This window comes from Primulina tabacum, chromosome 12 (genome assembly GCF_025594145.1).
Source record: "Primulina tabacum isolate GXHZ01 chromosome 12, ASM2559414v2, whole genome shotgun sequence".
NCBI lineage: Eukaryota > Viridiplantae > Streptophyta > Magnoliopsida > Lamiales > Gesneriaceae > Primulina > Primulina tabacum.
In genome coordinates this window covers 38,043,313-38,254,835 of record NC_134561.1, presented here as the reverse complement: position 1 = coordinate 38,254,835, position 211,523 = coordinate 38,043,313, and the positions used below count along the sequence as shown (strand labels likewise).

The 211,523-nt window shown below is 33.9% G+C and overlaps 21 protein-coding genes, 3 long non-coding RNA genes and 3 pseudogenes across 37 annotated transcripts; 15 read left to right on the top strand and 12 right to left on the bottom strand.

Annotated features, from left to right (window-relative positions):
- Nucleotides 1–8,778: 8,778 nt before the first annotated feature.
- On the bottom strand, nt 8,779–9,672 carry LOC142521071 (EPIDERMAL PATTERNING FACTOR-like protein 8). Its single transcript, XM_075624259.1, has 3 exons — nt 9,605–9,672; nt 9,339–9,493; nt 8,779–9,139 (listed from the first exon to the last, which is right to left on the bottom strand). The coding sequence occupies exons 2-3, from the start codon at nt 9,427–9,429 to the stop codon at nt 8,871–8,873; spliced, it is 360 nt and encodes a 119-aa protein (XP_075480374.1). The 5' UTR covers nt 9,430–9,493; nt 9,605–9,672; the 3' UTR covers nt 8,779–8,870.
- Nucleotides 9,673–14,048: 4,376 nt separating this feature from the next.
- On the bottom strand, nt 14,049–14,923 carry LOC142520842 (uncharacterized). Its single transcript, XR_012814007.1, has 2 exons — nt 14,576–14,923; nt 14,049–14,418 (listed from the first exon to the last, which is right to left on the bottom strand). It is a non-coding gene; the product is annotated as an uncharacterized LOC142520842 (long non-coding RNA).
- Nucleotides 14,924–16,324: 1,401 nt separating this feature from the next.
- Nucleotides 16,325–20,430, bottom strand: LOC142520664 (phospholipase D alpha 1). 2 transcript variants are annotated; one of them, XM_075623748.1, is made up of 4 exons: nt 20,296–20,430; nt 19,961–20,063; nt 17,098–18,997; nt 16,325–17,013 (listed from the first exon to the last, which is right to left on the bottom strand). In XM_075623748.1, the coding sequence occupies exons 2-4, from the start codon at nt 20,051–20,053 to the stop codon at nt 16,580–16,582; spliced, it is 2,427 nt and encodes an 808-aa protein (XP_075479863.1). In that variant the 5' UTR covers nt 20,054–20,063; nt 20,296–20,430; the 3' UTR covers nt 16,325–16,579. The 2 variants fall into 2 exon arrangements, with proteins under 2 accessions (XP_075479863.1, XP_075479864.1); XM_075623749.1 differs by having other exon boundaries at nt 20,228–20,363.
- A 2,494-nt stretch (nt 20,431–22,924) lies between these two features.
- Nucleotides 22,925–24,444, top strand: LOC142521397 (uncharacterized). Its single transcript, XM_075624601.1, has one exon. It carries the CDS (start codon nt 22,957–22,959, stop codon nt 24,403–24,405), a length of 1,449 nt encoding a protein of 482 aa, XP_075480716.1. The 5' UTR covers nt 22,925–22,956; the 3' UTR covers nt 24,406–24,444.
- A 568-nt stretch (nt 24,445–25,012) lies between these two features.
- On the bottom strand, nt 25,013–36,493 carry LOC142520491 (pre-mRNA-processing-splicing factor 8A-like). The gene is made up of 26 exons (XM_075623472.1): nt 36,023–36,493; nt 34,841–34,964; nt 34,634–34,726; nt 34,103–34,493; nt 33,360–33,846; nt 32,462–33,252; nt 32,287–32,372; nt 31,990–32,172; nt 31,535–31,849; nt 31,052–31,356; nt 30,512–30,966; nt 30,264–30,390; nt 29,893–30,134; nt 29,651–29,774; nt 29,376–29,565; nt 29,177–29,284; nt 28,579–28,832; nt 27,820–28,436; nt 27,634–27,740; nt 27,296–27,550; nt 26,740–27,213; nt 26,414–26,575; nt 26,119–26,316; nt 25,762–26,040; nt 25,435–25,677; nt 25,013–25,352 (listed from the first exon to the last, which is right to left on the bottom strand). The coding sequence occupies exons 1-26, from the start codon at nt 36,340–36,342 to the stop codon at nt 25,161–25,163; spliced, it is 7,122 nt and encodes a 2,373-aa protein (XP_075479587.1). The 5' UTR covers nt 36,343–36,493; the 3' UTR covers nt 25,013–25,160.
- An 11,752-nt stretch (nt 36,494–48,245) lies between these two features.
- Nucleotides 48,246–51,017, top strand: LOC142520801 (adenine phosphoribosyltransferase 5-like). Of its 5 annotated transcripts, XR_012813992.1 has the most exons (8): nt 48,246–48,545; nt 48,731–48,841; nt 48,941–49,033; nt 49,468–49,617; nt 49,709–49,767; nt 49,850–49,949; nt 50,250–50,320; nt 50,734–51,017. XR_012813992.1 is itself a non-coding variant. In XM_075623935.1 (7 exons), exons 1-6 carry the CDS (start codon nt 48,455–48,457, stop codon nt 50,304–50,306), a joined length of 576 nt encoding a protein of 191 aa, XP_075480050.1. In that variant the 5' UTR covers nt 48,247–48,454; the 3' UTR covers nt 50,307–50,320; nt 50,734–51,017. The 5 variants fall into 5 exon arrangements, 4 of the variants coding, with proteins under 4 accessions (XP_075480052.1, XP_075480050.1, XP_075480051.1 ...); XM_075623935.1 differs by lacking the exon at nt 49,850–49,949 and having other exon boundaries at nt 48,247–48,545; nt 49,709–49,782; XM_075623938.1 differs by lacking the exon at nt 49,850–49,949 and having other exon boundaries at nt 48,249–48,545.
- Nucleotides 51,018–54,230: 3,213 nt separating this feature from the next.
- Nucleotides 54,231–61,776, top strand: LOC142520601 (uncharacterized). Its single transcript, XM_075623650.1, has 11 exons — nt 54,231–54,758; nt 55,400–55,468; nt 55,961–56,050; nt 56,352–56,476; nt 57,210–57,405; nt 58,072–58,247; nt 59,188–59,317; nt 59,929–60,089; nt 60,675–60,766; nt 60,907–61,003; nt 61,387–61,776. Exons 1-11 carry the CDS (start codon nt 54,450–54,452, stop codon nt 61,430–61,432), a joined length of 1,491 nt encoding a protein of 496 aa, XP_075479765.1. The 5' UTR covers nt 54,231–54,449; the 3' UTR covers nt 61,433–61,776.
- Nucleotides 61,777–62,617: 841 nt separating this feature from the next.
- On the top strand, nt 62,618–67,256 carry LOC142520866 (signal recognition particle subunit SRP54 2). The gene is made up of 9 exons (XM_075624016.1): nt 62,618–63,003; nt 63,381–63,480; nt 63,695–63,848; nt 64,722–64,872; nt 64,954–65,102; nt 65,590–65,690; nt 65,799–65,956; nt 66,519–66,633; nt 66,810–67,256. Exons 1-9 carry the CDS (start codon nt 62,773–62,775, stop codon nt 67,136–67,138), a joined length of 1,488 nt encoding a protein of 495 aa, XP_075480131.1. The 5' UTR covers nt 62,618–62,772; the 3' UTR covers nt 67,139–67,256.
- A 503-nt stretch (nt 67,257–67,759) lies between these two features.
- On the top strand, nt 67,760–69,953 carry LOC142520682 (checkpoint protein hus1). 2 transcript variants are annotated; one of them, XM_075623773.1, is made up of 2 exons: nt 67,760–68,827; nt 69,582–69,786. In XM_075623773.1, the coding sequence occupies exon 1, from the start codon at nt 67,861–67,863 to the stop codon at nt 68,815–68,817; it is 957 nt and encodes a 318-aa protein (XP_075479888.1). In that variant the 5' UTR covers nt 67,760–67,860; the 3' UTR covers nt 68,818–68,827; nt 69,582–69,786. The 2 variants fall into 2 exon arrangements, with proteins under 2 accessions (XP_075479888.1, XP_075479887.1); XM_075623772.1 differs by lacking the exon at nt 69,582–69,786 and adding an exon at nt 69,794–69,953 and having other exon boundaries at nt 67,761–68,827.
- Nucleotides 69,954–70,601: 648 nt separating this feature from the next.
- On the bottom strand, nt 70,602–71,389 carry LOC142520881 (VQ motif-containing protein 11-like). The gene has a single exon (XM_075624037.1). It carries the CDS (start codon nt 71,288–71,290, stop codon nt 70,718–70,720), a length of 573 nt encoding a protein of 190 aa, XP_075480152.1. The 5' UTR covers nt 71,291–71,389; the 3' UTR covers nt 70,602–70,717.
- A 4,113-nt stretch (nt 71,390–75,502) lies between these two features.
- LOC142520611 (glycerol kinase-like) lies at nt 75,503–78,237 on the bottom strand. The gene is made up of 4 exons (XM_075623663.1): nt 77,920–78,237; nt 77,351–77,572; nt 75,979–76,945; nt 75,503–75,885 (listed from the first exon to the last, which is right to left on the bottom strand). The coding sequence occupies exons 1-4, from the start codon at nt 78,051–78,053 to the stop codon at nt 75,640–75,642; spliced, it is 1,569 nt and encodes a 522-aa protein (XP_075479778.1). The 5' UTR covers nt 78,054–78,237; the 3' UTR covers nt 75,503–75,639.
- A 4,672-nt stretch (nt 78,238–82,909) lies between these two features.
- On the top strand, nt 82,910–89,883 carry LOC142520038 (pyrophosphate-energized vacuolar membrane proton pump-like). The gene is made up of 8 exons (XM_075622986.1): nt 82,910–83,265; nt 86,028–86,602; nt 86,678–87,057; nt 87,377–87,463; nt 87,584–87,914; nt 88,393–88,803; nt 89,180–89,239; nt 89,317–89,883. Exons 1-8 carry the CDS (start codon nt 83,010–83,012, stop codon nt 89,518–89,520), a joined length of 2,304 nt encoding a protein of 767 aa, XP_075479101.1. The 5' UTR covers nt 82,910–83,009; the 3' UTR covers nt 89,521–89,883.
- A 1,487-nt stretch (nt 89,884–91,370) lies between these two features.
- Nucleotides 91,371–95,268, bottom strand: LOC142520614 (DEAD-box ATP-dependent RNA helicase 35). Its single transcript, XM_075623666.1, has 3 exons — nt 95,130–95,268; nt 93,752–94,656; nt 91,371–92,390 (listed from the first exon to the last, which is right to left on the bottom strand). Exons 1-3 carry the CDS (start codon nt 95,130–95,132, stop codon nt 91,526–91,528), a joined length of 1,773 nt encoding a protein of 590 aa, XP_075479781.1. The 5' UTR covers nt 95,133–95,268; the 3' UTR covers nt 91,371–91,525.
- A 6,736-nt stretch (nt 95,269–102,004) lies between these two features.
- On the top strand, nt 102,005–102,909 carry LOC142521499 (ethylene-responsive transcription factor ERF084-like). The gene has a single exon (XM_075624704.1). It carries the CDS (start codon nt 102,023–102,025, stop codon nt 102,875–102,877), a length of 855 nt encoding a protein of 284 aa, XP_075480819.1. The 5' UTR covers nt 102,005–102,022; the 3' UTR covers nt 102,878–102,909.
- Nucleotides 102,910–105,635: 2,726 nt separating this feature from the next.
- On the bottom strand, nt 105,636–110,928 carry LOC142520822 (uncharacterized). Of its 2 annotated transcripts, none has more exons than XM_075623974.1 (5): nt 110,579–110,928; nt 106,968–107,018; nt 106,021–106,083; nt 105,869–105,937; nt 105,636–105,750 (listed from the first exon to the last, which is right to left on the bottom strand). In XM_075623974.1, exons 1-5 carry the CDS (start codon nt 110,897–110,899, stop codon nt 105,637–105,639), a joined length of 618 nt encoding a protein of 205 aa, XP_075480089.1. In that variant the 5' UTR covers nt 110,900–110,928; the 3' UTR covers nt 105,636. The 2 variants fall into 2 exon arrangements, with proteins under 2 accessions (XP_075480089.1, XP_075480090.1); XM_075623975.1 differs by lacking the exon at nt 110,579–110,928 and adding an exon at nt 107,236–107,760.
- Nucleotides 110,929–112,041: 1,113 nt separating this feature from the next.
- Nucleotides 112,042–113,491, top strand: LOC142521448 (uncharacterized; annotated as a pseudogene).
- Nucleotides 113,492–113,646: 155 nt separating this feature from the next.
- Nucleotides 113,647–116,266, top strand: LOC142521449 (uncharacterized). Its single transcript, XR_012814193.1, has 3 exons — nt 113,647–114,160; nt 114,402–114,610; nt 114,707–116,266. It is a non-coding gene; the product is annotated as an uncharacterized LOC142521449 (long non-coding RNA).
- Nucleotides 116,267–120,444: 4,178 nt separating this feature from the next.
- Nucleotides 120,445–121,431, bottom strand: LOC142520910 (ethylene-responsive transcription factor ERF003-like). Its single transcript, XM_075624066.1, has 2 exons — nt 121,228–121,431; nt 120,445–120,897 (listed from the first exon to the last, which is right to left on the bottom strand). Exons 1-2 carry the CDS (start codon nt 121,308–121,310, stop codon nt 120,453–120,455), a joined length of 528 nt encoding a protein of 175 aa, XP_075480181.1. The 5' UTR covers nt 121,311–121,431; the 3' UTR covers nt 120,445–120,452.
- A 10,159-nt stretch (nt 121,432–131,590) lies between these two features.
- Nucleotides 131,591–134,963, top strand: LOC142521346 (uncharacterized; annotated as a pseudogene).
- A 1,964-nt stretch (nt 134,964–136,927) lies between these two features.
- Nucleotides 136,928–138,635, bottom strand: LOC142520878 (deSI-like protein At4g17486; annotated as a pseudogene).
- A 1,494-nt stretch (nt 138,636–140,129) lies between these two features.
- LOC142520766 (uncharacterized) lies at nt 140,130–141,938 on the top strand. Its single transcript, XM_075623886.1, has 4 exons — nt 140,130–140,410; nt 140,587–140,636; nt 140,739–140,791; nt 141,535–141,938. Exons 1-4 carry the CDS (start codon nt 140,169–140,171, stop codon nt 141,721–141,723), a joined length of 534 nt encoding a protein of 177 aa, XP_075480001.1. The 5' UTR covers nt 140,130–140,168; the 3' UTR covers nt 141,724–141,938.
- A 13,881-nt stretch (nt 141,939–155,819) lies between these two features.
- On the top strand, nt 155,820–164,623 carry LOC142520079 (E3 ubiquitin-protein ligase RKP-like). Its single transcript, XM_075623045.1, has 11 exons — nt 155,820–156,104; nt 156,604–158,259; nt 158,498–159,328; nt 160,391–160,551; nt 161,069–161,207; nt 161,592–161,675; nt 161,990–162,271; nt 162,382–162,513; nt 162,639–162,838; nt 163,065–163,269; nt 163,998–164,623. The coding sequence occupies exons 2-11, from the start codon at nt 156,757–156,759 to the stop codon at nt 164,298–164,300; spliced, it is 3,840 nt and encodes a 1,279-aa protein (XP_075479160.1). The 5' UTR covers nt 155,820–156,104; nt 156,604–156,756; the 3' UTR covers nt 164,301–164,623.
- Nucleotides 164,624–165,987: 1,364 nt separating this feature from the next.
- Nucleotides 165,988–168,602, bottom strand: LOC142521392 (uncharacterized). Of its 2 annotated transcripts, none has more exons than XM_075624597.1 (3): nt 168,229–168,602; nt 166,434–166,665; nt 165,988–166,233 (listed from the first exon to the last, which is right to left on the bottom strand). In XM_075624597.1, exons 1-2 carry the CDS (start codon nt 168,463–168,465, stop codon nt 166,435–166,437), a joined length of 468 nt encoding a protein of 155 aa, XP_075480712.1. In that variant the 5' UTR covers nt 168,466–168,602; the 3' UTR covers nt 165,988–166,233; nt 166,434. The 2 variants fall into 2 exon arrangements, with proteins under 2 accessions (XP_075480712.1, XP_075480711.1); XM_075624596.1 differs by having other exon boundaries at nt 165,988–166,205; nt 168,229–168,601.
- A 5,364-nt stretch (nt 168,603–173,966) lies between these two features.
- On the top strand, nt 173,967–180,180 carry LOC142520133 (uncharacterized). 6 transcript variants are annotated; one of them, XR_012813908.1, is made up of 8 exons: nt 173,967–174,118; nt 174,496–175,985; nt 176,693–176,877; nt 176,981–177,151; nt 177,923–178,375; nt 178,483–178,958; nt 179,432–179,483; nt 179,590–180,180. XR_012813908.1 is itself a non-coding variant. In XM_075623132.1 (7 exons), the coding sequence occupies exons 2-6, from the start codon at nt 174,500–174,502 to the stop codon at nt 178,927–178,929; spliced, it is 2,742 nt and encodes a 913-aa protein (XP_075479247.1). In that variant the 5' UTR covers nt 173,967–174,118; nt 174,496–174,499; the 3' UTR covers nt 178,930–178,958; nt 179,590–180,179. The 6 variants fall into 6 exon arrangements, 5 of the variants coding, with proteins under 5 accessions (XP_075479247.1, XP_075479248.1, XP_075479244.1 ...); XM_075623132.1 differs by lacking the exon at nt 179,432–179,483 and having other exon boundaries at nt 179,590–180,179; XM_075623133.1 differs by lacking the exon at nt 179,590–180,180 and having other exon boundaries at nt 179,432–179,560.
- On the bottom strand, nt 178,825–179,456 carry LOC142520135 (uncharacterized). The gene is made up of 2 exons (XR_012813909.1): nt 179,404–179,456; nt 178,825–179,186 (listed from the first exon to the last, which is right to left on the bottom strand). It is a non-coding gene; the product is annotated as an uncharacterized LOC142520135 (long non-coding RNA).
- Nucleotides 180,181–198,367: 18,187 nt separating the features above from the next.
- LOC142520633 (stress enhanced protein 2, chloroplastic-like) lies at nt 198,368–199,614 on the top strand. The gene is made up of 2 exons (XM_075623694.1): nt 198,368–198,777; nt 199,101–199,614. Exons 1-2 carry the CDS (start codon nt 198,478–198,480, stop codon nt 199,359–199,361), a joined length of 561 nt encoding a protein of 186 aa, XP_075479809.1. The 5' UTR covers nt 198,368–198,477; the 3' UTR covers nt 199,362–199,614.
- Nucleotides 199,615–200,701: 1,087 nt separating this feature from the next.
- Nucleotides 200,702–207,977, top strand: LOC142521000 (4-alpha-glucanotransferase, chloroplastic/amyloplastic-like). The gene is made up of 16 exons (XM_075624181.1): nt 200,702–201,069; nt 202,064–202,114; nt 202,348–202,436; nt 202,526–202,586; nt 203,501–203,579; nt 204,359–204,495; nt 204,587–204,745; nt 204,832–204,908; nt 205,790–205,929; nt 206,006–206,037; nt 206,118–206,192; nt 206,631–206,703; nt 206,804–206,892; nt 207,149–207,193; nt 207,306–207,458; nt 207,856–207,977. Exons 1-16 carry the CDS (start codon nt 200,752–200,754, stop codon nt 207,958–207,960), a joined length of 1,683 nt encoding a protein of 560 aa, XP_075480296.1. The 5' UTR covers nt 200,702–200,751; the 3' UTR covers nt 207,961–207,977.
- Nucleotides 207,978–211,523: the final 3,546 nt, after the last annotated feature.

The following is a 211,523-nucleotide window of genomic DNA, read 5'->3' as shown; positions in this document are numbered from 1 at the left end:
AAGATAATTACTATCCATTAACTTAATTTTTAATAAAAATATATTAAAATACGGACGTAAAAAAATTTCAAAAATACCTTTTGACCATACAATTATTTTATGATCGATATGAAACATCATCAAATCGAAAGTTAAAATAAGGAACCAAACAAAATACAGAGATGACTACGAAGTGAGTGTATGTATCCTGTCTCATGCCTCACTTTTAGACTATTTGAGTTGGACCCATAAAAAATTATATAGCTTCTAAATTTTAGTTACTGTAAAAAAAACATTTAATTCCTTGAATTTGGTACAAGATATTGTTATACATATCGAGACTATTTTTAAAAGCATATATTCTAAAGACATACAAAATCCAAGCTTTCAGCATATGTACCATAATTTAGATGATTTTTTTATATAGCTCATTATGCTTCTATATAATAAATTAAATATTTTACTTCTTTGACCGGAGTATCGTCGGGTTATATCTACCTGCTTTTATAGATGGCTCCTCGTATTCTAACCACATAGCCGTGACAGATGGTTCACAACATAGATTCATTCAACAAAACTTAACACAATCATGTTTCGTTTCTTACATCATGATGCATAGTAAAAGTTTAATTTGTGAAAATAATACATGAGAGGAACAGTAAGCCTTGGTTCTTTTATTCAAATATGCAATATATTATTACATAGTAATCTTTTGTAGAGGAGAAGAAAGTTGTTTAGCTATTTATCGTAACTGGAATTACAACATAACTAAATTGAAACTATTACAAATTTTATTTTGAAAGAAAAATGAAGAGGTTGAATGATGTCTTCATCTTCTTTCTATCTTGTTATATATAGAAGTCGCAATGAATTTGAAATCTGGACTTCAAATTTGTAAATTGCATTGAAAGTTGTGCCCGACATGAGCTTTTTAGTTGGTGTACCACTAGTTTGTGGTTTATCATGTTGTGATGGTTGAGTGGTTCATCCTCCACTAATTGAATGGTTGGATCGCATGTTTTTTTTACCTTTTTCGAGAAATCTTTTGCTTTTGTAAGGTCCTAGAGGAAAACGTGAATTGTGAGGACCTTCACCACTGCGATTCGTCTTCGTATTATATTTTCGGTCATATCTGGGCCAAAAACCTTTCTCGAATTCTAGCGCTTTTCGTTTTGGGCATTTTGAGCAGATTCATTCTAACCATCTTCCTACATGAGTTATATTGCAGAATTTACGACGAGTTTCTTCAATCATCGCCAGCTTGCTGTTTTACAGAAGATTTCTTTCTTTTCAAATATTTCTTCTGCAAAACTTGTAGTTTTTCATGTCATGGTATTTAGCGTAAAATATTCATTTACAGAATGTTGATAAAACTTAAATCAAAACTTGATTCTGTATATCTCTGTGAGAAAGACCCATAATTACTATACTCTTCTAATGGAGATGTCGTCTTAAGTGAGTGATGAAACAAGAAGTGTGTCATTCTTCAGAGGATCCTTGATGAAATTTGAATGTGCATGTCTGGTATTCTCAACTTGATGAAGTGAAAGGCTTCATCATTCATGTGAGCCTTTCCAGTTTGTTCTATTGTTGTACTAAAAAAGTAAAGCTCCGGAATATCTCTTCTTGACAAATAATCATTATTTGACAATGTTTCATGAACATTTTCTTAGATCCATTTTGGTAGTCTCGAGATTTTTGGGAAGCTGGGTGATAGTATAAACTGGCAAGAGCTCCAAATTCATAACATGATTTTACCTCTTTGGGAATAGAAATTTGCTTTCATCTATATCATAGGATTCTTTCTTGCTATATGAACTCGGATTGTGGCTAGGTTGATATTTATTCTTGTTTTTAATTTCTCTTAGTTCTGTTGATATACCTGAAATAGAGAAACTATAAGCTCATCCATACTAACCTTAGATTTTTCATTGTCAGTTTAAGGTCTAAGATCGATCTCTTCATCTTTAATCCTCAAGGTGAATGATTGACTTGAACGCTCGAGATAAGGATCCAGAGCTTCAAATTTTTCTTTGGTCAACTCATTTAAAGATTATCCCAACTTAATATTTTTGTTGGGGATACTTGAATTCTCAGCTCCAGATATAGTCATGTACACAAAAACCCTCAATTTGGGAAATCAATGGCTTCTCAATAACTTCGAGGATCGGATTTTACAATACAGACTATAGTTGATTATAAGCATGTAAACAACATGTTATTCGATCAGAGACAATGCTCTTATCAACTTGTTGTTTTCTACATGCATTTCGGGCAAGTTTATTGAACTCAGTTTAAAGCATTTCAAGGTATTCCCTCGAATGCCTCTGTATTTTCATGATAATATCAACAATAGCGTTGTTCATCTCTTGTTAAGAAATTTGCAAGAATATTTTCATGAGATTTCATAATAACAATATCAAAAATATAATTTTGATACAAAGTTTGTCATTTCAATAATATAGTATTCTCGAGTTTAGATTAAATTCTATTTCTCAAGAGAGCTTTTACATGTATATTATCGATTTTTAAGATAAATTTCTTTGCAAGTAAAAATAATGATCATTTTTTAAAAGTTTTTTTTTACTGCATAAAATTCATTTTTGTTGATATGTCATATTACGTCTTCTTCATCTGTTAATAGCCCACTAAAATACATGCATGGTTGTTCTCCATCTGATGTGACATTTGTAAGAACGCTGTCCACCAATGATCACTGAAATCTATATATAGTACCACATTATCTTCATCTTGAGGAATAACTATTTTGGGAAGATATTTGCAAATTTTTTAGTTGGCTAAGTCGTTTGTGTGTTCTTCTGTCCAGATAAACCATGCATCTTTTTTAGTAATGAACTAAACACTTTTCTATGTTTTGCTAAATTTTTAATGAACATTCCAGCAAAGTTAAAAACTCCTAAGAATCTTTGAAGCTGTTTTTTTTCTTTTAGTTCATCTGGAAAATTCTTCACTTTTTTCACTATATGTCCTTGCATAATTATTCTGAACTAGTCTATTTCTATTCAAAGGATTTCAAGATTATATTGTTCTTAATTTCCAAGAACTACTTCTACTTCTTACCCTCCCGACATAGGCCTGATATCTAAATCCTTTCATTTTCTATCTTTGTGGCTTACTTCCAACTATTGTTGGAAGATCATTTTCCTTGTAATATAAAATTTCTCAATGTAATACAGGTGAAATATATATAAATTTTTTTTACACGAAAAGACTAGTGAAATATATATATATTTTGGAATATAATATATATTTTTACTGAAAAATTAATCGAACGTGATGTTTTAATCATCGTATATTTAAATATTATAATCTATTATAATTTTCATTCATTTACCGTGACAGGGGAGGCTAGAAGTTGAGAGGGATTGTGAAACGATAAGATTGATACGGGTCATTTTAAAAGTAAGTCTACCTTCACACACTCGAGCGTTGCAGACACCGACGGTGGGCAATTAGTGAAAGGTTCAAGTCAACCTAATTTCACCAATCTTTTTCTGGTAAGCCAACAAATTTAATATATTAAACAATATTGAATTTTTTTTTAAAAAAAAATTCAAAGATATTATAATATAATAAGATGATAGACTTTACATTTTGGTGTCCCGATGTATTTTTTTTTATGTTGTTCGATTTTTTTTTTTAAAAAAAAATTCTTTACAAAGAAGCACTGCGTCCACATGTAATTGAAAAAAATTTTATATGAGACAGTCTCACGAGAGTCCTATTTCACATGTAATTGTCTCCAAATTTACAACATTTTTTTAGAATATTGTAACTGAATCTATAAAGTCTAAATCCACTTTACTATGCAAAGCTAATTTTCAAGTTTATGAAAACATCCATTTCAAAACGCCTCATATTCTTGTATCATTTCCAATTCTTCTAAATTTTGCGAAGCTTCGGGTTGTTAATTTGTTTTATTATATTTTACGCATACATACATTGAGTGTGTCTCGATTATTGTTTATATGTACATTAAGACATAGTTTGGTACATGGGATAAGGGAGAGATTGATAAATAATTCTCCTTATCCCATGTTTGGTACCTTTTTAAAAAGCCCATGATCTCTTGATAAATAATTTTTTAGAAGGATAAAATGTCCCTTCTATTAGGGGTCATAATTTTAATTTAATGATAAAATACACTACAAATGACTTAATTGCCCTCAATTTATAAATTATTTTTATAAATCTATGCTAGTAGGTAGAAATTAAAATCAAATAAATATTTTTATTTATTTTGTATATTATATAATATGATAATTATATAAATGAATTCGAGATAATTATATAAATAATTTTTATAAATATCAATAAAATTATTAGTATCACTCGATTAACCTTAAAAATTGATATTTGACTTGACTCACAAAATCAAGGGCTCAATTATCGTATTATATAATATATAAAATTAGGTAAAAATAAATAAATCATGCAAGCACTATCGACGCATGAACATATAAAAAATATAAATTCAAGCAACAACTTTGATATTATAAAATTTATTATGATAAAGTTAATTTTGTCATTACAATCTAATATATAAATTTAATCACTCTTATTAAAATCATATCAAACATTAAATATAATATCATACATCTTATTTATCCTTAACTTATCCTTATATTATATAGCACATGTTTATCCTATCATATGTACCAAACTATGCCTAAAAGATGTTCATAATTCGTTAATATTTTTTAAAATAAATGGAATATATTTGGGTGAAATTATGAGAGCAGGATTTCAAAGATTCACGAAATTAAATTATTAAAATTTATCTATCAAATTATTATTATTTTTTTAAAAAAAAATCCGAATCAGTTTATCGAAATTACTATGCATTTGGTTGGGCTCAGCTCATTGAAATGTGGGTTAAATTTTTAATCCAATTGGCTTGTTCAGCCGAGCGTAGAAACCCAGCCCTAAAAAATAAATTTAATTTGAAGTAAGCAATATTTCTTTCCAAAAATTTAGGGAAAAAAAAAAGGAAAGAAGTAATAATAAGATGAACTTATCTTTTGTTTCCTCGAAAAAAAATGACGATCAAAATTATTGATCAATTAGAATGGAAATTATAGATTGGGTGCAATAAAGCAACGGCAAAAACTGGTCTCACGGGCCGTATTTTGTGAGACGGATCTCTTATTTGTGTCATCCATGAAAAAATATTACTTTTTATGCTAAGATTATTGCTTTTTATTGTGAATATCGGTAGATTGACCCGTCTTAGAGATAAAAATTATCGTGAGACCGTCTTACAAGAGACCTACTCATTAATCCAATAACAATTTTTTGTTCATCTATACTAACTAAATAAAGCATAAAAATCATGATGACCAAATATCAATTTCAATCAATTTATTCTTGAAAAATAATCATGATTTTATTATTGGTCAATAGGATTTCAAGGATTTGAGCTTCTTCAATCCCTCGTGGCTTTGAAATCTACGAATATTCGGTTTTCCAAAAAGATTGAAATTCTGGCCTTAACCGAGGAAAGATGACCAGAGCCTGATTATTGGGCTTTGAAATTTGGAGAGTTGTTCAATCTTGTGCGTGAGAGGGGTGTGTTAATTGTCCCACGTCGATTGGATAAATAACCCGGGAATTGTATATATGGGGTTGGACAATCCTCCCCCTTGAGCTAGTTTTTGGGGTTGAGTTAGGCCCAAGTTCCAATCTTAACATTACTCAAGAAATATGCCGTAGAGACAGGTGAAATAAGGATTTCTGATCAAGTTGTGATGCATGTGAATCACAAAATATGGAAGCAAAGCAAAATGAAGCATGTTTAGAGATGATCTAATGGTTAAAATATTTTACAGTTATAGCCACAAATTTGCACTAAGTTAGTCAAAAGCGGCCACCGATGTTTTTTTTATCTGAAAGGTCCCAATAGCCAAATAATGATTTTACATTTCATCCTTTAGTATTTCTATGTGGCGAAGGTAAAGAAAAACTAATATCCAAGAGCAATTGAGCACAAGTCTAATGGTCCAACATGGAGACTGAGGAAGTTGACTCATGATCTATGATGAACGATCGTGGAAGATGACCAAAACCACTTGGAAGAGTGGAACAAAAGTGAAAAAAAGACATCAGAAAAAGCTATCGCAAAAATTCAATCAACAACTCGAGCAGATATTCTCTGTAAATTTGATCAAATTCAGTTCATGTCATATTGCTTCTTTTCCAGTAGATTTTCTTCAAGTTTTAGCATATTACTCCAGTTTTTCCAATTATATTTGTAAATTTTTTTTATTCTGAATCATAATAGCATAATTAAATTTGATATTGTTTATAGATTTCTTTTACAATTTTCATTGTATTTATCGGTTAAATTATTAGGTTTGTGACTATATCCAGGGAGTTAGAACCAACCAAATAGAGATTCACAATGTTTCGATAAAATAGGTCGGATAAATCGTAAATTTAATTGGCACGATCACGTGTATCATACGTCCCACAATTTTCTGTGCAAACACATATTTTTAATATTTTGTATTGATTTTCATTTAGAAAAAAACTTATCATCAATTCCAATAGTTGTTATACATGTTTGCATACTCAAAAATCATATATTAGTGTGCTAGATCTGAAATATTTTGTACTCAAATATCGTATATTAGTTACGTATTTTCAATTTTTATATCGATTTTCATACGAGAAAAGACGTGTAATTAATACAGTACTTGTTATACAAATTCGAATACTCAAAAATCATATATTAGTTTTAGACGTAGAACATTTTGTATTTAAATATCATATATCGATATCAGATTTTTCAATTTTTTTGTACTGAATTTCATCAACAATTGGGGGCAAGGAGTGAAAAACATTTTTTTGTGAATCAGATTCTGCAGAAATTATTTTGGTCTTACATAGACTAAGCACAAATACAACTATGTTATTAAGGATGTATTGACCATTTACTTATATTATGCTATATATCAATTTTGAACATAATAGAGAAAAAATAATGTCATGCTATTTTTATTTAAAAAATATCCTTTTTTTTTTCTTTATCATGAACAATCAAATTAAGTTTATGTAAGGAAATTTTTTAGAATAAAAAACTTTTAAAAAATCAGGAAAAAAATTAATTTTTTTTTTAAAAAATATTCATATAAAATAATCCGATATACAAGCATGCAAGACGCAAAACTTAAAATTGCATGGATTATGTGGAGGAATTACTTAATGCCCCATATTCGATAACTGTACTTACTGTATCAATACGGGTCTTTCCAGCGTACTTATGTCCTCACTCACATGCATCCTGGGAAGTTTCTCAGAGGAGTCACCCATCCCAAAATTGACTCAAGTCAAGCACGCTTAATTTTGGAGTTCTTAGGTGATGAGCTACCGCAAAGAAGATACATCTTTTTTATATGAGTAGTATATATCAAATCTTTTAAACCATCTTCAACTGCACAATCCTACACTTGAACAGTTTCGGAATCTCTATCCTTTCGGTTTAAGATCGGTTCATCTATGTTTCCTCCGTCTATAAATCTATCAAAAACCGCTCATTTTCCGTGTAATTTCATGACACCGATGATCACCCTCCACCCTCTTCAATCACGAACCTCACAAATTATCACCGGGCTAACGCATGCGATTGAAATAGTGATTGATTTTGAAAGAGAAAAAAAAAATACAGATTAATATTCGATGGAAATACCGACAAATTAAATATGGTGGTGTCATGTCATTTGAATGCTTTCAAAACAAAAATAGTACACCAACCTATAAAAAAAGAGAGTGGGGAAATGTCCAATCAATTTTGAAATCAAAGGACGATTTTTCTGTCCTTGGCCCCATTTATTTAAGAAAAATAATAACATCATTAAAATATAAACTGAATTATTGAAAGTAAATCAATACACAAGATATTATTTATTGAAATATCTGATAAGTCCATGGCAAGAATTAGAAATCGAAACAAAAATAAATAAAAATACAGCCAACAACATAATAATTGGGAAAAATAGCTTAAATTTAGTAAATTTTAAAATTAATTTCATGTTGTTCCAAGATTCTGCTACATTAATAAAACAACATGCAGTACATTTTAAACAGGTCTCATGAAAAAATGTCACTACAATCATATTTTTAATGTTTTATATCAAATTTTATCAAATATTTATGGCGTGAACAAAATAGTATCAAATATTTTTTGATCCGACAAAAATTGAACACAAATAAAAATATGTTATTGGGATTCAAATAATTGGTTTCGTTTAAATAAATATTCATATATACACCCGATTTAGTTACGATTTTCTTAAAAAGTAATTTAATTTATCGAAATTACTGATAGTCCATGGTAAGAAATCGAAACAAAATGAAAAATACAGCCAACATCATAATAAAGGGGAAACATATCTTAAGTTAAATATATTTTTAAAATTAATTGCATGTTTTTCCAAGATTTTGCTACATTAATCTCCAAAAGGTTGACCGATGGTAGTAAACCCCTTTAAATGAGTTAGAAGCCTCTTAATCTTAGACCGAAAAATAAATCGAGAGATGTGCACGAATATGCAAAGATCTGAGGGAGAATACAACAAACACCGACCTACAGATCATATCCATAATCCTATAATATTTCAGTGAAAAATATGTTTCATATGATAATCGATTCACATGACGATGGGATAATGTGACTGTCATCAACCTACATTTCCCCGAACTTTACCAACTTGTTCATCTCTTTTGGCAGATTTATCTACGTTAACAAACAACATGCGGTACATTTTAAAGACATCAAAATTCACATCTCGAGAAAATGCCAAAACAAAAACATAACATAAATAAATATAATTACAGAGCCATTAATGGATTTTCCTAATATTTTATGAATTTCAAGGTTGATAGAACTTATCTCCACACCTACATTTCCAAGAAAGAAGATAGTAGCTGTCATCTTCTCTGCGGGATGATTTTTCGTAAGCCCTTTCGATTTTTTTATTGTTATTATTATCCTTGTTCCGGTGAGGTGGGATGACTAGGGTGGCTTCACATGGCCTGCAGTTCATGCATTTGTCCACACTACAGGCTGGTGGCCTCGATCCAAGAATCATCTTCTTCAGCTGCTCGTCGATATTGATGCTCGATGTATGGTCCATCCCACCTGCAGATTTATCATCCAATAATCAGTCAGATCAAGAAATTAAGTGCCAAATGATGGATGAACTTGAATTAAACCTCAAGCTGAATGTGCAACAGAAGATGACGAAGCAAACTGTTTTAAAATTACATGCATAATCAAGAAGCTTCAAGTGTAAAATTCAGCATACCAGAATACAGATGGAGTAGGGTTGTTTTTTTACCTGATTTAGAAGGGAGCAAAGTGAGAGAAAAGAAGAAGATGGCCAAGGCTGCGAAACTGAGAGATAGATGATAGTTTGTTGACAGAGCCATCACGCCCACAGAGGCAGCAAATGAAGCTACCTAGCCACTCAGTTGCGTCTAACATATCTGCATGCTAACATACAACCAAGTGTGAGCGTGTAAGGATTATTGAATTGCTATCTTTGTAACATTATTATTAATATTAACGAAAATATAGATGAAAAGTGAAATTCTTTATACAGACAAGGTGAAGCACTGTATCCAGAGGAAGGGACATGAGTGGTACAGTGTTTTGATATCATTGGGTTTAGATGACATCTCACACAGAAAATAATGTTTTGGTTTCTCCTTTCGTGAAAATGTTGCGTTTCATCACTGTGGTATGGGGGGGAAGTATGAAATGACCTTTTCAGAATCTTGCGCCACTACGAATTTTACTACGGGAAAGAAAATTATAATTTATGTGTATCAATATTGTTAGAACAAAACAAAAGTCTGTAAAAAGTTTATGATTTTTGAAAAGAAAAGAGAAAAATTGAGTGCACACTAAATTAAACTATTTCTTCTGCATGATATCAAGTAACAACTTTCTTGGGAAAATTGCCTTCCTTTCTGACGGACAAAAAACCCTGAAGTCAATGACATGCGTTAGTTTAAGCTGACTGTGAACATTCGTTTGTGAATATTGTTGATTAAGTTGGAAATTATGTAAAGATTGAAAATAGAAAAAATGTATGTTGTCGGGAATAGTTTTCATGTTAGATTTTCTCAAAAACATGTTTCTAAACTTGAAAGAACAAATATACTGAGGAAGATCGAGTATCGTGTTTATTTCTTGGTTTGAATCCTTGTGTATTTTTGTCTTTATATGACGTATGTTTAGAAACCTCAGATTCTCGCATCTACAAAAGTCTCAAGTTGAGGATACTCATGCGTTTTCCACCCAAAAATGATACTACGGTTGCGCCGACTCGATCAGGTATGTTTCCCCTAATGATCTTTGATATGGGCTACAATTCGATTTGACGTCAAATTCAAATCTTTCTAACAATTGATCCATGCATTTTATTTGGAGATGACTGAATATGAACTTTGGAAAATGTTAAGACATAAAATGCATATTTTTGGAATGAAAGTCATCGGGTAGGACTTGGGAGCAGAAACAGTCCAAACCATTCCGACCTTTGTGTTGATGATGTTTGTCCAAAAACCATCCTATATTAAGAAAATATTTCGACAATTAGTCAAGTTTTATGATTTGTTGTCTGCTCTCATTACAAGAAACCAAAAAGTGGGAGCAATTCCTTTCTCGAAAAATGTATGTGTACGGATCTTAGTTAGATTTCACAGTGGCAGTCCAAACACATGAGAGCACCTCTGCAAAGAAATTAAAGTATTTTTACCCACTTTTGCCACAGTAACATGGAGATTTGGAGAATCCAAATGGTAAATTTGCGCCTATGACTGTAGAAACACGCTTACAACGTCATTTGTCAGTAATCTTTCCTCCTCCGCGTGCAGTTTCCATTTCAGAGAATACCAAGCCTCCTATGTGAAAAAAAGGTTTCGTTACTATGTTCTTCATTAGGACAAAAAACTTGTGCATTTTCCCATTAAATATGAGAGAAACAATTCACCTTATAGTCTCTAAAGATTTTAAATTCTTCAAGTGTTTTTTTCCCCTTAATATTTCTCAGCTTCACAATTCAAATGCATGCCAGAAAATGTCAATGCCTTAGATTACTTACACTGCCATCGATTATTGCCGATCTGACCATGATACTCCCGGTGGAACAAAGACTATATATGTTAGTTAATTCATGGTGGCTGACAGGAACAAATATTCGTCATTACACCTGGTGTAGCATAGAAACTGCTCTCCCGAATATATGAACCGCAATATCCAACATTTCGTGCTACTTTACAGTTAAAACAGTTGGATAACAGCATCAAGAAACCTATATTTGAACATATAAAAACAACAATGATTTTGATCCAAAAAGAAAAAGAAGAAAAGAACTCCAATGTAGGCTTATGCAAAGCAGGATAAGAGTGCAAAATGGCTTTTTGCTGCTACATAAGCTACCAAAATTAGCATTCCAGAGTTCTGAAAACTCAATCAACTTTTGATTTCAGCTTAATGTATTTCTGTTCTCCAGATATTTCTCCAAGTTTCAATTTCTTAATGTTGGAGAAAGGATTATTTATGGACTCATCCAAAGTACATATATACGTACACAGGTTCTGTATCACAAACTTCGGCTACCAATTTTCCTTCCTAGCTATATTTTGTATATAAAACCAATTATTTGTTTGACAAAGAAGATAAAGATCTCGTATACAGTAAAGATCCTATGATCGTGCTCGTGGCGGACGAAGACGTACAGTTTACATGCAGTTTCTGTAGTTTATCTTGGTCTATTAAGCTGATATTACATGCATGCATGGAATTAAATCACCTGGAGCGATCCTTCATTTTTGTTAATAAAAGCAGAAGAAAATGGAATACAAGAGAGCAATCTCTTTGTTTTCAAAGAATTTTTTTAATTACATTTCATGATGTGATGTTCGGAATACAAATTCCGGTATAGACGATATTCCTGCCATTTGGTTCCAAATTATCTTTGGAAAGCTTTTACTCTAATGCTTCGTTCGGTTGGAGTGATTAAATGGGTTTATGGTTTTTTAAGTCACCTAATTCCATGTTTGGTAGGTTTTTTATTTAATCAAGTCAATCCCTACTATGAATGATTAGGTTATATACTAGGTGGAGATTATTTATCACTCTTAATCCATCTATTTTTCCAATTTTACCCTTCTCCTAAATCCAAACTCACCACAACTCCCCTCCACCGACAGCCGACCACCGCCAAGCCCGCCGACCCCGCCGCTCTCTGCCAACCGCCGACCGCCCCCTCCTCCTGTCGGCCGACCGCCGCTGCCGCCGACAATCACACCGTCGGCCGACTGCCGCCGCAAAAGTGGAAGAACAATTTTGTCAATTCATCAAAATATTATTAATTATCTCATTCTTAATCATCATACCAAACGTAATATTATTTTATTATTATATATTATATTTCTACTTCACATTCTTTTTATCATTTCTCTTAATCATTTATTATTTTATCCTTCAATCAAACGTAGGATAGGAGTTTCATAAAATGCGAGGGGGATTTTTCATGTTTTTAGAATTATAAAATTATTCTTCCCAAGTACGAATTCGTAAATTTCAAGATTTGCCTAATATTTGAATCAAAATTCAGTGAGGTTTATAGGGTTTCGTATTTTTTTAAAAAAAATCCCCCTCGCATTTTTTATTCTAAATAGAGCATTCAAATCATCAAGAATAGAAGAGCAATATAAGATTAATGTTGTAGAAATAGAAATGAAGGGCTAAAGTTACCATAGTAGGTGATAAACAGAAGACATAAAAGGAAAATTAAATTTTTTTGTCCAACAATTTGTACTTTTTTTTTGTCATATTATTGGGAAATTAGCTGTTTTAGTTCATCTGTATTTCTTATTCAATTTTTGTCTATTTTCATCGGAGTGATTAGTGACACCGAAAAATGATCATGTGGCTAACATGTCTGATATCACATCGACACTCCGATGAAAAAATACTGATAAAGAATTTAAAAAGTGCAAATTAGTGGAACAATAACCGTATATAATTTTCTCAATAAAAACATAGTAAGTTACTAAGTTTAAATCTAGGGAAAATAAATTTAAATTCAGTAATTGTAAAAATAGGGGGGAAATACCATGGTCGTAGTTTTTTGGTATCAACCAAGAGTCAAAATATTAGGAAGAATTTTATTTTTTAAGAATAAATATTAGGAATAATAAATGCAAAGACAAGTATAAGATAGTGTGTTGGGGATAGGAGGAACAAATCATATGACCAAGAACTATTTAAAATCATTATTACCAGAAAATCAAACAGTCCAATCTTGTATCAAGCAATTAACATGATTGAATTATTATAGTAATTAAAAGGTAAACCTACAATAAAGTTAAATTCTAGATCTTTTACACCCTTCCATAAATTTTTATATGAGATTAACCATTGGAATTCACAAAAACTATGTTTCATGAGTCGATTGTGTGAGACGAATCTTCTGCGTACTTGACTCGACAATGAAATCAAGTATTTTTTTAGTCCATTTTCATCGGATTGACATGTATTACGAATATAGATCCGTGAAACTGTTTCACAAGAAACCTATTGACGGCGTACGATTAATGTACGCCGTTAATGTCTAAACATGATTTTTTTAAAAATGATTTACTTTTAACAATGCGCATAAACATTCACGCTGTTAATAATATTATTAACGGCGTACCTTTATTGTGCGCTGCGAAAAATTGCATAGGTTATTAACAACTCACATATAACTGCACGCTGTCGTTTATATAATTTATTAACAGCACACATAAATGCATGCTGCAGATATTACTATCTGCAGCGTGCATATGGGTGCGCGCCGTTAAAAATACTATTCGCAGTCGTACTTTTAATGCACTGCTGTTGATGATGTGATGCAGAAAATCATTTTTCTTGTAGTGTTTATGAAAATTTAGATCGGATTGATTTCACCATGAATCGAAAATTCTTGAAGATTCAAGAAAAACAATAAAAGCATAAAAACTGGAGATTTTTAGAGCTAATTAATCTTTTCCTGTATTTACAAATGGTGGAGAAAATCCACGAACCATTTTCTTCTTTTTTTTCCAAACATTTTTCTGTACAAGAATTCTTCCCAAGAAAAAAAAAGACAAAATATACATTACAACCAATCAAAACGAGTCAATACGAATATTCCATCGTCTGGAAACGATTCTTCAGAATCCCACTGTACAAAGCCACCCGATTCGCAGGCATATTTCTCCGTAATCCAAGCATCTCTTTCCCGCAACGATTGCTCTCAACTTCAGCTACTTTCTTGTTTCTCTTTTTGTCGAATTTCTCATTCGAGTCCCTTCTTGAATCCAGCTTCACATCATCTGCGAATCGAACCCTTTTCCTCCTTTTTCCATCTCTTCTCTTCCCACCTAGACATGCAAAAATGTTGAATAAAAACCGTATAACATGCAAACCAGGGATTGATCCACGAATATGATCCATTAACATTGCAAAACTTGAATAAATACCAGGATTGAATCTAGAACATTGATACAAAAAAATTTTGACTTGTGTCTGGTTTACTACCTGATGATAAACAAGATTTCAGTTCTTGTTTTTCATGGAGATCAGGGGAATCTTGATTTTTGGGAGTTGGGGAATATCTTTCGTGGAAAAGATTGAAGATGATTATGGTGCCAGCAGAGGCAGCCATGGCTGTGGCCAGGACCAGAGCTTGAGAAGTCAACATTTTAGTCCAGAAGAAAACAGGTCCACAGAACCAAACAAATTGCTCCTAAACAAGCTTTTATTTTTGAATATGAAAATCTGGTGGGGTTGGTTGTTTGCGAGTTGGTATATTTATTTATTTATTTATTATTATTGTTTATATATTTATTATTTGTAGATATTGTTGCCTATGGTTTAGAGTGTTTGGTGGGGTAGTATATCATTTTCTTTCCTATTTTTAGTACTGTTTTTTTATTAATTGATTATATATTTACAAGAATTTGATCATGATCTCTTTGAAATCTTAGTTTCTTGTCTTCTCTACGAGTTTCGATCGATCAAAAGTGGATGACACCATTTTTGTCTAAAACAACATTCTTATATCATACATTTTTATCATACCATCTCACGAGTCAAACATACATGATGACCCGATCAAATTATCCTACTGTTTTTTATGTAAAAAAATTGGTGAATTAATGAGAAGAACCAGTCTGGAAAGAGACAATGCATTCATGGTTTTCATGTGTGATACCGAAGGTTCTTTCCAAAGTTGTGTGTGATATTATTACATGTGGAGCATGTTGTGGAACATATTTCTTTGGTTCTTTCCAGTTCCCTCTGGTTTTATGCGTAGTCTTTTTTTCTGATCCTCATTTTAGATGTCTGTGTTATTGTTATTTCCATTTTGTTTATGCGAATCCAAAAAAATTCTTGACTTACATAAAATATTATAAATGTTTGTAGTTTCAAGTGATAAGCGTAAATGTTTGTAGTTTCAAGTGATAAGAGTTCGTTCAGGCAAGATCTCGAATTTGAGTGTGTGTAGAAAGAACTTCTGATGAACCTGATCGGATTCCACTTGCGATTTGTCCAAGAATGACAGCTGGTCCAAGAATGATATATACGAGGTTGATTGATCCAGAAATTAAAGTTGAGTTGGACTTGAACTTAATATAATAATTTAATTTATATATATATATATATATGATATAATAATATGAAAATAGTTAACAAAATTATCTTGGTATTTTTTTTAAAAAAAATATTATTCCTAACATATTCAAAATATGAGTTAATTTTCAAAAAAGATGAGTAATTAATATCATTTTTCAAAATTTATATATTATTTAAATTAATATGTAACTCGTGTAATACAAGACAAGTTTCACTTAGATTCAATTCAAAATTTATATTTTAAAACTATTTTTAATATATTTTAAATGTACTTTCAAAGCTAAATTCTATTAAATAAAAGAACTGATAAAATAAATTTATCACTTTTATGATTTATTTGCACCAAACCTCCCTTTGAAATATCAAGAATCTACATTTATTTACTGTGAAAGTTAAATAGGTATTCTAAATATTACTTTTTTTGAGTTATTTGTACCGTGATATCTTTTTAAAAAATTAGACTGTGTTTAAATGTCTATATATAGTTACCAAAAAAAAATTAGAATTGACTAAAATCTCTACAACTCATTGTAAAAAAATTGTGTTGGGCTACAGCTTAGGACGGGGCAAGCATAGACCTGTCCCTGAGTCTGGTTATCATTCAAATGACACACGATGTAAATTTAATCCATATTTCAGCAAAACAAACGCTAAAGAAAAATGCAAATGTAAGATAAAAACTCGAGGTGCAAATGCTGAAAACTGCCTATTCAACACACATCGGTTCAGTCACAAAGCCGACAAAGATCAGAAACAACTCGAACTCTTAAAGCAACACAACATCTCTGCGGAATTAAAGCACGATATCCGCAGATCAGCACACAAAAACAACGCTTTTATTCGCAGGAAATAAAAGTTCATCGCTGGTTAAGATGACAAAATATATGCATGGCATTGTTGCACGTCTTAGGTGGTAAGGATAGGTGGGAGGTAGTCAGACTTTGTACCAAGGACACGTGCTTTAGTGTCAGGGAAGAATTCAGTTCCAGGAAGTTCTGTAATATCGCCTTCACTAGCGATCCCGATGGGGTAGCGGAGCAAGTGACCGGGAAGATCCTTTTCAAGCTCTTCACACGAGTAGAGATCCCAATACTTGTCAGCTATCTCATTCATTTTCATAGCACATTCCTCGCTTCCCGGATGAAGAAACGTCTCGTCCAGCATGCCCAAATGCTCGTACCATAATGACATTCGGAAACCATGGATTTGGCCTCTTGCTGGCTGCCTGTTGGCTAAATGATAGGGTTGGTAGGCTCCCATGGCTATCTCCGAATCCCTAGCACCATCCATTGATCTTTGGTTGATGTTGGCTGATCCAATTATTATGTACTCGTCATCAACTGCAAGACAAAAAAGATTATCAGAAACCTGTAAGAATCAGTTCATGGAGAGATTCAAACATCAAGCCAGAATTTATTACAAACCTATCATCATCTTGGCATGTACGTATATCATAAAACGGCGAGCCTCCTGCGCTTTCAGATAATCTGTATCAGGTTCTGGTTGTTCAGAAGGCTCGTATTCGCCACTTCTCTTGACCTCTCTATTCCCAAGGCAGAAGAACGTCAAGTAATTTCGAGGGTCCTCCACAATGCCTTTAGCTTGAAGAGCTTGAATGATGTCTTTATACATCATCTCCATTGTTCTCCTCTGCCAATCTAAGATAGCCTGAACAGATGCACTCTCTGGAATCCCTTCAGGCCACATAGGAACGACTATGTATACGGTGAACCTTTCTCCAGCCTCGATCTTACTAACAATCTTCAAAGAAAGTTCCTTAGGAATGAGATGCATAGCTCCAATATCTTCGACCTTAATATCATGGCCATCCCAACCGAAACAGCTTCCAAGAAAATACTGATTTTCGATGTAAATAAAATCTTTGGCCCGACGTATGGCATGAATATATGCATCTTGAATGCTCCTGTCAATTATATTATCTTTTCCACTAACGAGACCCGCTTTGGCCGCATCTTCTGGCGTTTCAGGGAATCCAAAGGCCGCCCCACCATCAATAGATCTGAACAATTGGACATTCCATGTCTCTTGATCATCGGGGTATGTAGCTGGCGATGGAGGAATAATAACATCCTCCAGATCCCTAAAGTTGAGTAATATATCCTTCCCACCTTGCTTCTTCCATCTCTGTTCAAAATTAAAGAGCACATCCCACGCAATTGGCCCTTCCAACCGAGAATGAATATCATGCCAAGGCTCCCTTGGCCCACCTTTCGTGATTACAGCTCCAGTGAAATTAGGCTGATGAAAATCATCGTGATGGGCGGTGTCTAGTGTCCTGAAAAGCGAATGGAAGGGAGTGTCGTATCTCCCATCACAAAGATCAATACCCCCAACAAAACTCACGATTCTCCTCCTCTCGTCCTCTCCATTAGGCAAACTACTATCCACCACAACAATCTTCTGATGATGAGTGAACATGGTAGAAATTTGTAAATCTTGAACAAAGCTTCCACCATCATCTGGATTACGAGGGCACAACACACAATGCACTTCCGTCCCTTGGAAGTAATGTTCGGTTTCTTCATCATGGGTAGCCATCAACCCATCTTTTTTCAGCAGACCAACAGAAGTTCTATCATCCCAAACAAGCATAATAACCTTCACGCCTTCACTGGCTTTCTTCTTAAGCAGCTCACCCAGAGTCGTATCACCTCCTTCCTTTTGCCTCCTAGAGTCTCGTATCAATGATATTTCTGTGTAGACTGACCATCCAGTGATGTAAATCAAATGTTTTGCATTGGTAATCGCATCAAAAACATCTTCCCAGCATCTGTGGGGCTCGTAATACTTTCCCCCAGATAGAGGGATCTTTGGAATAAATCGGTCCGGCACATGAGCATCCTGGTATAAAGAAACCCGACAACATTTTCTCTGAGCGAAGAAAGTATATGGAACCCCAGGATACTTGGAACTTTTAATTCCACGAGCCCAGTTACGATCTCGAGTCAAATCAAAAAACTGCAACTTTACATGGATCTTAGAACCTTCACTTATAGGATTCTTGTCATTGTCCAATATCTCAACCCACCTATCCACTTCTTCCCCTTCCATAAGCTCGGGAACAGGTACATAAGCTCTTCCAATTAAAGTGGCACCGATGGGATTGTCGTCTTTGACAGTGAATATCACATTTGATGCCATATGTGCACAGTAAATATGAAAAGACTCGCACCACCTAGGATTACTAGGTTCGTTTTCAATAATTTTCGTTCTCCCAACTCTAGCCTTTTCTAAATCAACAGTTGCATAAATTTTTTGAGTTCCTTTGCCAATACCAATCGTTTCCTCAAAGTTCTCCTTAAGCTGATATAACATTAACCAATGATAATTATCAATATCGATCAAGAATCAACACGACAGTCGATATAATAAACAGCAACTAGGGAAAAATTAATGAAAATATTAATATTTTCTTCATTAAATTAGCAGTATAACTATTGCAACAACGGTCAGACCTACAGAGCTGATATTATTCCATATACATAGAGACATTAAGAAGGGGTGCACACTCCTGCTAAATCTAATAAAGTGATGAATTTATAATCTGCAAGCTCTATGAATTCCTTGCAGTGAGAATGATGATTGCTACAGAAAGACTCGAAAAAAACGGACAAAAGCACTTTCAATAATACAGTTCAAGAAATATTCTGCACGAATCTGATCAACGAAGTATATGATAAGATCAAGCACAAATTGCATCGAGCAAGTTGAATATCATCATCACCTAGGATTTTCTAAAAAAGTATAAAGATGTAGAATTTCCATGCATATTCCGTTTAGCTAATTGCATAATGAATAATTGTTTCAGCTGATGAAAAACAATTAACCACTGAAGAGTTGGAACTTCATCTCTAACACCAGCACCAGGCTATAGATTATACGAAAAATTCAATTTTGCATCAACCATACAACTATAGAGATCGATTGGAGACCATAGCAAACTTTGGAGACATGAAAACTGCGTAGTATGACCAATCATGAATATATCATATATTCCGTCCAAGCAAGGTCAATAAAATTCAAACAGCGACCATACCCAAGATGATTAAAACTCTATAGATCCTGAGGGAGTCAAATCAAACTACTTCCCAAGATCCCATCTCCATCTCCGGAATTCCACAAGAAAATGGCATATAACTAAACTTACACGAATCAAAGTCAGATCTTTACAAGAACAGATCCAACCCACATGAAAAAAATTGTAAAAACAGCGAAATCCAACCAAAAAGATAAAAGATTTAAACCAAATGAACGATGATTTTATACCTTGCTGAAAAAATTACCACCCCCTCCACTTCCCAACCTATCCACTTCATAGATCGTGACATGGAGAGTCCCATGAAGTAATATCTGAGCCATTTTCTTTCACCTGAAACACAAAAAAAAAAGCAAGAAGTTCCACATCATTTTCCAAACTCCAGAGGCAAACCAGAACATAGAAAACCCGCAGACCGTTTCCTAGTCAAAATCAAGAAAAATAAGAACCTTCAAACATGAGCATTTTTTTTAACAAAAAAAAAAAGATTATAAAACCTTGCAAAGTGGGAAATCAGTAGAAGGGTTTTGTCATGCCAAAAAACGGAATGCTGTCCGATTATTACCGTGTGCAGAAGTCGGGCAGAACTCCGAGAGAATGGATTGTTTTTGCAGAGCAGCACCAGGCCTATCCACAAAGAGAGGATATTATTATTTTTCGTTTATTAATAATTAATAATAATACTAATATATTAAGGCCCGGATCTCTATGATATATATTCAAATTTTGTATGGTTTTGCGTTAAATATCCATTTTTAAATTATATAATTAACTATATTTATTGATTAGTTAAAAAAATAAATATTTTATAAACTTGACATTCTAAATCTTACAATTAAATATGTTTAAACCCAATCGATAAGTAAAATCATATATGGTTTATAGATTTTAATTTTCCTTATTATATGTTTAGAATTTGAAATTTAATCCGTTATATAATTTTAGTAGACAATCATAATTGATTATGAAGATAATAATAATAATAATAATTCTCTTGTGAGACGATATCACATATGTAGATATCCGTGAGACGTGTTGACCTGATTAATATTTAGAGTGATAAGTAATAATTTTGTAATAAAAAATAATATTTTTCAAAAATAAGATCGGATAAAAAAATCTATTTAACAAAATTGATATGTATCGTTTTCTCATTTATGGGTTTGAAATCCCATATCTAGACTATATATATATGTATATATGTATTTATATTCTATATTATATATTGAGACAAAACTCATTATTAGTAATGGTCAAATTACACCAAAGTAATTATTATTACCATATTCATCAATTATATGAAATATATTTATATATTCCTAGAATAAATTTTTTCAAATCTTTCAATATTATAAATATATATATCTATATTTTCAAATTCAGTTATATCTTTATCTATATTTTTAAGAAACCTGGTAGGTGGAGGAATGTGAATTTGCCGACGACTTGAAAGAAAGAGACGTTTGTACAGTATGGAACATTGCTGATACCGGACACCTCTGATCGCATCATCGTGATATGCTCCTCCCACATGTATTTCTTCTGCAGTTACATGAATTCATAGGGGGTGTCCAATCGGGTGGGTTGGGTAGGGTTTTGGATCAACCCAGCGAAATTTTTTTTATTTTTTTTTCAACCCGAACCCGAAGCAACCCGAAAACCCCCAACCCGAACACGAACCCGTATAACCCGACTCAATCCGTCTAACTCGCCTAACCCGAATTTTATTTATTTTTTAAAATTTTTTAAAAAATTAATGAAAAAAATTCAAAAAAATAAAAAATAATAATAATATTTTAATTTAAACACATAATAACAAAATTTTCGATTTAAATTAGAATGTTTAATCGTAAAAAATTAAAAGTATATTTACTAAATCAAATAAAAAATTGTTAAAAAATAAAAATATGCAAAATAAATATTAAATGATGAAAATTTATCATATAAATATACAATAAATTTTGTTCAAACATACAATATATAAAAATATAGGTAATATTTTCAAAAAAAAAGTTTGTGGGTCAACCCGCGACCCAACCCGACCCAACCCGAAACCCGCCTAACATGGCACTAACCCGAATCCACCCAACCCGAACCCGAAAAACCCGAACCTGATTTTTTTCGTGTTGGGTCGTGTCGAGTTGACGGATCGTGTCGCATTTTGACACCCCTATGAATTCATACAAAGACTTACACGAATCATAAATTATATAAACATAACACTGGAAATAGAATTTATATGAAAATTGGTTCAATTAGGTATAGCAGTTTGTCGATCTGGTGCAGCATCAAGCATAAATGATGATGAGCAATCCACATTAACTAGAAAATGTGCAATAAGGTGGTGTCTTATTAATCTCCCACTAATCACTTCCACTTTCATTCTCTGTTGCATCGTCGCACATCGTCCGTGTTACTTTCAGTATGTACTTGCTACATCAAGTTCATTATCATGCATAATCTACCAAGTTTTTTGCGATGTCAATAGAAATTGTGTTTCAATGGAATGATTTGGGTTTTTATTGTTTTGAAAAGCATTATTGTTCTCAATAGCATATATGCACTTACTCTCAGGTGTGAAACATAATCTCTTTGCTGCAAACCACTTATGTACATCCACTACTTGTGAAGCTCGAGTAGAAAAAATGAATGGTTCGTAATATCTTAGAATACGCTTTCGATTGACATCGACGATGTTGCATTTGTTGTGAACCGGCTGACCTAATCTCGGATGGGGATCAAACACTTACATTTAAAAGGTATCATCTGCTTCAGTGGGAGAGCAGAGTATTGTGCCTTAATAAAATACAAGGTTGAGGCTCTTAGTTCCAAATGTTCATTATAAGATAAATGGTAAATAAATTAAATATGTCACGATAATTATTAAAAGAGTAGGTCTCTTGTGAGACAGTTTCACGAATTTTTATTTGTGAGACGGGTCAACCCCACCGATATTCAATAAAAAAAATACACGAGTTGCTTTGGATTTGATACGTGGACCATATATAATAATATACAGCAATAGAAAATAACCCTCCCTAAGGTATGAACTCCGTGATAGACATTAATACTCCAAGGACCTACTTCTCTCAATACCCGTGACCTCATTATTACACATTACTTCAATTTATGTAACCAACAATTCACCAGCCCATAATTATATCATCAAATTCCTTACTTATATATTTGTTTTCAAACTTCATTTCTCCAACTTGCCCACCAAAAAATGGATTCCACTTTCTCTACAATATTGATCATATCATTACTCCTTTTGGTTAGATTCAGCATGTCGTTCACCGTGATCATGTCCGATTCGGGTGCGCCATCTGCTCTAGTCGATGGGCCGCAATCCGGTCTGACAAGCTCCAGAAGTGGAGCTAAAACTGACCCTATAGAGCAAGAAGCCGTGTATGATGTGATGAGAGCTACCGGAAACGAATGGGCTACCGAGATTCCGGATGTGTGCCGTGGTCGTTGGCATGGGATCGAGTGCATGCCCGATAAAGACAATGTCTTCCATGTCGTATCACTGTCATTCGGTGCATTGTCCGACGACACAGCGTTCCCGACTTGCGACCCGACCCGTTCTTTCATCTCCCATTCCATTACTAGGCTCCCACATCTTCGGACCCTATTCTTTTACCGTTGCTTTACTGATAACCCACAGCCAATCCCATCTTTTTTGGGCTTGTTGGGCTCCAATTTGCAAACTCTGGTTCTTAGGGAAAATGGGCACATTGGGCCTATCCCATATGAAATAGGCAATTTGACCCGTTTAACAACCCTGGATCTCCACAGAAACAATCTAAACGGGTCGATTCCGATTTCACTCGGCCGGATTTCCGGTCTAAGTTCGTTAGATTTGAGTGGCAACAGACTCTCCGGTTCAATTCCTGATATTTCTTTCCAAAGACTAAGCATACTAGACCTTAACCAAAATCATCTCACAGGTTCCATCCCTACACAACTTTTAAGATGCGATTCTCTCCTAAAGGTAGATTTAAGTCGTAACCGCATTTCGGATCCGACACCGAATCTAAATGGTTTGAAAGACCTTATCCTTCTGGATTTAAGTTACAACATTATATCAAATCCATTCACATATCCTTTCAAGAATCTCAACTCCCTCCAAGCTCTAATCCTCAGTGGCAACCCCTCAACGGCTACGATAATCCCGGAAAACGCTTTTGAGGGATTGAATAGTTTGATGATCTTAGGTTTATCCAACATGAATTTAGAAGGGCTGATACCGGAGTCAATAGATAAGCTGACAGAACTGCGTGTGTTGCATCTTAATGGCAACCAACTTAACGGAACCATACCACCAAATCTTGTGAATTTGAATGGTTTAAGTGAGCTTAGGCTAGATAACAACAGATTGGAAGGGCCTATTCCTTTCACAAGAGAAATGGTTTGGAGAATGAGAAGGAAATTAAAGCTTAATAATAATTTGGGACTATGTTTTGATGCAAAAAGTGGGCTAGGAATTGATTTGGACACCTTGTCTGATGCAGGCATTGGCCATTGTGAGACACCGGAAGTCGGGCCAACAGTTACTCTGCAACATATGTTGAAATCAAACTCCAAATCAAGCGCTACGATGCACAAAATAACACTTTTGAGGAATTTTCTTGGGCTGAATGCTATTTTCTGGTTTGTTTTATGGATAGTGTGATCGAATATTTTCTTGAAATTTCAGTGTAAGGTTGTAAGATATAGAGTATTTGTGAGTAGATGGTAAATTTCATTTTCTTGGTGACATTTTTGTGTTAGGTTGTGCTTCTTGTATGTACGAGTACGCAACTAATTAAAAGAATTGTTTGAATGTCAAATTTTATGATCATTTATACCTTCTTTGACACTCGAATAATTTGCTCGATTAGGCCAGCCGTCTCTTATAAAATATATATATTATATACAAATGGAGGAAGAAATATTGTGGCGCACACAAATAAAAAATTGTTTAAGATGTGACGAAGGTGAATATTCGCTCGAGATTGATTTAGCCCAATGTTTATTGTAGTGTACAAGCATTTTATATTTTTTAATTTAATTAAAAAAATTGGTAAAATGTTAAATTTAATATAAACAATCACAAAGAAAATTTAACTTGCAACAATCTTTTGGTGCTATTGAATTACATTTTTATATTTTTTTAAAAAAATATTATGTAAAGTGGATAACTTGAGTAAGATACATTTTAAAACATTTTTTTTGTTGTGAACCAAAAATAAAAATTAATAAATAGATTCTGAAGAGCGTCGAAATAATTTTTGCCGAGGGAAATAAACCTGCAACTACTTTACTGAACAACATAGAAAGAGAGACATTTGTTGGATTTCTTCAAAGTGAGTTGCTCAACAGAAGGTAAATAATAAAATACCTACCAACTTTAAATTACAAGAAACTCTGGAGGTAGGGAATACTACATTAAGCAAAGGTATCTTCCCTATCACCTTCTGCAGTTTCGCCTTCCTCCAAGTTGCTGAATTCCAGGAAATGAGTAGGCCGATGATCCTCGTGATAGTATTCTCGAGGCGTCCCGAGTTTCATCCCATATTTCATGCTCACAGTATGTTTCACGCCCATAAAATTGTAATTCCATGGACCGTTGTCCGGTACCTGCACAACCAAAATTGATCACAAATGAGACTGGCAAGAGCAAGCAGATTACTTAAAAGAGCTGGAGGAGGGTATGATGTACCATGTAGAAACCGAGGAATCTATCACTCAAGAGCATTTGAACTTTCTCGTAGAAAGTCGGAAGGTAGCCATAGGGGTTACTCGCAGCATCTGTGTTGCTTTTTCCCCATTCATAACCAGAAGGGGTCAACTTGTACGCGGTTAAAGAGCAAGAACCAGGAGTAAAACTGCATGTCAGAATTATGCACTTCTCTCCGTCCCATTGTTTGTTGTTTGACAAGATCCGTGCATGAGCAGCAAGGTCCTACATTCAGCATTAGATGATGATATGAGAGTATCCATGCAAAATGAGAGTAAACGAAGTATATAGATCGGGTCAAGTAGAAACCTGGGGTGACAGCTGAGGCAGTTCGTTTGGTTGTGTATGCATCCATCCTAGAGGCTCCAAATCGTTCAGGAAATCATGCTCAGGAAGAGCTGATGGAAGATGAACCTGCTGGTGAGTCCCCCACTGAGGGGGCATTGCAATACAACGAATCTCTTTGACTTGAGGGTTGTCTGGAGGACTTATGCCATAAAGGTAACCAGAAATTTGGGTGCGGAGGTCAGCAATACATATAAAGTTCTTCAGAATATTTTTAGGCATGATGTACGTGAATCCAGTTTCCTGCTCAAGAAAGGCAATCTTAGCGAGTGTTTTCCATGAGAAGTACTTGATTCTAATGCGACTTCAGGATGAAATTACCTTGATGTCTTCAGAGTTCACATATATGTGATTCACCCGGAGATGAAGATTTGTGGCGGATATTGCTCTGACTCGCCAGTCGGTTTTCGAACCAAATGCTGCTTGCTCATAGGGACTTGTAGTGGTGACTATTAATTCGTCTCCATGCACATTTGTGGTCCTCGTAGTGACTGCAGTGAGCTGACTAGCCTCCTTTGCCTAAACGGACATAAAAGTCAATTTATGATTTAAAAAAAAACACTACTAAGCAGCAAAACAATAAACATACTGCAATTTATGCATGAGATGGGATCACCTGTTTCTCAATCTCAGCAATTTGTTGTCGCTGTTGTGAAGGTGGAGTAATCTCAGCTCCAAGAATTATATCACGGATCTCGGACTGGGTTAATGCCGACGTGTTCACGTTGTTCTTCTTCGCATAGTCAGAAAGTATAAGATCTCTTAGAGCAACTTCAACCTATGTTACAGTTCACAAGAGAACAAAAGCATTAGACAGAATTGTTATATTTAGAAGCCATCAGTGATGTGAAATACAGAAATTTTCCCTCAGAACAGAAAACTATTACGACAGCCACTGTCATACACATGGGCAATACAAGGGCATCGACCGAAAAATCTCACCTTCATCCACTGTTCATCTGACAATGAAGGCCAGATGTGGTGAGCCTCGGTGACTATTGTCTTATCAGGCTTCAGCAACATCTTAGCTTTCTCATTGTTGACATGGAGGGCACGTAAAATCAATATCAGCCTAGAGAATGCCGTGTAAGATGAGATGCTTTTCAGCCAATCATCATAAATGTTAAACAACACCATTTGTGGCTCTGTGGCCTTCAATATTAGATCACCAAATTTTTCAATCTTCAAGCAAGCCTGGAATGGTAATTGTAGCTCACTTCCTTTGATCACAATATTTGGGAAATCAAGCAAGTGGACCTCTAATGGATCCAACATGCCCTTGCGAGTCACAATAATCTGTTTTGGCTGTTCTTCGACCGGCAATGACCGTACCAGAGCAGCCACTTCTTCAGCAGTTTTCCACTTGGCCAGCTGACCAAGACGCTTTTGCCCAGCCCAGACACTTGTGTGGATAACCTGTAAGAGATTTACACAAACACGGTAAATTTATGCATAAATATCAAGATATTCGGGAAATATAGCAGGTTGTACAACCAACCTTCAGAAAAAGTTGACCAGTTCTGGGGTTGAAAATGAAAATGGCACCATTAATAGGTTTTGTCGTAAGATTTCCCTCAAAAGTTTTGTGAATGGTGACTCGATAGACATTTGTGTCATCAACAAACCAGATAATCTGATTGCTAAATATCTCCCCATAGTTCTGAGATGATAGATAAGGCTCTGTAGGTTCTGAGGAATACAACTGCAGCCCTTTTCTTATACGTTCTCTTAACACGTACAATGCTGGATTTGACTGCATGCAAAAGATTCTAATATTAGCATGCCTAGCTAACTATTCGGCAACAATAAATGTTAAAACAAAAAATTAAATGGCACCTTCATAATCTTGTTCATGGCCTGGGCAAGTAATGGTTTTGACCCAGGGAACCAATTTCCAAAAGCAGAATGCAAGTTGTAGGCAAGATCAAGTCCTATCATTACCCCTGCACATGGAATCAACTAAGTTACTCGATCTGAGGTATCAGCACTTGTAATAAATCATCTATTATATAAACAGCATACCAGTTGGTGCTGGATAGATAGACATATTATCTGTTGTGTAATCCATAAATTTTGCCCTGTTATATCGCTCAATATCATGGGAATCATAGTCACCCCAGCGAAGTTGAACATCAATCCAGTATTTATTGCTGGCTTTTTGGTCAAACACATCCTTCGATTCAGCCACAAGACTGGGCTTTGACATATGCCATCTTTGAGCAGCAAAAAGGAGAATGTCAGCACATGAGCTGTTCATTTTGTAGCTCTTTCTCGGATGAATTGTCTCTTTCTGAACAGTTTCTATCTCCAGCGCGTCCAACTCTTGATCCAAAACCTGGCAAAGGTCCATCACCACACTCTCGTGTATCTTCTGCCACAAATGCGCACGGAATATCTGAATCAGAGATATCTTAAGCGTTGGTATCTTTCCATGCATAAAAATCCCCGTAAGATCCAGCTGCACTTGGAAGCCAACATATACATTTGCTCGGTTTATAGTTGGTGACCACCATAGTGTAAACCTTCTGTTAGGAATTTGATTGAGCCCAGATCTTTGTGCATTGGTTAATTTCTTATACTTCATGGACTCCTCAAAACCTGATGCTTTCTCCCAGAAAAGACCCTCCCATGTAGGGAAGCTGAAAAAGAAAGGAAGAAATATGGTGTCATCAAGTGGACAAAGGCAAAGATCAAGCAATAAAATGTTCAGCCCAACGTTTCACAAAAAGGCATTTCCACATATAAGTGTAATAAGGGTACAATAAACATACAGTTACTTACTATGTTCCCTTAAACAATGTATGCTCAAGAATTCCTTCAACTCCTCCCAGAGCTTGAATGACATCAGTACGATAGTTGTTTAAGTTCCACAACTTCCCATCATGCCTTTGGTGTGTCCACCAAAATGGATTTTGTTTCAGGACCTGATACTGTTTAAAATCTGTTCTCACCCTCCACCCTTTGTCATAAGCAAGGGTGTGTCGATCCTTTTGAAATAGAGTATTAATTCGAGGTATTCCGCGATCCCAAGAATCCTACAAATCAAATAGAAAGAAATGTGTCAACATGCTTTTATTAAAACAAAATACAAGAAATATGCCCTATCAATGAGAACACCTAGATAAACCTAGATTATTACAAGAAAAGGCCCAAACATGCTAAACCTTGCGCACAATGTCCATCAAAACTCTACTTTTTCTTTCCTTCAATGATCATGTTTTACATTTTCGAGGGTGTGAAGGGAAAACACACTAGAGAGATACCTTGAAAATCGCAGCTACTAACATTGTTAAGTGTGTAACTAATATTATACCCCCGGGAAGGCAAAATTAACAAAAAAACCTACAGATTGGAAAAGTAAAATAGTTTTTAGGCTTACTTCCAAATCTTCCAGTGTTAAACGTCTGTTCTGTGCCTGGGCTTCCTGCCTCTTCAATGCATATTCAGCCCACACACGCTGTGAATCAATGAACTCACTCTCCCATGGCTGTCACAAAATCGAAGTCCAGATAGAGGTAAACAAGAAGTTGAATTTAGAGCAAAAGACATGATAAAAGCACGATTTCAATTCATCATACCTGTATGTAGCGATACAAATTGGGAATTAGTTGGTCCTCTTCATGACTCATTCCACTTCTAAAATGAGTCACACCAACATCTGTTTGTTTACTATGTCGAAGGTCACTCTGAGGAATCAATATGTGCCCCATTGAAAGCATTCCAAGACCTCCAATTTCCTTTGGGGTGTAAAAGATGACAGGTGGGAACCTAAAAAGAAGAGAAATTTCAAAAAGATCTCAGAAATCAGGAAACAGAGAATAACAAAAACCACAAGAATAATTCATATCTTTACCTGCTAGGCATCTTCGAATTCAGCCCGATCTTAATACGAGTCTGTATTTTATTTTCACATTTTACTAGCAAATCTAACAGCTCCTGTGTGTGCACAGTTGCTTCACGGAAATAAGTCATAAGACCTGCCGAAACAAAAACTATTCAGCGTAAAAATAAAAGCACCAGCAGCACTGCAACAATATACAGTTCATGCATTTTGGAAGAAGCTCCGAGCTCTAGAAGGAGATACTGAATCATTACCTATAAGAGCTGTATTCCATTTATTGACAATCTTTGTAAATGTTGTCGAACCAGAGGACATGAGAATCTGTCTTACTCGATTCTCAAACACTTTCATGTGTTCATCATCTACCCGTAGGAAAGCAACAGCAGTGCGTTCTTTTGTCTGTTCATTTTGGAGGTTCCAAACCCCATCTCTTGTATTGCTAAAAGCCTCTTGTGTCATTCTTATCTTCGGTAAAATACGAATTTCAAATCCAGACCTGCACACATCATTAATTTATTATGTTTCAAGTTATATGCATATGTGTGCGTGTGTATATCAAATATATAGCAGATATACAGCTATATAGTTGAAAAGGTAGAGTAACAAAAGAAATAGTCTAAAGTACATGCAAAAGAGCAAGTTCGGATTGTCTTTGCTATAGACAGACACAAAGCTGTTCTCCCATTCAAGTGTGGTGATGCTTCTAGGTAGGCGGTTCTTCATATCCCAAAAGACACTTCTCCCTAAATTGACTGCAAGATACAAAATGCCATGACCAAAAAGTTTGCATCAAATTTAATTGGCTTTGATATTACAATAAAAATATAAAATAATACTAAATAATTGAAGGTGGTTGGCAAAGAAGAGCATTACCATCATGCTTCATGAGTCGCATTCTGGCATCTCTTGGCCAGCACTTTTTGTTATTATAGCCAACCATATTTTCATTGTTGGGATCAGGATGCTCTGTGAGGTATCGCTGGATAAGGTCCCGAGCCTCTTCATGGGTAAAACGAAATAGTATGTGAACCTTATCAATGTATCTGGAATACAACCGAATTGGATGCCGTGTTTCAATTCTAGTGTCATGGTACGTAATAAACTCATTAGGCATCTGTGGTGGACCAGCAATTTCACTGGCTCGAGTTAGACCAAGAAGTAGAAGATCCAAGACAAGTCCAAAGTACTGCACCACAAAAGAAGCAAACTGCAGACCACGTATAAGCCCATATGAGTTTGTATGACTCATATCTTTGTACGAAAGGACAACGTTATTCTTCGCAGTAACATAATCAGCTATGTTATGGTCAAGAACCAGCCGAAGAAGCCTACAACAATATTAAAATATAATATAAGCGTGTGATTTTAAACCCCCCACCCACCCCAAAAAAAAGAGAAAATCATGTTGCTTACCTGTTAAGCATGGTTAGATCAATTTTTTCGAAAAATTTCTCAAATTTAGTCTGAAGCATCACCACACACTGCCCTTCACTGGTGTCCCAAATGCTTTGTAAGTTATTTATACCCTGACACCATTTGTAAACCAGCAATGGTGGTGGTTCTGAATCTGCAGGCTTAATCCAGTTAGGAAAAAGGTGGCGCTTATCACCTTCATACCACAGGTACTGATCGAGATATGCATCAGTAATCTTTTCAAGTGGTTCAATCTCGTAAACTGGAATTAGATAGCTATACAGATCCATGAACTCAATGCCAACCTGCAGACCACTCAAGTATTAGCTTAACATGTTTATTTCCGAAAAATTGCATGCAATGGTAAACTGCGAGTCTCTCTCATCATTAAACCACAAAATATCTTGCACCTTATGAGAATATTTACGCTTCCCAAAAGCTGTGAATTTACATAAAGGAATTTGGATTTCTTTGGCAACTTACTTCCTTGAAGGCACGCTGTGTAAGCAAATGACGCTTAATACGAGACAACGCCTCATGAGGATTGTCATAGGCTTGTTCAATCAGACCCAGCTCTTCTCTTTGTAGCTGGTTTAGCCTGACAGCAACACTATAAGATTCCTTCAGTCTCTCCAAAGCAAGAATCAGAAGCTTTGTGTCATGCTTGTAAGATAACGGAGGGAATGGTATAGGAGAGAATTTTCTTGACTCCAACCAATGCACAGTAGTTGTGTATATTGCCACCGCTTCCTCAGGTGTGACATATGGGCCATCTTTCAGATAGTTGTGCTGGCGTTCCTGAAAAGAGTGCAAAAAATAAGTTTCAGAAAGTGGCATTACAGAGAATATTAATAAAAACCACAGGAGGAAGAAAGACTGGAGCAAGCATCCAGATTACAACACAAATTCTAAGTGAGAACATGATAAAAAGATCGTACCTGTTCTGCCTTTAGCCAAAGGCGAGTCAACCTTCCAAGATTCTTTCGACAAACAGTTTTATCAACGGTTGCTCCTCTCCTGATACGTTCACGATTATAATGAGCAACATTCGTCCACCAATCAGCTTTTGACTTGACATAACGTAGTATCATGTTCTCAATGGGAACAGGTAAACCAGGTACCTAATACGAGGAAAGATAATTGACAACAAACTTCAGCCCAAGTCCAATCAAATAAAATAATGATATTACCATCAAGATCATACCAAGGAATAGTCAAAAAGCAAGGATACATACCTTCCAGGGAATATTTGCTTTCCAGCAACGCCATGCTTCACTCAAATGCTGCAAAATAGTTCTTGCTTTATTCTGTTTGATACCCTCTGCGGCGTCAAATGGACATGGCAAAAGGACATTTAAGTCACACGGTAGGGGGGGAAAGATAAAAAACGGAAAATGTTTATATACTAACCTGGCATAGCATCAAGAACATCGTGCATGACAGCAGCACGAAGCTCCAAATCAAAGTGGCTTTCAACACGCTGCTTTGTCACTGTTTTAGCCACTCCTTTGGAATGTCGTCCCTCAAACTGTCTAGCAAGTAAATTCCCTAACCACCTTTCCAAGAGAGGCACTATTCCACGAAGAAAAAACAACCATACCCTCCACATAGGTGCCCAAAAACCACATCCAGGACCTTTTCCAACAGGCCCAGTATTAAATCGGTAATAAATCAAATGCTTCAAATCTTTGCACATTCGGATCTGCCGCATGAGCCTGTATTTATACCGGTACATACCGGTTAACTGGCCAACGTGTGAAAAAATGTATTGCAGCCCATCTGCCAACTGAAATGCATCGACGTTTCCCAACCGAAACTGAATATTCGCATCAACAACAAGCTTTGTCAAACGCAGAATTTCACGACAAAGATGAAAAGCATTACCAAACCGTGACTTTTTGCGTTCCTTGGTGGTAAGGGTCTTCACAGGCTTCAAGTTAAAATTATAGTCAAGGTGGAGATAGTTCAAATTCTTCCTGTGGATCAGTAAATTCAGCATATTGTACCCTTGCTTACAAACTTGTAGGCCAGCTTCAGCCCAATCAAGTTCAGTAGTCTGGAAAAATTTTGTGGATTGCAGAGACCTGAATAAGTGCTTCTTCTTCTGAGCCTTTGGAGGTCGGTGATGCAGTTCATTCAACACAAAACATTTCAACAGCTTCTGGTAACTGACTCGAACTTTAACAGGGTATGATGGAGGACTGAAGAAATGCAATCAGGAGAATATTAGGAGAACAAGGCATTAACGGATTTGATAAGGCAGTCGTTCAACATGCATAACCCTAAAAATTGAAATTTTGATGCTTACCAGTGTTCCTTAAACCATTCAGACACAAGAGGTATGTCTTCAGCCCGCCGCATCCGGCCAGATCGCATGCTAAAGGGGCGTGGGGCAAACAAAAGCGAAATTCCAGCAGCTGTAGTGTCAGTGTAGATTGGCGTACCAAAAAGTAATGGTTCAACCTCCTCCGGCAAGACAAAATCATCATCTTCATCATTTTCATAATTCTTCTTATCTCTCCTATCTTTGTTCGTGCTTGTTATTGGGTGAATAAGAGGATCGTAATAAAATGCAGGTAAATCGGGATCCTCAGTTTTTATGTACATCACCATTGGAGTGTGATAGATGCAAAGCTTAACTTTCCTGGGTCTATTATTATACAGGTGAGGGAATGCAATCCTGTACTCTGTCCTGAGAGGAGACCGGATGATAAGTTTATTGATGTCATTAAATTCATTCCAATCTTCATCGCCTTTCTCCATGTCGCGATACAAAGGTTCAAACTTAGGTCCACCTGCCAAAGGACATCATCAGAGCATATTCAAGGAAAGTGACAAACATGGACCAATCTTCACTTATCAATCTAAAAACCACCGAAGCACCAAACCAAAAATTAGGAGAGGATGATTTGTAGAAGGCATGCAATGGAGCTCTCCACAGTAATTGTGTGGCATTAAATAAATCCAAATGCAGAAAAATTCACAAACACGTCTAAAATTTTAAAACTAATGTTTCTGCAGTAAATTATGAATCCAGTTTATCGATCATACCAGGTATGCACATGTTCAGTGCTTTTGCAGTGAAAAATGACTCCATGTCAAAAAGGTAAAAATAATTGCCATCGGTCAAATCAGAAAGCAATTGTCCAGAAAGCCGGTGTAGTGTGGCCATAATTGGAAGTGAGAGATGCCACTTCCGGTAGCTGGGCCCATTTATAAGCTTTGTTTTCACGAGAGGCTTATGATCATAGAACCAAGTATGAACCGCTGAATCTTCTTCCTCGTCCATCTCTAACTGGATTGGCTCCAAAGGATCCACATCCAGGATATTATCAGCATAGTCCAGCGGGGGTTCTTCATCATCAAATGGAGGAAAGCGCATTCTCTTGAAGTGCCGTCTATCTCTTTTCTCTCTTCGCATCATGATCCACATAGTTCCCCACTGAAAAATTATCATACGCAATGTGAACATAAATTCAGAACCATGCTGTTAAGATTAAATAAAGACTCCCAGAAAAGGTCACTCGACAAAAAACAAAAAGCCGAGGACATAGGTGTAGCTTTGCATGCATAAAGTCATACCTGTGCTAAATAGATTGGTTCAACAACCCATGGTATTTCATTTACAAAGGTAATAGCACCAGTAATATGGTAAAGAACCTTCACTTCACGAACCTATGGACACAAACCAAAAGCAAATTAATATGAACGCCTCCTTGACCCTTGTACCACATCACAAATCATTCAAGAGGAAAACCAACCATCACACCATTTATCAAACATGAATACCTGTTCCCACGGCATGGGCATATTTTCAAGAAGTTTATATACAGCATGTGGGACAAACTTGAGAGCTCCTAAATAGACCCGTTTGTCGTGACGAAATTTCTTTGATGACATGTCACCATGATCCCTGCAAAATAAGAAAACGAGGAAATCCCGATAGTTAAATTATTGGAGGAAACATGTATAAAGTGGGGGTAAGAGAGCCACATCAAGCTGTTAAACAGCTAAATAACATAAAACTGCGTATGGAAGTTGTAAACAAAACTCTCACCACTTAAACAGCGAGTAGTTCATAATTGGATGCTAACGTAATTATAGTTTTAAAAAGATGAGAGAGTGGTCAAACAAATAGATATGAATGGTAAATGAGATGTTAATCTTAGATAAGCAAGAGGCCAAAACTTGAAATTAAAACTGTGATCGAAGGACACTTATAAAGAGAGTGACATAAATTTTTTAGCAAATGACTATCTAGTAGTTAATAAGAACTTACATAATCGGACAGTGTGAGTTAGCTGTTAGCAAATAAAAACCTAGATATATATCATGGTGGACAGAATAACCAAAACTAATTCAAGTATCATCCCCCAAAAAAAATGATTTCCCTTCATTATATTCAGTTCTTTCCCTTCCACCATAAGGCAAGACCAGACTTTTACAGTCCTAGGTCCAATAATGTAAGTTAACATCATAAATCAAAATCCACCAAACTTGCAAACTTTCCAGGATTCTGAACGATTGGCATAGAATTTTATTTGAAGGAAGAGTATGAAATAAATACTGACAATATACAAACATTAAAGGTGACATACAATCACCAGTAGACAGTAAGATTAAGAGCGATCACTAACTACTAACTGACTTAGTTTTCGCAGGTTGCGTCTAATAAATCAAGGAGACCAAACTCTCATAAAAGAAACAGAGATTCGTGTAACTTCAAAAAGATTAAAGCTTTGAATAGAAAATACTCTGAATTTGCCAGCGGTGGAAGGAAAGGACGCACTATCAAAGTGCAGTTGAATGAAATAGGCAAAAAAAATCACCAATCAATAGCAACGTTTAAACATAAACAATTAAAAATCTTCCAAAATTAAACTTCAAAGCTCCAGGTAACACATCTTAAGACTAAAGCAAGCAAGAGTTTAAACAGTAAGTAAGCAAGAATAGAGATGCAAGTAAACATACCGAATGATTTTCCTCACGTGTTCGGGTGGCATGTCCTCCTTCTGCGTCTCAACGAAACCGAACTTCCTCTTATCGCTGTACCGTTTCGAGTTGAGCTGCATCCACTTCCTCGCTCTCTCGTCGAGCTGCACCTCGCTCGGAACCACTGTGTACGATGGCGGCAAAGACATGGGTGGAGGAGGAGCAACCGGTGGCGCTCCGCTTGTTCCCGGAGGCGGAGGAGGAGGAGGCATCCCCGCAGCTCCGCCGCTTCCACTCGTCCCCGGCGGCGCCAGATTGTTGATATTAGTATTCCACATTTCCTGCCCGTTGTTGTACATGATTTACAGGAAACAAAACATGAATCCGAAGTTCAGAGATTTTGGGGAGTTCTGGTAGGGTATAGGAGGTTTCCGAAGCTAAACGAGTGATTCAAGCGTCTCTTCTCAGTGGATTCGGAGACAGACAGAGAAATGAGACGAAGCTCTGAATGGGCCGGACTTTGTTTATACCGTTGCCAAATGGGTGATAAAACGGTCGATTTCACCGACCTTATGATGTGGGCTGATTCCATTATGGGCTTTTTTGTATTATGGGTACTAATTTGTATTTGGGCTCTCATATGATGTACAAATAGGCCCAGTTGCGGTGGCCAAGGAAATTATTTTAAATAATTGAAAAGTAGTTTTGTATCATCTGCTCAATTAATTTAATAAGAAATGGGAGTTAGCACTTGATTAAATGAATATTAATTGTAGTAGATTGTATATATACTCGAAATATGAATCGTTACTCGAATCCTTCCCAAATCAAATATCTTCTTCTAAATTAAATCAGTCATTATCAATCAATAATTGATTGGATTGATGAAATTAATGGAATTTATTTTAAAATTATTTCATTACATTTTCATGGTGTAAAAAAATTACAAATATTGATTGATTGACTTTAGATTTTTAATTTATAAAAAATATCAAATAACTTATTAGTAGCTTCCAAAACTCAGATGATGAGATGCAAGCAATGAGGTTAGCATGAACTCAACTCCCGTGCTTTTAAAAAAAAAATGCATTTGTAATTCTATTTATTTATTTTATGTTTACTTTTATTGATCCCTCGAGTTTAAATATTCAGGGTATTATTTAGAAGCGTCTCTCGATAATATTCGACATCATGCAAATAATCGTGTCGCATAATTTTTCAAAAAATAAGTGAAGTAGATTGTTGAGATAAATTTTAAATCAAAGTTTTGGTTAATAAAAACTAAATTGATCTGACTTGGCCAAAACTAATGAATACAGATCATCTAAACTGAATTGACTCGTTGAAATAATTAATAAGCTGATACAAGATGAAACGGACAAAACAAGTTATGTTGTCCAAACTAAAATGATCTGAACAACATCTGCAATAGCTTAAATAGAATAATGTTGTTCACGTATATTATGTAGTAGAACAGATCAGCTCGCATATTAATCTGGTAATATTCTCTTAGAACAATATATAGTTATCTCCAAATATATTTCAAAGATATAATAAAATATATGTTAATTACTCCTTCTAGCTAGTATCCAATAAAAGTGAATTGGTCATTTCTATTTTCGGAAACACGACAAAGGTACGTGACATCTTCTGCACAATTTTTGTTATTCAATATATTTGTGAGTATCGTCTCTATTTATTGATGTTGGTTTTAAAAGATAATACTTCTAAATTGAAGATGACTATCGTTACATTGAACATAATCAGCATTATCAAAATACTCAGCACATCTCAAGCAGATTTATCATTATCTGATTTGTACACACATTAAGTTCTATCAGATCAGTTAAGGATCATCTTGCCCACACTTTGTTCTCACTTATCATTTGTATGCACGAGCTTTATTGTATTGTGAAAATTTATATAAGTGTCAGAAATCCGTTTCTGAACATATTAAGTTAAGAAATAGTTACTAGAAATTTCAGCGCAATAGGGTTGGTGAACTAAATTGTAGTAGATTTGTACAAATGGAGGTACCGATCAAATATTATAGTGGAATCTTTCTGGAAATATAAAATTAGTGTATGTAGAAACTTAGTCTTCAAACTTCAATAAATAAATTCTTGTATTTTTTATTTTCAATCATCTTACGTGTCATGTCTGATATTACTTGTGATGTTGTTTCATTCACTCGAACCGATATGTTAAACTCACTTAGAAACTTAGCATTATAGTAACTCATTTTGCTCTGTTTGATTGGAATAATATTTTAAATTCTTAACGTAGTTTAAATTTTGCATTATTTGTCACATTTACCTAACAATTCATTTATCTCTCTAAATTATTATTTTTAATTAGATGAATGATGATATACTTATCACATATAGTGATTTTCTATAGTGATCATATAGTGATTTTCTATGATTGGTTAAAAAAATCAAAATTAGATAATGATTGATCGAATCTTTGGTATAAATGATTGAATGTGATATTATGATATTTTATAAAATAAAGTGACAATTATGATCTTTTGAGTATAAAATAACATTTTATATCGAGTTAATTACACATATCTTTTGATATTTATAATAAATATATATAAAAAATTCAATTAACTTCGAAGACTACACATATTTTTCATGAGATTTGTAGCGATCTTAAATACATCTCTCAGCTTTAAAATCTACATATACTCGATTGAATTATATGTTCATTTTACTATTATCTTTTTGTAAATAGAAAAAAATTTGTATAAGACGGTCTCACGGATCGTATTTTATGAGACATATCTCTTATTTGGGTCATCCATGAAAAATATTACTTTTTATGCTAAGAGTATTATTTTTTATTGTGAATATCGGTATGGTTGACCCGTCTTATAGATAAACATTCATGATACCGTCTCATAAGAGACCTACTCTTGTAAATAATGGTTAAGTTGTAAGGTTAATAACAACCTTAGAGAATACACATATTTAGACGAGATTAATATAAAATTTATGACATCGTTTAGTTTCTGAGATGGATGATGAAATAAATATTATATATGAATAAGATGATGATTTATAAACTCTAACATTTAGTAAAACTCGATTCACACGTTCGATGAAACAGTTCGTGTAATCAACTAATTTTTCATCTTTTATGTCAAGTGATTAACGTACTCGGAATTCACGGGTTTCACGGGTCAAATGAAATATATTTTTGACCAACCCAAATGTAAATCAGGGGGTGATTGTTAGTATTATGGTACCTTTGTCCATCATATCAAACACAATTTTCACGAATTCGTTTGGTATGTAATAAAACAATTTAAGAGAGATTCCAAAATCAAGTACTAAATTGACCTCTTGGATTTAGACAAGAAATTATGAAAATCCTAATTATCCTTTTCCCATTTGTCTTGTTATCATGAATTTATCATGACAACTGTATCTACCAAAATTAAAGCAATCAAACAGCCTGGACCATATTTCCATGTCCTTTTTACGACAAATATCAATTAGCAACATAAGAATTTGTAAAAATAACAGCTTAAATTATTATACATGTCATTTCGCAACATATTGGATCAAATAAAATAATTTTTGAAAGAAAAAAATCAAACGTCTCACGAATTAGTTAGAAAAAAAACCAGTATATTCTTACTTTAACATGATATCTGATACAAAAAAGATAGACATGTAGAATGTTATGATGTTAAAAAGACACCCAAGGAAAAAACAGTCTGAAAGTGTCACGCCCCGGGACGGAGGTTGGTTGACACCGGCGTTGCTCTCAAATTTACATTCGAAAACAACAAGCCCCAGAAATACAAAATTCAGAAACCCGTCTTTTATTCATAATATTCATTGTCTGATACAACTCGAAGAACAAATGTTTTACAGCGGAAATGTAAAACCAAACATAACATCATTTTAAGCGGAAACATAATTTAGAACAGTCTTCTTCACCAACCCCAGAATTGAGTTTGCTCTTCCTCTTCTAACAATTCTTCCTCGTTCTTATCTGAGATGGGTTTGGTAGGTGAGTGATATGGTTGTCACTCAATAAGCGGGAGAGGGAATAACTCCCAGTTTTCAAAACCATTTTTAAACAGAAACAGTAATACGAATGATATACAAAAATTCTTATTTTCAGAACAGAAATCAGTATTCAGAAATCAGTATTCAGTAATCAGTAATCAGAAATTTATCAAGTAAGCACTGAGCACGTTCGTGAATTTCATGGCTAAACTGATATCATTCCCCTATATGTTCTCTTCTCTAAGGAGTTAGGTTAGTAATCAGTAATGTTCAGAATATATATTCCTACCATTAGTTCACTAAGTTTCAGTGCTTCAAAAATCGGATATCATAAATCGAACATACAGAAACTTTGCTTTAAAACATAAACATTCAAACTGGATTCAAGATATTTATACATAAGCCCACTTACCGTAATTTTGCTAGGAGTTTCGGTTGAAGTCTGAAATCTGTTGTTCTCGCTACTGTATTTTTCTGCTTGAACAAATGTGCTCTCTTAACTCGAATTTTTTAAGTGATTCTCAATATTTGTGTAACACCAATTCAGATATTTGAGGGTGTTATTTATAGGCAAATTTCTGACTGTTAGCCTCCCAAATAAATGGCCATAATATGTCATTATGTGTCATTACAGCCTTTAATCCATGATAAATGCTTCAGTTACAAGTCATAAGCAAAATCAGTAGTTATCTGCTGGAATCTCGCTACTGAACTCTTCTGCTGCTGGATTCTGTCTGTTGAAAAATGCATGTCTGCTGGAAAAATACCAGCTTCTGAAGTATTAATAGCTGCTGAAATTTTGTTAGCTTCTGCTGAAATTCTTGCATTGCTGCTGATATTGCTAGCTGCTGCAAAATGCTAACTGCAGGAATTTCGGGTTCTCGCAGAAAGTACCATAGATAAACTTGAACACTACAAGAAATTTTCAGGTCTCGTAGATTTCCAATTTCATATCTAGAAACTCGAAATGTCTGACTTTTCAAACTTGGTTGATCAATGATCAGGAGTTTGGTTCATTCTATCAACATTTTCTCGGACGAATCTATCACATAATCGAATGATCTAAAACTCGAGTCTTGGAACTTATGCAGAGCTACTAGTCACTTGCAATGTTGTAGAAGATGTGTACACTTGCAAACAAAACTCTGTTTACATTGATAAATAGAATATGCATATTAATTAATTTATACGAAAAAATCAAATCCAATCACATCAAATCATCACATGCAACCATATCATTAGTTTCACCTCTTTGGAATCGCTAGTCCAACTTGTAATCCAAGGTTGTGTATCCATCCATGCCGAAAACTCAATCGACCACTCGATCCAATGGAAATGGGGTTTTTGAATTGTGATATTGAACAATTTTCAAAATAAATTTACCAGAATTTATTAATCGATTCCAAATAACATAAGAAACGGTGATACGACCGGGTAAAAATGGATGCGAGATGCGTGAACAATTTCACCAGATCGGGTTGTGAAAATGATGAGGAATAAGAGCCTAGTGAGATGTATCCAAACCAGAGGCTTTTTCTTCCAAGAAAGACGAATAGTGACATGTCAACACGAAGATAACCACGTGAAACACAGACGTAAGAAACAGCAATAATTCAAATATGTAGTGACATTTTCGCTGAAAATTTGACTGTTTTTGTAATTATTATATCGTATATGCATATAACAAAAATGTAATCCTTTCCCTAGATACCAAAACTTTTTATAACAATTATATGTGATATTACCGAATCTTTGGCTCATCATTTGCACTAAGACAAAACAAATGAGAAATCCAAAAAAATATGATGTCGTGCTTATTTGTTTTCCTTTTTAACTCATGAAACCTTATGGATCTTAGTCATTCTTTGTTTGACTTTAATATGTGAACATAATCATAATACTTATATATATATACCTATATATATATATATATATATATGATGGACAATGTGATGTGAAGAAATCTTGGAAATTTAGGATAAGTAGGAAAATAGGGCCCCCTCCTGATTTAATAATAATTAGGGTATCATCATGCTTGACAGTACACCACGCGTGCGCTTAAACAGTGTTGTGCCATATTATAATATATATATATATATATATATATATGTGTGTGTGTGTGTGTGTGTTTTGATACAAGTTCTTGAAAAAAGCTACTATAATAGGATACTAAAAGCTAAAATATGGTAGCGGGAGTATTTTAAAAATGGTTGATTTTGGTAAGTACATCATCATATCGTATAGACATTAATTATTATTAAAATTGACAAAAATTTGTGTGAGACGATCTCAGGAGTTGTATTTTGTGAGACGAATCTCTTATTTGGGTCATTCATGAAAAAAATAATAATTTTTATGCTTAAATATTATTTTTTATTGTGAATATCAGTAGGGTTGACTCGTCTCACAGATAAAGATTCACGAAACCGTCTCACAAGAGACCTACTCTTTAAAATTTTGTTCACACCTTCATAACAAGTACTCAATCTAGGGTGGGATATTCATGTCTATTCGAGTCGAGCTCTAGTAATTCAACAAGACATTTCGATTCACGAGCTCGATCGGGGAATCGAAAGCCTATGCTTATAACAAGTATAAATCAATGATTAAAAAGTTTATAACTCAGAACACAACACAAAAAAAACTCTAACTGAAATGATGCTTGAAGTAATAGGGCTCGAGTTAAGTTTAGATCAGACCGCGCGATTTGACTCGTTCGCATTATTTGCCAAACCTTAAGGATATTGTAAAATATTATTCTTTTGAAAAATGGATTGAAATTGTTCTCCTGACCACGGGTACATAAACATAGTAAAGTGTCGAAACAATTGTAGAATTTGTGTACTCTTAATTTATTATCCAAGTGGATAATAATATTTAAGGGTATGCTAATCCCAAGCAAACAAGTGGAGATAATTTATTTAATATTCACTCGCAAGATTCCAATTATCTACGAATTTGATATTTATATCTTCGAAATCGCAGCTTCTCTATGCGCCAATTTTTCCTTTTAAACAAAAGGAAAACAATCGAGTAATGCGATAAGGCACGTAAGTGAGATTAAATATTTTTATCATGTTATTCTATCGGTAAAAGTTGTCTCCAAGACCTATGAGCTCTTCGGATTCAAATTTTAATCGTTTGGGTGAGATATTTAGTTAATTATGTTAGATTTAGATAAATCTCCAACCTCTATTGTTTAAAAATAAAAAAGGTTTTTCGTGAGATCGATCGACGCGGTCCATATATGCAGTAAAAATTAATATTTTTCGATATAAAAATAATATTTTTTCATGAGTCGGTTGGTGATCCGTTTCAAAAAATTAATCTTGAGACGATCTAATAAGAGTTTTTTTGTTATATATTTGTGTGTGTGCGTGTGATATGATCGATTGGAGGATAATAGTTGAGCTACAATAATTCGGATATTGAAATATTAAACACCGGTAAATTAAATCGAGTTTGTTTTTCAAACCAAACGGAAGATACTCAAAATAATCTTTCATAAAAAATGATTAAAGATTTTGAAAAGTATTTAAAAGATATGCAAGTTGAATGTGCAAAAATGTTTTGTTGACATTTTTTTATCAAACACTTGATATGCAATATTTTAAGTATTTGAAAAGCACATAAAATATTTCGACAGTGCATATTAAAAACAGTGACAATAATTAAATGTGATAATAGATAGACACGAATTTGTTTATGGATGTTCAGATATTAACAACTCATATGTAACTCCTTATTTCACCTAGAAATGATCGACCAGAATACTTTGAGTTATACAAACTCATTTCAAGTTATGCTTATCTATTGCCTAATTGAAACTCCTAGCACACTTGATCATCGACTGCAACCTCACAGTCTTGAGTCTACACAATATTTAATGTCTCTCATGCAATGACACAGTCTTCAAGGCCTTTGTGTGAAGACTCATTCAACTAAATTTTGAAGCTCAACTATCATATATACGTGTGAGTGAAGAATTTTACAGTGTGTGTGTGTATCAAATGTATCATAACACTTGAGATTGCTCTCATTCTAGCTGATTCTTCTTGTAGGTATATGTTTTGAATCCCATTTCAAAACTTGTATTTGATATTTGATATGTTATATCTATGGCCTTCAATAATGATACATGAGTTATGATATTCACGAGAAATTTAGGATCCGATTCCAGTAAGTGTCACTAGTCCAGACGCAGGTTTTGTAATTGTCATGAGCCTGAAATCACGAATAAGATCGTTAGAAAGGGGCCAGGAGGGTATCCTGACGTAGCCCCTCCGATGCTCAAGTCAGAGACTGAGGATATGAATGAAGAGCAGCTAGGGATGCTGCTGAAAAATAATATAGTGAATATTTCAATTGAACACTCAAACCTGATATTTATAGGAAAGTACATGCGCCCACGTCTGGTTTGGGCCTAACCCTAATGGGCCCATTTATAGGGTATCAAGTTAGATACAATATATGACCTTTTGGAAAATGTTGTGTACGGATTCTGACATTGAAAATGTCAAATTCTTATTTTTGGCTATTTTGTGAAACTAGGCAGTTGATGGTCTAAAATGATATTCCATCAGATCAGCTTGGGTCTGATATGTTCTGCCATCAGACCATGTTGGTCCGACCTGGCCGATCTATTTGGCCTGGCTTGAGCTAAACCAAGTCAAGCCGATCAAATCTAGTGGTTTTGGACTTTTGATTATAACTTTTAATTCATTGATTTGCGAGCAATGTTATAAACATGAAACTTGTACATTTTTTCTTAGTTTTCCATATAATCAAGAATCATTCGATTCCAAGTTCTTATGAGATAGATATGTTTGACAGATCATACAATTAACAATCTGAAACATGTTATTGATTCAGTGCAGAACCAACAATTTCATCATGTTTTATCAGCTTCTTCTTTTATGATTTAGAATTTGAGTTGTGAAGATTATTTGTAGATCTTTATCTTATATTTGTAACGTATACTGAATCGTTCAATTTGAATAATCGAGTTAAGAAATATGACCAAAATACAAGAACTGGTCATAATGCGTTGATTGATGTTTCCGTTTCCGTTAGCTCGATCTTACGACTAATATTTTGCCTATATAAGTTTCGAACTAAGCTGTTATGAAATATGACATGTGTATAATCGAGTTTTCTATTAATTCATTTTGGCTGCTTGTCATTTCATCATCGAGCTGTGAGGTATCATCAAAACACTGTAGCTCGCCAGATTTTCAGTTTGGTTGATTTCGAGTTTTAGCCTCCAACTTAAGATAGCAACTTAGCACTTGAATAAATATATTAGAAACACAATAAAAATATTCATTATCATCAAAATCAAGATTGCTTATATTTTTCAACGCAACAATATATAAATATTTATATATATATATATATATATGTATATATGTGTATATATATGAATATATGTGTATTAAAAATAAAATAATGTGAACCAATAAATGAAGCAATATAATATAATGGATGGTGCAAGCAAAGCAAGTGGATAAGATGATCTTAAATAAAAAGAGTCGTGATGATAATATATGGTATTGGAAAAGGCATGCATTTCATATTTATTGTACCTTGTGTTTTGTTCAATCAAGTGTCACGTTCTTTGACACCACACATTAAATTTTTAGGTCATAAATGTATAAATTGATATGCTTCTTTTTCTTTTCTTTTCTTTTTTTATAAATTACATTCAAGACGATGTTTTTTCGATATCATTTGAATCGAACCTAAATATCTTCTCTATTAAGAGAGGTTTATACTTATGCACTACGATATAAATTTTTTTTATTTTTCAGATGTATCGAGCTTGTTTTTTGAAAAAAAAAAATTAGGTAACAACATATAAACTGATATGTTTTTTCTTTTTTTTATCACATTCGAGACGAGATTTTTATCACTTAGATCGAATATAAGTCTTTTCTCTAATAAATAATAAGAAAGATTTATGCTAATGCATCACAAGTTTGGAAGATTTTAATTTTTTATATGTTGTTGATATACATTTTCATCTTACTTATTTTTTAAAATCGAATTAATAAAACGAAATTTTTTTATTATCTAAAAAGATAAAGTCTAGATGCTCATTTACACATTTTTTGCATCTTTATTTTTTTTATTTATTTTTTTACTTTTTCACCTATATATACGTGGTGATCACTCAAAATACCTCCCAATTACATGAAGATTGAATTTTAGTTTACCATTTTTATCATTGGCAAAAACTTATGTGAGATGGTGTCACATATCGTATTTTTTGAGATAGATATTTTATTTGGATTTTCCATGAAAAAATATTACTTTTTATGCTAAGAGTATTACTTTTTATTGTAAATATCGATAGGGTTGACCCGTCTCACAGATAAAAATTCGTGAGATGTGATAAGTAAATGACTAATAATTAGCATGATTAAAAAATGAGAGATATTGATTGATAGTATGGTGTGATAAATAACATGGTATTTTGTATGATTTTAAAATGATGGATTAATTTTGTAAATTTTATTGTAATGACCAAAATGCCCTAAGTGCTAATTAAATATATATTCTTAAAATAATTGGATATATCATTAAATATTTATAATTATAATTTAAATTTATTAAAATTAATTTAAATATATTTATTAGAAATAAATTTGTAAATATGCATTTACTTTAATATTTAAAATAACAATAATATTTTGAATGTTAATGTTAAATAAAGTTTAATAATAATTACAATATTATTGTTTTTTTAAATAATTATAAATATTCTTAAAATAATTTGATAGATATTTATAATTATAATTTAAATTTATTAAAATTAATTTAAATCAATAAACAAAATAAATTAGAATTTAATAAATATATTTTCGTAAAAGAATTAATTAACAAGATTAAAAATTTATAAAAAATTAATTTAAGATAGATTTGCATTACAATTTATTTTCCTTAAAATAATTTAAAATAATAAAAATATATGAAATTAATTTATAAAAAATTTAATAAAAATTTAAATATTATATTAATTATTAAATTTTCACTAATTTTAATTTTCTTATTATATTGAACAAGACAATTCAAGGATATTATGGTCAATATACAATCTTATCATGATCAATATTCAAAAATTATACATTATCGCACATTTGATGAGAGATTTTTAATCACACAAATAACATGAATAGTGCGGGCTTTCAATCATAATCAAGGGTCTGCTTGCTAAATAAAAAATGAACCAAACGCGAGATAAGAGATGATTATTTAATAATCATTTCCTTATCGTGACTACCAAACATAGTCTTTAAGTAATGTGTAGATCTTTATATATATATATATATATTAGTTTTTTCTTAAAAAAGTAGATTTTTTTTTTAAATTTTCGATACTATGAAGGCATTGTTAATTTTTTTTTAAAAAAATAAACAATGCATAAAATGATAATTTTTACTAAAATATTGAATAATTTTTTAAAAATGGTATAATAAATGGGCGTTAGCGGCCGGAATTTTCAATTTTATTTGAGGGTATAAAAATCACTTTGTTTATTTTGATAAATATTATTATTTAAATAAAAATTTATTATATTGATAATAATAATAATAATAATAATAATAATAATAATAAATCATATGATATAAACTAATAATAATGATATTATCAAAATTAGCTAGGGATGAATAACTATGTTATAAACATATGGTATAACTATGTTTTTTTTTCAATTTTAGCCATTTTCGTCAAAATTATGTAACTAAATTACTAATATAATTGTTAAAATTTATAATTATATTTTTAAAGACACGTGCATATCTCGAGAAATTTTTTTAACCACACTTACAAAAATTTAACAATAATATTAGTAATATAAATACATGATTTTGAAAGAAATACTAAAATTGATATAAAAAATATATATATAGTTACATGACTATAATTTATTTAACAAAACATACAAGACTAAAAATATCACACACCAATAAATAAAGACTAAAATTAACATTTTGTCTTTTTTAAATAATATGAATCAAATCAATATAGTTACTAAATTGTGAATTGATATCAAATTTAAGATTTTGTAAGTCTATTTTATATTTATTATCTAATTAGATTTCATAGTAAATTTTTAATAAACAAGTAAATTTAAAATATAAATTATTTTAATGTATAAAAACTATTTTAGATTGTACTATTCAATTTTATTACGTTTAAAATCATAATTTATTTTCCAGCTTGGCTTCTATTATTATAAAATAAAGCCACCATGCAAATGGATCTTTCTCAGTTTAGCTTCTCTCTACCTCAGAGATCGTTTGCATCTGTTATTCACTTTCCCACTCTCCCCACTTTGAAAGGGAACTGAAACGTGATTTTAGGAGAGAAAAGGCTCTCGAATAAAGGCAAGAAGAGAACAGAAAATAAAGAGAAAAAGGAAAAAGGGTCTCTGGAAAGAAGGATGTTCGCCGCAGAGAATGGTTTAAGGGGTGACCCAAGATTGAAGGCCATTTCTGATGCCATTAGAGTCGTACCCAACTTCCCAAAACCAGGTCTTTTCTCCTGCTCAAATGAGAAAAATCTTTCTTATTTACTTGTGATTTTTGGCCCTCTGTGTTGATTATTGGCTGTATATTGTTCTTGTGAGGGAATTGTTTCTGGAGAAATTCACATTCTTGTGATTCTGATACGTGTTTTTGTCCTGTTTTGGTCTTAAATTTTGTATGGGTTTTTGCAGGGATTATGTTTCAAGACATCACGACGCTTGTGTCTAACCACAAGGCCTTCAAGGATGTTGTTGACATATTTGTTGACAGATACAGAGACATGGGAATCTCCGTTGTTGCTGGTAAAATTTCAGCCTTGCTGAAATTTCATCTGCTCCAAAACTTTTGGAATTCCCAGATAATCAAAGAAGTCAAATTTGTGTTGTTGAATTATGTTGTAGGAGTCGAAGCCAGAGGATTCATTTTTGCTCCTGCAATTGCGTTGGCAATCGGCGCCAAGTTCATTCCCCTGCGTAAACCAGGGAAGCTACCAGGTAAACTAGAATGATTGGATTCATGAGGGTAATCATTCTCGTAAAGGAGCACAGATACGAAGCATTTGCCAGCACAATTTCGCTTGCACGAACCCCAAATAGTGGGCATGGGGTGTTACATAAACTTCCACCACCAGCTTAAAAATCTTGTCACATTACACACTTACGCTTATGCCGCAGTATTTTTGTCTGTGCTTGGATTTGAGAATTTCAAATTACTTGTCTTGCTTAGATGAACAAAATTTAAATCCACTCCATGTCAAGTTCCTTCCCCGAAATCAAATCAAATCAAATCCATCTATTCAAGCTCAACCTTGGTGAATTTCGCAATTTACACTGCCACACCATACCCAAATATGTTTCTTCACAGAAATCTTGCAATGCCTCAGATATTACCGAGTCTACTTGAGAAATTAACGTTCAGTATTATCCAGGTGAAGTCATTACGGAAGCGTACGAGCTCGAGTATGGCAATGATTGTTTGGAAATGCATTTGGGTGCTGTTCAACGAGGCGACCGTGTGTTGGTAATCGACGATTTGGTGGCCACAGGCGGGACTCTATCGGCGGCCATAAGGCTATTAGGTGTGGCCCTGAAGTGGTATTTCAATATAAATTGTTGTGGCTTCGATTTATGTTTTATATTGATCCACATTCATGCTCTTTGGTTGCCCAGAACGTGTTGGGGCCGAGGTAGTCGAGTGTGCATGTGTTATCGGACTACCCGAGGCCAAGGTGATTAAAAAAAATGTATTGCCTGTGAATTCTTCTCATTGTGCAGTTGATTATCTGTAATATTTATCCTGTTTTCTGTCAGATTGTTATATATGTGAAACAAGCCAACATTTTTTGCCCATGTTTTATTGGTTTAGTTTGATAGCATGGTGGGTACTTCTTGCATTACCAAGAAGATGCAGGTATTAATGATCTTGTGGACGATCCTTTTAAAGCTACGTTTGGATGGATATTTCATCTCAGCAAGAAATTTGGATTAACATATTTGAAATGAACAATCATTCAGGATTTGAAATGCCTTGATTTAGTTGATGTGCATGGTTCAAAAAATAACTTAATATTGAATTCGAATGGATTAGTCTGAAATGTTTGAAATCCAAATCTGCCAAATCGTTCCATCTCAATTTCTAATCAGTCTCATTATTATGGTGTCACGAGCGCTTTGATTCATGGCAGAAATTCATTGTTTCATCGCTGTACAGGGGCGGCGCAGATTGGATGGAAAACCACTCTACATCTTGGTAGAGCCTCGTCAATAGAAATTTATCATCTGGTACTTTGGATACCCACGCCCTTTATTCCTAGTCATTGCACATGTTTCAGTTCAAATAGTTGTGGTCACATAATGGATAAATTCCCCTCTATATCCTGGTAATTGCACCTGCAGCCTGCATTGGTGGTCACCGGATAGACTATCGATTTCGATAATATTTTTTCTTTGCAAGATTTATCTCCACATGATCGAATATAATCTGCACACCTTTAAGAATTATGCTTAAGTATCACTTGGAACAAGGCCAACGATTTTAATGCGATTTTAAATGCATGTATATATAACGAAGAACAATGCAATCATGGTTCCTACCTGTGGTCCTCAAGAGTAAACACTGCATAAGTGCTAATTGCACCCTCTAACAAATTGTGCTGACGTTATTCACTTTGTTTCTTGTCTGCCCATTTGGTCAGATCCGGGGATCGAGTTCTTCCGAGAAAACATCATTTCATTAGACGTCTCCCCGAGCTATGCAGGAATGGTGTAAACTTCTGAGATTGCACATGAAGTGTGATTCTTCTGCAACCGGACTCCGCATGTATATGCTTAGTATCAGCTGTGGAATAAGTTCTTGCATCTTTATCTTCCCTTTTTTCCTTCTATGTACTGCTCTATGCCTCTATCTATGTATTCACCTTGTGTCTTTTCTCTCATTACATTGTATTGGTTTGGTTATGTCAGGTTTTTTGAGTCACCATTTTTTCCTTATTTTAATGATGTTCTGTAATATCTAACATAGGTTCAAATTTCAATGTCGCTTAGTACTTATTTTTGTTTTTTTCATGCTCATTTAATTAGTTTAAATTTTAACGATGCATTCATGAAATGCTCACGAAAACATAATCCTTCTTATGTAAGATTTTTTTTTTTTTTAAAAGAAAATGTGTGAGACCTAAATTTTTGGGATTTTTTTTTAAAATAAAAACATTTATATGTTGTCTAAGTTTGATTGTAAGTCCGAATTTCATCAAATCCAAATGATAGAATAAAATAAGAAATTTATAGTTTTTCTATTTCACAAGGTCATTATATTTGAACAGTATTACAAATAAGATTTGCCGATGCACTTTAAATATTTCAAATAAAATGGATAATTTATTCAAAAATTATATTGATTTTATGTTTGTCTATTTTTATTATATCTTAATTGCATTTAAAAATACAGACGAACATGTTAAATATTTAGATATTTTTTCTAAAGTTTGTACATATTAAAGACTAATCTTATCTGAAAAGTATGCAACCGTCGTTAAAAGGAAAATTTAATTTCCTTGAGTAAAAATCGAAAAGTTATGAATAATTATGTAAGAACATGTGGAAAAAATGCGGAGGTTTTCAGAAAGATTCGAAGACAAAATCCAACTTCAAAGTTTATAATGATTTGTTAATTTGTTGAAATGTTTATTAAGAATCAAAAACCAAGGAAAGTTTTCAATCAATTACTAAATAAAGAATAACACATTATATGTCTTAATCCATGGAAAGAGATTTCTAAAATACTTCCAAAAATGATTATACCACAAGATGAAGATAGCTTGATATTATATACAGATGACATTGACCATTGGTGAGTAGTAGTTCTTACAAAGCTCACACGGGAAGGAGAAGAGCCATGCAGATACTGTAACTGACGATTCTCCGAGTCAGAGGCCATACGATGCACGTCAACGAAAAAAAATTCTATGCAGTAAAAAATATTTTTGAAAAATGAACATTGTTTTTACTTGTTAAGAAATTTACGTTGAAAATTGATAATTGATAATACACATGTTAAAACTTTCTTAAAAAATAAAATCGAATCTAAACGAGAGAAGATTAGATTGTTAAGATAGCAAACTTTAAATCAAAATTTATTTTTTATATTGCTATTATTAAATCTTATGAAAACATTTTTTTTTCCAGATTTTCTAATAAAAGATTAATGACATTGATATCAATGTTAACATGAAAATGTACATGCATTTAAGGGCACAACTTGAAATATTTTAAAAAGAGTTCGGTAAGCTTGTCCTAAATACATAAGTTGCTGATAGACTACAACAAGTTGATAAAAACATAATATCTAATCAAATCACATGATGTTAATAGACTTATATTCAACTGTTATATGTAATACAAAAGTTTATCATCCAGACTCTTGAGAAACCATTGCCTTATCAAAATAAGAGTTTTTCGAGTACATGACTCTATACCTGGAACACGAGATTCAAGTACCTTTAAAACAAATGCTAAGTGGGAATAATCTTTAAATAAGTTAACCCAAACAAAACTTGAGGCTCCAGAGTCTTATCCCAAGTCATCAATTCAACCATTTGATAATATTGATCTCTAAAGGAAATGAGACATCACCAGCAGATAGATACAAACTTCTTCGGACTCATGGACTTAATAATTAGAACAATTAACACCCAAATAGGTGCACATCGCGCTGCCACAAATGTAAAAAAATAAAGTTGCACATTGACTAACAATTATAAATTTTGGTATAATGGTAAGCGCTTCGTGCTATTATTCCTAATCCATTTTGGTGTCAAATGGTAATCTAATTTAAAATTTATTCTAAACATTTTTATGCAAAAATTTATAACCACCAAGTAGAGATGATAATTTTCCTAGCGGATAAGCCCGAAACGAGAGATGTTTGAATCTATTTTTTGGGTTCGATGAATTTTTTTAATTATCAAAATAGTTCGAGGAAGTACGTAGATACTAACTTCATCTCTTAACCCATCTTATTGATAATATCAATAATAATAGTAGTAATAATAAGTTAGAGTTCCAAGATTCTCCAAACCCGTCTTTCCATCCCTCCCACTATTACTTTTGAAACAATGATAGAAATTTGATCATCGTGAGTTTGGGTTCGGAGATGAGGAATACAATGAGAGACGAAGATAAGGACGGTAAACCCGCCCCAACCCCATCCCGTTGCCATCCCGTACCACCAAACATAAGTGAGCTAAATTGACTTACAATAGTACTCTGATCGAGTTTGAATGTAAAACAACTTGATTCCAAGTTTGAGTTTAAACTCGAGAGCAACTCAAATGGTTTCAATTTTGGTGCATCAAGATTGACTTCATAGCTTGAAAGTTGAACTCGAGTTTTGGTCTTGTGTGAAAAACAAAGTGGACAAGTTAGTTAGTGGGTTCATGGCATCGATAAGAGCAAGTTCTGAAAAACGTGTGATTAGTATAAGCATTAGAGCAAAGTTTAAAGCTTTTTCAGTTTAAATTAACTTAAAGGTAAAAGTTTTAAATTTAAAATATAGCTTTAGTTGTTTCAAACAAATAAATAGAGTAAATAATACATAACTATTCTAAATTTAAGAGTAAAACTTTAATTTTTTTTTTAAAAAAATCGAATTTAGAATTCAATATATTATGTAGTTTATTTCATCTCTCATGTCTTATTAAAAGTATTAACATTGATATATGGTAAAAACTTTTACGAGACGCTCTTATATGTCCTATTTAGTGAGACAGATCTTTTATTTGAGTCATCTATGAAAAAATATTAATTTTTATGCTAAGAATATCATTTTTTATTGTGAATATCGGTAGGGTTGACTCGTCTAACAGATAAACGTCTCACAAGAGACCTACTCATGTAATAAGTGGTAAAATGTCAAATATCTAACACATATTATATCGCTACCATTAACTATCTAAGATTGTATATAGCTACTTAATTTTTTAATTTATGTTTGTCGTGCATCAGTCTTAGTTTAAAAAAACATCCGCATCGATAATATTACTTGTTAATAAAATCATTAATTTATGTTCCATATTTTTATTCATCGAATTATTTTTGTTTTAAAAAGTCGAACTTTAGTGTATTTAATGTCGTAGACAAGCTTAAACCTAAATTAAGCTTTTGGAACACCTGTATGAAACCAAAAACGTGCTTTAATGGTTGCTAAAGCGCACCAGCCCCACAAGCTTTCTCACCCACACAAAAAGAAAACCGAAAGAATACCAAACTCGAGCTGCTCGCGGCAATCACCAAAGTTCAAGTCTTGATTCTCCACATTTTCCCAGAGCTTAAATCGAACACGTACAGATAATTTCGAAGTTTCAACTTATTGGGTTGCTTAAAATTTGCAGAATTGCCTTACTTTGTCTCAACAATGGCCGCCGCCGCGTCCACTACCGCTACATTAATACCCTTTTCTTCTTCAATCTTAATGCCTCGTGAACGGAGCAATTCGCCGTCTTCCTTGTCCTTTTCCGTGCCCGGTGGGGCAATCATGTCGGGACACAAGAATTTTCTGCTAGTTTCTGTGTTCTCTGGCACTCGATTGGATAAAAAAATGTCTTCTAGGAGGTACAGAAGAGCGGTGATTGTAGCGGCAGCTGATTATTACTCTACTCTCGGGGTCCCGAAATCTGCTAGTAGCAAGGACATTAAGGCTGCTTACAGAAAGTTGGCCAGGCAGGTATTATTCCTTGGAGTTGAAGCAAATTTACTTGTCGTTTTTAATAATGATTGGCATTATATTGTTGTTTTGGTGTCATTTACCAAGTTTGATTCTTTATTTATCAATGTAGATGTTTACATATTGGGCTTTATATTTCACAACGGTTGAGCAGAGTACTTTATCTAAATTCTTTCTGTTCTTGATATCGATAATTCATCTTGAATTGTTATTTCAAGATATTGCGGCTTGGTATTTTGCATTGCTATAGTGTTTCACATAATGTCGCTTATCCAAAAATCTTGGGGCATTCAAATTGCTTTAGATGATTAATCATTTTGGAATGCTCACTCTAGGTGAAGATATTCCTTCCACATTTATTCAAAAAGACGTCTCTATTTGCTGGAACTGGATCCTTTTTATTGGCAGAGATTGATCCTCTTATCTGATAATTGGTTGCCTGCATCCTAAATTATTTGCTTCGAGTTTAAACTAGGTCAATTTATTGGTCTCGCTCTTATATTTAAGTGTGTGCCAGTGTTAATAAAATGCTACTATGGTCAGTTGAAACGTACTTACCATCTCAATTTCTATGTGATAAAGCACCATGGATATGTTGATTTCTTACTCTGACTGACATTGGTACTTTTTCCTTGCATCAGTACCATCCTGATGTCAACAAAGAACCTGGGGCGACTGAAAAATTCAAAGAAATCAGTTCTGCATATGAGGTAAGGACAGGACGTGACAGTTTAAGTGTTGTTTGACCTCTGTCATTATCATCTGATCGTATGTTTCTTTATACTTATAGTGTTCATCTTACAGGACTGTTATTGAGATATTACTCAAATTTGTACTTTAATTGTTCACATTTCTTTTCATTTTGAAATATATAAGCCCTTAGAGGCATTTGAGTTGAAGATTAATTCATTGTAACCTGCGGGTCCGCACAGACTTTGTTCTTTTCGTTGGCCAACCAAACTTTCTAGTCCCTTTCCTCTTTGTTTATGTTTACATCTCTCTCTCTCTGTGTTTTTAAAGTGTATACAATGATCGTTATGGTCGAACTCTGCTTGAGGCATCTGTGCAGTTGTTTACTTTTCACTCTTTTATTAACTGGAAAACTCATTTTCGGTTCATCACGGTTGAGGTGAGTTAGACTCGTCTCTTGCAAGTTGCACATAGGAACTACGCTTGAGTAATCTGAAGTGTGATATTGTCAGGTACTATCAGATGACAAAAAGCGAGCTATGTATGATCAGTATGGTGAAGCTGGAATGAAAGGTGCCATGGGTGGAGCTGGTGGTTACACGGTATTCCCTATATATTTTTTAACTTTTCAAAATTTATCAATTTTTTTTTCTGTTTTTGTAGGAGAAAATTATGTTCCACTTGTTAAAACACTCTGCGGCATGGTGATTTGCCATTCGTGTGTATGCTGAACATACCTCTATCATGGCTCAACCAAATAATGACGGATAACTTATCCGTGCAACTGATGTAACATCAAATTAATATAATATATCTAGTTTTCCATCAAAAAAAAATAAAAAATCAACAAGAAAACAAGATTAACAATTTGTTATACTAATGATACATTTGTTCCTTATGTAGGCAACAAATCCTTTTGACCTATTTGAGGCATTTTTTGGGTCCAGTATGGGTGGGTTCCCTGGCATGGATGGAACTGGATTTGGAGCAACACGTCGTAGTACTGTTTCCAAAGGTGAAGATCTACGGTGAGTCAAGTTTGAGTGATTATGCTTGTGACGTGTCATTTCATGTTCTATCACATTCATTATTTAGAATATATACTTGCTAGTGATTCTCTCTAATTCGAGAGTTCTAAGCAGGAATCAGGAGTTGGGATAACTTGCATGATTATCTCACGAGAATGGCTTTTAAGACCTTATTAAGTTATATTTAATTATTTTTTATCCATCGAGATCTTTAAACTCCTTTATTTAGACTTCATACTTTATGTGGGTTGCTGGTGTATGTTACAATTGTCTCACATTGATATATTAAACTAATAAAAAATGACTTATAAACTCGTGAGGGGTGCCATCCTAAAAAGTTGTCAACTCTTTATAAGACAATTGTAAAATTGCTGACTCTTTGAGAAGTCGGCGTTCACGGTTTTCACTCACCTTTACCGATGGTAGCCCTTTTCTAGGGCGTCCCTTTCGTCTTTACTGATGGTAGCCCTTTTCTATGGCGTCTTTTTTGCTAAAGACGACTCTCAACGAGAGCACCAATGCTAGCTTATAAACGCAATAGGGGTACCATCCCAAAAGGCTTGCTTATTGGGTGGTGTAATCTATTGAGTTTATAAGCCACTATTTATTTGTTTAATATATCAATGCGAGACAATTGTAACAATGTGTTTAGTAGTGTGAGTGCTGCAACAAAATGAACTTTGACAATTAGTATCTTCATCAGATTTGACTCCTTATTCAAAATGCATTTCAGTTATGATATTACTTTGGAATTTTCTGCGGCTATATTTGGGGCAGAAAAGGAATTTGAGTTATCCCATCTTGAAACATGTGAAATTTGTGCTGGTACTGGAGCAAAAGTAGGCTCCAAAATGAGGATATGTTCTACATGTGGAGGCAGAGGTCAAGTTATGAGAACAGAGCAAACACCTTTTGGCATGTTTTCGCAGGTACTCATCTAGGTATTTAATTAGTCTCTTGTTTCAAGGGTTCCTTTATGTCACGAGCTTTATCGTAAACATGTTGTGTCTTTGTGGTACCGAGATTAAATCAATCTTATTGGGAACAAAGAAGCCATCATTTTAAATGCTGTTAGTGAATATTAGAAAAAAACAGTTATACTACTCAACATATTTAATTCATGATCATTTTCAGTTTGTGCAATATATTATTTCTATGAATTGAAGCAACAAAGTTCAATGAACTTGGCATATATGGATTATTAAAGAGGTTAAATTAAATAAATCAATATTCTTGAGTGACACTTATAAAATACTCGAAGTAACATTTTGTATACAAAATCGCCGGGGAGTTGCCAACATGCAATGGTAGATTTTTTATGTGGAAACATTTGGCGTTCCATATTACATCTAGTTATATGTGTAAGTGTGGAATCGGTATTGTTATTGTACGCTTTTGGTGAATAAGTTGGCCTCATATATATTTTAAGTTTCTTAAATGAAAAATAGGACAAAGATGATATTAGGAACGACAAATATGGAGAGACCTTCATTTTGATGTTTAGTACAACTGTACTAAATTGATTTCGGAATTATGTAATTGGTCGTTACTCATGCTTCTGTTTGATATGTCATTAAGTTTGTGGAATGTGTCAGGTTTCTGTATGCCCAAATTGTGGTGGGAATGGTGAAATGATATCTGAATCATGTCGTAAATGCTCTGGTGCTGGTAGGATACGCGTTAAAAAAGATATCAAAGTCAAAATTCCTCCTGGAGTGAGCAAAGGTAGTATACTTCGAGTTGCCGGAGAGGGTGATGCAGGACCAAAGGGGTATGTGTGGATTTTACTTCTAAAAGATACAGAGTTTGTGATCTAGTATCTTATCCACCCACACCTATAAGTTGCATGATTGTGAAGTAATTGTTATGCTATTTAAGCGATGTAGTTGAATTAAGATTGTTTCATAAGTTTTGACAATATCCTTTCCATACTCATGAAGAAGGGAAAATCAAAAGTCATTTTTGGAATTTTTATGTGCTCGTGTTGTCTTCTTAAGGGGAGCCTCTCCATCTCAAAGGAATAGATTTCCCTTTTTCTTCACATATCTTTTATGCATTATAATTTATGGCTATCTTCTTTTAGAATGCACTATGTAAAACTCGTAACTTATGTGGGAATATCTTAGTCTTTGACCTTATGCTAGTAAAATCATTACAAGGAAATTGCTGCTTTTACTGGTGCTGACTGCCTTTGAAATTTTAAGTATGTTACTTCTTGGATGGTATTTAGATTTGGATCCGAGACAGTTAGTAATGATCACTGGCAGATTTCATTTGCTCTTGCTGTTTCTTCACATTTCTCTTTTCCTTCCCATCATCCCATGTTCCTTTCAATTGGTCTGCTCAGTTGCCCTCCCAAAGCAATTAAATGTAAGGTTGGCTGAAGATATTCAAATCCTATTTTCATATGATCTGCAGCCTAGGTCATTTTTTAGCCCTCAAGAAGCGTGTTATATAACAGCGATTGGGCAGATGTTTAGAAAGCGATAAAAGCTTGTGAGGATAAAAATAAGCATATTGTTTGAGTGCTTTTCTAGCATATTGTTTGAGTGCTTTTCTTGTGCATTGTATGCTGAGTTTCTCTTACATGCCATTGGTTACCCTGAACGGTCTACGTTATTTTAGGTAAAATTTAATATATCGGAAATGTGAATGATACCTAGTGAAATTCATAGGTTTCACTCTTCCTTGTGCTTTTCATCTTTGTGCAGGGGTCCACCTGGAGATCTTTTTGTCTATCTTGACATTGAAGAAATACCTGAGATTCAAAGAGATGGCATAAATCTTTATTCATCAGTTTCAATTAACTATCTGGATGCCATTTTGGGAACTGTTATTAAGGTACATCTGATTTTGTACAGTTATGATTTAATATTTAGGGCTTTTGCCCTTAGTTTCGATCTTTGATTTTTTCCTTTAAAATGAATATCTTTGGAGTAGGTCTAACAGTGAGCTTCTTATTTGACTTTGTTTCAGTACGTGGTGCAGAAATGTAGATTGCATGCGCACATGTTTTTACTTAGTATGGGACTAATCATCCATGTTTTATCTGTATTAGTTAACATTTTCCAGCAAGTGGTTAAGTGCTATGTTTTGAATTCCTCTCAGTTGATTTTGAGACACTTGTAGCAGCCAACAAAAGCTTGTGGGCTTCACATTTACTGCTTCATCGAATGGGTTCTAGTATGGGACTTGTGCATGTAGCATCCTGTCCCACATAGCATTTATACTGACCACCTTCTTGAACACCATGTTTTAGACTCAACTTTTTTCTGTTGTAAATTATTTAAAATATTTGCATACTTCAAGCGATTCCTTAAATCACCTCTTTGTTGGAAATAAAACTCTGTCGTGAAAAATTAAGTTAAAAAATAAGGCACATAAAGTTTTCATACTATGTTAACTGGTATTTTCTAAATGAAGACATTCTGATTCGGTGGTGTATGAAATAGGTTAAAACTGTTGAAGGAATGACCGAACTGCAGATTCCTCAAGGTAGTCAACCTGGAGATGTTCTTGTCCTGGCAAGGAAAGGTGCACCTAAATTAAATAGACCATCTATACGTGGTGACCATTTTTTCACTGTCAAAGTTAGCATACCAAAGCGTATAAGGTATGTAGAATTCTCTCTGCTTTGCTACTAACTATTATATTGCATATTATGCAAGCTTTACTGAATTCTGGCGGGAATTAGGAAACTTTTTGGTTATCCCTCTAAGAACAAGACACGAACTCTTTTACACTGGTTATCCCTCTAAGGGTCCCACCATCCCAGGCCTGACCTTGCTAAGCTCTTTCAGACTTTTGACACACTGTTATTAATGTACTTGAATAGCTGTGAGTACTAGTCCTGTCTTCCCAAATCCCAGTGTCAGCTACTATATTAAAAGCTATGCCTTGTTATTCAAGTTGTTAGTGTGTAGTCTGTCTTATATGCCTACAAGGGCAGTTTTGCCGCCATCTCTGCATCATATTCCATACACATGGTTGTCTTTTTATTTGTGGTTTTTCGTTTTCTTTTTTGAACTAGTTTTTGGGACTCTCAGACATTTATGTTAGAGCTTCTTTATGCGTCCGTTGTCGTGCATGCATGCCTGCGTGTTAGGTTGTTGCGTCTAGTTATGTCACGGATAGATAAAGCCATAAAGGTACCATAAAATTTAACTAGAGTGGACATTCATTTCTCATTTTGAATCAGTGCAAAGGAACGTGAACTACTTGAGGAGCTTTCTTCTCTTGCCAATCCCTCAACCGTTCGATCAAAGACACCCACGAAGGTTCAACAACCTGGTAAAAAATTCTTTGTAATTTTGAACAAAAATGTAACTTCACTCTTATTTGCTGTTCTGTTCAAGTAAAACTTCGTGTGTTTATTTGAAATATCCAATTGCTATCAGCCATTAAAGCCTGGATTGATCTTTATATTACAGTTGAAAGCACGACAAGTGAAACAATTCCAGTTGAGGAAAAAACGGATGAATCAGTGGATCAAAAGGATTTGTGGAAGAAGCTGACAGATCTAGCTGGGTAAATATTTCCTCTTCATTTTCCGCTGGAAATGCATTGAATTTTTATGACACAGATATATATGTCGCTACTTATTCCGAATAGACAAATAAGGTACATGACATTTGAGTTTTCACTATGAAAAGACAATCTTTAGAAAATGACGAAAATATGTGAATGTTATGGTGGAAAGATGATTACACAAGAATGAATCGAATTTCAACGTGTAAGCATACAAGATAAATGTTAAGATTTCAATTACTGCAACTATTTGTTGGAGATTTAAGATGGTATATGAATAGTGTTGTAGACACCATTATGTAAACATTTATGTTGTATTTTAAGTCATATATTACTGCCCAACACGGTGATGATGCGTGTAAACATGAATATGGTGCTTGCAGATCGGTTATAGATGGAGCTTTCAAATGGTTCAAAGATAACATCTGATTCTTCACACCCTCGTCGCACACCTACATGTAAATGCAGTCTCTTGGTTCCGAGAAAACGACCAAAAATGGTTGGTGAAAGGATTTTGTACGCCATTTACTCTTCTATCCAATGCCATTATCAGAATTTTTGCCTGAGAAAATGAACAAGAATCTGTTGAGAATTCTTCGATTTTTCCCCACACGCCAATTGGTGTTGTAGTGTAGCATGGCTTACTATAGAGCGGGACCTCTCCTGAATTGTATTCTTTCGTGTGCTACGCCACAATTTACTTTTGTTTATGTTTTGTCAAATAGAGTAAAACAAAATGAAGGGGGATTGTTAATATTTTTTTAGACTGTAAACATTTCCCTTACATTTAATCCATGTTACAAATTATTTGTGGCTAAAGTACCTAGGAGTTCACTTACGTTGGACAACCTACCGTAGACATATGTGTGAACATCGTTGATGTGACATGTAATATATATGGATGTACATCAGCGATATTCATATAGACGGCCAAAATAAGTGTTCAGGAGATCAAAACTCATAATATATATAAATGTTACGATCTTCTCTTTTTTATCTATATTTTAAAATTTTTAGATAAAGAAAAATCATTAATTTGAAAATAGAAAATTATCGTGAAACAAAGAAACATGTAAATTGAACGTAGTATATATTATGTTGGCATTTGAGGAAATTGATTTGAAAACTATTTATTTCGATTATAATTTTTTTGTTAACGATATATTAAATCCTAAATGTATATCATACTTATTTATATATTATTTACACAAATGGATTTCAAATGATATTATCGTTATATAAAAACTAAAGAAACACTACTATGATTTCGTTTCTTTAAATAACAAAAATAAATTTAAAATCCATAAATTTGAAATATATTTAGATGTTAAATTCGATGGAGATAGCTTTCCCTAATCTCATTATTTATTTAAGAGTAGGTCTCTCGTGAGACGGTCTCACGAATATTTATCTGTGAGACGGGTCAACTCTACCGATATTCAGAATAAAAAGTAATACTTTTAACATAAAAAATAACATTTTTTTATTAATGATCCAAATAAAATATATGTCTCACAAAATATGACTCATGAGATTGTCTCAATCAAGATTTTGCAACGTCTAAACAAATGGTTTTAGTATTGGAATCTTAAATACTACCGGGCCTTGTTAATTCGACGTCGTTTGTAAACCCGGCAGATAGATTTGGGATCTCCCACCTCTCATTCCCATCGGCGAAGTCTTGATACCTGAAGCCCTAATTTTACCTTTCTGTTGATTTCCTATACGTTAATCACCACAGTAAACGGAGGAACCAACAAGCCGTGAAGATGGTGCTCGCGCAGTTAGGTGGAAGTATTTCCCGCGCTCTTCAGCAGATGAGCAATGCGACCATCATCGACGAGAAGGTGCTGAACGATTGCCTTAACGAGATCACGCGCGCTCTCCTTCAATCCGATGTGCAGTTCAAGCTCGTTCGTGATATGCAGACCAATATTAAGAAGATTGTCAACCTCGATGATCTCGCTGCGGGCCATAACAAGCGTAAAATCATCCAACAGGTGAAGTGAAAGGAAGGATTTTGCTTTCCCTTATTGTTGATTTTAGCATTTCGATGGGAAATTTACTAGCAAGAAGTTTAGGTTGTGTCTCTTTGAAATATGTTATCTATGTTCTGGGGTTGAGTCGAGGTAAGCTTTTATGAGATGTTAAACGCGTGGTGTGTGTATGAGTGGTTGAATCTCGGCAATGAAAATTTTGATTAGAACTGTTTAACCTCATGAACAAATAATTTAAAGGTAGCTGTTCTCTTTAGTTATAGGGTTGTTTCCTGAATTTGCTTCGACTTTTTCCATTGATGTTCTATGATATATTAAGCTCAAGCATTTCTTTTTCTCTCTCTTATTTGCTGTTTTTAAAATTTTGGGCTTTGGTGCAGGCTATTTTTAATGAGCTGTGCAAGATTTTGGATCCTGGGAAGCCCTCATTCACTCCAAAAAAAGGAAAAACAAGCGTGATTATGTTTGTTGGTTTGCAAGGTATATTCTTGTACTTGAGTAACTGTAAGTTAGTTGTGGGCGATTATACACCAGTGTCTATGCACCCATTATGTGCCCCTACACTCGAGCCTTTAGTCTTATGCTGTTACGGACCTGCACCACCACTTAGCCTAGTTGGTTGACCACACACTACCTCTTTCCTTCCATTCTTTTTGAGAAACAAGATCTACTTATTCATGTGTACTTTTCACAGGATCGGGGAAAACAACCACATGTACAAAATATGCTTACTACCACCAGAAGAAAGGATGGAAACCTGCACTAGTCTGTGCTGATACTTTCAGGGCTGGTGCTTTTGACCAGTTGAAGCAGAATGCCACCAAAGCTAAAATTCCTTTTTACGGAAGGTGCCTTTTTTCCTCAATATTTAATGGATTTGTTTTCTTCCTAATTTTTCAAAATGACATGGATTTCTGAAATTGTTTCGTTGACCTTAGAGAGAAGAAAGTCCCGTATTAATCCTTCCAGAAAAGATTGTGACACATACCTTTGTTTTGTGAAGTTTCCTAGAAAGAAAATTTGTCCATCTGTTTCCACTGATAGAACTGAACAAAGAAAAATGGTACGACAGTTTCAAGTTTCAACTTTCTAATGCAAGTATCACAGAAATGAGGAAAATCTGGGGCTCATTTCTTCTAGGTTTGGGTTAACAAAGCTCATGACACATTTGCTTATATGATGCAAAAAATCTATAGTGATATGCTTGCTTAAATTCTGTATTATTCGACATAAAATTTGGCTGTTGATGTTGTAAGTTGCTTGTAAGATTGGAGTAATGCTTTATTTGCGAATTGCTTGATAACACTCCTCGTATTCTAGTTATGCTTCTTTAAAGAGAGAATATTTTGGCACCTATTCTTTTCCACCTTTAGACTCTTTAACTCTCTGTTATTCTCCTTTTGTTCTGAGGTAGAATAAAAACAAAATCTTGATCAATGTACTAGGTTTGGAACTTGGATACCATATTGGATTGTGTATAAAAATTTCATGGTGAATGTGCTTTGTCTAGTTCTGTTTGTGTTGATGACCATGATTGTTTCAAAAGAAATCTTCCAATCAAATGTGGAGAATCAATGCCTTTTTTCTACTTTTACAGATTAAAATTTGTGGATTTGGAACCTTGATGTTTCTTTATTTTTATGTATGGACTAAATTTATGCATGAATTATGAGTTATTACTTAATTCATACAGTGCTTTGGCTTAATTTTTTCTATAACAGCTATACAGAGTCTGATCCCGTGAGTATTGCTGTAGAAGGTGTTGAAAGATTTAAGAAAGAAAATTGTGATCTTATAATTGTTGATACAAGCGGACGCCACAAACAGGAGGCAGCTCTTTTTGAAGAGATGCGTCAAGTTTCCGAAGCAACAGTTAGTGTTTCTGTTCTAATCCTGGTTTGTTAGTTATGAGTCTCTATTTACTCTGCTTACATTTCCATTGGAACATTCCAGAAACCAGATCTTGTTATATTTGTCATGGATAGCAGCATTGGTCAAGCCGCCTTTGATCAAGCTCAGGCATTCAAACAAAGTGTTGCAGTTGGGGCTGTGATTGTCACTAAGATGGATGGTCATGCGAAGGGAGGTGGTGCGCTTAGTGCGTAAGTTTAAACACAATTCTTTTAAATTTTCTAGTTCTAGCAATATGTTTAAACCTGGAATTGATGTGTGCCAGTGTGCCACATCTATTGTCATGCTTCTGGAATGCTAGCATCTTCTGACTGAATTGTTGGACCCGTTTTTCTGTACTTTCAGAGTATATAAGTAATAAGCTCGTGGACAGATCGATTATGGTACCATGATCACAACTTTTTCAAGATTCAAAATTTGGGAAATTATAGATGTGTATTATTAAATCTATAATGTATAGGTTGCTAGAATCGTAGTAAGAAGTATAGCAAGACGCAGCTGTAATTGATTTTAGATGGACAACATCATAATTTTGAAGTATTGTTCTCATGGTGACTTTGACTTTGTCGATACATTTAAGTTATGCCTCATAGGTGAATAAAATACCCATCTTGCACAGACATCGATAGCGATAACACCATATAATGTGGACAATTGATATCTCCTCTCAATTTGCAGAGTTGCAGCAACAAAAAGTCCTGTTATATTCATTGGGACGGGTGAACATATGGATGAATTTGAAGTATTTGATGTCAAACCATTTGTTAGCCGTCTATTAGGTTGGCTTCCCTCATTTATAGTTCCTGTTATTACTTTTAATTGGGTTTGTGCTAATAATATTTGCACAAGTTTTTTTTCAGTTAGTAATCTATTATCTATTTTATCAGGCATGGGTGACTGGTCTGGATTCATGGACAAAATTCATGAAGTTGTACCCATGGATCAACAGCCTGAACTCCTTCAGAAGCTTTCAGAAGGAAACTTTACTTTGAGGATAATGTACGAGCAATTTCAGAATATATTGAAAATGGGTCCAATTGGCCAGGTTTGTCATTTTACTTCATTTGTGACTTTTAAATGCTCGCTCTACTGTTCTAATTAATCCATCATGTTTGATTGGTGTTAGTTAATCTATATCACTCGTTCCTTTAGCTTAGCTTCTTTCCGACATTCAATTCATGTCAATAGATGTTAGATTATACACCATTAATTATAAAATTCTTCTTATTTTTTGGTTCGTACAAAAGTTTTTGTGGTGTACTTGATACTGCTGTCAAGGGACATTTTCAAGGGTAAGTATTTTTTAAAATATGCTTGTTTACATGGACTATGCCATTAAATGGGGGATGTAATTAAGTTTATTCCTAACAAGATAGTCTTCATATTTTTAAATTAAAAGTTGGAATTGCTTTCGTTTGAATGGATGTGTCCTCCTTTATGACAGCTGCTCTAATGAATTCTTTTACTGCTGTATTTTTACTTATCCTTCTCTTTAACTGAATGACGATGTGGGCACGCAAAGCTAAAATATTTGTGTGTCTGGGTATGTAAAGTTAAAAAATATTTTTACGAATTCCATAAATACTAAGAAACTTGTTTATTTGTAGGTCTTCTCTATGCTTCCAGGATTTAGTCAGGAGTTGATGCCCAAAGGACAGGAGAAGGAAAGCCAGGCAAAGATTAAAAGATACATGACCATGATGGATTCAATGACCAATGAAGGTAAAACTGATTTCTTGAATATTATATATAAATAATATTATGGGTGTCGATCAAGTCTAAAAGTTATAAAGATTATAATGGGCCCACCTATTATCTGACTCACGTTTAAATAATTTGAATCAACTTAATCGTTGCAAGTCTATTTTTTTCTAATGTCGCGATGGCGAATATTCCAGAGTTGGACAGTTCTAACCCAAAGCTAATGAATGAATCAAGAATCATGCGGATAGCTAGAGGATGTGGTCGTTCTGTGAGGGATGTAATGGAAATGCTGGAAGAGTACAAGCGGCTGGCCAAGATTTGGAGCAAGATGAAGGGACTCAAGATTCCAAAGAAAGGAGAAATGAGCGCCTTATCGAGAAACATGAACGCGCAACACATGAGCAAAGTGCTTCCCCCTCAGATGTTGAAGCAAATTGGTGGAATGGGTGGATTGCAGAACTTGATGAAGCAAATGGGTTCTGCCAAGGATATGATGGGCATGTTTGGTGGTGGGGATAAATAGAACTTTCACCAGTGTCGGGAAAAAAAGGTTGAATTTTCATTTTGTAATTACTATGTCCTGTTAACTGGGGAGATAAATTTTGGCAGCATTGCTCTAGCAAGTCTCTTCTATTCTTCTCCCCCCAAAGCAAATATTATATTTATTAACTAAAAAAAACATAAAAAATGGCCAAACTATTTCTACATTTTTTAATAAAATATTTTGAAAAACTTGACTTATTTAAATATTTTTTTAAAAATGCAATTTCTGAATCCAAACTCACTTGTTATTAGAAATGCATATATCTTAGGCAAAAACTTGTTTGAGATGGTCTCATGGGTTATTTTTTGTGATATATATTTCTTATTTAGGTCATACATGAAAAAGTATTATTTTTTATGATAAGAATATTATTTTTTATTGTGAATATCAGTAGGGTTGATCCGTCTCACAGATAAAGATTCGTGAGATTGTCTCACAAAAGACCTACTATATATCTTATACGTATATTTTTTCGAATTAATTATATTCCTATCATTATTTTACCACGATCCATTTTACTTTGTAGTGTGGTATGCTGAAGTAAAACAATTTAAAATTTAAAGGGGTGGAAACGCCATTATTTAAAACTCTTGTCCTTCTCAGAAAACCGCCAAGCATAAACCAAATTCTTCCCTCCCATTTTCTCCCCCAACTCTCCAAAACCCTAAATCCCCAAACCCTCCATTGCATCTCCAATCAGAATGAAGTTCAAAGCTCTCCTCACCGACAATGGCATCAACCTGCTGGAGAAAAGAATCCTCCCAGCTCTAGACAAAATGGGCAAAGTTTGCCACCTCTTCTTGACCCGCGATCACGCCTTCTTCCTCCACAACCTCCTCAACTCCGATGGCGTTCAATCCATTGCTCAGTTCAAGAAGGAATCTCTCTTCCAAGACTACCGGATTTCCAGCCAAAACGACGATAAAATCGCTTTCTCCGTCGACCTTGCCCTTCTTCACCGCGCCCTCCGCTCCATCCTCGCCATCTACGTGGAGTCCAGGGACTCCGATTTCAACTGCCTCCAGATCAAATTGGTGAAGAAATCGCCACCACACTCGAACCAAGCGGTGCCATTTCTTACGCTCGAAGCAAAAGGGTATAAGTCAGCTGTTGTCCAAGACGTGCCCATTTCGAAACCCTTATCACGTGCCGATGTCGATGAGCTACAACTCGCCCTCGAAAATGCCCAAGAAGTGCCCCCGACTTTGGTGAAAGCCCCCGAATTGAATTTGTTGCAAAGCTTTGTTGATAGGATGAAACATGTTGGGGAAGTTTTGGGTGTTTCCGTCAGTAAATGTGGGGACTTGCATTTGCAGATTTCGACTTCTTCGATCACATTAGGTGCCGAGTTTAGGAATCTGACAGTTTTAGGAGAGCAAGTCGATGGGGCGGCGGTTGACATAGGCTCCAGTGCTCAGACCAGGATTGAGAGGGCTGTGCAGAGAGGAGATGCTATGAGTGTCCAAGTGAGCGTGAAGCATTTCTCTAAGAGCCTGCAGGGTAGCTTGGCAAAGCCCGATTGTGCGTTTTATGGGATTGTGCCGCAGGGCGCTTGCTTGATCATGATATTTCAGTTCCTTATCCCGGGGACGAGGCAGATGGATAAATCTATCAGCTTGCATTGTAGGCTTCCTGTGCTTGATCCTGGTTCCAATTGAGGGCCTTGAGGTGATTCTTTCCATCCAGCTTTATTGTTTGTTGATTATGTATTCTGTTGATGCATTTGTGTGATTTTCTTGAGCTACTGTTGGCAAATGTATAGTTGGGTGTATAAATACGTTATATCTAATTAAAACAAAGAGTTAATTCTGTTCAGTTCAGGAATTTGGTTGTTTTAGTTTGTGGAGCAAATTGTAGGATGATTTACAAGAATAAACCTTGAAAAAACTTCTAAACTTTTAAGATGCAAATTAATTATTTTGGCATAATTTTTTTAGAGTTCGTGGCGCTTTGGTTCAATGTCGACAAATTGATTGTCACTTCTTATTAAATTGCAACTATTTTTCTAACTGTATCACATTTATAAATTTGTCACACCCAAGAAATCCCTGAAATGTTGCTGCTGGCCATTTTTTCCCATGTCTACATGGGCTGCACCTGCTTGTAGAGCTTGTATGCATATGTGTGTGAATTTGAGATGTACAAAAATGGCAAGATATCGAATGACTCGAAAGCACATACATAGCTGGACCTTGTATGCTACGTACAAAGAGATAATTGTCCGAAGCTCATGTCTTTTAACCTATGACTCGTGTCTGCTATTTACAGAAAATAACATCTAGCATTAACAGAAACCTTTAGGAAGACGACGTTGGAAGATCCGAAGCGAAATTATTTATATTTCTTTACGAAGTCTTGATGTTTTTTCCCTGTTTTTGATCTACTTTAATGAATTTGAAATTGAAAAACAAACCCAATTCAGCGAGAAAAAGTTTGAAAATTGGTCTCAAAATCACCACACAAGAATCAAAGATGCCAACGCTTGATAAAACAAGTAACCCGGGTGGAAGAAGAGTGGCATGGGATGCCTATGGGTTTGGATAGAAATTCAATTATTTCACAACTTTGGTATTACTTATTATTCTTTTTGAATATCTCTCGTGTTTAAATTTTTACTGTGTTCACTATTTGCAGGAATATGGAAGCTAGTACTTGGAAGGACATGAGAGAAAAAGTGACCGGACAATTAACGTAAATATATGTCAACTTTTATACTCTTTTTGCCAAAAGTGAAAAATAAATTTGATAAAGAGTTGTGTAGTTTGGAAAAATTTAATTTTCATTTTTTTCTAATATTGATTATGGGTGTCAATTCGGGTGGGTCGGGTGAATTGAATCGGATTGAGCAATAATACTATTCAAAATTGATCACCCGAACCCGAGCCAACCCAAAAACCATCAACTCGAACCCGAACCCGAATGAACCCGATGAACCCGATTTTGAATTTTTTTAAAAAAATTAAATAAAATTCAAAAAAAAATAATAATACTATTTTAATTTAAACAGATAATAACAAAATCTCTAACATATATATATATATATGATTTAAATTTGAAAGTCTAATCGTAAAAAATTAAATTATATTTACTAAATTAAATAAACAATTATTTAAAAATATAAAATGTTCAAAATAAATATTAAATTATGAAAATTTATGATATAAATATACAATAAATATTTTTTCAGACATAAAATATATTAAAAATATAGATAATATTTAGTAATTATATTTTTTTATTAAAAAATTAAATCTTCGGGTCAACTCAAGTTGCCTGAACCCAATCCACTCCACTCGATCACTTTTTTCGGGTTAACTATCGGATCTAATCCGATCTGACCCGAATCCGAAAACCCTAAACGTAAAAATTATTTTTTTCGGATTGAACCGTATCGAGTTGATAGGTCATGTCTGATTTTAACATCCCTACTATTGATATCATGCAAATTTTAGCAATAATTATTATTTAATAATTGATTTATAATAAAATGAAATATTTAGCATGTTAGTTTAACAAATATGACTTTTAACCTGGCTTTTATTTCTCGCGCATAGATCACTAGTTATGCTTATCTCTTGGTGAAAGAAGCGGAAACAAAGGCAGAAGCTCCGGCGGGTCGGATCCTCTCGGAGTGCTTAACGGACTCGGGTGCAAGTAGTAACCCTTTTCAGCGATCAATCTTTCTTCATCTTCCACACTCGGCCTCGGAGTATTCGTACCCCCACGTGCCGCCAAGTACTCCAACGGCGAGACTGGGGAGACCATGACCTTATGCTCCATGAGAAAATTCCGGTGAAGGCTTCTCGGAGAAGAGAAGGGAGAATGTAACAGAGTGGCGGCGCTCACATTGGAGCCACCATTGATGTTTTTGTTGAGCTTGATCTCCAGCTTTCTCGCGGCGGTTGGCCTCCTTTCGTGGAGCTTGAATTGGGGCCTCCGGGGACCCATTTCGGCTGAGGCTTCTTTCCCGGTGAGTCTTTGGACGACGGCTCGGAAAGTAGAGGGGTCGGCTTGGACGAAGGTGGTGTTGAGAATGGAGGTCGGGTCGGATACGCTTGGGAATGTGGGTGGAAACGAAGGGGTGGAATTAGAATTGTTGTTGGAGGAGGAGGAAGTAGAAGAAGCCGCCATTGAAGAAGCCCAAAATGAAAGCGGGAAGAAGAAGAAGAAAGGTAGATTCAATAGAGAGAGTGTAACACGTCAGTTTTATTAATAGAATACAACTAAATTCATGATGTGTAGGGTATCGTCTGTGAGCTATTCGAAGCTCGATTCGATAAAAACTCGTTTGAGCTCGTTTAATGAGGCTCGTTAAGATAAACAAACCAAACTCAAGCTTTATAGTATTCGGCTTGTTAACTCGTGAACATGTTCGTTGATAAGTTCATGAGTAATCTTTTAGACGAAAAAATAATAGTTTTGATATTTGATTTATTGATTTTGCATATTAATTTATGAAATATATAGAAAAATCTATTAAATTTATTTATTATAATAAATTTACAAATTTTATTAAGAATAATATATTTTTCTTTAAATATATAATTTAATTTTTAATTAATTTAATAAAAATTTAAATGAATAATCCATATTTATTAAACTTGTTTAGGCTCGATAAAGGCTTGAACAAGCTAGTGAGTCATGCATATATTCGTTAAATAAAGCTCGAGCTCGGCTCGATTATAAACGAACCAAACTCAAACATTCAAGAGTTCGGCTCGGCTCGATTCGATTACATCCCCAATGATGTGTGATTTATTTAATTGATTTTTTAATATTTTTTATTTAAAATTACAAACATATATATATACACACACATTTTGAGGTCATGCAATACCAATTAATTTTTTAAAAAATATTATCTTTATTTAGATAATTAAAGTTTTTCATATAATTCACACATAAATACAAGAGTAGGTCTTTTGTGAGATGGTCTCACGAATTTTTATCTGTGAGACCGGTCAACTCTACTGATATTCACAATAAAAAGTAATAATCTTAACATAAAAGTAATATTTTTTCATAGATGACCCAAATAAGAGATATATCTCACAAAATAAGACTCGAGAGATCGTCTTACACAAATTTTTGCTTAAATACAATATCTAATCCACTTTAAAAATTCAAAAATTTACACATTATGTCTATATGTTACATATTTAATATAATTTCATTATCGTTATCCAAATAATTATTAAAAACTATAACAAAATCTTATGAATTAATTCAAACTATTAATGATCATGATCGTGATTCATATATATTAGCATATATCGTGTGCATCATTTGCTAGTACTGTATAATAAACCTGAACATCTTACAGAACTGAATTTGTTCTTATATATATATATATCATGTCTTAGTGTGTCGCACATAGTTTCTCTTGGTAATATTTAACAAAATGATTTTTTATATTTCTCAATGGATAACTTTATTTGGTCTTTGTTTTTCCATGTTTTGATGGTATTGTTGCAAAATATTTCTAAGATAATTTCTTGATTCGAAAGGAATGTTGGTCAATATTATTTTTCAAACTATCTCGAAATCTCTAATCTCACTAAATTACTAATTACAAGGAATAAATTCCGAATTTGGAACCTTAAAATTTAGTAACAATAATTATAAAAGTGAATTAGAGAGCTTCAAAATTCTATAATTTGAAATGTTTTTTTCTTTTAAAATAGTCAAATATATAATTTTTTTACGTCAATTGGGAGATATTGCTGAATTTTATATATATATATATATATATATATATATATATATATATAGGTGGAAGCCACACAAAAAATAATTGAAACGGGAAACGAGGAGTGGACTTAGGACAGATGAAATAATTGATGGATTGGGTCAGAAATTGTACCATCCTAATGCATACATGTACTTTGTTTTCTTTCCCTCCGATTATTGCAGCTCATACAAACCTGACTTTTGGAACAAAAGGTTTTTTTTTTCACATGAATTGATTTGGTTCAAATATTATTTGTTATATAAGAATTTGAGTTCTATAAACTCAATTATACACAAGTTTTTCACACCAATAATGGGAGTGTGAAGTGAATAAATTTATAGTAGGTCTCTTTTGAGACGATCTAACGAATTTGAGTAGGTCGTTTGTGAGACTGTCTCACGAATCTTTATCTGTGAAACGGGTCAACTCAACTGATATTCACAATAAAAAGTAATACTCTTAGCATAAAAAGTAATATTTTTTCGTGGATGACATAAATAAGATATATGTCTCACAAAATACGACCATTGAGACAATCAAACACAAGTTTTTGTCAATGGATTTTTATAAGTGTGATGGGTCAACCCGATCCATACGTCGAGCAAAAACAATACTTTTGACATAAAAGATAATACTTATTCGTTGATAGAGTCGGATAAGATATATGCTTCACAAAATTGACATATGAGATGATCTCATAATAATTTTCGTGATAAATTTATTTACTTTGTTTTTCACCCTTTTCCTCCATTTCTAAATTTATAAAAACAGCTTTCTTTTAGGTTTTGTTTGCTAGCGAGATATGAACAATGTTCATGTATTTAGTTTTCTTTTCTTTTTCAGTCTTCACGGGATGTGTTTCCTTCCTGCATTTTTCTGCTGCAATAGTATTAATATATAGTGATAAATACCATCAAAAATATATATATATAGTGATAAATAATATTTCATACCTTCCAACTAATTAATAATGTTCCGATCCCATTTTTTATCCAACGAAAATTATATTACAAAGTAGAAATAAATGTCATTATTTGGCTTATTTAACTAACATACAATATAGTAAATATTTGATGACCTGCTTTCGAGTCCCCATTTTAAAAATTAAATGTATCGATTTCTGTTTGTTTTTATTTATATTTTTGGAGTTTCAGAAGACGATTGTTATAATTGAATCTTAGACTTCGTCTTGAGCTTAATACTTTAGTGTCAAGTGAACTATAAATCGTTGGAGTATTGCTTTAGTTATTTTCATTTATCAAAGAGTATGTCTCTTGTGATACGGTCTCACGAATCTTTATCTGTGAGACGGGTCAATCCTACCGTTATTCACAATAAAAAGTAATATTCTTAGCATAAAAAGTAATATTTTTTCATGGATGGTCCAAATAAGATATTCATTTCACAAAATACGACCCTGAGAGCGTCTCACACAAATTTTTATCTTTATCAAATATTAGAAGAAAATCGAAGATATCCCCATCACACCTTCCATTTCACGATTTTGAACCCACAATATTGTTTTAGTTAGCTTCATTTAATAGAACAGTTTACGATTTAAGGGACAAAGCAATGCATGAGTCAGTGATTCAGATTGCAGAAATTAATGCTTGGAGACAGCAAAAATGAAATAATTTTATTAAAAAAAATTAACCCCTCAATTTGAACAATTATTTATTAAATTTATTATTTGGCGTTTTATATAATTTAATTGCGATCCATTTAATTATAAAATCTCAAGTGAATTGTAGTTTGTTGTATATATGATTAAGAAAATAAATATTAAAAGTTCTTTTATCATATGACATTTCTAGTCGTATAAACAAACTCAACAAATTTCATTTTTGTCATCTTCAATTGATTTCTTATTACAGTACGTTTCATATTAAACAGTCTCATGAATGAAAATGATGAAATAAGAGATATGTCTCACAGAATTGATTCATAGACAGTCTCATATGAGCTTTTGTGTTTCTATTATTACATTCGTTTTGAAATTATTTCAAGAAATTGCAATTGCACCAAGGATCCATTATTGCACTCGTTTTTGAAATTATTTCAAGAACTTTTTATGTCCTATCATAAGTCAATAATACAGTTCCATGTCTATTCATTATATCCATCTATTCTATTTCCATTTTATTATCAAATAAACATTCAAACTTAATCAATTAAATTCATTCTTATTATAATGTTCCTCGTAGCATGATCATGCAAGATCCTTTGCCCCCATATAGACTTTGAGACGTTCCTCCTCGTCGATCAATGATGTATGAGCATTGATCCCTTTATTGTAAAGATAGAGGCACGACGTTGCTCCACTTACCAACACCGGGGTGGTCCCTCGATCGAACAAGAGGCTCAAACTTCGGATAGAAAAGCGTAGCGCTGCTGGTCTTAGGTATATCTCAGTATCGATGATGATACCATATATACATATTTGCTTGTGGAGCACATTGGTATTTTCAAAAACATTGTTAGGATATCATATATCTCTTAAAAAAATGTTGGAACTGAAGATAGACAGGGGTAAAATGAAAAGCATGTAACACAAAAGATGCAAGCCAGGTCTTGAAGTAAGAAAAGGCTTTATATCCAAAAGGGACAAGAAGTTTCAAGAAATGCATCAGCAGAAGTACTGTCATATCCTTTATTTCTCCACTTCTCTTGAAATATTACTATCTTTTGGGATGTGAATAAACAAGAAAATAGATAAATCAAACGAGATTGCGGGATTGAAAGGATCCAATTACAGAGAGAGATCAGCCAAGTCAAAAGTTCTTGAAATTGCCTTGCACCAGGAATCCGCCTTCTTCTTCCTCAATTCTTCATCCATGATGGGGGAAAACTTGGTGTCTTTTTTTGTCTTCTCGCTAGAAGAAAATATTTCGTTTTCGGTCCAAACACCAACAGCTAATCCAGCAGCATAAGCCGCCCCAAGAGCAGTCGTCTCTATATCAGCTGGTCTCACAACTGGGTTTCCTAGCAAGTCCGCCTGTACATTTTCAAAAACACAAGTTTTAGGAATCGATTTCGTAACCGTGCTCTAAAGAAAATGTTAGGAACCAGAGTAGCAAGAAAATAATGCCTGAATTTGCATCAGTAAATTGTTGACAGTGGCACCGCCATCCACTCTAAGTAAAAACTCCCCTTTCTCGTTCTTAGCCTCACCCTTCTCTCCAGCATCCTTGTTCATCGAATCCAACACATCTTTCACTTGAAAACACATGCTCTCCAGCACAGCTCGAGCAATATGGGATTTGTTTGTAAACCTGGTGATTCCTATACACACGCCACGAGCATCATCACGCCACCATGGCGCAAACAGACCATTAAATGCCGGTACAAAATATACCCCCCCAGATGAGTCGACCTGCAAAGCCAACTCCTCAATCTCACTTGCACTCTTGATTATACCTAGACTGTCCCTAAGCCATTGAACTGCTGCACCAGCTATGGCAATCGAGCCCTCTAGTGCATAGTTAACGGGGGCTTCTGGCCCGAGTTTATAAGCCAAGGTGGTCAGAAGCCCATGTTTTGACTGTACTCTCTCTTCCCCGGTATTAAGAAGTATAAAAGCCCCGGTCCCATACGTGCTTTTAGCTTCGCCTTTCCGGCAAGCTTGCCCCACCATTGCTGCATGCTGATCACCGAGACATCCAGAAATCGGTATGCCAGCTATCGGCCATCCTTTGCTTATATCCCCGATTATCTCAGCATTACTAATAATTTTAGGCAAGATCTCAGATGGGATCCCCAGAGTATTCAAAGTTTGTTTATCCCAATCTAGTGTTTTGAGGTTCATCAACATGGTTCTTGAAGCATTCGACACATCAGTGACATGTAAACCATTTTCTTTTCCTCCTGTCAAATTCCAAATCAACCAGGTATCTATGGTGCCAAACAATGCATCTCCTCGCTTCACCGCCTCCTTTATGGCATCCACATTTTCCAACAACCACAACAGCTTCAAAGCACTGAAATAAGTGCTTATCGGCAAACCACATGTCTCTACGAAATGACTTCTTCCACCTGGTAACTCTTTCTCCAATTTTCTAGAAGAAAAAAACGAAAAAACAAACCCCACAGTTGTCATCTAACAATAAAGAATCTGAATTAAGCAAACCAGAATTGGCTATTTACCGTATCTCGACACAAAAATAAAAAACGTTTGACAAATCACTCATTCATTTTTTTCTTCAGGGTCGCTTCACGACCAACCTCTTCGCAAGTAGTGGCACGCCACGATTCAAAGTTCTCTTTTGGTAGTTAATCAAAGAAATACCAGTGAATGGAAATTTATGCTTTTCGCAATAAAAGCCCATTTAAGAACAAAACTTCTCAACACCAAGATGACAAAAGTAAGCTTAACCCAATTCAGATACTGTCGCTAAACAACAAAAAAACACCAAGTTGGCTAAAAAAATATTTATATCTTTAATCCAAAATTGAAAAATTACCTGCATATTGAACTGGTACGTGCATCCATCCAAACAATAGCATTGTAGAGAGGGGAGCCGGTGGATTTGCTCCAAACAACAGTTGTTTCTCTCTGATTCGTAAGACCAATGGCTTTCAATCCACTGTCGACATTATAGCCTGCAGCTGTGGTTTTATCAACAGCCTTTGCAATACAGAGTCTCACGCTTTCAAGAATCTCCATTGGATCATGCTCAACCCATCTACAAAACACTCAAAATCAACCATTTTAGGTATCTTCTCCATCTGTTCCAAAATTGTACTTCCTACTCGATCAACGCAGATGAATTAATTTTATTCTAAATTTATATCAAACATATGCTTTTGTCAACAGACAGGCCTCTGAAACTGGATTTATGAGCTGAAAATACATCAGTTATCAAACATATACGCCCCCGAAATATAATCCAAAGAAGATTCAATCTTTTGATTATTTACAGAAAAACACATACGCCCCCGGAGAATAAAAAAGCGATAAACCACGAGAACATTGAAGAAAAGATTCACTCTTTAAACAGTTTAAAGTTAAAAAAAAAAAAAAAACATGTACCCAGATTGAGGATAGAACTGGGTGAACTCGACCTGGTGAGATCCAATGGGCTGCGCGGCGCGATCATAGATGATGAATCTTGTGCTGGTGGTGCCTTGATCGATCGAACCCACGAATACATCTTCCCCGGACATCTTGGTAGCAGGTTGAGTTTCTTGGAAATGGTGATGGAGTTGATCCAAAAGGATTTATTTCATCCAATAAATTTGCGATGATTGGATATCAATCAATGATTATTTAAAGATTGGAAATCTTACCATTTGGAACTTCGTTGATTCCAATTTCCCCTTTTATGGATTATATACATATCAATTTTTTTGTTTGGACTTTGGAGACCTTGATTCGTCTTTCATTCATGAAATTTTCACTCACTTCATATGATTAAATTAAATGTATCTCAAGGAGTCAATTCATAGTGGAAAATGAGTCACATCTCATTTGTAAAGTTCATTTATTGACAAATACCTAAATCATTAATCTTGACACATGTTAAGTTATTATTATTATTATTTTTACAAATATCTAATCTTGATTTTTTTAAAAAAAATCTTTATTCAATATTTTATTTTACCATCTTTTATTTATTATTTTTATTATTCAAATTAAACTAAATATGTATTTTGTTTGTATTTGTATACACACAAAAACTTGTGTGAGACGGTTTCACAGGTCGTATTTTGTGAGACGAATCTCTTATTTGGGTCATCCATGAAAAAATATTATTTTTATGCTAAAAGTATTAATTTTTATTGTGAATATCAGTAGGGTTGACTCGTCTCACAGATAAAGATTCGTGAGATCGTCTCACAAAAGACTTACTCTTGTATACATTTTTATTAAAATGTTTTCATCTCATATAAAGTTTCTTAAATTTCTTTACTGTATTTCCTAGTAAATTTTTATTATGTTATGTTATTTTAGAAACATATTTTATATGTGTGTGGTATTCAATTAAACATCTCAATTTTTTTTGGGTGTTACACATTCCTAGTTAAATTGCATTTTCCCTTTGAGATATTTTCTCTCACTCCAATAGTTAATAACAAAGAGATAATTTATATTAGTCACTATGCCCACACTTTGCATATGTTACATATTCATATGAATATTATCTATTGTATATATTTAATCCATAAAACTCTAGTTGATTATTTTCCTTCTTTAAAAAAGTCAATTTTAATAACAAATTGTATGTATTTAAGCCAAAATGTTGGGAAGGACGATTTTGAGATTATAAAAAAATGTTCGCTAAAATATAATCACTTTCAGGAACTCATGTTTTATTAATAGTACCAGCGAACGATGCATACAAGATGCATGTGTAAAATAATAACTACTATGTATATGAATCGTGATCATTAATAAATTGAGTCGATTCACAAAAATTTGTTGTAGTTTTTAGTTATTATTTGGATAACGACACTGAAATTATTACATATGTAATTTGTAGATATAATTTGTGAATTTTTGAATTTTTAAAGTGAATTAAATACTATAGTTATTCATATGAAATAAATTATTTAGATATTTATCTAAATGGATAGAATATTTTTATAAAAACGTGAAAGATCTCGACTTTTTTATATATAGTAAGTATAGATATAGATTTATTTATTTTTATACTACATCATGTATAAATTTCTTGGTATGCTTGGAAAGCTGGAGATTCTGATCTGGGCTGGCAATCAACCACAGGCTATAGCCCATATATCCTAAGAAATTGGGCCCTCACTTCCGGCCCTAATTAATCGAAATGGCTTACAAACTGTGAACAAGTTTGCCAATTAAATTGAACTCCATAAAATGACCTCTTCCTTTTTCTCTTTGTTTATTTCTTTTTAGCAATAAAATTTATTTGAAGGGCAAGCATTGCTATTTTAAATCTAATTTATATATTTCAAAAAAAAAAATCTAATTTATATAATAATAATAATTATTATTACAATAATGATAACTAAAATAATAGAAAATTGGATCTCGAACCAAAAATCGCAGCCCAAATTAAGAGTTTAGTAAAATGAGTTATAAATCGTCGACATATTGTATTCGAATGCGAGCTTATCATGATGGTAACTGTTGTTATTGTCTCGATTAAGTCTTTTGTTATACGGTCTCACGAATCTCTATCTGTGAGACAGGTCAATCCTACCGATATTCACAATAAAAAATAATAATTTTTCATGGATTACCCAAATAAGATATATGTCACACAAAATACGATCCGTGAGACGATCTCGCACAAATTTTTGTCTATTGTCTCATGGTTTTGAATTTGCTGTCATAAGATATGTATAATTCCCCAAAACTGTCCCAAAAAATGTGCATCCATATTTTATTTAATAATAATAATAATAATAATAATAATAAACCGACGTTACATCTGGAATGAATAATGTATATGTTTGATTATGAAATCTCACCAGTCAATTTCAATTTCGAGGAGAAATATTTCCAATTTATTTTTTAAGTATCAAAACAATTTTTATTATAATGTTATATTAAATTATTTAAAATGAGAGCGTATGGGAAAAAAATAGCATTATTTTATAGAGAAGATCATCCAATAGAAATTAATGGCACGCCGTTCAATAAAATAATGGATCTTCTGTGAGCTGGTGCTGTGCATCAAGCCAACGTTGAAGAGATTATTATTGTTAAATTTTCATGATATGATATAAATATTATAAATTTATATATGTATTTTAAAAAAGACAAAATTTGTGTGAGACGGTTTTACTGTCGAATTTTGTGAGATTGATCTCTTATTTGAGTCATATATTATGCTAAGAGTATTAATTTTTATTGTGAATATCGGTAGAATTGATCCGTCTCACATATAATGATTCGTGAGAGCGTACTCTTGATATTTTGTAACCAACGTTTGTGACACAGGCATTCTTATAATGCATATTTGGTTGGTGCGATAATTGCATCGCTAGGCTCAATAAATTTATAGACCGATATGATGGTTGGTGTAAATGTATGATAATGGTTTTTCAAAACCTAGTCGTTTAAATTATTGAATTTGATTCGGAGTCGTCACAAGCATCAGAGGATAAAACGATTGAATTTATCGATAATTAACCAGAAGAAATATGTTCTAAAAAATTATTCCACAGTACATATTTCAATATTGTCTATGTTTGGAATCACTTCCTACATAAACAAAATGATTTACTCTACTTGATAGTATATTTTTTGTTACACGAAAATGTACACGATATAATCGCATTGTTAAATATGATATATGATATACATTGCACATCTTTATTTATTATTAGACAAAAACTTGTGTGAGACCGTCTCACGGATCGTATTTTGTAAGACATATATCTTATTTATGTCATCCATGAAAAAATTATTACTTTTATGCTAAGAGTATTACTTTTTATTGTGAATATCGGTAAGGTTGACTCATCTCACAGATAAAAATTCGTGAGACCGTCTCATACAAAACGTACTCTTATTATTATTATTATTATTATTGTGACCCCATGTATTGGTGTGAACAAGAAGTTACACCAACCTCTTTCTATGCCATTAAACAAAATAACTTCTTTATTTGTTGATCCACCGAGTTGGGCTCAAGATCCTGCGTGTATTTAATAATATAATAATTTATAATAATAAATAGATCTACAACCAACAAACTGCAAATTAATGATTCAGAAATTTAAACGAGTTAGTACTTCAAATATGATACGTTTTATATATCTATATGTATGAGGTAGGTCGATCCAGCCTATACTCAGATTGTAATGTAATACTTTTAGTATAAAAAATAATATTTTCAATGCATCGGATCAGATAAAAAATCTGTATCACAAAATCAATTCGTTAAATAATTTTGTAGGAGTTTTTGTGTATGCGAGTGAGGTTGAGAAATAACTAACATGTTTGGTATTTTGTTGTTTTGGAAATAAAATTTTTACTATAAATATCAAATCACAACAAAACTTGCTGAAAAATACTATTTTTAATATTTTAAATTAGTCATTTTTAGAGTATATTATCAAATATAAAGTGATATATATCTTTTTTTTTATTTGGGGAAAATCATAAATAAAAATAATAAAACAAGGCACATGATTCATTAATGTCCCATATATTAAACACGACTTTCAATTAAAATATTTACTGTGGATAATATTTATACATTTTTTGTTATATATTTATAGAGAGATGAATAAAAAATAAAGAGGGGAATTAATTAATTAGTTTATCTCCTAATTATGAAAACTAATTTGTTTTACTATATTTTCCATTTGTTATTTTGGCACAATATACGAACTAACGTGGCAAGAAACCATATCCAATTCTTGGAAATGGTAAATTTAAACTACTTGTGGATAATGACATATATATATATATATATATTTGGAATATAGATTATGTGGATTTATGTAATTTCATAAAATGGATTTTTCTCGTGATTTTTATTTAAGAAACAAAGGAATATTTATTTATAAAAATGACAATATGATCGAGTAGGATGGACATCCGAGCCGTTTTGGATAAATTAGACCAATAACGAGTTTTATAGATAGGAACTCCAAATATTTATTAATTAGTACGATCTCACGAATATTTATCTGTGAGACGGGTCAACCATACCGATATTCACAATAAAAAGTAATATTTTTTTTATGGGTGACCCAAATAAAAGATATATCTCACAAAATACGATCCATAAGACCGTATCACACGAGTTTTCTTTATTCAATATTTCTTACCATAGACTCTCCTATTTATATTTATTTATTTGAAATTCGTTAGTTATTATAGAAAAGGGGAAAAAAAAACTAAAATCAATTGAATTTAAATATGTTCAAACAATTAGAACAAATTTAGATTTCCAAAAATGATTTCAAATTTGTTCAAAAAAGAAAAATAAAAAAAAATTTCCCTTACGGTGGACTCTCACGCACATTAAGATTCCCCATTCCGTATATCCGGATATTATTATCCTATAAATATTCCCTCGTCCGCCATTTCAGAACCTCCCCAAAATCGTGACTCTCTGTATCCCTTCTTCTCTACTGTCTCTCGCTCTACAATTATATTCTTCGGTGGTTATTGTGGCGGTGAGAATGGTGTCTTCGGCTTTGCTACCAGATCTGGGGACGGAGATCGTTATTCCGGTTTGTGCTGTCATAGGCATAGCATTCTCGCTCGTCCAGTGGTTCCTGGTGTCGCAGGTGAAAATGTCTCCTGAACGCGGCGACGAGTCTGCTGCTAACAACGGTAAGAATGGTTATAATGAATACTTGATAGAGGAGGAGGACGGAATGAGCGACCAAAGCGTCGTTGCTAAGTGCGCCGACATCCAGAACGCCATCTCGGAAGGTCAGAATAGTTTTTAATGTTTACGTTACGCCAAGATCTAGTTTTTTTAGTTATTTTGATATAATTTTTCTATGTGTTTGTGTGTGTGTCAAGTTTCTTTCTCTTGTTCTTGCTGGATTTAGCGCGATTTGACTCTGGGGAGCTGAAAAACTAAAGATTTGGAAAGGAAATTTTGAGTTCTTGATATATTATTATTATTATTATTATTATTATTATAAAATATAAGCTCATATTTGGTTATGAAGAAGTCTCTTTAAGTTTTTTGCTTAACAAAGGTGATTCTGGGTAGCAAGATGACAGCTTTAGCTTCTTCTTTTTTTGTGTTTCAAATTTCGATTCTTGGATTTGTGATGCTCCCTAGATTCCAAATCGAACTTTCTCAAGACGAATCAATTGTCAAATGTGTAGGTCTAGCAGTTTTATTAATTTATACAGTTTGTCAGAACGATCTTAAACTAATATGGTCTACACTATTTGTGTCCTGCAGAGTAAGGATTAAATCATATTGTATAACACACTTTTGGTTCAAAGAATAATATTTCTTCTCTACATTTATTTATATTTATTTTATGACTCATAAGTATTTAGTTCTTAATCACATAAATTTTAATGGGATAAACTTTGTTTTGTTTGATTTTCTTGATGGTGAGTTTTTAGTATGACAGGATTTGATTAGAAGGTTGGTGCAATGTGGTTGGAGTCAAATAATGTTATAGATTAGCTGGCACCAAAGGAATGGTGAATAAATTGATTATATTATGTTTCATTCTAAGTTGGTCATTATTTAATACTAATTGTTTTGTTTACCAAGGTTTTGAAAGTGTGTAGTATTTTATTGACTAATTATTCAAGGAGAAACAATTGGGTCTTATTTACTGTATGAATTATTTTATTAATACAGTATTATACTATATCTGTATATCATAAATGAATAAGATTATTTTACTGCCTCGCATGTGTACAAGATATGGTGCTGAGTGAGTAGTGACGTCTCGTCCAACGACTTTGTTGTGTAGCTTTTTCTTAGTTTCTACTAGTTTTTCTGGAAGACGGAATCCATGATGTTGGTGTATCAAGTGCTTGAGGTTGGACATTAACTATTTCTGCATTTTTTATATATTTGATTACGCGAAAATTATATTAAAATTATATTTTTACTGTCCTCGATAGAAATCTTGGTTGGACTGGCATGAAGTTTTACATGAGATTTAAAAAGTGAATTATTCGAAATTCTTATATTTTGATATTCAAGAGTGATTGCTAGTCCATGGTGTTTCATCATGAATTAATTAATTCTAAAATACATGGGGAAAAAACCATCACGTGAATTAATGAAAACATAAATTACTGCATTTAAAAAGTAGCAGCTTTAGTGATAGATAATAAAATGCTACGCAAATTGAGTATCTAGAGAATATTGATCGTGAATTACTTTTCTGGTAATATTGCTGTTGCTGCTGTATCAATTTTCTTTTTTGAGGTATTTAAAGATCCTATATAATTAAAATCTTTTAAGCTGCTAATTTGGAATTACTCTTTTTTTTTTAAATAAATATTTGGATCACACTGGATTTGCTTAGTTTATGTTTTGCATATAGTTGTTATGAATTCCTGCTATTTATTGCATTCCGTTACTTTTTTTTAAACGTTAGGGCCTACATTAGTGATACCCATGAATGTTACTCACCAGAAATGATGAATAATTTGATTTTATTATTTTGTTTCTATATGGCCTCATTGTTTAATTGCAATTTCATATGTTTACCAAGGTTTTGGAAGTTGTATAGTATTTTTTTGGCTATGCTACTTACTCAAGGAGAAACAACTGGATTTGTTTGTTTTCCAACTTATTTTAGTATGTGAAGTAAATTGTTAATACATTTTTATACTACATCATATATGAATGTTTATAATTTACTACACTGCATGTGTACTAGATATGGAGCTGTGTGACGTCTTATCCAACGACTTTGTTATGTAGCTTTATTTTTATTACGTTTAGTTTTTCTAGAATATGGAATCATGTGACGTTGGTGTATTAAGTGCTTGCGGTTGGGTAATAATTATTTCGATATTTTTTTGTATATGATTACGCATTTCTAGAAGATGGAATCATGTGACGTTGGTGTATTAAGTGCTTGCAGTTGGGTAATAATTATTTCGATATATTTTCGTATTTGATTACACTAAAATTATAATTTGTTTTCCACAATAGAAGTGCTGGTTGGATTGGCATGAAGTTTTACTGTTTTACATGAGACTTGAAAAGTTAATGATTTGAGTTATATTTTGACATAAGAGTGTTTGCAAGTCCATGGTGGTGCATCATTATTTCCAAATTATGCGAAAAAAGGAAACTAGCATTTGAACTCAAGAAACACAATTTAATCATTTGAGCATAATTAACTGCATTGGGAGAAACTTTAGTGATTAAATAATTAAATGCTATCCAAAAAGGCGATCTAGAGAACATTGATTGTGGATCACTTTTCTGGTAGTTGTGCTGTTACTGCTGTATCTATTTTCTATATTGAAGTGGGCAAGTAGTTAAGATGCTATATGGTTAAAATTTTTGGAGCTGCTAATTTAGTATTACACTTGATTTGCTTGCCATATAATTATTATTTCATGTTTGGACCTATATGCTAGTATGGGATTTTGTGGTTCATAATTGTTAACGATTTTTTGCATTCGATGTTATTGTCCTATGTAATATAACTTGGCTTGCTATAGCTGAGACTTATATTATTCTTGTTTAACAGGTGCAACATCTTTCCTCTTTACGGAGTATCAATATGTTGGAATTTTCATGGTTGCTTTTGCAATCCTCATTTTCCTCTTCCTGGGCTCAGTTGAGGGCTTCAGCACAAAGAGCCAGCCTTGCACTTATGACAAGGAGAAGTCATGCAAGCCAGCTCTTGCAACTGCTGTCTTCAGTACAGTATCCTTCTTACTTGGTGCTCTCACCTCCGTCGCTTCTGGTTTTCTTGGGATGAAAATTGCAACCTATGCAAATGCGAGGACAACATTGGAAGCTAGGAAAGGCGTTGGGAAAGCATTTATCGTGGCATTCAGATCTGGTGCAGTAATGGGTTTTCTCCTTGCTGCAAATGGCTTATTGGTTCTTTATATTACTATAAATCTTTTCAAGCTCTACTACGGGGATGATTGGGAAGGCCTTTTCGAGGCAATTACTGGATATGGTCTTGGAGGATCCTCCATGGCTTTGTTTGGGAGAGTTGGAGGTGGTATTTACACTAAAGCTGCTGATGTTGGTGCTGATCTAGTCGGAAAGGTTGAAAGGAACATACCGGAAGATGACCCCAGAAATCCTGCTGTAAGTTACTGTATTTATTTGAAATTACTATTTCAAAAGCGACATATTGTCAACAGATTAATTTTCCTTTGTCAGGTGATTGCTGACAATGTTGGTGATAATGTTGGAGATATTGCTGGAATGGGGTCTGATCTTTTCGGTTCATACGCTGAATCATCATGTGCTGCCCTTGTCGTGGCCTCAATATCCTCCTTTGGAATAACTCATGACTTCACTGCAATGTGCTATCCTTTGCTTATAAGTTCCATGGGAATCCTTGTTTGCTTAATCACGACCCTTTTTGCTACTGACTTTTATGAAATCAAGGCCGTAAATGAAATCGAACCAGCACTCAAGAAGCAGCTTATCATCTCCACTCTTCTTATGACTGTGGGAATTGCAATTGTCACCTGGACTTGCCTGCCGTCATCCTTCACAATCTTCAACTTTGGTGCCCAGAAAGTTGTGAAGAACTGGTAAGGACTGATTCAGCTGTTGAAAAATGGAACTAGTTATACTTGTATCTTGTATTTCTATTTTCAAATTCTCTCTTGAATGACCAATCTTGTATGGGCGTTTAATGGAAATGGAATCCCTTTCTCCTTCATAGTTGCAATTTTCATTTTGTTGCAATTAAAATTGAGGGTCAATTGAGTTTCCTGGAGTTTCCAAACATGTTTGAAGAATGTGATTTGGTCCCATCGTATCTGCTTTTGGATCTGGTACTTTGTTTATCTTCACTTTGATAATCTTATGCTGTGATTTAAATTGACATTACATGACATTTTTTCCCAGGCAACTGTTCCTCTGTGTTTGTGTTGGGCTATGGGCTGGACTTATTATTGGGTTTGTGACTGAATATTACACCAGCAATGCTTACAGGTGCACAAAGGAATTCCTTTACATATTTGATTGACATATAGCAAATTGATCATTATTTTTCATCTTGCTGGTTGGTTATTTTATTGTAATAACTTAGTTTTCTAATTTTTTTTTGTTCAGCCCTGTGCAAGATGTTGCTGATTCCTGCAGAACTGGCGCTGCCACCAATGTTATATTTGGCCTTGCCTTGGGATACAAATCAGTTATAATTCCCATTTTCGCAATTGCTATAAGTATATTCGTGAGTTTCACCTTTGCTGCGATGTATGGTATTGCTGTAGCTGCCCTGGGAATGCTGAGCACAATTGCTACGGGGTTGGCCATTGATGCTTATGGTCCGATAAGTGATAATGCTGGAGGAATAGCTGAGATGGCTGGCATGAGCCATAGAATACGTGAGAGAACGGATGCCCTTGATGCTGCTGGTAACACCACTGCTGCAATTGGGAAGGTATTATCTCTCTTTTGCTGCCCTATTGGTATTGCATGATTTAATTTAATTATCAAGTATTTCTGTGTGTTAGAACTCTACACACCCAGAAGTTTTATGTTTAAGAGCGCGGATCTATTGGTACAAAAGGAGAGATGCTTTGTTTTTGTATAAGTTGATTGATTTCGATGCTTCCTACTTCATTTTACGCATTCTGATTTCTCAAGATATTTAATATAATATTAAACATCTTTTTTCTGTTAATAATAACTAATAGATAACTCAATAAAAGTAGAATATCTTTCATTTTATTTTAAAACCTCTCTAATCACTTCCCAAACTGATCATTGTTCGGTCTTGTCTGGGTATTGCTACATGGGGGGAAAATATCTGCCTTTCTTTTTAACTCACATAGATACAGGTTTTTCTGTGTTACACCCTAAGACTAGAATTTCTTGGCCTTTATAACTTTAATCCAACTTGATGCCTTTGTTCTCAGGGGTTTGCCATTGGATCAGCTGCACTTGTTTCATTGGCACTTTTCGGTGCATTCGTGAGCCGGGCGGAAATTACAACTGTCGATGTTTTGACTCCTAAAGTTTTCATTGGTTTAATAGTGGGTGCCATGCTTCCATACTGGTTCTCCGCCATGACCATGAAGAGTGTTGGCAGTGCTGCTTTGAAGATGGTCGAGGAAGTTCGCAGGCAGTTTAACACTATTCCTGGTATCATGGAAGGTACTGCCAAGCCCGATTATGCTACTTGTGTGAAGATTTCCACTGATGCATCTATTAAGGAGATGATACCCCCTGGTGCTCTTGTCATGCTTACTCCTCTGATAGTTGGAATCTTATTTGGTGTTGAGACCCTCTCTGGCGTTCTTGCTGGTTCTCTTGTTTCTGGTGTCCAGGTATGTTTTTTCAATTCTTGTTGAAACTCGATTATTTAAACGCGCATGGAGCTTGCACGTCCTTGTGCCTTGTTATAAAGGTAGGTACATGCCTTATCATAGTGTGTTAGACGAAGTCATAATATTTGTAAACTCTAGGTAAACGGAAGGAATTATGTTATAGTATCTTTTTCTATATTTTCTTTTCAACTAATGAATGACAACGGAGAATTTCTCCATTACATTTGCATTGATGGCAAGTAGGCATTTCCTTTCTGAAGTGCCTCGCCTTGCATCTGGTCATGTGCCTGAAGGGATTATAGTTACTCTGTTAAACTAATGTTTTCAATTGTCAACAACCGACAGTTTTCAAGCACCCCTATTTTTATCCTTACAGGTTGCGATATCCGCTTCCAACACTGGCGGTGCATGGGACAATGCTAAGAAATACATTGAAGTAAGTGTAAATGGTTTTATTTCTACCAGTTTAACATTTTAGGGGCATTGATTTCTTACCTCCACTCTATTCTATAGGCTGGTGCTTCAGAGCATGCAAGAACCCTTGGCCCCAAAGGATCAGAACCACACAAGGCAGCTGTCATTGGTGACACGATTGGAGACCCTCTGAAAGACACTTCAGGTCCCTCACTCAACATCCTTATCAAACTCATGGCTGTTGAGTCACTCGTGTTTGCTCCCTTCTTTGCCGCTCATGGTGGCATCCTATTCAAGATATGAGGTACAGATGAATAGGCAAGGGAGTGTCTTGGCATCATCCGCTTTCGTCCTTGAAGCTTGTACCCGTTTCTCTTGTATTTCACCACTTTATTTATGATGGAAGGTTTTAAGTTAGCTCATCTACCCTTCATATATTATTATTATGATTGTGAGGGTAAGGATGATGATGAAACTCTATGTTTTTGCCTTGGGAGTCTCGAAATCGGATGTGTTAGATTTTGTTTCGATCCATTTTACAAATATATGGTTTTCATTTTGACATTTAATTTTGTTTTTAATTCTATATTTTGTTTAGCTTAGATATTTGCAACTATATTGCTTCTTGGAGCATATGGAATTATTGATGATTTGGGCTTTTTTTTAGGCTTCTGTGTATCTTCTTGATTTGGTACTTGGATTAAGTCTCTTGCACTTTATGCATCTGATATTCATATTCTTTACAAGTGTAAAAACCATAACATATTTAAGTGATGGTGAAATACATGAATTTAATGAGAGATGAATGCTAATTATCCTATTTAAAATGGACCCCTTAATCTTTTAATTTAGTACATCCTATTTTATTTTAATAATAATAATTTACTATTAACTTGATAAATTTGGCAATTAATTTAATCAGAAACACTATTTAAAAATTAGGGGTGTCAAAATGCCACACGATCCGTCAATCCGACACGACCCAACACGAAAAAAATCAGGTTCGGGTTGGGGTTTTTTCGTGTTCAGGTTGGGTTGATTCGGGTTAGTGCCATGTTAGGCGGGTTTCGGGTTGGGTCGCGGGTTGACCCGCAAACTTTTTTTTTGAAAATATTACCTATATTTTTATATATTTTATACTTAAACAAAATTTATTGTATATTTATATGATAAATTTTCATCATTTAATATTTATTTTGTATATTTTTATTTTTTTTAACAATTTTTTATTTGATTTAGTAAATATACTTTTAATTTTCTATGATTAAACTTTCAAATTTAAATCGGAAATTTTGTTATTATGTGTTTAAATTAAAATATTATTATTATTTTTTATTTTTTTGAATTTTTTTCATTAATTTTTTTAAAAAAATTTTAAAAAAATAAATAAAATTCGGGTTAGGCGTGTTAGATGGGTTGAATCGGGTTATACGAGTTCGTGTTTGGGTTGTGGGTTTTCGGGTTACTTCGGGTTCGGGTCGGGTTCTGGTTGAAAAAAAATAAAAAAAATTTCGCGAGTTGACTCGAAACCCGACCCAACCCACCCGATTGACACCCCTATTTAAAATGGATCCTTTTCATCGTTTTTTCCTAATTTTTTTTAAAAAAGTAATCATAAATCACATTTTATACACGTGCAATTATTATTTTTGTCAAAAACCACGCCAAAACATCTTGCTTAATCCGCTTGTCATAGCGTGTGGTTTAGAGTTATAATAATTTATAAACAACATTCAATTAAATAAATCATCTTTCACTCTATTTCAAATGTCATTCAAAATTGTTCCTCCTACAAAAAATTTCATCATCTTCTTGTATATTCTTCAAATAATCTTGTATTTGTTAGACTATTTTTTTTTTTTATTTTACTATCAATATTTTGTTTGATGTTTAGAAGTAAAAAACACAACATAATGCAAATGTCAATTTTGTTGTGTTCAATTGTTAACTTGATTTTGAATCTTGATTATTGTTTTAATTAGGAATGGAAAACTCTGCTTTTTATTTACATTTTTATAAGAGTAAAAGATTATTGGGCAAAAAAGGTATGTTTTTTCATCAGTGGTATAATTTATAAAATTATATAATGATATCATCGTGCAAATATTTCAGTATGTCTGAAGCACATATTATTGACTTGCTTTATATGCATATAAATACAAAACGGCTTCTATTAAAATTGCAATTCCAGATGTTCAGATTCAAATTATTAAGATACAAAAGTACACACTGTTGCCGGACACCATATTTCACTACAAGGATCTTCCACACAGGGTACGAATTTCAGATGTGCAAACAAGAGTACAAGTCAAATCTCCCCTCGATAACCCCCTGACCCGAAATAATCCCTTCTTGAACTGGCAATTTGCATGCTCTTTTGATGCTCCAACTTGGGGCAATCACGGATACGATGACCAAGCCCTCCGCAGTAAGCACAGCCCTTGACTCCACTCGCATTAGCTATCTCTTCCACATCTTCCATTGGATCGTTGAGCTCTGCAAGAACAGGCGGTATCCTCTGCTTTGCTTCTTGTAAGAGGTGCTTCAAATCAAGAAGGGTTGTTTCGCTTTGGTTCTTGTTAATAAACGTTGTGGCAATTCCTGTTTTCCCACATCTGCCAGTTCTTCCGATTCTATGGACATAGTTTTCTATTTCTGCAGGCATATCATAGTTGATGACATGCTGAATGTCGGGAAAATCGAGCCCTTTGGAAGCCACATCCGTAGCTACCAAAACATCCTTTTTGCCAGATTTAAAGGTTGCGATGGCATATTCTCTCTCTTCTTGATCCTTCCCTCCATGAACTGCAACAGCTTCTACTCCCTTTAGAAGAAGATACTCATGAATGTCATCCACATCCGCTTTGTTCTCACAAAATACCAGAACAGGAGGTGGGGTCTTTTGCAAGCATTCAAGGAGGTAAACGATCTTTGCTTCTTGCTTCACGTACTCCACTTCTTGAATCACATCAAGATTAGCTGCTCCGGCCCTTCCAACGTTCACAGTTACAGGCTTCACTAGAGCACTCTTGGCAAAATTTTGAATCTTTGTGGGCATTGTAGCTGAAAAAAGCAGGGTCTGTCTTTGTGCTTTGAAGTGATCGAAGACTTCTCTAATGTCATCTTCGAAGCCCAAGTCAACTAAGCGATCTGCTTCATCCAGAGTTAGATATCTGCAGAATACCGTGCAACCAGTTCAGATCTATTTCCATATTTGTGTAATCAAGGAAAACACATTTCTAAAGGAAAAATGTACTTGAAATCATTCAAACAGGACTACAGGAGTTAAAGAAGAAAAGTAAATGCATTATAATTATACATTATCAGCTTCAACTGTAACAATATTAACTGCTTCAACGTTTTCAAAATTACAAGCACAATGCTTGGATAAGCCCAATACACTGTTTTGCACATTCAAAATTGCTACCTAAACATATCTTGAAAATGTAGCAAGTAAAATGCTAAATTCTCATCTCGCTCGTAACATACCAAAGTGAATGCAACCATATCCAAAAACAAACAAGTTCCAAGGACCACAACACTCATGAATCAGACTAGTGCTCACAACCATGATTTCCTTCTAATTGGTTTCACAAGCATGCAGATCCAAGATTAACTTGCACCTATGGCCCAGCCATGATTTCATTCGAATCAAAAATTGAAATCAGAATTGACCCCCGAAATAGAAATGAAACTAAAATTGTGAACTTACGGTTTGATTCTGGTTCCCTATAAAGAAGAAACCAAACAAGAAACAAGAGGAACCATAAACATAAATTCATTTTAGAGTTCACATAGATATATTAGTTCATGTAATTTAAACTATATTTATAAAAATTAAATTCAAAATCTATTCATTTTCATTTCTAATAGTAAGAATACTAATAATAATAATAATAATAAACTATTAATATTCAGGATACTTTGCAATATAATCGTTAATAATTAAATTTAATCAGTCTGATTACTACACGATCACACTTTATATTTCTTTTGAAAATAACTCAAAAGAACAAATTTTGTTCCAAATCAACTAAAACCGTAATCAAAACGACTAAACCATATTGAGTACATTTATTCCAACAAGGGATCGGGCCATATTTTCAGGGTCAAGACACAATCAGATCTTTGCATCGAGCATTGCACAATCAAATAAAACCCATAAATTGATGCCTAGAATGTATTTTATAACAGAAAAACAGCATAATCAAGGTTCAATGATTTTCTATAACAGAAATGCATTCGTAATTCCAAATCCTTACAGAGATCTACAAGAATAACGTACCAGAGACAGACTTCTACAATACAGCAACAACACTGTTTGGAGAGGTGAAAAGAGAACTTTAAAATAATGACCATCCCCTAATTTTATGATTTTGAAGGCAAGTGAAAAACCGTTATTGATTGGGCCAACACTAATTCATGCAAAAACTCATCACTGCAAATTTAACTTTAACATGCAAAATAGTGAAGTGAGCGTAAGCAAAACCAAATCATGACGAACTCTAAAGAAAATGGAGAGAAGAAAACAAACCTGCAATTATCAAGTTTCATTTTCTTCTTTGCTAGCATATCCTTCAGCCTCCCCGGTGTAGCAACAACAATGTGAACTCCTTTTTTAACGACATCAAGTTGCGATTTCATATCAACCCCACCAATACAAAGCAAAGGTCGCAATTCTGGATAGCCAGCATTTTTCATTGGTTCAAGAAATTGTTCCACAACTTCGTATGTTTGCCTAGCAAGTTCCCTAGAAGGACAAATAATTAATCCAAACGGCCCTTCTCCAGAAGCAATTGGCATCGTCACCTCTTCTTGCAAAGCGATCATAAGAAGTGGCAACACAAAGACTAACGTCTTCCCAGATCCAGTGAAAGCAATCCCAATCATATCCCTTCCTGACAAAATAACCGGAAGCCCCTGGACTTGGATAGGAGTCGGTTGCACAATTCCCTTGGACTTTAACTTCTTTAATATTGGTTCCGGAAACCTCATATCTTTAAAATTCTTTATGGGCGGTGGAACATCATCTCCATCCACAATAATGTGCCACTGCTTCCTAATGACATCACAAGCCTTCTTTGGCATCCTCCGAATCGGTAAGGGTGGCTTCCACCCAGTTAACAATGGCTCCGAATAAGTGATGCCTTTCGCCAGCTCCCGAACCGACATCAAAGTTTTCCTATCTGATAGATGTTCAATCATCTCTTTTTCCTGTTGTACGATTTGCTCAGTTTGTGTAATCTCCGGCTGCTCTTTCTTGAGTTGAGAAGCTTTGACAAGCAAACTCGGTTTAGCCTCAACAAGTTTCTGATTCTCAATCTCCTCATCAAGCGGAGAAGACTTTCCTTTGCGTTGGAGAATCTTCTGAGCTTCCATTGCACGACGCTTGGCCACGGGTACATACTCAATATATCCATCTTCTTCTTCTATCGTGTCCTGAAAATTTTACCTCTAAACAGTCAATTATAATAAGCATCACAAACTAAAAAAAAAAACACGAAAGTCAAATGCAATACACTTGGATTTCAGCAAAACCTCAGGCAAATAATAATACAATCTTCACAAACAGATAACAAACTCATTAGAATAAAATGTAATGGAACATTGATAAATCTAATCCACGGGAAGAGGAAGTCGGCCTTGCTCGTAGAATTAAAAAAATTAAATACTTGAAGTCGGTTCCACTCAATCAAGGCAACTAAGATTTATAACTTTGAACGAGGAGTCAAAAAATACCACGCAAAAATCAAGAAGCCCAATTACACAAGCATCAGACGAAATTGCATGTATCCCAATCAAAAATCTAAAAGAAAAACCACGCCAACACCGAATAAAAAAAAGTTTGAATTTTGAATTGAATAAACAAATTCTAGAGTAAAAATCGAAGAAACTGGAGGATTAATTATTACCATAACTGCGGTCGAAGAGGCAAGAAACGCGCCACCGCCGTCGATTTCCCCCGTTCGCTGAATGAATAAAATTATTTTTCCTTCTTTTTTTTTTCACTCGAAAGAGTTTATTTGTGATTCCGCCATTGATATATTTTTGTGTGCGTATGTAATAACAAGTTAAATGCCGAAAATACCCCGTTCACCTCAATTAAAGTTGGGCCTTTGGCTGAATTGGGCCAACCCTGGTGGTTAGGGCCTATGCCATGTATTTTCTCATCTACTTTTACAGGGAGATGGACTATTTTATTTTTCACTAAAATTAATAGTTTTTTTATTCCTAATATTTTTATCCTTTATTTTTTAATTTTTTTATTTAAATTAGTCCTAATTGTTAGTTTTATGATTAAATTTAGTATTTTCATGGGATTTTTTTAAATTTTTTTTCATAAAAGTTTTGTGGTCAAAATATTACATTGATACAATAAATTTATTTGTTGTAGTAATTTTTCCCACCCTAGCAAAATTTGAACCATGTGTTTAAATTTTTTTGTTGTTGTACCATTGGGGTTTATTTTCTATTGATTATCATATAGTTATAAAATTGTTACATAATTAATATTTATTTTATTAGTATAAAAATTATTTTACATTCTTAGGGAAATTCTAATTTATATTATTAACTTAAAAATTTATACTCTAAAAATATATCAAACTTAAACTAAAATGATAAATTAATGTGTTTTAATAAAATAAATTTTTTTCCTTACCATTAGTATAATAAATTAATAATTTTATTAAAAATATGAAATTGGTAACATATTACTTTCTTAAATGAATCTATCGTTATTTTCTTTTCAAAACAATTACATCTTGTAGATAGACATTGCTGCTCTCTTTTTTTTTAATAAAAAAACAAGGCAAAAACTGGTGTGAGTTAGTCTCACGGATCGTATTTTGTGAGACAGATATCTTATTTGGGTCATCCATTAAAAATATTACTTTTTATGCTAAAAATATTATTTTTTTTTGTGAATATCGGTAGGGTTGATCCGTGTAGGACCGAGTGCTTACCACTTTACCAAAAGTTATAGCTAGTGGTAATGGTGCAACTTAAATCTTTTAAACCGCACATCAGCTCAAGCACCACGGTTCGATCGCTCCACCAAGCAGGGACAATTATTGCACTCAACAATCTCCCTCCCAATAATTGCACTCCTTGCAATCAACGGGAATCGAACCCATAACCTTGGTTCTGATACCAATTATAGGACCGAGTGCTTGCCGCTTTACCAAAAGCTATAGCTAGTGATAATGGTGCAACTCAAATCTTTTAAACCGCACAGCAGCTCAAACACCACGATTCGATCTCTCCACCAAACATGGACAATTATTGCACCCAACAACTCGTCTCACAAATAAATATTCGTGAGACCGTCTCACAAAAACCTACTTAAAAAAACAATTAAACAAAACTTAATTAAGTATATTAGAATAAATCATGAAACTTATCTTCGACAGATCAAACCATAAAATATAAAATTTTTAGATTTCCATATTAATTAAATAAGTCAACTGACACATTCAATTTGCACAATTTACCAAATTTGCATAGATCCTAAGATTTTATTTATTTGTGCACCTAAACATACTACACTTTCATTTCTTTTTTTCATCTCTCTTTCTCTAACCCCAAAGTCACAATACCCCATTTCCCTTATCTCTCAGTCCAAAGAATGCTTTGTTTTTCTTGGGAAACTCCTCTTTTTTTTCTTTTCCCTTCGTTTTTTCCAAGGTTTATCGAAATCCCTTCTTCAAGAAAACAATGGAAAGAGCCACCCTTCCCGATGCCATACGAGCATGAGTTTTATTTGGTCCGACATTCCCTTTTGTTCCTTTGCAAAAGTTACTTAAAATATTGAGAGTTGGGAGGTTTCATTTGACATTGCCACATTGGGAATGCCTCCCAAAGAGACCACATAACACAGATCAATAAAGGGAAACTTGTAGTTTTTGTTTGGACAAAAGCTAACTTGTAGTTGTGGTTGAGAAATCTTTAACTTGATCAACTCTTGATTCACTTCTCAAAAGAATATTTATTAATATAATAATAATTATTTTTATTTATCATTAACTATTTTTTAATAGAAATTAAGGTTTGGGTTTTGTTACAAATATTCAAACCGATATATTAAATCATATCTTATAAACTCAAGAATATTGTATTATCCAATATGACAATGTTTTTGAGCGAAACATTTCTTGAATTTATAACCTAATATTTTTGCTCTGGTCAAGAGTCTGTGTAGTGGAAGAAGCGACCTAGAGAAGGATTACCATCATATTAGTGTCGATACAAAAAATTATAGGCTGAATTAAAATGTATGATGCATGCACTGAATACTGAAGGTGAGTAAAAATAATCTAGAGTGGGCCGCTGCAAAGCAGGCTCCTGAAGAGTTCGAAAATATTACAAATGTCTCACATCGATATATTAAAAAAATAAAGAGCTATTTATAAATTCTAGAATGTTGCATTATCCAATAGACAAATCTTTTTGGATAATACATCTTTTTTAAGTTTATAACCTAACATTGGTACTCTTGTTGATAATATGTGTAGCGAAATAGATGATCTAAAAAAGAGCTATTATTGGATCAGCGTTGATAAAAAAATTATAAGCTAGATTAAGGTGCATGATACATAAACTTGATATTGAAAGGTGTGCGAAAGTCATATAAAATAGGCTGCCACATACTTCTACTTTTCCATATCAATATATTAAATTAATAAAAATATCTTATAAATTTAAAAAATTACTCCTCTTAATTGACAATTTTTTTGGAACGAAACATCTCTTATGTTTATATATATCCTAAGAGTTTCCCAACTACCACGAGCAAACGCGAACATCTATTAGACCTCTAAAAGCCTATATTACCACAAATCATCATTACTGCCCAAATTTTACTCAAACAAAAAAAAAAAAACCTCGAAATATTTTTTTAAAAAATTACGTAAAAAAGTAAAATTTTATATAATATTTGGAGTAGTTGATTGATGTGATTTATAAAATCCCTTCATTTTCCCATGCAGATAAATATGTATTTAATTTTACTCAATCCCAAACCCTAATATTGTCATATTCTCAGAAAACCCTATTTTACCCTGCGGATTTGCAGGGGGTTAAATCCATGCACGTAAAGTCATCACTGTTTAAATGGGGTAATCATGGCCATCACTCAAAACTATCTTTTCCATTTGATAGCAACAGTACTCATTCTTACAAGTCACGTAATCTAATGGTCACGAGCCTTCTTAATTTTATTTATTTTCATATAATAATACATCCTATTTTATTCATTATAAAAGTATTAAAAAAATTATATTTTCCGTAGTGATATTCATGAGCCCACTATCTCTGGTCCATCTCTAACCCAAATGGAAGATAAGCACATCAAGGGCTCAGGTATTCTCCTGTAAATATCAAGTTTGAGTGTTCAGTTAATTCATTCACTATATTATTTTCAGCAACACCCTCAGCTGCTCTCCACTTATATCATCAGTCTCTGACTTGAGCGTCGGAGGAACTGCGCCAGAACACCCTCATGGTCCCCTTCTAACAGTCTTATTCGTGATTTCAGGCTCGGGATAATTTTGAAACCAGCGTCTGGACTAGTGATATTTGCTGAAATCGGATCCTAAATTTTTCGTGAATATCACGTAGGATTTAGATTTTTTTTTCTCATTTACATTTGTTTTTTATTTTAATTTTTTTCGGAAGAATGATTGTGTGTCAATGAAAATTATTGGTTTAACGTAAGACGTTATTGACATATTCGATTTCAAATCATTATTCCGATGAAAAAATACGATGAATGGATAAGATTACGAAATAATTGATATATTCGACGTCATATCATAATAAAAAATAAAATATAAATTAGTGTAATAAGATTATAAATTTATTGTCAGCAAAATTATATTTAATTTCGCCGAATATTAAATATCCATAAAGAAAAAGTTGGACAGAGGGGATAACCTCTGTCAACTTGGCCATGGTCGACGTTGATTCGATCTGTTCTTGATTCCATCTTAAATTTATTTCTAATGAATAAACCTCTTCTTAAACTAATTTTCGGATTAATATTTGTGAGATCAATCGATATGATATATATTTATAGTCAAATATAAAATCTCTAATATAAAAATAATATTTTTTTTATTAATCAGATATCACAAAATTGATATGTGAAAGAAGTTGTGTGAATTGTAATATACATTTAATATCAATTGTATGTGTGCATAATACAATTTTTTGCTACTCTCCGTTGGATAATCTGGTATAAAATTTACAAGATCAACCATGAATTTGCAGAGAAAAAATTTAAGATAAATGTGGATTGGAGTTATGCTATGATGGAAAATTTTCGAAAATATATTTTGGTTGGTTCTTCTGGGAATAATGATGCTCAAATATTTATGGAGGAGAAGTGAGTATCACCACTACCAAACTATTTTAGGTTGGATGTTGATGCAGATTTTGATATTAGAAATAACAAATTTAGCTTTGGGGTGGTGGTGCGTAATACAATGGGAAAGGTTTGTGGTGCACAAGCCAGCCCTATCAGATGTCCAGGTTCAGTTACTTGTGCGGAGTTGTTGGCAATCAGAAGCGGGATGGACTTATGTTTTCGGATTGGACTATCAAAGTTTGTATATTTTCTGACTCATTAGAAGCTGTTAGGATGGTCCTTTCCCACGTAGAAGATCTTGGATTTGTTGGGGTTCTTGCCTTGGAAATCCAATCAATGTTAGAGCTTCCAAATTTTCATTCCATCCAACATGTGCGAAGAAAGGCCGTCGAAGTGGCTCACATTTTAGCTCGCAAAGCTTTGTCTTGTAATAGTTCTTTTAGTTGTGTTAATGACAATCTACCTACGTAACTCATAAACATTGTATCTCAAGATTTTTCGAATTAATTTTATTATAGTTCATTTCAAAAATAAAATAAAATTGTAGGTGTGCATATATTGGGACATGTAAAATAAACATTATTTTTCAAGTGTAAGAAATCTAATTATGTTTGTATTTAAGTATCTTATGACTTTTCTTTTATTTCTCCCTTAAAAAAAAGTAATTAACAGCAGTTGTTGTACGTTGATTACGTGGGTTTGGAGGCAAATGTGATTTGGGAAAGGGAGAGGATGACGTCATCCTAAGAAAAAAAGAGAGACGAGAGGACAGTATATCCCGTCTGCCAAGCAAAGGACAAAAGTCTGTGAGTAAATGTTGTCATGTCCAAATTGACACCAATATCTTCGGCTAGATTTTCAAATTAAAAATTATATATTATTCCTCAACCAACTAATTTAATGGGGTGGGGAAATTATATGTCAAGAAATGATATTTAATTAATGCAAACAACATCGCATTTGAATATATGCACTCAAATTTGGTAAACCAAACCATATCATTATTCATCTGACCCCGAAAGCTAGTTCAAGAGTGAAGGATTATTCAAGTCTATATATACTACTCTCAAGTTATTTATCCAACCGATGTGGGACAATTAACACACCCCTCTCACGCTTAGGAATGAACATCTGGAGTGTGGAGTTTACAAATGACCCAATTATGTGCAGAACGGGTGGCCTAATTATATGCAGTCCAACACATAACGGTGGAACCCGGGCTCTGATACCATGTTAAGATTGGAATTTGGACCTAACTCAACCCCAAAAGCTAGCTCAAGAGAGGGATTATCCAAGCCCATATATACTATTCCTAGGTTATTTATCTAATCGATGTGAGACAATTAACAATATTATTTGCTACAAAATGAAAATTCAATATTGAAATATTAATAAATAAAAGAAAAATACTCGAAAATTTTCACAAAATACATATAAAGAATAAGAAAAATATTATTTTTATAATATTGATTACACATAATGTCAACTTCTATTTAATATGAGAGTATTTCAACGTAGTCTAATCCCGTGGGGGAACGATTAACTCGAAAAATCACGAGACGAATGAAATATTATTCTCTCTTTTATTACTAATAATAATCTAGATAACATTATAGAGTAGGTCTATTTAGGGGTGGGAAAAAATACCGAAATACTGAAAAATCGTACCGAAAAAAATACCGAACTTATCGAAAAAATCGGTATACTGAGGTACGGTATCATACCGTACCGAAATGTTCGGTATCGATATCGGTATGAAATATTTTTTTTTGGTATTTCGGTATATACCGAAGTAACAAAAATAATTTTTTATTATTATTATTTTTTAAATTTAAGTTCGGTATACCGAAAATGTGTATACCGACAAAATTTTCGGTGTCGGTACGGTACCGGTATGAACTTTTTCCATACGAAAATTCGGTATACCTAATGTGCGGTATACCGAAATTTCGGTATCGATTTGGAAAAATTTCATACCGATATTTTCGGTACGGTATACGGTACCATAGATCGGTACGGTATACCGTACCGTACCCACCCCTAGGTCTATTGTGAGACGATCTCACGAATTTTTATCTGTGAGACGAGTCAACCCTACCGATATTCACAATTATAAGTAATACTCTTGGCATAAAAATGTAATATTTTTTCATGGATGATCTAAATAAGATATCTGTATCACAAAATACGATCCGTGAGACCGTCTTACACAAGTTTTTCCCAACATTATATATGAATCAAAATGAAAACCACCGAAAAATTGAGGTCCTAATCGGAAATGAATCCAAATTTATTTGCCCAGAATGAAAACATAAGCAATCATTTCCACTGACTATAAATTAGGGAACTGCGAGTTGAATTCATGAGTATTTATTTTCCGCCTGTTTCTTTCCCCATGCCAAGAACTGAACCATCGTTATGAACACCAACAATTTCTTAATGTTGCGAAACGTCACTTTCTTCCCTGAACTGGAAATATTTGACCCACTTCAAATGCCGCAACAGTGGAATAACTTCGATTCAGAACCTGTTTTTCAACCTTGTTTCTCATCATTCTCTCCGGTTCCAGTCCCTAAGGTGGCTGATGATTCAAGCAGGAATCGTGTTTCAATGGGGTTTTCGCCTTGTTACTCTTCTTCGGTTTCTGACGAGGAGAATCGAAGGGATCCTGATGATCAGAACCATACAGTTCTTGAAGGGATTGCAGCTGTTGTCGGGGAGCATGTTCTCTTTGGAAGCCGCAGCGCTGACGTGAATCAGTATAGTTTTTGCAACAGTAGCGAAGAGAAGTTTCTTCAGAACATTTCTGTTGGTCATGATAATGGGATGATGAAAGAGGATGATCATGGAGTTGGGCTGAAGAAAAATTATAGGGGTGTGAGGAAGAGGCCGTGGGGGAGGTGGTCGGCGGAGATTCGCGACCGTATAGGGCGGTGCCGCCACTGGCTCGGCACCTTCGACACGGCTGAGGAGGCTGCGCGCGCCTACGATGCGGCGGCTAGGCGGTTGAGGGGTTCCAAAGCCCGGACTAACTTCCAGATACCTTCCGTTTTACCTCTCCCTCTTAATTCTTGTTCTAATTCACCGTCTTTTGAGGCAAAAAAGTTGAGGGCTAATGCAAAATCTGGAAAAGTGCAAAGTGTGAGCAGGAAGTGTTGTGTTGTAACTTCTGCTGCACAACTTTTTAGCTCAAATTCTGCGGCCGAGAGCAGGAGGGTTGTAAACTTGGAACTTGGTTTGAAGTTCAATGGAGGCTTTAGTGAGGCAACGAGGGCTTCTTCGTTGATGGCTTAGCATTATAAACTTGTAAATCATTGCTCTAGGTCAAAGTCTGTAAATCATTGCTCTAGGTCAAAGTCTGCTGGATGAAAGTTTTTTCTTTGACATATTCTGGGGTTTTGATCGTTTAGGGTTTGATTTCACGGCCTTTTTTGCTCGTATTGGTGCATTTGACATGGATAAATCTTTGAGGTCGTTGTCTGTAATTGGGTAATATGTTGACAAGTAAAGCTGGTTATCGATTATATTCCAGTTTCCTCTGTGTTACTTGAAAGCTACCATGGATCAACTTTTGATACCGACTCATGCATCTCTCAATATATAATGTTATCGGATCCGTTTTATGCTATGCTGATGGTGAAATCGACTTTACCTTGATAAAATTACTCATGCATCAAGATTTCACTATTTATGTTGGGAAAGAATCAAACTACCTTGGATAATCCAAGAATCAAGAACTACAGCTAGCTAAATATAATTTTCTTTGCGAAGAAAATCAAGAATTCTTCCGATAGATATTCGGAACTGTTGTTGGGTCCAATGAAATTGAAGCCGAAATCTACTCAACTCTGTTTAAAAGATTAAAGCCAGGGGTTACTAAGGGTGGTTTTCAACTTTTTGAGTCAGAACCAAATCCAAGATTTTGTGGGAATAGTATCAGATGGGAAGCGCGCAAAAGACTCGAGCCTCCCACGAAAAGCGGGCTGCTGGCGGGGGCCCGGGGCCGGAGGTGGGGATAATATTACGTACTGCGTACAACATTCATCTGAAGTGGAAACGATACGAAGATTACAGTACAGAGAAAGTGATAATATACATTAACGAGTGATTGATTAGTTACATACACGATGCAATCAAGCTTTTGCAGTATTGCAGATAAATACAGTGATAATATTAATGACAGTAGAATCAAAGTATATTAAATTAGATATTTAATGGATTTAGTTGGGTTGATGAGACAAATATGATGATAAATTAGATAATAACTAATAAATATAAATCAAAGATAAATACATGGATAATATCATGAGTAAGTGTTTTGTGATATAGTCTTACGAATTTTTATCTTGAGATGAGTCAATTCTATCGATATTTACAATAAAACATTGGATTGAATTGGATTGGATTATTTAAATTCAATTATTTTTTTTCTTGTAATTTTGATTTTTATGTTCCTCGAATTTCTGTAATAGTATGGTGTCTTTTAATTTTTTGTTATTTTAATTTTTTTTCCTAAAAGAATGTTCATTATACTACTATACGTATCAACGATGTTTTATTGTTACATCGATGTCGCATCAACAATACGTCAGAAACAAATGAAGGTGGGAAAAAAAAAGGTTAAAACACTAACTCGACAACAAAATAAACCAAATTCATAAAGAAGTAGACATACAACCAAAGGTGAAATTTTCCTTCCAATTTATTGAAATATATAAAACTTGTATTAAAAAATAGGACAGAATTTTCAGATGCACCCTTGCAATTGGGTTTTGTTTTTCTTATAAAATGAGAATTTACTATATAGTATTATGTGCAAATACCTATGAATATATTTTATGCGTACATTTAAAGTTGAATATTTATATAATTAAACTTGAACATCCCTCTACTTCCTATTGAAATCAATATACCCATAATTCTATTGTTGGTACATCAAAATTTCATCATAAAAAAAATTAAATTTGGCATTGAATAGAATATTTGAGAAATTCACACTCTAAATTTGTTACTTATTGGTTTTAGACAAATAAAGTCTTCAATCGAATATTAAAAAACACATCTTACTTAGCACATACATTAAATGAATTGAACCTATTAAAGTTCGAGTTCAACTCATATTTTAATCATGTCAAATATTATAATCTGTTGGGTGCAATAATTGTCCCTACTTGATAGAGCGATCGAACCGTGGTGTTTGAATTGCTGTGCGGTTTAAAAGATTTGAGTTGCTTCATTACTACTAGCTATAACTTTTGGTAAAGCGGTAAGCACTCGATCCTACAATTGATATCAGAGCCAAGGTCACGGGTTCGATTTCCATTGATTGCAAGGAGTGCAATTATTGAGAGGGAGATTGTTGTGTGCAATAATTGTCCATGCTTGATAGAACGATCGAACCGTGGTGCTTGAACTGCTGTGTAGTTTAAAAGATTTGAGTTGCATTATTACTACTAGGTATAACTTTTGGTAAAACGATAAACACTCGTTCTTACATAATCCAAACTCAACTCATCAAACAATTATATTACACTAGTCCCACTTTTTACTATGTTAGTGGCCAAACTTGAGCTAGTCCAGCTGAGCTGACTAACTAAATAGTAAAAGGTGATATATGACATTTAATATAGTGATAAAAAAATTGATAAATATAAAAAAATTTATATACTATAACTTTTTATCATATAGTGTCACTCGTGAGTTCAATATTAGTTAAACAATTCATATTTATTTTATCAATCACATCAAATAGTCACATACGGAAGAGATACCATATGACACAAAAAAATAGGCAAAAAAAAAAGCATTAAAAATTAGTATCTAATCTGAAGAACAAACATTTATTCAACTAAAATCTCAAAAAAAAAAAAAACTAAAAAAAAAATTTTTAATAAAAAATTCCCATAAAAATAATACACTCGAAGTACTAGACTTGAACAAGTATGGCTGCATCTAATGAGTCACGATCCTTAAATCTAACCATCTGCATACGTAGTGTAGTGTCATTTACCATATTTGGTGATATTTAGTTAACGCCTGGATCGCCTGGCTAGCTAGCTAGCTCCAGCAACCACATGAGAGGTTGGAACTTCTTCGAACGGGATATTTAGATCGGGAAGAACAGGTAGAGATGTTAGCTCTCTTTCTTGAAGTGGTGGCAACTCAAGCTGCAAATTTAGCATTGATTAATGCGTGTTTTTACGGATGGCGTCTTGTGTTACTGAAAATTCAGGTGTCAAAACACGAATAAAAGAAAAATGGGATGAGAAAATTGCGGCACTTCACCTTCGTTCTCTTCAATCTTTCGTTCACAGACCTTTGATTCTCAAGACTCACGCGAAAGGCGGCTATTTCCTGCACCGCGAAAGGGTTTTATTTAAGGTCGTAAATGTAAATATGATGTGGGAAAAAAGGCATTAGCGGAAGAAGTAGAATACCCTTTTAAGATCTCTTCTTTCCTTAATTAGCGTGTTTTCTTCATCCTTCAGTTCAGCCAAGTTCTGGAGATGCACAAGCACCAAACGAAGAACAGCAGTTACACAAATGAATGCGACTTTCATTAACAAAAATTATGACGTCCCGGGGGTTAACACAAGTCTGCAAAGTAGAACTCGGCATAATCAGCAATCGCTGTCAACTATTTCGCACAATATGCAGAAATGATCAAACTGGGCGGTCCAAAACCACCCCGATTTTAGGCTAGTCGAAACTTCTAGGCGCCACCATATTAATCGGCCGCCACCTAGGCGGTCCGGGCGCCGCTTGGCGCGAAAGCCGTCTAGGCGATTTTACAATTAATAATCCGCCTAGGCGGTTTACACTTAAAAAAAACAAATTATGAAGAAGCAACTATGGCACAATGATGGATTGTTGATGGTGGAGATGAAAATGTTGAGACAAATGTTGAAGATGTAAGGGAACTTCACGAAGAAGAATTTGTATCGGATGAAGAGGAGGAAGAAGCCATGGATTTTGAGTTTGAATCCGATACATAAGTAGTATTGAAAAAATATGGAGATGAACTAGAAGAGTTAGATGTTTAAATTTAATATCAATATATTATGTTGGAAAAAATGTTGAACAAATTTAATTTTCATTGTACAACGGTTGTAATAAAGTAGTAAACTGATGTGGATGATTCATATATAAAAATTTATTAATATATATTTATTATTACAATTTTAAATTTTATAATAATATATATTTCATATACAAACATAATACTATGAACCACTTAATGAATTTAAGCTTTAAAAAAAACCGTCTAGGCCCCGCCTAGGCGCTAGGCGGTAGGTTACCGCCCGCCTACCGCTTTTTAGAACACTGCTTTGGACCATGGACCGATATATATATGCATAAAAGGAAACAGAATGATGTATCGTACCTTCTTCTTTCTTGATCTCTTCGAGCTTGCCTTCTGACTACTAATATTAACCTGCGAAAATCAGAAACCGAACACAATCATCAGCACATATGTTCTTGCATCGAACAATTAAAATCCAACATATTCTATAACTTTGTTAAAGTATCAATAGAAAACAACAATGACTGATAAAAAACATGACAAGAGCCTTGAACCGACGGTGGACGAAGAGGTATCTAAACCACACAACTCAATGTTTAGCTTGTCACATAAATCCAAGAAAATTTACACTGAGATCATCTGCAGTGATGGCTAAAGCTTTGAACACTCGAAAATCAACTTCCCTACCCTTTGTTTGGCGCGACAGATTCATCGATTGACGATGTTTTATCTGTTCTATACTCAGAACAGGCCATGAAAGGAAGATATACAAGGCACCTACTTGTTGGTTGAAGAATATGATTAAGAAATATGCTGTCAAGTTTCAACAAATAAGTTGAAATGGTCCCATCCATCCACTTCAAGTACTGCATCCACACCATTCAATTTCTCACACATTTTGCACCAAATATCACACACTTTACATGATGGGATATCATAATCCCTTCATGTAACATCGCACTAAATTATCATATCATAAAAAAGCCTTAATTACTCACAAATTAATAAACTTGAACTGCATAAACGTTGCACGTGTTTGAAAGAAGATATTAAGTTAGATCTAACCATTTAAAAGTCCTTCATAACTTCGTGCCGGCCACCTTATACACACACAGAGAGTTATAGAAACCACTTCTTCCCGGAAACTCGAATTCGTGGGAGAGCTTTTTACTTCATCGCGCATAAGCCGTAGACCGCGAGACCGCGAGTGCAAGAGTGATCCTCCAATATAGTATATTTAGGCAGCGTTTGGTTCGGTAGATTAGGTAGGTTTATTTATTTTTAACCTACCTAATCACTTGTTTGGTACGTTTTTTATTTAACCAAGTCAATCCCTCCTATGAATGATTAGGTTATATTAGGTAGGTTAAAAAAAAATACCTCCTCAACCCCTAGGATTATTTTATCCCACTCTTAATACATCATATTTTTCCAAATTTACCCTTCTCCTAAATTCAAACTCGCCACCACTTCCTTCCACCGACCGCCCACCGGCAACCCCGCCAAAGGCCGACCACCGGCGGCAACCTCCGCCGGCCACCACTGGCAACCGGCCACAACCGCCGCCGCTTCCGGCCGACCGCCGCCGGAGTGGAGAAGAAAAAAAAAGGAAAGAGCAATTTTGTCTTTTCATCAAAAAATTCAAAATTATCCTACACTTAAAAATCAAACCAAACAAAATACTATTTTATACCATATATTACATTTCTACTACAATCATTTTCTTTATCATTTACATACTAATCATTAGTTTATTTTATCCTCCAAACCAAACGCTGCCTTAGAGTACCAAATAAGAGGGATGACAAATTATAAAAATGTCATCCTCGAAAATTGCAAGAAGTTAATTTTTTTATTTTTTTGGTCCATTTGATATTTTTTATTTTGAATTTTTTAATTAATTTTAGTGTAAATTTTTTTATCTTTTTAATATATTTGATTTTGTTTATTATTTACAATAATTCATTGTAATTTTACTATTATAATAAACACGAAATGAAAATAATGAACAAGGTCATGAAAAAAAATAGATAAGATAATTTATTACAAACATTTGTTATCAACTTAATTTAATAAAATAATACATGGTTATTTAATATGTTCTACAATTTATTTCAAGCTCATCGAATTAATTAAGTTAGATTGAACAATATATTATGTAATTATTTAATTATGTGTGTGTGTGTTCGAAAAACAAAAAAAATATAGAAAAATGGATATGAATTGGAGAAAGTTTTTGAAAATAAAAGATATGAGTCAGAGATGATCTAAGTTATCCAAATAATACTCCAAATTCAGAAAACTTGAGTCCCGTATAAGAATTACACTTTACCTCGTCAAAAAGTGAAAAAAAAACTCAAGTCTATATTCAACAATTTCATCCATTTCTTATTTTAAAGGTATACTGAGAGACGGTTTGGGTCAAGTCGGTCAATAATTAATATTTTTGACATAAAAAATAATATTTTTCATGAATGACACAAATAAGAGTCAATTCTGTCAATAAATAATATTTTTGACATAAAAAATAGTATTTTTCACCGATGACCAAAATAAGAGATCAATCTCACAAAATTGACTCGTGAAACCGTATCACAAACTTTTTGTGTTCTTATTTTGGGAGAATCCCAAATACATATTTTCAGTATTTTCCCGAATCAAATATAGTTCAGGACAAAAAAAATGGGGCTTGTTTTTGTGGTGCCTCCAAGTGTTCACCACATATTATGTACAAATGGCATTTGTTGGATGCAAGAAAACGACAAGCACAACAAACGTATCACCAATAGATAACGAAGTGGCAAACAACTCCCCAACAATATATTTCACACAATTCCCATAAGTTTAAGTTGGAGATGGACTTCTAAATTATTTAATTTAATGAGTTTTTTTTACTAGGAATTATACAATATTGAACTCCTCTAATTTGTTTGGGTCGATATTATCTCACAAAGTCTTAATCTAATGGTTATACGGAGCGTCACATGTAATTTTTTTCACACATTGTGTGACATAAAAAATATATGTGACGCACTCAACACAAGTAGGTCTCTTGTGAGACCGGTCAATCCTACCGATATTTACAAAAAAAATAATAATCTTAGCATAAAAAAGTAATATTTTTTCATGGATGACCCAATAAAAGATCCGTCTCACAAAATACGACCCGCGAGACCGTCTCACACAAGTTTTTGCCACTTAATACTTACTTAGATAAGAATAATTATCATAGGAAAAAATTCCATGTAAATTCTTTTCAAAGATTTCTTTCTATTAATGATTTTTAAATTTATAAATAATGTAATTTATCCAAAAAAATGTATTTCTCGAAATTATTATATGATTGAAACATTATATTTTTAAATTAAGAATTAATTAATGATCCGCGTGATAATATTTTATTTAAATATAAACATGGTGCTGACCATCAACATGAATTTTACTTGTAAAAATTTTTGTTGGGAGTAGTCTATTGTGAGACGGTCTCACGAATCTTTACCTGTGACATGAGTCGATATTCACAATAAAAAGTAATATTCTTAACAAAAAAATAAGATTTTTTTATGAATAACCCAAATAAAAGATATGTCTTACAAAATACGATTCGTGAGACCGTCTCATATAATTTTTTGCTTGTTTTGGTCGTTTAGGAGGTGAATTGACGAGACTATCCTCGCAAGAGAAAGGGAAAGGGGGTAAGATGGCTGAATCTACTTCCTCCTTACGCGTGTCGGTTGGGCGGTAAATACACATTTATTCGGGGCTATTTTGATAAATGAGCAGACTCATCGAATGAAAACTGACAACTGACGATTGACGAAGAAAACATGAAAGAAAAGTTGAAGTCGTAGAATAACGAAGAATATGTGACCCGCCGCCGTTGACTCGCCGACGGCCGGTGGATCAAGAACATACGAGGGCTGGGATTAGAATACGAGTATTTATAGTGTGGAGTGTTTGCGAGTACAAACCTCAGATCTTCTGGCGTTGCATAGCTCAGGGAGAGATGGGCGGCTGGACTCTTCACACCCGCCGCCGGACCCCCCGCTGATAGAGGTGGCTCCGCTCCATGACAGGGCCGTCGTGGGGCTGTCTCTGTGACATGTCTTCTTCGGGAAGTTGGTGGGATAAACAGGCTTTGACATGTGTTGACGTACGCTCCAGTCCAGTGGCACGACGGTTGGGTGGAGAGGGAGCGGCGGAGATGCGTAGTGAAGGCGTACCAGGAGCTCCACCACCATGGAGTCGTCTGTCATGGCGTTCGTCACCCACTCCTCGTCGGCGCAGGTCATGTCGGGGATCCGTAGGGGGTTGGGGAAGGTGATTGGAACGGAGAGATGCGAAAAGTAGAAATGGGAATTGTGCGATGGTGGCAAAGAATAACGTAGTGAGAAGAATCAATTTATATTTAATGTATTTGCAGTCGTAAGTCGTAACAACAAATAAGCGAGACACATGGTATGTTGTGTGGCCTCGACGTATTTTTTAATGCTATCAAATATATCAGAATTGACCAAATAATTTACGAAAATATATTATTTTTTTATACTATAAGTATTATTTTTTATTATAAATATCGATAAAGTTGGCCGTCCCATAGATAAAGAATACGAGACTATCTCACAAAAGATCTATTCATCAAAATATATCAGATAAAAAAATGTGACGTGAAGTTTCTCAATTATTTTTAAAGAAAACCATTATCCATTGTACCATGTCAAAAAATTTCACATGTACTTTAATATATTTATTTCTTTGTAATTTTGAGGTTATATTTATCAAATATTAGTTTTAATAAGTTATCTTTATGTTTTATAATTATTAAATTGAATTTAATAATAAAGATCAATTTATAATATTTATTAGTTTGATTATTTTTGAATGTGAAGTTAATGAATTGATATATAATGTGATATCAACATTCTCGAATTAACAAAATTTTGTTGTCTGTATCTTAAAATCAAAATATACAACATTAAATTGAAAACAAATAGCAATATAATATGATAAAAATTTGTCTGAGACGGTCTCACGGATCGTATTTTGTGAGACAAATATCTTTTTTGGGTCATTCATAAAAAAATATCATTTTTTATGGTAAGAGTGTTGCTTTTTATTGTGAACAACGATAAAGTTGATCATTTCACCGATAAAGATTCGTGAGATCATCTAACAAGAGAACTAGTCATATAATATTGTATTCGCATAAGCGGGACAACCGGGGGAGCAAGAGGTCGACCATAAAATTGTCCGAATAATGGTCTAACAATATTTAAATTGTGCATGAATCAAAGATTAAGTTACTAAAAATGTTGGAAAAAAAAAGAGAAAAATGGAAAATTTTAACTATGCCCTCTAACCCTCCCTTCCGTCTTCTTGTTTTGGCCCACACTGTTCTTGATTCTTGAATCGTGGCTCCATAAAGATGGCTTATTTTAACAGGAAGAAGAAACACTGCCACTTTGTTCTTTTTATGAAATATAAAAAGGAAATCTTTGCTTTTTTTTCCTGACTGTATTTTGTGGACGGTACCATGTGGTGTGTATATTTTTCGCAAGATCATCAATTGATCTCGCGGCTATCAAATTGTAGACAAATTTGAAAACTTTTCGGATGATCAATTGATGATTTTGTTTAAAATATGCAGAGCACATGTCGGCTTTCGTTAAAGAAATTAAAGAACTGGGATTTAGTGGAAAGCAAAAGATTAAACAAACAGACAAAATAACCGTGAGGTGCAAATAAGACATGCTTGAGAAAGTTTATCACATTCTTAAAAGATTCAAAATTTGGATTGCCTTTAGTATCAGATAAGGTAAAAGATTTAGTAGAAGTAAGATTTTGAAGGAGGGGAATGGGTTTGAAGCTTGTGTCTTTGATCCTTGCAAGCATTTGGGTTCTTAGCTCCCCTTTGTTCTCGGCTCCCCTTGATGAGAGGGCAGATCCCCCCCCTGTGTCTGATCTTGTTCTTCCTACGGAGGAAGAACCCATTTTTAAGAATTCTTCTGATTTGATTGCGCCGCCTCCAGGTAACACAAGAATGTCTGCTGCATTTGGTTCAGTTGTTGTGACTTGTGGGCACTGCGATTTTTTCAGTGAGTTTGTTGTTTTCTGTCTTTTATTGCTTGTCCCGATTTGTTGTTCTTGAAATTGTTTACACAGATATTGGATTAATCATGTACTTCGATTTTTTCCCCTTGTGTTTACTTTTGCCATTGATTAGCTATAAAAGAAAGTCGTTTGGGGAAATAATTATGGGATATTACTTTCAATTGATTGTATCTTTTGACATCGTTCTGTTTTGAAGTTGGGGAGGTTAACGTAGTGCACAGCAAGGACTTGAATGCTTATTGCTCTTGTTGTTGCTTCAACTCTTCTGGGAGGAATTTTGCTGCTTCCGTCTTGTTTCTTGATCTGTAGACTGAAAATCTTGAAGAAATGTAATGCAAAACGTGATTTGAATTCAGGTGTATCTATTTGAAAACAGATATCATGTTCCCCTTTTGCACAAATTTTTAGTACACTCTTGTTATTTATCAACTCTGCATATGTAGATGCTGCTAATGGGATGTCATTAAGTACGAGTTTTGGATAAGTTTTCTTCTTTAAAGAGTGGTGGAAAGAAGGGTAGTCCTATTGCTGCAATTGAGTACCAATTGCTAGTATCTGCTAGAAAAAATTTGATGAAGGCAATGTTATAGGAGGAAGATGGATTCGGTCGTGTGTATAAAGCTCTTTTCTATGAGAACATCCATGCATCTGTGAAAAAAATATATGCTGGTGGGCAGGAAGCTGAGAGAAAAGTTGAGTTGAAGTGCTGACTAATTTTGATTGTAGCTAGGAAATGTTCGATGTTAGTTTTACGTTGTTGATCATGCTTGATTTTGTTTGGAATTGCAGAAGGTGGTCGAATTGCTTAGTAAAATACATCATCAAAACATTGTTTCTCTTTTAGGATATTGTATTCATGGCAAAGCACGGTTCTTGGTTTATGAATTGATGGAGAACGGGTCATTGGAATCCCACTTGCATGGTAAATTTCATTTTTTCATGATTTTTGGTTATGTCGCAAGATCGACCAATGATATTTTTGTACTTCTTACATAAATGAATTTGTTTCAGAATGTAATCGTGGATCAACTTTGAATTGGCATCTAAGAATGAAAGCTGCGCTTGATGTTGCAAGTTGCCCCTTTTTTTAGTGAAGTTTTTATTTTTATCATTGGTTTCAGAGCCTTATCAAACACTTTTCAACTAACCAGAGGATTAGAATACTTGCATGAGGTTTGTGACACACATGTGATCCATAGAGATCTGAAATCGTCGAATATTCTTCTCGATTCCAAGTTCAATGGGTAATTTTACAGAAGAAATGTTCTCTTTTCTTGCACAACCTTGATTCTACGTCAATTTTATGAGTTAGCTGATTCAATTAGTATTTTGTTTCAAGCTCTATGATTTTGGCCTTGCAATCTCTGGAGGGAAACCGAACGCAAACAACCATAAGTTTTCTGGAACATTGGGATATTTAGCCCCCGAGTACTTGCTAGATAGTAAAGACTATTCCTTGTACTTATCTGCACAAAAAATGGCTTATTACATTCGACTCTGTTTTTTCCGGGAACTTGGAAGCAACAATTGCCAGCACATGATCGAAACATCATGTTTGGATTGTTAATTGTTGTACTGTTTAAAATAGTCGAATCACAGCGTCTCCTTCTACTATTATTTCTTGTAAAACGATAGCCATTCTGTTCTTAATTTGTTAATGACAAATTCTTGAACAATTTATAGGTAAGCTTACAGACAAAAGTGATGTTTATGTGTTTGGCGTGGTTCTTCTTGAGCTTTTGTCGGGAAGACGTCCTGTGGAAAGATTGGCTGATGCATAGTGCCAATCTATAGTTACCTGGGCTACACCTCATCTTATGGATAGATCAAAGCTTCCAAATATTGTCGATCGAGCCATCAGAAACACAATGGATTTGAAACATTTGTATCAAGTGTGTCCCTTAACGAAATACTAATCACTCTTGTAAACAAGTATTTCGAAAAAGGTTTTTTTTACCTGATTTGATGGTATATATTTTCCTGATCAGGTGGCAGCAATAGATGTGCTGTGTGTACAACCAGAGCCGAGTTATAGACCACTCGTATCTGATGTTTTGCATTCTTGAATCCCCTTGTGCCTCTCGAGATTGGAGGATCCCTCGGAGCAACAAATTCTGCTCATATACATGTACTCCCATTTTTTCTCATCTGTTAATATTTCTATACCAAATGCTTGTTTCCATATTTATCAGTCTTAGATTACATTGATCCTTTTGCCAGAAAACCAGATTAGTGAGAACTATACAAGTTTTGTTGTTTTGTCATTGTACCCTGCAGCTGGCAAAGAATATGTCAAGCCGCCTATCGGAAAGGCTCTTATTTTGCCAACTGTAGGGGTATGAATCGAGGAAAGTTTACTCGAGTCCTAAGGATCATGGTAATTCAGAAACCAGAAACAGTTCAACCAATTGCAGTGCTACTTCTCATACAGGGACAACCTGAATTCTCATATCATGTGAATTTGAAAGGTCTAAGCCTATGACATGTTCGGTCGCTTGAAATCTACGTTTTCTTTGAGATATCATATTATTCCAAAGGCCAAAAGGACCTTATAAACGTGAATGAACATGGTGCCTAGTAAATGCTTCTAATGTTTAGATCAATATAGGTTCTTTTTTCAAACTTTAGATCTTCTGTACAAAATAGCAGCCAATTTTGTGTTTGATGAATATAAGTGAATTCTGCATTATATCATTTTTAAAATTTTTCTTAAAGAATATGAGTCATTTATCTGTATGCTTGCTACATAAAGTGGAACACCAATTTATGTCTGAATAATCTAGAATGCCTTTTCTGCTATTGGTCGATGTAAATCGGCATATTCTAGTCTTCGAGTTCTTTTCAATTGACAGCAAGCAATATGTGAATCATCAAACCTTCCAAATCCCAAACCTTTGTCAGTAACAAAAAAAACGTAAAAATGCTTTCTGTCTCTTACTTGCAACCAAATAGTACAAAGAACAAAACCATTTTCTCTGCGAAACCAAAGTTCCACAGACAAAAACAATCCAAGAATAAGAATCTTGGTACGAATCTTTATGCTAAAGAAACAGCCTGCACAAAACCCTTACACCCCTCCCATATAAACATCAATACTTTTAAGGAAACGAAAAAGAAAAACAATCATGAGTTCAATTTCCATATGGTTTTGTAGTAACAACAGCAAGAACATGTTTGTAAAGATAGTTCATCCAGGCGGTCATGTGGAGCTACACGACCGGCCAATTCTAGCTTCAGAGCTACTCAACCGTAACCCCAAATTCTGTGTCACACACCCCACAATATTCCAGCAGCCATATGACATAATTTCTCCAGACACCGTGCTAAGTCTTGGCAAAAAATACTATGTTGTTCCCATTAATACTGTCAAGAAACTTCAACTCCATTGTTCACCTTTTATACTTGAAGGAGGGAACCAGCCTGCTAGCAATCAAGATGCTGACGTTGATGAAACCGGCTCGTTTTGTTGGTCGTTTAGGAACAGCAAGAATGGATTAGAGGTCAAAAATGGAAAAAATGGAGTGTCAGTGAGTGTAGGGATGAAGTTTAAATCCTGCAATACCGATATTTCCAAAGAGGAGGAGATGAATTTTTATGGGAAGAAAAGAGGTTATAGGAATAGGGAGGATTCAGATCTTTCAACAGGTGGGATGTCTCCTGGGAGATTATCACTTGCATCTTATGATAGTTGGCAGCCTGATCTGGAATGCATTACCGCAAAATGATATACTTCAAGAATTTGTATGGAAACAGAAGTAATTCATTTATAAAATATGTCATTAACGTACAATCCAAAGTGATATTCATGTTTTGGTTTTGAGTAGGACGACATTTTCGGGTGTAAACAACAAACAGCAAGCAGCAGCAACAAGAGGATTTCATTCCACGGGTATAGTTCTGTTCAAAAATAGAAATGCTGCCTCTAAAATACATCAAATGCTTCCCTTGACTCCCTTTTTGAATCCATCTCCACCTGTTTCGATCTCATAGGTAGGTGGATCAATCTCGAACTATTATGATTGTTGATGTCGGTTTCACAAGAAAATGTGTCAAGACTAACAAGTTTGTAAAGAGAAAGCAGTAAATGGAACAATTAAACCATAAGAACAAAACTAAACTGAGGCCTATAGCAAGTACTGTATCCTTAATACATATTTGTCCCCTCTGATATGTGCTTCGGGGATTTAACAGGACGACTGTTTCGAAGATACTACGGGTAAAACTGTAGCGTACTCTCTGGTATGTGCTTTGAGGATATAGTCGCACGACTCTTTCGAGGATACAACAGACAAACCTATAGTGATGTTGCACAAAACACCACACTGATGAACGAAATTGTACCTGAACTTTCTAGCTTGGCACATCTAATAGCCTCCATACGAAAAGGCGCGCTCGTATGCTTGTATACAAGTCAAGCCTTTTCCAATTCAAACCCTTGATCTGTACCCTTACACCGGCGTGTGAGAGAGAGTCTCTTGACCAACCATTCTTACGCTTCCTTAAAGTATAACACAATATTGTTGGTCCCAAGTGCACTAATTTGTGATAATAAACCCGAAAATAAAGAATAAACTGGACACCAAGATTTACGTGGAAAATCCCTAAAAATTATTAGGGTTAAAACCACGGGCAAAATGAAAAGAATTTCACTATAATATTTTGTGGTGTACAACTCACTCATTGTGTTTCAAAATAGAACACACACTCTCTTAATACAGGAAAACAAACACCTCACAGTATTATAGAACTAATTGGAGGAATAAGAAAACTCAAGAGGAAGCTTGAGAATAGGATACTCCAACTGATGAAGGAATACATCTATTTATAGATGCAATTCCTCGTCTGAACAAAAAACTTTCGTTTCAAACTTTTCCAACTTGTTCACAAAACGTGTGCCAATTATTCAACAACTTAAGCCATATGCATTAAATGCATTCACTATTTTGCCATAAACTTAAATTAGAAGAACACATACACCAGATAGTAAAACTTCGGCCCAATATAGAAATACAACCACATGCATGAACCACTCTCATTACACTCAAAACTTGTGGAAAATTAACAAGAACTAATAATTGAGCGTGGGAAAAAAAAAGTACTACGAAAATTGCTATTCTTGTTTGAATACAAGTGATTACCTCTACTTTATGCAATGAACATGATTCAAATTTAACTTATTTGAACTCCAATCGGGTCGATTTATGCTTAAAATTTTCTCATATGATGAAACTCTTGAAATATATAGATGATGGGGCATGGCATTGACCAACTAATTGTGACGCTCATATCATCAACTTAATGGACTTTGGATCCATCAAATTTGCCAGAGAATTATAAGTTGTTAAGCATGATTAGGACGTTGATTGATGGTCATTAGCAACATGCTTTCTAATGGACAATCAAAGATGGAATAGAAATTGGATTAAAGATTGACAAAAACTTGTGTGAGACGGTCTCACAGATCGTATTTTGTGAGACAAGTATCTTATTTGAGTCATCTATGAAAAATTATTATTTTTTATTGTGAATATCGGTATGGTTAGTCCGTCTCACAGATAAAGATTCGTGAGACCGTCTCACAAGAGATCCACTCTTAAAGATTAGACTAAGTCTTCATTTATTCTTATATTTATTATATATATTATGGCTTGTAATAGTGAAGGAATCATGATAACTTGTATTCTCAAATATGGTGGCTAATAATTTTGAAACTTATACACTATAAATACACTCAGATACATCGTCTTTCTGAAAATCGGGACGGTGTACGACCACCAAGTGCCTAGGCTGTCCTAGATAACGCTTTTTAGAACATGAGTGTCGACATAACTATCTTTGTTAACATCAGAAAAACCAAATAGAAGATGTGCAAAGTATTTTTTTTAGACTGATATATTTGGAAAATTTGGAAAATGTTTAAATCAAGTCTACTCAAGATTTATACTTGAACCTGTATATATTCATCCTCCATACACTGAGATTGAGGAGCGGAGAAAATGCATGTAAGTTGATGGAAGGCATGTGAAGGCAGTCGTGGGAAATGGGCCCATTTTAGATTGAAAGTTTTTGTTGTGGACAAGTGAAATATTGCATTCAAAGTATGCAAGTAACATGGTTTTGTACCCTCCCCAAATTATGTATTGGTGATGTCTCTGCAAGAGGATTGATAGGGATTCTTGTTGAAAACATTCATGTATTAGGAAAGCAATCATTACACGTATCGATGGTCAATTTTGTGAAATGAATTTCTGATCCGACTCATGAAAAATATTATTAAATTTTGTGTCAAAAGTAATATTATTCTACACAGCAAGTATAGATCGGATCGACTCATCTCATGGATATGGATTTGTGATATCGTATTACATGGTTCATACTTTTAACTTTTATATGAAAATTGGGATGTTACAAGACATGGAAAAAATGTGGGATCATTTTGATTTTTTGGATGTGAAATTTTCTCAGTAATTTTCACCAATCAACACATAAAAAAACAACTATGAAAGACAACTTTATCCAATCGGGAAAATGAAACGAAGTGTACACATTCATTTTGAAAATCTTTATTGGAGTGGTAATTTTGGGAATGAATGCGCGGAGACTTTTATGTTGAAATGTTTTTGGACAGTATCAAACCAAGAGATTGGGCACTGTCCCTAATTACAATAACACAATTTATTTACTATTTTTTAAAAAATTGGTTCAAAAAGACAACAAAAAAGCAGAACTTTAAACCAACAGTATGACTCCAATTCTATAGTAGTGTGCAGCAGCTGTTATCTGGTTTAAAATTCTGAACTCTGTTTGTCCTTAATGAACATCAATTATGAGTCCTATTTTTCCCAACCTCACCCAAAAACATTCTTTAACTCAGTTCATGATACATATCTTTTATACGACTCAACCCATAAAAAATATTATTTTTACGTCAAAAATATTATTTTTCATTCTAGGTATGAATCGGGTTGACCCGTATCACATAGATAGATGTGTGAGACTGTATCATAAGAGACCTATGATATCATCTAACGGTATTTTGTGATACAAGAATGTTATGATCAGATTTCAATATTCCAATTGCTTATTTTAAATAGGCATAAACTATTAAATTTTGACCCATATCTATCTATTTTAAAAAACGAGCCACATGAAAAATATATCAAGTATCAACCTTTAAGACTAACATGGAGTGGAAAAATATTTCCAAAAGCATTAAATGCTTATGGAGGCCAAGAAACACCCACGGAATCTCAGGCTACATTTAATACAGCATATGAGACAAAAAGTAGTGAGATGGTATTACGAATATTTATTTGTGAGAATGGTGATCAGCCATACCGATATTCACAATAAAAAGTAATACTCTTAACATAAAAATTAATATTTTTTCATGGATGATCCAAATAAGATATATGTCTCATAAAATACGACCCGTGAGACCGTCTCACATAAGTTTTTGTCTATGACAAATTTCTAATTATTTATTAATATGTGCGTTTTTACGAACTAAAGAATGAAAAAAAAATATCAAAAAATAAGTTCATTATAGGATAAGGATTTTTAGATAATATTTTTAAAATTTCAAGACTTTGTATAATGTTTTAATAAAAATTTATTCGTTTTACAATGACTAGTTGATGATAGAATATTTGTCAAAATATAGCAGGAGCAAGAAACAGACTCGAGTGAAAGGGGGGTGGGTGTGGACAATACTACAATACTACAATCTCTCCACTACATCGTTGAATTTCCCATAGCAGTACAAAGCTCAATTGAACCATAATCAAGTAGCTCCTGAATCATCTGCTCAATGTGATCATCTTCAAGAGATTCGAATTTTTGGGCATGATCTCCAACTGGGATTTCAGAATTATTAACACACTTTTGATCATTGTTTAAATCGATGGCATTCCCACTGTCAAAACATGGAAAATGTTCTGCTTCGTTTAGCTTATTAACAACTGGTTTCTTGACCATTTTGAGTGAAGCCGTGTGGCATTTATGTAGCTTAGCCATTAGTGTTGGCGAAAGAAGCTTCGCGGACGATGACCGGGGCTCGTTCGGGTTGTGGGAGAAGTTTGTGCGCGCTCTAGGCCCGGACATGATACGTGCAGCCTCGTCGTATGCCTTGGCCGCATCCTCTGCTGTCTCGAATGTGCCTAGCCATATTCTTGTCTTTCTGAATGGACAAGATAAAAGAAGTTGTCAGTATAGCCGTTGACAAAACAAAATTTTACATAAAAACTATATCAGAACAAAACCAAAGTCTACATTTGAGTTTTGCGAGAGGACTATCACGCCCGTTAACTCCAAGCAACAGAACGAACTTGTTCGTTTCAAGAAACAATGAACCAGAAACTTGAATTGATGGGAAGTTCAGTACTTTTAAAATTAAAGCTGAAATTTCATTAATGCACTATGCCATCATCTGAATTTCTTGGATACATCCCCACAGACAGAAAAAACTAGAAGTTAGTCCACAAATACATGAAGACAACATGGAGCTTACAGTAAAGGGTGGCGAATTTCGGACACCCAGGATCCCCAATGCCGCTGCCGGACGCCTCGGTACCGTTGTTGCTGTCTGGCCATGGAGGTAGCAGGTGGGAAAAATGAAGTTCTGTAGTTCTATTTCGTACAAAAAATTTGGAAAAAAATTGATTTTGATAATGTCTCGAATAGAAATAAATGACAGTGGCAGTGAGAAGAACAACATCGAGGGGGGGTTTATGTAAGCGTGCTTTGCGGCTTTCAGCTGGCAATCAAGGATGAGATTTGACCCCACGAGACTTTTCTATACCCTTTCATCTCCCATTCCCATTATCTTTGTTTTAGTATTCGGATGCCTACATTCAAGCCCGTAATCGCGAGACGTGCCAGCTTAGACACTTTACGGCTCTGAGAAGATACTATGCATGCAAATTGATGTTGTATTAAAAAAACAACTCTTTTTGTCAAAACGCCTCGTCTTGGTAACAATGACTTAATTAATTTAAGGTAGATCTTGAGTTCGAAACTCATTTCTGTTGAGGTGACGATAGAAAATCAGATGAAAATTTCGTCCGGATTTATTTACAGCATTCGGTTATTTTTCCATACTTGGAGAACCAAGTTCAATCGATCCAAGCACTTGATATACAAATTTCTAAAATTTTGAAAATTTTATGACAAAAACATTTATTGGGTTTTATTTACAAATAATTCCAAATTTATCTCGAGTGAGCCATTAAGACTTAGAATAACAATGGATTTTCAATTTTGAGAGAGAGAGATTTTATATTTCCAGAGATTTGGACTTCACAACTTGAATACAAAGTATACAAGGGAGTATGTAGGGAATTGGTATTCGGTTCTCTCGATGCTACCTATGGGGGCAGTGCCCCCACAAGATCTGGACCTTTGATTTTAAAAAATTTGATGGACCCCGCATATGAATTGGTGGACCCCGCATATATGTGGTTAAATTTGGGCCTTTGATCTTCTCATGGGGCAGTTAATTTTATAAATATTTTTTTGTTGGATACATGTAGTGTGTATTTTAATAGAAGAACGTGCATGAATTTTAGCAACATTGGCAGATGAAATGCATCTTTCGCAAGATCATGGCCTCCTAACGTGGAGGAATGGGATTACCATATATATATATATATAGACACACACACACGTAAAGATGATCACAATTTCTGGGCAACATATCAAAATTATATAGCATCTACTAGGTCATTGTCATCTCAAAGGTGAACATAAAGATCAAAATTCGTGAGATATTGTGATCATCTTTACGTTCACCGTAGAGATGCCACTTACATAGTAGATGCTCAATTTTGATAGCATTCATCACATCTAATAGATGTGTTTCATATCAGCGATGGAGACATAAGTGGACATGGTTGATGAATAGTATATCAAAATCAATATATATGATGAAATTTTTAGTAGACATACCATATGTGGCTGATATCACATTATATATTTTACATATTTGCTAAACATAGGAAAACCTGCCCATGTGCCAATATATATATATATATATATATATATATATATATATATATATATTATATGTTGCTCACAAATTATGATCATCTTTATATTCATCGGTGAGATGACACTTACTTAGTAGATGTACTATTTTGATATTTTTTATCATATCTAATATATGAGTTTCATCTCAACGGTGGAGACAACCCGTCACATGTACTAATATATTTAATCAAGATAAATAAACACAAACTTAATAAGGCATCTCAATTATTCATATATATTGATTTATTCTTTTTATATCATATATATTGTTGGTCCCACGTGCGAAATTTTGAGATAATAAAACCCGAAAATAAAGAATAAAATGGATACCGAGATTTACGTGGAAAACCCCTAAAAATTATTAGGGTAAAAACCACGGGCAAGATGAAAAGAATTCCACAATAATATTTTGTGATGTACAACTCACTCACTGTGTTTCCAAAGAGAACACACACTCTTTTAATACAGGAGAACAAAACACCTCACAAATATTATAGAACTAAGCACTCAGATGCTTATAAAATGAGAGAAAACTCGAAGAAGGGATGAATGAAATGATCGAATTCTGTCTCTATTTATAATCAAAATTTTGAGTGTGAAACCGCGTGCATTTATTAATTTCGTATGCAATTTCGTTTCTTCATCAACCGGCAAAATAAAACCCGTCATTTCAACAAAATAAGTCACCATAGAAAATGCATTTAATGCTTCCCTACTTGACGACATATATTTTATCACGATCTCATCCTACAAGTCAAAAAATTTGTACTATATGAATAAAATATATTATAATCAATAATTGATGGGATTAAATCCAAGAATGCAATAAATTAAATTTAGATGTTGACATAGATTTTGTGTCCTTTATTCACGTCTAATATTGGGTTGCTCCCGCATGCTCCTAAAAATTATTTACCCATTGAGATATAAAATTACTGGTCTTAACAAACTTCTGGGGACTGGTCAATAACAGGAAAGAATCGAGGCAATGATAAAAATCTCCGTCGATTTCTCCAAAATATTGCAGGTTAATCATGGGCCAACTTGCCAATTTTAAGGAAAAGCGAATGCATTTTTTAATGGAAAAAACCTATGAATATGTGCACACTTCAAAAAAGTTGGTGTTTGATCATACAGATGATTATGGAGTTGATGACTTTTCAGAATCCAAACAATTTTTGTTCCTGTGGTTTTCCTTGTTTGTCTGCAAAAAGTGTGCCAAAATCATGAGATTTTACATCATTTGCTATTTGTTAAACACCTTTATATATTGTAATAACAAACAGTAATTACATATATGTGTGTGTATATATAGTTTTGTTATGATTTGTCTCACATCTTAAAAATTAAAAATTTAAAATGAGTTTATAATGGGCTTACAATAAACTTCTATAGAAATTTGGGTTAATCATTTTCATAAAGCGAGGACGAATAGGAGGTAGTTGCCATAGGGACCAATTGTGCAGTCACGCAAACGCGGCCCGGGCTCGGGACGTGACAGAATGATATCAGAGCCGGTCACCAGCAAGGAACATCGGGAAATAAGTGCTATGCAGGGCAAAGTGCTACGTGCACGGGAGCCACCTCTTGAACCTGCGGGGCAAAGTGCTACATGACAGGAGCCACCTCTTGAACCTGTAGGAGCCACCTCTAGATTCTCGGTGCTGGTGGATCGAGGGGTCAGGTTGCGATGAGCACGTCGCATTCTGAAGGATGAGTGATTGTGACACTCATTGTCACACATCTTAAAAATCAAAGATTTAAAATGGGTTTATAATGGGCCTACAATAGACTTCTATAGAAATTTGGGTTAATCATTTTCGTAAAGCGATGACGAATACGAAACAGTTGATATAGGGGCCTATTGTACAGTCATGCAGACGCGGGCCCGAGCTCGGGACGTGACTGTCTACCTCTGTGCTCACCACTAAGGTGATGCTCACATACTAGATATATAATTTTGATATTTTTCATCACATTTAATATATGAGTATCACCTGGACACAAAACTGAACAAAAATTGATGAACATAATAATAAAACTATATATATTATATATAATAACTTAGTGGTAATGGTAATTATAATAATATTATAGTTATGTAAAAGTCCTCATAATATACATGCAATCGCTATTATTTGGAGTCATATTTCACCGTAGGTGGTTGTCTTTTTATCATTTTGGTTTAGCTTAAAATTTTGGCCATTAATGAATATTTATTTAAAATGACAAATATATATTTAAAATATATTTCCTCGATCTTTGAGTTGTAATGATTATACGAATCCATTAATTTGTCACCCGGTACAGATTGTCCATAATATATTAATATGATGAAACTCATTTGGTGGTAAAATCGGAATAGAAAACGATATAAATATATGAATTATTAATATTTTGTATAAATTTTTTTAATTCTTATAGTATATTTACAATTGTCATAATTGGTTTTCTTACCAATCTACTTATAATTTTAGTCTATTAACTTACATTATTTTTTTTTCTCAATTTTAATTTTTTCATCAAAGTACTGACGTTGTATCAGACACATTAACAATTTTCGTCGTCACATGAGCTTTTTCGGGTGAAAACGAGTGAATCAAGAACTGAACAAATTAGTGGATTAAGAACGAAAATTTACCGACAGAAATCAATTGTTAGGTTTAGAATTATTTTATAAGTCTCTTGTAGCATCTTCATAAATGTTGCTAAAATTAGATATTATTATAGCAAAAAATATACTTCAAATGTATGCTCCTAATTTGGAACTTCAAGTTTAAATCATTTGAATCTTGTATTTTTTAAAAAAAAAAATTGTGTTTGAAAACTTGAAAGCTGCCATCTTTCATTTAAAATTTAATCAAAAAAGTGTAATAATGGGGCAACTTTGATGTGATGCCATCGAGAAATTAATTATTAAACTAGCTATTGTTTCCATGCACATAAAATTTGAGTCAAAAAATTTGGTATGTGATGACAAGAGAAAAAGGTGGTTTACGCGTGCTTTGGGATCGCAAAAAGAAATAAATAAAATTAAAATTATAAGAATTTAAAATAATTTGTTTAAAAAAATCTATAGGGAAATCCGCCTACTTGGTTGTGTGGGTCGTTTGTTTGTCCCACCCCTTTTAGAATAATAATAATATAATTAATGTAATATAATATAATCTATCCATATTATAAAAGTGTGAATCAAGGTCAAAGTTTTTCTATTGTGTAATGTCAATTTTGTCCTTAGTTTGTACATACAGGAAAAATTTAGTAAAGATGTTTTTGTCAAATCAGTTATTATGATAATGACAAAATTGTCAAACTACATTTATGTTAGATAATGATCAGGTTGCCAAAAAAGCTGAAACTTTAAAATTCTTTGATTTTTATTTTCTTATAGATGAATTGAACAAACTTATTTTCACAAAAAATATTAATTTGAAAAGATTAAAATACCAAAATATATTGGTTTTATTTGCTTATAGATGAAGTGAAAAAGAATTTTTTCACAAAAAACTTAATTTGTAGATTTTTTCACAAAAAAAGTTAATTTGTAGAAGATTAAAATAACAAAATTCTTTTGTTTTATTTTCTTGTAAACAAAGTGAAAATATTTTTTCCACAAAAACTTAATTTGTATAACGATATGATGTTAAATATCTTTTATTTTACGTTCATTAAGATTAATTTTTTTTAAATGAAGAATTAAACTAATGAAGCCAAATAATTAAACTAATTTTGTTTTTGTTTTAACAAGGTTGGTGTCATGAAGAATGTTCGATATTTTATTACATTTACAAAATTATACAAGAATTATCAGATATAATCCTAATAAATATTTCATTGATATTTATTTTATCTATATTTCTTTATCAAAAAGAAAGTCAACTAATATTGTTCAAAGCCTTGGTTTATTTTATCTATATTTTTTTCCACAAAATATTAATTTGAGAATATTGAAATACAAAAAATCATGGGTTTTATTTGTTTATAGATGAAGCGAAAATAATTTTTTCCCAAAAAAATTAGTTTGTACAATATTGAAATACCAAAATTCTTTTGTTTTATTTGGTTGTAAATATAGTGAATTTTTTCCACAAAAAACATAATTTGTGTAAGGACATGATATTAATTATCCTCTATTTTGCATTAATTGAGAATAATTAATTTAAAATGACAAATTAAAATAATGAAGCCAAATAATTAAATCATGTGGGTTGGTGTTATGAAGAAGGTTCGACGGTTAATTACATTTTACAAAAATGATACAAAGCATTATTGGATATATAAGAAAGATGACCTTATAAATATTTCGTGAGTATTTATTCTATCTATTTTTCTTTATAAAAAAAATCCAACTAATATTTTTCAAAGCCTTAGTTGATTATTAAAATTTAACAATATATGATTGAATACATACAGTTTTACTAATTTTAACTATTTTTCGTCTTTGTAAAGATAAGAAACTATAACAATTACTTATTTGATGATCTTGCAATTGACGAAAATGTATTTTTATTAATATGGATATAAGTAAATCAATTATAGATTTATGTAATCTGAAATGACATATCTTTTAAGGTAAATTTTTAAAATTATTATGAATAAATCTTTACAAAAATTATTCATTATTGCTCAATATTTCTCCTTATGAGTTATGATTGATAATAAGAAAGATCAAATTTATTTGTTTTTATTTGCTTGTAGATGAAGTGAACATGTATTTTTCACAAAATATTAAATTGAATATGATTTGTTTTATTTTGTAAATCTATAATCTTTTGAATGAGTTATATATGCAAGAAGTTTCTCAGAAAAAAAATTAATATATGCAAATTTAATACTTCCAATAATATAGTATGAAATATAAAAAAAAATATGTGATCGTAATTTTGAATTTTTGTATTTAAATAACATATTGCATAAATATGTTATATCATTAAGAGTTGAACAATTTTTAATAAATATAATAAAATATTAATTAAATAATATTTTGTCAGTTGTCTAGTTGATAGAATAACCAAAATTTCATTGATTTTATTTGCTTGTAGATTAACTTAAAATATTTACAAAAAATAAATATAATTTGTAGAATATTGAAATAACAAAATTCTTTGGTTTTATTTGTTTGATGAAACAAACTTTTTTTTTCAACAAAACACTTAATTTGTGTGGAGATTTGTAGAGGCATCAAATAGAGAAGAATATACATTTCTTCTCATAAGATTTGCTAATAAAGATGGCGAGAATATTATTTTTCACAGAGAAGAAAAAACTGATGACAACAAAAAATCGTGAAAGCAATATAAATTGAAAATATAAAATAAGAAAACATTTGACACAATAATTTAATTTAAGGTTTAAAATATATTATCTATGTTATATTTTTATTTTTCATAAATCAATAACACGTGGTGAAATAAGTGGTCAACGTTATGTATTATACTTTTTTATTCTCTCAAATTTAATTTTAATAACTATTGTAATATCAATTTTATATTATATTTTCTCCAATGTCTAATTTATACAAAATTATAATATTTATTACTACTATGTTTTTCAACAATTATTAATTTATTTAGATTGTGCTTGGATAAATTGATTTCAAATTTATGGATTAGAATTATAATTTTCTTGTTAACAATGAAACAATATATCAAATCTTGAATCTACGCATTACTTATTTACATATTATTATTTATATAAAGTAGAATAAATTTCAAATAACATTGGCTGGACTTGAAAAATATCATAATTAACATGAAATACTAGTATATAAACATGAAATGAGTGTATTTGAAGTTTATGATGTTACTTCTCTAAATAACAAAAATGCATTTGAATGTATTGAAATCCATTGATTTGAAATCCTTTCCTTCAAGAATAACCTTAGATTTATAACACATAAAATTTTTAAACAAATATCTTTTGCACTCATTTTATAATAAATGTAGTACAAATTATATTACATTGAATTTCCTACGGATAATGCTAAAGGTACAACCAATATATCGTACTGCGATATTTACAACAATTATATCGTGAGATTTTGTTATTATTAATGTGATTTTATATTTAATTTATCATGAGATTTTGATAAATTAAATTTCTGTATTGATTTTTTTGAATTGTAAGAACTATTGTACAAATTTGGTTGCACATGTAACATTACTCATTTTCTATCGACTAATATAACATGAAATCATTAATATATAATTTTTTGTAAATTAATGTCTTCGGATCTCATTTCTTTAACAACAATTATTGATAATAGAAATGTATTTTCACGTGCGTCGCACGTGTCTTTTCCTAGTAATAATAAATGTGTAAATCGACTGACGATGGACACTAACACCTCGAGTGAGTAATATTAATATAGAATCATAGATAATAATCTTTTTTTAATACAAAAAATAAATAAATTGTATAAATACTTTTTAAAATATATGAGCCATGCCTTTTTTTCCCTCTAATTTTAATGCTATGGGGAAATAAAGTGGAGAAGGATTTTGGGAAATGCCTTTTCTTTCTTTGTGTTTGATGTAGTTTGTTACAATTGATCAACGAATTCGAGATATCTGAGATTTTGATGTCAGATGAACTATAAGTAATTGTAGTTTATTGACGACATGGATAAATGTTTTTGGGAGATGAAAAATGTGTCGTTTTTTTTTTTTAGCACATATTTCTTTTTGAGAGTGTGAAATCATGTAAGGTTTTGGTTAATTAGTGGGTGTTGTTGGATTATGTTAGGATTAATAGTTTGTGGAATATGATAAGGAATTGGATATTTTGTTATATATTTGATTGAAATTGTATTACCTGATTTAATAATTTTGGGCAGTGGTAAAAAAATTTAATAAAAATTATGTTCGGATTAATAGTTTGGGGAATATGAGAAGGAATTGGATATATTTGTTATGTATTACATATTAACAAAGATGACTGGAACAAGTCTCGGCGAATATGGCATAGTAGTAAAGTATTTCGAAGATAATACGAAAATAACGTGTTTAAACTCTAGTTAAGGGTAAAATTAAATGAAATTTAATTTAAAGTGTGTATAAAATATGACCGCATCTAGATTCACACGAGAGACGAAAGGGAGGGAAGTCCATCATTCCCTGTTAGGGATGTAATCGAGTCGAGCCGAGCCGAACTCTTGAATGTTTGAGCTTGGTTCGTTTATAATCGAGCCGAGCTCGAGCTTTATTTAACGAATATATGCATGACTCACGAGCTTATTCAAGCATTTATCGAGCCTAAACAAACTTAATAAATATGAATTATACATTTAAATTTTCATTAAATTAATTAAAAAGTAAATTATATATTTAAAGAAAGATATATTATTCTTATTAAAATTTGTAAATTTATTATAATAAATAAATTTAATAGATTTTTTTATATATCTCATAAATAATATGCAAAATCAATAAATCAAATATCAAAACTATTATTTTTTTATCTAAAAGATTACTAATGAACTTACCAACGAACATATTCACGAGCTAACGAGCCGAATACTGTAAAGCTTGAGTTTGGTTTGTTTATCTTAACGAGCCTCATTAAACGAACTCAAACGAGCTTTTATCGAATCGAGCTTCGAATAGCTCACAAACGGTTTGGTTCGTTTACATCCCTATTCCCTGTTATTAGTGGGACAATGTCAGCATACGTAAGTAAAAAAAAAACTAAAAATTATTAGTCGGCATTAATAAAAATGTTTATGGCCCAACACACGGCCCAGAATTCATCCGCCCACGTCAAATACAAAGGCATGCCCAGCCCAATTAAGGAAGTATAGATTAATTTTAATTTTACTTGATCATATAATAATAATCATAATAAAAGTACGTCATGTTTCTTCTGAGACGGTCTAATTGAATTTTTATCATTAATATGATTTAATTTGGTCTATATCTATAGCTAAAATTAATTTTTTTCATGAATTGGACCGAATTAAAGACTCGTCTCATAAAATTGATATGTAAGACGGTCTCATATAAGTTTTTGTTTTAAATAATTGGATCTAACTTATAATTAGTAAATGAACTTCACAAATTACAACATTATTACACTTAGATTATTTTGGACCATATAAAATTTTTTTAACAACAAAAAACTCATCCTTTCAAGCTTATATTATTGCGTACAATAATTTATATGGTGAAATAAGTGATTCGAATCACGTAATTGAATCCATGTCCACTGATTTTCTTATAATATAATATTTGATAGTATCTTTGTTTTTTTTTCCTTATGTGTAATGAATCATAGAATAGATTAATGTTTGTATAAAAATTTGCAAAAAAATCATATACAAATCATTATATAACATTGAATTTACAAAAATTTTATGTAAAAACGTTTTAATTATCAATTTTGTGATATAGATCTTCGACCTGATCCGAACCATATGAATATAATAGATAAAATAATATTCCTGCATTCGCTCTCGTTCTCTTCGTTCACTCCCGTACACGTAAGACTCATCAGGATCATAGCTCATTATATGATTTTCATAACCTTTCTTCAAAACGGCACAAGAGATGCATTGATATAAGTTTACATAAGGGACGGACCCGCTTTTCTGGTCATTTCGCTCTGTCGATGGAAGATTGTTTTTTGGTAATCCAAATATGACTCATGATAAACCGAATTTTCTAATATCGAACCATATAAATATAATAGATTAAATAATATAGATATATAATAATATCTTATACGAAACCTACTCTTGTATGTTCGAAAGGTTGGATCGAACTATGCGATAAAACATCCGACCCGGCCCGGCCCGGCCCCACCGGAGAATTTCGCACGCCCGTATTCTTTTTAAGTGGACATCCTACTGTCGTTTCAGCGCACGTCCCGCTATCTTACGCGCGTTCTTGTTGTAGCAGAGTGAAACATGCCTAAACGCATCCTGTATACTGTAATTCTTGCTATTGGACGAAAACCCTCTCCCCTTTTCTTCCCGGGTAAGAAAGGATTAAATTGCTAAATTCTTCTTACAGAAGATGCCTCGCAATTCTTCTAGAAAAGCCACCGAAATCTCACCCTCTGCCAATTCATCCGATATGCTTCGCGCCGGTGGGTTATCTTTTTTTTTTTTTTTTTTTTCTCTCTGAATTGAGATTTCTTATGACCTCTGGTCGGTTTTTGTGTTTTTGACGATTTGTTTTGACGTTATGAGGCTTGATTATTGCTCGGTCGTTGTTGACATAGTCAAAGTTACGATCTTTGTTATTAGTTTGATGAATTTACTTGAGACCCATGTTCTGTTTGAATTGCTTTTGTTGATTGAGTGAAGATTGAGCTGATTAGCTAGGAACTTCAGATGGAGTGGATTTTATTCTTCGGAACTGGGAGGAAAGCTGTAGATAGTTCATAATTTAGATGTAGTGTTTTTATGGACATCCGTCAAAGCCTATTTGGATGTCCTAGTTCTTTATTGTCGGTTTTTTAGGTTGAATATGATGTTATTTGTTAACCTTGGATTTTATGAGATTTTTATTGAAGAACTGGGTTAGTTAGTTTGAAGTGCCAGTGTGATTTCATTTACAAAAAATAATTTGATTGGTCGTTAAGATCCCATCATTGTGCGGTTCTTTGGTTTAGTTCCACTGAAAAGGCTCCCTTGATCCTTATCATAGAATCAAAAGGCATCTGTGTATCTAAAAAAAGGCATCTATGTACTAATGAGACTAATGGTTTAGTCGAGAATTCTAATAGATTATCGGTTTTTTCAAACTAACCTTCAACCAGAAAGTTTCATCCCAAATGAACCCACAAGCCACACACACACCACACACATTGTTTTATTCTCGACCAGATATTACATTCAAAAATTACATACCTGCATCCTATTTTTTGTGTTTGCTTTAAAAGTGTTTGCTTAAAAATGCTTCACTGAGTAGAATGCCTTTTCCCCAGCTTCTGGTAAGGCAGCAACTAAAGAGCTGGAGCGAATTGATCATCTCTTCTACTCATACGCTAGAAATTCCTCTGGTTGATTGAGTAAGCATCCTTTTGTAGTTATGATAAAATCTTATACTTGGCTTTATAAGCTCTGTTATTCTTATTTATCTGGAGATAAGTTTATTGTTCAAATCTAGTATACAAAAAATGTGTGTTACCGTGTCATTTTTAATCTTGAAACTGCATGAAGAAGATATTGGGGATTTTTTCTGTCTTTTACTCTGATGTGATTTGTTTGCTGCATTCACTTGACATGTTAAGAATAGTTATGTTGGAATCACATAGCAGTTTTTCTTTTTCTTTGTACTTTTGTTTTTGAGTTTTTCTGATGTACCTAAAAGTTGCTCGACTCTGTCAAATTTCATTGTGTAGTCCCGAGGGAATTGAGTCACTCTGCTCAGATTTGGAAGTTGATCATATGGATGTGCGAATTTTGATGTTTGCTTGGTGAGTTCCATAGTCTTATTCTTCTGTCCAATGTTGCCATCCTCTGTTCTTTAAATTGACTATTGTGCACATGGTCCTAGGAAAATGCAAGCGGAGAAACAAGGATACTTCACCTTGGTATGAATGCATATTTACTTAAGTATCCATAGTACAGGAAGTAATGGCTCTAATGAATTACATAATCTGAGGATATTTCAACTTTCAAATTATTCAACATTCTTTGGGATAAAATAAACTATATTTTGGGTTCAGGGTCACTGTGTTTTAATCTGCTGTTTAGTAGTTTTTTCATTTTCGTCTTTCTTGTCAGTTTTGTTGTGTCAGCGTATGGTTGGGGGTAGGGGAAGATGGAAGTATTTGAAGTCGTTCGGACTCATGAAAAATTGTCAGTTCTTTTCTTGTAACCATTCTTACCTCTGTATGTTTCTCGTGCAAACATGTCATCTTTTTCAAAAAATTTACCAACTTGAAAATGTCTTCCCATGGAATGTCTTCTTTAGGATGAGTGGCGGAGAGGCCTTAAAGCATTGAGAGCTGACACAACAATTAAATTGAAGAAGGCGCTACTGGATCTCGAGAGAGAGGTATGATCTTTTAGTTTTTGGAACTTCCAGGGTGTTAAATGAACATTTGAGTTCCAGTGTGGTTTTTGAATCTGGGCACATGCTGATCTGATGTTTGAATTGCCTACTCATGTCTAGAACTGAGAAATTTTGTGTTTTTCTTGTCACAAGGTTGGACGGCCTCCAAACTTTGTGGATTTCTACTCTTTTGCTTATAGATTTTGCTTGACTGGTAGGTTTACATGGACTTTACTTCACGGCGCTAATTCTTTTGGAAGCTTTAGTTTTTTTCCTTCCCCTTATTAGTTTGCATTCTATGTTCTTCCAGAGGAGAAGCAGAAAAGCATTGACATTGAAAGTATTTGTGTACTGTTGGATCTTGTCCTAGGATCACATTTTCAGCCTCAAGTGGATGCACTTATTCAATATCTAAAGGTTCAGAGCTTTGATGTTTTGTACTTTTGATTGAACAATGAATAACTTTATTAGCCCTCAAGTTATGAGCCCTGATGAGAGTAAACAAAACATAAACATAAATATTTGTTAGCAGTGCATGGTTTTTTTCTTAAATAAAATGCAGAAGACAATAAGTCATTTATGCAATTGCTATTATCACATATGCAAGAGATACTTATTCTTTAAGCCTGCTTATGGTTGATTGCAGATACAAATTGATTACATGGTTATCAACATGGATCAGTGGATGGGGTTCTATCGGTTTTGTAATGAGGTAATGGTGCTTCTTCTTAATTGAATAGCAAATATATAACCTCTTTATATAAATAATAAAACTTTTGTTGACCCCTTCAAATTGTATCTTCCTCTTTGTATGATCAATTCCAGTTATCCCCTTTCCCTGTAGTAGCTGTATCTCATCTGTGTAAGAGACTTCACTGATGTATAAACACTTGTCATTGATGATCTTTTAACAGATAAGCTTCCCAGATCTTGAGAATTATGATCCAGAACTCGCATGGCCCTTGATCCTGGACAATTTTGTTGATTGGACGAGATCCAATCTTAGCTGACTGGAGGTCGAGTCTGTTTCCTGTGGCCATACTCGTAATCAAGATACTATCCTCTTACAGTGTCCTTGATACATACATGTTACAGCATTATGGTGTTCACCGTGGTAAGAACGATTGAATAACTGGAGTTTTTTATGGATATGTTCAGAGGCACCTTGATTTATTCAGTTATTTAATTTGCTATTTCTTCCTTTACGCTATGTCATTAATTATAACACAAAGTACTTCTAATGTTTCTACATTCATCTCCTGTCTCCCTGTAATGAATGACATTCTCAACTTGTATCTGTAAAATTACTTATAAGTTGATGTATCTCACCAAGATTTCATGTCTTGTCAAAGTTCGTATTGTTGCTTCCCCTTTTCAAGTTAAACTGGAGATTGTACACGCGGAATAGATATGTCATTATCATCATATATTCGATGTTACATCTTGTGCTGAAGATGAACGGGGTTAAGCGATCTGTCGAAGCTGTGGGATGTAGCCATGTCCTTTGGATTGGTCTAGTGTTTTGAGAGCTATGAAAATGTATTACATTGGCATTCTAATTTTTCTAATTTGCACAAAGACAACTTTCATTGTATAAAATTTGATATATAAAGTTTTCGATATTTTATAACAAGATAGATATGGTCAGTCACACGCAAACTTTGCGTTATATTTAGTATAATTAGTGATGGATCGTTGCTAGTGTTTCATTTTTCGTCAAAATGAAATAGAAAAAAGAAGAAGTAGAAACTGAAAAGACGATATAAAAGATGAGATTTGGTGATGGTGAAGGAGATGATATGATTGAGTGAGAGGCAAGTTGATTTTAAATATGCCAACACCTTTTTCTTTTTGAAGGAGAAAAGTTTGTTGAAAAATAAATCTATTTTGTGTTAAATCAAGAAAAGTTTTCGTAATGAAGGGGAAAGCATACGATCAACCTTGTGTTATGATTGTTTATATTGGCACTTGGTATTGTTTTTTTTTTTTTTTTTTAAAAAGATATCTATTGTTTAGATATCTAATTATTTAGTCATTTTTAATTTAAAAATTGAATTATATGATTATTGACAAAAATTTGTGGAAAACGGTCTCACGGGTCATATTTTGTGAGTCAGATATCTTATTTGGGTCATCCATAAAAAAATATTACTTTTTATGTTAAAAATATTACTTTTTATTGTGAATATCGGTAGAGTTGACCCGTCTCACAGATAAAAAGATTCGTGAGACCATCTCACAAGAGATCTACTCATGATTATTTATCGTAACAAAAAGTTTTTTTTAATAGATCATCTCAAGACCCTATGAACCACACACACAACTTTGGTCTCACATGTTTATATTCGTGAGATGAGTCGATTTGGCTTATACTTAACATGAAATCTAATATTTTTGAGAGTTGGATCGGATTTGGAATCTATCTCAGGAAATAAACTAATGAGACTCTCACAAATTTTTTTATATATAATATCTATTATTTGAAATTAAAAGTTATTTTTAAAATTTTTCATTTAATCATAATTTTTTATTTCATGTTAGGATTATGTGATATATATGTTTATGTTAAATGTGATATAATTATATAAATATTCAAAATTGTAGATAAAGATAAAAAAAAATATATTATATTGAGATATGATGGTTATAGATAAACAAAAATGGATTAAAACAGGTTCTATGTTAATTTATGCTTAAATAAAGATGAAATACTTTGTAATTATATACTGATATTTTTTTTATTTATAAAAAATACACTATTATCTCAAAATTAGTTCCTCTAAACCCTCATGTATTATAATAATAATAAAAATAAAAATAATAATAATAATAATAAAAATAATAATAATAGTATAGAAAAATAGAAAAGGATGCAATTGTGTAAATTTAGCATGTCGTGGAGTAAGATCTCGTTTTGTGAAATTTGATTAAACGTGTCGGGGCTCAATCTCGTGTTGTTTTTATCATGCAATCTTCTTTGGTCGTTGTTACTACTTTAGTCCGAGGTGAAGCATGCTTGTCCTAATTGAAATGGAAAGTAATTTAATTTAACTTAATGTAAAATTACATATTTTAAATATATAGAGGGTGTTTTTTTGTTTTGTTGATATTTTCGGAAGTTTTATTTAAAATATATATGTTAAGGTTAATTTTAGAAAATAACCCATTATAGAGATCAGCTCATGTAAAATTTTAAATTTATTATAATAATCATAATAAAAAAATTATTAACAACAAATACCATGTTAAATATCCCTCGTACAAATTTGCAAGGCACAACTTGATACCCTAAAAAAATGAATGAAACTTGGCTCATTTCAAGATTCAAGCCCTCTAGTTCGTTTAGATTCATTACTCGAAGGTGAAGACTCCGGTAAAGGGCTTCGGCTTCTGCTTAGACTGTCGTTGATGGTCGTCGCGAGGGGCGGAGTGCACGAAGAAGAAGGTGATGAACTGTAAGATGAGTTTGAGAACCTGTTTGAATGGCTTCTGAGTTTCTTTTTCTCAACTTCACATTGCTTGTCTTCTATTCTGTGGTGGCTTACTTTTGTTGTATTCAAGTTTACTGGAATTATGCATTGGCATAACAAACCTGTACAATAAAGTATTCTTAGCACATAGTTGAAGACATCAGCAACCAAATACATGTCATGTAAATGCTAGAGGTGCAGGTGAAACGAGTCACCATCGAAACCAACAGTCAGATGCTCTACGAGGACGACTCGATCAGACTCGGATCGTCTGTGTTTTTAATCATGTTATCGAACACATCCTTGTCTTTCAGATATGTCTGTTTTAACAACCAAAATTATGTTATCTACCATCCTATCTTTTGTTACCAACCTACTTTCTAGTGGTGGTACCTAAAAATCCAACACTTTAATTAATCATAGACTACTGGTGGAGACCATCAGATTGCTACTCAAGTCTAATTCTAGTGGTATTACTTGGATGAAACCAGCATAACAGAAGCAGTCATCCCTTTCAACCAAACATAAAAAAAGCTTAAAAACATTGAATTTATAGTTACCGATTCGGGCGAGGCGATTTATCCAATTTGGGATGTGATTCCCAGTGAGTTTGATGCAAGCATCATTGCAGAAATGGTTGCAATTCTTGGTGATCAAGTTGTATGCATCTCCTCTGTATTTTTCTGCAAGCTTCTCCATAATTCCCCTCACTTGAGCCTCATTCAATCAGTCCATCCTATCAGAATAGATTTCCTAAATGTGAATCCATCGCATCTTTTTGGCTCTCCTTCAAATATCCCAGTTGTGGGATACTCATGGGCTCCAAATGCATACTCGTATCCATGAACTACAAATTAGAAATGAAAAAAGAAATTAAAGAAATCCCATTTCAAGAATTTAAACAAATCATTCAAACTTGTCTTTTTTGTCGAATTATATAAATTTAAGTTTATTCATTCAAATCTTGACTTTCTTTTATATCTTTGTGCAGAATAACTCCAATGTAGATCTGATTCATCACTACACTAGAACGATCAAAATTCCAAACTTGGGAAAAAAATATTTCAAAGATTTTTTTAAAAAACAAAACCAACCTTCAACAGCAGAATGGTAAGCCCCCAGGCCAAGCCAATAAGCATATCCATTGATAGAGGTAAGATCATACACATTCAAATGCACCGGCACCGACCCCCCGCCACTTTTTATCAAACTTTTACAGCATGACATGGCAATACCGAAAGAATTACCGACTCCGAATCCAAACTATCGACAACCCTTCTGATATCGATCCTTCATTATCAAGATATCACTCAAAACCAGGACTTTCAAGAAAATTTGACTAGAATTCTTGAAACTTGGCCAGCTGAGTCATGTCCAGCGGCGAACAGTCACGATTGAGCTTATTGAAAAAGATCCGTGATTTGTAGAAAAGAAAGGAAACAGATGCCCCAATGATTTGATGAAAAATTAGTTAAAAAGGGATCAAAGATTGGTTGGAATGTGAGCTGGTTTGGTCAAGTAATTTAAATTTTTGAAAAAAAAAAATTATTCTGGGGGAAAAGTAACGTACACTCATAATGAGGTGCAGTAGTAGTAGGGGGATTGTGGGATGGAATATTATAATCAGATTTTATTGGTTCAGCTAGGGAGGTAAAAAATATCGAATTTTGATACATCGAGATTATCGTACCGAAAAAATATCGAAATTCAAATTTTTTATATGCCGAAAATTTCGGTACGATACGATAACAATACCGAATTTTTCGGTACGATAACAGTATGCAATTTGAAAATTTCGGTATATATCGAATACCGAAACACCGAAAAAATATACAAATTTTAAAATATATAATTTTTAAAACAATAAATTTATAAAAAAAAATTAAAATATAAGGTTTTTTCGGTATAAAATTGTATATACCGATATCGAATTCGATATAACGTACTATTTCTGTATAATCGGTATGCTATTTATATGCATCGAAAGTTTCGGTACCTATTGGTATGAATTTTCTGAAACGTAATTTTTCGGTATTGTATCCACCCCTAGTCCACTGAATTATATTTCAAGTTATAATGGAATGATGATGTGATTTTTCTTTTTAGAACTTTTATAAAAATTCTAATGAGATGTTTTAATAGTCAATTTTGTAAGATATATCTTCAATTTAGGTCACTTTTTATGAAAATATTATTTTTATTATAAAATGAGCAATGTCGGCTTATCTCATGAGTAAATATATGTGAAACCTTCTCACAAAGACCTACTATATACATTATATATTTTATCTATATTTGAAAACAAAATTTATGAGCTCATAAAATTAACTTATAATCTCAATAAATATATCAAAATACTTAGGCAATCACATTAAGTACAAAATTGATCATATAAAGGTGATGTCTTGTGTATAGGAGGATGATTCTACGCACTGCTACGCTTGAAGTGTTCTCTCGATATTTTTTAATACTATGATCAATTGATTATCTTATATTAAAACTATAGAGCATTGATGATTTCTATTAGTAGCTTTTATTTATTAGTAGCAAAAACTTGTGTGAGACGGTCTCACATGTCGTATTTTGTGAAACAGATCTCGTATTTGGGTCATCCATAAAAATTATTACTTTTTATGCTAAGAGTATTACTTTTTATTGTGAATATCGGTGGTGTTGATTCATCTCAAGATAAAAATTCATGAGACTGTCTCATGATAGAGCTACTCTTATTAGTTTTAAAGTAAATACTCAGAAACAAATTTTAATTTCAGTTGGGCCTGATTGTTGTTATTGTCTCATATCCTCAACATTTTTTGGCCTTATTATTATGGGCTCATATCCTCAACAATTTTAAGGGCCTGACCCATTCCCCATGTCCCAGCTCTAGTCTGGCATGATTGGTAGACAGTGAAAATTCAGGTAGTGTGTTGCTTTCTTGTCCGAAATGTTGGGGGATGAAGATGAGAATAATTCTTAGCGGGAAGACTATTTTGAATCGGATCACATCTTCCAGACGGCCGTTTTGCTCCTCCGCCCGTGGGAACAAGTCCACCGCGAGAAGCGGCGGCGCCGGTGACGATGGGTCTTCGTCTTCGTGGAGCCAGTACGATGAGCAATACAAAGCCCTAAATAACCTCGACTTCATGACGGCAGCCAAAATTCTCTTCAGCGATCCTCCGAAAAAGAAGAAGTTTGGGTATGTCATTTTGTTTTACAGCTGATGTTCTAGTTCCAAGGATTTGGTCAGGCATTTTGTCGAACGGTTTGGTTTCATTTAGTTGAATACCTGCGCGATTTTGATTGCTTCGATTGTTTGTGTTTGGAGTTGATTAAAAGTTTTCTTTTTTTAAAAAAAAATCTGATGATTTACAGGTTGGATTTTCATCTCGTGCAGCTTTTCTTTGCCTGCTTGCCGTCATTGGGTACCTAAGTTTACACTATCCTTTTTTACTACGTTACAAAATTTAATGTTGGAATTCACTTTTGTCTGATTTTTTTATGGTCATTATGTTTTCATATATCAGCTGTGTATCTCGTGGCACAGTATGCTCGCAGTGAAATGAAGAAAATGGACGCGGTAAAGTTTTTTCCGGTGCTGAATTTTTGTACAGCCGACTAAGCCGTCCATTGTCAAAAATAATTCTCATAAAAATAGTTCCAATCTCCCTCGCCCTTAGTCACTTGAATTGCTCAATCAAAGTTTGCTTCAATTGGATGATTCTTGTCGTGAATCCTCCCCTGACTGAACTAGATATCAGTAGGAGGAGAAAATTCATAGATTGGATATATGATGTTCAAATATAAACTTTACTTGTATGATTTTTTTTAAAAAGAACCTTTTATTTTTGTGTGCTTTTTGAGATAAATTTGCATGTGTCACGCTATTGTTAAGGGGTGAATTTAAGCGATTCGACACACAATATTTAATCCATTGACTTCTAACATGGAGCTTGAGTTGCTTAAATTTGTATAATTACTATAAGTTAGAGTTTTAGTGCTACATATGCTTGATCCTACTATCCAATATTGAAGTCAGGATTATTGGTTAATGTCGGATTATTGGCTGCGTGACAGCAATCAAAACGCGACTGTGATATAGATATTTGAGCTGCACCTCACTATAAGATTTCAGATTCATATAACATATCCTCTGTTCTTACCCTGGAGCTATCAAAAGCTTATTGATGTATTAATTTTGTATATGATTAAGAGTTAGTAGCCGGGAGAACATGTAATATGACACTTGGTCTATTTTTTATTTGCTCTCGTATGAATATGTGATGAGGTGTTTCTCACGGGGAGATTCATGGATTATGTTAGGAACTAGAGCTAAAGAAACAAGCCGAGTTTGAAACAAAAGCAAAAGAAATGGAGCTTAAGGCTGCGGAAGAAAAGGCAGCAGCAGCATCTGATCCAACGCTCGTGGAGGTAAAAGAGAGACTAGCTAAACTAGAAGAGACGATGAAGGAAATTGTAGTGGGATCAAGAGACAATCCGGTGGTCCTGTAAAAGAAGGCCAGGGGGACCTTATTGAGAAAAGGCCAACTGTTCCGGCCAAACCAGACAACATCCTACATGGTTCGGAAGGCAAGATTTCAGGAGAAAGTGCAACACCCTCAAGTGAAAAGAAAATGCATGGGATTGCGCCAGTTACTCAGGCCTCGCAGGATAACAAGAAGGCGGCATGAACAGATAAGACCTCTGAGGATGCCAGAACTGAAAGATTGGACATTTTTGTATCTTTTGTTTTGCTTAAGCCCGGTTTCTGCAGCCATTTCATCCCCATACATTACTTTTCCATATACTTTGAACAGTATTTGCATTTCAAAAGAATTCATCAGATTCAAACGGCACTTAGATTCAATATACCTAGTTTTACAATAAATAATCACCTTTACGGTATTTACAGTTCAGAAGAGTTCCGCATTTTCGAATATATTGTTCAAATCGCTTATGATGTGCATCTTGGAGGCTGATTTAATACGCCTGACATAATCTTGTCATATTTTTTGCGGAAAGGGAAATATGAATATTTCTCAATTTTTTAAATAAAATTGATCATGGCTTGAGTTCTTGAAAACATTGCATAAAATTGCAAGTGGAGCCGAGATGTGAATATGTCGTTGTGTCCCAAATTTTAAAAAAATTTAAAATTTTTGGATCAACCCGAACCCAACCCAACTCGATCATTTTTTTGGGTCAACTATCGGGTCCAACTCGATCTGACACGAACCCATAAACCCCAAACACAAACCTATTTTTTTAGGATTGAACTGTGTCGGTTGGTGAGTCGTGTCTGATTTTGACACCCCTGATATTATCATACTGGATTTTGACCTACCTGCGTGGGATCATAAAAACACTAGAGGAACACATTTTCCAAGCCTCCCTTTTATTAATGTGGCTTGCCCCCATGATATAAACCCCAACATATCACCAATTAATTTCCAACCATTTCTTGTCTCAAATTTTTTTTTAAGAAAAAAAAATCCAACAAGCATACCTATACATACAATTGGAGTATACATGTCCATCATGCATGCATGACTATACAATTCAATCTAATCAAAACATTCTAAATCGACAAACAATTTTTTTTTAATTATTCCATCGCATACGATGAATTCTAAAAGCTTGGAAAACAATTTTGCTCTGCAAAATCTGTACTACGTGTATGTGTGTGTAGTCAATATCGAAGCCGCCTTCACCAATGTGCTTGACCTCTTATTTATAGATAAGAAATCCTATTTCCACAAAGAAACTTAGAATACAGGGAAAGCAAGAGTTTTATTAGGAATAAACTCTTATTTAAACACTTCTACCATATCTCCTAAATTCCTTCCACAAATAGCATATCTCCGAATATATTTGAGTGATTATCTCATTATCTAAGAAATTCAAAATCGTGTTAAATATGAAACTCAATTAGATCAACAAGGAAACAAAATATTAGGGAATCAATTAAAATTAAAAATCATATTTCCCTTCATAAAGTTTATTTGATTTGTTCAACTTTTTTATGTTAAGTTGATTTCAAATAAATTGATTTCCTTTTAAAATCTAGAAATCTGCGAATTTTTGGCAACTTTAGCTTTAGTCACCCTCTAATGAGCGTTTTTTGACTAACAAATGAACATTACCGTGGTCGATGGACCAAAATAGCCAAAATTAAGAAGTTGTTGTACTAAGATCAAAATTGAAAAGTTATATGTCTCGCCGCTAGTTCTTATTATTTTTAACTTTCACGTCCTTTCGGATCATTTCGTTTTATTAACAAAATATTAATGTTTTCTGCTAATTATTAATTTAAATCACATTTTTTTTTCCTAATAATGAGATTAGAAAACAAGGCCTCAAATTATCATTAGATTTCAAAAGTATCCCAAAGTTTATCTCCAACTTTTGACCAAAATGGTGTTAAAAATTTACTCCAATGGAGGCTGCCACCTCTGCATCAAATTTGGCGCAAGAGGTAGCCTCTGCGCCAATTTGGCGCAGAGGAGGCATTTTTTTAAATTATTATAATATGTAGTAATTTATTATATATATAAAATGTAAATATTATTTCAATAATATTAAAATAATTATTTATTATTTTAATAAGGAGATCTCTAAAATAAAAATTAAAAAATAATATAATTTATTTTAAATATTTAATTATTGATTATATTAATTATTAATAACTAAGGAATAATTTAGATTTAATGATTTATAAATAATTATAATCTAATACAAAGATGCTCACTTAGCACTAGAAATGTGTTAGTTGATCATTGTATGTATGATATAGTCATTCAAATGTTTGAATTGTATTCTTATTATATTTGAAGTTATATTGTATTATATTTGAATTTGTATTCATATTTTTCAATTTAATAATTTTCATATATTAATTCATATTATTATAATTTAATTATATTATATTATTAAATTACAAAACTTAAATATTATTATTTAAAATTTATTAATAATATAATATTGATTATATAATATAAGCATTAGTCATAATTAAAAATATATTAAATAAAAATAATAATTAATATATGTAAAATAAAATAAATATTAAATAATATTATTTTTGGTGTAAGATTTGAAGTAAATGAGCTGGAGATGGATGTTGTATTTGGTGCAAAAATCACAATATTTTATTATAGAATTTACATCAAAATAAATTTTATGTTCGAAAATCAGCTATAACAGTGGGATGGATTCAAATATTTGGGCATGCAATTTTTTTGATTTGAAATTTTAAATTTACCTGTCAGAAACATTACTTTATGCACACACTCCTAAGGTATCCACAACGTTGGATTTTGAAAAACCCAAAAAAATTGTTGTGTTAAACTTTGGAAAAGCCCCAATTAATACAACAAACACAACATCCAAGATGTTGGGCCTCCCGGGCAGAGGGTATGATGCACGACCCTCTGTCCATGCACGTGTTATATATGCGTGCATGGACTAGTGATTGTCGACCACTTTTATTTTTTGTTCTCTTACAAAAAAATTGTGAAATTATGTATTAATTGGTGGGGTCCGACAAAAAATTGTTTTGTGAGTTTATGATTGCGGAAATATTTATAGAAGTTGATTTATTTTAAAAAATTTAATGCGATGGTAATATGGAGTAATAAGACCGGCAAAAAAAATAATAATTAGGTTTATAGTTTAAGGCGTAGGTCTCTTGTGAGACGGTCTCAGAATATTTATATATGAGACGGGTTAACTCTACCAATATTATAATAAAAAGTAATACTTTTTCATTGATGACTCAAATAAGAGATTTGTCTCACAAAATACGATACGTGAGATCGTCTCACACAAGTTTTTGCCAAATTTAAGACTGCTGACATCCTAAAATCCGGACCACAGTTCTTCACTCTCTGTGAATGCTGAGAATTTGGTGGCCCAATGGAATATCCAAATTCTTGCTTTTTTTTTTTTAACTTTTTCTAGGCACCATCAATTGTGCCCAATTGCTACAATTCACCTATTTTGATGACTTGATTAATTTATTTATTTATTTTGTATATATTTTTTTCTCTACATTTAGTTCTTTCTCTAACAAAACACCTCTCTCGAAATGGAATACGATATTTCTTGTTATTGGAAGTCTCATTATGTGATCCTTTGACTAAAAATACACTGATTCTTTTAATTTTCACATTATATATAATTGGATTATTGTTATTTCTCCGTAGCATTTCTATCGAATCGTATCGAAAAAAATGATCGATTAAAATTATAATCGAATTTTTTTTTTTACACGCTTATGAGCTCTTTTATATTGATCAAATATTCCATACGAGATGAAGCATTTGCAATCATTTTGTTAAGGCATTGTATCTTTGTTTCTCTCTTTTACATATTAGTTATCTCTTCGGTTGAATAATTTTTGTTTTGACGTGGATTTGAACTAGTGTCTACGTTCTATTGAGAATGAGTTAAAAGTCATTGTATCACTGGAAATCTCGGCTGATCGTTTTGATATGAGATATTGTATCATGTCTGATAAGTAAATTTACTAAAATTCTCAACATGTAAAGATTACAAGACCAGCATTACATGATTGGATTACAAAAACAATTTAGTATATATAATATTTTAGACATTAAATAATTAGAGAGGAGTGAATGTGCAGCTATTGACCTTTGCATCCTGCAATGCAATAGGCTGATTAATGTACTTTTCATGAAAAGGAATGAAATGTGCGACATAGCTTAATTTATAAATGTTCGCTGATATTTTGACAAAATCATAATTGTTGCACATATCATTTCTTATTCTAATTGAGGTCAATGACTATATATATATATAGTAATTTTTTGTCTGAAACAAAAGAATTCATCGATATGATTTATTTGGCACTATTTTCTACTATGTGGCAAGAATTAAGTCTCTATTTGTAGGACCGAGCGCTTGCCACTTTACCAAAAGCCATAGCTAGTGGTAATGGTGCAACTCAAATCTTTTAAACCGCACAGCAGCTCAAGCACCACGGTTCGATCGCTCTACTAAGGACAATTATTGCACCCAACATTATTACTCAAATTAAAACTATCTTATAAAAAAAGAAAAAATTAAAGCAAAACGACCTTCAATACTTTAATAGGAAGAAAGAGGTTTGCCGTTTCTCTATATTTTTTATTTATTTAATGTGTGTAATATAAGTTTTATTCTTATCACATGAGCCACGTATGAAATTATCAGTGTCAAATAAGCGATATTCAGTGGATTTAGTAGTTTTCGGCAAAAAAAAAAAGGACCAAAACAAAAAAAAAATCCTAGTTAATGGATAAAAACCAAATTTTGACAAGTTAAAAAAAAAAAACTAAAATCCAAAACAAGTCTATTTACAAAACTAAAATTGAAATTTTCTCAAATAAAAATATGTCACACGAGACACATCTTGCATGTTCCAAGCAACTTAGTAAATAACTAATTTGGTAATGTGTAGGTTTTATTTTTTGAATTTTAGATCTTATGTAAAATTAATAGCATTTTACATATCATATTTTTAAAAATCAGGCATAAAAATCCTTATCAGAGGAGGTAAATGTGTCTGGATTTTCATAACAGATGACTGAAATGCGTTTGATATATATATTTTTAATAATACTCATATGTAGGAGAAGATTATATATCTTCTGAACTCGAACTCAAGCTCGATTCGATCCGATCTATAACAAATGTGATCCTGATGTGAGAGAGATGTAAAAATTAAATCGATGGACCAAGGTGATATACTAGTATGAAATGAAATGGTTGATGAAAGAGAGAAGATGTACGTTTTCTGGAAATGTTAAGTCGTAGGAAAGTAATTAAGACTTGGGTTGACTAAATAATGAAAATATAGAATTACTATTTACACGCAATAATCGAAATTAACGAGTTTGGACCATAATTATTTTATATTTATTCAAATCAAATAAAAGAAGAAGAAAAATATCAACATTTAAAAATATAAATATTTTATAAAACAAAAAACTTTTATGAAATTGTTCGCCTACCCCACCTCTCGAAGAGAACTCGTCAATTTTATCAAACAAATATCTTATCCGACCTTCGATTATGAACAAATTATTAAAATTTTATTGTGAAAGCTATTAAATATAATTCTTTAATAAATAAGTGATAATTTTCATTTTAATGATTTTTTCATTCGATACAATCATACAAACTATGCACCTAAATATATTACTGAACTCTTGGTTAAAACTTATGAATTAATCAATAAATTACATTAATATTTAATATATATATATATATATATATATGAGTAATAAGGTTAATTGCATACCCTACTCTTATAAAATCCGAAGATTGCTAAAACTCCCGTGAAAAAATTGATATATTAATTTTCACGTTTTTTTTAAATCTCGAACACAAAAATAATATATATCATAGTCAAAAGAATTTTTCAGCAATATATAGATTTCGTAAGATAGTATATATGATTAAACTTTAATAAAAATTGTTTTTTATAATTAATTTAGAATGGTTGATGTTGATCCGTTTGCCTTTTCCACCGGTTCAAGCTTTCTGGAAGCCGCCTCTCCCTACCCTAATCAGCTGCCTCCTCTGTCCCTCGTGCGATTATCTCCGGTTGCTCCTCCTACAATGCCGTGCAGTCCATGTTTATTACTGAAGTTGTCAACGTCGCCTTAACCTCTCTCCGCGAACTAGTCGAGGTACTTTGCAAACGAGTGGAGATACTCAAAGTTCGAGTTCGTAATCGAGTCGAGTTCGAGTAATTGGTAAATTTAGTCGAGTAGTTCACGAGCTACTCTACAATATATTTATTGAATATATATGTATATCAATATATGAATTTATTTAAAATAAAAAAAAATTTGAAATCGAGTTTTTCAAGTTCGAGTAACTCAATACCTTATCGAGTCGAAAATTGAAATCGAGTTTTTCGAGTTCGAGTAACTCGATACATTATCGAGTCGAGCTCAAACTCGAAATTAATACTCGAATCGAGTTGAGCTAAAATTTGGGTATTTAATTTTTTTCGAGTCAACCTCGAGTAGTCTGATACTTGAGCTCAACTCGATTCGACTCGATTGCACCTTTGCTCCATCCAAACAAATGTAAGTAATTATTAACGAATTCTTTTAGTATTTATGTTTCTCCGTGCATTGTAACGTTGTCCATTTAGTTAATGCTTGTGGTTCCCAAGTTCCAACACTCGCGGCCAAGGTTATAAAAAAAGTGAATTGTGACAAAATAGCAAGGTTAAAATTCAAAATTTTAAGTTTAAACAAAAACCTTCTTATTCTTGTAGATTCTAGATTTGTAATCAATCATGTGACAATTGAATTAGAAGGAATTATTATTACTTGTGAGCGTCGGTTTGGAACTCCTTAAAAAGTGTTTGTTGGGTTAAACATTCATGAGTGAGAGTAATACTGGATTTGTGACCTTCTGAAAAGTTCTCGTGCGTCAAACTGCCGACGTTGTGTCGCTTGATCTAGTTGGTTTGGTAGACCATAAAAGAGTGATGCTAGAGCGCGGTTTGATCTGATTGGCTAAGTGGACCGTAAAATAGTGACCTCAGATCTTAACGGGTAATATTGTCTCTGATAGGGGCATGACCGATGGTAGAGAAATGGTAATACTAATCTCTGAGTCATAAAAGGCAGCGTCGGTAAATAGACACGCACAACCTGGACTCGTGGGCCTAACAACCTGATCCATTAGCATCTAATTAGGTACACTATGCAGAACCACGAGTATAAAAGAAAAAAATTGTGCATTGGCTAACAACAATAGTTTTGGCCTAGTGGTAAGCGCTTGATTATAACATTGTTTTTGTTAGAGTAGATGCCCTGCAAGCCAACTGTTGGCTAGGGAATTTATTGACTCAAGTGAAATAAATAATCTTTATTTTAATATAATTTAACTTTTCATGGTCTTGTTATACTTTATCTGTATACCCATGCAAACAGCATAGATAAACTCCTTGATTATGCTTTAATACAAATGAATCGTAATTCGATTATGAAACTCATTTGTAAACACTGCATATTCTAAATTCGTTCCTAGTCGATTCAGCCGCCTAAAACAGGGATAAAGATCGCTTGAGCTCGAGACTAGCATCTGTGATGTTGTGTACTGCGTTTCTTGGTAAGGGCATAGAGATGTCCAAACATGCAGATGGGTAGTCATATGATGATTATACCGAACAACCCTCCCTCGGACTTTCCAAGTGGTTATCATTCATCGAGAGGATAAGTCCGTGGTTATGATTGTACACCATTAGTCCTTACGACCCGGGACAACACTGAGGCTCTATATGCTAGGGCTGTGTTTTGACTCGTTTACCGGCTCCAGGAGAGTCATCAGGTGGCGAGGTTGGGTACAGTTGCGACACATATAGGAGCCAGTGCATTGTTGTCGGGGATTCACCGCTCACCTACGAGTGTGGATATCCTATGTGATCTGATGTAATAATAATGCATGGAATCTCTGGCCAGAGTATGAGATATACGTTAGAGAAGGAGTTCTCAAATAGTACACGCGATGCCACTATTATAGTTATCACATAGTTATCGAATTATTATGCAACCCTTGATGAACCAATGGTTGCAGATTCGATCGGGATATATGAGATGAATGGACCGTACTGTACGTTAATCATAATCGACTGGTTCTTGCAGGCACTATCAGTGATACCTAGGGGATCATGAGGCGATGCTACTAGACGCTCTTACCATGATCCGATGGGTGCAATCAGAAATGAGTTCTGACATTCTTGATCAAGGCGTTGATGAAAACAATGGGGCTAACTAGGGTAAGCCCGAATAAATGATTATATCCTGAATCACAAAGAGTTGTGAACCCATGGCTAGCTGTATCCCTGAACCATTGAGGGTCACACAAGCACTGGATCGTTTGTTCCCGTTGAGAGAATAAATTCAAGAATTTGAATTTATATTATATATTAAATTCAAGGAGTTGAATTTATGATAATTAAATTTTGAAAGATTAAATTCAAGAAGTTGAATTTATATTATATAGTAAATTCAAGGAGTTGAATTTATGATAATTAAATTTTGAGAGAATAAATTCAAGGAGTTGAATTTGTAAAATTTGAGAATTTAATTTATTAAACTCAAATGTTGGGTTTATTAAATATTAAATTTTGGAGGTGATAAAAATTCAAGGAGTTGAATTTACAATTTAAATAATAAATTCAAATGTTGAATTTATAATGTATTTAATTTATTAAGCTCAAGAGTTGAGTTGATTAATTAATAAATTAAATGTAGTGGGTAATATGTTTAATGGGCTTGTAGGAGTACAAGTCCAACATAATAATTAATTAAAGTTTTAATGGGCCTCAATTAAATTAGTTGGATTAGCCCAATTAATTAAATCAAGTCCATTAATGTTAATTATGTAATTAGGCTATGACTTAATTATAAATAGGAGATGCAAGTCAAAACCCTAGCCTACCAAGACAACCAATTTCGAAAATCACTCTCTCAAACCCTGAGAATTTCGGCCACCTCTTGTAGGGAAAGGGTTTGAGTCGTCTCTCAATTATTTTCTCTCATACGCAAAATATCTTCCATATTTTCTAGTGCAAATTGGAATAGGAATAGATCATTGTGGGGACCCGGACGCTAATTCATTCTTTAATCAGTCTTAGGAATCATTTAATCAATATAATAAACAGGGTCTAAATTTTTTTTTTAAAATACAAAGCGGAAACGTAATGTGATTTACTTCAAATTACATATTAAACATTAACATACAAATTTTGTGTTATCTACAAGAATTTAACTAGGTTCAACTATATATCAGTGCTGAATCCTAAGTTGCTTCGAAGCCCGGATCTCCACGCTATCTAGTCCAGCCTCGTTCTCTTCTTGACCCTGATCCTATCCCACCTGTTGCCATGCACACATACAAACAAGACAACGGCCGGATAACTCCGATGAGAATTATATTCTCAGTATAAATCATGTATACATGCAATCATAAAATCATATAAAAGCATATAACAGATATTTCTAACATGTATCCAAATTAGAAACATAAATCAATATCAAGAATAACTCATATTCTAAACCTGTACCATCATCAGGAATATAAATCGATATGTACCATATTCAGAAACATAATCAACATAAATCAATATAACTGTCAATTAGACTCATGACTCCACATTTTAGACTAGACTCAATCCTAGCCTAGGGATCCCGGTTTCCAGATGTGGGTATTCTTATATCGACCAACAGTAATAGAAAAGACTCCAGTTCTATCCACGTCGATATAACCAAACATCCAGTGTCCTGACCTAACCGTCATGGACTGTGACCCTATCGCCAATATCCTATCTTGTGACATCGTGCAATGTGCCCGTGGCGATCCCACCACTATCAGGTACTTCTGTCACAAGATTACTCGTCTAATGCATACTCCTATAACTCCATAGAACAGGCATTTAATCAAATCAATAAACACAATGATAAAACATAATAATAAGTATGTGATTTAGGGAAACTCAAGTACATCCTACTTGAGTCAATGTCCCAATACCACATTGACGTATACTTTTATCTTCTCGGTCTGACGTAGTCGAAGTATCAAAGTCAAGTCTGTCCATATCAAATAGACCGTGTCAATATACCGCTTAATTCAAAGTCTCTTCTGATCAATACACAAATCAAAACATAATCTGATCAATATCGAATCAAGACACAATCTAATCCATATCGACGACATCACGATATAATCGAAGTCACTACTGAATCTGATCAATATCAACCCACAGATGTTTCGACGGCATAACAGTACAGTCTCCGTAACCCCGTCAATTTCAACATCATAGATATAATACAAGAACTCATAATCAATATCGATACAACTCATAATCTCAACGATAATATAAATCTGATATCAAATCTCAATCAAATCAACTCCGAAAATCATAATAATTACATAATCAGTTTGTTCTTCGATCTGACTTCAAATACACGTTGTCTACTGTATCAGAAACACCATATATGATTCATATTCGATTCTGACAATATCATAATTTCATATCATGTCTAAACGTAACAAAACTTACGTCCAGTTGTAGCTGTCGTCCCTAGGAACTCGGTACTGTACTCGGATTCAAAAACAGACGGACGGATTTCTCGCAACTCAAAATCTAATATCAAAATCTTGAAAATTCTCTGAAGTTTCGATTTTTCTTTCTTCTTTTCTGAGAATTAACGTTTGTTATATATATATATATATATATATATATATATAACATATATTGCATGCCAAAGAAACGTGGCGACTCCTCAATCTGCATGTCTCGTGCATATGCGCGACTCCAAATGGCGCATATGCGCGAGACCTACTGTCTCAATCCTCGGCTTCGCAACTACTGGCGCATATGCGCGCCTCAATCCGGCGCATATGCGCCAAAGCTTCTGTTTCAAAACGTTGGCTACTGGACTGCTCGCGCATATGCGCGCACCCAAGTCGCGCATATGCGCGAGACCAACTGGTCACGCCCACACACCTCGCGCATATGCGCGCGCATATGCGCGAGGCCCTCTGCCCTTTTCGCGCATGTGCGCGCATCAGTGACGTGCACATGCGCGAGGGCTACTGTTCCTCGCACACATTCATGTATTATCTTGTCTTTCCCGGTCCGATCTTCTCTGTCTATAATCGTATCAATTAATCAATAAATCATTTCAGATTAATCTCGGATTACGGTAATAAAATCTCGGGCCTGACAATCATCCAGTCGTGGACCTAATTAGAAAGAAAGAAAAGATTCGAAGAAAGTTCGTAGGGATTCATCAAGAGCTAGATCCGTAATACCGGATTAGTTGGTGCCACGTGATTTATTGACAAAAGGTATAACTTTTTAACACCCTATGAATGTTTATGATAAAATCATACGAGCGCCCAAAGCAAAACATATTATGATTGTCAAAATAAATAAAATTTAAAACTTCCGCTGCGTTTGGGCGTGTAGAAAACCAAGATCCAACAGTTTTATGGTTGGGACAACAACCGATGAAATTATTTTTGGTCTAAAATGATTAATTGAATTACTTTAAGTTAAAGTGGAAAATAACTCGAGATGATATAGGGAATATTTTAGCCAAATTGACATACAAAGCATGAAAACCGAATAGAAGTGTTGTATGTGTGTTAAAATTGATTGTATGAAGTATATAAATGAACACACAAGTTTGTTACTGGAAGTTCGAACACCGAATCTATCGACATCTCCCTTTCTTTCTTTTCCAAAAGATTTAACTAGAATATTTTGATTTATTCAAATTTAATGTATAACTCATCTTAATGACGTCAATCTCTCAACTAAGATCCATAGCATTCTCAGTCGATCAAAATGACAAAGGCTCAATTGATTTACAACCAATCCTCCAAGCGATAAGTCTGAAGATCAACTCTCACTTCAACAACAGTTCTTCTTCATCTATAAAGTTGAACTGGTCTGAAGATTGAATTGGGGTACATAAACAGGTGGTTGTTGGACGAGTTTATTGATCCTTAAGATCTGATGTAGATGTTGATGGCGTTCTTGGATGCTCAAAGGCCCTCCTTAGTTTAGTTGATATGGTTGTGAAGTTGAGCATAGAGATGAATGCATCTCTGATTCAAAGATGGACAACCATGGGGGCTCGAGAGAATTTCGCATCCTTGGTTGATATTGATTGAAAATTCTCGTACTTTCCGAAATCACTCTATTTGTTCTTCAAAATTCTTTGTCTATATATCAGCTTTTTCAACGATGATAGTCGATATTCCTTAAGACTTTGTTCCATTTTCTGTACTTCTTGTAATTTCTCTGTAGTAATATTGAATGTTTTTATCTTTTTATGTCAACGACAAATTGATTGGATCATTCTATCGGTTACAAACTTAGTATGTCTTGCTTTATCTTTTAGTTTTGGAACTGATGTTTGCATAATTTTGTATTCTTGTACATGAATCAGTTGATGGATCTAATAAAGAACAAATGACTATAATTTTGAGATATGTTGATCGAGATGTGTTCATAATAGAACTTTTTTTTTTGAAGTTGTGAATGTTGAAAATATGAATGCATCGACTTTGAAAAAGTATATATGTGATGTATTGAATCGATACAGTCTCTTCCTGAAAATTTAAGAAACCAAGGGTATGATAGTGCTAGCAACATGCGAGATGAATGAAATGGATTACAAGCTTTATTTTTTAAATATTGTTCGCATGCTTGTTATGTTCATTGTTTTGCTCTTAGGTTACAACTTGCTTTAGTTACAATTTTTAAAGAGGTGCGTGATGTGTGATGTTTTTTTTCAAACCTGAGTTCAATTATCAATTTTGTTGGGGCTTTCACAAGATGCCATTTCAATCGAAATCAATTCAAGAAGCTGAGATTATTGATTTGATAGCATCATGAGAAGTTGAGACTGGTTCTGGAGCTAACCAAGTTTGTCCTTGGGTACGAGTTGGTACGAGCTAGCGCTACTCGATGGAGTTCACGATTTTACTCTTTCCAAAGATTATTTTTTGGTTCAATATGTAAGCTTGTTGGAGATCTTATTGATGGAGTTTTAAATGGTAATATTCGTGCAAAGTCTAAAGGTTTGTGCTTAGATATAAATGATTTGAATTTGTGTTCATATTGTTGTTGATGCGTGAAGTTTTGGTAGATGACTCGCTGACATTTATAATGTATTCTATTATGTGTATCTGTTTGCTTCATAATCTTATTTTATCTCTTGTATCTACGTTATATGATACGTGATTTCACAATTTATCAATAAAATTAAATAAGTTGTCATTAAAAAAAACTCGCAGTATAAACTAATTTTTTTTAAAAAAATTGTATCAACATATGTGATTTAATTGTTAATTATCGATGAGATTATCTCGAGTCGTCACAAAATTTGTAGTTTATTTATAACTAGCATATTTCAATAAAATATTCATTTATCTTTCTCTGTTCATTTGAATTTTCAAATGATTGTATCATCGTAAAGTAAAAAATATTTTTAACATTAATATTTTAATATAATTTCTAAATGTTTCACATAAACATTATTTAATATAAAAAATTTTTAATATACTTATATTTATTGGGTGCTATGGGACGATAAATGATTTTTTTAAAAAATATATATACATAATAATAAATTTATAATTCAAATTACAATACATCATATGACACAAAATTGAGAAGTGGAACATTCATCGTTAGGTTCACTTCATTAGGACATCCACGATGGGTGTTAAATGGGTGAGTGGGCATTTGAACGCCCCAGTTTATTTTTTAAAAAAATTGGACAATTAGTGACGGTTATTTAGAAACCGTCGCTGATTTGCTGACACGCGGGCCCCACGTGTTTTGAATTATTCTAATTTAAAGTAAGAATAAGATGAATGAGTGGACAGCGGGACCTACGAATAATGAGTATGAATGTTAAAATGAACGTGGAAGAATAAATGTGTTAATGTAATGTGTATGCGGCATGTGGACCTGTGATTTTGGATGTACCAATGCGGGTGCTCTTATTGACGTTTGACTCCGGTTGAGCCTCATGGCACCCACGTGGCAACTTTGATTATTTTGGGGGAGCAGAACCGGAGAGAAGGCGTTGGCTGGCCCCGTGAAACCCATTTTCATTTCTGATGGTGAAAATGATCCACTCGCCAATTGGCCACAAAACCCTAAAATCAAAATCTGTTACTGTTATTATTTTTTTTAATTTATAGCTCATTCTTCGATAGTGAAGAACCCTAGTGATTCAGCAGCGGCCTTTTCTATCCCCATTAATTACCGGTCGGATAAGTCGCTGCATCCTACTTTGTACTTCCGTTTGTGTGTATTGCTATCTTTCACGGCTTCGACACCTGTAAGTTTCTTTAATTTATTGTATTTTTTTTTGTTTTGCTCTGGTATTAGTAGACAAAGTCTCTGCTTTGAGGAGGTGTGTTTTGTTAACTGTGAGAGTCATCATGGGAAGAGCTTATGAAAATCTTTGGCAAGTTGTTCCTCTTCTTTTACCGAGAGAGATATCGGGGATTTGGGTTCTTGTTTTGGATATAACATGGATGAATTAGATTGAAGGAGAAATGTCGAATGGATTTGATTGATTTTGAAAGGGTTTGGTCGTCTCTAAAGATGCTGAGAAGTGCTTATTTATTTTTGTTTGATACTGACTACTGAGAGTTGTTGTTGTGGGTCAAAAGGGTTAATAACGAATCCATCGTTTGACTGTCTATTATTTTTTTTTGTCTCTGAGGATTAAATGGGTTGAATAGCTTTAAATTCTAATTTTGATGTCAAATAATGCTAATAGAATGCTGCAACGGCTATATGGTGATAATAATTGTGTTTTTGTGGGCTTCCAGGTTCGGAAAAGGAAACTGGTTTATATCGTGTTGGATTCGTCTGGGAAATTTTCTGTAGTCGAACCATCTTCTTGAACAAGCAAGTGAAATCGGTGACTTGTGTTCTTTGACTTCATTCCAGACTTTGGGTCTTGTACTTGTCTTCTGCTTTCAATGGCCGAGGAAGGTCCCTGGCCTGGTGGGCTTTCTTCCGGATTGGCTATCCTGTTGAATGAAGAGGATAGGAGGGACAGTTATTGCAAACCCCGTGTTGTTTCATATTGTGATAATTTTGGTGATCAATCTGTGGAAAGAACTCTCGAACATGTTTTTAATCTTCCTCAGAAAACAATTAATCAACTGACAGGCCCTGTTGACCGCACTGCCGTCCGTTCAATAATAAAGAATGAATTTCTCAAGTATCATCCACAATTAAATGTAGTTTTTAACACAATAAGAGATGGGGTATCTACAATACGTGATAATTTGGACGGGCATGTTGTTTGTCTTGACGAATATAGTATTTTTGGTGACATTCGAATTGTTAAACCATCTTTACTGATGGAGAGCCATGCTCTTTTCAGTAGTGCAAGGGCCAATGCCTGTGTATGGAAAGGAAAATGGATGTATGAAGTGATACTTGAAACGTGTGGCATACAGCAGCTTGGTTGGGCCTCTTCTGCTTGCCCTTTTACTGATCATAAAGGTGTTGGGGATGGAGATGATTCTTATGCGTATGACGGTAAAAGGGTCAGTAAATGGAATAAGGAATCCGAGACATATGGTCAGTCTTGGGTTGTTGGTGATGTGATTGGATGTTGCATTGATTTGGATTGCGACGAGATATTGTTTTATAGGAATGGCATCTCACTTGGAGTTGCATTTGGTGGGATTCGAAAGATGGTCCCTGGATTGGGTTATTATCCTGCCATTTCCCTTTCTCAAGGTGAACGAAGCCAGTTGAATTTTGGAGGCCTCCCATTCAGATATCCCATCAAAGGCTTTCATCCCATTCAAGCCCCGCCCTCCTCACAGTCTTTTGTTACTAACCTTTTTGATTGCTTTTCAAGGTTGTTACAAATTCAACGTCTAGAAAGGGCAGAAATCAATGCTGTTGAGAAGCTTAGAAGACTGAAAAGATTTGCATCATTTGAAGCATTGTGTCATCCTGTCTCTGAAGGAATTTGCGAAGCGTTATTCTCTGCTCTCAATGCTGATATTGGGAGTTCAGAATATATAGGACATGGTCCATTGTTGTCATTCATGATGGAAGTTTTTGGAATCCACCCACCACATGATTATGTAACTTTGGATAGAGTGCTTGATTCCTTTCTTCAGTTTGAGGAGTCAAGATTATTGATAAAGCATGTACTAGAGGCGCTTTCATCTGAATGTAAGACAGCTTCCTTGGTTCTTTCAGAGTATCCTTATTCCGGATCATATGCTTATCTAGCTCTGGCATGCCACATCTTAAGGCGAGAAGAATTAATGGTCCTATGGTGGAAGTCTTCAGATTTTCATTTCTTGTTTGAGGGATTCCTTTCAAGGAAAAGTCCAAACAAAAATGATCTCCAATTTCTGATTCCTTCTGTTTGGTGGCCTGGCTCGAGTGAGGATATATATAACGAGGATAGCATGGTGCTGACGACGAATGCTATATCAGAAGCAGTAAATAAGGTGTGCTTGGCATGCTTTTCACATTTACATCATCTATACTCTGTGTTCATAGAAGGTTATTCGTGGTCTTTTATTTCCCCTTGAAAGCTGAGCTGATACTTTTTCTTTAGCCTCCATAATCTCTGTTATTGTTGGCTACTTATCATAATTATTTCTGGTCTCTAGTCTCATAATTTTCATTTGAAGCAACTTAAATAATTTTTTTCATTATATGACATGGTTTAGCACCCTTATTCAGATAGAAGAGAAGCAAAGAGATCTCTGTCGCTTGGTTATGCAGTTTATACCACCTGTAGAACCTCTTCAATTGCCTGGCTCGGTGTTTCGGACATTTCTTCAGAATATTTTACTGAAGAACAGGGGTGCAGATCACAATTTACCACCCCCTGGAGTTTCAAGCAACTCAGTTCTTGTTTCCTTGTTTACTGTTATTCTCCATTTTCTGTCAGAAGGCTTTGATGTGGATGACATTTATGGCTGGATCAAGGGATATGGGACTGATTCGGGAGCTGGTGTAGGTTTCCTTCACAGAGGTGGCCAACAAAGTTTTCCAGCTGGCCTTTTTCTGAAGAATGATCCTCATCGAGTTGATATTTCCAGGCTTGGAGGATCTTATGGTCATATATCAAAGCATCATCCTGTTAACGATAATCAGGAAGAAGAAGTTATTCGGTGGGAAGAAGGGTGCACGGATGATGAAGAAACCAGAGTAACGCATTTTACTGTGCAGAAACCATGTTGTTGTTTTACTTGTGAGGTTGATCTATCAAAAAATATTAAAGATCCCATAAGATGTTTAGCAAAAGGTTCTCGTGGAAGTTGCAGCTCTATTTCAGAGAGACCTACTCATGTTACAGCTAAATGCAGTGCAGGAAATCTTAATGATGAGATTGCTGATAAACCAAGCACTAGCGACCACTCCGATCCTGAGATTGCCTTTCGACCTATGCAGAACTTGAGAGTGTTAACTAGGGATAACACTTTGTCTTCAGCAACTTTAAAGGAGGAGGAACTTTTAGATGCTATGCTTTTGCTGTATCATTTGGGTCTAAAACCAAACTTTAAGCAGGTCAGCTAAACTGTTCACCTCTTTTTCTTTGGGCATGAATATGATTAGGTCAATAATATTGCCTCATATGATTGCTGTACTGTGATGTGCAAAAAATGCTAAACAATTTTCATTTTGAATGTAAAGATAGAAGATGCTAGATCAACTTTTGAACACAAAGAAAAATCTAGTATCACTGCATTCTCCGCCAATGCTCATAGTGCTGTATAAATATTTTAGAATGTATGGTTTGATAACCTTTTTCCCCCTTCCGCTTCTGGAATGCAAAATCAGCATGTCCTGAATCTACTCAGTAATCTGTAACTACTTTGTGTTTCCGTTCTTTTTCTATTGGCATAAACTGAACTCTGGACCTGTGATATTTAATGAGGCTCAGCATCAGTTTTCCTCTCTTTAATTGAGTACTGGAGATGCTCTTTCATAATAAAACTACATGTTTACCTTTATTTAAATTTTTTTACAAAAAGCAAAATTGGAATTGGGACTATAAATCAAGGCGGTGGTGGAATATTCAAGTAACATGCCTGTGCACGTTCTTGGTTGACAGCCACTTTTTCATGGAATATTTGACTATAAATTTACGGCTTGGGTGCAGGAAAATGTCATGGTAAATAATCTATCCATGTTTAGTTTGCTGGTTTAAGTTTTTTTTTTCCGGGAACAATTGCTCTGAACAGAGTAGGAGCTATGCTGATGGGGGAGCTATAATTAATATTTAATATGCTGACAAGATATTTATATATGTTGACTGTTTAGGAATTCTGCATCATTACTTTACCATTTCTTCCTTTGAAAATCATGTCAGTGACTATCCATGTCGCTGCTCCTCTATTCAATCAGTTTGAAACTTGTGTGCATGGGCTTCTGGTCTGTCGGTCTATGTTGGGCATATTTTACATTTTTTAATTCTTTTCTCTCTCCCTGTTACTCTTAAGAAACACAGCAATGGCCAAACATGGTTGGTCACAGGTATGATAAGGTGCAGAACACATGTATTTTTATATCTGTCTCAGGGGAAAACTTATTGGAACACTTTTTAAAAGGATAATCTTTGCATTCTAGGTGTCATCTTTCATGTCTCGTCAGTCACAATCGATTATACTCTTGGAGGAGACAGACAGACAAATCAAAGAGAGCATTTATGAGGACCAGGTGAAGCGGTTGAAGGAAGCTCGCAGTGTTTACAGGGAAGAGGTTATGGACTGTGTCAGACATTGTGCCTGGTACTAATACCTGTTTGGACATATAATTTTTGTATGTATAATCAGTTAATTGTACTAATTCTTTCCTCTTCCTTCAGGTTCTACATTTCTTTTACTCATTTTTTCAGTTTCCTTCAGCTGTCTTCTCTCTTACTTCACCAGGGTTTATCCAGATGATTTATAAATAAAATTTTTATTCTTCGCTAGATAGAATTGAAGTACTAATTGATAGCAAAGAGAGATATTTGATGATGCGAGCAAAACTGTTATAATTGATATTATGTGTTTGAAATTCAATGCCACGAAATGAAAAAAGTATTATCAATGGCTGAGGTGGTTAGACATTGGTTACAGAAGTTACCTGCTAATACCGTGGCAGGTGGAAAATTTAATTTGAAAGGAACAGAAACCGATTGTTTTTTCGTGGGAGAAGAATCGCTTTTGAGAAATTTTTTGAAAATTACTTTGGGGGAACATTTTAATTAGATAAATCAATATGCTCAATATACCTAATATGCCAAGTAATGCCATTTGACAGGTATCGCCTTTCTCTTTTCTCGCGTTGGAAGCAGAGGGGGATGTATGCTGTATGCATGTGGATTGTGCAGTTGCTTCTAGTTCTTAGCAAAATGGACTCGATCTTCATATACATTCCTGAGTATTATTTGGAAACTATGGTATTGTCTCCTTTTTCATGTCTATTGACACATTTTGTCTTCTTTCTGTTGCTGAGATACTGTATTTTCCTTTCCAAACATTATTTGAACATTCTGTTCATGGTTTGTCTGAAAGATATATGTTTTCTGTGCTCGGGAAGGTTTTTTGAAAACAGATATGTCACTCAATATCTTTGATGACCTTTCCAGATTTAAAATATTGAAGCAAATAGAACTCCTAGTTTTCCTCCCTTAAGTTTTATTTATATTACTTAATTTAGTGTACCCCCTGGTGTTCTATTTTCAAGTTGGGTCTTGGGATATTCATTCAACATTACTTTGAAGTGTCTCTGGGGAAATTGAATTGTCCTTTTTTTAATCAAATCATTTCTTTGCTTCTTGCAGGTGGATTGCTTTCATGTTCTGCGTAAGAGTGATCCTCCATTTGTTCCTGCGACAATATTAATCAAGCAGGGGCTTGCCTCATTTGTATGCACTTCATCTCGTCATCCGTTCTCTTCTCTTTTTTTGAATGTTGGGGTTGGGGCAACGGGGTGGGGGGTGGGGGGGTTTTGAACTTGCTCTTATTCTCCCAATTTGCTCCACCTAAAATTGGAGTCTGAAATATTTCAAAAGAAAAGTCATTACACACTTGGATGACTTATAATTGTGTTTCTTCTTTAAATTACTTATGCCACAGAAGATTGCTGACTGTTAAAACAAGAGATTGCAGATCCTGCCACTAAAAGTTAGCTAGTACCTCAGTCGAATTGTCGTTAAATGATGGACTTTCTGTTTCTCAGGTTACTTTTGTTGTTACCCACTTTAATGATCCAAGGATCTCCAGCGCTGAGCTTAGGGATCTTCTTCTCCAGTCTATTTCTGCATTGGTACAGCACAAGGAATTTTTAGCTGCTTTTGAATGCAATAAAGCAGCAACCCTGAGAATGCCAAAAGCTTTATTGTCAGCATTTGATAATCGGTCCTGGATCCCTGTAACTAATATACTTTTAAGGTTATGTAAGGGTTCTGGCTTTAGGTTTTCAAAACATGGAGAGTCATCGTCTTCATCTGTATTATTTAAGGTAATTCTGAATATATGCCTCATTATAATACTCACATACCGCATTGTTTCTGGATTTAGTCATCTCTTGTATTAAATGCACTCTCTTGTTCAAATTGTCTGTTGAACTAGAAATTGTTGCGGGAAGCTTGCGCCAGCGATGATAAATTATTTTCATCTTTTCTCAATCGCTTATTTAATACTCTCAGCTGGGCGATGACTGAATTCTCTATTTCTATACGGGAAATGCAAGAAAATTACAAGGTATTAATTGTTCTTTTTATATCTCATTGCTTTCTTTTTTTAAAATCTGATTTGAAATTAATCTTTTGATACCTCATTCCTTTCTTTTTTGTCTGATTTGAAATTGATTGATGCAATGTTTCCAGGCAATGGATTTTCAGCACAGGAAATGTGGAGTTATATTTGATCTTTCGTGCAACCTTGCAAGGATATTAGAATTTTGTACGCATGAAGTACCTCAAGCTTTTCTGACAGGAATCGATACAAATTTGCGAAGGCTGACTGAGTTGATTGTCTTTATATTGAACCAATTAATTGGTGCAATTGATCCTGAAGTTTTTGACATGTAAGGTTTTGTGTGAATATATATATAGACTCTTGCTTTATTCTTGCGCAGAGAGTCTTTTGCTGAATTTTGTTTTCCATTTCTCTTTTATTTTTTATTTATTGACGTTCAATGAATGATTCAATCTGAAATTAAGAACCTTAGGTTGTAATGCTAATGTATGATGTATTTATCTCGTTTAATTTGTGGAACAACAATATGACATCTGTTTCATGGTGATTTACAGATCACTTAGGAGACCTGGCCAATCCTCTGAAAAGGTCAACAAGGGCACGATTTTAGCGCCTCTTGCTGGCATTATTTTGAATTTGTTGGATGCTATTAGAGAGGAGGACGATAGAGATCAAAATGATATTGTTGCAATCTTTGCTAGCATGGACTGTGCTGATATTATTCTCTATGGATTTCAAAGTCTACTTGATTATAACAGGGTACGTAATTTGGTATCGGTATGTGTATATTGGCTTTTTTTCTTCCACCAATTTCATATTATTTTATTCACATGAACGCCTTCAGCAACTTGGGGATCATGATATAAAGCTGTGTTATTTTTATGGTCATAGTTCCATCTATATCTTGTAATAATATATTGGTAGTTTTATCATTGGTAAACATAATATTTTCTCATCAAAATAAATAAAAATAATGAATGTTTAATAAATGAGAAAATCTGTTGTAAAAATATGGCTTGGAGATCATGGTCGGGGGTTGTTATTTTGTGTTATTAATAGGAAGGAAGAAAAGTTCAAGCGAAAAGAGGGTAAAAGGGAAACCAAAATATACTTGGGGACAGGGGTGAGAACTTTATTTTGTTATCTGCTTTTCCCATCTTTTTTCCCTTGAAAAATCACGCATTTGATAGACGAGTTAATTATATATACGACTACAAATATCAGTGATTGTTCAGGGAGTTCAATGTAATTGCGCATCTCAGAGTTTTAAGAGTTAGGACAAATCTCGTAGGGTTAGATGCTCATTTTAGCTTCATTTTTCTTATGTTTTGGAATATAATACCTATTTCGGCTTGAGGGCTATCCCATATATGTAGGTGGTGGTACGGCTCCCATACATTTACAAAGTAACTGTTCCAAACAAATCATCTCTTTTCTTGATATTTTGATGTGGGCTTTCGTAAATGATTTGTCTATAATTTTTTTAGGCGAGCTCGTTCAAAGGGGAAGATTATATAGATAATTTGGCAAAATTGGAGAATTTCTCAAGTCTTTTGATCTGTCAGACAGAGTTGCAAGCGCTTGAGAAGAGGATGAATGGGGGAGGATCAGAAACTGATGATCGTATATGCTGCATATGTTATACTAAAGAAGCAAATGCTTGTTTCGTACCTTGTTCTCATATTTCTTGCTACAGTTGCATATCAAGGCACCTCCTCAATTGCCCAAGATGCTTCTTTTGCAATGCAGCAGTTGCTGAGGTTGTTAAGCTAGATTCTAAACTTGTTTGAAATCTTCCAAAAGGTAGGATTTCGTTTCGGTGTAGAAGGTACAGCAGTTTGTTATATATACTAAGTAGTTCTCATATATAGAATAACATCTCAAAGGAAAAAGAGACAGCAGAAGGCAAATTTGAAATGAAATCATAAGGTATTTTATTTTATTTTATAGGTGCTGGTGCATAGTGTATTTATTGGCTTGAAAAGGTGAATAAAACTGAAAGGATTCAATCCTATGGATTGATGAATTTTGTAGCCAAATGTGAGGGCATTGCCTTGTAAATATGAGGTGTAATTTTGAATTGTGGGAAATGAAATCTTTTCAAGTCTCTTTATATTGTTCATTGTTGTGTTGTGTGGCCTATACCTGTGACTATCGCATAATCCAATGGTAATCAAGTATCTACGCTTCGGACACCTTGTGCTCTTCCTAGTATGAACCATGAACAGAAGATACTGGCTTTTGCTTTTCCTGGGATGGTTCAACATGTTCGTCTCGAGTCGTAAGAAACTTAAGATGATAATAAATTATGGCTTGAACTTGAGAACTACATTCGGGAGCCAGGACGCCGGTGGAGGGTCATGTAATGGTATCGTTAACACAAAAATGGTTTGAGGTGACACACAGTTGCATGTATCAAGGGAAAGGGGTTTGAACATAGAAAATCCAGAAAAAAGTTCGGGCTATGGTAGGTTTCACCATATATAATACAATAAAATAAAAAAACATCTTTAACATATATAATACAATAAAATAAAAAAACATCTTTAACATATATAATACAATAAAATAAAAAAACATCTTTAACAAAACAATAAATTTTCGGAGGATTTTTTTATGAATTTGGTCCTCTCTTGTCTATAATAAATTACTAATTCGTTAAAAATACTAATGTACTAAGACAATTTAACACAATGTGATTTTATTGTTGTTTGTTGACAATTTAGTAAAATTATGATTGTGTAATTTTTTTGAATTGTTTTTTTGATCTTTCATCTCTAAAGAGAAGTCGATTGAGAATTTTAGGACAAAAACTTGTGTGAGCCGATCTCACGGGTCGTATTTTGTGAAACAGATATCTTATTTGGGTCATTTATGAAAAAATATTATTTTTTATGCTAACAGTATTACTTTTTATTGTGAATATCGATAGGGTTGACCCGTCTCAGAGATAAAGATTCGTGAGACCGTCTCAGAAGAGAACTATTCAAACCTGAAAGCTAGGATGCCATAAAAAAATACTTTTGATACGTGTCATGGTCAATTCCCAAAAAACGATTATCTTGTTTGTAATAACGGGTTATATAGTAAATTTATTTGTTATATTTCATACTGACCTGTGACGAAACCAAGTGTGGCTCAACGATAGCATCTGGAAGATGTCACCTACACAAAATACAATTCAGTTTTCCCAAAACTTAGATATGAAATATGCATACTATAATTTAATTTCACAATAGAAAGTATGTGAGTTGATGGCAAATTAGCATTCAAGTTAGATAGGCCAACCAATTTTTAGGTATGTTATACAGACCTGACAAGGCTAGCCTGAAACCCGCGATTTGCGGGGCAGGCCAACTCGGAAGATCTAACCTATTTTGATGATTCTAATTCATGCCAGCCTCTTTAAGATTGTGTTTTTGGATGAAATGCTTTTGAATTAACAAAGAGATCAGCAAATGGAAAATACGGGAAATAGGCTGAAATGCTACAAATGAATCAATAGGAGGTTGTCAGTCAGTGTTAGTAGATTACATTAAAGAACATCTCCTAACTCGTGTCAAGACAAACTAGAATTTCAATATCTACAAATGCTTTGACACCTAATTCAGCCATTTGCAAACAATCCTCCATGAAATAACGCCGTTTCGACATCACCCACCATCATTGTCTCAAAAGGCTTCAAAAATTTGTGCCTGCAGAACACGAAGTCGACACCAATTCCTATCAAACTAAAGAAATGAAACTTTTCAATGTAGCAAAATGTACATTATAATAAGATCCTTGTAATTCTTTGCAGCTCCTCGCATATATAAAAGGAATGTTCTGTGAATTTAAACAATTGCCGAGCATTTCATGATAACTTGCAATTTTTTTTCCTTTTGGGTGTGTTTGAAAGACAGGGAAACAAGACATGAACTCACATTATTCCTGTTTTTCATGCTGACGGCTTGGGGAGTCGGAACTGGAATCAAAGCCAAAACACTTGAAAAGTGCTTCCTTTGCTAGACCGAGATAGCTGCAAGGATGGTTTGGATGTCGGAAAATCCTCGAGAATATTGAATCTTTCCCTGAAGGTTCTTCTACAATTTGATCTTCATCTCTACCAGTCCCTCCACTTGTTCCGGCATCCCTCCTAACCCTCATGTCATCCACCTACCAGGATAACAGCTTTAGCATGGTGTATTATCCCATCAAATCAAATCCAATCAAATCAAATTAACATAAATATCTACAAGAACTACTAACTATCATCTACTTATCAAGATAGACTCAATGAGTGCAAATGAGTTTTCTTTACGAGCAAATTTATCAAACTCAAACTAATTTGTTCCAGTTTTTTTTCCTATGCCTCATCAGCCGCTTGTAAACTTAACATGTACAATGATATCATAAACTAGGTTCAAAACCAGGATCTGCCCTAATAAAATGAGGCTTGAAAATAGCAGTATGCATGTATTCGGCTCAATCCGACTTCTTTACATCCTAATATAAAGATCATACAGTAGAACGAACATCTTAATCATTTATCTTTGAGAGGGTACTCGAACAAATTCAGATCGATACATTCAGGTCACCAACATAATTACGCAAGCTTAATTCTCCAAAGTTAAATATTCAACATAGATATGGAATTCCTTAATTTGCAGGAAATAAAAAATTAATAACCAGAATGATCTTAAAATAACAAACTATTTCGATAATGTATGCTACTTGACCGGGCAGCTAGATTAGTTTGATCAAAATCTCAAAGTTCTCTTCCGAGGCATTTACTCAGCTGGCTAGAGCATTACTTTTAGGCTCTAGCAAAACTATGGTATTTTAAGCATCATGACCAGCACCTCCCAGCTGTGCATTATATTCACAAAAAAATGAATATTTTTCAACCTTGGAACATAATCTTTCTTCTAACTCAAACTTCATCAGTTTTCTCAGAGAAATTCAAAGTTTTAACTCATTCTGCTTAATTAAAAATTCAGGGGACGCTAGACATCCTTCTTATGCATAAATACCACCAAATATAGAGAAGAGAGGACAAAACTCATTTTTTAATTAGTCTCCGAAAAATTATTATTCTCGAGAAGTTAGATCCCCGACACATAAATAACCAGCCAAAAGTTTTTGCTCACTCGAAGTAGCAATAAGCTTCTTGAATTGTTCTTAGAAAAAATCCTCGAAGTATTATAAAAAGGAGACTGTAATAAATAAATTCAGGATTTTGACTCCATGTTAGGCCATCTAGCCAAGTGGAGAGCTCAAACACAAACACAAAAGCCTAGAGTTATTATAGGTAGGATAACCCTCAAGTTTATCGGTCCCTCTTAATTACTTGCGGAGCTAATCTATCACAACCTCGGACCACCGTAGCCCGCTCTAAATGATTTTTATTTGCTGCCTTAATCCAGTTCACAATGTGACCCAATTGTAACATTTTCTCGAATCATCCCTTGCACTGAGTTGACTATCACAAAAGCAAAGCAAACCCAAATTCATTAGCCCCCACTTTTTCGAGATAATTGATCAATTTTGTAGGATATCGCAATCACAATCTTTTACACAGCTAAAGAGGGCATAATCAGCAAGAAAACCTACCATCAAGTAACATATTTTCCTTAACCACAAATCAAGAATACAAATGGCGACCTCATAATGCTCGAATGTTTTCCCCAAACCATCAAATAAAACTGCCAAAACAAAAGAAAATGATAATCACCTAACCTTGGATTTCCTATTGGAAGAACTGGGTTTACTGAGATGGGTTGGGACGGCAGTGGCGGAGTAAGTTGACGGCGAAGCAGCTGTGGCGGAATACGGGCTGATAGAATCATCTGACGTGAAGACAGTGAACCCAAAAAAGAGGAGCATGACGAGAAGAACTGTAACAATAAGATGGATCCATATCAGCCATGGGATTTTGAAGCTTTGTATGATAAATTCATCTACAAACTGCTCCATTCCCCCGTCAACTCCAATAAATTCAATTGAATTCTACAAAGTAAACGGGGAAAACATCGAAAGAAAACAAGAAACAAAGAAAGTAATCAAAGGTAAGTGTGAGGGAGAAGCGGAGAAGAGAAGGATTTGACAGCAGACCGGTGAATATTATAAAATTATTTTTAAAAGTTAATTACTTTACTATTTGAATCTATGTTTTCAGACCATTTTTAATAGAATAATTTAATATTTATTTCATTTTCATAGATGTTTTGAGTTAAATATTAAGAGTAGGTCTCCTGTGAATTGATTTTACGAATCTTTATCTGTAAAACGGGTAACCCTATTAATATTCACAATAAAAAATAATACTCCTAGCATTAAAAGTAATATTTTTTCATTGATGACCCAAATAATAGATATGTCTCACAAAATACGACCGTGAGATCGTCTCACACAAGTTTTTGTCTAATATTAATCAAGTCGTCGTATGTTTCAAATCAATTGATCAACTTAAAATTAATCTTAATTAATTTTTTTAAAAAAACTTTATAGTTGTGTTTAAAATAAAATAATTTGTGTATTTCTACTTATAAATCCTTTTAATACTCGATTCTAACATTTATTTATTGTGATGTATGGTTAAGAACTAAGGTAGTGCCCAATTATTATAATTTAAATGGAAACCAAAAAGTTATTATTACTATTGATTAAATTAAATTATAAATAAGTTTATTTAGCCCAATGAGGAGCCCAAATACTTTAAAAACCCCATAAACTCTAATTAATATATATATATATATATATATATACACACACGAACCGGTTTCACGGTTCGGATTAGTTCTAAGGTTTTATCCAAGAAACTGAAACTGATTTTGAACCGATCCAAGACTTTTTGGGTCCCGAATCGGCTCGGTTAAGCAAATATATATATAACACAAAGAAGAGGCATATTTAGTTAAGGCAAAAACTTGTGTGAGACGATTTCACGGGTCGTATTTGTGAGACGGATCTCTTATTTGTGTCATTCATAAAAAAATATTACTTTTTATGTTAAGAATATTACTTTTTATTGTGAATATCGGTAGGGTTGACCCGTCTCACAGATAAAGATCCGTGAGACTGTCTCATAAGAGACCTACTCGTTAGTTAAAAAATATTATTTTAAAAGCATTAATTTTTTATGGAGTAGTAAAGCATTTTAAATTAATTATATTTGTTTTGCCCTTCATATGTAATTAATGATCTGAAGTTGCTGTATACCGCTTGTAATGTGAGATATTCTGATTTTTTTAGGAAATATTCTGATTTTTTTTTGTTAAATAATTGTTTAGTATATCTAATATTCTATTATCTATACAGTGGTGGAGCCAGAAATATGATTCTACCCGGACTAGAATTTTAAACCGTAGAATCTTTTAATATTTTAAATTGATCTACTCGGGCTACTATCATATTATTCCAAAAACTATACAAAATTTACATATAAATTTTTTTAAAAAAATTGGCCCGGGTACATACGTATGTGCCTCCGCCTCTGTATCTATACGTACTCTTTTATCTCCTATTTCATTTTCAGATTTCTAGAGTCCGAATATAACGGAAATCAGATTGTATCGTTAATTTTAGATGATTGAAGATGTGAATCCAGGGTGAACAACACATTTGAATAACGAAGATGGTAGCTTCAAATACATGTTTTTGGCATACCATGCATGTATCGCATGATTTACTTATACGAGGAAGAAGATAGTTGTTGATTGTGAGTATTTGAATGATAGGCAGTACACAAGATAGAAACCACCATCAATATCTTATTGCTCGGGTAGTTGTCGATTCAAAAAGCGAAGCATCTTGGACTTGGTTTTTGGAAAATTACTTGAATTGTATCACACAATTGTTATTTTCATAAACAATTTTTAATAGAGTATAAACGATATTTTAAATTGCGATTTATCTACTAAATTCAAAGAAAAATATAATTCAGTGAATAAATGAAAACAATCAATTAAAATGAATGTTAATAATCAATTGGAAATGAATTTGTTGGGAATCATGGTTCACCAACCTAGCATTAATTCATATAATTAAATTCGACATTTATTCATACTTTTAACAGAATTCTCTAAATTATTAGCACATTCTATCAGGATATGCTAAACTAACTCAACACGCTGAAATAATTAAATGTATTCTAATATCTATCAAAAGTGAATACATTCATGATTTATAGAATCTCGTAGCTTTTGATCTATTAGACTAGTACTATCAACATGTATTCAATTTCATATATCTATATAAATTTTAAATCCACGAATTATATTAGTCGTTCTTATTACAAACTATTATTTCGACTCCATACACAATATAAAATATTATCAAAGTCAGCTACACATTAATTATTAAAAAAAAAAAACACACACACACACAATCAAGTATGAATCAAATGTCGAATAGTTAGATAAAACAACATCTCGGAGTAGGACATCTTAAAATCCCAACAAATAAAAGAGTTCAGCCACTAAGCATCATCATGAAATTATCAAAACCAAAATTAAACAATATTTCTTAATTAAAGATGAAAGGAAACGTAACTTGCATTGAAAAACACAATTCCTTAAATTTTTTTTTTTGATAAGATATTGCATAAGAGTTTTGTCTTTCTAAAATATTGAGTTTCTTAAACTCTAGTTTTGATCTTTTTTGTTTAAAAGAATTTGTTTTCTAACGAAAGACTACTTCTTTATCGTTTAAAAATTTATTCAAGAAATACTATTAAGATCAACATAAACCTATATATATTGGAGTATAATTGTTGCACCAAAGAAAAACGAGATGTGCGAGATACGAGATAAAAAAGAAAGATTTCTTTGAAGAAATCGCAAAGAAGAAGCATCGATGTTTCACTATGTTGTCGTGACGTATTGGAGATATTTGAAGACAACACCCTTATAAAATGTTGATTGAAGAATTGTTTTGTTGCTCCAAATTTGAGCCACATAGATTTGTATTTTTGTGTTTGGTTATTTTTTACTGATATTTTAAGATGCAATTTACTTCTTTGACTTGTTAAGGATGATAGTTTTTCGTTTCTTCACTAGTATTAGTTTTGTAAAATCGATTTCTTTTCTAGTGATTATTTTGCCTTGAGACATCGCACAAATACATAATTAGCTATGTGTTACTTTTAGTTATTTATTTGTACGTTATATTATTATGTTGTATGGTGTCACATGGTTACAACATCCGAGACAACATTTATATCTGATACACACAATCTTAACATTATGTTAAACAAATACTTTCAAAAGATATAAAAAGAAGAACGAGAACCAGGAGTCGTTGCAAGAAATCTTCACTTCGTGCTCGGTTCCTCGACTCTGGATTGTCCCTCTTGTATGCGGCTGCTCTCCAAGATGATAAAATCTCTCAAAAGTGTTGAATGAATGCCCTAAAACTCGAATGTTAGGCTTTCCATATAGGTAGCCATAAAAAAATATTAAACAAATCAACCAAAATAATTTTCATATTGGGACCGTGCTGGGAATGCCAAGTTCATCCATCCTAGCGCTAGATGCTCGACTTCTTGTTCTATTTTTTTTTTCGAGTGTGCTAGGGCAGCCAAGTTCATCCACTGCAGCACGAGCTCTACGCAAAGTTCTCTTTTTCAATTCCGCAAACGCGCTAGTGCTGTCAAGTTCATCCGCCCTAGTGCACCGTGATCGAATTTCTTCGTTATTTTCTTCATTTGCGTGCCGGAGGGTCAAGTTCATCCACCCTAGCGTTGCTTCCTCGAATTTAGGCTCTTAATTCCTCTTTTCTTGATAAAGTCTCTACAAATCCACCCAAACACGTGATGGACAACCAACATACATTATATAAAATAAAAAGAACTAAAAATAAACGTAACATTAATAAAACATACAAGAATGAGACTCAAAATGACATAATAAAACACGTAAAAATCACATACATCAATGAGCTAGTTTTATTTTTGATAGGTATAAAATAATCATCAATGGTCTTGCCTTTGTGTAAAAGCAAGCACGACACTGGCGTTGCATGTGGCATCTTGGACAAAACTTCAAGTCAAGGACGAAGTTCAAGGTAGGTGGAATTGCATTGTTTATGCGAGCTGCTAAAGCTTATAGGCAAGTTGAGTTTGATGAATTATACAAATAGAAGAAAAACAGCTATCTAGGTATCAGAAAATATGCAGAGGCATAATTGATCGAGAAAAATGAGCAAGAAAATATTTTCTTGGTCTCCATATAACATTATGAAAACTAATGGACCAATGCCAAATTGGTGTTTGCGCGCGAGTTACCAATGATTCCTTTGTTGGATGCTATTCAAAACCTTATATCACCGTGGTTTAATAATCACCGCAAATTTGTTGTTGCTTCAACACGACATCTTACTCCATGGGCTGAGACGACAATGGAAGTTTTTCAGATGAATAATTTTCAACTGCAATAATATGTACACGGAAATCTATCAATATCAAAAACTCGACAACGATATATTCTTCAATCTTCCATCTAACTCTACAACTGCATCATGACCAGCTCCAGTGTTGTGGTATTCAATTGCACGAATTGACTCCAGAATACCCAAGAAAAATGATAAATCGGAGATAGAAAAAGAGGAAAACAAACAAATTAATTATAGAAAAATGACACTGATACATAAAACGTTATAAATAATATAAACATTTCAAATTTCATCAAATATAATAAATAATTTAAAACTCGCCAACTATATATAAATCATCTCAAAATTCATCAACCATACATAAACTATTAAAATAATATAATAAAAATGTAAAATAAAACTGACTAGGCACTAGCTAGCTCTCCCCACTCCAACCTACAACCCAAACGGGTCGGCTCGTCTAGATCCACATTCAAACGAGCCACTAAACTAGTAACGCAACCCGCCTTCAAACCATTGATAATTATTCAGGCTTGCTTCGCTCGACCACTGCTCTTATTCCCTATTCCTTCTTGTGCCCTCAGCGTAACTAGAAATTTTTCGTCTGCTGGCTGAAAGTTTATTATTTTTTTGAGTGGGGCCAAATTTTATTTTGATCAAATATAATGGTAAAAACCAATAATAATATGCTACATATATATATGTCAACTTACTGAATGAAATGCAGCACACTAAAAAATGTTCAATAAATGTTTAATAGAATATTACTTGAAGTGGGCATACAACTTTTCCAGCAAATAAAACTTTGTGTATCGAAATAATCAATCGAACCAAATTAAATCGAAAATTTTGATTTGATTAGAACGAGAGTTCGGTTGTGTTTTTTTAAAAGATAGATCAATTCAGTTTAATCGGTTCAATTTTTGGTTTTTAATTTTAAAAATCGGTTAAATCAATTAAACCGGTATACATTTATTTATTTATAATAATTTTATTATTGGACTTATTTTCACTTTCAAATTTCAATTCTTAATGTGTGTGTGTGTGTGTGTGTGTGTGTTTGGGCAATGGGTTTAAACAACACCCAATCTTTTTATTCCTAAACCAACAAGAAAACCGACCCAACACCCAACTTCATCCTCTTCGTCTGTCGACTCTCCATCGTTCTGATTTTTCTTCATTGTTGCCCTTAACCTAACTTTCGAACCAACGGACGAGAGCTCGATTCTCGTGAGAGGTAATTTTTTTTTCCCATTATTTTGATTATCGTTTTTTCTCATGTTTCATATACTGCTCGATTTACTATGAGATTTTATTCAGTTTTAAGTTTTCCATTTATTCAGATTTATTCAGTTTTGAGTTTTCCACTAATTTATTGGCAACAATAAAGTTCAATGGTAAATGACCCAACTCGATTTAATTCTGCTGGCATGTGTTTGGATGGTTGGAAATGGTTTGATTGGTTGACAGATTACATTTGAGCATACAACAAAATCACTTGTCAGAAAAATATCTGATAATTGTGAGTGAACATATTTTATGAAATGAATATTGCAAGTTCTCTTGGTTTTTTTTTTTTGAAAAATATATGATAATCGTGCTTCTGTTACTCAGTGATATGGCGATACCACAGGAGCTGTATCCAAGTGAAGAGGACTACCTTTACGAAGAAGAAGTGCTCCGCAACCCGAATAGCGTCAAACTTTGGTGGCGGTATTTAATTGCCCGCGTAGAAGCCCCTTTCAGAAAGCGTGCCATTATTTATGAGCGAGCTCTCAAGGCGTTGCCAGGAAGCTACAAGCTTTGGCACGCATACCTCCGGGAACGCCTTGAGCTAGTTAGGAATCTGCCTATTAATCACTCACAGTACCAAACCTTGAACAACACGTTCGAGCGAGCTCTGGCGACAATGCATAAGATGCCTCGCATTTGGATAATGTATTTGCAGTCATTGACTCGTCAGAAGTTGATTTCCAAGACGCGGCACACCTTTGATAGAGCTTTGTGCGCTCTCCCAGTTACCCAACATGATAGGGTTTGGGAACATTATTTAGTATTTGTTTCACAGAAGGGTGTACCTGTTGAAACTTCATTGAGAGTGTACAGGAGGTACTTGAAGTATGACCCGAGTCATATTGAGGAATTTATTGAGTTTTTGGTTAATTCAGAGTTGTGGCAGGAAGCTTCAGAGAGGCTGGCAGGGGTGTTGAATGACGATCAATTTTACTCTCTAAAGGGGAAGACAAAGCACAGGTTGTGGCTGGAATTGTGCGACCTGTTGACACAACATGCTAGTGAGGTATCAGGGTTGAATGTGGATGCAATAATTCGGGGAGGAATTAAGAAATTTACGGATGAGGTTGGCAGACTTTGGACATCATTGGCGGATTATTATATTAGGAGGGGATTACTGGAGAAGGCCAGAGATATTTTTGAGGAAGGCATGACTACAGTGATTACGGTGAGGGATTTTAGTGTTATATTTGATGCATATTCTCAGTTTGAAGAGAGTATGTTGTCCATTAAGATGGAAAATATGGATCTTAGTGATGACGAGGATAACGAGGAGAATGAAAATGAAGAGAAGGAAAAGGAGGAGGTGGATGATAGGTTGGATTTTGAGAAGTTGAAGAAGAGCATTGACACATTTTGGTTGAAGGATGACAAGGATGTGGATATGAGGTTGGCAAGGTTGGAGTATCTGATGGATAGGAGACCAGAGTTAGCTAACAGTGTGCTCTTGAGGCAAAATCCTCATAATGTAGAGCAGTGGCACCGGAGGGTTAAGCTCTTTGAAGGGAACCCCACGAAGCAAATTTTGACTTACACGGAGGCAGTGAGGACAGTAGATCCGATGAAGGCTGTTGGGAAGCCGCATACTTTGTGGGTTGCATTTGCTAAGTTGTACGAGAGTCACCGAGATGTTGCTAATGCCCGGGTGATTTTTGACAAGGCAGTACAGGTCAATTTTAAGGCTGTGGACCATCTGGCCAGTATTTGGTGTGAATGGGCGGAGATGGAGCTCAGGCACAAAAATTTTAAGGTTGCACTAGATTTGATGCGTCGAGCTACTGCAGAGCCATCAGTTGAGGTCAAGAGAAGAGGTAATATCTCCCAGTTGTTTGCAATTTTCTGTTTTGCTTGTTTGGTCTAGTAATATGGTTAATTATCTCTGTTATTTTGTTTTGGTGTATATTTTTTTCTTAAAAGTGGTGGTTAGATTATGCTATATAGTTGCGAAGTTATAGGTCTATCATATTTTTTCAAACTTCCAAGAGCAGCTGCAATGTGTTCTTTTTGTTAATCGCAGTATCGCACTCATTTGATAATTTCTTCTAGGACACGAGGAAATTACCTCGTCATAACAACTTGTAGCAAAGTTTGAGAGAATAATTACAGTGTACAAGCACCACACTTATGAACTTCAATTTTGTATTTAGAAGAGAGAGGATTTAGAAAATAATGAAGCTGGTGAAAATGTGCGATTATGTGAAGAATGTGAGGTGGCACATCTAAATGTATGGGAACACCAAGTATTGGGTTGCACTTTGTAATACCTAGACTAAGACCTCAAAAAGCCTATGCTGGGTATCCAAATTGGATTATCAATCTGTTGTTTTGTTAGATTCGTCAAAAGGATGAATTATCTCTCAGTTGTAAATAATATTTTTATTAATAAATTTCAACTCTTACCGAAAAAATGAAATAGCAAAGTACGCAGAATATTCTTTTTCACATTTGCGCTGCCATCTATGTTGGCTTCTTGTTCTATCAATTGCAATCTTGAATATTTGTTCTCTCGTTTATGCAGTGGCTGCTGATGGCAACAAACCGGTGCAAATTATGCTTCACAAGTCTCTTAAGCTTTGGACGTTCTATGTGGATTTGGAGGAAAGCTTGGGTAGTCTGGAGTCAACTCGTGCAGTTTACGAAAGAGTATTAGATTTGAGAATAGCCACACCCCAAATTATTATAAACTATTCAATGCTCTTAGAAGTAAGTTGGGAATTCTGTTGTGGTATTGCTTCCTTTCTTCTCTACCTTTACCCTTCAAATTATGGTTGTCTGACAAATTTATTTTCACATGAGATTTTCCCAGGATAACAAGTACTTTGAAGATGCTTTTAAGGTTTATGAGAGAGGTGTGAAGATTTTCAAATACCCCCATGTGAAAGATATCTGGGTCACTTACCTTTCAAAGTTTGTCAAGAGATATGGGAAATCAAAGCTAGAACGTGCACGAGAGTTATTTGAGCATGCTGTTGAAATGGTATGTCCATTTAATTATTTTCTTCGACTATGATAATTTTATGTGTATTGGTGAGTGGTGTTTTGCATTTATTTTAACTAATTTTTTATGATCAACGAAAATGTGAGCCAGAGGATTCAGAGTGAAGTTTCGTGGTTATTTGATTTTTTTTTATTTTTATTGAAATGTGTATTAGAACCTTGATAGCATAGTGACCATCACAATTGAGATATCCGGCCACCGGATTGGACATTGCAAAGTAAAACTGACACAAATTTAGAATATAAGTCTTTCAAAATTCCTGGGAATTAAATGTATCATTGTAACTTTACTGGAGATTAGCCAGAGCTAAAACTTATCAGGGGATATTTTCAGATTTGATTTTGTTTTATTTTATTAAAGAACTGATGTATCATGCAAAGATCTATTTGAACGATCTGAAATTCAGTCATATGCTGATTGCAGTGTCTTTCTACTAGATAGAATGGTTAATAATTCATGAAATTTTGAGGGTGCTGGAGCAACATTTATTGATGAGTTTGTTGGTGGTTATATTTTTTTGATGTCCTTACCCTTGCTGATTACTGTATCTAGCCATGTTAGATCATTTCCCTAATTAAATCGTCTATATATGGTTGTTGTGTCTGTTTATTAGCTTGCAGGAAAACTTTTAATCATAAATAAACCTTACTGTTTGTTTTCCTTTACTATGATGGTTTTTCTTTACTAGTGCATCATTGTTTGGCATATTTCTTTATAAATTTACTTGCTAAATATGTTCCACATAACCAGGCACCTGCAGAAGCAGTGAAACCTCTGTATCTTCAATATGCAAAGCTAGAAGAAGACTTTGGTCTGGCTAAAAGAGCAATGAGAGTATACGATCAGGCAACAAAAGCTGTCCCTGCTAATGAAAAAATGGGCATGTATGAAATATACATAGCCCGTGCTGCTGAAATATTTGGTGTACCGAAAACGCGAGAGATTTATGAACAAGCAATAGAATCTGGCCTCCCTGACAAAGATGTCAAGGTCATGTGTTCGAAGTATGCGGAGCTTGAGAGAAGCCTCGGAGAAATTGACCGCAGTCGTGCATTATATAAACATGCTTCACAGTTTGCTGACCCTAGATCTGACCCTGACTTCTGGAATAAGTGGCACGAGTTTGAAGTGCAGCATGGAAATGAAGATACTTTCCGAGAGATGCTCCGAGTTAAAAGAAGTGTTTCTGCAAGCTATAGCCAGGTAGAAGTTATGCTAAGATGGCTATTATTTTTCAGTTTTTTTTGTTTCTCTGCGCCTCATAAATTTTTTTCGAGCCATATCCCTAATTCTTCTAGTTCCCATTTCAGACACATTATATCCTTCCAGAGTATTTGATGCAAAAGGATCAAATGCAGACCCTTGATGAGGCAAAGGACGTACTAAAGAAAGCTGGTGTCGATGATGATGAAATGGCTGCCCTCGAAAGGCAGTTAGTCCCCACTCTCAACGATGCCAAAGTTAAAGATAGTGGTAGACGATTAGGATTTGTCAGTGGGGGGATGCAAAATGAAGGCGAGTCCGTATCAAATAGGGAGGATATAGAGCTTCCAGAAGAAAGTGATTCTGAAGATGATGAGAAGGTTGAGATAGCGCAGAAAGATGTTCCAACAGCTGTGTTTGGAGGTCTGGTGCGGAAAAGAGAAGAATCCGATAAAGACGTGGAAGCTCCTGATTCAACTATTTCTGAAAGCAAAGATAATGATGCCCATCTTGGTGCCTTGGAGAGAATAAAAAGGATGAAGCGAGGTGCATAGTTGTTCGGGCTTCCTCTTCACTCTTTTCGGTATGAAATTATATGCTTAACCTTCAGCTGGATAACTGTCTTCCATTTGAGAATTAGTCTGTGCTTATTGTTGGGAATTTTTTTCTTTACTTCTCGCTATTGAGCTGAGTTGTATAATTTGCATTTCTCATTTTCCTTGATCTAGTAGAAGGGAATGCTTAACTTTTTCATTGCCAGGTTTTTTTGTGAATCTTTGGTAATAGATAAACGTTGTATGACTGAATTAATCTATTAATGTTGTTGCACCTCATTTACAAGAATACATAACTGGATTCCAAACAAGCAGGTGGTGTTAAAATTTAAAGGAAACCGGTAATGTGCATTTTTCCATGAATCCGGACTTTTCTGATTCCATATATGTAACTTTTTGGCGTTTGCTAAGTTTGATGACATCTATGATTTTACTTTTTGTAGTTGTAAATTTATGCCAAGTTACTGAATTAACCTACTTAATGTTGGTTCTCATTTCCAAGAATACGGACCTGGATTCGAATCAAAGCATGGTGTTGTTAAAAAAAGAAACCGGTAATGGGCATTTTTTCCATGAATCCGGGCTTCTTTTCAGCTTCCATACATCTAAATTTTTGGCGATTGCTGAGTTTGATGACATCTATGATTTTACTTTCTGTAGTTCTAAAATTTATGCCAAGTTACTAAGCTTCCAAGTTAACTAGAAGCCAGCATAAGCGAGATTGTGGTGAGTTGAGGAAAGAACAACGTTGTTGGAGGCCTTATCTGATGTCTCAGACTCTCAGTTATGTCAGATACGCTCTTCCACTGAAAACTCCTTGCACCAAGTTTAATAGGTAACAATTAATTTGCATTAGTTTACTATCTCCAAAATCCATAGCTTTTGTATTTCTTTATGTTGTCCAATGTAGTGATGATCTGTTCTTTAGTTGCTGGAAAAAATAGTAAACTACATTGAACCATCCAGACGGTCCGAAGAGGGACGAAGCATGGTGACAAGATTGAAAACAAAATTGTAAACATACGAAAGGATGGTAATGAACCTGGAAGAAAGGGATGAGAAGAATCACGAGAGATTGCACTACACAAGGAAAAATCGAGCCAGGGGCTGCTATCTGATCTAAGTTGATAAAAGCAATAGAAATGACACAAAAAATAGCAATCATAAAATAATTAACTTTCTCCTTTATACTCCTAAGCCTTCAATACATTGTCAATATGCATTAGTTTCAGGATATTCTTACGAGTTGAGTTGGGAGACTGAATTGAGGAGTCGTTCAATGTTAAGAGCTAATGAAGCTTAATCTATCGTGCGTGACATATCATTTTGGGGCAGAAATTGGGCAACAACTATAAATAGGCCATGATATGACATATCCCAAGGAAGGTTGTTGGTTATTGATCTCTCTAATATGAATGAAGAAAAGGAAAAACGAGCCGAGGCAGCAAAATGAAAATACAAAATATTGCCTAATGAATGATACTAGAAAAGGAAAAACGAGCCGATGACATAATAAACATTTTTCAACCCACCAAAATTTTTCACACCCAATCAAACAATCACACTTTGAAATATAAAATTCACTTTTGTTGTAACTTGAGAACTCAAGAATTCACTAAAAATATCAAAATAATGAGACACATGCAGTGTTAAAGTAAAAAACTCGTACTCCTAAAAAATGTTTTAGTTTGATGATCGTTCTTTTTTCATGAAATGCTCCATATGTTCGTCTTCCATACCCTTCTCCACTAAAGGTGGGAGGATTTTCATTTCAAAGGATAATTAGAAATGTTCTAGATCGTTTCATTTTTTCCATGAGTTCACTTCTCGCCAATTCACAATTAATTCATATAAGTTTGATCTCAAGTGCATCTAATGTCTCAAAATTTGATACAAAACTAGCTCGTGCCTAAATCCCTCAAATGCAATTACACTTCATCTCAATCAATTCAAGACGTAATGCAATCTCTTGATAAACAGAAAAAATTCTGAAAGTCAATTAGTGTGTCTGTAATTATAATTGCAGTGTCTAAAAAACAATCAGAAATTTTTTTCAAGATTTCGATGCTCGAGGATTAAATATTAAAGAACATGTTAAGTATTGTGATGTAAGACAAACAAACATCCCCCAAAACTTTTAATATCGACATTATCCTCAGTGTTCTATTACCACTTTAAAAAATATGCATCAAAGCATAAAATAAGCAGTAAATAAAAACTTCCATAACAAATTTGCACTCTTGAATAATCATCGGGGAGAGAGTCACAAGCTGCTGCATATACTCAACTGATAATCTTTTATCTTTAAAAAATTCCTCGGGATTTGAGCTAAGTCATTACTGAAAATTCAACACCTACAAAATAGAAGAAAAAAATATTTAAATTGAAAATAATTAAAGAAAAAAATAGATAGGAAAGTGAAAACTGGTTGCATTCAAGTAAGCACTAAATTGTTGTCTATGGCTCGACTATGTAGAAGCAGTCCTCAAAGAGCAATTGCCGCATATAGTAAATATCATACATTATTACATATGAGTCTTGATTATGTATACCCTCAAGCTTGACATGTGTAAAATTTCAATTCCTTAATTGTAATTATAACAAATAGTGTTCGTTATAGGATCCAACCACCATTTTATGTATTTACAGGTGTCGAGAAGGAGTTCAAGAAATCTGGCTGTATTTTATCCTAGAACTGGATTCTTTGAGATGGATCATACGAGCGTCTAACCAGATTTTATATCTAGCCGGACTTTCCAATCGCTCAAGTGTCTGACTAGATTCTTCGAGCTAGATTATTTTAGTAATCACACCGGACATTCCTATGGTCCAACCAGACTCTTCAAGATTTAGTGCATTTGGTCTTCGAGCTGGATTTCAGTAAATTCAAAGCAATCCTACCTACCACGTCGTTGATATCAAAAAAAAATTTTGACCAATCATGCACATGAACAAGGATATTAGAATATCATAATGTCTCCCAATAAGAGCGTGAATTATTGCAGTCTTATCTCTTTTTATATAAAGTATAAACTATTCAGAGTCTTAATTTTCATATTTGACGATGCACCAACAATATTTTAATGCAATGTACGATAAATCAAGAAAATACAAAGGAAAACTGATTTTACATCAGAAAAGTAAAATTTGAACGTTGCCAATGATTTGGACATTGAAGTCTAGTTCAACTATAAAAAGAGAGTGCCCTCAATCCTTCGAAGGTTACAGACATACACACAATAATGAACATAATTTGAAACAAGTTTGCAAATATTCTCTATCAAGCTCTCGAGCTCTCTTACTTGAAAAATTATCAAACAGCTCACTATCCTTCGTTTTCAAGTCTTTACAGATTATAAAGATCAAACAGGGCTTCCTACAACTTCAAAAGCAGTTGTTTGAAGGTTAACTACTTAGAGTTATCGAAAATTTGAATATAAAAATTCATACATTTTTATAGCTGTTTTGTTTGTTTGAGTTGTAATAGAATTTTCAATTTAGACAAGTGATAAGTCATAACTTAAAGTTGATTTGTACAAGTTGTAAAATCAAAATCTTGTAGTTCGTTTTTCCTAAATAGAAGAAGGAGAGACATAGAAAGATTAAGTCTTTGAACTTCAATAAAATCTATTGTATTTCTTATTTTTCTAGTTTGTACTGTTAAATGCTTAGTCACTTGATTATATTTTTCTCCAAATCCATCCAAAGGACTGTTCCACACTCTGAAAAATATTTTAAAATGGTGTAGCTAAATATGTCCGGCCGAAAAAATTATTTTTACAGTTAAAAATTGTTGAGTCCGATTTTATAACCATCTCAAGCACATTTATTTCGAAAAGACTTTCAAGAGTTTATTCACCCCTTTAAACTCGATCATAATAAGTTATATCAGATATAGGGTTTTCTCGAACTTTGATATAAATGTATTCATGGCTTCTTTTAAAAGATTCATATTTTCTCAAAATAAGATTATGATGATCGAAAAATATGCATCCAAACACATCTTTCTACTCAAGATGATGACAAGGGTATGCCATCACAGACTGTCTCATGAAGATCCTAAAAAAAACATTGTCAATGCAATTACTGAAGGTGGAACTCAGATGGAGGAGAAGCATCGGTCGGAGTTGAATACCAAAGAAAAGAAGAAGGTCAATCTAGACATTGTGTCCAAGGACATCTTTCACAAAACTATAGACAAAAAACATGTTTATAAAGATCAAGATGTGCTCAACCTCTAAAGAGGTCTGGGAGAAGTTGACTAGTTGTGTGAAAGATATTACTAAACAAAAGAAAACAAAATCATTGTTGTCATGCAGAAGTTTGACAATGCCAAGTAGGGATGTAAACGAACTAAACCGTTCGTGAGCTATTCGAAGCTCGATTCGATAAAAACTCGTTTGAGCTCGTTTAATGAGGCTCGTTAAGATAAACAAACCAAACTCAAGCTTTACAATATTCGGCTCGTTATCTCGTGAATATGTTCGTTGGTAAGTTCATAAGTAATCTTTTAAATGAAAAAATAATAGTTTTGATATTTGATTTATTGATTTTGCATATTATTTATGAAATATATAGAAAAATCTATTAAATTTATTTATTATAATAAATTTACAAATTTTAATAAGAATAATATATTTTTCTTTAAATATATAATTTACTTTTTAATTAATTTAATGAAAATTTAAATGTATAGTTCATATTTATTAAGCTTGTTTAGGCTCGATAAAGGCTTGAATAAGCTCGTGAGCCATGCATATATTCGTTAAATAAAGCTCGAGCTCGGCTCGATTATAAACGAACCAAGCTCAAACATTCAAGAGTTCGGCTCGGCTTGACTCGATTACATCCCTAATGCCAAGATGAAGCTGAGAGAAACTTTAAATGAATTGAGCTTGCTACTCTTGGCAAAGAATACATTAACCGTAAGCTTTCTTTGAAGCTGATGTGAGCTCTGCACAGAGAATGATATGTAAAGATGATGTCCATAATTTTTTTTCAGACCTCAAAGTATATGAGTTTGATCTAGACATCCGGATTAAAGAAGAACCATCCATAATCAACGAAGAGCCTCCATGCAAGAAGACTACAAAACAGATTAACAATGAGATCATGTCACTACTTGTCAAAAAGTTTGATAAATTTATGCGCTAAAACATCTAAATTTGTTAAACATTGTCATAAAAAGGTCAAACACAGATGATGGTCAAACATGTTTTATCTGTAGCAAGAATGATTATTATATTGCAGATTGCAACTAGCTCAAGAAAGATGAGACCAAGCCCAATGAGATATGAAGATCCAATGATGACAAGAAGTCTTTAAAAAATGAACTAGAAAATGCTTCTTGTTGAGCAGAGCAAAAACAATGGGTTGACTCCATCAAGTGAAGTGATTAAGAGCCGATCCAATGCTTGTTCACTTGATGGATTATGCAGAAGTAGAAGATGTGGATGATGAGGCATTTGACTTCAATTCTGATGAATTTACATGAGATGACCTTATCACCGCACTATATGACATGATAAATGAGTATTAAAGACTCTCATAATCATTATAGAAAGTTAAGGCAGAAAAAGAAAACCTAAAATATAAGTCAAGTGACTCTAGTTGCATGCAGCGTGTGGGGACCCGGGCTCTAACTCAATTCTTTTCGGGATTAATCGGATCTTTATTCAAAAAATGTGGGTCAAAATTTTGTTTTTTAACATTAATTCAGATGTATATAAACAAGCACAAGATAGTTCTTTATTTTATTTCAATAAACATAATTACATGTCTTGTTCTGATACATTCATACAAACCAGTGTTTAATACAAACTATAACAACTAGTAATCTTCGGCGCCCGAAGTCACTACGCTATCTCGAACTCATCTTTTTCGTGACCCAGATCCTGCCCTACCTGTTGTTATGCACATATATAGACATAACAACAGCCGGAAACTCCGGTGAGAACAAATCCCAGTATAAAACATGCATGCATGCTAATACATAATCATAAATCATGCATGAAAGCAATAACAATGGGTTCCATAGTCTATGAAACCAATCTATATGAGCATGCAATTCAAATCAAATCATGTCTTGACTCGACTCGACTCTACTATAGGGATCCCGGTGTGAATAAGACGTCACTGTCTGTCACCTACCCTCCCAATCAGGGTAACTGTACGTCTTATTCCTAGACTTCGGCCCTGTCTGTATCGAATGTCTACAATCGGATTGAATCTGATCCGAAGCGTCGATACCACCGAACGTCTAGTTTGACAAGTCTGCCAATGACTCACATATCTCAAATGCTTGAATATAATCCATAAACAAGGCATCATCATATCAAGGGATTAGAATATAAGTCCATAAACAAATCAAAATCATATCAAAAGATAGACAACAATTCTAGTATGTGATTTGGCTGGGAAACTCAAATTGAATCTCATTTGAGTTGTGTCTTCCCCAAATAAAACATGAATTATACCTTTCGTCGAACAATCTGTCGTAGTCGAAGTCTCGCTATCAAAGTTGCCAATAGAATCTGAAATTGCATGATCAAAGTGCATTCTATCAATACATATAGGACTCAATCTTTAACCTGAATACAATTCGACGGCATAACGGCGGATTCTCGATATACCGATCAACTCATAAATCAACACAATATCAACAATTCACCATTCTCTTCATAATATACATTAACTCTGAAATCTGAACATGTTAAATCATACATATGCTGGAATTCATAACAATTACATACGGTACCATTTCTTCGATCCGGTTGCGAATAACCGTTGCTTATAATCATAAGAACATATATCTACAAGCATATCCCAGTTTCCCCAACATCAATATCTCAAATCATGCAGGAAATGAATGAAACTTACATCTTCTTGTAGCCTTTGAAGTGAGGAACAAGAATTTAAGCTTGGATTAACTTTTGGATAAGTAAATCTTACACAATCAATTAGTAAAGATGGAAGAAAGCTTGGAACCCTTTTCTCCTTCGTTTCTCAGCTGATGGAAGTGTTAAAAATGAAGACTCCGCATAATTCTATATATATATATGCCATGTGTCATCATAAGAAACAAAGGTGGCTTTCTCGCATGCTGCACCGCGGGTGCGCTCCATCTAGACCGCAGGTGCGCTCAAGCTTCGGCAGTCTATTCATTTTCCAAAATCGACGACCGCGGGTGCACTACATATAAGACCGCTGGTGCGGTGACATCAACGCGGGTGCGGTTACGTTTGAACCGCGGGTGCGGTGTCATTTCTGTAAATAATTTCCAACTCTCTGTCCATCAACCGCTGGTGCACTCTTTCTTGGACCGCGGGTGCGGTCTGCCCTTCATTCAAAATTCTAATTTTTCATGTCTCTCCTTCCCCCATCTCATTTATTGCTTCTCATTACATGTCATGCATTCTCATATCTTTGAATATCGCATCAATGAAGACTAATAAATCTCAGGCCTTACATTTCTCCTCCTCTAAGAAATGATTTCGTCCTCGAAATCGCAGGCCATCAATCATATCATAAATGAAAAACAATATAATCAAAAGCTGAATAAATACTCACATCATGTAAACAACTCGGGATATCTCTGTCTCATATCTGCTTCTGTCTCCCAAGTCGCTTCCTCGATGCCATGACGACTCCACTGGACTTTTACAAGTGGAATAGTCTTCGTCCTGAGCTGCTTCTCTTTCCGATCAAGAATCTGTATCGGTTGCTCAACATAACTCAACGTCTGATCAAGCTCGGCTTCGTCAGGCTGAATGACATGAGAAATATCTGGTATATATCTACGCAACATCGATACATGAAAAACGTCATGTATCCCAGATAAAGAAGGAGGAAGAGCCAGTCGATATGCTCGATCGCCAATCTTCTCAAGAATCTCGTAAGGACCGATGTATCTAGGAGACAACTTTCCACGCTTGCCAAATCTGACAATGCCTCTGAAAGGAGAAATCTTCAAAAACACTCTGTCTCCTTGTTCAAATACTAACGGTCTACGTCTAATATTGGCATACTTGGCTTGTCTATCCTGTGCTGTCTTCATTCTCTTCTGGATTATCTTTACCTTCTCAGTCATTTCACGAATCATATCAGGCCCAAGTTGTGGTATCTCAGATATATCATCCCAGTATAGAGGAGATCTGCACTTCTTGCCATATACGCTTCAAACGGTGCCATCTCTATGCTCGTTTGTTAGCTGTTGTTGTACGAGAATTCACACAACGGTAGTGAATCTTGCCAACTAGTGCCGAAGTCTAGCACTACAGCTCTCAACATGTCCTCTAAAGTCTGGATAGTCCGCTCTGACTGTCCATCTGTCTGGGGATGATAGGCAGTACTCAGGTGCAATGTCGTACCTAAAGCTTGCTGCAAACTGTGCCAAAAGTGTGAAGTGAATCGTGGATCACGATCTGATACGATAGACTTCGGCACACCATGCAATCTGACTACCTCTCTGATATAAATCTCAGCCATCTGATCATGTCGATATGTCATTCTGTATGGAATAAAACACGCTAATTTGGTCAATCTGTCAATAATGACCCAAATCGCGTCACAGCCCCGGGATGATCGAGGTAACTTTGTCACGAAATCCATGGAAATGTGATCTCATTTCCACTCTGGAATAGACAAACTCTGAAGTAAACCTCCGGGCTTCTTTCTCTCAGCTTTCACCTGTTGGCAATTTAAACACTTAGACACAAATTCGGCAATGTCTGACTTCATCTGTTTCCACCAGAACTGTGTCTTTAGATCATTGTACATCTTACTGCCACCAGGATGAATACTGAACCGACTACAGTGCGCTTCTGACATAATTTGTTGTTTCAAGTCTGAAACATCTGGCACTACAAGACGGTTATTCACATACAGAACAAAATCATGTACCTGATATTCAGACTGATGTCCTGATCTGACCATCTGAATCGACTTCTGCACATTCTGATCAGTTCTTTGTGCCTCTTTAATCCTCATAATCAAATCTGGCTCAACTTGAATCGAAGCAAGTCTCAGCGGTCTACTATCTGTGTCAAATGCTAAACCAGACAAACATCAATTCTCAACTAAATTCGAAAAACCTATCGTCGATAAGGATATGGCACATACCTTTCGACTCAAGGCATCTGCTGCGGCATTTGACTTCCCTGGATAATACTTGATCTCGCAATCAAAATCTTTTAATAAATCGAGCCATCTACGCTGTCTCATATTCAATTCTGATTGAGAAAACAGATATTTCAGGCTCTTGTGATCAGAGTAGATCTCAAATTTCTCGCCATAAAGATAATGACGCCAAATCTTCAATGCAAATACGATCGCCGCCAACTCAAGATCATGGATGGGGTATCGAATCTCGTGTGGCTTCAGCTGTCTCGAGGCGTATGCGATCACATGACCTCGTTGCATAAGAATACATCACAGCCCTCTGTGAGATGCATCACAATATACAACGAAATCGCCAGTACCTGAAGGAATCATCAAGACATGTGCACTGGTCAGTCTCTTCTTCAACTCTAGAAAGCTAGACTCACAATCCGCAGACCACACAAATGGCGCATTCTTCTGTGTCAACTGGGTAATCGGCTTCGCAATACTGGAGAAATCTTTAATGAATCGTCGATAGTACCCTGCCAGACCCATGAAACTGCGTATCTCTGGCACAGAAGTCGATCTTGGCCAACCGATCACAGCTTCAACTTTACTCGGATCTACCGAAATACCGTCTCCAGATATGATATGACCCAAGAAGACAACCTGTCTCAGCCAAAACTCACACTTCGACAGTTTAGCTAATAATCTTTCATTTCTCAACGTTTGCAACACAATTCTCAAATGATCGGCGTGCTCAGTCATACTCTTGGAATACACCAAAATATCATCGATAAAAACAATCACAAACTCATCTAAATACCTCTGAAAGACACGGTTCATCAACCCCATAAACACCGCTGGAGCATTTGTTAAACCAAAAGGCATGACAACAAACTCATAATGTCCATACCTGGTTCGGAATGCTGTCTTCGATATATCAACATCTCTAACTCTCAGCTGGTGATATCCAGATCTCAGATCGATCTTGGAATAAACAGAGGATCCCTACAACTGATCAAATAAATCATCGATACGAGGCAATGGATATTTGTTCTTTACCATCGCCTTGTTCAGTTGGCGGTAGTCGATACACAATCTCATCGAACCATCTTTCTTTCGCACAAATAGCACTGGTGCGTCCCAATGAGATACACTGGGTCTGATATATCCCTTGGCTAGAAGATCTTCTAACTGTGCTTTCAATTCTTTCAATTCTATCGGCGCCATCCTATACGGAGCTCTCGAAATAGGAACGGTACCCGGAATGAGATCAATGCTAAAATCTACCTCTCGAACTGGAGGTAACCCTGGAATCTCGTCAGGAAATACATCTGCAAACTCCCGTACTACTGGCAAATCTGCCAATGCCGGGCTCGATTTCTGTAGATCTACAGAATAGACAAGGAATCCCTCTGCTCCTTTCTGCAACAATCTACTCATAGTCAAAGCAGATACTAAGGGAATCCGAGATCTGGAACCCTTACCGTAGAATTTCCATTCATCAGCCATCTCTGGTCTGAACCTGACAATCTTCTGGAAACAATCTACAGTAGCTCTGTACTTGGTTAACATGTCAATCCCAACAATACAATCAAAATCAGATAAACCAAGCACAACACAGTCTAAATCAATCTCATGCCCCTCAAACTGTAGTATACAATGTCTAACTGAAGTCACAGATATCAAACCACTTCCCAATGGAGAAGAAATAGACACTACATCAGACAATGACTCGACAGTCAATGCATGTATCAATGCAAAACGTTCTAATATGAATGTATGGGATGCACCTGTGTCTATCAACACATATGCAGGATAACCGCAAAGAAAACAGTTACCTGCAATCACATCGTCCGGTGGATCTTGGGCTTGCTCTTCCGTCAATGCAAACACCTGAGCCTGTTGTCTGGGAGGTTGGCTCACTGTCTGGCCACCTCTGGCTCGGGACTGGGACGGTGCAGGTGGCGGCTGGAAGGAATGAACAGATGATGCTTGCCGCTCCGGCTGAGATACTGAACCAGACGCCCCAATACTCTGAGCTTGCTGTGCACCTCTCTGTGGACAGACTCTGGCAAAGTGTCCCTGCTGTTTACAAATATTGCATCGGCCCATAACTCCCTGACACTGCTCAGTGGCATGCCTGCCACCACAAAAACTGCAATAAACACCAGTATACTCTGCACTCTGGCCAGGACCTCTCTGTCGTGACCCACTAGAGCTCGACGAACTGCTCTCTGATCTCTTAAACTGCTTACCCTTAACTTTCAAAGAATCATTCTTGCCACTACTACTACTTCCACTATCAAATCGAGGAGCAGGTGGTGGAAACTGGGCGGCAGGCTGTGGCGGTCTCTGACTCTGAGCACTATAAGAAGCTCCTCGCTGCCTGATCAAGCCAGCCTCTGCTCCCTTTGCTCGGTTCAGTGCATCAGAAAAGGTGTTGGGTCGTCCCTTGTTCACCAAAGTAAAAATATCCGGGTTCAAACCATTGATGAACTGGTCCGCGACCGCTTCGTCATTTCCTGCCACGTGTGGCGCAAATCGGAGCAAAGAAAAAAACTTGGCAACATACTCTTCTATGTTCTACTGCCCCTGTCTCAAATTGGCAAATTCGGCCCCTTTGTCTTTTCGATACGACACTGGAAAGAAACGTTGATAAAATTCATCTTTAAATACTTTCCAAGTAATATCGATACCTCTATGCTCCAGGGCTCTTTTCGTTGTAAGCCACCAACTTTTTGCCACTTCGTGTAATTGATGCCCAATCAACTTCACTCTCCGTTCGTCTGTATAAGCCAGAGATTCAAACAACATCTCTATATCGTCTAGCCAGCTCTCACAATCCACTGCATTTTCCGTGCCCTTCAAAGTCGGAGGATGGAATGATTGAAATCTCTTCAATAAGGTTTCCATAGGTGTAGCTGTAACATCCATCTGAGTACCTGACGTACTACCCTGTTCTGGCACTTGCCCTGCAGCTGGTTGTGGTATCCTTCTAGGCGGCATAATCTGATTATCAAACAGATTAGTACACAGTTTATACAATCTGTCTCAGTCCTCCTCTGATCATATACCTCTGATCCAGAATCGGTTCTGATTCAGTCTTTACAAGTACATGCTGTAAATCAATTCAGATAACAATACAACATGTAATAGGGAAAGCAATAAATCATGCTAGCACCTCAAAAGCAAGGAAGGAGACTCGATCTACCCCGCTCATTCTATTCTATCTCAGTCTACAGAACCTACTGCTCTGATACCACCTGTTGTGGGGACCCGGGCTCTAACTCAATTCTTTTCGGGATTAATCGGATCTTTATTCAAAAAATGTGGGTCAAAATTTTGCTTTTTAACATTAATTCAGATGTATATAAACAAGCACAAGATAGTTCTTTATTTTATTTCAATAAACATAATTACATGTCTTGTTCTAATACATTCATACAAACCAGTGTTTAATACAAACTACAACCACAAGTAGTACAAGTCTAGTAAGAAACAACTAGTAATCTTCGGCGCCCGAAGTCACTACGCTATCTCGAACTCATCTCTGTCGTGACCCAGATCCTGCCCCACCTGTTGTTATGCACACATACAGACATAACAACAGCCGGAAACTCCGGTGAGAACAAATCCCAGTATAAAACATGCATGCATGCTAATACATAATCATAAATCATGCATGAAAGCAATAACAATGGGTTCCATAGTCTATGAAACCAATCTATATGAGCATGCAATTCAAATCAAATCATGTCTTGATTCGACTCGACTCTACTCTAGGGATCCCGATGTGAATAAGACGTCACTGTCTGTCACCTACCCTCCCAATCGAGGTAACTGTACGTCTTATTCCTAGACTTCGGCCCTGTCTGTATCGAATGTCTACAATCGGATTGAATCTGATCCGAAGCGTAGATACCACCGAACGTCTAGTTTGACAAGTCTGCCAATGACTCACCTATCTCAAATGCTTGAATATAATCCATAAACAAGGCATCATCATATCAAGGGATTAGAATATAAGTCCATAAACAAATCAAAATCATATCAAAAGATAGACAACAATTCTAGTATGTGATTTGGTTGGGAAACTCAAATTGAATCTCATTTGAGTTGTGCCTTCCCCAAACAAAACATGAATTATACCTTTCGTCGAACAATCTGTCGTAGTCAAAGTCTCGCTATCAAAGTTGCCAAAAGAATCTGAAATGGCATGATCAAAGTGCATTCTATCAATACATATAGGACTCAATCTTTAACCTGAATACAATTCGACGGCATAACGGCGGATTCTCGATATACTGATCAACTCATAAATCAACACAATATAATCAATATCAACAATTCACCATTCTCTTCATAATATACATTAACTCTGAAATCTGAACATGTTAAATCATACATATGCTGGAATTCATAACAATTACATACGGTACCATTTCTTCGATCCGGTTGCGAATAACCATTGCTTATAATCATAAGAACATATATCTACAAGCATATCCAAGTTTCCCCAACATTAATATCTCAAATCATGCAGGAAATGAATGAAACTTACATCCTCTTGTAGCCTTTGAAGTGAGGAATAAGAATTTAAGCTTGGATTAACTTTTGGATAAGTAAATCTTACACAATCAATTAGTAAAGATGGAAGAAAGCTTGGAACCTTTTTCTCCTTCGTTTCTCAGCTGATGGAAGTGTTAAAAATGAAGACTCGGCACAATTCTATATATATATATGCCATGTGTCATCATAAGAAACAAAGGTGGCTTTCTCGCATGCTGCACCGCGGGTGCGCTCCATCTAGACCGCAGGTGCGCTCAAGCTTCGGCAGTCTATTCATTTTCCAAAATCGACGACCGCGGGTGCGCTACATATAAGACCGCTGGTGCGGTGACATCAACGCAGGTGCGGTTACGTTTGAACCGCGGGTGCGGTGTCATTTCTGTAAATAATTTTCAACTCTCTGTCCATCAACCGCGGGTGCACTCTTTCTTGGACCGTGGGTGCGGTCTGCCCTTCATTCAAAATTCTAATTTTTCATGTCTCTCCTTCCCCCATCTCATTTATTGCTTCTCATTACATGTCATGCATTCTCATATATTTGAATATCGCATCAATGAAGACTAATAAATCTCAGGCCTTACACAGCGAAAGGAGTTTGATAGTCTTATGGTGAAACTAAATCAGTTGCGAAGAATGTTCCAAGCAAATTTGAATGAAAATCAAAAGTTAATCAAGCTGGTCAACACTTGGAATAAGTTTTCCAACCTCGTATTTGATATTTAGATTTCATGTCATCTAGTCAGTAAAATTTTATAATTTTCACTCATATTTCTCATTTTGTTCTCAACCACCTCCATAATTCTAGATTCAATAAATTTTAACTAAATCAAGTATTTTAAATTTTTAGTTTGTAAAAAATAAAAACTAAATCAGTTATTTTAAAAATATATTAAGCATTTAAGATTATATTATACTATATAACATATGTGCACTAATGCTAGTTATAATAATAAATACATTTTTGGTGTTAAATATTTGTCTCTTTACGATTTTGGTCATCTATTTTATCAAATTTCAGTTTTATACCGTTATATTTGTTTTTATGGCAATTTTAATCCTATTTCCTATGTAACATCAATGCAGTACTGATGTGATGCTGACGTATGTAGTGTCATATCAACACTACCAAATAAAAATGACTAAATTTTTCAAAAAATGAAAAATAAAGGACTAAACTGCAATTTGCTAATATAGATGATCAAAATCGTTAACTTGCAAACATAAAATACCAATAAAGATAGTTTTCCCTGATAAATAACCAATTTTTGTGAGTATATTTTGAAAGGTGTAGTAACTAGTAAGGCTAGAAGATGTTCAGCTAAAATATAACAAATAACTAAATTACGAAAATACAACATCATTTCTTTTACATCAATATTGAGAAAGTATGATAAAAAGACGTTTTTCACTTGGGCAATATAATGTCCTTCCCGCATGAGATAGGAGCATAATAAATAAATAAATAAATAAATAAATATATATATATATATATATATATATATATATATATATATATATTTGTGTTAATAATGGGTTAGGGATCCTAAAAATGAATCAAACTATTTGTGAGTTATTTGAAACTCGATTTAATAAAAGCTCGTTTGAGCTCGTTTAACGAGGCTTTTTAAGATAAACGAACAAAGATCAAACTTTACAATATTCGGCTCGTTAGCTCGGGAATATGTTCGTTGGTAAATTCATTAGTAAAAAATAATAATTTTGATATTTGATTTATTGATTTTGCATATTACTTATGAAATATATAGAAAAATCTATTAAATTTATTAATTATAATAAATTTACAAATTTTATTAAGAATTTTATAATTTTATCTAAATATATAATTTATTTTTTTTAATAAATTTAATAAAAATTTAAATGTATAATTCATATTTATTAAGGTCGTTTTGTAATCTTGTATGTGTGTGTGTGTTTTTTTTTTTTATTTATAAAAAAATTACTTCAGCATCTGGCCATCTGGGGCTGTGCTTGACAACAGATTTCCACATAAAATTGTAGACTAGGGATTAGCAAAATATGAAGTAGTTTGAAATATAGAATAAATGTATAATAATCTAAAAAAATTGATATAAATCACAGGCCACCAACTCCATCTAATAATGGGTTAGGGATCCTAAAAATGAATCAAACTATTTGTGAGCTATTTGAAACTCGATTTAATAAAAGCTCGTTTGAGCTCGTTTAACGAGGCTTTTTAAGATAAACGAACAAAGATCAAACTTTACAATATTCGGCTCGTTAGCTCAGGAATATGTTCGTTGGTAAATTCATTAGTAAAAAATAATAATTTGATATTTGATTTATTGATTTTGCATATTACTTATGAAATATATAGAAAAATCTATTAAATTTATTAATTATAATAAATTTACAAATTTTATTAAGAATTTTATATTTTTATCTAAATATATAATTTATTTTTTAAATAAATTTAATAAAAATTTAAATGTATAATTCATATTTATTAAGGTCGTTTTGTAATCTTGTATGTGTGTGTGTGTGTTTTTTTTTTATTTATAAAAAAATTACTTCAGCATCTGGCCATCTGGGGCTGTGCTTGACAACCGATTTCCACATAAAATTGTAGACTAGGGATTAGCAAAATATGAAGTAGTTTGAAATATAGAATAAATGTATAATAATCTAAAAAAATTGATAAAAATCACAGGCCACCAACTCCATCTAATAATGGGTTAGGGATCCTAAAAATGAATCAAACTATTTGTGAGCTATTTGAAACTCGATTTAATAAAAGCTCGTTTGAGCTCGTTTAACGAGGCTTTTTAAGATAAACGAACAAAGATCAAACTTTACAATATTCGGCTCGTTAGCTCGGGAATATGTTCGTTGGTAAAAATTCATTAGTAAAAAATAATAATTTGATATTTGATTTATTGATTTTGCATATTACTTATGAAATATATAGAAAAATCTATTAAATTTATTAATTATAATAAATTTACAAATTTTATTAAGAATTTTATATTTTTATCTAAATATATAATTTATTTTTTTAATAAATTTAATAAAATTTAAATGTATAATTCATATTTATTAAGGTCGTTTTGTAATCTTGTATGTGTGTGTGTGTGTGTTTTTTTTTATTTATAAAAAAATTACTTCAGCATCTGGCCATCTGGGGCTGTGCTTGACAACAGATTTCCACATAAAATTGTAGACTAGGGATTAGCAAAATATGAAGTAGTTTGAAATATAGAATAAATGTATAATAATCTAAAAAAATTGATATAAATCACAGGCCACCAACTCCATCTAATAATGGGTTAGGGATCCTAAAAATGAATCAAACTATTTGTGAGCTATTTGAAACTCGATTTAATAAAAGCTCGTTTGAGCTCGTTTAACGAGACTTTTTAAGATAAACGAACAAAGATCAAACTTTACAATATTCGGCTCGTTAGCTCAGGAATATGTTCGTTGGTAAATTCATTAGTAAAAAATAATAATTTGATATTTGATTTATTGATTTTGCATATTACTTATGACATATATAGAAAAATCTATTAAATTTATTAATTATAATAAATTTACAAATTTTATTAAGAATTTTATATTTTTATCTAAATATATAATTTATTTTTTAAATAAATTTAATAAAAATTTAAATGTATAATTCATATTTATTAAGGTCGTTTTGTAATCTTGTATGTGTGTGTGTGTGTTTTTTTTTTATTTATAAAAAAATTACTTCAGCATCTGGCCATCTGGGGCTGTGCTTGACAACCGATTTCCACATAAAATTGTAGACTAGGGATTAGCAAAATATGAAGTAGTTTGAAATATAGAATAAATGTATAATAATCTAAAAAATTGATAAAAATCACAGGCCACCAACTCCATCTAATAATGGGTTAGGGATCCTAAAAATGAATCAAACTATTTGTGAGCTATTTGAAACTCGATTTAATAAAAGCTCGTTTGAGCTCGTTTAACGAGGCTTTTTAAGATAAACGAACAAAGATCAAACTTTACAATATTCGGCTCGTTAGCTCGGGAATATGTTCGTTGGTAAATTCATTAGTAAAAAATAATAATTTTGATATTTGATTTATTGATTTTGCATATTACTTATGAAATATATAGAAAAATCTATTAAATTTATTAATTATAATAAATTTACAAATTTTATTAAGAATTTTATATTTTTATCTAAATATATAATTTATTTTTTTAATAAATTTAATAAAAATTTAAATGTATAATTCATATTTATTAAGGTCGTTTTGTAATCTTGTATGTGTGTGTGTGTGTGTTTTTTTTTATTTATAAAAAAATTACTTCAGCATCTGGCCATCTGGGGCTGTGCTTGACAACAGATTTCCACATAAAATTGTAGACTAGGGATTAGCAAAATATGAAGTAGTTTGAAATATAGAATAAATGTATAATAATCTAAAAAAATTGATATAAATCACAGGCCACCAACTCCATCTAATAATGGGTTAGGGATCCTAAAAATGAATCAAACTATTTGTGAGCTATTTGAAACTCGATTTAATAAAAGCTCGTTTGAGCTCGTTTAACGAGACTTTTTAAGATAAACGAACAAAGATCAAACTTTACAATATTCGGCTCGTTAGCTCAGGAATATGTTCGTTGGTAAATTCATTAGTAAAAAATAATAATTTGATATTTGATTTATTGATTTTGCATATTACTTATGACATATATAGAAAAATCTATTAAATTTATTAATTATAATAAATTTACAAATTTTATTAAGAATTTTATATTTTTATCTAAATATATAATTTATTTTTTAAATAAATTTAATAAAAATTTAAATGTATAATTCATATTTATTAAGGTCGTTTTGTAATCTTGTATGTGTGTGTGTGTGTTTTTTTTTTATTTATAAAAAAATTACTTCAGCATCTGGCCATCTGGGGCTGTGCTTGACAACCGATTTCCACATAAAATTGTAGACTAGGGATTAGCAAAATATGAAGTAGTTTGAAATATAGAATAAATGTATAATAATCTAAAAAAATTGATAAAAATCACAGGCCACCAACTCCATCTAATAATGGGTTAGGGATCCTAAAAATGAATCAAACTATTTGTGAGCTATTTGAAACTCGATTTAATAAAAGCTCGTTTGAGCTCGTTTAACGAGGCTTTTTAAGATAAACGAACAAAGATCAAACTTTACAATATTCGGCTCGTTAGCTCGGGAATATGTTCGTTGGTAAATTCATTAGTAAAAAATAATAATTTTGATATTTGATTTATTGATTTTGCATATTACTTATGAAATATATAGAAAAATCTATTAAATTTATTAATTATAATAAATTTACAAATTTTATTAAGAATTTTATATTTTTATCTAAATATATAATTTATTTTTTTAATAAATTTAATAAAGATTAAAATGTATAATTCATATTTATTAATGTCGTTTAGTCTCGATAAAAGATTGAATATGTATATTCGTTAAATAAAACTCGAGTTTGATTCAATTATAAATAATTCAAACTCAATTATTCAAAAATTCGATTGGACTTGACTTGATTACATCTCAAAGATGGTGCCTCAACGTCCATTCAACCACAACATTCTCCTGCAACTCGAAAGAAGCGTTAAATTAATTATTTATGGCCAAACTATTTGGATTCGAAGATGCATGGAAGATCCATATTTTCTGCTTAATAAATCTTTAATTATTTGGGCCAAACAGACATCAAACTTTTCGTAGACGTGGACCCTTCAGTGTCCACCAAACTAGAGTCAAATAGCTAGAATATTCATACACAGCTGATCAATACAAAAAACAAGAAAGAATCTAGCAACTTCCCGACTAGTTGGGAAAGAAGGAATACTTAGAATCCCATGGCTCTGGCTGCGCGACCGGCTTTCTTCCGGCCGAGGGCGGAGAAGCATGAGGTGAAGATGGTGGAGGCTCAGACTCCGGCGCAGGCGCCGGCGAAGTTGTCCGATAATTATGGGAAGATCGTGCTGCAGCCCAGGCTGTGTACGCTGAGGTCTTTTGCGGGTGAGCGTGGTGGGGTGATGAAGCAGGCCAAGAACCAAGACGTCGACGTTTCGAGGTTCTTCGAAACGTTGTCGGATTATATCGAGAGCTCCAAGAAGAGCGAGGACTTTGAAATCATCTCTGGACGTCTTGCCATGGTAAGAATATATATTCTAATTTACTTACTCCCAATATTTCTTTTCTCTTGTCCGCTTGAGAAATTAATTTTGTTTGTAAGAAAATAGAAAGAGTGGTAAAAAAAAACATATTTGATTTGATTTTGGATTACACTTTCTTTATATTTTGTTGTTTGAGTTGGGTGCTGAAGTTGACTTTGGAGCCACTCAATTACTTCAACTATTTGGAAAATTTATTTCTGTAAAATTCAACTTCTTTCGAATTATTAAGTAGTTAAAATAGAGTACGATGATGGTAGATATTGGTAGATTACTGATTACAAGAGCCAGTGGATAATTTGCAGATTGTGTTTGCTGCAACACTTAGCATAGAAGTGGTGACTGGGAATTCAGTATTTCGGAAGCTGGATGTGCAAGGGATCTCGGAAGCGGCGGGCGTTTGCTTGGCGGCTGTGATGGGTGCTGCTCTATTTGCTTGGTTTTCAAGTGCTCGGAACAGAGTCGGCCCGATCTTCACGTCGAGCTGCAACACCTTCATCGACTCGCTAGTTGATCAGATCATCGATGGACTTTTCTATGAATCTGATTGGTCCGATGACATTTAATCGTTCCCCGACGGGGAAATATATAAAGGGGTGTTATGGAAACGTTTTCATAAGATCTGAAGACTCGCCATCGACTGGTCGTCGATCGTGTCCGGTGGTCTGCCTCGAATTGGGTCGTTATCGTTAAAGATGAAATATCTGTAAATACCTGGTTTTTCTATTAGTTGAAAGAACATGTAAGGTTGCTTGGATTATAAACTGCTGGCTGGCTATGTGACAAATATTAGTGTATTCTAGTTGAGGGGTCATTGTTCTGGTATTATTATGGATAGTTCAGCAAATTAAATTTGTTTAAATATTTTTAAAAAAAAAATTTATAATTTCATATGTATTTAAAAACACACAAATATATTTGAAAAATTTTATTTTTAAAAAAATGAAGTTTGATCGCATTTGAAAGGTGTTCTCATATTTTGTTCCTTAATGTAATAGAAAGAAGGTTGAGTTAACAATATACTATTTTTAAAAAAGAATCAATTCCTAACGAGGCCAACTTTTTTCCAGGAAAACAAGAAGTAAGATGGTCTCACGGGTCGTATTTTGTGAGACGAATATCTTATTTGGATTATCAATGAAAAATATTAATTTTTATGTTAAGAGTATTTTTTTATTTGGGTTATCCATAAAAATTATTATTTTTTATGTTAAGAATATTATTTTTTTATTGTGAATATCGGTAGGGTTGACCCATCTCACAGATAAAGATTCGTGAGACTGTCTCACAAAAGACCTACTAAAAAAAGAGCTAAGGTCGGATTTTTTTTACCTATTAAATTGTGGAATTTATTTTATTATACTCCACCACATATATTTAGATTTGTGCGTGTAGGAAATTAAATTTTACAAAAAAATTTTCAATTTTACTCAATATTTGATGCATAATTTAGTCATTAAATTAACAAATCAGTAGTTAAAAATAAATTAAGTAGGGATAGATTGATAAAAAAAAAGTAAAGAAAATATTATTAAATATGAAAACTGGACTATATTTGGATGGACGAAAACAAAAATTCAGACTAAATATATATAGGATGAGGGAGCTTAAAGAACCTATCGTTTGGTATAATATTAATTTTTCAAAGATTTCTGGTGAGACGGACTCACGAATTTTTATATGTGAGACGAGTCAATCATACCGATATTCATAATAAAAAGTATTACTCTTAGAATAAAAAAATAATAATTTTTTATGTCTAAATAAGAGATTCGACTCACAAAATTGATTCGTACAAACAATAATTTTATAAAAATTAGCTATTAAAATCGATTAAACAGAACCGATTACTTCGATCAGTAATAACCGATTTATTTTTATATTGAAAATCGATCCATCCATAAAACTTAGAATTATGTTTCCACTGTATTCACACTCTGTGTGTACTCGGAATCCATGGCCATTCGCACCACTTTGTCAGTCGTTCCTTCCTCTCTCTCCGCCCCTCCGAGACCTGCCGCTATTTCCAGTAACACGAAGCCATCGTCCCAAGTTCACTTTCAAAACGGCGGCGCATTAGCAGTCTCTGTCGGCGAGGATTTGCCGCTTCAATACGACACCTGGCTTCCCAAACAAGACCCCAACAATAGGAGGAGGGCGGGAATCCTCCTCCATCCCACGTCTTTTCCCGGGCCTTATGGCATTGGCGATCTCGGGCACCAAGCCTTCCGCTTCCTAGACTGGCTTCACGATGCTGGCTGTTCACTTTGGCAGGTCATTGAAATCACTGATTTTCTTCCTAGGTTTTTTTTTTGGAAGATTTGTTTAACTTCTTGTTCTAATCTATGTAAATCATGGACATAAAATGTTCGTTATTTGTTTTTCTCAAATGACCTTGTTTAGTATGCTCAAGTCACCACTATCATGGTTACTAAAAGCTCCTAGATTGATTCCAATGAGATATGCCTGTGGCGAAGCCAACCCTTTCAGTAAAGCTCGAATCTTGACCGTGAATGGCTGCTTTTGCGTACCTCGAGTGAAACACGTGCTTTAAATACTTGGATTGTGGATTCAAAGTGAAATGCTATATATATCAGACAATTTTGCTAATTAATATTTGTTTCATTTGTATTCAATATTCTGTAAAACACCATTTTGGATCATTCATCCATGTCCTAATACACTATGCAGTAGTATGCATTGAGTAGATAAGTGTTGAATATATAGCATAAGTCGTGTATAGCATAAGTCGTGTTTTGTGTCGTTCATTACCTAATAATACGCTTCTACGGTTAGCGTACTAAGAACAGCTGAGAGCTTGTATAAATAGCTCCATACCTGTACCAACAGAACTCTCTCTCAGATTTGATCTACTTCAATAAGAAAGGACAATGGTTCCTTGATTCTCTGTTAACTTTTACAATAAGGTGCGCCTCTCATGTGCTTAGGTTCCATTGCTCCCTTCAACCTTAGTGCACCTTATTTCTTTAATAACTATGCTCCTTATTTTCTTCTTGTGTTTTAATTTTTTTTAATGTTTTGACTTTCGAGTACTATATCTCTAGCAACTTGCTTGCGACTACTATTATGTGAGATCAAAGCCATAAAACCACTGGAGCAGTAATACCAGTTGTCCTGACTGAAGAACTTTGCTTATTCCTTTTCTTTGTTTGGTGTCTCTGTATGCAACTGTGCATGCTTCATGTAACTTAGAAAGTTAATTTAATTTCTTGTTGGCATATATTCTAAGTGGTTTGTCGTTTTGCAGGTGCTACCGCTTGTTCCACCAGATGAAGTGGGATCCCCTTACTCTGGACAGGTGATATTATTCGCTTTCATTTTATTTTCCATGAAAATTTCCATTTATTTGGATGATGGGTTACATTGTTTGTATATTCCAAGATAAAAAGAATATAAAGAAACAAACAACTTAAGAACCCAGAAACCTTTTTTGCTTAGGTGCTAGAATTCCTGACAATTAAAGTGCATTTTAACATTTTAAACCATCAATCTGTATAATCTGAAATATCATGTGATGGCCTTCGATTTCAGGATGCTAATTGCTGCAACACCCTTTTGATTTCCCTTGAGGAACTTGTAGATGATGGTTTACTAGAAAAAGAAGAGCTTCCGAAACCTTTGTGAGATTATCTGTGTTTGATTGCATTAGGCTACATGAGGTCATATTTTTGTTACATTCCCTGTAATTTCTGTGGCTACATATGTGCAGAGACATGGATCATGTGAACTTCTCAGCCATTGGTAGCATTAAGAAACCGTTGTTGGTTAAGGTAAAGTATGAACTGATCTTTGCAATTACTGATATGAACAAATTCTTAAATCAGTCCTCTGCGTGCATATTCATCTGAATCCAATTTGGTTCTCTATAAATGTGCAACTGAAAAGTTTGACCATCATATTTATGGCTTTCTGGAAAAGAATTGTGAAGATAAATTAAATACATATACTAGTTCAACGCTCTCAGATCAAACATATCATGATCGATATTTAATCGATATTTAAGCTTATAGTAGCCTGTAACTATTCATATGAAACAAAGATTATATGACTAAGATAATGCTATAAAAGTTGTATGCATTCAGCAGCTTTTGGTTTCTTTGATATGATAAAAGAGCAATTATTTATTGCATGTTAATTAATATGAATTTTTGGGCTATGGAATAATGTGATATGTTCAATGAAGCATTTGTTCCAACTTTCATGTGACCGAGAGAGAAATAATTTGACTTTTAGTGGAATTGATAATTTAACGCGCTTAATCCATGTGCTTTGATAGCACATCCCACCATGACCAAGAGATGAATATTCATCCGAGAATGATATTTGATACTGAACTCCGAGATAAAAGATGTATTTTTTTTTCAAAGCACTCGGAGTCACTTAATGAGAATCATTGCCTTTCAACATGATATTGCAGTGAATAAAGACATCGAATCTTTTGTTTATGAAGTTGTTAAAATAAATACAATGAAATTTCTTAGTGATCCTTATTGACCAATAATAGATAAAACTGATGTGCATCTGGGACTGTCTGTCAAGATGTTAAAATAGATACAATGAAATTTCTTAGTGATCTTTATTTTCCAAAGATATATAAAAATGATACGTGCATCTGGGACGTGTTTTGATAATTGAAGCTTGATCCATTCTTTTAAGTAATTCCTGGTTTGAACTGCTGGTTTAGGCAGCAAAGAGGCTTATTTATGGCAAAGGGGAGTTGCGAAATCAACTCGAGGAGTTCCGTAAAGATCCAAATTTTGCAGGTGATAGACAAGATTCCTTTTCTCTAGTTACTGTTACTATGAACAAAATATTTCCTCTAGTTTCAGTTTCTATTATCATAATGTTTTAAATAAGCACTCGTTCTTAATAAAGTTAAAAATAAATTTTCAAATAGGAATCTATTCAATGCTGATGCTGCTTGCGATTTAGTTGTTTATAATACTCCAAGAACAAGTTGAGTTTAAAGTATCATTTTTAGCGATAATTCAGAATTGCTCTTCTGTGGAAGGACTCTCATGGCTGTTCTCACCATAAGTTCAAACACAGTTGTGGCCTGCTGTCTTATGTACGGTTCTCCTTGTAGTACAGTGTACATATTAATTGGTATGACAGAGCATTCATGGAAAATGCCCTTAGAGATTAGTCTAGGAATCTTGTCACGATATTGTGTATGATGTTATATTAGTTGGCCTGTGCTTGCCCTTCATCAATTGTGAATGCCTCCTAGAATTTTATGTTATCAAGGATGGGTTTACGAATTTAGTTGGGAGGAGGAATGAATCAATTTAATGTCTTTTGAGCGAAAATATTTATTTTCAGAAAAATTTCCAAATTTGGGGAAGGAAATTATTTGAAGAACGGTGATAGTGATATTAGCCCCCCTGTTAGTGTTTTAAATGAGACCTGGATATAAGCCTTGGAAATGACAAATTTGTCCATGAGTATATAAAATAAAACATCATATTCTTTTTCATGATGTTTGCGTCCTTTTTCCACAGTCAGTGCCTACCAAGTTCTATTAAGTGTCGTAATCATGCAGGTTGGCTCGAAGATGCTGCTTACTTTGCTGCCATTGACAATTCTTTGAATGCATCTAGTTGGTATGATTGGCCTGAATCATTGAAAAATCGCCATCTTGCTGCTCTGGAAGAAATTTATCAAAGGGAAAAGGAATTTGTAAATCTTTCTGACACCTTTTGAACTTCTTTTTCTCTGTCCTGCTTTGATACTGGAAAACCTGACTTGCAAATCTCCTTCAATTGCACAGATAGATATATTCATTGCTCAGCAATATCTGTTTCAAAGGCAATGGCAAAAAATTCGTGACTATGCTCGGATGAAGGGAATCAGCATAATGGGAGATATGGCTATATATGTTGGTTACCATAGCGCGGATGTGTGGGCTAATAAGAAACAATTTTTGCTGGTTAGCTGTCGTTTATTACCTCTTTGAGTGCTTTTCTATGCCCTGAAGATAATTTTTACTTAACTTTCCACTTTCATGCCCTCCAGAATAGTAGTGGCTTCCCTCTTCTTGTTAGTGGTGTTCCTCCTGATGCCTTTAGTATAACTGGTCAACTTTGGAACAGGTATAAACATTTCTATCGATTAAAATTTTATGATTATTTGTGCATCTAATACTTCATTCTCAATTACCAGTGAGTTTTCTGCACCACAATGCTTTAGAGCCAGATAAAATGAAACTTGCTGATAAGGCAGAAAGAGCAAAAATCCAGAGAAAAAAGAGAAATAGCTAGATGCATATAAAGAGATTTTCACGCTATAGTTATTGTAATATCTCAAACATGCCATGTCCTGTGATTCTTGTTACTTGAGAAATTATTTTGAGTGTAGGCTTTCAAGCACTTTATGCTTTCATCTGCCATCGTTTTACTTCAAACTACTTTCATCCAACAAATTCTCAGCAGATTGTGTTGAATTTTTTTTCTTGCTGATTTTGTGCTTTACTTCAAACTACTTTCATCCAACACATTCTCATCAGATTGTGTTGATTTTTTTTTTCTTTCTGATTTTGTGCTTCGATACAGTCAACTTTATAATTGCAACAAAATAACATCTTTGTATAAAAGTGACCCAGATAATGATTTTTCATTGGCATTACAGGCATGGTAAGACCTGAATGCTAAATGACAGTTTCTATTACGGTTCGTCTTTAACTACGAAGTTATTTTGATATTTTTTCCTTTAATTTGTTTCTATGCAAAACCTCCTTTGTACGTGTCTGTTCAAAATCAGACTCATGCTGGGTTTTGAAAGATTTTTACCATGCATAGCAACGAACATTAAGAATGATTGATGTATGCGGTTTATTTTTTTTATTTCTATTATGTGCTTTGATGTGAAATCTGATTTTGGTTGATGTTAGTATGGTAAAACCTTTTAAATATATTTGACGTACATCTTGTTGCTCACCTTTTCTATTTCTGACTGAGCCTCTCTTTGGGAAAAGCCCTCTGTATGACTGGAAGGCCATGGAAAGAGATGGATTTACATGGTGGATACGCCGTATAAAACGCGCACAGAATTTATTTGATGAATTCCGGATCGATCATTTCAGAGGCTTTGCTGGTTTTTGGGCTGTTCCTTCTGGTGAGACCTGAATTAAAAAAGATTACACAAGACAACTGTTATAAGGAATCATAATGTTTTATCCTTTTAACTATAGAGGCAAAAGTTGCAACCGTGGGACGTTGGAAGGTCAGACTACACTTTTGTCACTTTGAAAGTTTTACAATCAATATATAAAACATTCTCTAATGATTTCTTTGCGACAGTAGGTGGGACCTGGAAAGTCTTTGTTCGATGCCATCTTCGGAGCTGTGGGAGACATTAATATCATAGCAGAAGACTTGGTATGCTATTTCAGATAACATTTCTATTTTCTGTTATTTTCTTATGACACATGGTGGATTGTTTTATTTTTCATGCTTTGGTGTGCACTACATCCTTGGAAATTCGAAACAGTGCCCCATCCCCCAAATTTGATTTTAGTTGTCTGATTTTTTCAGGCATAATATCTCTGAATTTTCGCTCTTTTTCCATTTTTACTCCTTTCCATATTCACCTTTTAAGGTGCTGATCCGCACCTCACTCCTAAAGTGAAATGTGAGATGGTAAAACATACATTTTTGCTTAGATCCTTCCGCATCTTTACTTTTACTTGGGTCACATGTGTTCATTGGTGGCCTTAGCACAATTCTTGCAGATACCTTTGCCTTCATCTCGGTTTCTTGTATTCCGTCATCAGTCTGCTTCACTTAAAAGTTCATTTTATTTATGCTATGTGACAGGGTGTAATCACTGAAGATGTGGTGCAACTTAGAAAATACATTGGAGCACCTGGAATGGCTGTCCTTCAGTTTGGTAGCTTGTTTCTCTGTTTGATGCTCTGTTATATTTATTAGCATTTTCTAACGGTTTTTCCCATTGACTGGTTAGTGTTCCTTCTGGTTCTCATATCCAGGATTTGGAAGTGATTCTGAAAATCCTCATTTACCTCATAATCACGAAAATAACCAAGTGGTTTACACCGGCACTCATGATAATGACACGGTATGAGCACTTAGTTGCTCACCAACTTCTCATGATTTACCTCGATAAATATCTTTTTGTTCTCGGTGGGAAGTATGATGGCACGACATCATTATATGATGTCTAGTCCAATTTTAATTTCCATGGTATCATATGCTCGCTTTAATTCCACATGAAGGAACTTTTTTGAGTTTCTCTACTTTTCTAGAGCCTCATGGATTGTTTTTAGATGAAACCATTAAATTAACAGTTTTGAAAATTTTTGACTCGTGTTCAGATCCAAGGGTGGTGGGATGTCTTACCCCAAGAAGAGAAATCTAATGTGAGTGTGACTTATTTCCATCGAATGAAAGCTTGCGCATGCGGCCGGTGCAAAAGTTAAATGTTGTTCAACTTGAAATATTGTATTTTTATCCAATATATATCTGTCTCAGGTGATAAAATATCTTTGTAATATTGATGAAGAGGATGTTTCATGGGGGATAATCCAGGCTGCACTTTCTTCAGTTGCTCAAACCGCAATAATACCCATGCAGGATATACTGGGGTTGGGAAGCTCAGCTAGAATGAACATCCCAGCAACTGTGGTAAATGACTAAATAACCAAATGCATAATCACCTTTGTGCCTACCTATCCCTGTGTCACTTCACATATCCTTGATTAGAATGAAGTTTGCGAACTATTACATGAACTTTAATTATCTCATTCTATTTGTGACAATATTGTGTCTTGGCTGTTGCTTGGCGGTGGATGGAGACACTTATCCATATATCTAATATGTGAGTGCATGTGTTCTTGAAAGGATATAGCTCATGATCTTCAATACCGCATACTCCTATATTAGTTCAGGGTCCTATTTGTTTGATCCAGCAATATCAATTTCTTTTAGCTATTGTTTTGGAAACTGATAACTGAAACCAATTTACCATTTGATTGTGAAAATCATTCTTGAAAAAAATTGGATGATAATTAACCATTTGCAGCGAGGAAACTGGAGCTGGAGAATACCCAATTCCAAGAGCTTCGATATGTTGACAGCGGAAGCCAAGAGACTACGAGACATGCTAGTCATGTATGGACGGGCATAACATCCAAATTCTGACCTGTAAGTGAATTCTTATTTCCCGTCCAGCTGATCATTTACACAGTTATGTTACTCATCTCCAATTCCATATGACACGTATATAAATATTTGCCTATCATGCCAGTTTACATATTCGCACGACCAGACCTCATAAACAAAACATGATATAAAATTCTAATTGGAATAAAAAAATTGTTTCACGACAATCATGTGGATGGAAACGAATCGACTCAAATCAAATGTTACCCTTTTCCCCATTTTGTATGAGCTCGATTTGTCTGCTTTGAACATAAAATCTTGAAATCTATCGAGTCAAAACTTGAATACAGCTCCAGTTTGCTACTGAATGTGATTTTGATTTAATTTTATAAAATAAATAATAAAATATTAAAACTCGTAATCGCACTTGAATTCAATCCAAAAACCATGTTTCATCTTGACCTGAATCTGATAAGTTTGAATGATATTCCAATCACCGTGAAAAGATTATGAGTCAGTGTAATCAGATCCCCAGTTGTGATGAAGTCGGTTTTCCAAGACGACATTTAGGTTCAAGTCTTATTTATCCCGGGAAATACAAATACTTGTTATCATTTATGTGTACTTCTTTAGCATCTCGAAGATGACTTTAGGCGGCTGTGCCATAAAGACTCCCCAAAAATATATTGGTAACAGATAAACTGATTCCACCTCCTGTCTTGTATTGGGTTTCCAGGTACTGGATTACACATAAAACAAACCAGGGATAATAGTATGGAATGATGCAATAATTTAATTTACGAACTTTTCTCCCATGTCTCCAAAGCTTTTTTGGGAGAAAAATCGATGTCCTTTTGTAATTTGATTAAATTATTTTATTTTTATGTGGTTCAATTTCTAAATTTGATTCTGAAGTTTGTGAATGCTCTAGAATGAATTTTTCCCCGTCATTCTTCTAAAAGCGTGTATTTTTTTTTGTTTTTTTGTTTTTTTGTTTTTGGTTTCTTGCACAAATAGAAATACCCAAATGGCCAAATCTCAAGTTCCGCTTCAGCTAGTAAAAGGAGAGTGTGTTTGTTTCCTATGTCAATTCGTCTCGACATGCCTATGCATATATTAGTAATGTCCTTGATTTTTTACAGTTCATTGGATAAGATTGTGCATAGGATTATAATTTTGAAACGCATTCTAAAAACATTTAATCTGTTAATACATTCAACCCCTAGCATAATCTCTTCTATTCAAGTTTTATCCATTGGTTTATTTCATTTTTCTATATTTCTTTTTGTATTTGCAAGTTTATTTATGCTCATTTTTTTGAATATGCAGATGTTTAAAAAAATTGTTATGAAATTTTTTTTTTTTTGCAAATTTATAAAGTCAAGCTCAATGACCAAAGCATTGAACAAGTATTTGGAACAAACGTTAATATTAGGTCAAAAAGTATAATTTTAGCTAAAACACAAATTTATTTCCTTTATGGAAGTTAAAAGCCTTATGATGAGTGATAGGTGGACATGTTGTCAGAGTAGATGTCATGTAAGTCAACTTGTGGTTGATGATTTTATTAACTATCGTGTAATATAACAATCTTTATTTTAATATAATTTATGATTTATATTTATTCTGACATTTACTTTATTTATATATTCATTCTAGTTGCATAGATAAAAATCTTGAATGTACTATAATCTAATAAATATAATGTTGTACATATGATGACAATCATGAAACATATATTTATTTTTATCATATATTTTAAACAAGTTCTTAGTTGATTTAGTCCTCTAAATGAAAGATAAATGTCGCTAGAGCTCGAGATTAATATTTATGATGTTGTGTACAACGTGTTATTACCAACATGTTCAGATATATATGAAAAGTTTCATTGGTAAGGTAAGGATATAAAGATATTCAAACATACAACAATCTCCTTTTCCATCTCTCTTTCTTTTCTTGAAATAAAAGTTTGACCGCCAACATGTGAAGCTTCTCCTAGTTTTTCTAGTGCACACATGAAGAGGAGCAACAAATCCAGTCATGGAACGGTAAGGACCCAAGTTGATTTTGTTCATAAGAAAATACAAGAAGAATTATCTTCGCTTAAAAATTAGAATAGTAGGAGTCAAATTGTTTATCACTTCATGATAAATTCAATAAAAACCCCAAGTATGTTTTTATAATCCATACGACATCGAAGATATTTTGTATGACAAAATAAAATTTTTAAATTTTGCTATGTTCTTGGATACGATAAAACAATACACCAACACATGAAGGGTTGCACATGACTAGGTGCCAATAGGTCGGACTATTAAAATCACGACTCCAGATATGGTAACACCTCATTATTGGTATTGTCTCATATTACCTTCGAGATCATTATTATCATTTATTTGTCATTGGTCATGTCCCTAGTAGAGACAATTTTACCCTTTAATATTCAGTGTCCCTCTTTTATGGTTTATCTAGTCAACCAGATCAAATGACACAAGGTTAGCAGCTTGACACGCAGGAGCTTCACATGAGGTCACTCATTCCAGCAATACTCTTATTTATGCACATTTAATCCAACATAGGTGTGCTTACTTTGTGTGTCTAATAAGTTTTTGTATTCTGGTTTAATTTCCTCGAATGATTGAGAAAAAAATTTGTATTCTATTACTATATCGTGAAATGCAATGATGAGATTATATTGTGTAAATTCTTCATAACTATAATCAAATACCTCATCATTAGTTATGTCCAACTCTAAATCTGCCATTAAACATTGTACTTGCTCTTGTACAGTCTCGAAGGACGACAGCTCGGAGTGTTTTTTTGTGTGAGCCAAAGTCAGTCCATTTTCTCTTGTCTTCCGCATCATTTAACACCTTCCGATCCTTCTTCTTCTTTGAGGATCCTATAAAGTGTCTCTTCCTACTACAGTTGTAGCAGGTCTGGTCTTATTATTAGTGGACTCATTTTTCTTTAATTTGTACTTGCGATTAGAGTTTTAATACGACCATTAGTTCTTGACGAACAATGACATTGAGTCATTGCTTAGTTGTTCGGCAGTATTCTCCACTAGTGACTCTGCTATAGATTTTAGTGCTTTGGTTGGCTGAGATGTCGATAGTTCTTGTTTAATCAATTTTCCAAATCGAACTCATAACCTTTGAGTCAGTAAACAAGTCATGTATCTCTAATTTGTTCGTAACAATAATTTTTGCATCACATTCCTCGATTGGGCTCTCATTACTTTCAATTCTATTTCTATCCTTTAACAAGTGAGTTAAACGTGATGACTAGGCTGGTGAAATACTCATCACATTCATTTAGTGTTTCTCCTGGCTTCATCATCATATTTTTTAACTTATGCATCGCAATAGTTTACTTATTTTCCTTAGTACGGTAATTCCTTTCACACATTTAAGTTAAACTAGTATAAAAGCACGTGCGATATTCTAAATAACTAAAAAAAAATTAATAATAAAAATATTTTTAATCTTTGCATAACGTGATTCAATCCATCAAACAACATTTAATTCGGAAAAAGATAGATCAAAACAAATTATAAGAATTTGGAATAATGATTTATCAGATTAA

Excerpts from the sequence above, each read along its gene's own strand:
- LOC142521071 (XM_075624259.1), bottom strand. The coding sequence starts at position 9,429 with ATGGCTCTGTCAACAAACTATCATCTATCTCTCAGTTTCGCAGCCTTG. Across the intron at positions 9,140-9,338 it reads TTTGCTCCCTTCTAAATCAG|GTGGGATGGACCATACATCG; the intron begins GTAAAAAAACAA and ends ATAAATCTGCAG.
- LOC142520664 (XM_075623748.1), bottom strand. The coding sequence starts at position 20,053 with ATGGCTCAGATATTACTTCATGGGACTCTCCATGTCACGATCTATGAA. Across the intron at positions 18,998-19,960 it reads GTGGTAATTTTTTCAGCAAG|CTTAAGGAGAACTTTGAGGA; the intron begins GTATAAAATCAT and ends ATGTTATATCAG. Across the intron at positions 17,014-17,097 it reads ACATGCCAAGATGATGATAG|TTGATGACGAGTACATAATA; the intron begins GTTTGTAATAAA and ends TTTGTCTTGCAG.
- LOC142521397 (XM_075624601.1), top strand. The coding sequence starts at position 22,957 with ATGGATTCCACTTTCTCTACAATATTGATCATATCATTACTCCTTTTG.
- LOC142520491 (XM_075623472.1), bottom strand. The coding sequence starts at position 36,342 with ATGTACAACAACGGGCAGGAAATGTGGAATACTAATATCAACAATCTG. Across the intron at positions 25,678-25,761 it reads TGCCTCAGCTGTCACCCCAG|GACCTTGCTGCTCATGCACG; the intron begins GTTTCTACTTGA and ends TGCTGAATGTAG. Across the intron at positions 25,353-25,434 it reads GATTCCTCGGTTTCTACATG|GTACCGGACAACGGTCCATG; the intron begins GTACATCATACC and ends TTGGTTGTGCAG.
- LOC142520801 (XM_075623935.1), top strand. The coding sequence starts at position 48,455 with ATGTTCGCCGCAGAGAATGGTTTAAGGGGTGACCCAAGATTGAAGGCC. Across the intron at positions 48,546-48,730 it reads ACCCAACTTCCCAAAACCAG|GGATTATGTTTCAAGACATC; the intron begins GTCTTTTCTCCT and ends GGGTTTTTGCAG. Across the intron at positions 49,783-50,249 it reads CCAAGGTGATTAAAAAAAAT|GGGCGGCGCAGATTGGATGG; the intron begins GTATTGCCTGTG and ends ATCGCTGTACAG.
- LOC142520601 (XM_075623650.1), top strand. The coding sequence starts at position 54,450 with ATGGCCGCCGCCGCGTCCACTACCGCTACATTAATACCCTTTTCTTCT. Across the intron at positions 57,406-58,071 it reads CTTTTGGCATGTTTTCGCAG|GTTTCTGTATGCCCAAATTG; the intron begins GTACTCATCTAG and ends GGAATGTGTCAG. Across the intron at positions 60,090-60,674 it reads AGCATACCAAAGCGTATAAG|TGCAAAGGAACGTGAACTAC; the intron begins GTATGTAGAATT and ends ATTTTGAATCAG.
- LOC142520866 (XM_075624016.1), top strand. The coding sequence starts at position 62,773 with ATGGTGCTCGCGCAGTTAGGTGGAAGTATTTCCCGCGCTCTTCAGCAG. Across the intron at positions 65,957-66,518 it reads AAATGGGTCCAATTGGCCAG|GTCTTCTCTATGCTTCCAGG; the intron begins GTTTGTCATTTT and ends GTTTATTTGTAG. Across the intron at positions 66,634-66,809 it reads GGATTCAATGACCAATGAAG|AGTTGGACAGTTCTAACCCA; the intron begins GTAAAACTGATT and ends CGAATATTCCAG.
- LOC142520682 (XM_075623772.1), top strand. The coding sequence starts at position 67,861 with ATGAAGTTCAAAGCTCTCCTCACCGACAATGGCATCAACCTGCTGGAG.
- LOC142520881 (XM_075624037.1), bottom strand. The coding sequence starts at position 71,290 with ATGGCGGCTTCTTCTACTTCCTCCTCCTCCAACAACAATTCTAATTCC.
- LOC142520611 (XM_075623663.1), bottom strand. The coding sequence starts at position 78,053 with ATGTCCGGGGAAGATGTATTCGTGGGTTCGATCGATCAAGGCACCACC. Across the intron at positions 76,946-77,350 it reads CGTACCAGTTCAATATGCAG|AAAATTGGAGAAAGAGTTAC; the intron begins GTAATTTTTCAA and ends TTTTTCTTCTAG. Across the intron at positions 75,886-75,978 it reads ATTTACTGATGCAAATTCAG|GCGGACTTGCTAGGAAACCC; the intron begins GCATTATTTTCT and ends GAAAATGTACAG.
- LOC142520038 (XM_075622986.1), top strand. The coding sequence starts at position 83,010 with ATGGTGTCTTCGGCTTTGCTACCAGATCTGGGGACGGAGATCGTTATT. Across the intron at positions 87,058-87,376 it reads CAGAAAGTTGTGAAGAACTG|GCAACTGTTCCTCTGTGTTT; the intron begins GTAAGGACTGAT and ends ATTTTTTCCCAG. Across the intron at positions 88,804-89,179 it reads CTCTTGTTTCTGGTGTCCAG|GTTGCGATATCCGCTTCCAA; the intron begins GTATGTTTTTTC and ends TTATCCTTACAG.
- LOC142520614 (XM_075623666.1), bottom strand. Across the intron at positions 92,391-93,751 it reads ATGAAACTTGATAATTGCAG|ATATCTAACTCTGGATGAAG; the intron begins GTTTGTTTTCTT and ends GGTATTCTGCAG.
- LOC142521499 (XM_075624704.1), top strand. The coding sequence starts at position 102,023 with ATGTTGCGAAACGTCACTTTCTTCCCTGAACTGGAAATATTTGACCCA.
- LOC142520822 (XM_075623974.1), bottom strand. The coding sequence starts at position 110,899 with ATGACCTGCGCCGACGAGGAGTGGGTGACGAACGCCATGACAGACGAC. Across the intron at positions 107,019-110,578 it reads GCAACGCCAGAAGATCTGAG|GTTAATATTAGTAGTCAGAA; the intron begins GTTTGTACTCGC and ends TGATTTTCGCAG. Across the intron at positions 105,751-105,868 it reads AAAGATTGAAGAGAACGAAG|CTTGAGTTGCCACCACTTCA; the intron begins GTGAAGTGCCGC and ends CTAAATTTGCAG.
- LOC142520910 (XM_075624066.1), bottom strand. The coding sequence starts at position 121,310 with ATGGCCAGACAGCAACAACGGTACCGAGGCGTCCGGCAGCGGCATTGG. Across the intron at positions 120,898-121,227 it reads GAAATTCGCCACCCTTTACT|AAAGACAAGAATATGGCTAG; the intron begins GTAAGCTCCATG and ends TTGTCCATTCAG.
- LOC142520766 (XM_075623886.1), top strand. The coding sequence starts at position 140,169 with ATGAAGATGAGAATAATTCTTAGCGGGAAGACTATTTTGAATCGGATC. Across the intron at positions 140,411-140,586 it reads CCGAAAAAGAAGAAGTTTGG|GTTGGATTTTCATCTCGTGC; the intron begins GTATGTCATTTT and ends GATGATTTACAG. Across the intron at positions 140,792-141,534 it reads AAATGAAGAAAATGGACGCG|GAACTAGAGCTAAAGAAACA; the intron begins GTAAAGTTTTTT and ends GGATTATGTTAG.
- LOC142520079 (XM_075623045.1), top strand. The coding sequence starts at position 156,757 with ATGGCCGAGGAAGGTCCCTGGCCTGGTGGGCTTTCTTCCGGATTGGCT. Across the intron at positions 158,260-158,497 it reads TATCAGAAGCAGTAAATAAG|ATAGAAGAGAAGCAAAGAGA; the intron begins GTGTGCTTGGCA and ends ACCCTTATTCAG. Across the intron at positions 162,272-162,381 it reads CTTCATCTGTATTATTTAAG|AAATTGTTGCGGGAAGCTTG; the intron begins GTAATTCTGAAT and ends CTGTTGAACTAG.
- LOC142521392 (XM_075624597.1), bottom strand. The coding sequence starts at position 168,465 with ATGGAGCAGTTTGTAGATGAATTTATCATACAAAGCTTCAAAATCCCA. Across the intron at positions 166,666-168,228 it reads CTTCCAATAGGAAATCCAAG|GTGGATGACATGAGGGTTAG; the intron begins GTTAGGTGATTA and ends TTATCCTGGTAG.
- LOC142520133 (XM_075623132.1), top strand. The coding sequence starts at position 174,500 with ATGGCGATACCACAGGAGCTGTATCCAAGTGAAGAGGACTACCTTTAC. Across the intron at positions 177,152-177,922 it reads TTGAGCATGCTGTTGAAATG|GCACCTGCAGAAGCAGTGAA; the intron begins GTATGTCCATTT and ends CCACATAACCAG. Across the intron at positions 178,376-178,482 it reads TTTCTGCAAGCTATAGCCAG|ACACATTATATCCTTCCAGA; the intron begins GTAGAAGTTATG and ends TTCCCATTTCAG.
- LOC142520633 (XM_075623694.1), top strand. The coding sequence starts at position 198,478 with ATGGCTCTGGCTGCGCGACCGGCTTTCTTCCGGCCGAGGGCGGAGAAG. Across the intron at positions 198,778-199,100 it reads TCTCTGGACGTCTTGCCATG|ATTGTGTTTGCTGCAACACT; the intron begins GTAAGAATATAT and ends GATAATTTGCAG.
- LOC142521000 (XM_075624181.1), top strand. The coding sequence starts at position 200,752 with ATGGCCATTCGCACCACTTTGTCAGTCGTTCCTTCCTCTCTCTCCGCC. Across the intron at positions 204,909-205,789 it reads ACTGGTCAACTTTGGAACAG|CCCTCTGTATGACTGGAAGG; the intron begins GTATAAACATTT and ends CTTTGGGAAAAG. Across the intron at positions 206,038-206,117 it reads CAACCGTGGGACGTTGGAAG|GTGGGACCTGGAAAGTCTTT; the intron begins GTCAGACTACAC and ends TTGCGACAGTAG.